The 214,189-nt window shown below is 34.5% G+C and overlaps 12 protein-coding genes across 18 annotated transcripts; 6 read left to right on the forward strand and 6 right to left on the reverse strand.

Annotated features, from left to right (window-relative positions):
• The first annotated feature begins 825 nt into the window (after nt 1–825).
• LOC130644468 (katanin p60 ATPase-containing subunit A1-like) lies at nt 826–7,252 on the forward strand. Its single transcript, XM_057450092.1, has 10 exons — nt 826–1,123; nt 1,405–1,586; nt 2,689–2,884; nt 2,963–3,060; nt 3,505–3,610; nt 3,771–3,929; nt 4,642–4,768; nt 5,715–5,849; nt 6,198–6,324; nt 6,956–7,252. The coding sequence occupies exons 1-10, from the start codon at nt 956–958 to the stop codon at nt 7,152–7,154; spliced, it is 1,497 nt and encodes a 498-aa protein (XP_057306075.1). The 5' UTR covers nt 826–955; the 3' UTR covers nt 7,155–7,252.
• Nucleotides 7,253–9,525: 2,273 nt separating this feature from the next.
• On the forward strand, nt 9,526–19,797 carry LOC130644467 (AT-rich interactive domain-containing protein 1A-like). 2 transcript variants are annotated; one of them, XM_057450090.1, is made up of 11 exons: nt 9,526–10,377; nt 12,558–12,890; nt 12,981–13,089; nt 13,257–13,664; nt 14,912–14,995; nt 15,104–15,273; nt 15,362–15,412; nt 15,530–15,611; nt 15,910–16,004; nt 16,293–17,349; nt 17,506–19,797. In XM_057450090.1, the coding sequence occupies exons 1-11, from the start codon at nt 9,904–9,906 to the stop codon at nt 19,365–19,367; spliced, it is 4,725 nt and encodes a 1,574-aa protein (XP_057306073.1). In that variant the 5' UTR covers nt 9,526–9,903; the 3' UTR covers nt 19,368–19,797. The 2 variants fall into 2 exon arrangements, with proteins under 2 accessions (XP_057306073.1, XP_057306074.1); XM_057450091.1 differs by having other exon boundaries at nt 13,260–13,664.
• Nucleotides 19,798–26,982: 7,185 nt separating this feature from the next.
• Nucleotides 26,983–31,020, reverse strand: LOC130644469 (eukaryotic translation initiation factor 1A, Y-chromosomal-like). Its single transcript, XM_057450093.1, has 5 exons — nt 30,862–31,020; nt 29,084–29,322; nt 27,935–28,016; nt 27,609–27,706; nt 26,983–27,482 (listed from the first exon to the last, which is right to left on the reverse strand). Exons 1-5 carry the CDS (start codon nt 30,875–30,877, stop codon nt 27,468–27,470), a joined length of 450 nt encoding a protein of 149 aa, XP_057306076.1. The 5' UTR covers nt 30,878–31,020; the 3' UTR covers nt 26,983–27,467.
• A 1,455-nt stretch (nt 31,021–32,475) lies between these two features.
• Nucleotides 32,476–66,188, reverse strand: LOC130644470 (leucine-rich repeat serine/threonine-protein kinase 1-like). Of its 2 annotated transcripts, XM_057450094.1 has the most exons (31): nt 66,019–66,188; nt 59,096–59,315; nt 57,325–57,365; nt 56,380–56,554; nt 54,734–54,772; nt 54,317–54,437; nt 53,850–54,214; nt 53,559–53,706; nt 52,714–53,027; nt 48,021–48,669; nt 47,108–47,944; nt 46,217–46,368; nt 45,873–45,997; nt 45,488–45,610; nt 44,461–44,734; nt 44,024–44,144; nt 43,680–43,774; nt 43,229–43,351; nt 42,455–42,764; nt 42,141–42,367; nt 41,526–41,651; nt 40,144–40,766; nt 39,372–39,583; nt 38,818–39,013; nt 37,751–38,005; nt 36,982–37,119; nt 36,574–36,709; nt 36,081–36,283; nt 35,166–35,988; nt 34,544–34,585; nt 32,476–33,922 (listed from the first exon to the last, which is right to left on the reverse strand). In XM_057450094.1, the coding sequence occupies exons 2-31, from the start codon at nt 59,313–59,315 to the stop codon at nt 33,609–33,611; spliced, it is 7,527 nt and encodes a 2,508-aa protein (XP_057306077.1). In that variant the 5' UTR covers nt 66,019–66,188; the 3' UTR covers nt 32,476–33,608. The 2 variants fall into 2 exon arrangements, with proteins under 2 accessions (XP_057306077.1, XP_057306079.1); XM_057450096.1 differs by lacking the exons at nt 56,380–56,554; nt 57,325–57,365; nt 59,096–59,315; nt 66,019–66,188 and adding an exon at nt 55,594–55,681.
• Nucleotides 62,023–122,538, reverse strand: LOC130644476 (uncharacterized). 2 transcript variants are annotated; one of them, XM_057450105.1, is made up of 3 exons: nt 122,337–122,538; nt 90,438–90,762; nt 62,023–64,150 (listed from the first exon to the last, which is right to left on the reverse strand). In XM_057450105.1, exons 1-3 carry the CDS (start codon nt 122,521–122,523, stop codon nt 63,859–63,861), a joined length of 804 nt encoding a protein of 267 aa, XP_057306088.1. In that variant the 5' UTR covers nt 122,524–122,538; the 3' UTR covers nt 62,023–63,858. The 2 variants fall into 2 exon arrangements, with proteins under 2 accessions (XP_057306088.1, XP_057306087.1); XM_057450104.1 differs by having other exon boundaries at nt 62,023–64,162.
• Nucleotides 70,155–74,753, reverse strand: LOC130644473 (coagulation factor IX-like). 4 transcript variants are annotated; one of them, XM_057450100.1, is made up of 6 exons: nt 74,597–74,753; nt 73,401–73,503; nt 72,766–73,116; nt 72,280–72,486; nt 71,458–71,673; nt 70,155–70,902 (listed from the first exon to the last, which is right to left on the reverse strand). In XM_057450100.1, exons 3-6 carry the CDS (start codon nt 73,043–73,045, stop codon nt 70,538–70,540), a joined length of 1,068 nt encoding a protein of 355 aa, XP_057306083.1. In that variant the 5' UTR covers nt 73,046–73,116; nt 73,401–73,503; nt 74,597–74,753; the 3' UTR covers nt 70,155–70,537. The 4 variants fall into 4 exon arrangements, with proteins under 4 accessions (XP_057306083.1, XP_057306084.1, XP_057306082.1 ...); XM_057450101.1 differs by having other exon boundaries at nt 73,398–73,503; XM_057450099.1 differs by having other exon boundaries at nt 73,384–73,503.
• Nucleotides 76,291–84,259, reverse strand: LOC130644471 (uncharacterized). Its single transcript, XM_057450097.1, has 7 exons — nt 81,423–84,259; nt 81,148–81,234; nt 80,410–80,834; nt 79,661–79,772; nt 78,970–79,150; nt 78,049–78,311; nt 76,291–77,620 (listed from the first exon to the last, which is right to left on the reverse strand). The coding sequence occupies exons 1-7, from the start codon at nt 82,954–82,956 to the stop codon at nt 77,493–77,495; spliced, it is 2,730 nt and encodes a 909-aa protein (XP_057306080.1). The 5' UTR covers nt 82,957–84,259; the 3' UTR covers nt 76,291–77,492.
• LOC130644477 (ADP-ribosylation factor-like protein 3) lies at nt 88,679–98,401 on the forward strand. The gene is made up of 8 exons (XM_057450106.1): nt 88,679–88,857; nt 93,877–94,020; nt 94,437–94,497; nt 94,920–94,975; nt 95,194–95,244; nt 96,183–96,281; nt 97,065–97,151; nt 98,013–98,401. The coding sequence occupies exons 1-8, from the start codon at nt 88,855–88,857 to the stop codon at nt 98,049–98,051; spliced, it is 540 nt and encodes a 179-aa protein (XP_057306089.1). The 5' UTR covers nt 88,679–88,854; the 3' UTR covers nt 98,052–98,401.
• On the forward strand, nt 100,133–107,240 carry LOC130644472 (ornithine aminotransferase, mitochondrial-like). Its single transcript, XM_057450098.1, has 8 exons — nt 100,133–100,927; nt 102,073–102,195; nt 102,405–102,454; nt 102,992–103,070; nt 104,793–104,846; nt 104,945–105,004; nt 105,775–105,922; nt 106,855–107,240. The coding sequence occupies exons 1-8, from the start codon at nt 100,280–100,282 to the stop codon at nt 107,016–107,018; spliced, it is 1,326 nt and encodes a 441-aa protein (XP_057306081.1). The 5' UTR covers nt 100,133–100,279; the 3' UTR covers nt 107,019–107,240.
• A 1,809-nt stretch (nt 122,539–124,347) lies between the features above and the next one.
• Nucleotides 124,348–128,205, forward strand: LOC130644474 (G-protein coupled receptor 157-like). The gene is made up of 4 exons (XM_057450103.1): nt 124,348–125,315; nt 126,676–126,791; nt 127,278–127,487; nt 127,835–128,205. The coding sequence occupies exons 1-4, from the start codon at nt 124,796–124,798 to the stop codon at nt 127,997–127,999; spliced, it is 1,011 nt and encodes a 336-aa protein (XP_057306086.1). The 5' UTR covers nt 124,348–124,795; the 3' UTR covers nt 128,000–128,205.
• A 153-nt stretch (nt 128,206–128,358) lies between these two features.
• LOC130645932 (uncharacterized) lies at nt 128,359–134,680 on the forward strand. The gene is made up of 4 exons (XM_057452058.1): nt 128,359–131,768; nt 132,900–133,710; nt 134,427–134,541; nt 134,645–134,680. Exons 1-4 carry the CDS (start codon nt 131,144–131,146, stop codon nt 134,678–134,680), a joined length of 1,587 nt encoding a protein of 528 aa, XP_057308041.1. The 5' UTR covers nt 128,359–131,143.
• Nucleotides 134,681–169,842: 35,162 nt separating this feature from the next.
• Nucleotides 169,843–178,347, reverse strand: LOC130644478 (uncharacterized). The gene is made up of 6 exons (XM_057450107.1): nt 178,160–178,347; nt 172,825–173,220; nt 172,503–172,553; nt 171,327–172,222; nt 170,783–171,061; nt 169,843–170,290 (listed from the first exon to the last, which is right to left on the reverse strand). Exons 1-6 carry the CDS (start codon nt 178,206–178,208, stop codon nt 169,964–169,966), a joined length of 1,998 nt encoding a protein of 665 aa, XP_057306090.1. The 5' UTR covers nt 178,209–178,347; the 3' UTR covers nt 169,843–169,963.
• Between the last annotated feature and the right edge of the window lie 35,842 nt (nt 178,348–214,189).

A 214,189-nucleotide genomic window follows, 5' to 3' on the forward strand; every position in this document is an offset into this window, starting at 1 on the left:
GTTAGCCCATGGAAAATCCACAGGTTCGCTTGTGCTATAAATTTACCCGTGGCAACAAAGTGGATAAAAATTATAGATTTAATATTGGTGCTTCCGTAGCACGATTGTCTAACTCAGGGGGGGGGGTTCGCGCAGAAACAGACAGACGGAATACGGCTAATATTAAAGAGACTAGTCATTAGCCCATGGAAAAATCCACGGGTTCGCCCCTCCTTTAAATTTACCCGTCGCAACAGAGTGGATAAAAATATATTGCATTTGATATTCGTGTTTCCGTAACATCATTTTCTAACTCAGTGGGGATGTCCGCGCAGAGACAGACAGACAGAATACGGCTGTTATAATAGAGGTTTTATTTTGTCCTGAAATGTCCTATTTTTAGAAAAAGTTCACTAGCTACCTTTAAACCACAAAAACAGCTTGATAAGATCAAGGTTAAGTTTAGCTTATTCTTTTAATGCACTGTGTGTTGGCCAAATTCATAAAATCCTTTGTTTAAACAAAGTTGGTTTCACAAAACTTATAAATATGTTATATAATATTTATACAATATTTATAGTGCTTTAAGAGGTTTTTATTCGTGGGTTAAGGAATTTTTAGTAATTGAAAATAGTAACTTTGAAAGAAATGGTGTTAAAAGTACTTTGTTTTTGTAATCTTAAGGCCTTTTTTACTTCTTTTAAACTGAGTTAAAATATCATTTAGCACTTATAGTTAAGGCTGGGTGTGAGTAGGAGGGAGTTATCATTGAATTTGTACTGCTTTTGCCAAAGCTTTGTGTATCCTTCATGGCGTATTTTTTTGACTAACGTACAAGAGTTCTTGTTTCTTTAATTGTTTTGCTTTCTAGATTCTGATAACAATATTTTTTTATGATTTTATGTTTAAAATTAATAATTACTGCTCACTTTAATTCTATATTTAAAATTGTATCTATTTTCAGCCATATTAAAATATGAGTGCAAATTATAACGAAATATGTGAGAACACACGATTGGCTCGAGAGAATGCTTTGCTTGGCCAATATGATTCCGCTTTAGTCTACTATCAAGGTGTTCTTCAACAGATTCAAAAATTAATTGTTCAAATAAAAGAGCCATCACGCAAGCAGAAATGGCAAGTGGTAAGTATTTTGTGCAGTTAAAGAAATCTATTTTGTGTGTATAAATTTTTGCACAATTATGAAATGTGAATGTATTTTGCGCTCATTACTATTTGCTCAAGTACAAATTGTTCCACAAATAAAAAGGAAGGATATATTAAAATTCTGGGTTTTGACAAAATATATAGATGCATTTAAAATGCCTTTCAGCCGTCAGTTTTTGCGCATTTTCAGGAAATTTCCGTACTAAAATTTGCACAAAAACAAAATATTACAGTGCTTTTATTTTTTTTCTTCCCAAGGCAAGACAGGAGATTGCTCAAGAATTTGAATATGTGAAAGATATCAACAAAACACTTGCAGGTTTCAAACGTGATACATTTAATGCTCCACAACCTCAACAACGACTGCGAGACTATGGTAATGCACCTGCTAGAGAAAGCAGAGATCCAGATGTTTGGCTTCCACCTGCTCCAGTTGAGAGGTGCTATTTATTTATATTAACAAATCTCTATACTTTTTAGTGATTGACAATTCCCCCATGTATAAGGAGGGATGCATGATAATTTATTAAATGTTTAATTTGTGAAAATTGTGTTTTAAGGAAAATTTTATTTTTAATTATTTTCTATATTATACAGTTTTTGTTCTGCTATTTATATTCAGAAAATTTCAACCTTCTGTCTCTGCATTTAATTGACATTTGTTAGTATTTCATTTTTGTATTATGCACAGCATGGTATAGCATGCATTAAATATGGAGGTCAACCGATTAGCATAAAAATATTGATCGGTTTGGGTTTCCACAGGTGAAAGCCAATATTTAATACACCTACCAATAATAGAATTTATTTTGTTAAAAATTCTGTCCTAAAAAAATATTTAAAATTTTTTTTCTGAATTGGCATTTCCATCTTATATAATAATTAGTATGTCGTAAAGAAGAGTTCAGTTTAACTTTATGACAGTCTTTATGACAACTTTATAAGTCTCAAAACATTGCTTTTTCTTGTTGGGTATACTATTAACCCTATTTGGGCTGGGGAAAAAGCCCCCCCCCCTCCAAAAACAATGAATGAAACATGGTATTGTATTGATACTTAGTACACATGTTGACTAAGTCATTTAAACATCATTAGGATAAAAAAAATTGAATGACCGAAAAGTCCCCCCTGGCTTCTCAGAGCCCCCAGCCTGGCCTGAATAAGGTTAGGCTGACTTACCAATCATTTTGATTATCACATAAGAACATTTTCTTTATGTATTTTGATTGGCCAGGCAATTTCATTTAAGCAGAGTCTGTAGATGGTATAACCCAGCAATTCCATCTAATAGTTATCCATTGTTTTTTTTTTGGTGGTAGTTGTTTGTTTTTTTGAGTAAAAACTGTCAGCTTTGGCTCCTGATTTCCAAAAGGTTTAAAAAAATCCTTCCATTTTATGGATGCCCACACACTTTTAAAACTTGCAGAAAGCCAATTTTTTAATAAACTTTTTTATATACGCTTGGTGTCTTTTTACTTCCTAAAAATTCTTAACTTAGACACTCTATATAGCTAATATAAAGTTAAAAGCATCTATTTCTAGACCATCGAAACCAGTATCTCGTCCAGTTGTCAGAAACATACGTAGCAATAACGATGATCGATCTAGTAGGCCAAGCCGAGGCAAAGCCCCTGTTCAATCGAAACGCGGAAATGCTGGTGGCAAACAAGCTGATAAAGCACCTGTAAAAGCCAAAGTGGATACTGGTCGCAAAAACAAAGAAGATAAACCTGTCAACGTGTGTTTTTATCTAATATTTTTTGTATAAAAACTTGTTTAAAATGGTTATTTATTTATAGGTAATTTTTCTTTGCAGGATAACGAAGAGCCTCGTTTTGAGGGATCAGGATACGATAAAGATCTTGTGGAAGGACTAGAAAGGGATATTGTTCAAAAGAATCCGAATGTTAGATGGTACACCCTACTACCTTCTTTTACGCCCTTTTGTTGCCTAATTTTTAATGATTTTTAAATAGTGAATATGTATGAAGTATATACAATTAATATTTCCTATAATAGTGCTCAAAGTGTATAAAAGTGTATAAAGTAAAATTTACGTGAAATTGCACTTTTTTTCGTGCATATTTTACCACAATTCAGAAGAAGTTACAAGGGTGTTCCTATTTTCACACTCTGAGTTTATAAAACAACAGCAACTGATTCCATACTTTAAGCGCACATTGCGATGCGCTTTAGCAGTTATTCACTCCTTCTACAGGACTGTATAGAACTTTTAGAGAACGAATTATTGTGCTGTTGTTAGAAACATCGTTAGAAATATCGTTGTTTTAATGTTTATATATAAGTGGTGTTCGTTTGCTTGTCGTTTAATCTAGGCCAAATATTTCTTTTTCCTAGGACTGATATCGCAGAACTTAACGAAGCAAAGAAGTTACTAAACGAAGCAGTGGTGTTGCCGCTGTGGATGCCAGACTTTTTTAAGGGTATTCGGCGACCTTGGAAAGTAAATAGAACTGAATGATCATTTTTATATAGTATTAATTGAACTAGTTCATAAGAATATTAAGGCTAAAAATGGATAAAATTTTCAGCTACATACAGATTTAGGTAGAATTTTTTATAAATAAATAGACATCAGTTTGATGTTCGGCATGTTTCTTCAGGGCGTTTTAATGGTCGGACCACCTGGAACTGGCAAGACGATGCTAGCGAAAGCCGTAGCAACAGAATGTGGCACAACTTTCTTTAACGTCACGTCGTCGACGCTGACGTCGAAATATCGTGGTGAATCGGAGAAGTTGGTCAGGTTGCTGTTTGAAATGGTAAGTTTGTGACAAAGGATTCCCGGGTAATTTTTTTGGGTTGAGGAAAGTCTTGGAATAGCCTGGTAATAGGGCCGTACCGGCGTAAATGGACAAGGTGAGCAGTGTGTTAATGTGAAAAAGATTTGTGCAAGAATATCTTTTTTAGGGAGTTAAAAACTCTGCCTTTTCTCTTAGTCCGCCATATTATTATGTCCTCTAAAAAAATAATTGGGGGCCTGCTTCTGGCCTACGACAATTTGAAAAACGATAGGCAAAAAATTTGGAATTTTAAGACACTGCTATTTTTAACGTCTCTTCAAAACTCCTCAAATTTTCTCCAAGATTAGATTATTTCAACAACTTTTTTCCTTAAATCTTATTTTTGCGAAAGTATTTTTTTATTTTCAAAATGCATAGAAATATAACTGGGTACAGAAATAATTTTTTCTTCACTCTCTTTAATTTTCATCACTCCTCTTAAAGTTTTTAGATATTCTCAATTTCTTTGAAAAAATATGGAAATGTCCTCAAATTTCCTTAATATTTTTATATTTAAAAATTACCGTCAATTATACTTGCATCTCCTTTAACTTTGACTAAAAAAAAAAAAAATTGCATTCCTGTATATAGGTGCAAGGGAGAGTTTTTTGGTCAATTTTTTTTAAATTAAAATGTTTAATGAAGTAACCCGTTGTTTTGATATGTCTCCGAAACTCCGGTTTGTGTTTAGGCTCGCTTCTACGCACCTAGTACTATATTTGTTGACGAAATCGACTCGATATGTAGCAAGCGAGGCAGTGACAGCGAGCACGAGGCAAGTAGGCGAGTCAAATCGGAACTACTGATACAAATGGATGGTATGATCTAGTTTTTTAATTGCTTTTTTTCTTTTTGTTTATAGTTTAATATTTTTATGTGTTTCAGAATACTCACTTTAAAACTATAGATGAGTTGTTTTTTACTATACATAGAAAAATGGCCAAAAAAATTAAAGCAGGAAATAATGAACAAAAGAGACGAAGTTTCTCTAGGTGACAAATATTTTTTCCGATGAATAATTTTAGCTGAAATATGCGGAATCTGTTTTCTGTGCTTATCGCGATAATGTTTTTGTAGCGTTACGTGAGAAATAAGAAATAAGACATCTTGTGATTTTTCAATTCAAAGTAATGTTTTTCTAAACAATCGTCTTGAGACCCGTCGCCAAATTCACGACTCGTATAGTGCGAAAAAATTATGTAGCAGTTGCATGTCGAACAGTTAGCTACAGCCTATTCACTGCCATTGTATCGTGGGAATAGATTGTGAGTGTGTGCCCAAATTTTATTTTCAGTTATATTGGACACACCCAGTCGGACTTAATATTCGTCACCTAAAAGGTTTTTTGGTCATTTTTGTCCTTCGAGGAATTTAAATTTACGATATAGGTAAAAATGTGATAATTGCAATGTCATCGAAAAGAAAAATGGAACTGGTTCCATATTTTTATTATTTTATATCTACAAGAAAAAGCTAAGAAAATCATATGTTAAGAAATAATAGATAATCATATGTAAAATGAGTAATAGGGTGTAACAACACGCATATATGTAAAAAAATATAATAGATAAACTTATACAATTTCTACACTGTTGTCCAAACTCAATTTTATGAAATGATGAAATTGGATTTGTGAGAACATAAAACAACAACTACAAAATAACCCATCAACTCATTAAGGTGTTCTTTGTGTAAAACTAATTACCCTGATGTAATTAATTGATATAAATTGCTTTTAATTTAAAATTAATTCTTCCTTTACAGGCGTTTCAGGCAATACATCGGAGACCGATGCCACTAAAGTAGTTATGGTTCTTGCTGCTACAAATTTCCCGTGGGATATTGACGAAGCCCTCCGTCGTAGATTGGAAAAACGAATTTACATCCCTCTTCCGTCGGGTATTTTTTTGTTTTCTTTGATTACGTAACTTCTTTTATAACGCCCGTCAAAAACAAGTGATATTTCCATTTCTTTGGAACCAAAAAAATATTTACATGTTTTATTTTGCGGTTTGTATCAGTGATAATTCAAATCCGTAATTGCAGAGTTTTGATTTGTGTAGTCTGGTAAATCAGACGTAATTCCACAATGGCTTTTTATTAGCTATTAAACCTAATAAAGTTATTTTTAGAATCGTCTCCTCTAAATATCTATGTCAACTTGCAAAGCACAGCTTAATTAGCTGTGATGACGTATTCAATTAGTTAGTATTCAATTTAACCTTTGTTTGTTGTGTCTGATTTCAGCGAAAGGTCGAGAGGAGTTGTTAAAAATCAATTTACGCGAAGTGAAATGTGCTGAAGGTGTTGATCTGGCTTCATTGGCAGAGAAAATGGATGGGTACAGTGGCTCGGACATTACAAATGTTTGCAGGTGAGTTACAAGTACGCCCATCTGCTTTCCCCAGGCTCATTGTGACTAGAGGGCGGGGGTTAAGGGGCAACGTTACACCTTATTTCAATCACTACAACCGATAAAATTTTATAATGCTTAAATTGCATCGTTTAGATGATCTAATTTTTTACACCCTTTTCAACGGGGTCTGCGTGGACACTATCTCTTCACCTAATAAAAGAAAGTCTTTTCTTCCCTACTGTGACACCTACTTGAACACCGCAGTAACCAGTAACCTAAGTCTTGTGTGATGCAAAATAAAAATTCACTGTAAACACGTATTCATCATAACTAGGTCTCTACTTTAGAACTTCTTTAACGTGAACGTAATTTAAGTTTTTTAATCTCTTTTTTTTCTACTTGCGACAGCTTTCTTTCTTGAGGAAACATTGAGATTGTGATAAATTTGTTTTATAAAAATTGTGTTTTAATAGAGCTAGGAGAAGTCAGAAAGTTTATATTTTGTTTATATCTACGTCAAATCAAATCGAAAATTTTAAATATTGGTTTACACTTTGTTACTGCTTTGAAAGATAATGTTTCTTTTTCAATTAAGAATTCCATGTTCTTTACAATCATAAATGATATTTTTTGAACTATTTTTTTTCAGAGACGCTTCCATGATGGTAATGCGGAGACGTATAAGTGGGCTTTCTGCGGAGGAAATTAAAAATCTACCGAAAGAAGAACTTGATATACCGATCGGTCAGCAAGACTTTGAAGAAGCGTTGAAAAAAGTGTCAAAGTCTGTGTCGAATGACGATATTAAAAGATATGTCGATTGGATGGAAGAATTCGGTTCCGTTTAAAAATGGAAAAGACAGGTTGTTCACCTTGGTATCAATAAAAAAATTGTAAATTTATATTCGTTTGTTTTTGTGAATATCATCTTCATTTAGATCTATAATATATATTTTTTTGATTTTGTGACTTTAAAATTCAAGTTTAAACAATATTAGCCTCGCTTATTTTTCTTTTTACACGTTTTTTATGTCGGTAAGCTTTCGCTCAAGCCATTATATTTCCAAAAAATCATTACATCGAATTTGTCATAAAAAACACGTTCAAAAAAAAGCTGACAATCAACCGAAGATTTTTTTTCCAATTTTCTAATAAAACAACAATATTTGGGGAAACTTGATTGGAAAAATGGAAAGAGAATAAAACAAGAGCTGAATCCATTGTCATAACAAGCTTTTCATATAGGATTGCACCAGCTGTCTGAGTCAAGAAGAATTGTGATCCTTTTTCATATATATATTTTACGATCTTTCAAAGATCTTTTGGAAAGAAAAGTGCTTCCATAGTCAATTTCAATTCTTATTTCTATTTCAATTTCTATTTCAATTTCCGTGAGATTTCACTTCGTTGAGGGGACTCTCACATAGGTTAGATGGAAAAAGTAAATTTTGTTTCGTTCTATTTACAGCCCTACCTGTGCAAAAGATATTTAGCATGTAATGCAAACAAGCCTGAAGAGACTTTGTGATGATTGTGATTCTTGTAAACTGAATTCTTATTAAAAATAGTGTACGCTTCCCGAAGAATCGGGATGAAATTTTGATTTGAGAAGCATTAGATGTGGTTTAGATAAGTTTTATACCTGCCTAACTCGTATGAACAGCTCTAAAACAGAGTCAAATACGATTCCGCATTTCACTGAGAAAAGTAGTATAAATAAGTTTGATTCTGCATCAAGAAACTATTCACAAGATTATCCCATGTCCTTATTTAAATAAAAAAACATCCAATGTATGTCAAGGATAAGCCCATGGTCGCAAAGAACCAAGGGAAGATAAACGCAAGGTAACCTCCCAACCTAAAATGTGCTAGTTCTTAAAAACCAGCTCTTTTTTGCATAAAACATACTCACAATTTAATCGCATTTCATAGTGAGCATACTTTAATATGTTTAAATATTTAAAACAGCCATAAAATTTGTTTGTAGAGAAGTTGCACATTATGTGATGTGCATTTTGACGCATAACCAATGCGCAAACTGTTTTTTCATCGCGAAAAACGTCATAGCGTTTGAAAACATGTTTATCGGGGTAACAATAAATTAAAGGTTTCAACAATCCCTCGCGTTTCGTATTTGGTGAAATGTGTGTGTACAAAATTAATTAAAAAATTCGTGATCTAGTCATTTAATCTTTCCGGGGGTCAGTTCTACTTTTAATATTTAGATAATCTCTTGAAAACAATTAACGATGTAGTGTTTTTCCCGATTTTTCCATTGCACTGTTTACTTTTTTACTCGTGTAGTATCGCCAAAGTAATTTAATCTTCTAAAAAAACTTATTTGATATTATAATCGTTATTTCGGCTACATATTTCTAAGAATACACAATTTATTAATCTTTACAGCCACCTGCCACAATACAAGTGCGACGTCAATATTTTGATATCATTATGACATCATAAAATCATTTTCCCGCCGTTTTTCATTCATTGCGTGTGCAACATGTTACATTGGCATAGCAACGGAAATCGACTCACATGTGCACATTATCTACCTAAAATTATTAAAATTATTCTTTGTTTAATATCTAGTTTTTTATCATCAAGTTTGTGACATTTATTACTAGTTCAATTCTCACTTTTTAGTTCTTTTTAGAAGTGTATATAAAAATTGCTGATCATTCATATATTCTCACAACATGTTTAATTATCCTGAACAGCGTGCGATAAAGGCTTCTTTATTTATCAGGCCAATAAAAACATGTGGCCTCAACTTCACAGGTGAATGAGTTGAGTATAAACCGTGGAAAGCGTCCAGAAACTGTGGTCGAAACTGTTTGTTGCGCTTTAAAATATCGTTTAAAAATAAAATCTGTCAATTAAGCTGTATTTCCAGTGTCTTCTTGAACGTAGGAATGGACGTAATAAACACCAGAACGATGATTGGCACTTTCGTAAACAATGTTCCATTTAGGACGGGGGTATAACAATTTTTAAAAAAAATAAGTAAGGAGGCTAAAAACATTGTAATACTATTTTTAGTGTAAACAAATACTAATTAATAAATATGTTTAATCATGATGCCTTTTAAAATATTAAATAAAATTTATTGATTAGTACGTCACAATTATTTGCTGCCAGCAGGATGTAGAATCAGTTTCCCTTTTGTTGCCCACCCCGCCATTATGAACGCTGAATCGTGAGCCGCCTGGAGGTCTGAGCCGAGCCAATTTAGTTTTGCATTATAGCTTCGGGAAAGAGTTTCCATCTTGAATTTTCTGAGATTGAGAAAATATGGTTTATATATTGTACAAAAAATAGATATTGCCATAAGTTATCTACGTGATTTAGCTAGCTTAAAGTAGAGGAAGAGCTTGTTTTGTTATTTAGCCGATTAAGATGGTCATTACTGTCGATTTATACTCACAAATAGGCTGCCAAACGAGTGCCATACACAGATCAATTTGAACATATTGCGTCAAAAGGAAGGCATATAGTTACTTATAAACCTCGTAAAAAGGTGAAACTTAGAAATATATCAATAAGTATGAATATGTTCATGGAAAAACCATTGATTTGAACATATTTTGATCTATAATGAACCAACAAAACATGATGCAACAGTTCTTTGATCAGCAGCAGGGTAATGTGAATGGATTTCCTGGTACTGGCTTTCAAGGAAATCAACAAATACCTGGCTCCTATGGAAATGGCCCAACTGCTGGTTCAAATCCTTATATGGCAAATTCAAATATAAGACAACAGAATGGATTATCAAGATATGGAATGAATGAGAATGAAACATTCGATATGCAAAGCCCAAGTAACAGTCAGACGCCCCCAAATTTTCAGAACTTTATGGACCCTCGATTAAGTGGATTTGACCCAAGAAATAGGTCTAATTTTGATCCCAATGGAATGATGCCAGGCATGGATGCCTTTAATGGAAATGGCAGCTTTCCTGGCAAAATGAGAATGAATGAAATGGCTGCTATGTTCAATAATCCTGCTGCTCTTGCTGCTTTTCAGAGGCAGAGAATGGCTGGTATGTTCAATGCAGGACGTGAAAACGTAAGTTGTAGATATGCTGTTGTATTCGCAGTTTGGCGTTAAAGTATAATTTTAATGCAAAATAGCTTTAACTAACTAGGATTGGACTATTTACAGTGCAGCAGGAATTTCAAACTAACAAATCTAAGTATCCAAAACATCCTGAAGTATCCAATATCTAAGAAATAATAAAGATTTGAGGATATAAAAGAATACCTTCATTAATCAAATCTTGCATTTGTAAAGGTTTGTCTACACAAACGGCCAGCATTATAATGGCATTCGTGTCCCGGCCTGTTATTGGCGTAAACAGAATATATAATGTCGGAAAATGTCTGAGAAAATTACTAGTAATGATTCAATTACCTGTGTTTGACTTGTTTAGTCTGGTCTCTTAAAGCAAAGCATGCTACTACAAATTATTCCTTGATCATGATATATAAATGCCAACTGAATCAATACTGCTGTGCTATAATACTATATCAATACTGCTAATTTTATGATACTATATCTTACAGGTTTCTATTTATCCATGCTCACATAACTTTTCCTGTCTTTTCATTATTTATAAACTAGATATTAACCTTCATTGCAATGTGAATATTTAACATTTTCAAAAAAGAATAGAATAAACAATATTGCTTGTTTTAGATACGTTTGTTTTTTACAATTAAGAAATTTTAAGGTGCATGGAAAAAAACAATTCAAGCTTGGGCACCTAAAGAACCCATGAAGTACACGAGAAGACATACTAATGTTTTGAATTCTTAAAGTCCTGAGTCAAAATAATGCAAATTAGTCTTTGTCTTACTTCTTATTACCAGGTTACTTTGTCAACCTGTGCAAGTTTTGTGTTGCAAATCCTTGTACATATTACAAAACCATGCTTCGAATATAAACTTTCATTTATATTACTAAGATATAAAAGAATATTTTGTGTTATAATATACTTCTTAGTTTTTTCAGCATTGTGATAATCAAGTCCCAACACTATTCCCTAGACTATTCTCTATTTGGGCAGAAGTATAGGAGCTATCTGTATATATTATCTGTGGATTAAATGGGAGGTTTAGTCCCTCTAAAACTGCCACTAGAAATTGAAAATCTTTTAAAATTAGTGAGGCCAATCACGAATTACTAAACCATTTACAGCACTTTATGCAATTATTTGTATTCTTAATGAAGCACAAGCTTGTAACACTTATAAGCCTCAATTCACTTAAAAAACAGCCTGGATATTTCAGTGTCCATTGATTTTGCAGGTTTTAAAGTTTAAGGATTTTTTAGTTTGACTAAAACTGACCTAACAATGTGGTAGGTTGAAGCACAAAGACAATATTTGTAGGTTATAGTAACAAACCCAATTTTGAAAGTGGCAACATTGTTACTAGAAACACAGCCTTTGAATTTCAGAAATATAGATAGATGTGCATATTTTACATGGCTAGCCTCACAAATATCGAGGGATATACCCTGTCTATTATTTCCAGGAGGGGCCATGGCGTAGATGGAGAGTCCTAGAGTATTTAATGCTCATTTTGAGCTACGCAGACCCAATTAGAGCCTGCGCTCTACTAGACAACTCCCGGCAACATCCAACGGCCCACACAGTGTGCCATCTTCCCAATTTCCCTCACATGGCTTGGGTTAACCCGGGGCTATGGTAACATTCACTCGCCCATGTTGAATCGCCGTCAAGAGGAATCAAACCCCGGTCTCCCGCACAGAGTACGAGAGCTATAACCACTAATCTACGCACCACTATATTTGCATATTTGCTTCAGCAAGTGATTGCTGGAGTACCCTAACTCTACCACTAGGCTACAGACTAATAGTCCTATAAAACATACATATAGAACAAATTTTTTATGTCTTGATCAACTCAACTATTGAGAAATGGTAACAAATTATTAAGATAAAGATTTGATTGTTGCACATTGGTTGCATATAAATACACCAACAGGCTCGCAATATTCTTAAGCATCATAAGTCAAAATGACCCGTATGTTTCTCTTAAATTTTAACGACATACGCATTTTAACTTAGGTGAACATCAAGATTTTGTTTGATTTCAATTCCAGGATTTTTTAGGATTTATTTTACAAAATTTATGTAAACGTATATCCCTAGAGTTGATATGAAATGTTTTTTGTTGTTGATTCTGCTGTATCTCCTAATAAGGTTCTTCTTTTTTTCTAAAGGATTTTATGTCTCCCACCAACCCGTTTGGAGGATTTAACCCACAACAAGCAGCACAGTTAATGCAGCAGCAAAGAATGGCTGCGTTCCAACGTCAGGTGCAAGAGCAGTTAGCTGCACAACAAGCTGCTGATGCCAATCGATCTAGTTTTCCAGGTGCAACTAACTCACCATCAAATGGATCTACCAGTGATAACAGTCTCAATCAACATAATAGTTTACCTAACTTTGGTGGAAGTGGTAGCTTTCCGCAACAACACAACAGACAGTCAAGCATGGCTAGTAGTGATTCAGCTTCGAATTCAGACCTGGCTTCTCATCAGTCAGCTGCAGTTGTATGTAGCAAAATAAATTCCTTATTGATTTTAGCACCGCCTACCTTTGGTGCCTTTAGTTATATTGTTGGTCATTTTTCTTTCTTTTAGGTTTCAGGTGCACCTGTCACAGCTTCAACTAATTCAACTAACCAAGCAAATGAGACAACACAAAAGTTACCAGCAGATAATACCATGCCCCGACCTCCCATTGATCAATGTTAGTTTCATAATTTCTTCTTTACCTTTATGACTTTTCCAAGCTTTTAAATGTAATGAATTCATTTATAAAAAAGGAGAAATGTACTTGTCACTCTCCTTAGCAATATCAACAACCTATAATGCAATAATTTTATGACTCAATTTAACTGTGTTTATTTTTTTTAGCAGGTGGTAGTGATGCCCAGAGGAATGCAGCCATATTAGCAGCTGCTGCTGTTAGGGCTGCTGCTGCTGCATCAACTCGAGGAAGGGGAGGATTTCCCACTCCTAACGCAGGTGGTATTAGCAACTACCCATTTGGTCCACGCTTTACTGGAAGTACTGAACAGATGCCATCACCATTCCAGCAATCACAATTAAATCAACCACCTGACTTCAGTGTCCTCTCACCCAATAAAGATGTGCAAATGAACATTCTTAATGCATCATCTCCAATGAGTCAGGGACGTGCCACACCAAGAAATGGCAATCCACCTCCTTACTCTCCCATGGCTAATAGTACTGACAGCAATCACAGTGCATCTGGCTCTGTCAAGGGATCTATTTCAAACATTTCTGTCAAATCATCTGAAGGTAATCTGAAGGTTTTTTATTTGCAAACTATTGTTTTTAAAATGTAAATGTCTGTCTTATTGAACTGATATGTTATATTGATGAAAGGTAATATATGCAAATTAAAGAAATGTGGAAAAAGTAATATTTATTTATCAGCAAAAAGAACAAATTTGTGCTTTCAATAAAATATGGTTGCTGCTTCTTTTTTTTCACTATGTGGACAAGTTCTTGTACTGATTTGACAAGGAACTTTTCCGATATCTATAGGGTTAGTTGAAAAACTACGAGTTGCATTTGATAGAAAGGATTAAACCTGCTATTTATTTACTAGAGAAAAATAAACGGAAAAATCTATTTCTGCCAAGTTTTTGCCCAATTTAGTTACGTTAAATAACATTTGCCACAGAAATTTTATCATCACAGTGGTGTGAAGTTTTGTTTGAGTGTAAATACTATAAGTCAAGTATAAGTTAATGGTAATATATATCTGAACACTTTAAGATTTCACAAATTCTTAGTATCTTTTCATCCATTCTAAATTTATTTCCAAGAAATGCAAGACTTTACCTAACTTGATAATAAGTCTTTTATCTATTTTGGATATGTTGATTAAAGCCACAATAACTTTATTTATGAAACATCTTCCATATTTGCTACGAGACAACATGGAAGCTTGGCAACAGCTAGTTGTGTTATATCTTTATATTAACAATTATGCTCTATATTTATCTTTTAAAAATGTTCTAAAAATAACTTATTAATGTTTCATTTGCTTCTTAATGAGAGCATAAGCAACTAAAAATACATCAAGTTTTATAGCCTATTTTTATTTCAAGGTTTAGCATCGCCATGGTAATGAATCTAATTAGCTACTTTTTTAAAAAAAGAAATTCCTCTGTTCCCCCAGTGTGCTCAATAAAATGTCAACTAATTAATGAGCTCATTGTTTTCTGTTAATTAGCAGGAAATTAGGCAGCAAACTTTGTTAGTGTACTCCAATCCATATCATGCTGTTCTGATATAAGCTTGTTCTTTCCCACAGGTTCTCCCCTATTAAATTGTCTGTGATTAATAATTAATCAGCTTGTGTTTTCATTATTTAATATTTTTTTTAAAAGCATACATTTTTGATTGTTCAGGAAGACATTTTTACCATGTCAAGATGGTGATATCACCATGAATATATAAGACATAAATATATTTTTTAACAAACACTTACCTTATTATCAAAACTGTATGTTATAAGAATGTTTTTTTTTGTTCAGGATCTCAACAAAATCTTTTATCACAGCAGTCAAATGAAGAAAATGCTAAGGTGAATCCCAGTCTGCAATCAAAGAAAGATCATGGTAATATTTTTATGGATTTTCTGATAGATAGCTACATATATCTTATTGCATTATATTATAAAAATATTAGAATATTTATATTTTACATTTGTTTTGGTTAATTTGTAGAAGCTAACCATTCTGGCTGTTCACTCTTGGTTGCTGGCAGTGCAACAAAACTGTCTGCTCCACCAACACCTTTATCAATGCCAGTTGCATCTCCCTCTCCATCACCATTTCAAGATGATTCTGAATTGTCGAGTTTAAGTCCGTCATGGCCACAGACACCTCTTTCTCCGGTAATTATAAAGTATTCTGTTTATTGCTTTTCTATCCATAATAATTTTACTGCATGTACTATTTAGTTTTTGTTTTGTTTTTATTTAGAATGCCCAGAAAATTTTAAAAGCCCGTGCTTCACCGAAACAATATGAGCAGGTACATTTTACTTCTTAAATTTGCACAATGGTTAATCATGGTTTTATATCTCTACACTATCCTTGATGTAGAAGGAGATAATGTAAGTCTTTTTATATCAATATATATTTTGTTTAGTTATCAAAAGTGTATGATTTAATTGATGATGGGGAGAAGAAACAATTTCTGGAAAGATATTTAGCATTTATGAGTGTCCATGGTATGTAAACATTCCTTTTTATATCCAGCCTTAGTCCTCTAATAAATTTACAGTTTCCCTATGGTATTATGAGAGTTCATAATACCATAGGGAAGAGAGAGTTCATATTCGCTACGAAGTAGGACACGTACTTTTGTAGCATTTGAGATATTATCCTGATAAGAAAATTAAGTGGATTGGGGCATTTGGAAAGAATGAAGATTTAAAAAAGGAGTGGAAATCTAGCGTGTGATACAATTCTGAAATCCTGTGAAGATTATCTTCTGTAAGTTTGTGTTAATTTTTTGCTGTCATTTAGGAACACCAGTAACCAAGTTGCCAGTTATTGGAAAGCGTCCATTGGATTTGTACACACTGTTTCGTGCAGTATGCGAAAGAGGAGGAATTCAACAAGTATGTTACTATGTTTATATGTCTTAGTAATGTTTTCTGGCTACCAAAAATTTTTCAGTGTTTTCTGGAATATAAAAGTTTAGGCTATTAAAACCTGTTAAATTTTATGTTTTGAAAAACTATGAACTATCTATATTTTAAGAAAACCTTTGGTCTTCAAAGATTGGTCTTCATTGTTCCACAAAATTTTGTCAAGATTTTTAAAATATGAAATGGTCTTTAAACGGTTTTTTTTCTCAAATTTGACACCTAGTGCTGTCTTAGTGTTAATCCATGCTTTTCTCTTAGGTAATGGAAAAGCGACTTTTTAGAGAAGTTCTTACTGCTCTCAATTTACCAAGTGGCAACAGTGCACTAGCTTACCTTGTGAAATCACAATACATGAAATATTTGCACGCATACGAAGTAAAGGAAAAGGAATCTTTTGTAGCGAAATGGAATAGCCGTAAAGCATCAGGTATAAAACAGGAACTCAATGTTCCCACAATCGCATTAAATGATTCGTTGAATCCTTCTAACGGCCAAAACAAACTTGCAGTACCAGGTCAAAACCAAGTTAACAATACTTTTCAAATGAACTCCAGCGCGTCTACTCCAAACTGGCCGCCCAATGCTTTTTCTAGTAATTCAATGGCTAATTCTTCTATAGCAAGTTCAGTAGTTGGAGACAGTAATCAGTTTGGCCCAAGAATGACTTTTTCTAACCCGGGAGTAGTTAATCCAGGTGGATTGCCTACATATGGGCAACCAGGAATGCCACCTCCAGGATATGGTGGGAACCAGGAAATGCCTCCCAGCTATCCAAACTTTGCTGGTTATCAAAACCAAATGTTTCCACGAGGTCCAATGCAAAACTACAATATGCGACCTAGTATGTCAAATGATGGAATGTCCCAAGGTTGGGCAAGAGGATTTTCACCGCGGCAGGGTCCACCAGAATTATTTCCTGAAGGTTTACAACGCATGCCGTGGACGCAACAACCAAATCAGCGACACCCTATGTCTGCATTTGGCACTCCGACATACCCCAATGCTAAACCGCGAGGTCAAATGCCACCAATATCACGCGATTCTTTGCAACAAATAAAGTACAACGCCCAACAGGAGCACCTGAGGATGCAGTTACAACAACACCAAGAACAGCAACAACAACAGCGAAAACAACGTTTAAACATGCAACAGGAGGTAGGCAAGTTGCATGGCAAGGGACAGAAAATCAACACCCCTGAAACAAAATCACATTCTGCTAGTTCGCTGAAACGAGAGTTAGCATTCCCAGCTGATTGTGTTGAAGGTGTAAAACCAGCGTTGTCGAAGCGGAAGAAACTCACCTCGAAAGATTTAGGTTAGATTTTATTCTGTCAGTTTTTTTGTTTGTTTTTTGTTGCATTTATTTTGTCAACGTCTTCTACCTAACTACATGTAACTGCCACATTGTTCTTGTTTTTACCAATTATTGAGCTCGTGACAATAAACTAGAAACATACTTTTCAAATTTCAGGCCCAATTGAAGCTTGGCGGATCATGATGTCTTTAAAGTCTGGTTTAGTTGCTGAGTGCACGTGGGCGATTGATACGTTAAATATCCTTCTCGCCGACGACACTACTATCACATACTTTCACCTCAACAAATTACCAGGATTACTCGATACGCTAATGGATCATTACAGACGTTCCCTAGCTAACTTGTTCAACATGTTTAAAGAACTAGAAATCCCGCTATTACCAGCTTCCGATAAAACTAGTTCCGAAAACAGTACTAAATCGATAGACGATGAGATTGCTGATTTATGGGTGGGTGTGTGTAAAAACTCGAAGGGTAGTTACAGTTCAAATATCGCTTCTGCTGTTGTAGTAGCTGGAATGAAGGAGGTTTTAAACACGGGAAAAGAGTTCTGGGACAGTGGTGGCGGTGATAATACCAGCCACATACGGACATCGTTTCCCACGAAAGACGTGAAATTAAAAACGTTCCCTAAAGGCTTGACTTACGTTACGAAGTCTGAGGAGGAAAAACAGCGGAAAATCGACGCGTTAAAATTGCACATGGATGCTGAAGAGACGACAAATATTAAACGTGATTCTGATAAGATCAAGACGGACAGTTCTAAGGGTGACAACGAAACAATATTAAAAGCCGACATAAAGGATAAAAATACAGTGTGCATGAGTGTTTTACAAGATCTTATGAAGAATCACAGTGAAGATAAAAAAGAGGATCATGACGAAGATCCGTTAGTGCGCAAGTTGTTAAAGGATTTAGAGTTCGACATTCCCTGCGACAAGAAGTATTTAGAAGATTCTAAGGAATTCATCGAGTATTTAAATCGACGGCTGAACCGTGAAAACCGCGGAAATGTTCAAAGCGAACAGTGCATCGTGAAACAGAACACTCCGTTTGTTGGATCGTTAGAGAGCGACGTGTCCCTTCTTAACAGATGTGTTGCGTTGTCGAATATTTTTCGTAGTTTGTCGTTTATTCAAGATAATGATGTCGAGCTTGCGGGTCACACGGGTTTGCTGCTTGTCTGTGGTCAGATTCTCTTACGTAAACATCAACATGCTATCACGGATCATTCTCAGTTTAAGCTTGGACTAGATGAACGCGTTGTTGTAAACAATGCAATTTCAGACGACCAAACGGCGTCTTGGTGGGATTCAGTTCACGCTATAAGGGAGAATACGTTAGTTATGCTCGGAAACATTGGCGGTCATTTACATCTTGCACGTATCAAAGAAAACGTGTACCGACCGCTTATTCACGGTTTAATTCATTGGCTTGTGTGTCGCTCCTCTGAGGCTTTGGACCCGATGCCGACTGCGCCAGGTTCTCATGCGTTATCCGCTAAAAGGCTCGCAATGGAAACCCTAGCTAAGTTAACTATAAACGCTGCGAATGTGGAACATGTTATATCGTGTCCTGTGGAGTCACAACTGGGTGATGTGGCAGACATTCTTATTAAACAAATCGCCAGAAAGCATCCCATTCCTACACGTGAATTCGCAATCATATTATTAGATAATTTGGCTCATTCCGAACAATTTGCTAAAACTTTGGCAGAACGCAAAGCCGGTATCAATAACCTAGTGAAATTCGTTTACGAAGCTGAGAAGAACACGTCGAATTACCTCTCGTCGGGAGGGCGTGTCCAACCCGGCCTTAATGCTGAAGATATCTGTGGTACTACAATCAGCTTGCTGCGCCGTTCTGTAAATATTCTTTTATCCATGGCTAAAGTGCCGTGCAACCGACCAGCAATAACTCCTTACACGAACGATATATTAGCTCTTACTACTTCCCAGATGATAGACACAAGCGTACTGGCCTTATTGGCTAAAGTTCTTTTCGAACTGAGCGAATGATAGTATATGTTTGTTTTTTTGTACTTATTCCTCTTATTCATAATAAAATTCTACAACCATGTAAATTTTTTGATAGATTCATCTCTCCGTTTTTATTTTTTCCTTTTTATTGTATTTTGGAGACATTTTCTTTTGATAAAAAAAGTAATCTCACAAGATATTTCTTGAAGATAGCTCTGTTATTTTAATAAATCTCGCCTTATTATCTTTTTTCAATGTTTCATCGTGTGTATGCCGTTTTATCTTCGTTCGCAGGCTTTGTTTAAAGGTTCACTGTGAGTAGGAAATGAGATTTTTGTAAGTTTTATATGTGAATTGTTTCATCGATTTAAAAGCTGGTATTGTACGTAGTAACTGGAACTGTCTATTTTCAAAATTATGACGCAAGAGTATATATAAAAATATAAGCGGCTCTGGTCTTTTTTATCAACGTTGTTAGTTTTTGTTTGTTTGTTTGTTTTAGTCCAGTCGTTTAAGCTTATGACCTGGAAAAAATGATCTAACCTGAAATTTAACCTTCCTTATGATATGTGGAATCGCCACAACAAAAGCCCCATAAAATCTTGTGGAAATAGTCGTTTAAGCTTATGACCTGGAAAAAATGATCTAACCTGAAATTTAACCTTCCTTATGATATGTAGAATCGCCACAAAAAAAGCCCCATAAAATCTTGTGGAAATTGAGGTGTCCGCCATTTTTAAAATGGCGTAATTCTTCACGTCAAATTTTCAAAGTTTTATTTTTAGTCTAAATTTAGGCATGTTTAGGCTCCTTAAAAAGATAATTTTATCCTTGTTAATTTTTTTTCACACAGATGTCACATTAGAAAACAGGGAAAACGACTTTTTTAATTTAGACTTGTGTTGAATTTTGGGAAAACACACAGATCATTTTTTTTCCAGGTTTTGACTAAAATTTTACTGCGTCGACTGGAGTATTTGTTTTCCCCGAAGTAGCGCACATTTGAACGACTACAATTCAAGGCTTGCGAAACCTCGAAAGAGCACGGGCATTTAAAAAGGTGCCAGCAAGGGATGAATTTATTTTTTGTATAAACTTGCCAAACCTTCAGTAAAATCCTCTTAAAAAAGGGTCTATTGCTCCCTGTCATTGTGCAAAAAATGAGAAAAAGTAATAATCCAATCCTGAGAAATGTAAAAACCGTAAATTTGGACCGTTTTGGCTCATTTTGCGCATTAATCCGCCATTTTTTTAGCCGCTAAGATTTTTTCTAAAAAAACTGACTTGTCACCTTCGAGGTTTTTTCTCTATCTTTGTGTAAAAGTCGGAAAAAACTATTGATCCAATTCTGAGAAAAGCTGGTAACGAACAGACGCAGTCTTTTTGCTCCTGCCTTGTTTAACTAATTTAAAACTGCAACTGAGAGGAGGATACGAAAGCGCATATTTCTAGGTTGTGCAATATAACAGTTATAGTTTTGTTTATTTATTTTTACAAAAAAATGTAATATCTGGAACTGCTAATAATAAAATAATACAAGAAACCCTGGGGGCTCTAAGAATTTCCGCTTGCTACAAAAATATTTGATGACAACCTGCTACTTCGTTGTGTTATCGTGTCAAACATTCGAAGAGGTTTGGTGCATGAAGCTCTGAAGATAAAGCACACAAGTGACATTATATCTTGCAACAAACGAAAATAAAACGAAACGTGTCATAATAAACTCACATTTTAAAAGAAATTGCAAACAAAAAATAAATCCTATCATTCATGGTTGAAAGTCTTGCGATTGAAACGTTTATGGTCTTAAACGGCATTTAGTTGACAAAAAATCTAAATTTTGATGTGACCATCATGTTCAGCATACTTTTCTTATTAACTGTGCCAATTTTTGTCGTAAATAAGGTAGTTTTAATTTTTGGACCAATATTGGCCTAAAATGGCATTTAGGTGACAAAAATCAAAATTTTGATTTCACCATTATGTTCAGCATACTTTTTTGTTAACTGTGCCAATATTTTAGAAAACAAATACCAATTTTGGCCTGAAACGTCAATACGAGACTTCCCAGTAGTTAAGGAGCTTGGGTGCGAAGTTTACATCTGTGACGGAGGAACGTGAAATCCCTGGGTCGATTTTTTGTCAAAAAATGCTCCGAAAGAAAAAAAACGACGGTTTTAAAGAATTTCCTACGCCTTCGGGCGCGGAAATTCAAAAAGTTCCTAAAGGCAAAATGTTTCAGATGCAAAAATTTATTAAAAAAGTTCTCTGACCATCGTACATACGAGAAAAAGCGAAAAGAAGCACGAAGAAAACGAGAAGAACCGGAAAAGTTAGTAGAAGAAGAAAAAGCAAGACAGGCCAGGATAAGCTGCAAAAAGTGAGAATTATTAACTTACTAGACCGAACTTCCAGAACGACTTTTTTACTTCTATACTGTCCCAGACGGCCATTATCAATATCGCAACGGTATGTTCCGCGGTCAGTACTTTTCATATAAGCAAAATACAAATCCCCATCTAGACTTTTACTAAAGTGTGAGGAACCAAGTTGTACATCTCTAAAACGTATATACAGCACAAATAAAAGGGCGTAAAAAAATACATTTGATACATTGAATGCAAAAAATACATTGAAATACACTAATAGAAAAATGGTAGGTAAAAAAATATGCACAAAATTTGTCCACTAAATTTTGCGCAATTAGTCAGTTGCTGATTAATTTTCTGAAGAATAAATTGAAAGCTCTTTCCAAAGCAGCATTTAAAATAAAAATGGATAATAAGCTATCATACACACCATGAAGAAAGTTTACAAATTCTCTTTTTCTAAATGTTCACTTAAAATTTAAACTAAAATTATTTAAACGTATCTTTTTATTATTGTATGCTTGCATTGTCCACAGCATTATTTCCTTAACGGCGCTGCGCTTGCTGATAGTTTTGGTGCTGGGGTCGAGCTTGTGCTGGCCAAATTAGTGCCAATGAACTTATTTTTCATAAATAAATTTCAGCAGATTTTTCTTTCATCGAACAGAAATTTATTTTTTATAAATGAATTTGGTTTCTTCTATAAACATAAAAAACTAACAAGATGAGAAGTAATATTCCCAATGAAGTATTCGCAATGATAGGGTATTGTCACCCTCGTCCCCAGGGCTTTTTGCCTCCTGGTGACGAGGGTGGGGTATTGAATACTTAGTACAGGGTAAACTGTGTCACACATCCGGGTGTGGCACTTAGTACAGGAATATGCCGAGACTTATGATGAAACCTATTGTTACTTCTTTGAAGCAAATAGGGTTGTCAGCAATTTTATATTCTGCAGAACAAGTTGCTGTGGATGTTTAAAATGAATTGTGAGTGGTTTTAAGGTGTGGTGTTTTGACTGATTAGTGCAGGAAAATCGTGTTGCAAACACAAGAAATAACTTTCTCACAACTTTGTTATTTACAAGACATAAAATTTAAATTGGATATTTATTACTGTGCCTTAAAACTACTTTCTCAATTTCTCTGGCTGGGTAAAGAACATGTTTTATCTATCTCACTTATTTTAATTATGAGAATTGCTTTAATATTTTCTGCACATCAACCTCGTCCCCAGGACCCCCTTTCACTTTTTTATATTGGAGACGGCGCGAGGTTGTTTTGCACATACATCCTTGTGGAAATTGATATGCTGTCAACAAAATTTTAGGAACTCAGAAATTATGATAATATTGAAAAATTGTTTTAGATTTATTTCATTAAACCGGTCTAACATTATATACTAAGTTTCAAGTCATTATTTTAATTTTTACTGAACTAATAGGATTTTTAATTTCGATAGAAGGAACATTTTTCGTGAAGCTGACACCAAAATGGCTGCAAGGGCAAATCAGTTGTTGTCACTATGTGTCACTATTCTTACTTGTAATTGAACCTTTATTGGGTTTTTTACCTGTAGTGCTGAGAGTAAACTACTTTATTAGTGAAAGTTTATTCAGTACAAACATTATCTGTAAGAAAACAAGAAAAAGAAGTTGCTGCATAGCTTATGACTATAGGCAACCTCGTCCCCAAGGTCTTGTGGCGTCTGAGCCGTTATTACGGAGTGGCCAACAATATCAACTTCATCAACAAGGTAAAATGCCCTGGGAACGAGGTTGGACTATAGGGTAAAAAGGAAAAATTTTCTCTCTCTGTGTAGGTAGCCTACTTTCTCTTAAACAAAAGCTTAGACGCAAACAAATGTCAGAGCATATTCCTCAAATTCAAATCCACCTCAATAGCAAACCCCACATTATTGTTTTTTTTTTGTTTTTTTTTGTTTTATTTTTTTATTTTGCTGTTGAAGAATTTACAGTTTTCTGTAAGAATAAAATATACAAATCTTAAGCTATTATATCGTAAAATCTAAAGATAGGATTGCATATCCTAAAAATATTAGCTAAAGAGGTAAAAAATGGCAGGAGCGAGAAGAAGGCTATAATAGCCTTATCACCAAGCCCCCAACTTATATAAAAGGTTAGCATTGAAGATGATGAGGATTTGTGTTATATGTCGTACGTTGTAACTGTCGTGTGTTCTAAAATAAATATGGATTGTCAGTAGTTAATAGTTTATGTTTTAGTTTATGTTTGAATTCGTTAAGTGATGTAATAGTTTTCATGTCGTTATCAAGAAATGTTTTCCACAATTTAGGTCCTCTGCTAGTTATAGAGAACTTTGTGATTGTATAATTAATCATAGGTTGAAAAAAACTGTTAATTAAAAATCTGGATGGATATTTATGTTGTATTTTCTGAAACAAATTATTAAATACTCTTGGTAACATATTGTTTTCAAGCTTAAACATAAAAATAAGAGTTTGATAAATGTTTAGTTATACATTCAGTACACTGAGCTTTTTTAATAACTCTCTGGAGTGAGTGTACCTGTCAACATTTAAAATAATTCTGATTGCATGTTTTTGTTTATTTTGTAGTTTTGTCAATTTTGTAGCGTTGGTGCTGCACCACGCAATATTTGCATAATTTAGATAGCAGTGAATGAAAGAAGAATATATGTTTTTTAAACAATTCTGATCTAGAACAAATTTTGCTTTAAATAGGATGCCAATATTCTTTGCGACCTTTTCTTCTAAAATATTTATATGTTCTCTCCAAGTAACATTTTCATCAAGAATTGGATTGTGCTCTTTTTATACTTATATTATTAATAGATAAATCAGGAAACTTCAATGGCATACCATCTTTTTTATTTTGCCTGTGAAAAAGTGTGTACTTTGTTTTAGAAATATTTAGGGACAGTCTGTTTGCCTTAAACCATTCTGCCAGCTTAGAGAGTTCATTATTGACTGTGCAGAATAATGTTTTTATATCTTTATGTGCATAAAACAGATTTGTATTATCTGCAAATAAAATTGAATGTAAAATATTCGAAGCTTTGTTTAAATCATTTACATATATAAGGAATAAGAGTGGTCCTAATATGGAACCTTGTGGAACACCACAGATGATTGTTTTGTAATTTGTATTTCCACCGTCAAAGGAAATGCACTGTTTTCTATTGGATAAATAACTTTCAAACCAGCGAATGTTGGAATTGTGGATACCATAGTTTTTGAGTTTTTCTAGTAGAATTTTGTGATCTACGGTGTCAAATGCTTTGCTTAGATCTATAAAAATTCCTAGCGCGTACTTGTTTTCGTCAAACGCTTTTGATATTTCATTAACAAGTGTAACTATTGCATGATCAGTAGAATGACCTGCTTGAAAGCCAAATTGATTGTCGTATAAAATATTATTAGCGGTTAAAAAAGAGTAAAATCTATTGTAATGCGGGATTTGCTATAACCATAAAGCCGGTGGGTCACATGTACCCTCTTAAGTAAAACAAGAATTATATTTGTTCAGATGAGTGAAGCCATTCTCGTTTAAAAAAAAAGATTTCCCTCTATTGACCACGTGAGCAAAGAACAATAGAATTAAACAATCAAAAAGCGCAGTCAGAATTCTGACCGCAGAAAAATCGTTTGAGACCCAGCGTAACTTCTCAAACCTTAACTTTTCTGATTTCCTGGTGGTAAGAAAAATTATGCTGGTTCTCCTGGCTACTGTGTAGGATATTTTTTTCGAAGCTAAAAAAAATTCTAAACGTGAAATTTGAAAAATTATAAATAAATCACAAAATTGCAATAGTTTATCTTGCGAGAATTTCCAAATTTACTTAGTGCAAAAGTACTCCTCGTAAAATTGGATCTGATAAAAGCACAACTTCTTTTATAAAGATCTCCATATATCATTTAAGGTAAAGTGAAAAAAAGGCTATGCACTTACCAACACGTACCAACAAATAATGACTATGAGGGGTAACATGATTCACTTTTCCAGCTATTTTCTCGGCGGGAATATCATACCATTAATTTTAATAACAAATATATTGAAATAACAGATTGGTTAAAATTATTTATTGCTAACTAGTCGTTAGCCCGTGGAAAATCCACGGGTTCGCCCGTCCTTTTTATACCGCATTGCGTGCTTCTCGCTATTGCGCAGCTAAGCTACCATTTTGCGTGACAGACAGACAGACAGACGTATACGGCATTATAATATAGATAGTCTTTAACCCGTGGAAAAATCCACGGGTTCCCCCGTCCTTTAAATTTACCCGTGGCAACAAAGGGGATAAAAATATATCGCATTTGATATTCGTGTTTTCGTAGCACGATTTTCTAACTCAGCGGGGGGTCCGCGCAGAGACAGACAGACGACGGCTATTATTATAGAAACTAGTCGTTGCCCGTGGGAAAATCCACAGGTTCACCCGTCCATTATATTTACCCGTGGCAACAAAGTGGATAAAAATATATCGCATTTGATATTTTTGTTTCCGTAACATCATTTTCTAACTCAGCGGGGGTCCGCGCAGAGACAGACAGACGGAATACGGCTATTATAATAGAGACTAGTCGTTAGCCCGTGGAAAAATCCACGGGTTCGCCCGTCCTTTAAGTTTGCCCGTGGCAACAAAGTGGATAAAAATATATCGCATTTGAAATTCGTGTCTCCGTAGCACGATTTTCTAACTCAGCGGGGGGTCCGCGCAGAGACAGACAAAATACGGCTATTAATAAAGAGACTAGTCGTTAACCCGTGGAAAAATCCACGGGGTCACCCGTCGCGTTCGCTTGTCCTTTAAATTCACCCGTCGTAACAAAGTGGATAAAAATATATCGCATTTGATATTCGTGCGCATTTTAAAAATTTCGTGTTTCCGTTACAAGACGCCGCTTTCGCGGACACACAGACAGACGGAATACGGCTATTATCAAAGAGATTCTTTTAGAGCAATTAAAAATTCTTGTCGCTGTTTTAAAAAATGAAGATAGTTCTAATTTTTAAACCTAAATTTATGACCTTTTTCAACCTCGTTCCCAGCGCATGTTGTCTCTTTTTTATTTCGGTGTAAGAAAAGATACAAGATACCCTGGGGACGACGTTGAACTTTTTCCTGACATTTCATAAAAAGACAAATCTCCTGTCATTTTGCCTATATTTTAAAAGTTCTTAACATTCCGCCCTACCCGACGCCCTACTGTAATAGTCCCGCTAAAATGATGTGGCTACCTATCAAACGACTAATATTTCCGAACAAGTAAAAACAAACTCGTAATGTTATAACTATATTATAAAATAACAAAATCCAGAAGTTAATCTAAAGAAAATATGCATTTTCGTATCGAAAAACATTTTTGTCATAAAATCTGGAAATATGTAGGTGAATATCGAGAATTTCTTCTCGAGAAATACTAGAAGTCTTCTAAGTATTATTTTCAATTTAATTTTAATTATAACTCAGAAATATTTTAATCACTTCTATCCCAATTTTTTGGTGGAAAAAATTCTAGAGACTTATTTGTACAGAATTGGCAATTTGTGCGAATTTTACCTCAAATAACGAAGCGACAGAAACAAAAAAGATATACTTCTTTAAATGCGGATAAAGTTCTGCTTGAAAACTGTAATTTTAGGAAACCTGTCCGTCAGTGGCAACACCACAACTATTACATCGAGACCCGAAAAAAAAACCTCATCGTAACCAATCACGTCGCTTGAAAACATCGCCAACCAATGAAAACATGACGTACTCCACTGTTATATATTCTCAATCTAAAAAAAAAGAAAAGAAAGATGCTTGTGACATAAAAGATGGCTTTGCAGGCAATGCTGCTACGATGAAATCATATGACAAACAAGCAACGACATTAAAACAGCTATTAATAGACAACCGCTTACATCGTCAACTTCCTCGTCATCGTCATCACTATCGTCTTGAAATTCAAATTCGATGTCTCCTGATTGATCTTCGTTTGCAGCCATAGTTTCGATTTTAACTGCAAAAAATAAATTATAAACTTATTTCACCATAAAGCAATATAAAGTTTTCATTTTGGGTTAAATAAAGAGATCAGGGAAAATTTGATGTAAAATAAAAAGAAAAAAACGGTTTGGAACATTAATTTGAATCAAGACAGCTTCAGAAGTTGTCTGGATTCACCCTATGTCTAGTGCCAAATTGCCACATAGAACTATGCATCACAACCACAGCTAGTTTTGCGTACCTGTTTCAGGCAGTTCACCGTATGCTTTTAAATTTCTTGCCTCGTCTGGAGTGTATTTTAGAATGACATCAGCTTTAGCATCCTGAAAGAGAAAACATGTCTCCTCACCAAAAACGAAATCAAAACACACTAAATAAATTCTATGAAAAATCACCTAAAAAAACTGACAAGAAATACAGCAGTTCTTTTTCCTTTAAAGTCTTAATGCTATGGAGCTTAGTAAATATTTGTTTTAAGTCGTCAGTTGTCATGATAATCTTGTTCAAAAATTATTATTTTGATATAAAAAGGAATTTTCTAGTCACAATTTTAGACCTGTAACAGGGTATCGAGGTGCAGACAAATATACTTAGTTTTTCATATTTTCTAGTTAAAAATAAATTGTTAACAAACATGGCCAAAAACGAAATCAAAACACTAAATCATCCTATAGAGGATTTTGGATATCCTATAGAGGATTTTGGATAAATCACCTTGAATCTGACAAAAAATAGCAGTTTTTTAATCTTAAAAGCCAAACCTTGAAAATGTTGCTGTATTTTTATTTTTCCTAAATTTCCTATTAAAAATGACAACAACAAAAATTTTAAAATCAAACGTTCTCTATTTTTCTCAACAATAATACACCAACACTTTGCAGGAACAAAGAGTATGGTATTAATCTCTAACCTCCATATCATCAGTCAAGAGAAAAATTATGTATAGTGGTCAACAACAAGTTTAAAATAAACTGTTAACAAACATCCTAACCAAAACCGATGAAAGATTTGACATTCCCTGCTACCCTGATACTTATTAGGTAGCAAAAAAAAAAAAAAAATGTGGCAAATTAATAAATGCTTTGTTATAAAATTACAACCCTCCTTAAATTGTGCCATAAAATATAAAGAATCCAGCAATTTGCTCTAATAGCTATTAATAACTTCTTCTCCTGCGATCGTTTGTTTCTCGCCAATACAACAACTGCTTAAAATATTCATATTATTGTGGTCTCGTTCATAAAAATAATTATTGAACTGGATCAGCAACAATTGTTTGCACCAGTAATTCAACATTTTAATCGAGAAATAATAGGGTTAATTAAAAGCTCCATTCATAAGGCAAAAACCTAACGAAAAGTCGTTACAACTGAACACAATTCATAGGTACCTGATAGTCTCTCAACCCGAGTAAAATAATATCACCAGTGTTTATCCAAACTTTTTTCCTCAATTTTCCTCTGATATGACATAAACGTTTGGTGCCATCGAAACACAAAGCGTCCAAACGGCCATTACCCAACATCTTAATCACTTGGGCATACTCTTGCCCTTCTTCTTTAAACACTAATTCTCTCTTCTCTGTTTCATTTTCATTCTTTCCTCTTCTTCTGTTCTTTCCTCCCTTTCCTGTAAAACACATGGGTAAAAATAATAACTGCAGAAAGACAAACGGCCAGAAAAACAACTGAACTGTGAATATTACGTAGAATTATTGTTTTATGATATTTTATGTTATGCATATGTTATAATATCTTAAATGTAATTTTTTGTTTTATAAAACTACTAAAAAAGCAATTGTTAAAGGTGGCTGTAAAAAATCATTAAAGATAAAAATATAAATAATCATTTCATCAAAATCAGTGTCAAATTGGCTGTTGGGTGGATATATATGTAAATGCTTCTTACGCTATTCTTTGTATTTGATTATAATTTTTAATTAAAATAAAGAGTAAAAGCCTCAAAATATCAGAGCAAAAAGCAGAGCATAGATAATCAGAGCATAGCAAAAAAATGAATTTTCTTTTTCTTGCCTGTTTTTTAGAATGCTTAATTTACAGTTATATACTAGTCGTTAGCGAGTTCCACGGGTTCGCTCGTCCTTTTTATACTTGTGCAGCTAAGCTACCATTTTGGGTGACCGACGGACAGACGTATACAGGTATTATAATATAGATGTTACACATTTTTATCTATTAGGAATATAGTTTCAGAAGTCTGGTCAAAATACCTTGGCTACTTCCTATCATTAAAAAGGTTGCCATGACCTTTACAAGGACTATTTAAAAACAATTCATTTACAATTTGGTTTTCGTTAAGTATATATGTATATATTGTCAACTAAAGATTTACTTTTTTCTTACCCCAAGATAACCAGTAGCACCAAACAGGGCTGCCCAGACTTAAAAATTTAACATGGAAGAAAGTAACTAGACTTTAGGCACCTTCAACATAAAGTTTGAATTAACTTGTTTTCAAAAGACGAGGCAATTGAAGTTTTTGATGGATTGGCATGCAGAAACTAAATATACCATATCGTTTGTTAGAAAAAATGTCTCAATATGAAAGTAACTGCCTATTTTTGCTGCCCAGGCTGATGACAGTTTAAAAGATAATGAATTAGAAGGATGTCAATAATCCCGCAACACCTGCATATAAAGAGGGCGAATTCGGGCGACTTTTTGAATTAAATTGACGATTGTCCTCAGAAACCACCTAAACTTTCCCGAACTCGCCCGGAGCATTCCCGAAATGCAATTTCTTGTAACATACCATCTGGACAACAGTTGAAAAAAGGTTTTTTTTTCAGGCTTTGTTCTGGTCTATGCATACCCCTAACGGCCACACCTTTTACAGCGTATGCGCCTTATTGGCACCCTCGTCAACAAAGACCACTACCATAAAGATAAAATTTGTCTACAGAAAGTATCTGTGACAGCAGATTAAAATATAAGATGTACCTATTAACTAGAATATAGTATGTACCTATTAACTAGAATGTAGCTAGCTATGGACTAATTAAACGGAAGGCTACTGCCTGTTTTCCCCTTCTGAAAGTACATTTTAATTTAGGTTCATGAATCAATAGCTTCAAACTTTATTCAAATAGAATTGAGAGCTTCAAAAACTTTAAAATACTAGATACAGAAATACTAGATCCATAATTACCTTTATTTTTGGGCATCGTTAGTATATATTAGCTAGCTAGTTATATGATACAACTTAAAAAATGTTTCCTATCGTTTCGTGCCCCACGATTTTCAGAATGAACTGGCTGATACTTCTCGCTCTCTTTCGGCTGACGGTGTACCATCTAGAACTGATTGCTTGATGACGTAATTTTTCAAAATGGTTCCAGTGTGCGTTCCTTGAATGTCCCGATTCCTTGAAAAAGTAATGATTGCAGACTCTTATTACATATGACCAAATAAATAATTTCTTGTTTTTTTTGCCTTTCGCGAAAGATTTTTTACCCGAAAACGAATCGTATTTTAAATTTGCAAAAATTTTGTCCATAAAATTTGTCCCAAAGATCGCCAAACGCGAAAAAATTTCGCTTTTTTGGCACGCGAGAGTTTCTACCCTTAAAAAGTGTAGCAAGTAAGCGATAGTGACTCTGACATCGGGCAGCTTCCTGGGTGCACGAACTGTGGCATCCTACCCTAAATTAAAGTGTATTTTTTAAGTAATTTAATTAGTGCTAGCTCAAAAATTCGTAAATGCATAAAAACCGAGTTTATAAATTCTAAAATTTAGCTAAAAATTGATGTGCTTATTTAAGATGAAAATTATTTCTGAAGAGTTATGACGAGTTTTAAAAAGCTTTAAGAAGTCATGGAGACCCTGTTACAAATCAAGTTTTTTTAATGTTTTTGTACTAGGTAGTAGTTGTCTATTCTGACTTGGCAAGAATAACCAATGTGACTAGCAAGCTTAAAGAAATGGTGGAATATACACAACACTTGTTATTTTGCAACCTTGAACCCAGGGCCGTTTGGGTTTCAGTAGCGATGCACTGTGATTGAAGTTGTTTGTACTTACTCTATTATTCCTGCATCCCTACTATCCGCGCCTCTCTAGTAAGTCCGCTTTTTAGCACGGATTAAAAAAGTAATCCAATAGTCGCGCATGCGCGACTGATGTAGCTTCTATCTGTATCTACGTTCTACAAAAATTCCGACGCAAATATCACAAGCTCGACTGAATAATTTTCGATATCCGATTCCACCTCATCCTGTTTATTAACCATCAGAAGTAAGGCAATATTTCACGATGTGCAGTCGGGTAGAAAATTGTCGTACCGAGTGTAAATAAAATCTGTTATTTAGCAAGAACTTATATGCGATATCTGTTTTAAACCTGTTTCGTAAGAAAGAAGACAACTAGAATTAGTTTGGACAAAACACAACTTTTTTAAAGCGATTTATTTTGTGTTTTTAGAAATGAAAAATGCGTCTGTAGTTTCTACAAAATTTCCGCCTTTTTTATAAATCCTTTCAACCAATCAGGTTTAAGTAATAAAGTTTAAAACAAAAGAAATTAATGCTTGAAAGATTTGAATGATTGAAATCAACATAAAATTTATTGCTTCCAAAGGTAGGATAATAATTTATTCTCACAATAATATTTTTGGAGATATTGATGAAACTAATTCAAGCGATAGATGATAATTTTTCTATTTCCTGGCGTCACAATAACAATAGCTCAAAAAGGTGAGTTTAATTTTTGGGGTTTATTATAATCAATCTTGTTTGGGCGGTTACAAGACATTATAACAACAAATTCATGTAACGAATATTTTTTACATATCTTCTGGTCTTTACAATAAATCTATTTTAATTGTTGATATCTCTATCACATATAACCATAGTCTTGAACGCTTTTTATGTGCGTGACAATGATGTGTCTGAAATATTTTTTTGTGACATAATTTTTTAAAAACGGGCACAGCGTCTCTGTTAAAAAAAAAAACAACAAGAAATGCGACAAGAAAACAAAGTGAAACAAAGCTTTGATTTCAGTCTGAAGGTGAGTAACATCTCGAAAAATTAAAAGGTTGCGGGGGAATTAAGGGGGTGATATACCCTATCTGTTTTAGCAAGGTATGTGTTTAAACCACAACTTAATAAAATTGTCTTTACAAATAATAATTTTTTTTTTTGAAATCACCTAAATAGTAAAACATCCAACAAAAAATATAGACGTTCCAATTTCCCATATTTAACATATTTACGAAAATAAAATTAAAAACTTTAGTACAAAATTAAAAAAATACCACGAAAATTATTATACAAAGTAATAAAATTTAATAAAAAATAATCTGAATTCTGACAATAACAGAAAGAGATTTGTTTTTGATTCTCCCGATTTATTTATACCTTGTGGGAGATATTCAAAATGACGGTTTTCATTTTGAGTTTTTTAAAATTAATTTTTAACTATACTGTTGTGCCTCGATTATTAAATTTTTAAAAGCTTTTTCAGGACCCCTTTACCTAACTTCAAAAAAAAGAACCTTCAGTCCCGCCAGACTTATACTTCCGATGTTTTTTACTATTTAAAGAGGACCAATGAAAAGCTTAGGATGCAATATAATCTTGCGCTTTTCTTTAAATGAGAAATGTCTTGAAAATGTTTCACACTTTTAAGTTCAATAACACGAAAATTGTGTCCTTATTGTAAACAATTAAAATACAAATGTAGTTGAAAAATGTTTAATCAGTGTTTTCGTTCACATCTTATTCCTGCTAAGAACCACTTGTGCTTTTATGAAAACCAGAACTTTGGCAAGTCACTTTAAATTTCAAAAAAAACGGAGTACACCTGCATAGTAAGTATATAACCTAGTTTCTTTACAAAAATATTTTTACAGGTTTAACGCACAATACTAAATTACACATAACATCAATGAAATTTCACCGGGGAGAATTTGACCACGTCAGAATGGTCATTTCCTTACTGACAATGCGTTTCTTGCGATCCACATTACGTATCCAAAAGTCCAAACATTTCCGACCGCAACTCAAAACTAACTTTTTGTCGTTTTCGTCGCGATTTCGATTGGTAATCATTCGAAGCGGTATAATGGTATCGATAAGTTCCTCGTAACAACGTAATGATAATCGCGGGACCATTGTAATAGCGTCGCAGATTAATAAACAGCCGAAAGAAGTACCGATATACATGTTGTGTTCAACCACGACCAAAGACGAGATTTGTGCATCGTATGCTATGGAAAAAAAATATTTTTCAACCTTAAAATGACGCTCAAAATCTCGTGGTGTAAAAAAATTAAAGTGGCCAAACCTCTGTAAAGTGACACAAAATAATTTTTAGGCGGAATAAGAGAGCACAATATATTTGCATCGTGGACACAATTCCTGGCAGAGAGTAGGATTCGAACATTTGCCAGCACAGCAAACCGCAAACGGATCCACTACGCCACAAGCAGTAATATGTTAACGTTGTATACAAGGTTTGCCATTTCGAGATAAATTTGGGCATTTATTTACAATCAAAATAGGTTTAACTTTTTAAATATGGTTTTGATCATGTTGATAGCTTGGCTAGAGATAAGAACCTGATGCCTAAAATTCGATAAAAATTTTTTTCCGAGATGTAAAATGACATTTCAATGACAAGTTACTACCTTGGCTAAAGAAATAACTTTAAAGTGACTTTCAACCGTATAAGGACATGTGTTCTCATCAGTTGGGATTACCATAGAGATACAGGATTAAAAGCTATGTTACATCATTCTATGAGCTGTGTTTTAGGGGCAACGACAGTTGGCGTAGTAAAAGTGCTTTTATATTTTTTTTATCCAAACTAAAAACACTATATGACTCACCCTTTAGAGACTTTGTTTTCTTGGATAATTTAGCTGAGTTTACTAAAAACGAAAACAAAAACGTATGTACATATAGGCTACTACTAATCGGTGATCGTGAAAAATATAAGAAGTGAAAAAGACGAGCAAAACGTGTTGGAAACAAGTTGGTTTATATAATGGCAACACTGGTACAGATAAAAAACAATAGCAGGAAAGAACTGAAAGGACAGGCAATGTATTCCCACACACAAGAAAGTTGTGGTATAAGCACATCTAATACATGATTTTTATATGAGAACATCTTATAAGCAAACGAAGGTTTCTTGAAAAAAACGACGCCACTTATAAGCAACGGCCAGCCTTAAACGAGTATATATAAAAGGAAAAACAACAAGCACTACTACGATGATAAAAACAGTTTCCAAAACTTCCATGTTCTTAAATTATGTGAAATTCATATGAAGACAAAGTTTGGTCTCGATTAGCGCTGGTGAGTAAGTTTGGTCGTCCCAAGTAGATAGTAAACAAGCAAAATTTGAGCCGGTAGAACACATAAAATAACATGTGTGGGTTTTTGTGACAAGTCAATAATTGATACAAGCATGTAGCAAAAGAAAGTCACAAAAAAATACCAACTTACAATCTCTCCAGGGAGAATGATTGCTCGCATCGAAAACATCTTCGATAACTCTTCTATCGATATTCCATCTTAAAACTTGTGTGCCAGGATATACGACGATCCATATATAATGCGACATGCTTTCAACGAACTCTGTTCTTTTATCTTGTGAGAAAGACTCAAAAGTACGCACAGTCTCCATAAAGTTCACGTTAAGATCTTTCAGCGCTGGGTTAGTTAGATCACTACCTTTTATTGGCAGCATCTTCATTTTCTTCAACGAATTTAAATCCAATATTGTGATGCAACCCTTTTCCTGGCCACACCACAGCTCATAAGTTACTTCCGTAGATTGAGAGGGAACATAGGAGTCCTCTTCTTCTTCGTCTGTTTCGCGGGTGGCAACCGCGATCGCACCGCCGGCATCTTTATATGTCATCACTTCTTGACTGTAGCGTCTTGTGGCGTGACTAGCGACAGCAGCAAAGCAGTGTATTTTCGTAGTGCCAGTATACTCTTTACTTGGAAATAACTCACGTATAACTTGGCCCTGAGTGGCTGTTTGAAAGAAGTTGAGCACCTCGTTTTGTGGGACAAGTTTAGTATAAGAGCTTACGCTGTCCTGGTACGAGTACACACATCCATCAGAACGGGTTATCAGAACGCAGTGACATACTGGAGAGTGAAGCATGCTTAGAATGTGTCGATGGCACAACAAACGTCCAAGAGCTAAAGGCTTGTAAGTGAGCGAACAAAATACAAGAATGTTTCCAGACTCTGTACCAAGCCAGATTGTGCTTCCTACAGAACATACCATAAGCACGCGGTCGGTTAGCTTGATGTTCTAAAATAAGAAAGTTAAATAATATATTGACCAGCATACATAGGAAAAGACACATCATTACAGTTTAGTGCACTGGATAGTGGTATACTTACAGTGACGTGTGAGTATCTGCTATCATGGTAAGAAAACACGGTTATCACTCCTTCTTTGCGAGCAGAAATAGAATCGCCGAAACCACTATAACCGCAAAACCACAAATGCGAACCGATCATTACGCGACTGTCAACCACGTTTTGCTTGCATTGACCTTGGTTGGTAGTAGCCACGCATTGCAGGTTAAACTCTTCTCCTAAACCTAGAAAATAAATTTTCGCAGTTCAAAAGATTTCTCGCACCAAAGCGCTTTTTAGCTTTCATTTGAATAAACTGTTTGGGATTTATATTTTCCGGAAGTTTCGACCATAGTCAAGATGTGTGGTTCCTACCGACATCTTCTACAAGCAATACTTCTTGTTTCCTGCCAATTGCTAACCCTGTTGCAATCAGTGCATTGACGTTGATCTACTAGTCTAAAAGCTACAACAAAATCCTTAAAAGTGCCTTAGGGGCCTGGGAAAGAAAGAAGAAACAAAATTGAAAACAGACCTAAGATATCTAATAACTTCGGAAATTCCTGCAGTGACGTCAAACCGTTGATTTCCGCCATGGAAGGTCGATCGTCGGGGTTTTGTGCCCAGCAACGGTACAACAGCGAGATCATCAAAACAGGAAAACGCCTTTCCTGGAAGGTGTTAAATATTATATCTTCACTGGCTAAAACTATAGTTCACACTATTTATGACGCATTTGATTTGATCGAAAAAAATAATTTTAACGAAGATTTTAGTGCCTGACAGCTTGACTAAAGTGCATTCAAATAATAAAATCAAGTAGTAAAAAGAAGATCAAACCTCTTTTATGTTACTCTGTAGTAAAAATTTATTAGTTACAATTTTAGAAATTTCTGCAAAATGTTAAACAAGTAACCTGAAAAACCTACTCCCAGCAACTTACCTTGTATGTTAACCGAGGTCTTTTACCATCCAGCATGTATTGAAGCGCTAAACTCGCTTTGTTGTTCGCCACATCACTATAGGGCTGTTTCAGAGCGATTAACTCAAATATTAGCGAACCAAACGAGAAGCAGTCAACCTTAACGAAAGAAAAAAACGTTTATGTGAACAAATGGTAATTGTTGACTTTGGTGACTTACAAGAAAACTAAGTGCGGTGGAACTGTTCATTGACACCTCAAATTCTAAATTTTAAAATCCGTACGATTCGTGGCACCCTGCCTATTTTCTACTCACGTCTGTCTCCCAATTCCAATATTCTCCACATATTACAAAACCAAGTTGAAAATACATCATTTACATTAAACGGTAAGTTTTTTTAATGCAATATGACTTAAAAATTTGTATTCTCAGTAATTATTAGAGGTCTGGCTTTATCTTTCTGAAATTATACCTCCCAAGCCTATCACAGGAGAGGCTGGTTACAAGTACATAATGTCTTTCGAGGACTGTGCCTTGGTTGCGATTGGAATTTTTTGTTGTTGAGATTTCAGATGCCCTGAGTCCTCGTACTCTTAGGCTGAAACAAACTATTCTCTTTTACTGGTTTAGAACAGTGAAGATTGTTTTCTGTGCTTAACTTGAAGAAAAAGCAAAGCGGGATTTTATTTAACGGAAAGAAGTGGAGAACGATCGTTAAAAACAAGAAAACTAAAATATTTAACAAGCACCAGATTTACATGGAGCAAAGTAGTTTTCTGACTCACATACCTTCACGGTGTAACTTTCTTTGCCAGTGTACCTGATAATTTCAGGCGCCATAAAACCAGGTGTACCTTGGTAACCTTTGATACCGCCTAACGACACGGATCGACTGATCCCATAGTCGGTCAGTTTCAGCCAAACTTTATAATGCTCCGGTTCAGTGACGGCCGGCGGAGGAAAAGACCAAACCAACACGTTCTCGCATTTTAAGTCACGGTATATAATGTGATGACGATGTAGGTATTTTAAAGCTTCGCTGATCTAAAAGACATTTAAAATTTCATTTAAACTGAAAGCTAACGATATCTTTAGGCAGGGCGTAAACCAGAAATGTTAAATAAGGGCCGCTTAATTCTAAATAGAAATTACATCAGGTGGTGCTAGGTGTCATTGAAATCTTATTCCTTCACAACTTGCATAAGTCCCATATTTTGTAGTGAATATTATAAGCTCTTCTAACAAATTGGAAAATTTGGAATAAATTTCAATTGGAAAATAGCCGTTTAATGGCGGCTGAGAATACTGGACTACACGTTGCTAGGTCATCTATACTAGATTTAGACAATATAAAAATAGTGTGTTGAATTTTTACAATTTAACAAACCAAAATCCACAAAAAACACAAGCAAAAATACTGTTGACGCGGAAAGTATTCCGCGTTTTTAAAACGTTCACATTCAGATTACATATGCTTCCCGTTCGTTTTGCAACTAGGAGAGTTTTAGCTGTTTTTTAGAGACACAAAAATCATGAATGTCAAGGGAATTTAACAAGAAAGAAAAATTGAATAAGTCGGATTTCATTTTCACATTAACAGATATAGCAACAAATTTTTATATTCCACAAAAAAAATCCATTATAAAAATTGAATTGAGCAAATGAATGTTCCCTAAAAAAAAAGGAGATTTTTATGGGTTTTTACAAAAAATCAGGAAATTTTAGGATTATTTGGCACTGGTTAGGAGAATTTTATTTTTTACCCTGAAGAAGAGAAAAAAAATACCTTTACAACAGATAGGCAAAAGAGGGAATAGCTTTCAATAGTGATAATCTTCCTTGTTTCGCTTTCTTACCTGTTGCAGGCTCTTCTGGATGACGTAAACATTCAACTTTTTTCCAACATTTCGATACTCTATGTAACACCGATCTAACGCCCCTCCTGGCGCAAGTTCAAGCAACATGGCAAATGGTGACGTTGACACGCCCAGGAAGCTGATAATATTTGAATGATTCACTGGAACCAAGATGGCGAGCTCTTGGCGGACATTCCTAAAAAAACAAGGAAAAAATAATACAACTTATGGTTGATCGCTTAAGAATAACCGCCAAATATTGCATGAACGTTTTAGTACATGTGCAGGTGGAGTAGTAGTAGTACAATCATACACAAAACTGCATTGTGGAAAACGTAAAAAATAGTTAGCTACTGTGCATAGTTTTTATCTTAGACCAAGGGTGCAATCTTAGACCAAATGTGCAATCTTGGGTCCATAAATTAGGTTGTATCTCAGTTTAAAGTACAAACAGAAATTCTATACGTTAGAAACACATTTAAATTTTAAAAGGTTGGTGTCAAGCTGTAAAGTATTCACACACAAGAAAATTGTCAAAGTTGAACACCACATACTTATATGTATCATAAGAAAACATCGTAGCCATTGCTTGTTTATTCTTTGCTTTTTCAGAATTGAAAGGAATCTTCATAGCTGCCGGTATCCAGTCCTCTTCAACTAAAATTTCCGACTTGAACACGTCACCATAAGCACCAGCAGCTAGAAACTTTCCAATCCTTATACGATCAGGTGTAACAAGCAGATTCACATCCAAATCCAGATAGCACTATGAAATGAAAATAATCAAGAACTAGAAGAGAGATTTTATAACTGTATCGCCACAACGTTCACAGTTATCTGGTTACACAAAGCAAAGCAAATTTATTTAAGTTTCCATAGATTGGAAAACGATACCTAATTAGATGAAATATCAGATTTTTCACCTAAGAATCCTAATTTCTGAGAAATCCAGCGAAAACATTTACATTATAGTTAATAAGGCATCTTGAAGTTTCTGTCTGAGAATGCTCACCCAATGGTAGATTCGCTTCACGGTCACTTACACAAAGAAGCTAATAACTACAGAATTGCAACTGCCTATATTTAATTGGTCTAAATAGTACCGACCAAAACTTTAAATTTTAACATCATGTTTTTTTATAATTTAATTTGTAAATCGTATGGCATCATAGTTAGGCACCCTGGCGCCTAAATAAATTTGTGGTTATAAAATAGACGTTTATTTGACAAAAGTGAAATACAAAGTTGGGTGTGTATATTCGAGAAGAGATGCATTATGTCAGTATCCAAATATTAGGATTGTATCAAAAAAGCTTAAGACATTACCAGATCTGGGAAAATATCTTCAAATTGAACTTTAAAATGAAAAGGACACAACAAAGGTTTGTTCTCTCGCAGCAACTTTGAACCTTCCTCTAACTCAAACGCTACAATGCATCCTTTAGCTTGGATGCGTAACTCTTCTAACAGTTGATACTGTTCCTCGTGAAAATACTCCTCTTCGGAAATATTCTCGAAAACATCATCATCAGCCTCATTGTCGTTACTGTCTTTCGCGGCGCCATCGTCAAACGACTGATCAATACTTTCGTTTATGCTACGATGAGCTGTTTCGTCTGGCGTGTACACGTTTCTTTCTCCCTCGGTCTCCAACACGACATGACCACGCAAACCCTCTTCTAAGTCGCCCTTCTGCTTGCTATCATTGTTGTTCGTTTTTGCATTGTCTTTCTCGATCACACTGCGCAAACATTTATCGCAAAACGAGACCCTGCAGATTCCTTTGTGCCCGTGGATATCTGTGTACTGGTCGATTTTTGGGTACCATTCAGAAAAGAGATTATCAATGTGCTCCACAGTAATGTTTAATAGTTGCGTGGCAGCTTGTGAAGAATATTCGCACACACCTACAACTCGAAATCCAACCAAGTTCTCGCCTTCTTCACCGTCTAGAAGGAAAAATAAACGTTTTGACAGAGTAGCTTACCAGAAAATATTCTCCCACTTTACTTTTCAAATCTTACAAAAAATGAGAAATAAGCGAATAAAAAGCTGATAAAAACAAAAGAAAGTTTACTACAAAAGATTTTAAAAGGGGGTGGGTGCAAAGGTGGGTGTGGGTAAGAAGGTGGGTTGATAAACTATGCTATGGTTTCAAAAAAAAGTTTCAAAAAAAATTTGGGGCATCTTACCTTTCAAATTAAAAGTTTCCTACTGACGTAGGCAGTCAGTTTGTCAATGCTTACAGTAAAATACACTATGTTTTCTTTTTTTTATTAAAAACCCACCCAGCTTAATATCTCTTTTGATAGAGTTAAGTGGTGCATTTGAGGAAAGGTAGAGTCACACGAGCTAGACATTTTCGGATTTTGAAAGAAAAAAATGCATATAAACTTTAGTTGTATATGATGTGTGTCATCCAATCACCTTTACATGACTTTGTTATTAAATGCGGGTGTTATAAGAAGGTGTCTAATAGGTGGAAATAGACATAAGGTAAGTGCTTCATAACTCGAATGTCCAAGAACGCTCCAGTCCTTATGTATTTTTGAGAACTTAAAAAAGTCAAAGTTATCAAATTTATTTATTAGATTTAGAATGACTGAAGGAGTTCAGGAGTTTTAGTTATCTAGTGTATCCTACATACGAAAATAGACGCAATAAATAAAAATGAAAAAAAAAAAAAAAACGAATAACGAATGTCTTACCTTTAGCTGGCGGGCGATACTGTATAAACTTTTCGATTGAAAGTGTTAAACTTGGAGCTAGAATCTCAACAGCTGTTTTTTGAGAGTCTTTTGTTTGATTTTTGACGAAAACACCTTTCTTAGGGCCTTTAAAAAAAATAGAAACAAATTAGAAAACGATCGTTTTTCCCATTCATTTCAGTTTTTTCTTCATAATATATTTGGCCCTTGTTTTGTTAAAACGTTTCTGACTGTAAAATACAAATTTTACAAGATTTACACCTGTTAATTCTACATTTTGTAAGTCTAGATTTAGGCTCGTTCGCTCATATTTTCCTCCTGACCAGTTGCGTAGTTTGAGTCAAATCGCAGCCTTAGACCTTATCAAGTGGGTTGCATATATAAAAAAGGTGTTTACCAAAAGTTTAAAGGGATCCCGAGGTACTTTTACAAGTTGGACCCAACTGAAAGATTTGCATGAGAAATGCTAAACGATATATTCACTGTAAAAGTACCTTGGGATCCCTTTAAATAAAAATCATAAAATAAGGTATTTCTAACTTAACAAGGATGTTACACGCATTCATAAAGATCTAAAATTAGCTTTGCTTACCATTCAAATATAATAGGACCTACCTTTATAACCATAAAATGGCTTTCCCTGTTCCAATTGACAAACGCGAAGTAATTTCGCCCCAAAGCATGATAATTCGATTCCTGTTTTCCAACAAGCCCACTCTGGCGGAGCTGCTCTCATAAGAGTTTCTGCATCAACACGTGCTTGCTCACTTTCTGCATGTCCTGATCCCTGAATTGCGTAACAGGATGATACGATCTTACAAATTCTATCGTCTGCTATCAGCCTAGAATAAAAAATTAATAACTTAAATAAAATTAAAAAGTCTAACCTCGATTTACCTGATTTAGTAGCAAGCACAAACCTATCCTACCTAGTTAATAAACGAGCCCAAAATCCACTAGGTATATAAGACATAAGGTACTGTCGGCGATGCACACGATTATGCAAATAAGCATGGATGTTCATCGCCCTTCTCAATTCTGGAGATTCGTGATCGGCCACTACTGGGCATTCTTTCTGCTTGTCTGGTAATAATGAAGGAATCAACAGGAATTTGTCTGATATCTTGATGGCAACTTCAAATTTGCTCATTAATTCAATGTACTTCATCACGAGCGAAGATGGAAATCTTTTTTGCCCTTTGAAGATCTGACTTTGCAAATCTGAAATCTTCAGTACACCTGGATGTTATAAAAAAACATGTTCCTTTAAATAAAGGCAGCAAACCTGTGTGGTTAAAAACGTTACTTTAAATTTCAATTTTTTATTTAATTCTTTTTTCCTTCTCCTGATAAATTTCTAGAAGGAAAAATTTTGAACAGCCCTAGCATATTGGTATATGTATTATATCTGATATTAGTACTTTATGAATGTTCATTAGTTTTAAGGGCTGTTGTGGTTGTTGTCAAAAAGGTTACCTAATCAACCCACTGTTACCTATATAAAACATTCTGTTTAGCCATAATCTACTTTAAGCACATTCTTTGTCATACTCTATGATTTTTGTTAAAAATTTTAAGATAATAACAAGCCATCTTCTTCCTTGATAAATTTATAAAATCAGGAAACTTCCATTGAGTAATTTTTTCCATAGTTAAAGTAACTAGAGGGGACACATAAAGTTCTTGCATGGCAAGTAGCTCACCATTTTTGATACATGGATTCACACTTCTCACTGTAACAACATGTGCCAACAAATCGCACAACCACTGAGGATCGACAAAATACAAGTTACAAAGCGATGGATCGTCATAATGCAGCAAAGTACCTAAAGACATTGTAATCCAAATTAAAGAATCCAGTTGGTTTGAGTCAGATTTCACTTAAGTAAGGGTGGCCATGGAAAAAGACAGGTCATAATACTATTACTATTACTTAAAAATCTATGTTTACACTGAATTTTAACACGTTAATGAATTGAACTCCCTCCACCAATTTTGGATTATCGTTAGGCATACATTTTTTCGATTTGTGAGTCATTTGTTAGTATTTTGACAAACTTTAATGCACTGGTGTTTTTGTACTTAAAATGCGATCCTTAATTATACACTGTCCTTGTTGGTCCTGTTTTTATTACTTTGTTATAAAATGCTTACCAAAATCATGTAAAAACTGTACGGCTTGATCAAGTTCTTCGTCTCCATTTCGCAATTTAGCACCTTGTGCTTGAAGCTGATTAAACACTTGTTTACTAAAAATAAAGAGTATAAAAGTTAAAAGTACATTACCATTTCACAAAAACTATATAATTATTACTCGTTGGCCTGTGGAAATTCCGCAGGGATCGCATGTGGTACATTTTTTTTTTATCGCTTTCCCGTGCTTTCTTGCCTGCCTGTTAACATAAAGTAATTAAATCTATTTAGACGGGAGTTACAAAATTACTAAATCCCTGGATTTTAAGGCAGACAAGCAGACAGAAACAAAAAAAAATTGTTACCGAAATTCGCTGTCCTCCAATACCGGCATGTCGTTTTTTAAATTCTCTGAAATTGCTGTTATGGCTTTCTCCACTGCTATATAAGATGCTGGGATTGGCTTTTGTAGTAGTGACATACTCCCTAATAAATAAATTATTTTCATTCTGAAGTTATCCTGTTTCAAATGCATTATATCACATTAGGGACATCCCATTATGGAAAACATTTGTTAATCTCACATGCACCAAATGGTTAAAACGAACTTTGTAGGTAACATAAAAACATTACGAAAATTAAGGTTTTAAATAATATCTAGTCCAGGTTGAATTTAGAGCGAATCAGTACAGTGATACCACAAAAAGGGATATAAAGAATTCAGCAAACAGCATCCGTTTCGTGTTAGCCTAACAAGCTCAGGTTAAGCAATTTCCAGAAGATAATGTTCTATAATCCATACCATGTTTGCTATCTGCTTTTAAATTCATTACTGTGTCGTAGATTAAATCGCGCAGTTTTGGAATGTTGGTGCCATTTTTACAACTGACTTCAATTACATCAACAACATTTGGTAAACCCTTTTCAATAAGATCTACAATTGCACCTCCATATTTTGTTGACATGAAGCGCTTTTTGATTTCATTTTGCATTTCTTCTACATAACCCCTTCTATTGCGTTCCACATCGTCTAGGAATGTACCAATAATAATTACAGTGGAATTTGGTGCACGAGCCTAAAAAGAGTTAATCAAATAAAAACTATTTTTATTTGGGATACAATTGGGGGATGTGAAAAAACATTATGGCTAGCATATAGCTTTATTATAAGCAAGTTGTACTTGATGCCAGCCGCAATATACTTATTTTTCTTTTTTTCAACGTCATCTGGATTGTTATTATTGCTTTTCTTACATGTAACTTCATTTTCATTAATTCCTTTTTTTAAAATTTCTCTCTTGATGTTTTGAATTAGGTTTTATGTTCTATAAAAAATATTCATTTTCATTTTGATTCAGCGTGAAATTATGCTTACACTGTGCTTAAAATTTAAGAAAAGTCATCCTATACATAATTCTTTTAAATTTAACTTAAATGAAAAAAGATGTATACAAGACAGAACTTATAATCCATTTTTTTTCTTAACTGTTGTCTACTGTATAGCTCATGAAGGTTTAACACTATTACAACTCTCTGATAAAAGCTCTCTAACTTTCACCATTTAAAATATCTAGTTACAAATTTTCGAGATTTTAGGTAATGGGTTTATGTTAACTCTTACTTCAACTGTCTATCATTTTAACATTTCTGCCCCTGATTCAAAAAACATGTCCATAGTGTGCAGAATCACCCCCCCCCAAAAAAAAAAATAAATAAATAAATAAATAAATAAATAAAAAAAAATGCCAAAGGTCAAGTCTCAACAATATTTTTAAAAGTTTTTTTGCAGGAAAAACAAGTCAAAGATTTTCTCTGTACAAAGTACACACCTGAATATTTAGAAGCCATGATTCAAGTTGTTTAATACCTTTAATACCATCTGTTAATTTCCAAAGCACTAAGTATAATGCTCGGCGGGAGAGAAAACACTGATGAGTTGCATAGTACTCTGTCTAGAAAAGAAGTGAATTTTTAAAGTTTACATTTGATCCTCATTTTAAACAAACTGATGCAATAAAAGATAATATAATACAAAATGAAATGTTCACTGTATATGATACTTAACAAACTACTGCAGTGGAAAACAAATATAAATATAGAGACCCATAATAAGAATATTGCACTATGGTGTTTTACACCTTATTCTTCATGGTAAACTGTAGACTACAAAGAAACTGTGGAAAAGGATTGTTAGTTTAAACAAAGCTATCTTACTTGGCCAGCAAAATCCCAAGTACTAAACTTAATTATTGGGCTGCCTCTCTGACGTTTGGAATAAGACCAGTCACACACGTCGACACCAACTGTGCTACGATTTCCTTGTGGCTTATTACCAGACACTAAACAAGAAAATTTTAGATTTCAGTATTGTATTTGTGGACAAGTGTGGCACATTTTTATAAACAGCCTGTTTTATTGTTATTTCTCTTGTTTCTTTGAGTCCGTCTCCCTCTTCCTTTTCAAAAAAGTCTAGTAAAACAGCCTGATGAGCATATTATGTTCATTTTATTTCCTACACCAGCATTTAATAATTAATGAAAATCACTTCAACCATTTACCTTTTTCAGTTTGACGTTCACTAAAATGGCCTCTGAACTCGCTTTGCTGGTATGTCCCAGTTCCATCCTTGCGCAACGCATCAAGAAGCGTAGATTTCCCGATTCCATGAATACCAACAACCATTAATTTGATGTTGGGGTAACTTTGAGCTCTGAAAATTCACAAATGTGATTTCAAAATGGTGGCAGACAATTGACATGTATGTAACAGTTAATCAGTATTATGGATAAAAAAATACATGAAAGGATAATTAAGAATTGTCTGCACAGAAATCAGTTATGAGGCAAGAGTAGGAACTCAAATTCGATAAACGTGATATGCAGAATTCACAATCCAAGCCTGTAAACACCTGTAAATAAAATAAATTTTACTATGAATCCTCCAGACCATGCCAGTAAAATTTATTATATTAAAATTTATTATTATTGAGGACCGCAGATCGAATCCCGCTCACTGCTTGGTAGTATGTTAGTGATGAACAAAGTAGTTCTTCTTCAATATGACTTACACGCATTATACTTGCCCGTCATGATCAGAGGTCTGATCGGGGTGAAACATTCTCTGTTGAAAATGAAATACGGATGTGTTATGATAAATATTCACCTATGTATACACACCATCCGGATAAACTATCTGAGTTCATCACTAACATATTGCCGCATGTAGTGTAGTGGGTTCGTCTGCGGCTCCCAGTTCTGGGGACCGCGGATCGAATCCCGCTCACTGCTTGGCAGTATGTTAGTTCTTTTTCAATATATCAAAATACTGTCTTCCATTACATCATTACCAGTAGATGTCCATCTCATGAAGCCGATCAAAAAAGTAAACTAAAAAAAGAGAAACTATGTACGAAATGGACATAGTTTCCCTTTTATAAAATAAATACTTACTTATCGTGCAATGACTTAAGATAACCAGTTAAACCTCTTATGTCTCTCCTCCCATCAGTAGTTTGTTTTTCCAACACATTCTTAGGAGGATCTTTTAAGTGTAAACTTTCCATTTTCAGTTCATACAATTCTGAACATAAACCTAACTCCGATGGTAATGAATCTAAGTTTGAATTATATCCAATATACAACGAACAAAGTTTAGTCAACTTCCCGATGCCTTGTGGAACCTTTAAAAGTTTATTGCGAGTAACATCAAGGGTTTTTAGTCCAGGAAACAGAACTGTGACACTACCTTCGTGCGTTGCAAGAACTGGTACATTCTCCAAGAGGTTGTTGTTTAAAACTAAACGTGTCAGATCAGGCAGTTGTTTATGTTTACGATGTTGACAATATTTCCGCTTTGATGCTGGATATGACATACGAAGCTGTGTCTGCCTTCTCACCAGAGCATAACACATGCTAAAATCTTCCTCTTTAGATGAACCAAGGTCAAAAACTTTTAATCCGTTTTCACATAAATCTAAGCTAGATAAACGCTCTGGAAGCATAGCAACAGAGTTCACTTCAGTTATCTTGTTCTTTTTTAAACACAATTTTGACAAGTTTGGTGCAAGACAACATAATCCATCGGGTATAACGGTTAATTGATTATCTGATACGTCTAATTTATTTAAACCTGATTTTTTAACAAAGTCCACTTCGTCATAATCAGAATCATCAGAGTCCGCTCCCCAGGTTGGTCGTTTACTGTAAATTTGTGATATAGTTGTGAAGTCTACTTTTTTACCATCAATTTTGTCATGACTGTTAACTTTGGCTGGCATAGTATTTGCTCTACAAGAAAAAACATAACACACTAACCCACTCATATTTAAAAAATAATAAAACAAAGATTAAAACAACTACTTACTTTGCCTTGTGGTTTTCTTTTTTTACTACATGTTTTGTTTTATAATGTTCTTTGTTACCATGTAAAAATGCTGGCAAGGACTGGATGTTATTGTGCTCCAGTAAAAGTGTCTTTAGGCTAGGGGAAACCCACATTTCAAACGGCATGTTTTTAATGTAATTCCAGCTGAGATCTATGGTGCGTAATGATGGCATTGTAAAAATATGTTTTGGTACATCAACTATCATATTATGTTGCAGATCCAATTCTTCCAGACTAGGGCAGTTCCAATTTCCAGATAATGTGAAGCTTTGATCGTTGTCAGAAAGTTCTTTTCCATCCTCAGAACATGTTGGTCCTGGTAAGGATTTAAGTTTATTGTCCGAAACATTCAAAGTTCTAAGGGAGGGCATTTGGAACAGTATGATTGGTAGAGATTCTAAATCATTGTTTGATAAATTAATTGATGTAAATAGTTTCACTCGTAGGGAAGGATCATTCAATAGTTTGGATTTCATTTTCATGTTACAAGAGATGCCTGCATTTAAAAGCCACTCTTCTTTCACAACAGATAACTTTCGTTTATACCATTGTATTATTACTGGCTTTAAGTCATAAGACCTTTCACTGGCTGCACACATAATTTGACCTTCCTCATCAGGAAAAACACCTAAACATAAAAAACACAACACGAAATAACATAACCCTCATAAATCTAAGTAAGCAGGTGTTATATATGAAACGTTAAGCTTAAAAATTTCATTAATTTATTTTGCGGTATTATTCGTTGTAAATACTTTCACACAATAACATGTGATTCCTTTCAATGACAATATATTATATCTAACATATTTTCTTTAAAACGATAAATATATAATGATGGAAGAATAAGTTGGGTAGAATTTCGTTAGTCTTGCTTTTGTTGATGTTTTTATTTCATTGGAGAAAAGTATCTATTTTTCATCATCATCATCATTCTTGGCCTAACGTCCGTTTTCCATGCTAGCATGCGTTGGACTTTAATGACCCTCTTCCAATATTGATGACCCTCTTCCAATCTGATCTAGACTGTGTTAGATCTAAACTCAACTTCCTTTGTATAAGAAGTTTTATGTTCCTTTGTATAAGTCTTTCCTTATAACCTCCTGCCAAGTCTTTCTTGGTCTGCCTCCGGGCTTTGCCCCAGGAACTATCAAGTTTCTACGCTTTCTTACACAATTATCCCCCTCCATTCTTTCCAAGTGTCCCAGCCGATTCAATCTTCTTATCTGGATAACATCTTCAATTCCACGGATACTTAGCCTGCTTCTTAGCTCATCTGAACCCTTTCTGTCTCTCAGACTGGCGTTACACATCCACCTGACCATTCTCATATCATTCCTTTCTAAACGGTCAAGATCTTCCTGCTTCACTGCCCATGTCTCACTACCGTACAACATAACACTTCTTACACAGGCCTCATACAACCTACTTTTTGACTCAATTGAAAAGACTCTGCTAGTCAACAAAGAAAGTAACTCTCTGAACTTTTTCCAAGCAGAACCTATCCTGCAAGTAACACTTCTTCCAACACCTCCTTCACTGCCCAACATATCACCTAAGTAACAGATGTTCTCAACTATCTCTAGCGAGCCACTGTTCTACATCATTGAAGCTGGAAATACGTCATTCTCTATAATCTCACCTTTGCAACACTTGCATACAAACTGAATGTCAACTCTAAACCTTCCACCAATACTACTGCACTTCTTATGTACCCAGTGCTTGCAAGGCTGACAAAAAATTGAGTTACTACCAACCCCTTTCTTGCAAAATCCACAAGGCCACTTTCCAACTACAAGGTCACACTTGGCTGCAATGCTACTAATCATGACTTTAGACTTGGATGTGTTCACCCTTAGCCCTTTCTCTTCTAGTCCTTTCTTCCACTTCTCAAACTTTTCAACTAATTCTTCCATCGATTCTGCTACGAGAACCAAATCATCTGCATACAATAACTCCCATGGAAAACCTGTTCTGAACTCCATCGACAGCGCTTCTAAGATTAGAACAAACAACAAAGGACTAAGTACAGAACCCTGATGTACACCAACATTTACACTAAATTCATCACTAAGTGAATCGTTAATCCTGACACGACTTCTAGCATTGCTGTACATAGACTGTACCATCGTAAATAGCCACTCATCCACACCTAATTTTCTCATAGCCCACCAAATAACTTTACGTGGGACTTTATCAAAAGGTTTCTCTAAATCTACAACGGCAAAATAGAGATTCTTTCTCTTTCCTAAATACTTTTTCTGAAGCTGCCTGAGTAAAAATATTGCATCTGTAGTGCCACGCCCTGGAACAAAACTAAATTGCATCTTATCTATATCAATTCTTTCTCTAAGTAACTTATCAATCACTCTTGCAATAACTTTCATTACTTGATCAACCAACTTCAAACTTCTATAGTTACCTCTTTCTAGTGCATCACCCTTGGCCTTGAAACAATTCACTATTACACTGACCGCCACTCACTCGGAATAGCACCATCCTTTATAATCTGATTAGCAAGACTTGTAATAAGCTCAACTCCAATATATCCAGATGCTTTTACCATCTCTGCAACAATACCTGATACTCCTACAGCCTTGCCAATCTTCAATTTCCTAATAGCCTCCACTACCCATTCTGTCTTGATCTGCATAGCTGGCCCTTCTACAACATCATCATCAGACAAATTATCCTCATGCCAATCAAACTCAGTGTTAAGTAACCTCTGATAATAATTCTTCCAAGCTAACCTTTTCTCCTCCTCTGTGCTAGCCAAAACACCTTCATCATTACATATACACTTCTCACCTACAACATCTTGATTAGTCTTCTTCATTTGCTTTGCTATCTTGAATACCTCATTGCACTGGTCTTCCCTTCTTAACACATCTGCAAATCTGTTTCCCTCTGCTTCTGATTTTGCCTTATACACTGCTGTACAAGCATGACGCTTAGCTTCTCAGTAAATACTACTACCTGACTTCCACTCTTTCAAAAATTTCCTCTTTTCCTTTATACACTGGTCAACCTCATTATTCCACCACCAGGTCTGTCTATGTCTAGCTGGTCCTTTCGTCCACCCACAGGTATCATCAGAAGCTTCTAGAAGGCAATTCTTCAAAGTAGTCCAAGTACTTTCAACATTGTCACTATCACACTGATCATTGTGGGCTAACAGCTGAATTTTTGCACTAAATTGTCTTGCTACAATCTCTTCCTTCAGCTTCCAGACTTTATGACGGGGCCTATACTTTCCCTTGGCTTCTTTAACACTCTTCAAGATAATATCACAAACTAGCAACCTATGCTGGAAAACACACTCTTCCCCCAATATAACTTTCACGTCCTTCACCACTTTCTTGTCTGACTTTCTAACCAGGTAGTAATCTATCTGTGTCTTATGTCTCATATGTCTGACTCATATGTTATCAGCCTACTCTGTCTCTTACTGAATGATGTGTGGCAAACCACCATGCCTGTTGCCATTCCAAACTCAAGCAATCTCTCCCCTTCCTTATTTTTGCTCCCAAATCCATAGCCTCCATGCACACCTCTATAACCTTCAGATGACTTCCCAACATGACCATTAAAGTCACTGCCCACCATGACAAGTTCAGTGTCTCCAAACTTTGATGTGACTGCTATTAACTCATCATAAAACTTATCTTTATCTTCCTCACTGAGTCCACACTGTTGCGCATAAACTGACAGAAAAGTGAAATCCTATTACCTATCAAAAACTTTATCACTATAATACGACTATTAACACGCATAAAATCTATAACTTTTTCTACCCACTTCTCTGTAACGAATATACCAACTCCTCCATATCCATCACTATTACCAATCCAAAAAAGCTTATACCTTGCCCTCCTACCTGCCACAAATCTCACTGAAGCTCCTCTCCACCTGACTTCCTGAACACAACACATATCAACACGTCTACGTTCTAACATTTCAACTACTTCACCTGCTCTACCTCTCAGAGTACCAACATTTACACTAGCCATCCTCAACCAAGTGTTATCTACCTTGTGATGTGATAGCTGGGTAACGATCTGACGATGCTCACACCTGACATCTGTCCTACCGTGCGCGACACCTTCACTCCTTAGAGTTCTAGCCCCGTTTACGCAGTTTATCTGATCAACTGCTCTTAGGGCCATTAATAAAGAGTTTTTGCATTGTTTTATAGCTGGTTGCCCTTCCTAGCACCAACCGTTCACAGACCGGACTGGGTTTTTTTTAAAAGTGACACCATCACTATGTGGCATTTCATGGGACTTCCACAATCGCCCCTTTAAACTAAGGTATGGTTCAACTCCTCTCTTGTCTCTTAAAGAGACCTTTCGAAAAGTATCTATTTTTTAAGCATAAAATAAATTGTAGCTGATCAATTTAACAATTCATTATTGTAGCCTAGCTACAACGTCATTGATCATTGTCATTCATCATGATCTACAGAGCTTTAAGGTCTAAATAGACCTTAAAGCTCTGTAGGTCATGATGAATGACAAACCATTATTTTAGTCCCCAAATTTTTTTATTATTATTTTAATTGAGAATTAAGTTGCTTATATCATGCTGCATTATGTTGATATGTAGCTTTCACCGGCAGAAATAATTGTTTTTTTAAAACACTTAATGAAAGAAACTTATTTAGATAACATACCATTATTTAATAATATCTGCACTATATTATTCTTATTTGCATTCAGTGCTTCTTTACGTGCTTCGTCGCCCTTGTCCACTGCACCATTGCGGAGCAGCATCATGACCATTCCATCTGACGAATGTCGGCAAGCATAAAGCAATGGTGCACAACTCATTTCTCCATCATCAAATAACTGATTGATATCTGCTCCACTTCGTAATAATAATTCTGCTATGTCTTCCTTTCCTACCAACAGTGCATGATGAAAGGGTGTCATTTTGTTAGCTACTCGATCAATGATTAAACAGCCAGGTGGACAGTCAGCCATAACTCTATTTACAATGCAGGTAAAGTAAATAAGATGGACATAAACTTGGTTTTTAGCATGATAATTTAGAGTTACAAACAGAAAATGTGTGTATAGACCAAAATAAAATGGTTGAAGTCACAATTCTTTATGCAAATACCTATTTATGATTATAAAGTAAAAAAAGCTTCCAAGAAGACCATTTAAGGCTTGTGACGAGGCAAACTTTTATTTTCACCAGTCATTCAAAACTACTGATTTTAAAATACTCAAATATTGTAAACATTACTCCTCATTCCTTCGTCACATGTCTTAAACAACCTTAGCAGTACAAATTTACAAGAAAGAACTTATATAACACTATGCTGATTTTGAAAGTTAATATACCAATTTTATGCCAATTGATAGTTGAGATTAAATTAAATAAAACTTAAATTAAAATGTTCTTTTTTGAGTGAATGTCTTAATTAACTTAATTAACAAAAAAACACCATAAACACAATAACGAATCAATATGGGAAATACAATGCTTCATTTAGTGATACAAGGCACATACCTTTCTGTTACGATTGGTGTGCATCTTAATAACAACTTGACGATCTCTACACTGCCATACATAACAGCTAAATGTAATGGGGTATAACCAGTCTTCATGCGCTGATTGATATCCACATAATATCGCTCAACTTCTTCCGCAGCGAATTCTATTTGTAAACAAAAATAAAATTAAGAGGAGCAACAAATTTCAGTTCCATCTCCATGGACATATATAAAAAAAACTTTGTGAATGAGACCGTCAAAATTGTCTTTTATTACTAGGGTAAAAAATTATAAATAGTGCAAATACCTAAATCTGTTGTTGTAGCTCGTCTTGAACGACTTGCTGAGGGGTGTTTTCTTTGACTGAACTCTTGATGCGAAATTTTCCTGTGCACTTCTGCTGTCATATCTGTTTTTCTTAATGTTAATAAAAACTTTACAATCTCCACTCTGCCTTTCATGACAGCAGCATGCAATGGGTATGTCTCATCGATTGTAACTGGCATTATAAGATGCTTGGGAAAAACTTGAGCTAAAAGCATCACAACTTCCAAATGCCCAGCAAATGATGCAGCATATAAAGCAGTTATACCACTGTCTACATTGGGGCGTCCATCTGCTTTGTATTCGATCAATAATTTAACAATTTCGATATGTCCACCAAAGCTAGCCCTATCAGTAAAAAATTAAAATTTACTTATTTATTATTAAGTAATCATTGTTATAACTGTTTATTAAACATTTTATCAGCTTTGGATGCAGCATTAGGCCTACCTATACAATAATGTGTTAGGACCACGGTAATATCTGTTAACAATAGAATAAGGATCAGCAATGCTTTCCAATATTGACTTAGCACGTTCGTACAGCCCATCATCAATAACATCATACAACTCTAGGACATTGCAAAATAATATTACAATAACATATTTCTTATGATTATTCTAAATGTTGGAAAAAACATGTTGATTTTATTCACTTACAAGCATCATAAACCAAGAAAATTAGTAAAAGGACAAACAGTAGTTTTTGAGAGTTAACAAGTGTAAAATAAAGAGTCCATTAGAATGACCTAATGCTTAACACTAGTTGCACAAACACTGTTTGCATGCAACAAACATTATCTACATGCAATTTTAATAGATATTGAAATAATGTTCAATGTTTGTGTATTGAATATTTATTCGATACCTTCACATTTTGCAGTTTCTGCTTCCTTTTGCCGCTGTTCTAAAAATAATTACACTGTAATGTTTCGTTTATATGAAAATAAATCACATATAATAAATATTAGGGTTAAAACGTGTATATAGTATATAGTATAGATATTGTTAGGATATATTCAGAGAAGATGACGATTAAAGTTTTGTGTTATATTTACTTTTAAAGCGTCTAAGAAAAAAATCATTATCCTGCTTCCTCATGTTATTAATCCTGAAACTAATCATCAACTCCCGAAAAGAAATTTGTTTGAAACTTTTTTTATGAGTATTATTAATATCAATTTAGTGACGCTGGTATCTACCATGTTACCATGATGCAATGATAGAGTGTTACCATAAAATTTTGTGACTCCATGACTACCCCTAATATTCCTTTAATGAAAAATTAACTTAGAAAATTATTGCTTTATATTATTTTTAAAAAGATTTACTACTTTGCACTGTCCTTTCAGTGATTCAAATGCTTACAAACAAGTTCTATTTTAGCATCCAAAATATCACATATTCTTTTCTCAGGCTGACATATAAATTGGTAATGCTTAATAAATTGTTAAATTTTAAACAAATAAAGAAAAAGTTTTGAAAATTTCACAACCACATTGTAACTTGTCAAAATATAGCCTTGTGGCTCGTGGTTTTAAATAAAAATTAAATTATTAGGAAAATCAATTCGCTGGAAGAAACAACTAATTGTTAATTTTTACCTTAACTTTTTCTTTACACTTTACAACTTATTAAGGAATATAACTCCAAAGATGCACGGTGATTGCATGTTTTGAATCATTATCACACAATTGCAAAAAAACACAAACAAATCAGAAATTCTACCATGTTCGTTTATTAACTTAGATTTCTTTTTCCGACGAGATATTTTCTTCATTGTAAACAAAAATTATCCACTTTACCAGTGATTCAGTTGTGTAAAAACAACAACAACAAAAACAAATTTTGTTATAATGCATATTTCAGAAACAAAAATATGTATTATGGATTCAGGATGTTAAGACAAGGTAGTTCAACAGAAACTATTGACATTGTATACAAAGAAACATGTTTTAGATATAAAATTCTAATTCAATCCTTGGAATTTAATTGACAATATAACATTAAACTAAAACAATAGCATAACAGCTAGTTATAAATTGTCATTTACAAGATTGGTTAGACTACTTAAACGATTATGACATTGACTAGCTCTTCTAATTACAGATTACAGCATCAGATTTTTAACCATACTTAAAAAAGATTCTTAATAGAGAAACTTTAACAAATTAAAAAGAATTACCATAATGCCTTGATAAGTCTAGATAAGTTTAAAGCATAAAGAAACAGTGAACATAACAACTGACAATTAATTTTTATATATATGAAGTCTTTTCAGCGAATCAATTTTTACAAAAACAATATTATATTGCTGGACCACAACAGCCTAATTTAGTATACCTCCTATTCAATAACTAAGTTACATGCTAGGATTTTTAGCAAGCATTCTTCATAATTAACCAACTCTCTTGATTAAGAGTACCTTTGCCCTGTCCTTACAATGCTGATATTTTGAGATATTTAAATTTTATTAAATATGTTTTCTGAATATGTTTTTATGTTAAATATTACCTTTGACCTTCTTTATGTAATTAGCACATTTGAAGCATTCACTACGACCTTCTTCTGTGGCAATATCGTAAGCTCTTTTGCCTTTACTGTTTTTCAGGTCTAAGTTCACCTCATATTCAAGCAGTGCAGCAAGACAAGCTAAATGACCCTGCTTAGCAGCATGATGAACAGGAGTCTGGAAAAAATAATTACTCATAAATCATTTATGGTATGTGGTGAAAGCACATGTGCACATTATTTTTTATACACATTTATATAGAGTAAAACTAACACTGGTCTGAAATACATTAATATTCTTCTAAGCTTGGCAGGTATTATATCCAAGGTGTATTTATGTTCAAAGGGTTAAGTTGTTTTGAAAGATATATTATGCAGTGATTTGATGCAATTCAAAACACTTGGAAAAAACTTGTTATTGTTGATAGACACTTGAATCCAAAACAAAGACACCAATAGTTTACCTAATATTACGGAACAATAAGACTTGTAATAATAACTAGCAGGGTGACAGCCAAAAATCAAGTCCAAATTCAAGGACATTTGCAGAACATTTTTTCCATCGTTAAACATTTGTGTTATATAATAAAATGTCTACCACAGAACGTATGCAGCATGATTTGGCATAAAGCTTGGTGTTTCAAAAGGAGAACAAAGATAAATTTTTACTCTCCTGGTCAGGTTTTCCAAGATAAGTGGTCAAAAAAAAACACACACTAGAAACTATATTGAGGATGTTTGTGAATCCAACATACCCTATATTTTGCCACATACAAAAATGTCCATGCAGGGACTAAAAAGATTTTTAGAATTAAGAGTCTGATTCATATTAAGTGTAATTTTTTCGTGCATGCCACGATTGTAATTTTAAAGAAGAGAATAACAGGGCAATTTTTTTATCGTCAAACACAAATCTCCAAATCTAATTAACTAATAGGCATTTCTTACTGAGCAGTCATCTTCAATACCAGAATTTGCATTTGGATCAGCTAAAAAATAAATTGAACAACATCAAGACCTTTTATAATTTGGGAAATAGATCAATTAAAAGTCACGTTACGTTCTTTCTTGCCAACAGTTTGTCAGAGAAATGATTTGAATGTATAAAAAAATATTTTTTTCATCCTTTACAGACACAATAATTTAAAGGCATATGTCTTTTATATTGGCTATTATCTCTTCAAATCATAAAAGGTAGCAGCATAAAATGTTCTTATTACCATACTACCTAGGTAACTAGGCATTGAAAAAACCAGGTGATGCACTTAAGTTTCGGTAAACGTGCAGGTATATTTTACAATGTACAATCATTATTCAAAGAAAAAAACCTTTCTGTAACACTGGTGCAAATAAAAACACAGGATACAGCTGTTGACAACAGATATATTTTCACAAGTCTTTGCTTAGGACAGTGGCCAGAAAAAAACTCTGTTTACATGAACCTGTACTTTCTTAAAGCTATGGACGTCAAAACAAGATTATTTTTTTGAATTTGTTCATGGAAAACATATATGCATTGTTCATTCCTCCATCCAATTTTATGGCTTGTTGGTTACAAGTCAAATATGCAAGACATATCTGACGCGTATATATATACGTGCTTATCCTGTGAATGCTTTTTAAAGACATCAAAATTCAGTTGTTTTTTTAATAAAAATGTAGCGTGCTGAATATAGAAATTATATTCAAAATATTTTTTGTAAAAATATAGTGCTACAGAAGCAGCTGACAGGCTAGACAAGAAATATGATGGTGAATTTGACTCCAGTGATTTATTTGACAATGAATCTAGCTCTAATACTGAAGTTAATTCAGAGTCAGAAATGAAGAGTGATAGTAGATATGATAGTTTTCATTCTGGCTAACAAATTTTCATCAACCAGTCGGTAAAACGCTAAACATTTTCAAGAAAACGTGCAACAAAAGGTAGATGTATCTCTGCACCTGTACCTACCTACCTGTAAAAAACAGTTAGAATCACCTATAAAATCATAATGAAGGCTCAAACCTAAAATGTATATACTACATCTTCTGATGCAGTGATGACAGTTTGTTAAAGATTAATGATAAAAGTATAAACAATGCAGAAATTGTAGAAGAAACACACAAAGTTCAAAAGATTGACCTAACCCAATCTACAACTGAGGTATGGTCAAATAAATTACTAGTAGTAACAACATTTCTATTTACAGAAAAAAGTTGGAAAAAATGGTACGGTGTTAATCAAATATTTTTCTTGGAACGTAGATTTTTACATTTTTATAAGGCAGAAGAATGCCATAAGAAAGTTGATTATCTGTTTTGCACCTACATTTTATGAACTAAAATAATCGAAGGCCACTGTATTAAATTGTTAAAATAGTCGGTTGAGAAATACTTCAAATATAACCAAAACGGTAAAATGCATTCCATAAACAACGAAAAATAACGTAAATTCAAACAAATGATTCAAAACAGTAATCTAATTTTTCAATGATTGAATGGGAATTGATGAAAAAGAGCAGAAATGTTGTGTTTCAAGTATAAAATTTAAAAACGAAAAACCCAGTGGGCATGACCACTCCAAACAGACAATCAACTTTCTTTGACCTTGCTATAGGTTGTGGTTACTGCTTGTTTCTTTTGTTAGTATCTTAAGTTTCCCTCCTTTTTAATAGACATTTTAAATCAGCACAACTTTTGACAATTCCTTACAAAAATATTTTAAGATAAGTCTTACCTCCTCTTTGAAGTAATATTTTAACACATTTTACACTTCCATGTGATGCTGCTGTGTGGAGGGGTGTACGTCCTTGATTATCTCGACTATTCACTGAACCACTTCCACCAGCATTAAGTAAATCATTAAGTAAAGATTCTTGATCGTAAATTGCAGCCCCATGTAACAACTCTCCTTCATAATTGAATATTAAACCAATGTCTGCATTTGTGCGTGGCATCTATAAAAAAATTGTTTACGTACAAAATTAAAATAAATATAAAACAACGTTGCACTGGTTAAAATTTGCGAACTTAACACTTTGTACTGTAGTATTCTTACTCAGAATCATAACTAAGCTTCCAAGAACCTACTTGTATTTTGCTTGTGAATACAAAAGCCAACATGTATTAAAAGCGTAACAAAAAATTGTAAACAAATACTTGCTTCTGTAAACAAAAACACCTAGTACAGAAATTTTTAAAGTAAATATGTGTTACTATAGGAATTTTATAGAAGTATTATACCACATGAATTAACAAATGTGTCCAAGGAGAATCATCTGTGTCCATGGCCTTATTGTATGTAAAGTTTTTAACATAAATTCATACGATTTTAAAATTCATGGACTTTACTTTAAACAGTTTGTTTTCCAACTACAAATCCAACCTCCCAGCATTTTAACAAATGCTATGTGTCTCACTGTATAGTGTCTTACCAAAAAGACAAGCTAATAAAACAATTAGTATTAATTAGTATTAACAACAACAAATAAAAATAAATAAATAAACTTTTAACAGCAAAGTACAGCTGGGTAAGTGATAAGAAACAATATTCTCAATCAAATTTTTTTTTTTAATTTTTTTTTAAAAAATAACCAAGTTTTTTCTTTGAATCTGTCTATACATAGAAGCAAGGAGAATTTATTTGTTTTCAGAATTGTTTAAATAACACCAACAATTAAAGGATATCAAGTTGATGAATCAGAATTTTTACAGCTCATTATAATAGAGAAAACTAAGAAAAGCTAAACAGGTGTTTCCAAAAGAAAATGATTAATTCATGAAATTCTTTGATAACAAACAAGAAACATTTATTAAAAGGTCTATAGGTGATCAGGTAAAAATAGAAAGAAATTTTGAGAAATGGAAACAAGCTTTAAAAAGCAAAATAACAAAACAATTATTAAAGTAGCAAAAAACTAACAAACTTTTAATAAACAGACACAAATTGATTTACATTTATATTTTTAGGTTTGATATGCTTTGTTAATTCTTACGCTTAACATCTTATCCCTTATACTAATAATTTATTTGCACTAAGTGACTACCAAATTAATACTTTGCACTGGTAATGCATAGGTGGTGATGCATGTACCATGGATAAAAATCCATGTGGATTTTTCCGTCCAAAACACAATATCTCCCATGTTGAATCACCCTTTTTAGGTCTATATGGACATATTGTGCTGTATTCATAATTGGATAAAAATAAAGGACTTTTGTAGAACATCCAGGAATGTATGAATGTGGCGCTTAAATAAGATTTTCCCTCACAAATCATTATGAAATAGAAAGTTAGTAAGAAATTTATTGCACACAATACCTATAGTTATAAAATACAAAAAGAAGGTCATGGATAAGAAGAATATTGTAAGGCATTATGAAGGAAGACAGTGAAAAATAGCTTAACCCTATTCGGTCCAGGGTTTTTTGAACATATCAATAAATATTTGCTTGCGTCACCACATTTTCTGTGACGTCATCAAAAGCTTGAAATTTGTTTAAAATAACACATCTGCTAAAAATTTTTACATTCTGTTTGAACTTTCTGAAAGCTAAAAAAAATTTATTTAACATATATTGCGGTTTTTACATGGATCGTATGCAAAATTGCCAAATATTGCCAAAATATGGTTTTTTCCAATTTTTGGGTAAAATCCAAAAAAAATCGGGAAATCGGATTATTCACGTGACCAAAACATGCAAAAAGATTTTTCTTGATAACACAAAGTTGTGTAAGTTTTAAGTTCCAGACATGATCCTAACAAGAGTTATTATTTTTTCTCTATTATAAGGGTTTTATAGAGATTTTTAGGGGTAGTTTCAGGTATTAGCCAATATCAAAGCCTCTGAGAGGTAAGGGACCTAAAAATCGGGGTTAAGCTAGTGTAGAACCACCGTCCCTTCAAGAGAAAAAGAGATTTTTAAATACTGATCACAATGACTAAAATATGGCATCAACAGAAAAGAAAGGGGGTCACAAGACAAAAAACAACACTACATGCAACCAAAGATATCAGAACTACAAGACAATATCTACACAAAAAACTAGAGATACTGTAAAAGGCTTTTGCTCTATGATTTATAAATTTATAAATTTCCCTAAACATGTTTGCTTTAGCAACATTAAAATAAAAACATGCTAATTAGAAGTAACTTTAAGGCTTTAAAATGTGTTTACAGTATGCTAATTATTTTTTAAAAACTATTACATTTTAAATTATGTTCTTTTGAAAAATAAAGAGCAACGGTAACACTATTTCTTATATTGTGAAAAGCTTCTTCTCAGAATAAAAAAGCCTAAAAGCAAAACTTCTCAGATAGTTCTTGCTTTAGCCTCACCATTATTCTTAGCATATGGTATTTTTTAAATATCTAGGCTGATATTATCAAAGGCAATGTTCCATTGTTTTCCAAATATAGTATATATTTATATATTTGGTGTTTCCCCATCTGCACTTTCTGAAGCTTTAGGCTTGACCACGCGCCATAGTCTGTATTGCTATCTTTCAAAAGATGTGATGTGTCATGTCTAGTTTTTCATATTATGCATTTATTTTGTTAAACTTCTGACAATGCATAGAAAAATCAACAAGAACAAATTAAGAAATAAAAACACACCAAAAAAAAACACAAGGTAAATATTTATTAATGAATAGGTGTGCTGATAACAAGTCAAAGAATAGTTATTTGATGTCAAAATTATATTTTGGATTCGAAACTAATTTGTAAAAGAGTGAAAGTGACAAATATTTTTGTGTACCTAATTGGTATTTTACAATTTTACAATTAGTTTTGTTGTTTTCCAAATGATTTTAAACATTGTGACTAAATCAATGTAAAATCATAGTACAATTCCTTATTAAAAAAGCAAACAAAGATGAAAACTGTGGTTATTGCTTAGAAAATGATCAAACTATACCCAAACTGCAACTTATTTATATTTTATTCCTGATGGTTTGGCAGAAATAGTGAATTTTGTCAAAAAAAGCCAATAAAATTGATATTAAATCAAAATCAAAATTCATCAAGTAAATTCTATTAACTTTCTGCACAATGCTTCCAACAAAACAACCAATAATATAAACAATTAAATAGATTTGTATTCTGAAGCTGTTCTTTGTTAGGTAAAAATATGTCCTACTTTCATTTTTTTTTAATACTTACTACACTACTTAATATCAAATCGTCGTATTAAAAACAATCAACAGGTTTATAAGCATTATTTAAAGCACTGATCATCTTTTGGAGACTGGACTGAAAATGAAATAAATAAAAGATAAAAGAATCCTTGACAATAACGAAATGTTATTTTAAGTAATGATTTTTATGATCCATCGTTTAGTGTTGTCGTTATTACCCCCTATTTAACTTATATAATCAATGTAATTTAATTTAAATATAAATATTGGTTGTTCCACAAAAAGCTTAATGACTCAACTTACATAAAGTTGAAATACAATGTATGACTGTTATAGACTGTTAACATTGCTGGAACTTATATTACACTTGTATTCCACGTCAAAATAGCAACCATTGCAAGCAGCAGTCTTCTTGAGGAATATTTGAGTAGGTGTGCCATGATTCGCACATGTAAATCAAGTAACGTGTGCGATGTAAAACGCACGTGCAAAGAATGTTACGCCTGCGATACGGGCTTTAAAGTTATTTTTGTTGCGCATTCATTTTGCTGTAGAAAGGTGGGGGACGTTTTAAATCGTGAACCCCAAACATGAAGATCAAGGGTCTACTGCTATAGCGACTCTCTCAACCTTAACTTCCTTTTCTACATGTCCGAAATAGTATGCATGACTATGCTGTCATTTTTATATTTATTGTTTATTTTTCAAGTCATCACAAGCGAATAGGCAAAAATATGCTTTGTTTTAAAATTAAAAAAATCTTTATCCATGTGGCTTAAATAAAACTTCAAAATTCATTCAGAAAGTTCAGCTACACTTTAACAAAATTTTTACAGAAAATAATTTATACCACCCGTGGGTTTCGTTTTTACAGGCATAGAGAAAAAATCCATTAAATTTGGACCTGCTATGGTTTCCAATTATTCTGTCAAATGTCGATGGAGTTCAAAACAGGTTGTTCATGTGAGTTATTGTATGCAGATGATTTGGTTCTCATAGCAGAGTCAATGGAAGAATTAGTTGGAAAGTTTGAGAAGTGGAAGAAAGGACTAGAAGAGAAAGAGCTAAGGGTGAACACAGCAAAGTCTAAAGTCATGATTAGTAGCATTGCAGCCAAGTGTGACCTTGTAGTTGGAAAGTGGTCTTATGGAGTTTGCAGGAAAGGGGTTGATAGTAACTCAATTTTTTGTCAGACTTGCAAGCATTGGGTACATAAGAAATGCAGTAGTATTGGTGGAAGGTTAAGAGCTGACATTCAGTTTGTATGCAAGTGTTGCAAAGGTGAGATTATAGAGAATGAAGTATTTCCAGCTTCAATGATGTACAACAGTGGCTCGTTAGAGATAGTTAAGAACTTCTGTTACTTAGGTGACATGTTGGGCAGTAAAGGGGGTGTTGGAAGAAGTGTTACTTGCAGGATAGGTTCTGCTTGGAAAAAGTTCAGAGAGCTACTTTCTTTGTTGACTAGCAGAGTCTTGTCAATTGATTTAAAAGGTAGGTTGTATGAGCCCTGTTTAAGAAGTGTTATGTTGTACGGTAGTGAGACATGGGCAGTGAAGCAGGAAGATCTTGACCGTTTAGTAAGGAATGATATGAGAATGGTTAGGTGGATATGTAACGCCAGTCTGAGAGACAGAAAGAGTTCAGATGAGCTAAAAAGCAGGCTAGGTATCCGTAGAATTAAAGATGTTATCCAGATAAGAAGATTGAATTGGCTGGGACACTTGGAAAGAATTGAGGGGGATAATTGGGTAAGAAAGTGTAGAGACTTGATAGTTCCTGGGGCAAAGCCCAGAGGCAGACCGAGAAAGACTTGGCAGAAGGTTATAAGGACAGACTTGATACAGAGGAAGTTGAGTTTAGATCTAACACAGTCTAGATCAAATTGAAGAGGGTCATTAATATACCCAGTCCAACCCATGCTAGCATGGAAAACGGATGTTAAGCCGAGAATGATGATAATGATGATTAAGAAATTATCTACAATTAAATCCATGATAAAATGTCTATTCCACCTGTAAGTGCAGTTTTGCAGACTTGCTTTATCTGTGCTCCGTCGGCGTTCACCTCTGCATTAGTTAAGAACCGCATGACAGGATTTCTTGTGTAAAACATGGTTACCAACAACGAAGGGGCAAGGCAAAAGAGATTTATGTCTACGTAGTTCTTTTAACTAAGTCAGGAGTAGGTGAATTGGCTAGGATAGTCAGGAGGCGGTGAATTAGCTAGGATGGTCAGGTTGGCTATGAATAGGCTTGTTCGTGGATTAAAAGGACCAGGACTATTCAATAATTTCTGAGATCTAAAAGTGTCCGACCAAGACAGAAATCTATCTGATGTTTTGTCTGATGAGTCTCCAAAAATTATTTCGAGGGCTGGCATCGCACACTACAAAATGGATTTTATAGGTTGATTTTGGAAACTAAATATTTATTTTTCAGGCGTGCGATTAATGAAACGTCTGAAACGACTTAGGCGTGTGCCAAGGCGTGCACGCCTCTCCTGAAAAAGACTGAAGCAGTGTACAGGGGCAAAGAAATTTTGTTACATTTCTGACTTTTTTTCGTAATCTTTATTCCAGAATTGCTCGTGCAAACAAGATTATCCAAGCTTGTGGTGCTTAATGCAACCGCTTTTTCGCATTGATAGGCCTGCATTGTACGGGCTGAGATCAACCAAGAAAACATTATCTTTATTACAAGCTTGAAGAAAGTTATAATTGATCATGTAATAGTGTGATTTGTGGTGTGGTGTAGGTCCAGGGAAAAGCAACTTGGTGTCCTAAAATATTGATTGTCTTCTTGTGTTTAGTTCTTCTAGTAAAAAAGGATGCAGGAAAACAGAGAAGAAAAGAACACAGAATAACATATCCAGCAACAAGGTTCTTTAAACAACACTGAATTATATACATGTCTTTTTTGCAAGAACATAAGCCTCAGATTTCTTTCAATAGCAAAAATAAGAAAAGCAAGCTTAAATCATTGCTAAACAATCAATATTTTTATTACAGCTGTATAGAACGTGTACCCTGGGGAATAAATGGTTGCCTTAGGCCGGTGGTAAGAGAGTGGTAAGAGTTCCGGCCTCTGACATTGCCGTCTCAGACAGTTTTTTTCCTTTTAGTCTTCACCACAACTTAAGGAATGCAAGAAACTATTTCAAATTATCCAAGTTCTGTAAACGATAGGGTTGTATTACCTTGTCTTGGGATAAAAAATAGGGGTCACTAGTTGCATTATGCAAGTGATCATCCCATAAATCACATTCAGGTCTACAGCTAGATGCGGTCGTCACTTGCACTATTATCCAAAGTTTTTACAGGAGAGCCAAAAAAACCAGGTGAAATGAAAACAAGCTACCATGACAAAATTACATGCTAATTTTTTCTTGACTATGATTAGTTGCAGCAGCTAGCTAGCTAACACCCTCTGAAAACATTCTTCAAAATGATCAACTCAGACGAAACTCAGTTGAACTGAACTCAGATTCGCTCATATGTCAAGGTTTTATTAATACTTACGATGAAATTGTTGTTAATGCGTAGTATTCTATTTTTAAACAATCGTAATATTTAGGGTATAATATTAAAGTCTGCCATAAATCCAAAAACCCAGCATAGGAAAGAGGCATCTGGTCAAGGCGGCTCACTTTCAGTTTCCTGAGCAGCCATATTCTCAGAAAAGTGAAAAATATTTCGTGCGATTTTTTACATGTTCACACACTAGCCCGAATCCCGCGTCATTTCGAATCCTTCGGAACTCAGATTTTTGTAGCAAAAAAGTAAAGTCCCTTATTTCCAGAAGGGATCGGCATTGTAATTGTGGTCACTCTCTCCAGAGATAGGCTACTGATTTTGGTTTAGAAACGAATATGGTCATGTCTGGATGCTCAAATATTGGACTAATCTCAAATGGGGTTATTGGCGGGCTCTGTAGACCTTCCAAGAAGAATGCGGAGCGGAGCTTCATACGTTTTCGCTAAACCAGGCTTCGCACACTTTAAATTTAGCTGAAGTTGAGCGTGAAATCAAGTAGTTTTTCAGGCCCTAATATTTCCGCGATCGAACCACCAATTAAGACCCGTATAATAATTGCTATAAGAATAGTATTATTTTAAGAAAAAGTAAATATCACGTGCATGTAAGATGAATTCGAATTGCACTGCTTACAAAAGCTACTGCAGTTTACAGACACCCACAATGAAGGAAGCTTCAAATGTTCTTTAATTGTTCTCAGTTTTGTGATTTTTGGAGTTTAAAGGAGACTTTTAGTATTAAATAAGCCTTAAATTTTCTTAACATTTTCTAAAGATTTGAGATCTTTAAATTTGTATGTTCATTCTTAGTTCGCTCTTATGGAAAGATCTTTTTTACAAGAATCTGAAAATAACTCTTTTATTTCACAACGTGAATTTGATTTGCTTTAAAATATAATTACTGTATGTTTGCTGTGTTCGTTTTTAAAAAAAAACAAAAACAAATCAAAGATATCAACTTTACCCATTCTTATTTTTTAACCCAATTGCAAGGTACAAATCTATAAAACTGGCAAATAAAATAAATAAACTATTTTTGTAAATACAAAGCCTTGCTTCATTTATTACGAAGCAAGCGTTAGACTACTACAGCAAATACAGCAACCTTGAGCAACAAGTCTTTTCGCCGTGCGCACTGTTTTTAGTATAATTTTATGCTTTCGCATGGTCGTCATGGGCCCGCGTCTTTTAAGTCTATGTACATGAGGGTGCAGGATCTATGAGTACCTTTACTTTACCATTCACCCATTCATAGTAAATTCTCTATCCTTGTGGGAGCATTTTATCGACTGTTTGCACTGCCCATGCACACTACCTCTGTCGTCAGCCTAGTTTTATATTCATCCAGATTACTCCTAGGTGCGCGCGTTCGATATCACGGTCTCCCGCCTTGTTTAATAATCGCTTCTCGCAAATTGTACATTACGGCACTTACCTGAGGCGCAGCGTTTCTCTTAACAAATCAATATCTCATTACAGGTGCAATTGACCTACCAATCATAATTACCCATACAGTCACGTGACTTAGTCTTCCTCAGCAATAAAGAATAACGTTTTTTTTTCTTTCATCTTATTAACCTCATTATCACCGCACGTATTTTTGTTATTGTTCGTTTACCAAATCTGTTAAGTATGGCCAACAAACAAATCAACGCGAGAAAAACTTTCGCCTTGCTTAGAAAAACAAGGGCTGGAAATAGTTGCGACCATAGACTCCCCATTTCTCCTGCTGCGTCATGGCAAATTTGGCGTCGAATTAGCTGCGAAATTCTTGATTTACAGGACAAACACCAACGACAATATATGTGGCGAATTTATAATACTATTGAGTATTAAGAACAAAAAAATATTTTGAAATTCTTTGTAATATATAATAAGTTTATCAAAAAATAAATACTAATGATTGGCACAAAAAGTTAATAAAACTGCGCATGCTCAGATATGTTTGGCCGGCAATTCGCTGTTAAATTTGTCTCGTAAAAAATCCGCCTTAAGAATACTGTGCCTTTATTTTTTTTACAAAATTTTGAGATATGTTTCTAAGAAAATGTATAAACATGTCAGAGAAATAACAAACATTGGTTTTTTTGGGGGAAAGCCCCAACTGTGTTTTCGGGGGAAAATAACTTTGGAAAGAACCACACCTTTTTTTGTAAAACTTTCAAAGACTGTGTCTTTAATATAGTCGGAGCAGTTATAATAATAATCTGCATTTGAAGCAGGCCTAAATTGCAGGAAATATCGTAAAGTCGAGTTTATACGATTCTACTCAAATTTCTTCAACTTAAGTTGAGATATACACATGTAAACATCCTTTTAACTTGTTGTAAGATGCGTTGCCGTGTTCTGTTCTACTGGAGTTTCTGTTAGTGATGACGGCTGCATTAAAATGCATTCTTGTAAAACTCACACATTATAGTTGAATAAAATGGATATTTCATATCATGAACAAGCGAGTTGTTTCTAGGCTACGTTTCGACAGCTAAAGCTGTCATCGAAAAAATTCTATGAAAACAAAACATTTATTAGGAGAACCTTGTAACAGAGTACTTAACACTTTACTAAGTTTAGTAAAAACAATGCATTGATGTTCTTACTTAACAGTCAAACAGATGACTTTTTCTTCTACTACTTCACTTTTGTTAATCTTGCAATTCTAATCATTAGCAAAAATAGGAGAAATTTAGAAACCCTAGGAAATAATTTAATTATTATTTATGACTTTAACCCTGTTGTACTCACTCATGTGTCGCTGTCTTTATATCAGAAAAAGAAAAAGCTCTGAGGTCGAGGTATGCATAGTCTCGTCACAGTATTTTCTATGTAACATGTAGGAGTTGACAAGGGCTTTTTTAAAAATAGTTGAGTTAAAAATAGTTGGTGCGAGTAGGTATTCTTATCTCCCACTCTATTCATAGGATTTTAATATATTTCTTCTCAATTTATTGATTCTTTAATTTCGTACAATGAAGTACTTAAGCTGTATTTTTAATCCATTTTGTCTCCAAATCCTTTGTTTCTTTGATGTGCACCTGCCTCTGAATCATTGCGTACGAAATCCTTAAAATTATCGTGCCATACGTGGACGATCCCCTAAGGTTGTCTTAAACATATAAACCGTGCAGAGAGAAGGTTGATTGTTACAACTTTGTACTAAGTCCACAAAAACGAGCTTTCCCAAACTTGAGCGGTGATTGAGACGAGGCATACATATATGGTTCGTTACCGTTCAGTAGCACAATTTATCCTCTTTCTGAAACATGGGGAGCACTTTTTATGACAACCTAGTTCTCAGGAATTGTAACGATCTACCTGTAGGGCAGTATTTGCCAGGTGAACACTTCTGCAACGTATCGTCGTTATTTTAAAGTGTTCACCCCGGACACTGTGGAATAACTTAAAGTTTTAAAAACTAAATCAAGCGAGTGTGTAGACAGCATCTTTACACACCCTCCCCTCCTACATCAAGCAAAAACAAGAAATTAAATCTCTAAAATGGGCAGAGAGATAGTGGGTGGACGGAAAAACGGATAATGAGCCTGCATCACGTCTGCACTGGCGAGATTTACTGTTGACAATCAGCTGCTTGAGCGCGTGATTATTGTTATAAAGGCGTAATAACCAACGGTACTGAAGACATCACCTAGATGACGACATGTTTGTCGCGTGAACGTTGCAAGAGCTTGTTCCGAAAATTGCTTCACGGAGAAAGGAGTACAGCCGACCTCTTTAAACACACTTCCTACAGTTTTTATGGAGTACAGAAGTACAGAAATTTTGCGTTAGAAATAGTATAGCAACCTTGTTCCCAGCGCCTTTTGTGTCTCCTTTATCGGGACGGCGAAACGAACATGTTCAATCGCTGTGCCAGAGTCAGAAAAGATACAAGATGTCCTGGGGACGAGGTTGATAGTATAGGCCTTTAAGCTGGCTAATAGTCTTGGGTAAGCCTTGTTTTCAGTAAAAGGGTATGTAAACCCCCGACGAGTCAAGTTATACCAGAGACTATAAAAATTGTGAAAAGATCCTTTCTAAATTGTCCTCAATAATTTCATTGATGAATAGTTCTCATGTTTACCACTTACATTAGTAAGTATTCATGTCTCAAACGAAAGCTTTAAATTCGTTACTACAGTGTTTCATTGCATGACCTCAATGAATAACAACCCTAATGAAAATTAAATATACTGCCTAACTAATCATAAAACAGCATGAAAGAGTACATATACTATTATTCAACTTTACGCTTGACTTTTTTCCTTACTTCGTTTCTTTAGTTTGCCTTAAATTTAAGGAGATGTCACAATATATCCACATTTATTTCTGCTGTATACGTAGTAATTTTTGTTTCTACATGAATGCACGTCATTCAAAAAAGATTGCGATGTCTTGGCCAGCTTTCGAAGGGACTGTACTGCTGCATCGTTAAACAAGAAGAAGCAAGCTATACGACAAGTTGCAGTGTGTAATTATCGTGCAGTTAATTTTTCTTGGATCTTAATAGGTTACGATTCCGTTTTTGGCAGATCCATGTTACTTGCTAGCCAATTTTCGTAATGTGAAATTTGAGTTAGTACAGTGTACGTATCCCGGGTACTTGAATTGCAAATCGGATCAACCCAGCTTATGATTCCATTTACATACCATGCAGAGTCATGTTTTTGTAAAAACCCTCCTCCGCTGTCTCCTTCGCAGGCATATTCTTTTCTTCTTCTTCCGTATCCGACACATGTGTTGAAGTGTTTATTTACTTTAACTGTACGGTAGATTTTATCGTTCTGTTTGGAACACGTCCTATGAGAAACTACCGGAACTTTAACTGCCTGTAATGATGGAGATAGGAGCCCAGAAACTTTTTCTTTTCCCCAGCCTATAATCATATAATATACACGTTAGAGAGTTAAAAAATAATGAATACCTTCGTTGTTTACTAATGTATGCAGAACACACTCTTGCAAGTTGATCCCAACCGATTTTTAAGTTGGTCATAATTTATGTAGATATAACAAATTAGTAAGAGGCCGTGTACATTACACCGAAGTGAATTTCACGCCACGTGAAATCCCACATTGCGATTGTTAATATGATGTTTGACTTAGAATTGAAAGTTATTTCAGGGGGTCCGTAAAGGGACAATTCCTTTGTGTGGCTTTCAGGCTTGTGCACTGATGGACAACAAAAGTTCACACCAAGGTGAAGTAACATCGATATCTTGCATTAGTTTGAGATTTTACTTTGCTCAATTTGTGAATAAAAACTCATGTAAATATTTTTTAAAAATACACCCTCGACTGAAGTGACTAAAACTGATTTAAGTTTACTTCGAATGTCATATATGACACTTGATAGATCGGTGCCTTGTTACGATGGAAAGCACAATCTATTTGAACCTTACGTATCAGTATTAAAAAAGCCACCATCTCACCTATCATATACCCATAATTATCAGTAAAATGCGTTGAAACTCCTTTGGAGGGTAAACATGCGGGCCATACAAAATCATCTAATATTGGAAATTTTTTAATCTTTACAATAGCTATATCGTTTTCCAGTGTTTCGCGGTTAAATAAGTCATGCATCACAAAGCTGCACACGGAGAAATGTTGCGTTGACGATTCCGGTTTTGTGCGATGATTTAATCCTAAAAAAAGAGGAATTAAATTATTAGGGTTAAAGTTTTTTTTTTGTTAGAATATTAAACAGCGCGGTGCGAGACTTAATCGGGAAGAAAGGAAGAGGGGCGGAAGAGGGAAATTGCTAAGATAAAACGTCACAACCAACAATAAATTTTTAATTAAAGTTGTTTCTATTCTTAATTGAAACTTAAAAACAACCAACCTTCCCAGGATCTGTAGCATTTTTTGATATGAGAATTTTTATCCTCATATAAAAAAACGCTACAGGCCCTGAGATCGACTTTGAAAAACAACGTGTAATTAATTTGCGACAATTCTAGAAAAAAAAGAAGAATATTTCGCTTGTTGTTTTGATATGAAAGATTACATTTAAGTACTTCCTTTTTAAAATATAAAAATCAGTAATTATTAAAGTGAGAGAATACCTCAGATTTATGTGCTACAATCGACCTTAAAAGTGTTTCTCACTTTTTGTTTCTCACAATATAAATTTTGGTGATGAAGAAAAGAAAATCAATTCTAAATTTACCAGTAATTTTATTGTATCAGAGACACAGTTCTGAAGGTTCTAAGATTTTATGCATAGAAAGATAAAAAGAAAAAAACATTACCTAAAACAACACTCAACCTTTTTTCGCTAATTGGCTTGCCATTCATTTGTAAACAATGAGCCGCAGTGACAATATAATTTTTGTTTATCAATGTTCCTGCGCATGCGTGCTTATTGTCAACCAGTATTCCCGCCATCCACGGCCATGCACCATGTTTTGTAATTTTACCGCCAACCAATCGTCGTGAGCGAACTTTACAGTTGGATTCTAGAAACAAATACTATAATTCGATTCCAACTCCGTCTTTTTTTTTGTTTGCGAAAGGTTGTTTTGTGGGTTATAAATGTTTTATTTTTTCAAGTTATAAAGTTTACAAAACGATATATAGAGAGAGGGTGCCATCTAAAAAGTATGAAGTCAAAAAAAAAGAATGGAGACAAAATTATAGTCAAGACACATCCTTGACTTCTTTTTTAACAGTAAAATACCGAAAACTAAGTTCATATTATTTCAAAGAAGAAAATCATGCAAATTTTGAACACAAACCTTCGCAATGGCGCCTACCACAGTCTGGAAAAGATAATCGACTATTGATGTTTCTTTTATCCTTGGTCACACTACGTATCTCTTCTGTGAGCATTACATATAATGCGTATAGTGTTACAAATAACAACAACAGAACGAACAAAGCCAACAATGGAAGAATTGTTACTCTGATTGTCTTTCTTTTCTGTTTAACTTGCACATTTGTTTCTGCCACAACTTCAGTATCCTCAACGTTTTTATTTTGACGCAAATCTTTCAGTAAAGTTCTTTCGAAAGACATATTTATTTTTTTACCGCGGGTTCATAGCTAAGTTCTTTCCCAATCAGCTGTGTTGCTGGTTCATTGTACTCCTATGGCACGGGTAAAAATCTTATAAGAAAAAAAGGGTTAGGGCATTCAACAAATTATTTAAAAAAATTTTTCTCAACAAGGGAATCACTATTTTTTGAGCACAATGTGTTCTCTAGGGGTGATCTGCTTTTTTGTCGACATGGCTGCAATTGCCACAATTTTATCTTCACTTCGATAAATTAGCTATGCAAAACAACTGGATTGTTGGGAACAAACTTACATTACCAATAAATCTAAGCAGCAAATAGTAACTTATTAAGTCAAACCTGCTTATACTGACTACCTGTATAAGATAACCACTTGTCCTAGACGATCAGTTTTGGGTCGCCCCAATTTGCTTATTGGTGATTTGCTACTCTATAAGGCGATCCACAGAAAGATCCAGTCTAAAGAACATATGATCATGTTTGGGTGTATGAGGTATAAAAGAACTGTTGCGCTTCATAATTTCAAATGTGTCTTACTTTTCTACCGCCAAACGAATGCGTAGCAAAGCATTTACATTTACATTACATTTCGCATAACTTGGAGGTTACAGCGCTTGTATAATTTAAATAGTTTTTTTGCATTTCACAAGTTGTAGTAAAGGGTGAAAGAAAAGAAATCTGCTTATAAAAGCACATCAGACCGTCTTACAGATGTGTTTTATAAAATCACCACTTTTTGTAAGTTCCCAGAAATTTTCTTTTTTTAATGTACGTTATTATCAAACAAGTCTTTTTTCCGTCGGAAATGATGAAAATATATTTACTAATTGGCTGCGTATAAAACAATCACATTCATGATTTCTGTGGAAATTGTGATAAATCTTGTCATGTGCGAAAAAAGGGGAAATGAAAAATATCTGATTTAAATCTAAAATTATTTTCATATTGTTAAAAAATTGGTCGAGGCTCACTTGGTTTGGTGTTCTTAATTTTGGGTAAAACGAAAAAGCTTAATTTTTCTAGGTTCTAGTAACCCTACCCAGTGATTATTAATTTTGAAAAAATATTTTTTAACCGCTCCCTTTTACCCCTTTGAAACATCCAGCTAATTTAAATTTGTCTGTAATCAAATTGAAAAGTATCTGGATGCGACACTGAACATTAATTGTACTACAAACATTTAAGAGATTTTTATCCTCATAAACAGCAAGTTTAAAGAACGAAGTTAAAATGACAGGCGAGATTACTTTGACATATTTAGCTGAATAAAAGAAGTAAAAGCTAAATGTAATGATACAAAATTTTTAACCTTTGTGTATGCATATAAAGTAAAAACCTTATTTCAATGCTAATATTGTTTAAGTTTGTTGTGGGGGCGTATTTACTATAATCAATTTAGTTGTATGAAAAAACCGCTAAGTTAAGAGTTTTGTGTGTCAACAAAAATAAACACAGAGATAACCAGATTACCGAAATAAATAAAATGTAAACAAGTTATTATCTGGTTAAAAGAGGAAAAAGTTTCACCGTGAAGGTCGTGTAAATTTTCTACCTGAACGTGGTAAACTTGTGATGATTTCTTTTCCTATCTCGTGTCTCCAATATGATATAAATGTACCCATGTGTGAGTCAAAATAACATCTCTTGTTTTTTTGTTTTTTTTTGAATGAAATCCTGACCATATTTTTCTTAAACATTTTACAAATATCACCTGTGTTTTATTTTCATACGATGTTAAAAATTTAAAACAATAATCACAAAAGAAGTTATTGTTTATATAACAGCGTCGAAAGAGAGGAGAAGGCGGCTTGAATATGTGCGTTCGTATACACTATTTTTTAAGCGAAATTTATAGGAATTTTGAAACTTTCAGCGACAGATATTTGTATCAAAAAGAGAAGTAAATAAATCCAGTATATTAAGTCGCCCCCATGGCCTACAGTCGTTGTAATTAAGGGTAAATGTCCTGGATGAATAACAAATCAGATTAATATTAAAACATTTTTCTCAAAGAAAAAATCTTTCACATTTACGAAATGACTTACTATATCTTTATTCGTTCTGCAAAGTACTGCGTCCCTGGTGTTACACAGCATACGGAAATTAAAGAAAAATAACACTACTAACTATATTATTCAACTTTTCTCTATAAATAATATATTGCGGAACTAAAATTCAGACCGTTGTGTTTTTTTTGCAGGAAGAGACTTGGGAACTAGGATGTGTTTTTCCTTTTCAAGCATGGCTTCAAAAAACACAGTTATTCACAGTTTGGTTCGGATCCATGACCTTGTGGTTAATTTTATTGACCACGGACATAAATATTTTGGTAAATATAAAAATATTAAAAGGATTGAAACAATGTATGTATCGGGTGTGTATAAATTATCCTACCGCAAAAAAGCACCTGTTCATATAAAATAAATGATTTGACATTTTTCGGTAAATACTACCGAAAATAAAATCGTTCAGAAGATTTTAAAACAAGTTCCGTTTGATTAATAATAACCACTTTAACCGCGACACATTAACCGCAAACCGCATGTTTAGTTGTTCTATACGTTTTTCTTTATATAAGCAACGGATAGCTTTAGCTAAATCTTATGTTGTTTTTTAGTATTTTAGAGGCTCGACTGTTGCTTACTTGCTGCAATCTCGAACTCAGGGCCTGTAGCGTTTTTTGATATGAAGATGAAAATGCGTTTCATCTTCATATCAAAAAACGCTACATGCTCTGGGTTCGAAGTTGCACTTGTTGCTTGTTGTCTGTCTACTTGAGACGATTAAATTTATTATTATTATTATTTATTTAGCTATATTCGTGGACAAAATTTGAAACAGAGGTAGTTTTTTACCGTTCTTTTTTAAACATAGCCGAGAAAGTCGTTAGTTTTGTGCATACCTAGACTATGTGGACTGACTTTAAATTAGTCAATGTCATTCTCTTGCGCTTCCAAACAACGAAGTAACTCAAGTCGAGGATCACAAAGGTCTCTTTGACAAGTTTAAAATGTGTTACTCTCATATAGAAACAGATTACGTAAGCACTTGTGACTGCGAACTGTCTTGTTTCTATATGTTGTCCATAATATTAGTGTCGTGCGCCAATCGACATCAAACTTTTGTTTTAGTGCGTATTTTAGTCGTAAAAAATTAACCGTAAATGTTTGATTTACGATAAATTCTCAAAAAAAAAACCCCACTATCCTCCAACATACAAACCAAAACAAAAAAAACAACGGAATATCCATTGAACGTATAATTTTCTTTTTAATTTTTTAACAAGACATAAAAAAAACATTTAAATGCAGGTATAATAATAAATACAATATTTACATTCATTAAAAATAAAAATACTTTTAAAATTGTACCCTATTCCTTCAGAAATCCCCTCTCGGTCTTTTAGGCCATAAGATTCTACAAATTTATAGCCTTGAAATGCTGCCTGTCTGTATTTATAAATTAACTTAACAATAGCCATATTGTGGGGGTTTAAAATGATTACGCGAGGCTTCGTTCTGAGTCCCCCACAGAGTAAATAATTTGCTGACGGACGCTTCCGAGGATTTTTTTAACGGGCCAACGACTTGAATTTATTATTTACAAATTATCTGTTAAATTTCTAGACTTTTTAAGAGTCAAAATTTAGAGGAAAGGATAATAATAACTGAAAAAGCATTCCATATTTTAGGACATTTTGATAAAATGTAAAAAGTGAAAAGTAACAATCGAGCCTTTTCTGATACGTATAAAGCATATATATTTTTTAAAACGTTACAGAAAATAAATCTACTTTAAGGAATCCATATTTTGGGTTCAAGTTTTAATTTATTTAGATTTAAGGTGTTACCCGGGGTTAACTTTACGCCGTACATTGTATAGGGTGACAACTAATTCGAAATATATAGCAATGCCTTTTACAGTACTCGCAGACATTTTCCTAAAAAGCAAATTGTCGTTCACGCAAAAAAATATTCGCTTTGCTAATCCTTTGACTACCGCAGGACACAGGTGACCAGACCGGGTGTGGGTACAGGTGACCAGACCGGGTGGTGCAGAATGGGCAAAAGATTTTGATACTTTCTTAGAGGATTGAAATAGCTATCCAACGAGCACAAGAGGAACGTTTAACTTCTTTTACTTTTAAAGATATATGCAATTAAATTCGATAAAAAGAGTTAAAAAGGCAGAAAACTGCGGGTAGATGAACCGAAATCTCTATTTTTGTCGTACACATTTCATGGCCAGCATGACGTTTATAGAGGTATAATGTTGTATAAATTATAACAAAACATAAATATGATTGTACCTAGCTGCATCTTTGTTAACGAAATGCCTTACAACCTTAAAGGCTAACTTTTATGGGCGTTTTAACTTCAGGGGCGAGCTTTTATTTGCTTCCCGCAGATACGTCATATATTGTAATTATGCTAAAAATCTTCTCACTTTCAACCAACGCAGAGAAAGCCCTTCTTAGAGAGATTGCCACCTTTAACCCGTAAAGCTAACCATCTTTCTTTATCATGTAGGTGGACATCTTGGATAATTTCATCGTACTGGTTACCAGTGAGAGATCCTGAAAAGAAAAGCAAGAACATTAAGCGTCAGTTGGTTGGTCATAACATTGTTGATGCTACTTTTGATGGTGCTTTGCAGAGCAAATGTTTTGTGAAACTTAGTTTTGCGGAATTGGATCAAGTCTGCAAAATTAGGTTTTAAAAAATGTTTAAAAATTATCAATCTGCAAATTCTTCATTTCTTGTATCCCCAAAATTTTTTCACAGCAAAATTTTGAATTATTCGTACTGTGATTGCCTGTAGGACCAAGCTAATACGTTCTTGCTTGTTTATTTAAGAATACCTTTATTTTGAAAGATTATGTTAGGTAAAAATTATTTTAACTGAATTCCTAAATTTTTAGCATCCGTAAATTTCAAAAAAGGAAAAACAAAACTAAAAACCCCACAAATAACCATTTTGAAAATTGTCGGTTAAAAAACTTACCAATAGAAACCTGCGAGATTGCGGACGTGGACGAGGCAAGGTTATTAGAAGCCGAATTAAGACTAAGTAGCAGCTGCTCGTCTTGTATGTTTCTTTTACTTGGAGGTTGACAGGAAAGAAGCAAGATGGCGGATTTCATGTCTGCTATCACAGGTACGTCGTGAATTTCGCTCAATTCTTCCAACGAGAAATCAAAACAATCTTGTTCAAACCATCGAAGAAAGTGGAGAAAATCAAAGTCAAGTTGAGTAGCTCCAAATCGGCTGAAAAGGAAATAAAAAAAATGTCAATAAACGAAGGAACTAATGAGATTTGAAGTTTACAAAATTGCGGAAATGATGCGGTTAAAATCATTGTCAAAAAGTGCGACTTTCATCAATTTTATTTTTCCGATTTTAGGCCAAAACAAAAAAATGATATCTTTAAAAAATACATTACCGAAAACTAGAGCCTTAAAGGTAAGCATAGGCAATCTCTTTTCATATGTTGATGAAGAGATTTGATACAGGGTGTCTGCTATTGTAATTCAAAAAGTTTTCAATTTTTTTTTACTTTTTTTTTTGGTTCTTTTAAGGCTTTTTGCTAAAATGTTTGCAAGCGCCACAAAGAAACAATGAATATAAATCTGGGTAAGTGTATTTTTGTCTGCCTGTTGGTACGAACTAATAGAATTACTCCCTTAAATAGTGTTGCGGCGCAACTATTTTGTATTTGCAACCATTTGAGATATGCGGTGCGTTATAATACATAAAACTAGTCGTTAACCCTTGAAAAAAATCCAGCCCAGCCCTCCTTTAGATTCCACGGAATTTTCCCGTCTAAACAAAGTCGCAATTCCTATTTGGTCTGCTCGCAGCACGACTTTTATTTTCGCGCACACACAGAGAAATTACGGGAATTATTAAAGAAGATTTCTATCACCTGAATGGTATCTGTTCATTTAATATATGCTCCATCCAAGTTTTAATGAAAACCTGCACGCATCTGCAAATGACATCAATGGATTGATCTCTTGACAAACAGCTTAGGCTTGCCATAAATGGCGCAAACACGCTTTGAATAGCAACGTTGATGTATGGGCTGGCTTGATAAGCTAGTGTACCTAATGAAAAGAACGTTACTTATTAATAAAATTGTACAGTTGAAAAGACATGGATGCTTCTTCTCACTACATAGTGATCACAGAGGATTTAAATCAACATTCCATGACATTTTAGGATATGCTTAATATTTTGAGAATAATTTTGTTTGAGATTTCAGAATGGTTTCAGCCCAAAACGGCTAACCATGCCAAATTTCCATGAATTCCAGGAGTTAAGAGTTTTTTAGTAATTTTCCAAAAATTTTTCTGGATACCTGGATTTGAAAATTTTTGATTGTGATGTTTATTTTCCAGGATACCTTATGTTTGTCAACATTCCAAGTTATACGCAAACTTAAAAATGACGCCCCCCCAGTTAGTGTTAAAGGAGGACGGGGAACTCACACTATAATAAACAAGTGCCTAACATTTCCGCCAAGGCCACAATGTGTTTCATTAAACATCTGGCAAGCAGAAAAACTAATAAATTAAATTCCAGCCAGCGAAATAAGCTATTTGCCAAATACTTACTGGATCCTCTTCTTCTCCAGATCTTTTTAGAAGGCATATGTTGTTGCCAAACACTTTGTGACCTACAACCTATCGATTTTGCCATCATTTTTAAACTATTCTCTTCAAACGTCTAGAGAAAGAATTTAAATCAAATAGATCTAGTGCTTGAGCAACTACCAGTAACACAGCCCAGTTTGAACCACCAAAAAATTGCGTTTGGATGGTTTAATTTAGTTTATGCTGGTTGAACCAGTTTCGAAAAATAAGCAAGTGCTTCTTGTTTTCAGTATGAAAAGAAGAACTTTCACTATTAGTAGGTGCACTTTTTGTAAGAAGGAATTCCCCAACTTTTTTTTTGCCATATGAAGATAAATGCAAGAAGGGCATTTTCTTTTAACTTGCAGACAAAATTAACAGCATACTTAATCAATTTCTTGTCTTTTTGGCACATCTTGGATTTAAATGTTTAAAGAGAAGTAAATGTTTAAAGAGAAGTAATAGATGATTATGCTTTACTCAAGAGAACACAGGGCGTTAATGCCAGTTAGTTGTAGGAGCTAGCACACAAACATACAATTGTTGAAATTTTGTTTGTGAGAAAGTTTACTAATGAGTTGTATTTTGTTATGAGTTTATAAGGTCCTCATTAAGGTTCTCATTAAGGTCCTCACTACAACACTACCAAGTATTGTGTTAAAATTTTAAAAAGACTTCAACACTGCATCTTGGACATTTAAAAAATGTAAATAAAAAAAATGCACATATACCTTCCAGCGGTTCAATATTTCTGGAAATTCATTTTCTTCCTCACTTTCCAATAATTCTTCAACAGCGTTTATAGTCAATTCACCATAGTAAACAATCTTATTTATATCAACCGCCGATACTACAAAAAACTGCTCCCATGAGGCTGACGACAGAAACTGCTTACGCTTTGTGAAAAGACAAAAGTTCAGAAATGCACAAGATGTCCTTAGGGGCTGAAGTAGTAAATTTTGCAGGTCAACAACATTATTGCCAGTTTCTTTCCAGGAGCACTGCCCCTCCTTTTTTAAGTCTGCAATTTGATCTTTTAGTAAAACGAATTGAAATTTAAGAACGTGTTGAACAGTTTGGCTGCTTGCACTTCCTGAATCTCCATCAGTATAACGAAATCGATCCTTCAAAAATACAGACATCGTTTTTGATAATCCTAAAAAGTAATTATTACACGCCCAACTGCATTAAACATATACAGGATTTTTTTTCTACTTATTTTATTAACTCATACTTTTCCTTTTTAAAAAAACACTAAAAATTAAGGGATATATGTTTAACAAAAAGCCCCCCAAATATTCTCATTTAACTCCGAAGAAAGTCACAGAGTATATTCAGAATAAAAATATATCACTTCTTGAGGTACCATTGCTTGGTGGAGGTGAATTGTATACACATATTTGTATACATTGTACCCCAAGAAATTTACATGTACCAATAACCCCAATAAATTATAGTGGTATATTTACCTGCATCCCATTGCTGAAGATTATAAATGGTAGACATGTTGAAAGAAAGTACGGACAGAACTTCCAGAAAAAGATGTGATACATTGGCTATAAGAAAATAAAATTAGTGGTACTTCTTACAAAAACTGTAAATGTTTTATATCACAACATTTTGGTATATAATTGTAATAACTTAAACAGATGGAAGCACTAAGATATTTTTTATCGATCGAGATGTAAGTCTGTTGACAGTTGAGCACAAGGCAAAACAAAATAGAACGAAATATACAACTAACCACTGTCTAACTTTGCTGTGACATGCCGCACTAAATCTTTTTCAGCCTTTCTGAGCTTGAAATTATTTTGCCCATTTAAGTAACTCTTCTCACAGTTCATACATGCACTAACATAAGCTGTCGTAATTTTCTCTTTTACAGTTTTCCACAATGTTGTAGCATATTGGTCATATATATATTCTTGTTGCACAGGACCAATACTCGTTTCCCAACAAAACAATCTCTTATTACCAAGTTTTCTAAAACCTGATATACCATCATGAAAGGGAGTTGGTTTAAACAGCAGATGTGTGTTTTTCCTTAAAATGTTGTTATTAAGTTCCATAATCTCACTTAATAATTGGGAAAAACCATGTTGGACGTCTGAAAGAATTTTTAAATAATACTTCTTCAACAGTTTGGTACAATTTTCTGGGTTATATCTTAAACTTTCGGTTTCCGGTAAAACACCGTTATATCTAATTTCTTTAACTTGTTCATTGGTTGTAAAAGTTTCAGCATGCTTGTTGATAGTCACAATTTTAAACACAGAATTCGATGAAGCATTACTTAGTTTTTCTGCTAATGAAAAACTTTGCGTTTTTGCTAATTCCTGAATGTAGTTGTTAAGACTAAGCTTGCTGATATCAATCACTGCATGCAAGCAAGTTCCTGGATTTAAGAAAACAAAATTATATCTCTTTCTCAAATTTTTACGGTTATTGGTGACTGAACACTGCATGTTTACACCTGGGAGTTTTGACACCTTAAATTTATATGCCGCAATGTTTAATAAGAGCAAATAACATTTATATACAATTGTGGCAAACGTCAAATCAATGTCAGTGCATAACAAAAGGGAACTTTGAAGCTTTATCACATGCTCTGCCAATGAAGTAACATATTGGATCAATGATGTGCAATGGTAAATCATTACATTTGTCCCTTGTTTTGTTTTTAACTGTGCAAACAATTTTTGGTAACAGATAGGACTGAACACATCCGCGGGTATCCCTTCCAGCAGTTTCAACGAATCTTTTATATCGTTCACTAAGGTATCTAAAGACGATTTAGTGGTTGTTGATAGTACTTGAAAATGAGAATTAGATACTTCTGTGTTTCTTTTTTTAACATCTATACTGTCCAGCATTTTTGTAGTATCTTCCCAGGATTTACTCAAACATTTTATTTTTTTCTCCATTTCAAAAAGCTTATGACATAATTCCAAAACAGATTTTGTTGCAGTCAACAAGCTATACTGCATCTTGTGATTTAATAGTTTAGGCGTGGTCTGAGAAATTTTATCAAGCATTGGGAAATGTTTTAATATCTTGCTGTTGTCAGGAAATTGCAAAATAGTATGTTTATGTGATGTTACAACATTGTTGATGTATATGCCACATGATGGTAGGTAGACAGTGCTTAAACTAGGTGATATATTATTATTTGTTAACTCGCTAGACATTACTTTTGATTGGTGCATTGGTGATACTTCATTTTCAGCTTTAGCTTGTGACTGCTGTGCTTTCCCATTATTCTCATCATCTTTGCTCATTTTATAACTTAGTTTCTAAAAACAACGAATGACTGATAATACCACAGTAGGTGGATTCGCAATAAAACAACAATAAATGTATTTAAAAAAGGTGGGAAAATGTTGCAACTGAAGAAAAAACTACAGAAGGTTCTCCATGGTATCAGTTCTAAGCAAAATAATTAGTTTCCAGCATTTTACAGCTTGTTACTTTACCTAATGAAAAAACATAGAACACACAAAGAGACCAAAAATTGGAAGAGATTAAAACAAGAAATGTATTTGAATATATACTACATTTAATGTATATCACCTTTTTAAAAAAATGTTTCACATTCTATTGTTTTATTCTACTTGTTAAAAAAACAACATCAATGTGTGAAAATCACCCTTAAAACCATTTTCTTTCCTCAACAAAAATAGAAATAAAAAACACCTCATTAAGATTTCAATAAAAGTAATAACCGCCTTAAAAAAATTACTGCATAAATTATTTAGTGCATACAAATTACTGTTTTTTATGGTAATATCTGATCTGCTATAATTTATAGAAAGAACAGTCAAAGCTGTATTAGCTTTTATAAATTTAAAAATTCAAAATAACCCGGGTAAAAACTCTCATCTTAATAATAGTTGATCTGCCTCTTAATGCAAATGCGACAAAAGTTTTTTCCCTTATTACATTCACACCCTGTACAATAAGGGCAAAAAAAATTTGCTCACTACTAAGCATATTCTTTGATGATATTGATATTTAGTATTCAATGAAGTTTTTTCTCAGAAAATCTATGTCAGAAAGTATCTATATAATAATACGCCAGTTCCGTGTGTCTGTAACAGGCAAAGTGGATATGTTCATTTTCCTTTAATTTTACTGAAATTTTCTTTGAAGTAACTAAAAAATGCATGTCTAATATGTTAAATTTTCTGACGTTACGGTGCGACGTCAATAGCACTACTTTAACGTCAATATCCTATATTAAATTAATTAAGCTGTTATAGTGCACTTAAGACTTTGAGGCCAAATAACTTGGAAACGAGGTGGTGACGTCAATGATTTTTCACCGCGTAGGTAACTAGGGACCACCTGGGACCAATTTGGGTAAGTTTCCCAAACCTGGGTCCCCGAATCTGTTTCGGAATGGATGGGTTGATGACGTCATCACAAAACCTACAAACCCCAATATCTCTGCAACCGTTTGTAAAAAGTTCATGTTCCTATACATTTTCTTGATCAGCATTTCAAGATCTATACGACTAATGCAACGGGTGTACGAATTTGTAAAAAAAATTTTTGAACTTTTGGTACGGACTTTGCTGACGTCAGCAAAATTTTTAAACCCTTATATCTCCTTAGGCGTTTGTCAAAAACACACAATACTATACATTATTTTGATCAGCGCTTCAACCTCTACACATTACAGACAACAAATGACTAAATTTCACCAATTTTCTTTTTGTATATGCACTGCTGACGTCAACAAAAAATCTAAAGCAACCTATTTTTCCATTGTTCTTCTGCCTTAGTGGATTTTTCCACAGGCTTTATCGACTACTATTGTAATAATTACTTATAGATAAAATGTGATTATATCTAACAATAAAGGTCCCAGCATGCCTATGTCAGCAGTTTTATTGAGAAATGGGGATTTCTCACTAAAACAATGGACATAGTCACATAATTTGAGGCAAGTGGTAGAAGTTACAAATTGGCAGTATCTTCCAAACAATCACAAGACAAAACAGGGAGAGTAAAACTAATTATAGAGCTTTATTTTAATAGCAATTACTTGGAAAACAGGGATTATCAATGTAATACAACTTTGTATGTGTAATATATACGCAAAGTTTAAGAAATAAAATTCCTGTTTTAAATATTACAAATATTTTCTTAGGTAGCTAACCGGCTATTTACACACTTTTAGCATTATTTAGGTCACTGCAGAAATTAACCTGATGATACAGACGGTTATGTTGAACATAAATATATTTTTTTATTATGAGGGATATATAGGTTACAGTGTTTTCATTTTCCTTCAAATTAAAAGATAAATTATTGTTAAACAAAATTCTTCTGGCATTGGAGGTAATGCATGAACATTAAAGAAATTTTAAAAAGCTATGCGTAGTCACACAAAGTTTTACAAAAAATGAATGTAAAAAACTAAATTATAAGTAGTTTTGTAAGGTTCTGATAAAGTATTGGATCTATTATCTTCAGGGTGTCCAGTCTGTCAGGAATATCAGAAATTGCCAAGAGTTTGTGAAAATGTTTCCAAAATATTGTCAAGAATTAAAATAGAATTAGCATTAATTTAACCCCATTTGTTCTATCAGTAATGCCTGAAAAAAATAGCTCAGAAGATAAAGATTTACTGACTAAGAGGTTCGTTTTCTGCTCTATTTTTTTACTAAATTATTGATAAAATACTGGTGACAACACCGCTCCTGCGTCCATAATCTATAACAAATAAGACATTAGTTCCTAGGGTGTGGGTCTTGTTTTTTGTATTTATCAAGTGAAAAATATGGAAATAGAAAAATAGCAGACCTTTGGCAAGCATGAAAAAGAACATTTTGACAGCCACATAGTACTTAGTGACCTTGAATTACACAACTTTTAACTTGTGCCACAACAGACATTATGTGAGCGGTTTTTAAATTAACGTCCAAACGATGGTATGCATGACAAAACATGTAAGAAAGCACCCCTAAGAGCTGGCTTTACTCCCATTGAAATAGGCAAGAAAAAAACCGTATGGTACATACACTGTAAAAAATGCAAGCGTTTTCGTGCAACTGCTGCGGAAAAAGTCCACATCCATTCTAAAAATAAGCAGTTTGAAAGAGTAAGTCCTAAACCCGTAAAAATACCATCTTTGGCTCACAGCTGTGGACCCATGGCTTAGAGGTTATAACTCTTGCACTTTGTCCTGAAGACCGGAGTTCGATTCCTCTTAGCAGTGATTCAATATGTGCAAGTGAATGTTACCATTGCCCAGGTTAACCTAAGCCATGTGAAGAAAATTGGGAAGATGGCACACTGTGTGGGCCGTTGGATGTTGCACGAAGTTATCCCCATCTAAGCCATGGCTCCTCCTGGAAATAATAGACAGGGTATATCCCTCAATATTTGTGAGGGTAGCCATTAAAAATATGGTGGTCACAGCCTGGAAAGTGGGTATTATAATAGTAGATAAAAACACAAAAAAGTTTCCTCTCTATAGGCCGCTTTGAATAGGTGTCACAGGTGCTTAATCCAGCATTTACAGTAATAGTAAAATTAACTAACACAACACTTATGTCAATTTTTACAATAATGCAGTTCTCACAGTTACGAAATGTGCAAAACTCCTGTGGTCTAAAGGTAAGATTCTTAACAATAACCTCATCAAAACTACGTTTACAGTGTTGCACAGTTTCACATTACGGTAACATTCTTGTATATTCAATTGAAAGATGGAACGATCAAAGGAAAGATCAAACCGTTTATAAATGATGTAAATTTCACAATCAAACAAACTTTATATCTTCTTAGGTATATGGGAAATCCATTTCCAGCACTACAGATAAAAATTTTTAAACTGTCAGACATATAATACAGTATTCTCTCCATGTCCATGCACCGGCTGTTTTCTGGTCAAAGTCTCATAAAAAATTTCCAATTAGTGGACACTCAATTAGCGGACACTCAATTAGCGGACACTCCGATTAGCAGATAAATTTTTTTGCACGAAATGGCAACGACAGGCTTTTTTTTCTCTCCAATTAGCGGACAGTTCAAGAAATTAGGGAACAGCATACAAAAATAATGAAAAATTGAATCATTTTAAAATATTTATTTTAAACACTTCGAAACTTTTACATGAAATGTCGGCTTTTACAGCTTCAATTTTTTTCGCAAACCAGTCAATCAACTTTTGTTGTCATAAAACTTATATAAAACTGGTATTTTCAGACGATATCCACCCTCTTTCCACAAACCTCAGCCGTATTGAAGTGTTCGGGACTCTCGAAACATATTCCGAATATGAAGAGTATATTGATTTTGATGTTGAAACGTGTAGTTTACTCTCTGCAATCAACAATGATGAAGTAGATTGGAGAGTGAGTTCAGTAGAAAACGGTTTTGAAAATGATGACGTTAAAGAGAAGATCACCACGCATGAAGCGCTGACCATGATTGATAGATTTATAAACTTGAAAGATTTCAATATAAAAGAAAGAACTTCTTTATGCTCACTTAAAGACAGACTTGATATTACTCAAGTTTCTTTTAAAAATATTTTCGTTAATTTAGTTGATATTATGATGTTGATTTTTTTGTTATTTTTTAAAAAAGTTATATTACGTTCAATTTAGTTGTTTTCTTCCTTTTTTGTGCCTATAAGTCCAGCGTGGTACCCACTAATTTTTTAAGTTACACATTTCGTATACAAAATCGTATTTTCCTTGAATTTCGAGCTTACATTGCAAAACTTTACAAAAAGTGGACACCTCTAATTAGCGGACACTTTGTTCAAGCACCAACGGTGTCCGTTAATTAGAGAGAATAATGTATATGGAATATCAGTCACCGGCATGAGAGATACGGAAATTATAACTGCCGAAAATTATGACCTAGTATTTGATGTCACATGCTAAAGGAATTTACTTACAATCTGGACACAAGATGGTACGAAGCTTCTTCTGGGGCTAATATTTTGCAAATTTAGGCGCCTTCGAAAATTCTTTTTGGGCCCCGTTAGCGGGATATCGCAGCTAAGATTCGGCCTCCTCCTCCTCTCTTTTAGCGGATTTCCGTCTGTGAAATACACACATTCGGATAAATCTTGGAAGGCTCAGGGGCGTGTTTCGTAGATAAAAGTTATCGGAATTGTTGACAAGAGGAATTATGCTCACTAACGACGAAGAATTTTCAGGCCACGAACAAATTTTTGAAATTTCTCAATCCTTAGCGGATTTTTTTCCCAAACTTTAGACCCTCTCCCCCCCTTAACAGCGATATCCCGCTAATGGAGCCAAAAATTTTTTTCGAAGGTCCCTTAACGATGAATATCTTGCAAACAAATCGAAACAAGTATAAAATAATATTATACTTGTAATAAGTACAACACTCTGAGTTGGATTAACAACCTACTGGCTAAGAAACTTAAAGGGCCCATTTTTTCTAACATGAGTAAAGTGGGCACTAAAGGTAACCAAACATTCTTCTGTTTATTTCATAATCATCAGCATCATCAGGTTTTTCAAAATAAACAAAAGTGAATATAATATATAATATATAAATCCTTACACAATAAGTATTACCGTTGAGTAGACATTCGAGCTAAAATTTTACAATAAACACAAAAAACGAGTAAACCTTGCCTTCCCAACCATCTCAGGTGCCAGCCACACACATTGTTTGTACTCAACAACCAGAGTTTTGCTTTATTATGGGGAGCATTTTATTATTATGCCAAGTAATGCGCGCACGAAATATATGTGAAAACAAACGGGGTGCGGTTATCACCATTATCCAGCTTAACAACCAAAATTCTTTCATTGTTTCTTGTAAATACATGTTTTTTAAAAAAAAACACCTTTAAAAAAGGTAGGGTATCCAAAAGGTATCCAAAATTTATTGTTATTTAAAGATATGAAATCAAATGCGTCTTGTACTAAAAATAGCAAAAAAATATAAAACAACAATATTTGACGGATATACATTTGTACTGTATTGGCACCTTAAGTCTTACGGGGCCACCCAGGGATTAAGACAATTTTCACAACATATCCAGCGCTCAGACATTGTTTACCTTCACGCTTGTTGGTTGGTTACGAGTGAAAATAACTATTTCTGAGTATTTTAAATTGGTGTCTTGCATGTATCAAACCATTAAATAAACCTTGAAGTATTTATCAATATTCTTAATCATGGTATGTGTTGCTATATTTTTGTATTCTGTTCCTGTTCTTTTCGTAAACAAAAGGGAATTACTAGCTAGCTAGCTAGGCTTCTTATTTTTTCACATATGATGTTAGGGTTAGTACTGAACTATCTAGCTATGGTTAATACTCTTTTTTTTTAAATGAGGAAAGGCACAGTTGTTTTGTACCGCTGATTGCCTAGTAATACCTATGTGAAATTATAAACTTCTACAGTCCAGTCCAGATAACTGGACTGTTACCATAGAAGTTTATGATTTCACATAGATGTAAACGCATGTGTACGCTCAAGTTTCACACCATTTTCTCTGAGGCGGTAGTTGTTTGTCTTTGTTTTTATTAAACATCTTGCGAGTCTTGTAAGTCATTAACCTGCACGTAAAAAACAAAAGATTCTTGAAGAAAAAATACCTTATTAACTGTGTTTAACTATTGTTAGACAGTGTGAACACATAACCAGTCCCGTTAGCATAATTGCAAATGTTATCAACTCTATCAATGTGACACGAAGAGCCATTGCTAATAGTTTTATTAAATAAAAGTTTTGCATGGAAACTAAATAAACAGCGAGAAGGCATTGTTGGCTGTGCGGGTAAAATAAAGCTTTTAAGCGATAGAAATAATTATATTTTAACAAAGATTGAAACTTTAATTAAAGAAAGGCTTTTTTAGTTTGCGTTTTAAAAGTTTAAGAACGAAAAGCTGCAATATAATTGTTTTTTAGATCGCGTTTTAGAAGTTTAAGAATAAAAAACAGCGATAAAATGTTTTTTTAGATCGCATTTTAAAAGTTTAAAAACGAAAAACCGCTATAGAAAAGCTTTTTTCAATCGTGTTTTAAGATTTTAAAAACAAAAAAGGGTGATATAAACGTTTTTTTAGATCTCATTTTAAAAATTTAAAAAAGAAAAGTGGCGATAGAAAAGCTTTTTTCAAATGTATTTTAAAAATTTAAGAACAAGTGTTTCCATCTTTTATTTGCGTCAAAATTTTTTTTTGTTCAGACACTTTCTTTTGTATTAAATTTAAAAACACAAATTTTTCTTACAATTTTGTTCTCTCAACAACGTCAAAAGTTATATTTTTAGATTTATTTTTTCTATACTGAAATTTATTTGTTTTCGAATTCTTATCGTGAAGGGAAGAGTCCCGAACGTAGGGTTTTTCCGTTTACGTTGTTAAGCGTTGCTTTTTATAAGGAGAACTTTTAAAAGTTTTTTTTTTTCTCGGCTTAACGTCCGTTTTTCATGCTAGCATGGGTTGGACGGGGTATATTAATGACCCTCTTCCAATCTGATCTAGACTGTGTTAGATCTAAACTCAACTTCCTCTGTATCAAGTCTGTCCTTATAACCTCCTGCCAAGTCTTTCTCGGTCTGCCTCTGGGCTTTGCCCCAGGAACTATCAAGTCTCTACACTTTCTTACCTAATTATCCTCCTCCATTTTTTCCAAGTGCCCCAGCCAATTCAATCTTCTTATCTGGATAACATCTTTAATTCTACGGAGACTTAGCCTGCTTCTTAGCTCATCTGAACTCTTTCTGTCTCTCAGACTGGCATTACACATCCACCTAACCATTCTCATATCATTTCTTTCTAAACGGTCAAGATCTTCCTGCTTCACTGCCCATGTCTCACTACCGTACAACATAACACTTCTTATACAGGCCTCATACAACCTACCTTTTACCTCAATTGATAGGACTCTGCTAGTCAACAAAGGAAGTAACTCTCTGAACTTTTTCCAAGCAGAACCTATCCTGCAAGTAACACTTCTTCCAACACCCCCTTCACTGCCCAACATATCAACTAAGTAACAGAAGTTCTCAACTATCTCTAAGGAGCCACTGTTGTACATCATTGAAGCTGGAAATACTTCATTCTCAATAATCTCACCTTTGCAACGCTTGCATACAAACTGAATGTCAGCTCTTAACCTTCCACCAATACTACTGCATTCCCAATGCTTTAAAGTCTGACAAAAAATTGAGTTACTACCAACCCCTTTCCTGCAAACTCCACAAGGCCACTTTCCAACTAAAAGGTCACACTTGGCTGCAATGCTACTAATCATGACTTTAGACTTTGCTGTGTTTACCTGTAGCCCTTTCTCTTCTAGTCCTTTCTTCCACTTCTCAAACTTTTCAACTAATTCTTCCATCGACTCTGCTATAAGAACCAAATCATTTGCATACAATATCTCACATGGACAACCTGTTCTGAACTCCATCGACAGCGCTTCTAAGACTAGAACAAAGAACAAAGCATGTTGAATGCATGTTGAAAATTATGTTTCGATGATAAAGAAATATTAGTGTAAGTTTTAAAAAGTAGCAGAATTAGTTTTTTGTTAAATATTTAGACCATTAGATTTGTTGTTTTTTAAAAGAGCTTGTGTTTTTAAAATATATTTAAAATCACGTTACTTTAATTAGTTTCATTGTTAAAAAAAAAAAAGTCAATGGTCTTCATGTTTAATTTTTTCTCACGCAGAGTATTGTTTATAAACCATGTTTCTTGCTATGCTTTTGTTTTTAACACAAAGCAATTATTTTGCGTGATTTAAAAGGAACTTGCTATCCTATTGTATTTTTGAATGAAAGCAATTATTTTTGCAAGTTGAGCGTACGCGTATGCTTACATCTGGACTGTACTGTAATCCATTTTGAGGCGATAGCAACACCAATACACGTCCAATTAGTAACATCTACGTTTAATCATCTGGACTGTACTGTAATCCATTTTGAGGCGATAGCAACACCAATAAACGTCCAATTAGTAACATCTACGTTTAATTACGGACACAACGTTTTTGTGCACCAGCTATATTCTATTTATAAGCAATATTTTTAACTCACAACAAGTTTTTGTTTCATTTATGTGTCCGTTATAAGTAAAGATTTACCCAACGGAATATTTTTTTTTTAATACAAATCATTTGCGTTAATCTTTTTTATTCAACCTACAAGTGTAACATAAGTGTCACTTAAAGGGATCTGAAGGTATTTCTACAAGTTAAACTTACCTGAAAGATTTTCATAAGAAATTCCCAAAAGACATACAGTACCCCTTGAATGTTACTTTACATATACGCGAGTTTTACGACCTCCTGTAACAATCTTATGTCTACATAAAGAACCTTCACATATCTTTTGTTTACACACAAACTTAATTGCTTTCTATTGTTATCGTCGTCCGCGAGTCAGAACAATAAGATTTGTTGAATCCTTTTGTTGTCACATATATGCATGTTATTGTTTAAAAGTGTTAAAGATCACAAAGGCTATTGAAATATATTATGTTAGAAAAATGATCGAACATAACACGTTAAAAGCATTTCTATCACCATTTTTCGTTCTTAAACTTCGATCTAAAAAAGCATTTCTATCAAAGCTCTTCGTTCTTAAACTTTTAAAACTCGATCTAAGGAAGCATATCTATCGCCGCTTTTCATTCCTAAACATTCAAAATGAGATCTAAAAAAGCATTTCTATCACCGTTTTTCATTCTTAAACCTTTTTAAGTAAAGTGAGTAAAAACAATAGATACTTGAATCTTTGTTAAATTTTATTTTCTTTCGTTGGTCTTTTGACGACTATAGCAATTAAATACAACAATGGGACACACGCAGTTTACACGAGCTAATTAAATTTCGCGAACAAGACATGAAAAAAAATTCAACATATTTTTCAAATCGATCCCAATAAAAATTTTTTAATTTTTGTATAAAATATTTTATAGGGATAGCCGTCTAAGCAATAAAACAAAAAAATAATATATTAGCATCAGGTTTGTGCATGATTTCTTTTATTTCAAATTAAAAGGATTTATTAGCTAGTATAAAAATTTTAATGAAGATTGCCAAGATACTGGTTGAGTGAAAAGACAATAAGTATTTAAAAACTTAAAAAGCTAAAGCTAAAGTTTTTAAAAAAGTAAATATATCATTGGGAATTTCTCATGCAAATCTTTTAGGTGAGCCCAACTTGTGAAAGTACCTCAGGATCCCTTTAACAATTCCACGTCGCTTGTACACAAATGCCATGGAACCATAATAAGCATTTATCACAGCCAATCCAAATTATTCCGTTGCAAGCAACTGGTGGGTTTGGCCTTTTACATATAGCACAATAAGACCCATGCTCAAATTCTACTTCGCTGCTGCTCTCAGCCCTTAAAAATTGACATTGTAAAAATACAAAATGTGGCAGTTGCATTTGTAAAAAAAACTTACAATTTGTTTCTATTTTTATTATTTACACAACCCACAATTTAAAATTCCTATTGTTGGTTTCACAAATTTCAAAACTCCTTTTTAAAACCCTAAATGCTTTATTCTACATCTTCAATCACATCTTAATGTGAGCATAAGAAGCAAATATCATCTTCTTTAATAAAAAGGGATCATTTTCAATAATGATTCAACATTTTAAAACCATCATAATGAGATCATAAAAGCAATAGCATTGCTGTAGATCATTTTAAACCATCAAGTTAAAATCGTAGAAAGTGAAGACATTGCTGAAACATCCTGGGCCGATACGAGATGAAAATAAAGATTTTTGTTTGAAGAAAGGTTTAAAACTTTTGTCAAAATATTTTTGGATTGCAAGGAAAATATGATGAACTGAGGGATTTGCTTATTAATAAAAAATTTGGTATCTTTTACAAGCTTACTACCTTTAGGGTATATTTCTGTAAACAAAAACAAAAAAGTTTATAAATTTAGCAAATAATATTTTTTGATCGCTTAAAGTGTAGGTGGTTGGATCCCTTATTTCAGTGTGGAGGGTTTCATCAGAGGTCTGACTAGATAAAAAGGTAATGAAAACCATCCATTTATCTGCATAGCATCAAGCTTTCTGGTAAAGCCAAGTTTTTTCCAAGATATGAATTTGTCAAATATACAATGGAATCTGTAAGGGTGTACAAAGTTTAGTTTTTTATTAACGAAAAAACAAGTAAAACAAATGCCAGATGAATGATCACATCCATGCTTTTATGTTTCAGGGCTTGCTTGATCTTATTAGGAAGATGAAACAGAAAAACAAAAAAGAACTTCGTATACTGCTGTTGGGACTAGATAATGCTGGCAAGACAACCATATTAAAATCTCTTGCATCTGAAGATGTTAGTCATATAACACCAACACAGGTAAACAGGTTACTTTTAGAACAGTTTAAGAACATAATGATTTCAAATTCATAGTGTAGTGTTAATAGAAAGTTTGCAAAGCAATTTATTATTCATTGTCAAGGCTGGTTTCTCCCGAGAAAAATTATTTTTGGTTCCCTTTTCTTTTACACCCCTTCTCCCCTCTCTTTTCTTTTACACCCTTCTCCCCCCTTTAAGACTACTTTTTACTTAAAAAAATCTCTGTTAGAAAAGAAGAATACTGTCTGCAAATTGATTGATTGTGCTGCTTATTTTATTAACTTTTTCTTCTTTCCCTGTATTTAGATAATTTGGATCTTTACATTAGAGTTAATTTATAATTTCTATCCTCTAATTTCGCAAAAGTCTTTCTATGTAGAATCGAATGACATGTCTAAGTTCACATTTTTTTGCAGGGCTTCAACATCAAATCTGTGCAATCACAGGGGATTTTGTTAAATGTTTGGGATATTGGAGGTAAAGACTTTATATATAAATGTTTTGTCTATATATGTATGCAATGTTTATAGTTTGTTTGTCATTAGCATAAATATAGTTTCAGTTTTACAATATTTGGTTATTCTTGGATAAGTGAGAGTTTTTTTGTAATCTGTAGTGACTTCAGATGTTTAAAAAACGTATAAACTTGCAGAAGAAATTGTTTTGTGCAGCAAAACTTGTCAAATTTAAAAATAACATTTTTTCTTCAAATGTTGTTATTTACAACGGTGGGAATAAACTTTCACCAATACAGAATTTTTAAAAACGATTTTGTGGTGAAGATCAAGGAGTGAAAGCTATTTTTACAATAGGTAAAATGGTGTTTACATTGATCACTTGTCACTTTTTAGTTCTTTATAGTAGCTAGTATTGTTTTCTACTTCATTGTTTTTGTTTAGGTCAAAAAACTATCCGACCATATTGGAGAAATTACTTCGAAAATACGGATGTTTTAGTAAGTCTACAATGATTTATATTATAAAACCACCTAGTCTTTAGTGTAACAGCTACTAAATGATTCAAAACAATATTGTTGCCTTACTCAGGCCAATTCCATTTGTTAAGTTGTACATCAAGACATAAGGATTGATGTCATAGTTTGTTAGGCTAGTGTTCTTCAGTTCCTATAATAATTATGTTATATCATATCGAACCACCTTTTCTTTCTTGCAGATATATGTTATTGATAGCGCTGACAGAACAAGATTTGAAGAGTCTGGCATTGTAAGTGTATTTGTGTATTTCCCTCCCCACCTATTATGCTGGTTGGTATATCTGTCTTACAACATACTTTATATGTTCTTTGTCCAGGACAGAGTTTTCAAGAATTAATAAGCTTAATAATCGCGAGTAATAATATTAGTTTTCTGATAAAAACAACTACTGCTATGTTAACAGAACTGTCTTCTTATTATAAGTGTAATAAAATTAAAGAATAATGCTTTGGAAGTTTGCGAAAGGTAAAGGCTGTAATAGTGGCTGTAAGGTGCTGTATAGTCTTATTTAGCATCCAACACGTTTTTTTTATAACCACGCCATTTTTGAACAATAAATTTTAATTGAATCGAAAAAAGCGAGTTGTTATAATCTTTGTATTGTTGATAATGTTTTACTATCGTACAATCTTGCTAATTGCTCAGTACCTGCAGTTTAGTTAAATAATTGCCTATATGAGTCACAATTGCTTGAGCAACTCTTAACAATAGTTTTCTTTCTTACCAAGTCATTTTTGGCACTTTAAATTCAAGTTAAAGAAAGTAAAATTATATCTTTAAATGTTTTTGCATTTTTTTACCTGGCTAAGGTATTGATTTTTTGTTCATATTGGAGACAAGCGAGGGAAGTTTAATCTCACGAACCCTTAACACGTAAACTAAACGTATGAACTAGCAACTCTCTTAGTCTTAACAAAAATTTGCTAAGACAAACAAGATATACCATGGTAATGAAAAATTAAGGGCATTACAATGAATTTCTTTTGCTATTGTTGCATTGACTTAATTTGGACCTGCTCCAGTACCATATGTAATCTGTGTTGACACACATTTTAGCCCTTTTTTGTGTGTTGACAAAAAAATGTGTAAATATTACGAATTGAAAAACTAACTAATGCCTCGATTACATTTATTTGTTGTTGATCAAGTTGTATTATATTTTTTTAGCAACTAGCAGAATTATTAGAAGAAGAGAAATTAGCTCGAACTCCATTGCTGCTCTTCGCAAACAAACAAGATTTAATGAATGCAGCTCGTTCAACTGAGGTAATTATTTACGTGAAAGTAAAGGGAAATTATTTTACTTCTTCAACATAGGGAAAATGGACTTTTGTTTAAAATTAACAACTTTTGTTTTAAAAAAAATGTAGAAACTTAACATAAAAATTAAGGAAAATCTTTTTTTTTAAGCCATTGCTGTGCTCGGCTAATTGCTGATTGCTATACACTATTTCTCTCTGGACTGATTATATTGCACCCTAGTTTTAACAGTTAAGTCTAAAAGTTGTTAATTTTAAACTTTTTCCGTCCATTTCCGTTATTTTGAGAAAAAAAGAAATTCTTTTGATTACCTAGACACGGTTTCTTAAGAAGCACTGTTCAACTTTGGTTTATATAGCCAGCTTTTTTTTAGCTTAAAATAAAGCGGAAACTTTTGTGTCGTAGCTATTACCAAAATTTATTGTTAAAAATGGCTATTTTAAAAATAAGGAATTTTACACTATTGGTCTTAGGGCCAAATTTTAAATTGGATATCTTAAGGACAAAAGAAGTTTTCAAAAGACTTGTTAAACGTCAATTTTCAACATTATTATCACCTCAAAAAATCGCATTTTTTGATTTTAACAAAATGTGGTCACTTGTTGCAAAGTTGTCTTGGGACAAATTTAACTCTTCAATCTTGTTTTCAGCCTTGTCTTTCTCACTTTGATTCTGTTCTGTGTTTTTAGTTTTGATTCTGTTCAGTGTTTCTAGTTTTGATTCTGTTCTGTGTTTCTAGTTTTGATTCTGTTCTGTGTTTCTAGTTTTGATTCTGTTCTGTGTTTCTAGTTGATGGATGGGTTAAATTTAAATGCAATCAAAGACAGACCATGGCAAATTCAGCAATGTTCAGCACTTAGTGGGGAAGGGTTAGCAGTAAGTATACTCTTGTTGTCTTGCTAACTTTTTTCTCGGTATATATAGTGCTCAGAGTGTGTGTTTGGAAGAATTCAAATCTTAACCCTATTTAGACCGGACCTCCCTCTGAAAGGAAATATTGTCACTTAAAAACGTGGCACAAATGTTTGTTTGTGCATCAAAGAAAAAACGTTTGAATGGCATCATTCATCAGATATTTCTGAACGCGAAAAATTCTGAAACAAACTTTGAAATGGGAGAAACGGTTGCAAGCGTTTTATAAAGGACAAATTACTTTAAAAGCTTAAAAAAGCTAAAATATAGTTTGGAAATGTTGATGAAGATTTTTTGAAGAAGGGTATTGTCAGATATTTTTTTCTGACTGAACTACCAGTTAACCGCTGAGTAACCATCACAAAAACCTCTACCAATTTTTTTAAAATAATAAAAATGATAACAAAATTGCCAAATTTCAACCTGTAAAACGGTGCGCTTAGAAGTTATTTTATAAAAATTGGTAACCCCTGCCCTCAACTCAATAGCCAACGCTGTTTTCATGAAAACGAAAGTACTATACAAAATAATATCGAAAATTCGACTAGAAAATTAATGTCTAAAATGTTTTTGCTAGTATCGAAGTACTTTTACAGATACCAGGATAGGTTCGTGCTTAGTGTGACCAAACATGATTGTGTATCACCTGTTTTTAAGACAATGTGTTTCTGAAAAGTTGGACATGTCCAACTTTTGAAATCTGGACAAATTGACAAATTGAATCAAAAAAAGGTGAAACATGGATTGGTTAACAGAATGAATCGTGTATCGTTCGCTTTAGCAGTATCTGATGCATACAAACTGTAATCTCAAATTTCCTTTTAGAATGGTATGGAATGGATCAGAAAAAACATAAAAAGCTAGTAATTGTAGTTGTCTGGTAGTTTTTTTTTGTTTTTTTTTAACTGTAATTTATTTGCAAGAAATGCAGGAAGATGTAAACCACTTTTGTCTCGTCTACCGGCAGATTTCATGTTTGCGTTAAAGAAAGCGCACGTGCTTATTTTGCCATCAAAGAAATTTCTGATAATGTATTGTAGATAAATTTTTTTGATTTAATTAGTTAATTTGTTGATTTATCCAGAATTTTTGTGTAACAAATCTCCTGAATGATATAAAGAGACGCCTTATTACGTGAAGTGTCATCACAGGCCGATTGATGTTAATTTGATGCTGGAATTATGCTTAAAATGATAATATATTTATCTTTTAAATTTTAAACGTATTTGTTTTGCGTCCTAGTTAAGCCTGGCCAGCACATCAGTTTTGAAACCAGCTCAAAAGTTTCTTTGTCCATAGTTCATAGCCTTCTAGCAGTTTTTAGTGAACTGTTATGTTGTGGTGTTTTGTTTTTAAACTTCTGGAATAGAGAAAAATGTGTTCTGCTTGAAACACCCAATGCATATGAGTTGACAGGCACATCCACTTCAGTCATCGGTTATTTGTTGTCATCTTAATTTGACAGCCGGTTTTAAGGAGAAAGACGATTGAAAAGAGGTTTTTCCTATAAGACGAATATGTGTTAGAGAAAGTTAAAGAAATTTTTTGCCCGACAAATTTAGAATGCTAAAGATAAATTATAATTTTAAGTGGTTGTTACCGTCTACATAAAAATATAAAATATAAACAAGACAATGCAAAAGATTTCTTTACGGACGAATATTTTGTGCGACGAAAATTTAGACCGCCATTTATTAAGATGTATGTTCATTTTATAAGCAACTAAGGAAGAGATAGGTTAAAATCTGTTAAACTGCTATGCAGCCAGCCTAAAAAGTTTGAGAATTTAGCAATCGGGGCTTAAACCTGGATAGTTTTATATTTATTTAAAACATTTTTTAAATAAATATAAAATAATTACTAGTGTCAAACTAGAATCTTGGAAAAAATCAAATATTAAACTGAAGCTAAAATTTGATCCTAGAAAATGAGAATAAAATAAAAACACGAAGTTGCTTATCAAAAAACGTGTGTTTTAACACGTGCAAAAAACTGTTTGCATAACAGATTGTTCTTAAAGATGGCTGACTCATTGCGGGTGATGTTTTGATGTGAAAGTTTTCTAAAAAAGTTTTTTATAGAAGTTTCTTTCAAAAAAAGCTCTCCAGTTTTTTTCTATTAGTGTGTGTTTTTATGTGCCATTGTTTTATCTTATTGTGGTAGACCTTTACTATATTGGTCTCTTTGGTTTGAATTTTTCAACTTTTGTTTTCAGTAGGAAATTTTGTTAACATAGATGAAGATTATTGAAGGTTTTTTTTGGCAGGCATACGTGAATCATGCTTGCAAAAGTGCTTAATTTTCGTTAAAATTTTTGTTTTCGACCTGAAGTAATAAGTTCTTTTATTTTTAATGAAATTTCTTTCATCATGTAAATACGATGTTCATTAATAATTTCTCATATGCAAGCATTGTCATAAATTTTTTGTAATTATGAAGCAACACGGAGGGTCCTCTGACACTCCTGCTATTTTTATAGTTGGAATATCTAGATTTATGATAAATTTATAAGGCATCTGGAGGAGAGTTTATAAACACTCCTTCCTTTTTTTTCACATTACGGTATTTACATATGTGGTTAAGTACAGTTTCAGTTAAGAAAACATGCTAATATAGGGAGAGAAAAGTGCGGTAGGGCTGGCGTGAACTAAAAGAGTTTTACACTTTATAACGAGTTTGTGCCTTTTAGAATTTCGCCTGGTGTGCACCAGCCTTTGTGTATTTTAAATCGTACGTTAATCTATTGTAGTGAATGTTTGACAATAAGTTGGTTTCTATTCGCCAAGACGATTTAGCGCTTTTTGCGATTGCATTTTACGTAATCGATAGAAACCAATCTTAAATTGTGTCTTCTTTTGTTTTACTTCCTTATTAATTGTATTGTTTTACATCGAGCCAAATTAATTGACTTTGCACAATGTTTAATTACACATTGATAACGTGTTGGAAAAAAGTTTGTGCAGTGGAGAGTTAGCAGGAGCGTTTTTTTATTTTTACTTTATTTACTGTAATCTTTTTTTAGTAGTTTAAAAACAAAAGATTTGTACATACACACTTAATAACTTATAAAAAAATAAAAACGAAATTTCAACATGCTTTCCAAACAGCAGTTGTTACTCAAGAAACATGGACTAAATATTATCCGATCTTTAAGTGTATCATCGTCGCTGAAACAAGTAAAGGCCCCGAAGAAGCACGTCTCACCAAAGTCTGCAGCCGTCTTCTATCGCGAAGATAAGTACAACGCCCAGAATTACGCCCCAATACCTGTGGCGTTATGTGATGGTAAAGATGTTTTCGTGTGGGATGTGGACGGAAGGAAGTATTTTGATTTCTTGAGCGCTTATTCAGCGTTGAATCAAGGACATTGCCATCCGAAGATAGTAGGTGCTTTAAAACAGCAGGCTGATATATTGACTTTGACATCGCGTGCTTTTTATAGTGACGCATTGGGGGAGTATGCGGAGTACGCCACCAAACTTTTTGGATATGACAGGATAATGCCAATGAACAGTGGCGCAGAGGGCGGAGAAACTGCAATCAAGTTGGCAAGAAAATGGGCGTACAAAGTGAAAGGCGTTCCGGAGAATCAAGCAAGGATCGTATTCGTTGAGAATAACTTTTGGGGAAGGACTGTCTCAGCTTGTTCAACTTCTTCTGATCCGGATTGCAAAGATGATTACGGTCCGTACTTGCCTGGACTCGATGTCATACCGTATAATAATTTACAGGCTCTAGAGGTAAGTTGTAACTCAGTATAGGGTAACTGCAACATTAGAAAGTCAGAATCTGTATGGTCGTGAATCCAGCTTGTTACGTGCGCAAAAAGACCACCGCGCAGGAGTTACTCTGACTATACAATCCTAAAAGATGCAGTGTTGTTAAATTTGTTTTCTATAATTAGATTATTAGGGTGTGAAGAGGGAGGTAATGTCATGATGTAATTGGTTGGCTCATCGAATTTTGAAAATATGCCTTTGTAATTATTCTGCTTGAGTCCCGTGTAGTTACATCGTTATAGCTTCCTCTATTTTTGATTTTTATGTGAGATTGTGTAGGTATTTACATGATAATGCAAAATTGTCCATTGCGACTTTTTTGTGTGTTTGGTTAGCTGCACGTTATAAAAATACTTAAATTCTTCCAATACTCAAGGATACCTAAAAAAATCAATATTTGAAAATATTTAAAATATATATAATAAATTGTAAAGTTAAAGACGTAATTAAATGTTAGCTTTAAAGCCCTTAAATTTCAAAACAAATGCTCAATTATAAACTGAACTGGACATATTACTTACAACTGGACATATTACGTCACACCTTCGGGGTGTGGTCATTTTTGTTATGAATTGTTACAAGGATGCTGAAAGGCGAGAATGTCTGTTGCTCTTTGAGCTTGCCATTTTATCTACTTCTAAATAAACACGATATGACATTTGTGTACTTATATTTTCGATTCACAATTTCAATATTTCCTCCTCCATTTATGAAAACGTATCCAAAATGCCATTCCATCAGACGGCTTAATGGTAATTTCAAGACATGTAAACAAGCAAATAACGAAAACAATGGTTGGCAAGTTTTAGTGCTAACATTTTACGTTACCAATTGGATTGGCGATATCATAATCTATTAAGATGCGCTCTAAGGTGTTTGAGGTCGTTAAATTCACTATTTTTCGACTTGGGTAATCTCTATGTCCACTCTCCACGTTATTGAACTGTTTTAAATTAAAATTTCTGAAACGACTGCTGTAGTACCATAAAATATTTCTACAATATATTCTTCACAAATAAGAGTACTCAAGAGACAGACTTCTTCACGTTTATTACGGCGTCTAATTGCATTTAAAATCACTTAATTCTCATTTTAATTTCTTATAGGAAGCTTTTCAAAATCCCAATGTTTGTGCATTTATGGTCGAACCTATCCAAGGAGAAGCTGGCGTGATTGTACCTGACGATGGTTACTTGAGAGGCATTCGAAAACTCTGCGACAAGTATAATGTGAGTGTTTACGTGTTTTGCTAGGTGGAATAGGTAGTGTGTTGGCGTGAACGCATGCAATGAACTTCTAAGAAAATATATGTAAAGGGAAGAGCAGTTCCTTTCGATAATTGTGCTGAAGCCAGGTTTCCATTGTCTACATGTAGTTTAGTGTACAGAAACGCAGGTGTTATGATATATTTCTGCATTGTTTTTATTCGGCATTTTAGGTGTTGTGGATTGCTGACGAAGTTCAAACTGGTCTTTGTCGAACTGGAAAGTAAGTTGCTTTAAGAGTTCGAATATTTTTCTGCTCTTGTGGATGGTCTTAACAGTTTTTTTTCCATCCCCTTCCACCTACATTTTTGGTTACCCTTGTTTACTGAAATTGTTTGGACGTACCATAAAAATAGTATAATTCATTGTGGAGTGCTTTTCAGTTGTTTCTTAGTTTGTATTTAAGTATAATTTTTGCATCGCAGTGATAAGTCTATTATTAAAGCAATAGAATTTTTTTTTATTTCTATCGCTTTTAACATAGAACCAGAATTTTGAAAAAGCAGAATTTGGGAATTGACTTACTCGCATCATAAAACAGGTTCTAGAATTATAACGATAGGACAAAGCGATGAGTTATATTCCTTTCAGCGAACACAATGACTTAGGAAAGGGAAAATTAAAGCGCTGATAAAGAAGAGCGTATGCGTGCGTAAAGTAGATGCTTAGGCCCATCTATTACTCACTATAAAGTTCCGCCTGTAACGAACGGAAGCTACTTTGTAAAACCTTCATTTCATATATGTTTGTGTTGTTTTAGGATGCTTTGCGTAGATCATGAGCATGTTCGTCCAGATATGGTTGTCCTCGGAAAAGCTTTATCAGGTGGAATGATGCCTGTAAGTCGCCATTTTTGTTTCGTCTCAAGAAGAAACCAATATTCTAAGAAGATCTTATACATATGTAATCTGCAGGAAAGAAATTTGAACAGAAAGAAAATTTGTGGGAAAATCTGCCATAAGTATTTTTTAACGCCTGCCAAATTGCAATCACTTAATTTTCACGTGTTTCAATATGTGAGAATTTTAATTGGAAAATGCTTCTGATGTTACCATTAATTACTTTGAAATACTAATAGTGTTGTCTCATTTATTAAGGAAGAAAAAAAGCTTGAAATTTTCTTTACAAAATAAAGTTTCGTCAATTTATTCGATTCGTTTAACTTCTCAATATTTTTGGTTGTCTAAAACTTAATTAAGTTATTAACTATAATAATACGCCAGTTCCGTGTGTCTGTCTGTCACTTTTGCAAAGTGGATTACATTCTTCAAAATTTTCTTTAACAAATTCTATAAAACATCGCCTATAAAATTGTTCTGTAATTTACCAAACTTTACCGATAAAATAGTATTGACGTCAAAGGAAAGTTAATTAAGATTAGTGAAGCCATTACAATGCACTTAAAACTTTGAGGCCAAATAACTTGGAAACGAGGTGGTGATGTCAATGTTTTTTCACCGCGTGGGTAACTAGGGACAACCTGGGACCAATTTGGGTAAGTTTTCCAAACCTGGGTCCCCGAATCCGTTTGAGAATGGACAGTTTGATGACGTCATCAAAAAACCTTTAAACCTTGATATCTCTGCAACCGTTTGTCAAAGATACATGATCATATACATTTTCTTGATCAGCATTTCAAGATCTATACGCTGAAGGCAGCAGGTATACAAATTTTTTTTAAAAAAAATTTCGGTTTGGACAGGGCCATTGCTGGCGTCAGCAAAATTTTTAAACACTTATATCTCATTAACCGCTTATCAAAACCACATGATCATATACATTTTCTTGATTAGTAGTTTAAGCTCTACACAGTAAAGGCAACGTGAAAACAAATTTCCAAGAAAAAATGTTTCTTGACAGATCCTTGCTGACGTCATCAAAATTTAAATAACGGTTCTTTTTTACTGTTATCCTGTCGAAGTGGATTTTTCCACGGGCTTCATCGACTAGTTAAGTTAATAAAGTCACTAAATTTTCACGTGTCTTAACATTTGAGGGTTTTATTGGAAACGGTTCTGATTTTAATATTGATAACCTGTTCATCCTTATTACTGTAAAATACTGATGTTGTTGCCTGATTTACCGAGAGAGAAAAAAAGATTGAAAGTTCTCTTCACAAAATAAAGTTTGTCGATTTATTCGATTCGATTAAATTCTCAATATTTTTGGTTGTCTAAAACTAAACTAAATCCTGCTAATTTTGCCACGATTTTTTTAAAGGGAAACTAAGGTCAAAATTTCTTTTTTTATAAAAACGTTTATTATACTATTTAAAAAAGATACCTTAAATTTTTTTTCAAAAAAAATGTATTTTTATGAGGATTTTAGAGTAAAAAGGTTATTGTTTACATCTCCGTTAGAGTACATAAAAAAACTCTACGATGGAGAGCAATGACGTATGATCCGCGAGTGAGTAAGTGAAACCATACTATAAGGTTCGCCTGATTTGATGTATGAAGACATAAAAGACCTTAGTTTCCCTTTAACAAATTTTTCTCCACCAAAATTCCTCCTGTGTTCATATCACACAGGGACGTTGAAAATCTTTCTTTTTTATTCAGATTTCCGCTGTTTTGGCCGACGACGAAGTTATGCTGACAATACGTCCTGGACAGGTAAAAGAGATAAATTTGTGTCTCGAGCAAAGCTGTTTGTTTTCTCTGTTTTTACTCGTATTATCTACGTATTAAGTATTTTTATGTCACTCTTTTAGCACGGTTCAACTTTTGGTGGTAATCCGCTGGCGTGTAGGGTAGCCATCGCTTCACTTGAGGTAAGATCGTCTTTTTTAAACTTAAATTAAAACAAATTAAATTAAATTAGAACATTACGCGAGGAGAAATATTTAGAAACTAAATGGCTAATTTTGCAAAAAAAAAGTTTTTTTTACAATTATAATTTAACGGTTTTTTTAATTTCTTTTTTTAAAAAAAAGAGAATCCATTTTCTTTTATTTGCGAAAATAAATGCACACGAAAAAAATCGCCGAAAACATTTTTCGTATGAAATAAACTTCCCTTTGGTATATTATAACATAAAACAACAAAATACTTTGTATTAGATATATCTTTAATCTTCAAAATTTCATTCGCCTTATTTCAAAGCTCAAGAGCCTGGGTACTTGTAAGTAGAAAGGGTGATCTGATAAGGTGGTGTGTGTTTAATCGAGTCATGCGAAATTATCAGCATATGTTTGTTGCAGTGTGACCTAAGCTTTTCATTGAACACTAATAAGAAAATACTTTGAAAGGTATTAGTTCTTCAAAAGCCTGCCTTTTTTGATCGCTGCCTTTGGAATGAGCTACGTGAAATCGTTGTAATGTGGAGAAATAATAAACACATTCGGTATTATGGCAATGGTTGCTCTTAACCTAAGCACTGTGATATTTGCCAAAAAGAAACGGATTGTGCTACTGCTTTTTAGGGGGATTTCTTGTGTGTATTAATCAATTAATGCAGTTAATGTCTAACTTTGGAACAAGCCAGCCAAACTCAGTTAAAATTTACCATTAAAAAGAGTTGCGTTGTTTTCTATTTGTGTAGGTTTTAGTGGAAGAAAATCTCGCTGAGAACGCTATGAATTTGGGAAATCTTCTACGTAGCGAGTTGGATGAAAAGCTCGATAAAAAAGTTGCTACCATTGTACGTGGAAAAGGCTTGCTAAACGCTGTGGTGATTCCAGAAACGCAAGGTTGGTATACATTAGCTTTTATGTCTCTGTCACGTTTATGTGAAGCAATTGTGTTTTTGTAAAAAAATGCTGATTATCATTAAGAAATCAGACAGATAAGATATCTAAACATCAACCGTTTGTCCTTCCATGGTTTTAAAGGGTATAGATTTTAAAAGCAAAACTTAAAAGTCACCAGTATGAAGTAGCTAACATTTAAGTGGCCGTTTTAAATACTGTTGCGACCGATACATGTCGATCACATTAACCTTAAGTTTTCACACTTGCTTTTTGTAAATTCGCGCGATAATATGAAAAATGCACTAATATTAGAATAAGATGCACGTAAATTAATTCGCGCAATGATTTTTTTTTGATTTCGTTTTCGCTTAGCTTTACGTTTATCTTTTCAAATACCTGATTTTTTCATTTGTGTAATTGAGAAGGTAGAGGGTAGAGGTTCGCTTTTCGTAAACGAATTGCGCGTAATTACGCTAACGTTTTGTTGCGTGACGAAACGAAAGCCTCAGTCATATTGTAGAAGAACTACTTTGTTCATCATTAACATACTGCCTGGCAGTAAGCGAGATTCGAGAGAATCCAGAGAATAAAACACGGATGTGCTGTAATAAATATTCACCTATGTATACACACCATCCGGGTAAACTATCTGAGTTCATCGCTAACATTTTGCAGCACGTAGTGTAGTGGGTTCGTCTGCGGCTCCCGGATCGAATCCCGCTCACTGCCAGGCAGTACGTTAGTGATGAACAAAGTAGTTCTTCTACAATATGACTTACACGCATTATACTCGCCCGTCATGATCATGATCGGGGTGAAGCATTCTCTGTTGAGAATGAAACACGGATGTGCTGTGATAAATATTCACCTATGAAAGCCTCAGTATTCGATAAAAAATCTTTTTTTAATCGTAATTATTTTTTTCGTTTCAGATTACGATGCCTACACAGTTTGTTTACGCTTACGCGATAATGGTTTGTTGGCGAAACCCACTCATGGCGATGTCATTCGCTTCTCTCCACCGTTGACCATGACACAACATCATATGAAAGAATGTCTCGAAATTATAGTCAAAACGATCAATTCATTCGCATAGAAGTTTTGCATAGATTACTGGGAGAGCTATTTGCTATATATTCAGACCTTCCTGGTGAAAAGATTTCTCGAATGTCAGTAGACAGGTTTCGATGTGCGTGCATTAATACATTCTGTACGAAATCTTATTTTTTACTGTTTTTTTTCGTTATGCTCTTTGAGAAAATGTTTATATGGTATAATGTTTGTGCGTCCTCAGTCAATAAAATATGTAAGTTTTGAATATGGAATGTTTTTAAACAGCGAGGGGGCAGTGTTGATACCTTTTTTTGTTGCGATACTTAATTACGCTAAATTGGAAGCGGTAAGTCAAGTTGTGTAAATCTGTAGCATCACCTGGTTTTATTTAATTTCCCAGCGTTTCACAACAACAACAACAACAACAAAACGTAAAAAGACTACAATTTCACGATGAAAAATAACTTTTTTTATTTTAGTAAATACGTCGTGTCTAGTAATTTATAAAACATTTTCGCAAATTAAACTTTCCTGAAATTTTCGCAAATATTATTAAAATTCCCGAGAATTATCAAGTTAAGTTAGATACGTCTCAATTTTAAAACCGCAGCCTACAATTCCGAACATTATATTCGTGGGTAAATCGCGTCGGAAATGCGCTAGCCGTGCTTTTCACAAATCGTGCACAGTATTGAAAAATCTAACACGTCCATAAATGGCAAAATTTTAGCTTGCTGACGTTCGCAACATTTAGTACCGTGTAAGCTCTTAGATCTAACCAAGTAACCTAAAAACGTTGGGAGCGTTGACAAGTTCGGAGTGTGTGACAACATGGAAACAAAGCTCTTGAATACTTGTTTGGGCAAGTTCTTCAAATTTTGGCTCTTATTTCAACCACTGTTATATATATCCCAAAAGTTAACGAAAGTACATTACATAAACGAGGAACATGTACACCCAACGTCTCCATCTCTATTCCTATTTTTGGTCTGGTTTGGAGTAAATATTCGAATTTCTAATACTTAATAGTAAAAAAAAATCACCAAAAAAGTTTGGTAAAAATATTAGTCAACCTGTACAGCTGCGTTTTCTAAAAATGAAGGCAATTAAATACCTCTATATGGAGATTTTGAAGTTGTTGCCCCAACACGGGCCTTGTATTCAAATATTTGGTATGTTTGTGCCTAAAATATAATTTAGAAGAAATGGCTGGGTACTTTTCTGTGACTTTAAGTTATATTTGTGTGTCGATGATTTACGATGTCGTATCAGTCCTTATTGCGGAGCTAAGCGAAGCGAACTAAGCGCAGAGAAGCCCATTTTCTGATGTCAACAGTGCGGGCGTAATTAAAATTTCTGCCATTTTCCTTACCATTGATGAAATTTTGAGTTGGACCAACCCGATAGGCGTTTGGGGCACAAGACACTTTTTTTCTTTTTTTTTTGACTCTGATATAATATATTTCAAAAAGAATCATATCATTACAATAAAGAAACCACATATAGAAACATTAAGCGTGGACAGATAACACTAAACATTTAAAAGTTGACACTACAGTTCTAGAAATAATCAGGATTAAGTTATCGAAAAGCACCTGCTTCTTTGTGCACTAGTTCGATATCGGGCATCTCGATAAATCACCTCTTTTTGTGCGTGTGTGATCCACAGATGGACAGAATCATCGATCTTAGTAGACTGTAATTAACTGTTGTTCGTATATAACTAACAGTTGCACTAAATTTCTTGTTCTTCTTTAGCGATACATGCTCTGCTAGCGTAAAATCTGCGACTCTCTCGTCCTATTCCTCCAGTAGCGCTAAAAACAGGTGGTGTAAACGAACCATTTTCAGTTTGTATCATTACATGCTCTGTTCTTTGACTTTTCGTTCGTGTCATACGCTTTTTCCATAGAAATCTTGCTATAGCATCGAGCTTGTGGGTTTAATACCCTTACATCGAAATACGCTCTCTGTCCATAGCACCAGAAATCTCTGGCTGAAATGTCTACACGCGCTTCATCTTGTTGATTGTTGGATGCAATCCTCTCATGTTTCAACGTCTTTGTACACTTCAGACAATAGCTGAGCTGTAATATCCTTTAATTCGTTGTGTCGCCTTGCAACGAATCCTCCAGTATGACAACTCAGTGCATGCTGCACAGAAAATGGTGAACCGCATGCACATCGTTCCGGTAATCTGGTAAGTGGTAGGCTGTATTGCAAGCAAATAGCATCCCAGAACAATCCTTTATCTAATGTAAAACAATATTTTTCTAACTGGAGGACTGTCAAACAGTTTTATGCACTGCTTTCTGTTAAACAATGAAGTGTACGCAATTGTGATTCGTTGCTCGTAACTGTTCTTCATTTCGTTTTTTTTTTATCGACTTGAATCTGATTCTTGACTTTTCGCGTTTCATCTTCTTTGTTGCGATTGACTTTTCGTTGTTTAAAAAACATTGTTGGAAGCCGCTTTTGTAACTTGTCTGCAGTTGTTGTATTCTATTTTGCAGAGTGAAACAGGATTGATAACACCAATACCACAATACTTCGGAGGTAGAGACAACAATAATCGTTCGGGATCGTTGCAAATGTGTCCTTCCATTAATACTGGAAGGAAAATTGTCCTAATGCGATCTTCTACCGCCTAAAGTAAGGATTTAACTTCAGGAACAGTTCTCATGATGTAGGTGATCTTCCACGCACATAACGCTGATTGTGGGTCCACTCTTGCAATGCGCGAAAGAACTTTAATCTCTGCAACCCATTCTTCAACTTTTTGCTTGACAAAATTGTTTTTGAATGTCTGCGTACCAATGGTTGCCCCGAGATGTTTACTACCTTCTTTGGTGATTTTTATTCTCATATGTTTGAAGATAATTCCGCAGATTCTAAGTGCTTGTGCTTTACAACATAATAATCAATCGATGGACCATGTAGAACCAGCAAATCTCACCATTGACTTAATTCTTTAAGCTTCCCAGCCCCAGTTAGAGCGTCAGCGTATGTCACCTGCTTTGTCGTGTTTGAAGAATCTGAAGAATGTGATGTGTAGAAAAATGAGCTGTTTATTGTTGATATCGATGGTGTGATTCCAAGAGCGTATACAGCCATGGCAATTGGGTTGCCCTGCGTTATCCATTCTTCAGATAAGATGTCTGCTCCACCAAGAACAAAAAATCTAGCAGGTGTGCTGTAGCAGCTTGATACGTACGTAGCTATTGCTGGACAAATGATTTTAATGTTATGAATCATCACATATCTATTGAGTGAGTTAAAAGCATTTTTGGCATCAATCTGTAAGACTCCTTCACAATCGTGACTGTTGAAGATGTTATTCATAGCATGAATATTTATAAACTGCACACAACTGCAAATTACCAGCAGCTTCTCAAACATCCTTCTTCAGGACAGCCATAACACATTTTCCCATCCTTCTTCTTAAGACTTTCCAATAGGTCTCCAATAGGTCTCAGTCCTGGAGATTTATCTCATGGTATTAACCTACAGGACATTAGAGCTTCTATCGCCGCACATTGATTAACTTTCTCCATTTCGATCATACATAATTGCTTTACTATTTGTGCAACTTCTGCTCAACGGCACAAGACACTCAAGCGTAGCCGCGGTCACTTCTTCTAAGCACAGTTGAATAACAAAGGCATATGGTCTGGGTACGAGCAAACTAAAATAAAAAATGACTGCCAATGACTCGTAATGAACGGAAGGGCATTTTAAAGAAAACGAAGAAAGGGTATGTACAGATATCTCTAATTTTTTACATGTAATGAACCCCTTCTTAGCCTCACCTACACCTAAAGCTAGCTAGCATATAACTGCCGACTTAGCTAGAATAATAATACATCTTAGATAACATATAGCTATAGCTGCTTTAAGTGTTTCTAGCTAGCATAAAACAGTACCATATGGCTAGCATAAAACTAGCATAAAATTAACTACTTAACTGGGATAAAACTACCAATTTAGGTAGCATAAAATTAGCTATTTAGCCAGCATAAAATCAGCAACATAGCTAGGCTAACAATAAAAAATATGTTATGTTTGCGTCCTAAAGACCCCGCAAAACTGAGTCGGTCGGTCGGGCGTATTCTTTCCCGGGATTTTCAGATGGGGGCAAAATTCGTTTCCATGGCCAAGACAGTAAAGCGCCGCTCGGCGACATCGTATGCAGAACCTTTTTTCGCCGCCCTTGAAGCTGTCAGTAGCCACAGGAGTGCCCTGAAGAAATTATTTTTTACCAAAATTAATTTTCACGAGTTTTTGTCAATTTTGCATAAATTAGTTCTGGCGAAAAAAAATTTCTTTTTGAAAAATATCGCGCGAAATCTTTTCTCGGTCTTTTTCCGACTTACCGACTCGGGTTTTTATTACCAAAAGTGAGTCGGTCGGAGGAAGCGAACACAACATATTTTTGATGACGGCCTAAACATTCAGTGAGAGTGGAGAGCCATTTGTGGACGCTTGTAGCTAATTTTAGGCACATCTGAAAATCATCTTTTTAACCCTGACGCTGAGTATACACCAGTGTGGCTCAAGTTACAAAAACTTATTTCAATATATTTATATTATATATTAAATATATCGAACTTTTTTAACATGAATATTTGTTATTACGGAGGCGTTTTAAATACTGACGAGCAGTTATCATGCAATCGTAAACATGCATTGAAAATTTGCAAATATTTTCCATATTCATTATTTCTTATTTAATTTCCCTGTATATATACGTATATTAATTTCTGTTTCTGTAGCTTGACCTGATCTTTACACCAATGCGGGATATTATGCTTAACTGCAGCTCTAGCTAACCCCAAGCTAGCCTAATTAATTGCTATTCTTTTAAAGTTTTTGTTCAATTTGGAATAAGAGCTTTTTATCCTACTGTCATGAAAACTTCTTTACAAAATAAACATATCCTGCTGTTTGATTTTTAGCTGGACTGGGTAACAACGGGCTGTTTTCGCTGTTTTTATTTAAACAAGACGTATGATATACGCAAACAACCTCGCCAAAAAAGTGTATAAAAAGCTGAAGTTAGACACGACATATTTTGCTATTCGGATAGGCAATAATATTGATAGAAAATTTCTCGAAATTTCCATTTTCGTTAGGTCAGTCTGTAAACACGTCCTCGCGCGCGAGATAGTAAAAAGAAAAAAAAAGAAAAAATAGTTACCAAGATGAGATTCGAACACACGACTACTCCCGTGTCGGTGCTCAGAGAGGCAAAAATTTCCATTCTTGTAGGACACATTTGCGTTTTAATACAAGCTCACGAGCTTGTAATAAAGTTGCAATAATTTTTGTGGAAAATGTATTACACCTATCGGATGTCACACATAATTTTTGATCTTTTACGGGAACTTTTCCTATAAAATGTTGCAGGATTATATTTGCTTTAAGAGGGTTAAAAGAGGTTATAATCTGTGTTTTTTCTACAAAATAAAATTCTGAGTGATTGTTTTAGCTGTGTAGGGTTACAACAAGCTGTTTACTGTCTGCTTTTTAAAATAGTATTAAACCTATATGAATGTGCGACATTGTTTACCTGTACTAAGCGATCACGCTGGATTAAAATTCATTTTTACAGTTTTGCTGGGAACGCTTTAAGAAAATTAGCTATGATGGGCACAACATACAAACTATATTCTTGCAGGAAGTTATTTTTTGAAAAATATATTACACCTTAACACCTTAATGCTGTGTGTGCTTCACACGATTTACAATATACTGCATACTTGTACTAAAGCGCTGTGTGGCACAGTTTACATTTTCTATTAATCGCTTCACCAGACGTTTAATGCCAGGTAACACAGTTACTTGTGACTAAACCAGACATTTTAACGCCAGGTCCCCTCGTCTAGTTATAGTATATATATGTGTGCGGTAAATCCATAAGCATAATATAAGGCGTGACACAAAAAATGTTAGTGTCCTTTTGAGGGTTCAGAAAAAGTTCGGTCAGTCGGTCGGCCATAAAAAAAAGATACATTTTTTTCAAAAAAGGTTACATTATTTTGCTTAAACATCTCGCATAGTCGAAGTCAGGTGCCGTCATGTTTGTTACACTTAAACTACCTAATCGGCCCTTTTTACGCCAGCAATATTCCGCCACTCGAGAGACTTGGTGTAACGCCCACCACCTTGCAAAAATTAACATTACTTACGGCGCATAAAAAGGCCGTTAAAAGAGGCGAACAAGAAACTATTTAGTGGCAGCCAGAAAATAAATTTTAAGCGAGAGAAAAATATATATAGATTTCTAAATCCTAAAATCTTCTAAGATAACTACTATAATACCAAATAAAAAACTATATTTCACGACTAATTTTTTCTTCTGAGGTGCAATCATCCAGCGTTCTTGGCACACGTCAAGTGGGCCCACATTTTACATATGTCGTAGTCAACCCGGTTGATCATGCGACTTCTACTTGCGTCATCGTCATCCTTACATACGACAAGAAACCATTTCGTCATCAGCCGCATTTCTGCTAATTTTGGCTTTCTCTTTAAATGCTAACATTGATTGTATTTTTCGTTTTGTATCTACCGGTTCCACCACCATGTCAATTTTCACAGAAGATGGAGTAGATGGTATAGATGGTGCTGGAGTAGCTGCAGCGGTGTGGTTTGTAGGAGCTTTTGGTCCTTTTCCTGGCCTTTTTGACTTTTCTGGGCAAATCTCTTCTTTTCCTTTACCTTTGCAGGTACTGCATACAGGATATACTACCTTGTATGACATTAGTAGCTTCTTTTGTGAATCTGCCATGACTTCTTCGCAGCCAAAATGCGCGCAAACCAGCTTCGGATGGATTTTAGCTAGGTAGTAACAATGCTCCGCAACGCTTTGAAATTTTATTTTTGATGAGGTGTACAGGGTTTTGGATGGTAAGCTTGACCCACACGAGTAAATGAAATCATATAGCAGCTTCTGACCATTGGTACTGAGGCTTGAGGTAAGGGAATATACGCAACGTGGTTTGCCGCAAAGCGCACATGTCAACACCGCAACCACCCTGCTTGTTAAATATTTCACACCTGGAGCAGTTTTTTCTCTAGATGATGATGTATGCGCGAGAGAAGAACAATACTGCTCTGTTGTTTCCACCTGTCCATATAAATTACGAAATTTAACATAATGATTGCCACTTTTTTCTGGAACAGGTGCAGGTATGTGTGGGGGTAAATTCTCTACCGGTTTAATGCAGCAGAGACGTTCATCGCACTTTCGAAATTGAAGTAGATATAGAACATCCTTCATATGACGCTCAAAGTACTTTTCAAGCTTTGGATAGTTTTATAACTTCGCCATAGCGCAGGAAATACCCTCTTCCTTTCTAATGGTAGGTTGGATTTGTTAACGATTCCACTGGTTTGCCTTTTAATTCTAATGAATTGAAGGAGTTTCCCACAATCATTCGAGAAGAATCCGTTGCTGTAAGGTATGCTTCTTTCAGACCTTCAGATTTCTTTGAAGCATCTCGTAAGCTTTGCATCGAATTGCATGACTTTATAACTTCCTCTTAAGGTTCAGTTTCATCACGTTGAAGTGACAGCCCTTGAAGACCAATATTTAAGACATGCAGCGCTCAGCAGGATTCATATAGCTTTGACATGGAGTACATCTGCCAACGTTCAAAATATCGAAATCTACCTGGCTCACCAACGGGTAATTTGGCTTTATCATCAAGGAATATCAGGCTTGAATGCTGTTTATTCACCACACACCATGATCGCAAGTTACTGAAACACACAAAATAATTTATTTTTGGTGAGATATTATCATGTCATGAACAAGCGAGTTTATTTTTGGTTGTGTTTCCACAGCTGCAGCTGTCATCGGCCGACAAGTTTATCAATGTTGGACCTGAGGTTTCTTATAGACTGGTTTCTAATTAAAAAAACGTGTAACGATAGATTACAATGAAAGCCTATACTAATATCTTACAGAAAGTATGAATTGACGTAGTGTGAGTCCCCATGATGCTTTCGTATCTGACGCCTCTGTATTTCGCACACCACGTCGAAACGCCCCGTATAGGCTAATGCACTTTTTCTTGATTCTGAGGGAGGCATAAATTGGTACCTGACTGTCACTTCACTGGGTATTTTTGCGTCACCCTTTCCAGCTTCTTCTAATCTTGTTCTCACCTACATTATTGAAAAAATGTAAACGTTGTTCAGACCAATTCGTGTAAAAACGCAGATACACAGTCCGAAGTATTCAAAAGACGTCAAATATAAATAATAATATTACCTTCCTGATCATTTCAGGAACAGACACAGCAAACGGCATGTGGGTGGCTAATTCATGCCTCCTATCTTCAGCCGCTTTTCCAAACTCTTCCAACATACTATCAAGTTCATTGTAGAATATTCTAAACGATTCGTCATTAGACAACAACATTATACAACAACTACAACGTCATTATATAAGAGGCCTTTAGCTGTTGAAGTTTCAATTTTCGGAAGCGTTTTCTTTTTTTCAGACATAATTTTTTGAAATGCGTTTACTCTGGGAATTTCAAATTCTACAACTGTTTCTTTTTCGTTTTCTGTCTTACCCAATACAAACCAGATAACATAACTACTAATAACTATTTGGAGAGGCATATATGACGGTGTCTCCTGGGCATGATTCGTTCCTTTGTTTCGGGGATAGTGTATGCGCAAAGAAGAGTATATTCTGTCAGTTCCGTTCCAACTTGCTCGACAGTTGACAACCACAAGTCTTGAATTGTCCCTGAAGCACGTGACTCTACCCATATCCTTTTCAAATTTTGACACTAGAAAAATAATAGAAAAAAAATTATAAATCATAAAGAATGCTTTGTGATTGGCGATAGGAAAAAGTTACTTACTTGCGATATGTGTTTTCCTGTAGCGAGAGTTACGGAAAACCATTCGCTGGCCAAAAACTGCCCATCAAAATTTTCTTCCATGTTTCAGTTAAAACTAGAGGCCCTTAGGCCTTGAGGTCAGCGCGACTGAGAACTTTAAATCTGTGAGTGAGAATTGTTTATCCACGAAAGTAAGAAAGAAAGTTTTCTTTCGCTTTAAGATAGTAAAATTAACCCACTTTCCTCTGAATAACGAGTTCAAATATCGTCTCACTTCTTATGCTTGGTTTCCACTGCGAGATAGCGTGAGATAATTGGCATACTACTGGGCACGGAGAAAGGAAGTACTATTTCTCGAAAGTTCAAATAAATAGGAATCTGACTTTTCAATTTGAATATTCCCGTTTTCGGTTGCAATTGAATTGGGCAGTTCGTCTAAGGGCCTTTTTATATGAGACCGGGAAACTCGGTCCACCGAGATATCCCGCATGACCGAGATCTCGGTATTTGCGAAAGAACGCTGAATAATGAAGCCGTGTTTATATGGTGCATATTCGTGTCGCCCCGGTTACGACGGGAAACTCGGTCAACCGAGATCTCGGGCAAATGAGCCGGGATTCCGGTTAAACGGGATGGATATTTGTCCATGTAAACAGAAAAACCCGGTGGCTAAGTACGGAAAAAGTTTATGTAAGCTTTAGAAGAGCAAATAATTATCACTATTAATGCAAATCAATGGATATATTTGTTTTTGTATCATAGTGACAACAGACAACAAAGTCATGAAACATGCTGAAAACACCAGGTTTCACTGAAATTATAATTGAGAATGATCAAAATTAATTTTTTATCCTATTTCAAGTGTGTGGGAGATAAATAATAGCCCCATAATATATCTAAATAAATAATATTTAAATTGGTCTGAAATGATGGTAATTTTAAAAAAATTAAGAAATAACTAATAGAAAAAAACTATCATCTTGTATCAAGAGGAGGACGTGTTTTCAAGTGGTTAAGAGAAACTGGTTAAATTGTGATTTTCAACGGAGAACATCGAGAGAAGAAGGCTTTATTCCTTATTAATGGTACACAGAAGTTATTTTCCGCAAATACCAGCAGACGTTTATGAAACTCAGCTAAATAACGCATACAACGAGATCATTAAATGGCGTAAAAATCTTTTCATGCTCCCGTCTGGAAAAGCTGGGAAGGTTTTCATACGCGAATTGTCCTATTGGCTAGACCAATTTAACAGAGACACGAAGTTAAAACCCGTTTCCATTAAAACGTTCATGGTCTTGCCTAGTCTGCTTCTTCAAAAACCCTCCAGACAAAGTAAAGCGAAAGAACACGCTGCAAAATTAGACGAACGTTTACAACTCTGGAGAGGAGGAAATATTACACTACTGTTAAAAGAGGGACGAACCATTTAGAAAAGACTTAGAAGTAGTAAAATGAGAACCGAAGCAGACGTTTCCCGAATTTTTGCAAAGCTTATGATGGAGGGAAAGGTCAGCGCAGCCATAAAATTTCTATCTGAAAATAATGACTCTGGCGTGTTACCTGCTGATGACGAGACAATAAGAGAACTTCGAGCAAAACATCCGTCTCCAGCTACTATACTACCAAATAGTTTATTACAAGGACCATCAGCTGCAAGATTCATACTTCGACAACATCAACGAAGACCTCATAAGAATAGCTGCAAAGCAAACACGAGGTGCAGCAGGACCTTCAAAGGTGGATGCCGACCAATTTAAAAATATGCTGGTTAACAACAAGTTCAAACAGGAAGGAAAAGAGCTTCGAGAACAAATCGCAACTCTGACTCGAAAATTAGCTACCACAATTGTAGACCCTAATACAATCGATTCTCTTGTCGCATGTAATTTAATCCCGTTGAACAAAAACCCTGCTGTCAGACCCATTGGAGTTGGTGAGACGTTGCGCCGTATAATGGGCAAAGCCATCGGCTGGACTCTCAAAAAAGACATACAAATAGCCGCAGGTCCACTTCAAGTCGCCACAGGTGTCGAAAGTGGCGCCGAAGCTGCTATTCATGCGATGAGAACTATTTTCGAGACTGAACAATGCGAGGCTGTCATACTGGTAGATGCGAGTAATGCGTTCAACACACTAAACCGTAATGTTGCACTTCATAATGTACAATATACTTGTCCACACTTTGCCACGATACTAATCAATACCTACAGAAAGGCATCAAGACTTATTGTACGAAATGAAACTGAGTTATTATCACAAGAAGGCACAACTCAGGGAGACAATCTTGCTATGTCCTTTTACGCGATCAGTACCGTTATTATACAGGATCGATTGAGATCTATCGCTTCCGTAAAGCAGGTCTGGTTGGCGGACGATGCTACAGGTGCTGGCACTGTGAACGGTTTACTCCGATGGTGGAACTTAGTGATATCTGAAGGACGCAAATACGGATACCATGTTAATGAATCGAAATCGTGGTTAATAGCGAAGGACGATAGGGTACTCGAACTTGCCAAAAAAGAATTTAGTGGCTCCTCTATTAAATACACAATAGATGGAAAACGTCACTTAGGAGCTGTAATTGGTAGTGCAGATTATAAAAAGCAGTATGCAACGGAAAAAGTGGATCAGTGGTGCAATGAAATGAGAAAATTAGCTGAGATCGCAATTAGCGAACCACAAGCCGCATTTGCTGCTTATACTCATGGCGAAATGCATAAATTCAATTATTTTATGAGAACTATTCCAAATATGGAGGATTTCCTCACACCACTTGATAAAGTCATCGAGGACGAATTCCTGCCTGCTTTATTTGGAGAGACCATATCTGAAACTGATCGTAAACTGTTCAAATTACCAATTCGAGATGGCGGAATGGGCATACCTGTGTTGACTCAAAAAGCGAAAATTGATTGTAGTTCATCATTGGCCATATCTGCACCCCTTGTTGAAGTGATTGTATCTCAAGGTAACGACATCCCTTCAAAAGAAACTGTAAGACAAGTTCGCCATGACAGAACGGAATTAGTCACAGCTTACAGAGACAAGAACGTGAGAATGTAATCAGTGAACTTGATAATAAATTGTCAAGAGTTCTTTCTCAGAATTGCGAAAAAGGCGCATCAAGTTGGCTTACTGTCCTCCCCCTGAAAGACCAAGGATTTGATTTATCAAAGGACGAATTCCGTGATGCATTGGCTTTAAGATATAATCGCAAAGTCAAGAACTTACCATCAAAGTGTGCATGTGGACAACCATTCGATACGAATCATGCCGTGAACTGCAAAAAGGGAGGATTTGTTTCTATTCGTCACGACAACGTAAGAGATTTTGAGGCAAACCTTCTTAAAATGGCATGCAATGACGTTGAAATTGAACCGAAACTACAACCGGTTGAAAATGATGAAGCCCGACTAGATATACGAGCTCGCGGTTTTTGGCGTCCGGGACAATCCGCTTATTTCGACGTTCGAATTACCAATGTCAACTCCAACTCACAAGCGAACATTCCAGTAGCAGCAATATATAGGAATCACGAGAGCGAAAAGAAGAGGAAATATAACGACCGCGTCATCAGCCTTGAACATGGCTCATTCACTCCACTTGTTTTTTCCATTAATGGAGGTATGAGTCAAGAAGGTACCATATTTCACAAACATCTCGCTGAAAAGATTGCTAACAAGACGGGACAAAAGTATGATCGAATAATGTCATGGATAAGATGTAAATTAAGTTTTGTAATAATGCGTTCTGCTTTGTTGTGTCTGAGGGGTAGTCGTTTTGTGAAGGTTAACGTGGAGCCAGCTGATGACTTCAGCTTCGCATGTGACGAAGCCAGGCTTTGACATTCTGTTTTAGTTATTATATTGTTTTTTTATATTGTTTGTTGTTTCAATATTTATTTTTGTTGTTTGTTTGTTCTAATCGCTGGCACACATTAGGCATCAAGTCCCCAACAGTCCTCTCTTTTTCGTTCTCGCAGCTATCTCCTTCTCGAATCTTTTTAGTCTACATCATCTTCACGGAAAATTTTTTTTAACTCGTTTTTATATAATATATAAATAATTTTATTACTTTTATTTATTACTGTACATGCTTTTAAAAATTTCAATGAGACTAATCTCCTTAAAAAATAGTGATAACAAAGTTGTTTCAAGCATAAACAGTATCGCTGTTTTCTTTTTTCTGTTGATGGAAGCGATATTTGTTTACATACTCACCCCGCCACTTTTAATTTCCCGCTAATTTTTCTTCATTTAAACCCGGGATGGAAAATGACAAATTTACATATAAAGCCGATTTGATATTATCCCGCTATACCGGAAAACTCGATAGGTGAGTTACCCGGTTCTCATATAAAAAGGCCCTAAAGCAAGATATTGACTGGTGTAACCTAGGTTGACGTAAAGATCATTCCCTAGCGTGAAAATACGATCAAGATCCCATTCAACCCTTTAAAGCTTAACTTTTGTGCAGGTCATTAAAATCAAAAATTAACAGCTCGTTTTGTATCCCCTCTATCCCTCGGAAGACAGATCGCAGGGCTTCTTTCTGATATGTAGCTACAGCATTGGAGTGCATATATTAGAAAGTGAGAGAGAAGCTCTGAGGATAAAGTTAGCTATAGTTCTGAATTCTAACAATTTGACCTTAGAAAAAACGATATTCACAACCTAGCGCTATTCTCCCAGCAGAGAAGCCCATCCCTGCAACCCCTCTCCACAATCCAGGATCTGGGTCTGGCCCATCGAAGAAACATTTTAGTCACGTGGGGCGAGATAAGGTAAACAAAAAATGGACGTCAAAACCGAAACCGCAGTAAAAACAGTAAACTGTTTTTGTAAAGAAAAAAGTAGTGAAGGTTAAAGTAACCTGTGTAAACGTAAAATCTGAATTCACGACTTTTAAGAAACAAAAACACTCCACATTTTATTTAGAGCTAGGCCCGATCTTCTGGGTTTTTTAGGCTAGCAAGGATGTTTAAAAAGCCCTTTTTGCTTAAAAATGGGTAATTATGGCAAAGAATAAAATGTATATCGTTGAAGAATTTGTCAAACAATTTGCTATAGATCATATCATAAAAAAGAGTTAAGAAAATACATCAGTTTTTTGATACTTTTTGTGGGATATTTTTACAAGAAAATATTTTACAAACAAAATCAATGGCAGCTCTTAACAAAGTAGTGGTGCCTGGTCGCATCATCCTGCCATTTTTGTATCTCTAATACGGATGAGTCTTGTGGTTGTTATCCACATTGAACCATGCTAAGAAGTATTGACTTGACTAGTTTTCGGATGCTTCTGAGCCATTATATACAGTTGCGTTTTTACCTTCACATACATGTAACAAACCTTTGCCTGGGTTTGCATATCCGTTGGCACCACAGTTATGTTAATCATCTTCACCTATGGTTCTTTGTGTGCAAATCTAAGATTGTACACAAGGGTCTCATTAATCAGCCACAGCTACAACATGTTGTGAATAAATCTTTACAAATGTGTTGTTGCCTAGATTTTGCCATGCAACCTTCTCTTTTATAATTAGGAGGAGTGCTTCCTTAATTGATTAGAAAAACGGTTCCACAACAACTACCTTTATTTGCAGCAAGATTCACTGTTTTTGATAAATTCTTGTGATCTCATAGGGCGAAGGATCTCTTTAAGAGACAAGAGAGGAGTTGAACGTCCTCCACCATACTTTAATTTAAAGGGGCGATCACATGAAGTCCCATGAAATACCTCATAGTGATGGTGTCACTTTAAAAAACTCCCAGTCCAGTCTGTGAATGGTTGGTGCTAGCAAGGGCATCCAGATGTAATCATCATCTTCATCATCATTCTCGGCTTAACGTCCGTTTTCCATGCTAGCATGGGTTGGACGGGGTATATTAATGACCTCTTCCAATCTGATCTAGACTGTGTTAGATCTAAACTCAACTTCCTCTGTATCAAGTCTGTCCTTATAACCTCCTGCCAAGTCTTTCTCGGTCTGCCTCTGGGCTTTGCCCCAGGAACTATCAAGTCTCTACACTTTCTTACCCAATTATCCTCCTCCATTCTTTCCAAGTGCCCCAGCCAATTCAATCTTCTTATCTGGATAACATCTTTTATTCTACGGAGACTTAGCCTGCTTCTTAGCTTATGTGGACTCTTTCTGTCTCTCAGACTGGCGTTGCACATCCACCTAACCATTCTCATATCATTCCTTTCTAAAAGGTCAAGATCTTCCTGCTTCACTGCCCATGTCTCACTACCGTACAACATAACACTTCTTACACAGGCCTCATACAACCTACCTTTTGACTCAATTGGCAAGACTCTGCTAGTCAACAAAAAAAGTAACTCTCTGAACTTTTTTCCAAGCAGAACCTATCCTGCAAGTAACACTTCTTCCAACACCTTCACTGCCCAACATATCACCTAAGTAACAGAAGTTCTCAACTATCTTTAACGAGCCATTGTTGTACGTCATTGAAGCTCTCTCTCTATAATCTAACCTTTGCAACGCTTGCATACAAACTGAATGTCAGCTCTTAACCTTCCACCAATACTACTGCACTTCTTATGTACCCAATGCTTGCAAGTCTGACAAAAAATTGAGTTACTACCAACCCCTTTCCTGCAGTCTCCACAAGGCCACTTTCCAACTACAAGGTCACACTTGGCTGCAATGCTACTAATCATGACTTTAGACTTTGCTGTGTTCACCCTTAGCCCTTTCTCTTCTAGTCCTTTCTCTTTCACTTCTCAAACTTTTCAACTAATTCTTCCACCAACTCTGCTATGAGAACCAAATCATCTGCATACAATAACTCCCATAGAAAACCTGTTTTGAACTCCATTGACAGCGCTTCTAAGACTAGAAAAAACAACAAAGGACCCTGATGTACACCAACATTTACACTAAATTCTTCACTAAGTGAATCGTTAATCCTGACACGACTTTTAGCATTGCTGTACATAGACTGTACCATCATAACTAGCCACTTACCACACCTAATTTTCTCATAGCCTAGCAAATAACTTTATGTGGCACTCTATCAAAAGCTTTCTCTAAATCTACAAAGGCAAAATAGAGTTTCTCTTTCCTAAATAATTTCCTGAAGCTGTCTGAGTAAAAATATTGCATCTGTGGTGCCTGCCCTGGAACAAAACCAAATTGTATCTTATCTATATCAATTCTTTCTCTAAGTAACTTATCAATCACTCTTTTAATAACCCTACAAGCACCCATAAAAGATGGAATACTTGGTGTGGGCAGTAAAACACTAAGTCCAAACCGTGTCAGTATTTGTACAAGACACAAAATTGACTCATGATATAAGTTGTGTAATCAATGGAAGACTGGGTACTAAAGCCTTGATTTTAATTTCACTGCAGTTGATTTACATGGTCATTTCTTCTTAAAACATCGAATGTATGGCTACTAATAGCTTTCTCTAAATCTACAAAGGCAAAATAGAGTTTCTCTTTCCTAAATAATTTCCTGAAGCTGTCTGAGTAAAAATATTGCATCTGTGGTGCCTGCCCTGGAACAAAACCAAATTGTATCTTATCTATATCAATTCTTTCTCTAAGTAACTTATCAATCACTCTTTTAATAACCCTACAAGCACCCATAAAAGATGGAATACTTGGTGTGGGCAGTAAAACACAAGTCCAAACCGTGTCAGTATTTGTACAAGACACAAAATTGACTCATGATATAAGTTGTGTAATCAATGGACGACTGGGTACTAAAGCCTTGATTTTAATTTCACTGCAGTTGATTTACATGGTCATTTCTTCTTAAAACATCGAATGTATGGCTACTAATAGAGTCAGTTGTACTTACAGGCCTGGTCAGAAGACGCGTGCGATCACACCCGCACACGCCCACACACGCGCAAAAAAGTTTACGCGAGCGATTTATCGCTCACGTAAGAGACTATTTATCAGAATTTTCTAGAGATCCTACGATATATTTTTTTCACATTTTAAGAGAATCTACTAAATAAGCACCACCAAAAACACAAAGCTTATGAAGAACGATCGTGTTATTATGAAGAACATGAGGTAAAGAGAACATTAAGGTCGGCTCCTTTCCTTCATGCTGACACTCTTATGCTCGGCTGGTGCATTACACTGAGACTCGAACGAAAAACGGAAGACCATTTGGAACCATGCCACAAGTCAGTCCGACCTTTATCGTCACAGAGAATACTGTGAGAAGAGTGCGCACCCATGCAAGTTAAATATAATCAGAGCATGGGAGAGGTTAGGTGCCCTGTACCTTAATACAGCTTTCGGACGAATGTTCTTGTGATGCATACCAAAGAAAAAACATGTTGAATAAAGTTTTAAAAATATAGCCAAAAATCTGCCAACACATCGTCGCGCTCAACTTTGCACTTGTGGTTAATACGTTTTACAAAATTCATTTTTATTGGGTTTCGTTTTAAGGCTGGCATTCCTGCATCTGCAGAAATAAATTTTTATTTTACAGATCAAGCATGTGCATGTCGTAACTTTTTGTTTCATTGACCACTCACGCAAACTAATTTGCACGAGCTTTTGTGATCGCACGTGGATCGCTCACCAGATTAATTTACGTGAGCGATTTAGCAGTAAATTTCCCGACCAGGCCTGTACTTAGATATATGTAGAAAAATATAATTTTAATGATGTCAGCAAAAAGCCTGTCATTATGCAAAAAGAATTTAAATTTTAAAGTTCAGTGCATGATTAACTGATAATAATTAAGTTACTGATGTCAACTAATGTAGTAACAGCATGAAGGAGCTAATTTGTCAACTAGGTAATTGAACTTAAAAAAATTCTATTTGCAAAAGAGATATACACAGACACAGCAAATTAATATAAGAGATATGCAAAAATATTTTCTTGTTTTTTGATTCGTATATTCTCATGATATTATTTTTCTTATGATCTTGTTTTAGAAGAACATAAAGGCAAAATGTTTGACAAAGACTTTTTGGCAACAACGCCTAAAACAAGATTGTGGGCTATGGGAAGACAAAATACAATTTTGTTGGTCATATCATCAGGCTTGTCAATTATTGGCAGCTTAATAACTTTTATCACATATGCTGCATTTCGAGACATACACACAACCTCTCGTCATATAATTGTTTGCATAAGCATAGCTGATTTTCTAACAGTCACTGCAAATTTGGTTGGCTTGTTTTTTATTCCGCCAAACACAGGAGTCGATGTGCCATGCCAAGTTCAAAGTTTTATTGGCTCAACTTTTGTATTGTCATCATTTTTATGGACGGTTATGTTGGGTGTTTATTTGTATATCACTTTGGTTAAGGAAAATCAAGAGTTAGCTGAAAAACTTGCCCGACCTTGGTTTCATATATTATGCTGGTTGTTACCCCTCCTTATCAATGTGGTGGCCATCAATCTTCAGGTGTTAGGAAACAGTAAAGATGACACATCATCCGGCTGGTGCTGGATTGATCTTGAAACAGGTACATAATTCTTTCTCTATTTTTTACTTGTGGCTCTTTAATTTTTTAGCCCTTTTTTCAAAAATTATATTGCACATTCTTAAAAACAATTTATTTTATTCCCCTAGTTTTTCGGAATTCGAACAACTGCAGAAGTTTGGCCCACAAAATCAAAAGTTCTTGCAACAACTCCAGTTTTGAAAAACAGCTGCAGATAAGATAGCTAATTTTTTATTTTTTTTATTTTAACGCATTTTGTTGTGAGAGAGTAGTAACAAACAGAAACAAACTTTTTTCAGAGTTAACACTGCCCCAATTTAGATAGCCAATGTTTTTAATTAACCCCTTTTTTGAATTTGCAATAATTTGTTTAAAAATAATGTTCAATAATTTTCTGAACTTATCATAAACAAGAAGCCCTGGGGGATCTAAGAATTTCCGCGCGCTACCAAAATATTTGATGAAAACCTGCTAATTCGTTGTGTTATTGTGCCAAACATTCGAAGGGGTTTGGTGCATGAACCTCTGAAGATAAATCAAAATTTTGATGTGACCATCATTTTCAGCATACTTTTTTTATTAACTGTGTCAATTTTTGTCGAAAATAAAGCAGTTTTAATTTTTGGATAAATTTTGGCCTAAGATGACATTTAGGTGACAAAAAATCAAACTTTTGTACTATCATCATTTTTAGCATACTTTATTTGTTAACTGTGCCAGATTTAGACGAAAATAAAGTGGTTTTAATTTTTGGACTAATTTTGGCCTAAAATGGCATTTAGGTGACAAAAATCAAAATTTTGTTGTCACCATTATGTTCAGCATACTTTTTTTGTTAATTGTGCCAAAATTTGTCAAAAATAAAGTAGTTTTAATTTTTGGACCAATTTTGGCCTAAAATGACATTTAGGTAACAAGAAATCAAAATTTTGATGTCACCATCATGTTCAGCATACTTTATTTGTTTACTGTGCCAAATTTTGGTAAAAATAAAGTAGTTTCACTTTTTGGACCAATTTTGGCCTTTAATGACATTTAGGTGACAAAAATCAAAATTATTATGTCACCATTATGTTCAGCATACTTTTTTGTTAACTGTGCCAAATTTTGTCGAAAACAAATACCAATTTTGGCCTGAAACGTCAATACGAGACTTCCCAGTAGTTAAGGAGCTTGGGTATGAAGCTTACATCTATGGACGGAGGAATGTAAAATCCCAGGGTCAATTTTTTTTCAAAAAATGCTCCGAAAGAAAAAAACGACGGTTTTAAAGAATTTCCTACGCCTTCGGGCGCGGAAATTCAAAAACAGTTTTTAAATTTGCAAAAGTTTGTTCAAGTTTGTTCTTTTTTACCTTATTTCATTTATCTAATTAATTCAGGCAAACGAGATAAACAAATCATGTGGATGATAATAGATGGTAAAGGTATTGAGATATTATCCTATGTGTTATCACTAATATTGTACACAAAGATAAAGTCACACATACGAAAAAAGGTATGAAAATGAACTCAATAGGGATGTTGTGTGTTTTTTAAAATCTACTTTGCAAAGTTTCTGAACCAGTTATTCTCTATAATTTATTAAGAGCTGTTATAATGGCAACGCGTCTTATTAATTTCATCGTGAAAAAGCTTGTATAAATAAAATGCGTAGTTTACAAGTAACAGCATCCTACAACAGGGAAAAACAATGTATATACAAAAAAAAACTTTTCACTGATAGACGTTGCAAAAAGCTACCTAATTGATTATCTAATATGATAATATGACTGCAATAATTTTTTGCTTATGTCAGCGCTTATCCCCTTTATCCCACATCATCCAAATCTTTAAATTTACCTAAAATACCAACTATATGTTTAAAATCCATTAAATTTAGTTCTAGAACGAGCAATTAACTATCCCCACCCCACCTCCCATCCTCATTCCAGTCCCTCCTCCTTGTGTGTTGTAAGTGTAAGTTAGTTATGTTTATATTCAGATAAAGAAATACGAGCGTGTGGAGAGCAGTTCATCACAATTTAGTCGTCATCGTACTGTAAGTGCAGCAAAGAATACCGACCGAAAGCTCATATTCATTCCTATTTGCTTGATACTCTTACGAATTTGGGGCACGATACGTTTCTTTATGTACGTTCATGGGAAGGATCACTACAGTTTAACATTGGATCACATCCTTTTGTATATGCAGGTAAGAAGTTATTTAGTTCAAAATTCCAGTGTAAGTTTTCATATGTATGTGAGCTACCATCTTGTTTGGTAAAACACTGCTGCCCTAATAAATTTTTGTGTTATTTAACGCGCCAAATATTTTTATGACGTCAGTCACAGTCCCATTTGCGCGCAATTTTTATGGTGTTCAAATCCCGTTGTTTCCTTTTGTTGTTGTTTTGTTTGTTTTTTTGCATGTACCGAAAAGAAACTTTCCGGCGAAGTTTTGGTTGGAATAAATGATATATGATGTTTATTTTTTAAATATTTGAAAAAGACGTTTGTTAATATAAATTGTTAATGTTAAGGAGTCTGTTTTGTTTATAGGCGATTGGTGATAACTTGCAAGGTGCTGTCAATTGTGTTTTGTTTTGTTTTTTAACTCCAAAAGTGTTTAGTCACATCAGGGATAGTTTCAAATATTGCTGCATGAGAGAGAAAACAGCTCTTCTAAATACTGAAATAGAAGCAAGCACAATCTCTGAGGATTGATCAAAGCTGTTTCAGTGTGGATTGAATTTTTAATACAATAATATGAAATAATAATAATAATAATAATAATGGAATCTTGTTTTATTTTTTTATTTTTTATGCCTGCTCTACATTTAAATATATCATTTTATTCACATCTTATTAAAAACTATGTTAAAATTTTGTACATTTTAAATTGTTATGTTATTTTTATCAGTTCCATGTTATGTCTCGTGTGTTTTCTTTCAGTGCTTGTGATTTTTCCTGCTGTATTGGGTTTTTCCTGCTGTTTTGGGGTTTTTTCCTGCTGTATTTGGTTTTTCCTGGCGTGTTATGAACTGGACAGTAAAAAATGAAAAATGTTTGCTCGGGAAAGAACTTTTATATTAAAGAAAAATTTCGCGGTAATTTGAAGGAGAGACAAATGGGATATATTTCCTTTTTATTGTGATAGCCCCGGATCAATACACACAAAATAATTAAACAACAAATTTGTGGATCAAAATAGCAAAAATGTTGAACAACATTTGACGGGAAAATTTTTAATATTTTACAACTGACCTTACTGAACAAACGTTTGAGTAAATAAAACAAAGAAATTATAGATTCGTAAATAAGAATGAATTTGGCGCCATCTCATCATAACAAACTTCATCGTTCGAAGCTCAAAGTATGTTGTGGAAAAAAGACTCACAGCATGAAAACAATATTGTTGCTGGTCATAACAGATATTCACTTAGGTTCAGAGAAGTTTAAACGGAAGTTAAAAAATGCTGTTTTTATTGTAGTACATAAAATATTCTTGGTTTTCTTAAGTGAAAGGTCTTATTTTTAAGGTTTACTGGTAAGTACATCCAAAACCTACTTATTTTTCATCTGTACAATCATGAAGATTTTGTAAAAATGTTGTTAAGAAGATATACAGATACTTAGTTATGAAATATAGTTATTTATTACCTTAGTAGATTTTAGGATTTAGAAATCTATAATATTTTTTCTCTCGCTTAAAATTTATTTTCGGGCTGCCACAAAATAGTCCTTTGTTCGCCTCTCTTTTAACATTAACTTCCTCGAAAGTTTATTCCGTAAAACAAGCTAAATTTGGTCAAGCGCAAAGGTTTATCCTTACGAAATATTAAACTTTTTAAAAACCGCGAAGGTCTAATAATCTCACTCAACCCATTTATTGTTAAAACCTTAAAGTCTTCTTTTCGCATTTCAAATTGGAATGAAAAAGAAGTTCCATTAAACTCAACAAGTATTTCCGAAAGTTTGCTCAAAAAATTTGGCTAGTAAAAAGTGACAAAGCTTTCTGATTTTCTTTTTCAAATATTTCTTTTTGCCCACATTTTTCCCCAATAAGGTGTAATATGACAAACTATTTCTTCTATTAATTGTCTGGCCTGGGAAGGGAGCGGTTTCTAAAGGGGCGGTTTTTAAAGGGGGCTTTTAAATCAAGGGGGAAATCACTACAAATCGTGAAGGTGTAAAAGCATATATCAAACTTTGCGACTTTTACTTAAAACAGCTATAAACAGTATACATGAAAAACTTTTCGTATTTCCTATAACCGCCCGGGAACTTGCTTTCAAATTTAATGAATATCTTACTTTAATAACCCGGGCGCTTATTAAAGGAGGTACGGATCCTTATTTAGTAATTCTACAGTGCCAAGAAAAATACCGGAAAGCGTTTTTTGTGTTTTATGTGATTTAAACGTTGGTGTTGTTTTAAAGTTCTGCACTTGCATTAATTTTTGGAACACGCTTGACTGTTATAGTTATGACTGTGACTGAGTGTACTTTGTGAGAAAAGCCGAGAAGTTTTTTTAACAACAAATTAGCTTGAAACCAACTTTCACATTTTGACGTTTCTGTCCTATTTGTGAGCTTTCTCCATTAAATAAAAAGAACAGGTGGACTGTTTTAACTATGCCAATGTAACAACAAGTTGTAGCTTGTGTTTTAATGCAATCTGATTTGACGATAAAGTTATTTTTTAGAAGTAAATGCCTACAAGCAGGTGATCCAATTTCTTGAATCTAATTTATTGAATTCAGAAAATTTGATCGGGTATCACCTGTTCTTGATGGGTGCTTCACTCCATATGTGGCAAACATGCCATAATGTTTTAAATAAACTATTTTAATTGTTCACATCATCAATGTTCGAGTATGCGGCGGCATTCAACTTGTAACTATAACCTATCATTATTAGACTTTTATTGGTATATTATTGGAACAGTTGCATGTTACCGTCAAATTATAATTTTATTTTTTTGGAAGAGATTTTCTTGTAGTTGGTTTTATTCCACCTATCTGACTATTCACAGTTACTAGTTAACCTGAAGTAATTATTTAACAATATTTTTTATATCAATGTTTTTAGTTGTGGTGATTTATATATTTTGTGGTCAGCCCCACTAAATTCGACATATGTAGCTACCAATTGTTTTCAAGCGGACCACAAAGGGGTTTCTTTAATGCTTAAACTGTATTGATATTGTTCCCTTAACTATTTTGACCATTTTCTATATACATGGAACTCCGATCTGGAAAACCATCTAGTCTATTATAGAGCCATAGGTCTTTTTGCTGTTTTCATCCACCAATACACGTTTCCCGAATTACATGTTTCCCGAATTACATGTTTTCAAAATTTGATAATTTTGATGTTTTGACTTTAGGATCATATTCAATATTATTGAATTAGTGTGTGTATATAAATTTTAAACCGAATCTGACAAGTGAAAATTCTGTTTTGGTGGTATTAATGTTACGGTCAAAATCTTCTTAATGTTCTATTTGTACTAATAAGCTTCGGTTTCAAGTAGAGTTCAATTAGGAAGGTTATTTGTTGTATAAATCCGAAGATTTCATAATCTATAAAATTTCAGGTGAGAATTTCAAAAAAATCACATTTATTTTGTTTGAAAAAGTTTAGAAATAGCAGAGGTACATCAAAGAAAACTAATTCGGGAAAGGTGTATTAAATTTTACAAGACTATGCCAACATTTTAAATTTATTCTACAATCTGTGAGTTCGGACACATTGTGAATGGAATATGGGTATGTAATGTGTAGAAATTGAAGATTGCACCATACCCTTTATAAAACTTCCTGTTGTTATTTTTGATCTTGTTGTACAGTTTTTAGATTGGCTAATAATGAAGAATAATAATAAGCTTATAATGGAACGTGCTGCAAATTATATGTTGCGATCACAATTATTTGCAGCGCAAACATGTAATGTCGATCTAGATAAACACGCATTACAGATAGTGGATGATATCCCTGTCAGTCACACCTTATTTCCTACTATAACAAAGGCTGTGAAGACAGGTAGCAGAGCGGAACGTGCTTGGATTGATACTGTGGCCGATATAGATTACATATACGAAATCGGTCCATTAAAAGTATACAGCGTTACAGATGCTTCACAAAGGAAAATGTTTAGGTATAAAAACACAGATCATTCAGGGTTTTACCAGATCTTAGATGAATACGAAGGTGCTTTGTATCCACAGATGCTGCAAGTAAAACTAGCTCCAATACTTGGAATTTACACAAAGAAAGCAGGAGAAACACTGAGGAAAATTGCCAAGGAAAAGGTAACAAATGCTGCGTACCCAAATTTACACAACGATGACAGAAAATTTAAATTTGAACTGAAAATAAAGGAAGATGCCGTCATTGGGATGGTTTTGCATCAGTGGCCGAAAGAAATTTTCAAAGAATTTTTCAATGACAGACAACATTTATGGTTTAAAGATAGGCTTGAAGATGTTAAAGGTAAAAAAAAATTACTTAGTGCGCAATGATATACCAGAAGTTCGCACGTTTTTTGTGATAGCTAACACTTTATTGCGCGAAAAAAACACTTTATTGCTCGAAAAAAGAGAAATTGAATATTTTAAATTGATTTGTTAAGAACTTACAGTGGTCCATTGATCATTTGTTATAGAAAGCGAGTTAATAATTTTCCTTTAACAAATATAAAATAAATTTGTCATAATAAACTTTTCCCACCACAATATCCGCTAACATGATTTGTTAAGTTGTTTCTTGACGTGTTTTCCCGAACTATCTTGTTTTCTAACGTGTCTTCTCAAACTAACTTGTTTCTTGACGTGACTTCCCGAACTAACTTGTTTTCTAACGTGTCTTCCCGAACTAACTTCTTTTCTAACATGTCTTCCCGAACTAACTTGTTTCTTGACGTGCCTTCCCGAACTAACTTGTTTCTTGACGTGACTTCCCGAATTAGCTTAATTTCTAACGTGTCTTCCCGAACTAAATCGTTTCTTGACGTGTCTTCCCGAACTAACTTCTTTTCTAACATGTTTTCCCGAACTAACTTGTTTCTTGACGTGTCTTCCCGAACTAACTTGTTTTCTAACGTGTCTTCTCAAACTAATTTGTTTCTTGACGTGTCTTCCCGAACTAACGTGTCTTCTCGAACTAACGTGTCTTCTCGAACTAATTTTGTTTTTTCAACGTGTCTTTCTAAACTAACTAGATTTTCCAACGCCGTCTTCATGAACTAACTTGTGTCGCTAACATGTATTCCAGTACAAACTTGTTTTCTAAAGTTCGGGAAAAGCGGGTAGTGAGACAAGTTAGTTCGAGGAAACACGTTAAAAGCAGCACGTGAGGAGACGATTTGATTTATAAAGACAGTAAACAGGTTTATTTTGGGAAGACACCTTAGTAAACAATTTAATTTATTGTTTTGGCCATAAAATCTATTTATTTAATAATATCAGCAATGGACCATGGTAGATACTACTTCAAATCAAACTGATTTGATTTAAAAAACTTGAGTGATTTGAAGCCACAGTCTATTATACGTCATTTTTAACATCATTGTGGGCAATAATATTTTGTATCTTTACATACATTTTTGTTTTTTTCTGTTTTTAGGAAGCAGACTGTACTTGGTACCAAAAGCGCATCCAAACAGTGAATGTCCCAGTGTTGAATGGAGAATTTCATTTTCGTTACCGGAAAAAATTCTTATGCTTCACTTAAGTGATGTACACCGCAAAGTGTATTTACTTTTTAAATCGTTGCATAAACATATTTTCGACAAGAAGGTGAAAAGTTATGTTTTGAAAACAACATTTTTATGGCGATTGGATGAGTACACTGCAGAAGATTTATATACAGGCGAAGAAAAATTGTTTCATTTTGTGAAGGGTTTATTTGAAAAACTTTTGCAATTTTTTGAGAATAAGTTTGTTCCAAATTATTTCCTTCCACAGGCAAATATTCTTTCTGAGAATGTAGTGTCAGATATTGACCAAGTGATAGGTAACTTGAAAGGCCTTATCAATAGATTAGAGAAGAAAATTTTAGAGCATTTTGCGTTTTTTCGCTATTTCTGGTTTAAGAAGAATTTTCGAAAGTGGTCTAAGAAAGGAAACCTCCCTTACACTGTGGAGGAAGCTGCAGGTGAAGCTTCAGTAGCCAAATTTGACCTTTTACAACCACAACTTAGTATGTTAAATGATCTCGAATTTGGTGCTACGATTATGCTAGAGCTGTACTATACAGTTCTGTGTTGGTGCATCTACGAAAATTCCTATCACAATGGGTCGTTAATATTGCGAGATAGATTGCGTGCTTTGCAAGATTTCCTTCCCCAAGACATGAAATTAAGTGATGGTGTTATAAAGGAAGAAATGATTGAAGAGTTTGCTAAGTTTACTCACACCTTGAGAGATAGGAAAAGGCGGATCCTAGGACAATCATGTCAAATAAGCGGGCATCCACGTCAAATCAACGTTTAGCGATTAATATGTTGTACCACTTTACGTTAAATTATAGATCATCCACGTCAAATCAACGATAGAAGGGTCCATAAAATCCGTTAGCACTTTACCACTTTACGTTAAATTATAGATCATCCACGTTAAATCAACGATATCTGTCCAAATCCCCCACCCCCCGTCGTGTCCCAATGGGTCCCTCCCCACCCTCATCTGTCGTGCCCTATAAATTATAGTGATATGTGTCTATAATGTCCTCTTTACCAGAAACAAGTAAAGATGATTGCAATGTTGCAAGGTTTAGCGCCACATAATGTCATAACTGAAGAATCGATTTTGATGATTATTCTGAGATTGTTTGAGACCATTTGATCTGATAAAGGCATCACCCTTCCAACCATAATCCTTCAATTCAACACAAAGTCTTGTGGGCAACCATGTCTTATATTTATTTCCTATTCTATCTTGAACCTCCGCATACATAGATTTTTCAGAAAGAGCACCAGGTCCCGATATTTCCATCTCTTTCACATATTTAACAAGGTAAATATCGTTTTTAGGTAGCTCTCTCCACTTTATGATTGGAGTAACTTGTTCTATGTTTTGTTCAAATTCTTCAACTGTTGGAAAAGCCATTGTGTTTATATTCACGATTATATCTCTTTATACCACTTTCAAGATTCTATCGGAAAGCATACCATATACCAAATGCCGTGGTCAAAGATAATATCAGAGCGATCTTCTCATCTTCATGTGTACTACCACCGGTACTACTGGTGATACCAGCGCTACCGGTAATGTGTTTATCTGTAGTATCCACGTGGTGTACGGTAATGTGTTTATCAGGATGTACAGGATGGATATCAGGATGATCGGGTGTTACCGGCTTTTTTTTAGTTATCTTTTTATGTGATTCGGTTGTTTTTTCGGTAACATTGACCTTTCGATTAATACCGATGGTAAGATCCTCACCAGATATCAAAATCTTGTTGTTGTAACCCACCACACCCGTCTTAATTCTGAGATTCATGTCACTAGGTATCATATAAATACCTTGTCCAACCGAATAATCAACCTTACTTGAAGCGTAGTTTAACGTATCCTGATAACGTTTAATGTCCTCCTGAATATCAACCCTACGGTTAACAATGTCTTCAAGGTTATTCATAAAAACTCTTTGGGCGGTCAGAGCACTTGAATCATTACCAAGGATGGAGGAGCGTGCTGAGGCCTGAGAACTAAGAACAAGATAGGCATAGGCCCTAACACTGCTTGAGATCTTCACAAGGCCCGTTTTTGTAAATCCATCGGATTTTTCCACAATCCACCGCGTCATGGAGTCGTTAGTGAAATAACTCAACCCGGGAGTTGGATAGTCTTTACGTCTTTTTTGATATGAACTGAAAAAGTACTGACCTCTGTATTTCATGGGGTTGGAATCAACATCATACTCGCCACAGATTTTTAGAAATTCCTCATTTGAATAGGGATTATCATATTGATTAAAACTATTCTCAAAGGGTAGAGGTGTCTGCAGGCGCTTAATGATTCGTCTAATGTGATAATACACATGAAAACGATATATTGACCTGACCATAGATCTACCATCATTAAGGTGTTCGGAACTTACCCCACAGGCACTTGAAGCGCACCAAGTGGCGAAATTTAGCTGGGTTTGCCATAGTCTAAAAGGTTGCTCATTCCAAATTCTCATACGTTGCGCGTTTTGACTAAGTTCATAATTGGTAAAAATATTAGGAAAGGAAGCGGGGAAAGAACCACTTTCAGACACAATAATAGCCTGTTTGTACAGATCCCTAGCGCTCAATATTTGAAGATCCAGACCTCCATTTGGTTTATATGTCGCATTTGGGTTATATCTGAAAATGTCATCCATTCTTTGATTTAAATATATTCACAATCTCTAATATAATAATGTATATCACAATAAAGGACGTAAATAGCGAGAAGAAAATCTATTTGTATCAACCGATAGACAACTCGCATGGTACAAAGGAGGTTGCGATCGTGGAGACGTTTTCAGACAATGTCACATATGTGGTTGCAGATCCAATAGATATACTCTTGGTGGATGGAGTTACCAAGGTTAGGTTACTACAGGGTCAGCACTACACGGGGAGGGAGTTGAATTCAATCGTGAGAGGTGTTGTAAAATCAACACAACTAGCTATAAAATCTAAGTTGGGTAAAATATTCAATCTAGGGGGTATAACAGAACTACATTTTAATCTTAATGAATTGGATAATTCATTAAATCTTAAAGATGGTGAATATAGCAACAACCTGATGACATATCATATATCCGAGTATGGTGATTTCACATTTAATGAACCGAAAAACCCACAATATAAGAAACTAAAGAAAGGTTTACTTCAATCACTTACCATGAGAGTCACGGGTCAGGATGGTAAGGTGCTATGGGGTGGTATGAAGACAACAGTTACCCTACACATAAGAGATACGGTGGACGGATGATACATATAGCTAGCATTAACCGAATTAAAGTAAAATAAAATAAAAGTAATATGGAATAGCATGGAATACGGGAAAAAGTTAAACCCAGAACGTTCACTTAGAATCGCACATGGCGTAAAAGGAACGCATCAAAAAGTAATTGTCACTCACAACCCAAGTGAGATTGATCAGAACCAGTTACTCCTGATTAGGTTCCCTAATTTAGGTAACGATGATGTCATTGTTCCGGGTACTTCGAAACTAAGTTTCGACATTGATCTCGAATCAAAAGCCGACACGAAGAGAACATTGGTCTCTAACATCGGGAGGGCAATTGTTAAAAAGCTAGCTATCAAGTTCGAGGGTACCGAGATTCTGAGCATTGATGACTTTGATCTTTTCGGATGCTACAGAGATTTATGGCTGACAAAGCATGAGAAGGGAAACTCAATCAGACAGGGTATCATATCCGATGATGGGTGCACGGAAAATTGCATGAAACTGAGAGTTGGAGCCGCGGATAAAGATACATCGGAGGTCGCGGACAAAGCCATTTATGATGCATACAAAAACAAGTTCACCATACCACTAGATTTTGAAATGTTGGATAGCACGATTCCATATTATCAGGCTGGATTAGGTAATAGGCTGTGTTATGAGATAACATTCAACAATTACGACAGGGTAGTACTATCAACACCTACCAAACCTTCGGGTTCCGCCACGGCACCGGCGCCGGATGCTAAATACAAAATCTCCAACATATCTCTGGAATATGAGATTGTGACACAACCGACACTTGCCAGATTCATATCAAATGAATACGAAAACATGGCCGTGCTCTATGACAGATTCTTGAGACATAGACAAATTAGGGTGGATAAGTCAGACACAACGTGGAATTGGTCATTCAATACACCATGCAAGTCCCTGAAGGGTATATTGGTTCTGTTTAAGGAAGAGAAAGCTTACAAACGAGATACAGGTAGGTTCTACAATCCTAAGATCAAAAAGGTATCCGCCATAGTTGAGGGTAAGCCTAACCAACTTTTCGTTCAGGGGATGCAACCGTTTGAGCATTATGGTGAAATATGCAAGTATTTCGCTGAGGGTAAGCAAAGGGATGGTAATGCAGGTGAAATACAAAAACATTTGCAACTACATGATGTGAAGGTCGCGGACTACCTAACCACGAAATATGCTCTATGGCTGGATTTCAGAACCATAGATGAAAACTCACTGCATGGGACCGGTCGACGGATTGAAAATGCGAGCGAGGGCATCACACTGCAAGTTGAAAAGACGGCCGAGGCAGCGGGATCCTTAAACGCCTACATATATCTAATCATGGATGCTCAATTAAATATTCAAAACGGTGAAATTATGGATGTACTATATTAAGATGGACTACATGAAAGATCCTCACACGGCACTATTCGTCGGTCCAACGGGCTGCGGAAAATCCAAACGCGTTGTAACGCTGCTAGAGAGTGAATACTTTGATCACTTTGATTTCATTGTGATTATATGTCCAACATTAAGATGGAACAAGACATATATGTGTCGAAAATGGTTCTGGAGGGATAAATATGTGATTCTAATTGAACCCATGGGTATGTTGTATGAATGGATCCAAAAGATGACGGATTTCTGTGCCGGATACAAAACATTATTCCTGATCGATGACATCATAGCAGATGAGAAACTGGACAAAAAGAGGCAACCATTGCTGGAGCTGGCCATCAGTGGTCGTCATCGAAACCACACCATGTGGCTACTCACACAATCATACACCGCGATACCGAAGAACTTACAAAGGCAGGCAAAAATGTTATATGTGTGGTATCCGAAGGACAGACATGATCTCGCAACTATCCACGAGGAGAATGATGTCATTGAATCATCGGAGATCCAGAAGGTTAAGGAAAGGCTAAAAGATGGTAAATATACACATTTAGTCATGAGGATGGAGCATCCAAGAACCTACGTGATTTGCTAGATTGGAAGTTTTTTTGTTACAAGACCCTTGTAACAAATCTATAGGGAAACTACAGTACTATCCTATAATGATAGAATATATAAATTTCATATTACTGGTGATAGCTGTAGTGCTATTGCTGGTATTGGTTAGTTTCTGTCTTTTTTGTATTAAAAAATACCTATCGCTATTGAAAATGGCTGAAAACGCAATTGATAACCTAATTTTTATCGAGGACCAGGATGATGGGAAGAGACAGAAATTGCTTGAGTGCGTGCTGACTGGAAATAGCAAGCTATATCTGGGGAAGATGTATACGGAGGCGGAGATCCAGAAGCTCAAGAATGATGAGGTGGATAAACTGTTCACCATATACGAGGCTAAACTGTCCGGTCAAATGGTAAAGTCTCTAGGGGAGTCAATAATCCACATGTACTCCCTGGGTGCCTGTACGGTCCTAGGTATAAAAAATCAAAAAGCGCTGAGTGATGACCTGGAGAATGACCCATTCCTAAACTCGGCACTCCAAAGGTTCACATGTGATCTATATTATAAGTTCGGATCACTACTATCACCAATCAGCGTAGGTTTAATAACCGGTAGACATTATATCGCGGGAAAAAATTTAAACAATATCGATACGGATACTAAAGATGTCGGATACTCCAGTTCAGGTGACAACGAAGAACCCTAAAAAGGTTGAGGCTGGTAAGAGGCTGGCTGAATGCAACCGTAAAAATAGGGAAGAATATAAAAGATTGCTCATGGCTCAGACGGAGGCACAGTCGGCACCTCAGACACAAACTCAGCCGGCACCTCAGACACAGTTGGAGGATCCTAAGGATATTGTCATTGAGGATTCTGTGACAGATGGTCCTAAACACGGTGGAGTGAACTACACAATAATTGGTGGTGATGGTGTGATAGTTATGGTACTAATTGGTGCTTATTTCGTTTATAAAAGTAAGGACAAAAATATTAAGGTGAGGGGTACCCCACCAAGTAACCCAGGTAATAAAAAAACTATGAGAATAAGTAAACTTGAAATGGAATAAAGGGATAATATCGCGATATTATAATCTTGAAGTATATATAAGACATGGATAAGAAAAGTATAGTCAACGATATTTATAAGGCATCGGTCGTATGCGTTTTCGCTGTAGGCTATTCAATGCTCGGGAAAAAGGTATTAAAAATGACACCACCCTCAATTCAGAAGTTTGACCTGGAAGATACCGGAAAGCTTGTAGCCATAGTCGCTGCAAGTGAAATGACAAGAGAATATCTAGTTAAGCAAAAAATTATACCTGAAACTATAAATATATAATGTTGAGAATACTGGAATGGTTGGTCTGGGTTTTATGTCAACGTAAGAAAGTTGAGAGGATTTTACCCAAGGTGGAATACATGGAGGTGGATACGGATGTCATAGACTCGGAAGCTATCGTATTAAAATAACAACACTAAATTATACTGTAGTATATGAAACATGGCTTCAATTGCAATGATGTTGGGAGGTGCCTTCGCGAACGCTTTGGCTTTCACCGGATCAAGCTATCTCTTTTCAAGTTTATCCAAGGACAGGATAGATAAGGAACGGAAGCGGCATGATCTAGCCATAGAACAACTGCAGAAGGCTCAGGTTATATGGCAACGTAAAAGACAAGAGAGGGTGGACTTTATCAATAAGCAGCTCAGACTTGAGAAGAAGGCCGAGGGTAAATTCACAGAGCTTGATGATGCCATGCGTGAATATAAAAAAGTGTTTGGAGGATCAACTCTCACGGATATTCCACGCGAACCTGTATTGAGCGACTTTTATACACCCGCCAATGGCCAGCATGAACGGGAATTGGCATTTATCGCACTAAGCATGATTGGTGTTGGGGGTGCCGTGTGGTATTTCGAAAAATAGTACGATACCACAGGTATTATGTTACATGACACATGTAACATATATTCCAGATTCCACTAACGCTTTGTAACCATGTAGGTGTATATCAGACCTCCGATTCCAACTATCAAAGCCCAAAGGTTTTGACTCAACCAACCAACGGCTTCCTTTGCTCTATTTAGGATCCATGATACGATGGATCCAATTATACCCGGTAGTGATGCGGCTGCGGCACCGGCTAATCTACCCAGGAGAGATCCTAGTGCGCTCAGCTTGTTCTTTATCCATTCCCTCGCACCACCTTCGGTTTTTTCATGATTTTTTGTATTACCGGTGGATGACCCCCCACCCCCTGGTGTCAAAGCTTCTACTAGAAGGCCGATAACCATACCAAATGCCGTTAGTACACTGACGATGGTGATACCCTGCTCACGGAATAGAGTTCGTATCTTTTCACACAATGTTGTATCTTTGCTAAGTACCTTGGCGATTGTCTCCTTGATGCTTTTTATTTGACTGTTAAGTTTACCCTTGAGGATATTGATACCATCCTGGTTAGCCTCCAACATATCGTTTAGCTTTTCCAACTCCTTGGCCACCTTCTCTCTCTGTTCATCTGTGTACGACGGATGTTCCAACTCCTTCAACTTTATTTCTTCCTTCTTGATGTTGTGTTCGATATCTACCTTTTTAGCGGTCGCGAGTTGGAGACTCCCCCGAATTTTTTGTACGGAACTATCCAATCCACGAATATCACCCGCGGGATATTCACCTCTCAGTGTACCATCATCGACCAGCGATACCAGGTCCTCCACACTGTTCACCACATCTCCAGATATTGTTTCTAATTCTATATCGGTCGCCGTTTCTATTTTATCAGGTGACGGTAGTCTCTCTTCTATTTTGTTTAGTCCGGCGGCCTGTCGGGGGGTTATACTACCTTTCGGTATATCGAACCCCAAACTGCGCAGCCTTTTCTTGCCAAGTAAATCTGCAATGGTACCGGTAGACCTTAGAGATCCACCATGTGTCAGCGGTCTGTTATCACCCTTGTAGTATAGTTCACCACCACGAATCTCAAACAGATCGGTATGTATCACACTCGGGTCCTCGTTTGGATATTTAGTTAGTAGCACCTCATAGAGTGATTTAACCCGTTCACTAGTAACTCTAGCTCGTTGAGAGGAGCCTCCACCGAATGATGTCTCCTTTTCATCGGGTGTGTGTATCTGTACCCGTGTGCGTTCCTTCGGTACCAGGGGCGTGGTTTCATCGGCACCCTCGTCGGTTTGACCATGTTCACCAAACGGATCAATATCAATGTCCGCCATTATTTTATTTAGAGGATAGTTTTTTCTTAAGATAATAGAAATGGCCGAGCATTCTAGTCCCGGAGAAATGTTTAAAACAGATATATCCAATTCCCAACTTGAGGAGCTGCTGAAATTACGAGATAAGTTCTATGATAGGATAGACAAATACGGCGGATCTCTGATCATATTGGCGCTTATGGAGGGTATATCCGAAACCGTGGCCGTTACCAGCTCAATAGCGACCGCAGCGACCATTATTAGAAAAGGCCGCGCAGTTTGGGGTTCGGGTATGTGTCTATTAAGCTCTGCTTCATGTGCGGTTACCACCGAATATGTTAAGATATATCGGGAGAAACTTAACAAAGTCAGAGCCTCATGTCACGTTGTACAAAATGCCATCGATGTGTTCGATAAAACGCTACCAAACAGCCTGTACATCTGTAGAGCCGATTTTGAAAGTTTGTGTGATACATATCACAGAACTCTCGAGGAACTGGATAAACTAGATATAGGTTATTTAGAGTAAAGTTTTTTTCTTTGTAGTAACCAATGGCAGAGATTTATCCGAAGCTACCCACGGCTCCTGAGTATTCGAGCGAGCAAGACAAGTTTAACACAAATACAGTTAATTCCCAACTTGAGGAGTTGATAAAATTAAAAAACAAATTCAACACAAAGTATGAGAAATACAACAAGGCATTACACCGATTAGTGCTTTTAAATGCCGGCGCGGGCACCCTAACCATTGCCTCCGGTATTGGTTCAATAGTAACGGGCGCTACCCTTATTGGAATCCCCGTTTCTGTCGGATTGGGTGGTGTGGCCCTATCTGGCTCTATTTCCACCGGCATTATCACAGCCATGATTAAAAGATATCAGAGCAAACTTGACAAAGTCATGAAATTATATGATGTTGCAACATCGGCCATTGCAGTGTTTGAAAACTACTTCTCACGGGCGCTGAATAATGATGACATTAGTCACATTGAATTTCAAACCCTGTGCGGTATATACTACGAAGCTCTGGACAAAATTACGAAAACCGACAGAAAGATGGAGAGCGAAACGCGCAACCAGTTTGAAAAAAGTCTAATGGCCGAGGTTTAAAGCCTCAGAAAGACAGTAAATCAGGAACAAAGTTAGTGATGTGTGCATGTACGCCGCTCGCATATTTCGTGTGCTATTTGAAAAATTAATATTTGAAAGTAAGGCGGTTTGTGACATTATGTGGCGCGATCGTCCCGAGCCATAGCGGCCCTATCTGCCGACCGCCCTGTGCGATCCCCGGCATCATCTTTACCAGATACAGGTAAAGATACTTTTTATGTATCGTCCCCCTTTTTCACCAACCTTGCACATAATCAGGAGGTAATTCTGTATCTTCAGGTATTAACATCAATTCCTCTTTTACAAAAGCCCGTCTGGGTCCGTCTTGAACATAGTACATTACACGGTTACCAGGTTGCGCTATTACCTCACGCAATCTATATGTGTTTTTCGACCATATTCTATCGGTTGCCCATCTCCGCCCATCATCATGCTCTTCACCAGGTTGTAGTAGATATCTATACAGGCCATCTTTAGGTAATTCTACTTCAGGTGGATAATTCTCTCGTTTAGCAAGAGGCACCTCTTTCATTATAATAGCATCTTTTGGTTTCATACCAATCATCTGCGTCTTTGTATCGTTTAGCCTATCAATCAGTTTATACAGATGCCCATGTAGATGATACCTTTTCCGAATCATTCAGTTCTTGAGCATCTTGTATTTTGAATAAATTTTCGGCAAGTATCTTGTTCAACGCCTCAACAAAAGCTGTGTGCGTATGCTTATATTTTGTAGTCGCCCTTTTAATTTCAACCTTATGCTTCTCCAACAATTTTGATACATCTGCCTTGAATTCTGAACCGTTATCACATTGGAAAGTTTTCGAATAAGTTAATGGTCCTGCCTTGTAGATGTCTTCAATCATAGCGGCAACCTCTTTGGCTTTCTTAGTCCTCAAAGGTCGGGCTACTTTGTATCTGGAAGCAGCATCGATTCCCGACAAAATGTACTTATATTTATTACCATACAGTATGTCACCGGGCATGTATAATAAATCGAATTGATGTAAATCATTAGGGGTGGTAACTTCATAATGTGGTCTTTCAACATGTTTTGGAGCGGGTAAATGTACTTGCCAAAATGCTTGTTTTGATAGCCACTTCTTAATCTGCTTTGGCTTGAAACCGAATCATCTTAAATTCTGAACAGCCTTTTGTCCTTTCCATAAATTTTGAGGTTGATAGTAAGTCTCTTGAAGTTTAGAGTTTGACATGTTTTATTTATGCACACCTTTATTTATCTCCTGATGTGGTACGATAAAAGTGCTTAAAGTTTTTTATATTTATATTTATATTATATTAATATGTCAGACATGAATACCACACCGGATTACAAATTGATGAAACTGAGAGAGTTGAGAGAGGTTGCTAAATCCCGTGGAATTAAGTATATTGTGGGGATGAAAAAGGCTAAACTGGTTGAGGTGATTGAGAAGAATGATCTCGACCCATCCTACACCATCGATCTGGATACCAAGAAGGAATGGCATGGATACTGTTCAAGGTGGAGGTCGAAAAACAGGGAGGCATATCTAAAATCTCAAAAACGTTATAACGACAAGAGATCCAAGTGATTGGGTATTTTTTTGTTACTCAGACGGGTAACAAATGTGATTCACGGCCCTCGAGGTGCTGGTGGGTGGGTACCCATGGTCTATCGATGTATGTGTGTTTTAGCGTGTTTTACTACAATTTTAGCATGGTGGTTGCCCCACAAACTAGGACACTCACGACCCTTCAACACGGTTTACGATTTTTAAAACCGTCTTAAAGATTCAAAATCGTATATCGTACACAAGCATGACATCGAGAAATACAGTTGATAACAAACCATCCACCTGCGAAATGGACTGGATATTATTCCGAAGATTTTTCTACGACGAAGATATCGAATACAAATATCCCAGAGTACCCATAAGGTATGTTGAATTCAAAACCTACATCAGAAGTAATAGAACGATTGACGATGTAAGATATATAGCCCAAAAACTCGAAATAAGTGATGAACTGAGAAATAACTTGAGTGATGAGGATGATGATGATGATGATGAGGATCGATATGACATTATAAACCATTTGACATGGTATGTTGTGTCAACATCCGTTGATGATCCTAATGAACCCCAGGTCGAAGTATCTATTGGATATGTACCTATTGTTGCAAATAGACATGTGAATAGGCATAGATTGGGAGGGTTTTATAGCCAAAAATGGTTTGAGGATGAGGGTTATGATATCCATGCAGAGGGTTATGGTGAGGCATACGATGAGGATGGGAACATCATATACATTACCTATGATGAGGATGTGAAATACAGATTAATACATGTTAATGATTCTGATGATGATGATGAGGATGATAATCCTTATAACAAATGTTGTTGTGAGTTTTGCGTCGGCCAAAAATATTGATTGAACAACCCGGATTGTTTTTTTGTTACCCGATCGGGTAACAAATGTGGACCCTCGAGGTGCTGGTGGGTGGGTACCCATGGTCTATCGATGTATGTGTGTTTTAGCGTGATGGTTGTATTACAAACGATGACACTCATTACACTCCAACACGGTTTATAAAAAATTGGCTTTAAGATTACAAAATCGTATATCATAGCCAAGCATGACATCAACATTTATTACTTCGATTTGTAACTTCCACCGAGACACGTGTGTCTTAGTAGAAAATCAGGACTTAATATGGCACATTAGCAATGAACTAACGGTTCTCGAACTGATAGCTATCGCTATGTATCTCGGAATACTTGACGAACAGGATCTCGATCGAGATCTCGGGCGTAATGAGCTTTTCAAATTGGTGACCGATAGTATTATGTTACTAGCATGCACACCACCATCCGAATCGAAAACTGTAGAACAACTAAAGAAACTCGTCAGGGAGCATTATCAGTACGGTTACCCATAATGTGATCACATGGATCTTTGTTACTCGATCGAGTAACAAATTAATCTTTTTTTGGTTTCACGATTATATAAAACCATATTAAAGGTCTACATATAGTATATCACAACCCGATATGACTTCGAGAAATACAGTTGTTGAATTAAGAGCTCTCGCTAGAGAACGAGGTCTACATGGATACTCAAGGCTCAGAAAGGTCGATCTGATCGAATTATTGACACCCACTACCGTGTCAGCACCGGTACCCGTGTCGAGACCCACCAGACCGGTACCAGCGCCGAGACCCTCGAGATCCGGTACTAGCCAACAAGACATGGATTTGTTTGAGCAGCAAGAAATGGCTAAAACTAGACCTCAGATAAAAAGTAAGTTGAATGAATGGAGGGAATGGTTGATAAATCATGTACCTAAGGCCATTAAGTATAAAACAACAAAAGCTTTCAAAACCATGAAGGATAAGATCATGGCTTTGTATAAAGGCACTGGAGAGGAAGAGGTGGAAGAGGTGGAAGAGGAAAATCCTTATACACCAATTGAAGAGGCGTTTGACCGTTCATACAAACGTTTCAAAATAAACTCAGATGGTAAGAAGAAGAATGTCAAGGTTTTTCTAAAACAGATTCAACCTATCATTAAGAGGCTAATGAGGGACGTGCTAGGTCAAAAGAAGTCGCTGAAGACTCAGGCGACCTTGTGGGTGAAATGGGTAAAGGAGGACACCAGCGAGGCTGGTGTCACGTGCGTACATGTCGACAAAGCGTTCAATAGTTATATGGAGATACTACATGCCAATGGTGACATTTCTGATGTTTTTGATCGTATGTGTAATAAGATAATTGAGCAGATTGAAAACCCTGCTCTACCCACCAGCGGATTCACAATCGAAAGGATCCTACATATGCATGTGGACTTTCACAAACTAAAATTAACCAGAGGTAGTTCTTACTTGCCGCTACCCAAGAATTTCAGTGGTAAGTTCTCCGTGATTAACCCTCATAACGAGGATGAAGAATGCTTCAAATGGGCCGTTTTAGCTGCCTTATATCATGATAAGATAGATAATCATCCTGAACGAATCTCAATCCTTAAGAAGTATGAAGACAAGTGCAATTGGGATGGTATAACTTTCCCTATGGCACTAAACAGGATAGATTTGTTTGAGAGAAGGAACCCTGATATCGCTGTGCATGTTTTGACAAAAGATGACATAGAAGGTATCTACATGTGTCGAAAGTCGAAGCATCTGGATCGTAAGGAGACGGTTGTTTTGTTTTTACTGTGTGAGGGGGATAAGAGGCATTATATCGCTGTTAAGAACCTGAGTGGTGTCCTGAGCAAGGTCAACTCAAAGCATAAAAATAAAGAGTATTATTGCTTGAATTGTCTCTCTGGTTTTCCAAGCGAACAGAAAAGGGATGAGCACTTTGAGTATTGTAAGAATAACGATGCTGTTAATATTCAACTCCCTAGGGAGGGTAGTACCCTAACCTTCACCCACGGTCAATACCAGTTCAAAGCCCCATTCATCATGTATGCCGATTTCGAAGCTTTTACAAAACCTGAAGAGATAGAGTGTGGATCGTCCACCGAGAAAGTTGGTAAACATATCCCCACCGGATTCTGTTGTTATAGTAAATATGCTCATGGTGAAGTTTTGGACCCTCTGAAGCTTTACCGTGGTGATGACTGTGTTCCACGATTTGTGGATCATGTGGTTTCCGAGGCGAAAAGGTTATATAACATGTTTCCACAACTTGGTATGCAAGATCTAACCGATGAAGAACTTGATGGATATGAAAATTCCACCAACTGCCACATCTGTATGAGAGAATTTGGTGATAATGACATCAAGGTTAGGGATCACTGTCATTTTACAGGCAAGTTTCGTGGATCGGCACACATGGAATGTAGTCTCCGTTACAAGGTGCCTAATTATATTCCGGTTGTCTTCCATAATCTGAGCGGATATGATGCGCATCTATTTATCAAAGAGCTTGCGAAGAAGTATGGAGAAGGTGGTATGAGTGTAATCGCTGAAAATAAAGTATCTCTTTCTCGACTGATGTTAAGGTTGGTGAATACACCGACAAAAATGGTGAGACGAAAGACAAAAAGATAAAGCTGAGATTCATCGATTCATTTAGATTTATGTCAAGAGGATTAGGTTCCTTGGCCGACAATCTATCCGATGATCAGTGTAAAAACCTTAGAAAATTCTTCAATGATGAGCAATTCAACATAATGAGAAGGAAGGGTGTATACCCATATGAGTATGTTGATTCATTCGATAGGTTTAATGAAACCAGGCTTTCTTTGAAAGATGACTTTTATAGCAAGTTGAACATGAATGGTATCAGCGATGCCGATTATGCGCATGCCCATAAGGTGTGGAAGGACATGAAAGTTGAAAATATGGGCGTTTATCATGATATCTATCTCAAAACGGATGTTCTGCTTCTGAGTGATGTGTTTGAGACATTCAGAGAGACATGTTTGAGAAACTATAAACTAGATCCCGCTCATTTTTACACGGCCCCCGGATTAGCTTGGCAGGCATGCCTGAAAAAGACAGATGTTGAGCTGGATTTGTTGTCAGATATGGATATGTTACTGTTTGTGGAGATGGGTATTAGGGGTGGTCTCTGTCAGGCCGTTCACAGACACGCGAAGGCAAATAATCCATATATGGGTGATATGTATAATACTTCAGAAGATACAACCTATCTACAGTATCTTGATGCTAACAATCTGTATGGATGGGCAATGATACAGAAGATGCCCACCGGAGGGTTTGAGTGGGATGATTCTGGTAAATTTACACCCAAACTCATTTCAAAGTTAGCTGCGGAAAACGGTGAAAAGGGGTACATGCTTGAGGTTGATGTTAGATATCCACATGATCTTCATGACGCACATAACGATCTTCCTTTCATGCCTGAGAGGAATGTTATCAATGGTGTTGAGAAGCTGACACCGTGTCTTTCGGACAAGAGGAACTATGTAATTCATATCCGTGCGCTTGCTCAAGCTTTGAATCACGGTCTTGTTCTGGATAAGGTTCATAGGGTACTGAGGTTTGATCAGAGCGCATGGTTGAAACCTTACATCGACTTCAATACACAGCTGCGCACGGAGTCGAAGAATGACTTTGAAAAGGATTTCTTCAAGCTGATGAACAATTCCGTCTTTGGGAAGACAATGGAGAATCAGCGAAGACAGAAGGATATACGTTTGGCCACAAACCAAAAGAATTATGAGAAAATGGTGATGAAGCCAAACTTCAGGGGTGCAATATCCGTTTCTCGGAAACACTGATGGGGATAGAGATGTCCAAGATCAAGATCAAAATGAACAAACCGATCTATCTCGGCCCCACAATCCTCCATCTATCCAAGATGGTTATGTATGAGTTCCACCATGATTACATGAGACCGAAATATGGTGATGATGTGAAGCTTTGCTACATGGAGACGGATTCATTCGTTTACCACATAAAAACAGACGACTTCTACAAAGATATCGCGAACGATGTGTCTGCGAGATTTGACACATCTGGGTATGATAAGGAAGATGGTAGACCTCTACCATTAGGTTTGAATAAAAAGATCATTGGGCTGATGAAGGACGAGTTAGGTGGTAAGGTGATGACTGAGTTCATCGCCCTAAGAGCTAAGACATACGCATACAAACAGCTATGTGGTAAGGAGGGTAAGAGGTGTAAGGGGGTGAAGAAATGCGTGGTAAGGGAGACCATAGGTTTCGATGACTATAAGAGATGCCTGTTTGAGGGTGAGAACATTTACAGAACCCAAATGACATTTCGATCTATTAAGCATGATGTTCACACAATAAAAACAAATAAACTGGCGCTCAATGCTGATGATGATAAACGCATAATTTTGGAAGATGGTATTACCACACTGGCAAGAGGACATTATAGACACACATATCACTATAATTTATAGGGCACGGCAGATGAGGGTGGGGAGGGACCCATTGGGACACGACGGGGGGTGGGGGATTTGGACAGATATCGTTGATTTAACGTGGATGATCTATAATTTAACGTAAAGTGGTAAAGTGCTAACGGATTTTATGGACCCTTCTATCGTTGATTTGACGTGGATGATCTATAATTTAACGTAAAGTGGTACAACATATTAATCGCTAAGGGATGTTATGGACCTTTTTTACGTTGATTTGACGTGGATGCCCGCTTATTTGACATGATTGTCCTAGGATCCGCCTTTTCCTATCTCTCCTTGTATGAAATAAGTGAATTTGTATGTGTTGAAAGGGAACTATTTGGATTCGCTGGCAAAAATTTTGGAAAAAAAGAAAGGTGGGAAGATGTCCTTTTATGTAGTGCGCCCGAAGAAAAGTACGAGAATTTTGTTATTAGACAAAGAAAGGAAATTATTGAGTGGCTGTTAAAAGAGCATGATGTAAAAAAAAATTTCCACACCCCCTTTTCTTGTTTGATGTCGTATTTCCAACACATACTTGGAAATCCACGTTTCGCCTATAATCATTTCCCGTGCGTTGCTTCACTCATAAAGCTATTCAATGAAAACTTTGGCGGATTAAATATTGCTTTTCCACCGACACCATTGGTTATGGTTTTACTCTATCAACAAAATCGATTGCGCAAAACAGGACGGCTTCATTTGTTTGAAGAAAATGGCGAAATCTATATCTTGCCTGACATATATGGCAATTTGAACGTTTTCAAACCAGGCCAAAATTTAAATAACGAATAAGAAACTCATATATTTTATATTGAATGAGTAGAATATTTTTTCAGTGCTATGATAGAAAGGTTTCATGTTAGCTGTGTCGCATGTGACTGCAGTGTCAACTAGCACTAAATATTGCATTTGATGCGACATGAGTCTATTTGTTTTTTGTTTATCGTATTGAGATTCTCTTGCACTATGATTGGCTAATCTATCTAATGAGTTCAATTTGTACTTATTTTTCAATTAATTACACGACCGCGACAACCTTATTCGCTGTTGAACAAAGAACTTCAAATACATGGCGAAATTAAACAATAATCTGCCGAGTATGTCAAATAAAATGATTTATGTTCAGTTTATATGAAAGACAAGTTATCACACTTTTCCTCGAAAAATATCGTCATATTTTTTTCGTTTTTTCGTTTTTCAGTATTTCACCCGCTTAATTCCTCGTGAAATAATCGATAACATGAAAAAATATATCCGATATTTTTCTCGGCACTGTGCGATAACTACTATATATTTATATCGTAATTGTGATGTATACGTTTTTTTATTAGCGACCAAGTTACGAACCAGATTGATATAGGATCTTTTTTTCTTTGATTTAATAATATCGCCATTTTTTCATAATAAAGTTATTTTTAAACATGAAAAAAAGACTCGGCTGTTTTTCACAAGATTTTTTACTAACTAATACGCGTAACCCACGACAACGACAATTTCCACCTATAGAAAAATCAAAATGGCAGACACGGGTAAGTACACCACGAAACAGAAAAGCTCTTTGTGACGTAAAAGATTCGAAACATGTATAAATAACTGATTAGCCACGTAACAAAATATTTCGTAACTTTGAAGCTTGAAATTTGTTTCCTAAACTTCGTTTATCACAAATCATTCCTTATGCAATATTATATTACATTGATAATATCATATGCATCCTTGATTTCCTTGTGATTGCGGATTAAATAAAGCCCTGTAATTCGTTTTGTTCCCTCTGCCTAGTTGTTTGTTTTCAACATGCTGCCATTTTTAAATTTCTAACTCTGGCCTTAGATCACGTGTCTATTGTTTTATTGAGAGTCCCCCGCTGCTTACATGATCATGCTGAGACATACATCACTATATATGATCATACCAAATTATCGTTTACCTCTATTTCTTTTTTATAAAAATACGATTTCAATGCGTAATTTCTTATATTGCTTTTTCCGTGACAAAAAGGTTTATCTAAATCAAGTAATGTGCTGATTAAGAAGAAAATAAGTATTTTGCTCAAAACTTGCAACTTTGACAGATAATTCCTCTCAAAATTGTGAAATGAGCAGTCCATCCTGTTTACATTATTGCCTTGAGTATGAGTTCGTAAAATCTAAAGCTGTGTTATTTGTAGTAACAAGATTTTTTATTAATCTTATCAATAAAATAAAGCAATAATGGTTTGATATACTTCCGCGGGCAGAATCGCGTTTTTTATGCGAAACTCTATTTTTGAGGCGAATTTCGCATAAAAATTTTTCGTGAAAATAAAAAATCATCGCGAATGGCAGCAATTCTCTTTTCATTTTTTCTGCTATTATTAATAATCAAAAGTCTCCATCCCATTACTATTTCAAGGATCGGGATTTCCGATAAATACTTGTAGCACCAAAGAAGAATGAAAACACCAAATGTTATTGTAGTCGTAGTTGTATGATTAAAGAAAAAATAAATCACTAACGTCGAGATTACCCCGTTTTTTTCCAAGTTTTTTGTTGTGAAGAAACGTTGGCATTTTGCTGATTTATAATTGCCAAAGGCATAAAATTTCCTAAAAATTAACAAAAACACGAAAGTTTCTTTCCTTAAGAGGAAAGTCCACTTCAATCTTTTAGCATGTTGGTTCACGGCGCACGCATCACAGTGCTCAATATTGCGCAATATTCAAGAGCGCTTACATGCGCTGGTCTTTTTGAAAGCCCATTTTGACCTTTCTAAAGCCAAAAGTCCACTTCAATTGCAAAGCACGACGTACTTAGCGCTGCGCGGTCGTCCGTCCGTTTTTTAAGAGCGCTGTAAGCCCTACAGTGCATAATGACGCAATTTCATGATTTGGACCAATAAATTTGCTTGATTTGCCGCCATTTTTAATTTGTGCGCGCATTTCTGTTTCCAGTGCGCATTGTACCGCTTGGACGGATGACCGCACAGCGCTAAGTGCGTCGTGCTTTCCGATTGCAGTGGACTTTCGGCTTTAAATATTATTTAATGAGACAATAACCAGAAATATTTTATCAGAGCTAAAAAGCGCGATATGTCATTATGAGCCAGCTAGAAAGGTTTGGGACAGCACACATTAAGAACGAAAATTTTCGGTGGAGAAACTTTCGGACACAATTTTTCTTTTCATCGAAAAAAATTTTGGACAAGATTGATAAAGTCAAAAATTGCTAAGCCAAAGTGCTTTTGGATTTTTCCAAAATATGCGCTTGATGGCAAACCATGAATGCTTTTCAGGTTTCAAGAGGAGCCATGACAATTTCCAATTTCTACTGCCAATTTTATCTGATAATCGCATTGCTAGACCACTCGATGCTCCAAAGGCGCAATTTAACTTTCGAGTGCTTATACCCATTTTTCCATTGTACATCTCAACCAGAAGTTTCCACGTACTTGAGGTGTACAAACGTTCGCGAAGACAAAAGTTCGCGAAACTTTTGTATTTCGCTTGTATAAACTTTCGCGAATGGCTAGCTTTTAAAAAATTTCGCGTGTATAAACTTTCGCGAATGGCTACATTTGAAAAATTTCGCGAGGATAAACTATCGCGAATGGGAAATTTCCAGGATTTATCATTTTTCAAATCAATAAAGAATTTTATCAGTTTGAAACACAACATGGATTTACATCGTATTCATTTCTTCGTTTATTATATCGCGTTTCTTTCAGTATAAGTATCCTCCTCATTGGGATCGTACCATTCTTCTTCACTGCTACTTTCTTCGTCACTGATATCGTTTCTTGATTCTGCCAAGGTGACGTCCTCCGTTGTCTAACTGGCTTTGGCTGTCAGGATTAAGGTATTTCGTACACTGCTACCCCCGTTGTCACCCATCATTGGAATGATTTCTTCAAATGGATTGATTGAAGGCAACTTCTCTAGACCAATGTTTACAGCATCTGTAATCGCAGAAGCTCCCCGGCCACTTTTGATAATGTGAAGGCCTTTGCTAGAAGTCATTTCATTGTAAAACTCAATGATCCAACCAGCATGAAGGGGCTTCAAAATAGATAAAAGAAGCTTGACTTTTATACCATTTAATTCGGCTTCGTCTGGTAATCGTTATTCTATCTGATTTGAATAACATTCATTAAATTTGCTCTTGAGAAACCGTTTGCAATATCCGTTCACAGTAAGGTCGGTTGGTAGTACTTCGTCATGTTTCTTGGTACATTGACAATAAAGATGTTATTCTTTTGGTATCTGGCGACAACATCTTCGGTCATCTCGCCCGTAAAAACATCCATTATCATCAAGACCTTCTGATTAGCTGGTAGATTTAATTTCGACCTTTCATTGCTCACATAAGGGACGATTATTTCGTCAAGGAACTTCAAAGATTCCTCCGTGTTAGAATAATGCTTAGGATTGACGCTCAACGAAAATTCTTTGGGGAAGGCAACTCGTGGAAGGCTCTGATCTGTTTTTCTTTCATATATCAATTGTATTGGTAGAAATTTGTCACAAAGGGTGATGGAAAATGTCCCAGTAATCATCCGTTTATCACTACTACTCTCAATAGTAACAGACGTACTACCACATTTTGCCATTGTTTCATTGCTCACAGGTACGTACTTCAGAGGTGTCTGGTCAAGGTTAAGCACGAAAGACTCGGGAATCTTGTATTCCTCTAAATAACTAACAATTTCATGAAAGAAAAGATATTCAATTTCTTTCCTAGTCCCATCAGGAATCTCAACTTTTGAAGAGTTTTTCCGACGTTTAACAAAGCCCATGCTATCGTTTAGAGTCGGAAATTGTAGAAATCAAGACAGTGGCAAAAAATGGAAGCACCGTGGGACATCTTCCTAAAGAAATACCAAGAATTACCAAGTTTTTTGTCGAGCGCGGCGCATCTATGGAAGCTGTATTAACATCAAGACACCATCGTCGTTCACCTCTTGTTCAAGATGGGATAGAAATACCTTGTCTTATTTCAATTAAAATGGCTGCAACATTGAAAAACACACAGCTTCTTGAGAAATATCTGGAACTTGTGAATCAAAAATCATGATTATATTTGACTTTTCTTTACTTCATTTCACAAACAGAGAGTTCCACCGTTACCGTATTTTGGCATCTTTTTTGCAAAAAAAACTTTCGCGAATGGCTAAATTTGAAACATTTCGCGAGGATAAACTTTCGCATATGGCTACATTTGAAACAGTTCGTGAGAATAAACTTTTGCGAATGAGGTCGAAATTCGCGAAAGTTTCTCTTCGCGAAAGTTTGTACACCTAAAGTACTAATGTAAATTCTTAGCCCACCTTCGACAAGTTTGTCTCATATTGATAATTGTTTCGCATTTATGGCCTGGAAATGAATAAAAAGACTGCTTCATAGCCATAACCAAAATCATCTCAATAATCTCATCTAGCGCAATAACCCAAAACCTTGAAGCATTTTTGCTTGTTGACAGTGTCATCTCTTTCTCTGCTTTCTCCGAGTCATAATAAGTTTTGAGTTGACTAATATTGTACTTTGTCTTTAGGATGGTTTTTAGATGCATTTCTTAAGGTTACAGATCCTTTTTCTGAGATGTTCATAACTGTATAGAGACCAACCGTGTGAGTTTTCCACCCTTTTTATCGTTTCGTTTGTTATTTCTCAAAAGAACTAAGTCGTCCACCAAAATTTCTGTCTTTGATGTATGTCTATTATCGTAGTCACATCTTTGCTTCTTTTTGTCACTTTTAATGTTTTGGGAAGCGTCGTATGTCTGCTGCTGACCTTAGAACAGCATCAAAACGTTCAGTGTTAAATGGTTCGTCCAGTCCATTTTCAAGGTTGTGTTTTACATGAATTGGCAAAACTGCCTCGCGGTTGTAAAGCAACATGAACGGTGAATACTTCGTCGTGTAGTATCGACTAACACGATGAGCGAAAAGAACACTAAGACTTATACCAAAGCGTTTTTGATTGTTCGATTGTTTGACGCTTCACTAAGCCATTAGCTTAAGGTTGATAAGCTGACGTGATTCTTTGCTTCCACCCGTCAACCTATGAAGCTCTGTAGTTAGTAACGTCATTTGCAAATTCCTTGCCCTTATCATTGATTTGCAATTGGCAGCAACCATGGCGACACATCACTTCGTATAAGAATGGAGCAACAGTTGCAGCTTTTCGATCCTTGGTGGCCTTAATCTCCGACTACGTAAGTTGCAAATATCAATCCCTACTTGCTTCATTGCTTCATATGGCACTGCTTTGGGTTTGAGCTCTGCTTTAGGAGATTTTAAATTACCTTGTCTTTGGCATTGTTCGCATGTTCGGATAAAATCTGTAACATCGGCTGTGATGTTGTACCAAAAAAATCTTACAGATATTTTCTTATACGTTGAATTATTGCCTCTGCGAGACGATAATGCCTTTGCATGTTCTGAATCTCCGATACCTCGGTGGACATCACGTACAAATTCAAGTTCAAGTTATTTTTAAAAAGATGAGAATCTTTGATTGAAATGCATGCATGCGTGTCGTGTACAATTCACAAAGACTGTCAACAAAATATTCGAATGTCAACACGACGCGTTCGAAACTTCTAAAAATGGCAGAATGAGCTGCGAGAGTAAAATAATGTTTACAATGGAAGGACTTCTTTTTCAAATGCAGAAGTTATATTTTACTGGGAATTTAGGACTTTACTTTTTTTATTTCAGTCTTTTTGTTTCGAGTCTTAATTTCCCTCTTTGATCAAAATTTCCTGGGAAATTACGACCCTTGAAGTTAAAACATACCGGGAAATTAGGACTATAGAGTCCTAATTTCCTGGGGTCTTAATTTACCGTTTCACCAGGGTTTCATTCCTCTTAGCGGTTGTTCAATATGGGCGAGTGAACGTTACCATAGCTTCGGGTTACCCAAGCCATGTGAGGGAAATTGGGGAAATGGCACACTGTAAGTCGGCCGTTGGAAGTTGCAGAGAGTTGTCTGGTAGATCGCGGGCTCTAATTTGGTCTACGTGAGAACTAAAGGAGAACTCCCTATCTAAGCCATGGGCTCGATATTTTTGAGGCTAGCCATGTAAAATATACACATTTATTTTTCTACCTAAAGAGATTTATGGTTTTTAAATTATTTGTTTATACTAGACTGGCTAGCAACTATAGCTAAGATATAGGTGATTCTTTATCTCATCCGTTTGGTCATTCTCAACAGAGAATGTTTCCCTCTGATCGCATATAGTCGGTGCATAAATCAAATGCTTTACACCATTAAAAGTGAACTATTCCTATTTTGTACAAAATGCTGCTATTATTAAAGAAACTAGTCGTTAGCCCGTTAAAAAAACCACAGAAATATTGCTCTTACAAATCATGGAGATATATATATATAAATCAAGATTTCTATTGTCACTGATTTGCATGCAAATACCACTGCCTTTTTGCGAGTACGTTTTCCAAAAACCTTATCGGTTGTTTACATTTAATGTGTCTAAAAAGATCTCAAAGCACGAGGAAAGCTATCCTGTGCATAGCTACCCGTTTTTAAAAGGTCCACCAAGATATACAAAACTATTGTTTTTACGTTCAATATTTTTTGACAGCTGACATTTCACTTTCCCCATATAACTTATCATCTTTTTCGTCATCTTTAAGAAATTGGTTCTCTTTAGTGAGATATATTTTTAGATGTGGTTTCATTAAAACTCTTGAGTGGAAATATACTGTCGCTAGTTAATACAAACGTCACCTTGTGATAACAGGCTTGTGATTCCGTACCTAAAGTTTCTCTGCCGCCAAGGAATTCCGGTCTTTAAGTTTACTCTGATCACCATTAAATCTTGAACCGTTTGTTCCAACTTCTGCATATAAAAATCCGATATCAAGGCCTACAAGGACGAGCAAAATAATACAATCAGTCTTTTTTTGGTTCCAGTAATTCGACCGGAGTTTTTATGTTGTTGAATCACGACAGTTTTCTCATCGAGTGTGACTATTCTGCTAAGAAAGCTTCAACATGTCTTAAATTTCCTTTATATTTTAAGTTATTTTAACTATATTCTTGGAGTAAAAAGATATTTAGGCGTAGCTTTCTCATAATAGCATTTGAGATAGTGATGACAGCTTGAAATATCTAATGATCTAAAAGTTTCAACGGTTGCTAAATAGCGTAAAACTAAACAAACCAGTTTTTCTAGAGGGATAGTCTTTGTCGTTGTTTTTTGGTTTTTGTCTCCGGATAGCAGGTCTACCAAATATAAAAACTGTGTATAGTTTATGCGAATAAAATCCCTGCATTTTCCTAGGTTGTCTTTAATTATTTTTTGACTACGGCTGAACCCACCATTTCCTATCCACTGATTTTTTGTTTCTTTTTTCCTAGTCAATAAAAAACAGTGCCAGGATATCCTTACCCGTAATCACCGCCATGATTGTTCTCATTCACTTGTTTTTTTAAAACCATGTACATAAAACCTTGTAGCATACAAACCCTGACTCCACAAGACACGTTACAAGACGTATGCAATATGTTGTATGTGACAGGGGCGGATCCAACATTTTTAACATGTTAGTCACATTTTTTGCGAAGCAAAAAAAGCGCAGCAGTTTGCTGCTCCCAAAACAGCTGGGGGTCTTACCCCATGGGCGCTGTAAGCCCCCCCCCCCCATCATGGCGGGTCTGGAAACATGGCGGGTCCGGAAACTTTCGCTATTTTAAGCCTCTACGCATTATAAACGGCCTAAATAATGTCAAAATTATTAGTTTTGTTAGAGACGTCTTTTGTTCTAAAGTTTTGAATGGACAAGAAAATAACAAATCATCCTTTAAAGGGTTTCAAAAAAGTGTATGAAAATGAAAAACAGCAGTTTAAATTCAAATACTTTAAGACTGTTTCGCCTAATATCAGGGCTCGTCAGCATTCCATGCATTCAGCATTCCATGTTAGTATTCCAGACATGGACAGTCTGCTATATGCTAAAGTAAGTTTAACTAGGGGAAGCTGAATTGTTTTAACCAGAATTACAAAAATGGTTGGCTTTAAAATTATCATCACATCCTTCATCAACACCTTGCAGACAAAACAGAATATAAGCTTGAGCATAAGTATTTTTAGCATTTAATGATGTAAATACAGGTTCAACTTTGCACTTTGCACCACAGTTAAGAAAATAGGAAATTTGGTTTTTGATGTATCTGTACAGTCTGGAGGCACAACATAATTTTTCTTACCACTGGGAAATTAAAGTATTTGGCGAAAGGTGGCAAAAATTTTCTGTGTTCAGAGTACTAACCATGCTATCGCAACTAGTCTACCAAAACAAACTAAACCAAGCCTGATAGTACAAGTAAAAACAGCTTCATTCCCCACAAATTCTATTGTGTTACACCAGTTTAATTTAACCCTAACTTCTGTATTATATCACATGTTGGATGTAGCACTACAGAATAAAACATATATGCACCCTTTTGGTTGGTCACTGCCTATTCTGCAAAATGCGTGTGCTCAAATATTATTCAATTGATAACATAATAAATAAAGGACAAACAAAAATTTTATCACTTAAACCGTAGTTGTAATCATGATTAAGCTTTTGTACCAACATAATTTAAGTTGAACATTCCGGTACTTTACAATTTCTTTGGACTGGTTAAAAAATTTGGGCTTAAACTAGTTTTATCAATTCCTTGTATCTGTGTTAAAACAGATATGCTGTAAAAAATGCCTTATCGGCGTCCCCGAAAAAATTCCTAAATTAAAAAACTTAAGAACTACAATGATAGGTCAATGTATTTCATTGATCTGGTCTAAAACTATACCATATTAAGTTTTAAGCCATTGTTTTAATTTTTGCACAAGTATCAGACTTTTAACATTAGCGAAAAGTATGTTTTTTTATACTAACCACTCAGTAGATCAAGTTGTTAGCGTTTTCTAATAATACAAAAAGCCTTAAGGCTTGAAGATTTCTTCCTTAGGAAGAGAAAATGTTCCCAGAGCAAAATGTTTAGTGATCGACCCAAGGCTGAGATTTTCAATTTACCAACAGGATAAATGATTAAATGTGACTTAAAAACTGCTGATAGGGTTTTCACGAAGCGCTGTTTCCAACAATTTAAAACATACTAGTCGTTAGCCCGTGGAAAAATCCACGGGTTCGCCCGTCCTTTTTTTACCGCATTGCGTGCGTCTCGCTACCTGCGCAGCTAAGCTACCATTTTGCGTGACAGACAGACGGACGGACGGACGGACAGACGTATACGGGTATTATAATATAGATTACACCTTGATTTTTTACAACACCAAACAAACCAATTGTTTTTGTACGTCCAACACGGGAAAATTTATCCGGATCGTTGTTTGCAATTAAAGTAAGGTTTTTCTAAGTTTTTTTATGCTGTATTTGATATTTGAGTTTCGGATAACCACAGTGCTGTTCTTTTTATAAAAAAAAATATTTAAGCCTTATTTTGTTCTATATATGGAACTTCCAACAACTGTGAACAACATTGCGATCGCTCCAATGCGAATATCATTTCGCGCTTGCTGTGTGCGAAGAAACGATTACAAAACTTTGATTCGGGTTGTTCTTAGTTTTAAAAACAATGACTTGAGCTTGGGGCTGTTCTTTGTTTTTTACAAAATCTGAGGTTGTTGTTATAAAATTGTTCTTGTTTGAAAAATCTCCTGGAGTTTAAGTAAACTGGCCTGAAAAACTATTAAATATGGGCAAAAAATAACGCAATGTATATACTGAAATTTTATACATGTAAATAAATAACAAGAACATACAGATTTACACACTAAATAACTAAAATCTCGGAATCGGCCTGAAAAGTTCTAAAAATTATGCAAGGTAAATACTATTAAATAACCAAAATAAAACTAGAAGAACAAACTAAATAGATGCAAATTATATAAATGTACATTCGTTTTAGTGTTGGTTAATTTTTTACAAGTTCATGTTTGAAGCTTACTCTGTAACTTTTTAGAAGTGCTGATAATGTCTGTGTTAGATTATGGCTGACTTAAAAAAAATACTCATACTAAAAATAAGACATAAAAACAGAAATAATGTTAGCACATTATATATGCCATATTATTCTTTGCCCTCTATATTTAAGATGACAGGCATTATTGCATAAATGCATGGAAAAATAACATTTTTCACCATTTCATGAAGTTTTGATAAAAAAAAATCAGTTGATACTGTAAAACATCAAATATTTGTGAAGTCTGTCTTTCCAAGAAGAGTACTCGCATGTACAGGTTGCGAAGACAAACTTTGACAGTTTCATAAATATTCTAAAAGTTCTTAAGCCTGCCTAAAAGCATAAAATTTTATTTTTAACAGTGACCAAGCATAGCATGTTTACTCTATATCAATATTCCTACCAAATGTTTTTATTAGCTTTTTAATCTACAAAATAAAGGTGGGTTTTCCGGGAATCAGATATTGGAAATATAAAGCGTAAAAACTACTTTTACAACATTTAATTGGAATTTTAATATGCGTTCAAAATTGTTGTATGAGCCTATATTTACCAAGGGTACAATTACTTGCAAAATAAATTATATGCGAAACTTATTTTGCGGATGGATGATACCAAAATGCTATACTTTGCGAGATATATTTGTGCAGATTACAAAATTTTCCTGAAATAGGGAAAAAATTTATTGTTGCGACACATTTGTGCCTCGTGTCCTCATATCATGCAACAAATATTGTGTAAAACCATTTGAGGCATAGTGTAATTGACCAATGAAAATACAAGAAATTGTAAACATTGCTTTTCTTGAGTCGAACATCAAGTGGAGAGAGAAAATGGGAGAAAAAGCAAAAATATCGGATGAAGAGACAATTTTAATCGACCCTTATAAAACAAATCCTGCGTTATGGGATAGTAAGAATGCACAATTGTAGTATACTACAAAAATAATAATATCTGGTTAGTTACTTCAACAGCGCATACAGCTCTAATAACTTCAAAAAAACTTTCCACTCCCTCCACATCCATACTTCGGATGATAGGAAGATTTAAATCAAAGTTTTTCATAAGACCATTCTGCAGCTAATCAGAAGTGGTGTGGAAACATTTTTATGCGCATGCTATCGGACATAACGCACGCATGAAAATGTCCCTCATGTCCCCTTACCTGAAGACACATAAAGCTTTTAAAAGATGTAGAAACATTTTTTTCTAACAGAATGTTTTTTTCAAACAGTATTAAAATGTTGTAATACCTTTGGTAATTTTAACGCTGAAAATTTTAGTCTTAAAAAATTATTCCAACCTTTTTATGGGTACTTGGGGCTAGCCCTCCCCCGTGAATGATATATATATATGTAACAACCAATCTTTAGCTAATTATTATTATCCTGCACGAAAGCATACGACCGGAATTTACTTGTTGATAGAAAAAATGAAGCTCTTTGAAAGCGCACAGAGTAAAAGAACCTTAATAAGAGGTGTGAGTGTAAATGCACTGTAGCGAGTTTTTCTCCTCATGACTGAGCAATGAATAAACGGTTTTATGAGGATGAGTGGTCTTTCTCCGTATGCAAGATTAATAGTACAAAAGTATAACGTTAGCGCACAAAACGCTGTGAAAAAGTTGGCCGATCCATTGTTTGTGGTGTGGATATCAAAAAAGAAGATATGTGATTAGATCTTGGGATTTCTTTGTCACCTCGACAAATGCAAGAAGTTAAAAATATCTACCTTCTGAAATTTAAATTGACAAACTGAATTCAAAAAGTTGAAACAAAAGAGGGTAAACACACAATTATTAAATCCGCGGATTTGATAAACAAATGGTCCTTTTTCTCAATTATATATAAATTAATTTAAAGAAGAGTGTTTAGCTCCCCAGCTAGATCAATAAAGCTACAACGACCACTTCTATTCATGGCCGTACACGGAATGCTCTAGCCATACGAAGAGAACAGAAAGTCTTTTTAGATTGGTCATTAAATTGGCAAGGAATAAAATGAAGCATCTTCATTCGCTTGTGGAAAAATAGAGATGTTTTGAGACTTTAGTCTGTCTGTCTGTCTGTCTGTCTGTCTGTCTGTCTGTCTGTCTGTCTGTCTGTCTGTCTGTCTGTCTGTCTGTCTGTCTGTCTGTCTGTCTGTCTGTCTGTCTGTCTGTCTGTCTGTCTGTCTGTCTGTCTGTCTGTCTGTCTGTCTGTCTGTCTGTCTGTCTGTCTGTCTGTCTGTCTGTCTGTCTGTCTGTCTGTCTGTCTGTCTGTCTGTCTGTCTGTCTGTCTGTCTGTCTGTCTGTCTGTCTGTCTGTCTGTCTGTCTGTCTGTCTGTCTGTCTGTCTGTCTGTCTGTTTGTCTGTCTGTCTGTCTGTCTGTCTGTCTGTCTGTCTGTCTGTCTGTCTGTCTGTCTGTCTGTCTGTCTGTCTGTCTGTCTGTCTGTCTGTCTGTCTGTCTGTCTGTCTGTCTGTCTGTCTGTATCAGAAATCTTATTTAAACGAGCGGTTGTTTCCTTCTTCTTCTTCTTCTCCTTCTCCTTCATTTTAACCGATTGCCGTAACGTCACGAAGTTAAGGTCCGACCTGACCCCGCGACCTGGCGCTACGCCGGCTGTGTGCGTATCTTAATATTCGTGAAATTGGAAAAAAGTAAAGACTGCGTTACGAATTTAATCGCAAATATTTTTACAGACTGATGAGCTATGCTAGATACTTCTTCAAATTTTCGTTTCCAGTTATGTTTTTAACGAGCTCTAGGGGTTAAGGTACGATTCGTTTTTTTTTTCGAGGGACGGAGTTCAAAGACGTCATATTTGTTATACTTGCTTTCTTCACCAAGCTGTGAATCAAAATTTTCTTGAAGAAAGAGGAATATTTGGTTCGGTCAGTATAATTATTCAACTGCCTAAATTTCAGTTCTATCAACGTTTAAGATATTCTCTTCATCGTGTCTATGTTTTCACATACTAAGATGAAAATACCATCACGTTTTCTAGCCAGGTGTTAATCTGAAATAAAACAATTTCAAGATTTTAGTTAGCTAACGTAGATTTCAAGCATCCTGCTGATGGCAGCTAGCTGTAGATAGCCTTATTTATTCTTATTATTTTAAAGTTTGGTTTATTATTATTTATTTTTATCTTGAGGTTTGTGGCTCTGGCTAGCTCTTTAGCTACTTCTGCCTGAAGATTAAAAGTAGCCAAATGCAGTTTGGCTAGCTACAACAAAATTCTTAATCAATATTTCTTATGCTAAATGCAGTTAGTAGGTAGCGACACCTTTTGTTAGTGTCATGAAAACTTATTCCACAAAATAGAATTGCTGAGTGATTTTTTTAGCTGGACAGGGTAACGACAGGCTGTTCTTCCCGTGTTCTTATTTAAACTGAAGTTGCAATAAAGTTTTTTTGAAAAGGGTATTGCACCTAAACGCACTGACGACACAGTTTACCTATACTAACCGCTCAGTCCAATGTTAATGATGGTTGTTTCCTGAGTTTCTGTTTATCCGAAGTTACAATAAAGTTTTTTTTTCAAAAAAGGGTATTATGCATATATGGATATGTGTCATTGTTTGCCAGTACTAAATCCCTCAGCCCAGAGTAAGTTTGAACTTTTAGTGGGACCATTCTCTGAAAAATAAAAAAAAGTTGGCCAACTGTTTTTGCTATAACATGGGAGCAATGTGTTGTAAACTGTGTTTTTATTTCAGCTAAAGTTGTGAAAAGTTATTTTTTTAAAAATATATTACACTGGAAGGATCATAATGTTGTGCGCCTATTTTTTCAAAATATATTCCACCGCAAACACCATAATGTTTTGCGCCTCACTCAATTTATGACATACTATACTAAAGCGCTTCACCTAAATGTGTGGCACGGTTTACACTTCTTATTAATCGCTTATCTGACTTCCACAAGATGACTGTGACTTTTATGAAAACTAAATTTAAAAAGGGTAAACCGAACATACAACAATATAGGGACTACAAAAAATTTGACCATGAAACTTTCCGGGGGGACCTTTTTAAATCGTTAAATGAAACCGATTTCTTAGGTATTGATCTTGAAGCATCTTTGAACAAAGTCATGAACACTCTTAATATACATGCTCCAAAGAAAACGAAATATTTGAGAACCAACCAAGCACCTTTTATGAATAAAGAGTTAAATAAGGCAATAATGACTAGATCTAGACTAAGAAATAAATACTTAAAAAACAAAAGCGATGAAAATAAAACTGCTTTTAAAAAGCAAAGAAATAAATGTGTCAAACTAGTACAAAAAAGTAAAGAAACCTACTATAACAATTTAGAGATTAAAAGTGTTACAGATAATAAAAAATTCTGGAACATAGTTAAACCTTGCTTTACTGAGAAAGTCAAAAACAAAGAGCTGATAACATTAGTTGAAAATGGAAAAACTATCACTGATGACCTTGAAATAGCATCGATTTTCAATGATTATTTTTGCAACCTTGTTCCCAATCTTAGAATCAAGCTAAATGAAAATCCACAAAATGATAATATTTTTAATGATAAATCTATTGAGACCTCGTTATCAAAATTTGCTAATCATCCAAGTGTTGTCAAAATCAAACAGTTTTATGGCGAGTCTGGTAAAAAGCTTTCTTTTAGACGAGTCAGCCTATCTGATGTTACAAAAAAAATTAAAAATTTGGATAAAAATAAAACTACACAGCAGTCTGACATTCCAACGAAAATAATACAGGAAAATTCTGACATTTTTGGAAATGTTTTGTGCAATAGCATAAATTATAACATCGACCAATCCAATTTTCCAAAAAGCCTTAAGAACGCAGACGTCATTCCAGTTTTTAAAAAGGAGGACCGTACGGACAAGTGTAACTACCGCCCGGTCAGTATACTGCCTAATATCTCTAAGATATTCGAAAAATGCTTATACGAACAAATTGAAGCTTTTTTTCAACCTATTTTTAACAAGCAGCAGTGTGGTTTTCGGAGAGGTTTTAGTACGCAGCAATGCCTTATAGCAATGATCGAAAAATGTAAAAAAAGCCTAGATAATAAAGGATCTTACGCAGCGTTATTGACAGACTTGTCTAAAGCTTTTGACTGTATAAATCACGATTTACTTATTGCTAAATTGCACGCTTATGGGTTTGACAAGGATGCTTTGAGATTAATACATAGCTATTTAACTGGCTGGAAACAAAGAGTTAAAATAAACAACTCATTTAGTACGTTACTGGACATCTTATTTGGTGTGCCACAAGGGTCTATTTTAGGCCCACTACTCTTCAACGTTTTCCTGATAGATTTATTTCTGATAACGATTGAAACTGATATAGCTAGCTACGCAGATGATAACACCCCATATACGTATGGGTCTGATAAAAATCAAGTTGTAGAAGACCTTGAAAAAACAGCAAAAAGAATGTTTATATGGTTTGCTGAAAACGGTATGAAAGCCAATGAAGCAAAGAGCCATCTTCTTTCTAGCTTACCACTTGATACAAAAGCTGTCGTTGGAGACACGTACATTGAAAACAGTGACCAACAGAAACTGTTAGGGATAAAAATTGATCGGAAATTAAAATTTGATTTGCATGTAACGGACTTATGTCAAAAAACCAGCCAAAAACTACATGCGTTAGCGCGTGTTGCACCTTACATGGATACTCAAAAAAGAAGAGTTATTATGAAGGCTTTTGTTACCTCTCAATTCAGTTACTGTCCTTTGATATGGATGTTCCACAATAGAACATTGAATAACAGAATTAATAATCTGCATGTAAGAGCACTTCGAATAATCTATTGTGACCATACATCAACATTTAAGGAACTGTTACATAGAGATAAATCAAAAACGATACACGAAAAAAATCTTGAAACACTAGCTATAGAAATATATAAAGCTAAAAACAAACTCTCACCTGATATAATAAGTGATATTTTTCTGTTCCGTAGTAGCACTTATAATTTGAGAAATGAAAGAGAACTTTGCTATGGCACAGCAAAAACGTCTACTTATGGCACTAAAACTATCTCAAATTTTGCGCCAAAATTGTGGCAGATGATACCATCAAATATAAAAACATCTGAAACGTTACAAGAGTTTAAGTCAAAAATTAAGAAATGGAATCCAGAAAGTTGCCCTTGTAGGTTGTGCAAACCGTATATTAATGGATTAGGTTTTATTTGACAGGCAGACTTTTATTTAGTATTTATAGCATTTTGCGATTTGTTTTTGTTGTGTTTTTTTTTTTTTCCCCGAATTTTCTGGCATACCACTTCCTTGCAATATATAGGATCTCAAAAATAAAAGCTATAGTCTAACCATCCTTTATCTCAGGATGATGGTATGCAAAGCAAAGAAGTCAAATTAACTAAATTAATTGCCTTCTTCATTGACTTTAATTAGCGACTTTTCCCGAGAAGCTAGAATTTTTTTTATTTTTTTTTTACACGTCAATGTAAAAGAAATTGTTAATAATAATAATAATCTTTCAGGCGTTCAATACCAGGTAACATAGTTACTTGTGGTTTAACCCGGCGTTTCGACTCCGGGTTCCCCAGCTGCTCATCATCATCATCATCATCATTCTCGGCTTAACGTCCATTTTCCATGCTAGCATGGGTTAGACGGGTTATATTAATGAAATGTTTGATTGAAGTGAGGCAGTCTAAGGTTTATCATTTTTTGCTTCTTTTTTGTTCTAGTGGCCCCCAGTGGATACAATTCACTAACTATAGGTTTTTGAGATTTTCTGGGCTAGCCACTTTAAATATTTATTACTATTATTATTATTTACCCTCTTCCAGTCTGATCTAGACTGTGTTAGATCTAAGCTCAACTTCCTCTGTATCAAGTCTGTCCTTATAACCTCCTGCCAAGTCTTTCTCGGTCTGCCTCTGGGCTTTGCCCCGGGAACTATCAAGTCTCTACACTTTTTTACCCAATTATCCTCCTCCATTCTTTCCAAGTGTCCCAGCCAATTTAATCTTCTAATCTGGATAACATCTTTAATTCTACGGATACTTAGCCTGCTTCTTAGCTCATCTGAACCCTTTCTGTCTCTCAGACTGGCGTTACACATCCACCTAACCATTCTCATATCATTCCTTTCTAAACAGTCAAGATCTTCCTGCTTCACTGCCCATGTCTCACTACCGTACAACATAACACTTCTTACACAGGCCTCATACAACCTACCCAAGACGCACTTTTCTCTCTCTGAACTTTTTCAACGCAGAACCTATCGTACATGTAGCACTTCTTCCAACACCCCTTCACTGCCCAACATATCACCTAAGTAACAGAAGTTCTCAACTATCTCTAACGAGCTGCTGTTGTACATAATTGAAGCTGGAAATACTTCATTTTCTATAATCTCACCTTTGCAACGCTTTCATACAAACTGAATGTCAGCTCTTAACCTTCCACTAATACTACTGCACTTCTTATGTACCCAATGCTTGCAAGTCTGACAAAAAATTGAGTTATTACCAACCCCTTTCCTGCAAACTCCACAAGGCCACTTTCCAACTACAAGGTCACACTTGGCTGCAATGCTACTAATCATGACTTTAGACCTTGCTGTGTTCACCCTAGTATAAATATTAATACCACGAAATCGCATTTTGGATTTAGTCTTTATTGTTATTTCTAAACCGGTGAACATAGTCTTAACCTTTTTATTTCTTTCGTCTACTTCTATTTCTTTTTTTGTTTTTAAACTTGTAGGATCCAACTTTATGGTCGAATCTTAGATATCTTAAACTTTATCAAGATTTTAGTCATGTCACAGGTATAATAAAACATTTCCAAAATATCGCTACACCACAAGCAATGATATTTAATAAATGGACATGCTAAAACGTCTTCGTTTCTTATGATTGTTTAGTGTAATGCTGTATTGTTAAAGTATTATTTTTCACAAATCACGATAATACCACGGGATAATACCTATTTATTTCAAAAAACGGAACAACATAGTAAAAGTTCTGTACAAAACATGCTACTGGCGACCTTAGGTATGGGGAACAAAGTTACACGCGAACAAGAATCTGAAATCTTTTAGCCTGCAAGGGCTTTTCATTTATAGTTTCATTTATTTATTTTTATAGTAGTTGGAAAGTTTAAACAGTCTTTGTTGCAAAGTAATTTTCACATTGCATATATTATTAATTATTATATTGAAACGTCAAACACATATATTTTGTGTGAACTTCCGTATTCTTTCCTTCAAGGTGTGAACACGTCGATTACGACCCAAAAAGGATAGAAACTCTACCGTATTCTGTATTTTAAATGCCCTGTGTCAATATTTATTTTTATCTTAACATACTGACACATCACCCAAATTAGAAAAGGCTGGTACTTTCCTTCACTATTGCAGCAAACATCTGTGTAAGGTTGAGTGTTGGGCACCCGTAACACTTGTGCAAACCTACGGTCAGGTTCAAAAGTGCTGGCGCACAGGTGGTTGCTTGCATTACTTACATGTTACATATATTCGTTAAAATAATTATAACTTTGCAAGTTTTAGGAATAGTATTCTCGTGTTAGAAGTTTTATTTATTTTAGTATTGCCTTGATTCAATTTGAACTGTTATTTGTTGGTTAATTTGTTTTCATCTTTTATTCTTGTATTTGTCTGCTGTTGCTGTTATATATTTCGTTGCTTTATACTGTGTTCATGTTGTTGTGCCACCCCACGGTTTGTAAGTAAGAATCCTTTTAAAAGGAGAGATTTTGTAAAAAATTTGAACCTTTGCACAATTACTACTGTTCGTCATTAAAAAAAAGTTTTATCATTGCAACTAGCTGTTTTGTCAGCTCATAACCGAAACATTATCTTTTCTGAATTTAGTAATTATTTGTTAAAATAACAAACATTATTATTATTTTAACAGGAAGGGATAAACGCTTAACCTAATTCGCTCTATATGTTGTAAATAACGTTTATTGTTGTTGCTGGTATTAGTTGAAGCACTCAAAATGATGACGTTACTTCATAATCATTCTAAGTGACAGGCTCCTATCAATTCTAGCTGACTAGGTTGAACACAATCGGTTGTAACACGCGATATTTTACATCAGTAGTATTGAATGGCGTGAAAATCTACAACTGGATGCCCTTAAATATTTCACTTGGGAATAGTAGCCGACATAAATGAACACTTTGACGTATTTGATAGCTACTAAGTGCTTTATTTTTTGGTGCTTTCTTGTTTCAATGAACCAACTAAACGACTAAACGACTGAGAAACATAAACGAAATTTTTATTGAGTTGACATGCTACAAAAGTCCCGACATCGAACTATTGTGCAAAAATCTTGTTATGTGACTATTGCAAAACCAATACTTTCTGGACATGCGTATTGTTGAGGTACAGGTCTCTTTTTTGGACAGTAAGACAATTTATTTAGTCAACAACAGTGCGTCTCAAGATTCATAATAAAGCACTGACAAGTTGCTATTTTCATAATTGCATATCAAATAGTTTAATTCTGTTTTCCTTTCGCGTTTACCAGTAACAATAAACTTCAATTGAGAAAAATAAAGCTATAATTAAATAAAAATTTCATGTCTAAGTTTGTGTGTTAAGTGGCAAAAAACTTTCATGATTGTTCATATGCTTTCTTAATGTTTTTCGGCAGGTATGGTCGAATCAACTTCCAATTTTCCGACTTTAATTTCAACTTCTTCACATGATAGTGAATCTTCGAGTTCTTGGATACTGCAGTGATATCTAAGTCAAGAAACTCCTCTTCTTTGTACCAACCTTTGGAGTAAAATCTTCCTCGGATTTGCAATAAAGATTTTAGTCCGCCCTGGCAACAACGTTCACATTCAAATAGTTTTTGTGTTGTTTTGCTTTTCAAATCGGATTGTTTTTGAAGAATTTTTACCAACCTTTCAAAAATCTTCCAATTCTTTTCTTCTTTCTGAATAAATAATTAAAAAAACGCTTACATTTTGATGTAGTAAGCAGGATATTCTACTTCCTAATACACTATATAAATAGTTTTTTAACAACGACTACTTTATAAGCATCTGTACTAACACTGACAAAGTTCTGCGCAACCTTAACATAAGAAATATTAGATACCACAGATTATTTTTTTAAGCTGCGGTTTTGAAATTACAATTTTAGTAATCGTGAAAATTTTTTAACGTGCTACCTAAAAACATTTAAACAACTTTTTTACAGGAATAAAGTCACAACAACCGAAGTAGTACCCTGCCAATATCTAAAAATACGTGTATGTTTAGAAGTACGAAAAGAGTTTAAGTAAACAACATAGAAAAATAAACAATGAAATGCCTTCGTTGATAAATGTAAAATTATATCTACTTTTCTATCGTCACTACTTTTGCTGGATAAACCAATACTAATGAATAATGATGTCCAAAAAAAAACAGAACAAGATTCTAACCTTCTTTTTGTTGCAATCTAAATCATTTGGAATGTCAAATTTTATTTCAAAGGTTGTCAGCTTCAAAATATGGGTAAATTCCATTGTGAATTGACTGCTTCGATCCACCAAAGCTACGTTACTGATTCCGTAGTAAGACTCGATGATTTTTCCACGCATTTGTAACCATAAGCCGAGTTTCAATCTGTTATTTGGCAAAGCGCCTCCCAACTTGTAATGTTTTCTCAAATATTTGCAGTATGGTATATCCACACTACCAGTGGACAAAATATACTCAATCTGAAAAGAACAATAAATACAAAAAAGTAGAGCACTTATGAATTGTTGTAAAGACATAAATAAAATGTATTTTTGTTGCAAAACTCTAGTCGCAGCAAGCATTTGAGAACTTTACACACTTAGTCTGCTATGAATTTTTGTGTATGGACATAACTTGAATTTCTTGTGTCTTTTGTTTTAAACAAACAAATTTTCCTTGAGATAAATATTCCTCCTTAATTCTATAAGAGTAATATATAAAATAATATAATTGGTGCTTTCTTGCCTTGTAGATGTGAACATCTTCATTAAAATTGAATATCTTTAAAACAGGTATCCATAAAAGGTTTGGTATAAACGAATTGATTACCAATAAAAATTGATGGAATTTCGTGTTTCCAATCTCCATTCTCATCACTGTAAAACGACGATCATCTCCAATCATAGTTTCAAAATTTGTTCCCGTGGAAAAAGAAGTAGATGTTAGCGCTCCTGTAGATTTTATGATTCCTTTAAATGCCGTAACTTTTTGATTACCATGCCAGAGTATATCCCAAGTTGGGTTAAAGATTTTTGTCTCCAACTCAAAATTTCCTTTATTATCCTTTTGCTGATATTTTAACACTTTCTCTATTTCCTCCGGCAAACTTTTCATTTTTGTCGCACTCTTCACAATAAGAAAAGGTAACGCTTCTCGTGACTTAGCATGTAAAATGATCTGCCGTTCATTTTGCGGCCAAATTCTATATTGAAATTTTATTGCACATAAAAAATGAATTCCAGAACCTTGCATGTATGCTCTTGTGGAAGTCTGAATTAAAAGTAATGTCATATTTTTGAGGGTTAGGAATTTATCCGCAGGGTAACGTTGTATTATTCCTAAAGGCTTTGCAAAATATTTTGTAATATTCTCGATAGTTTTAAATTCGCATACCCAACCAGTACGTCGTGGTAAAAACTGACCAATATTTTTTAGTGGTAAAATATTATTCAATGTCAATTTTGGGACCTTGTTGTTGATGTGTGAATAATTTGTGGAGCAGTAAATATGGGAAGGTTTCATAAATGTTTTTATTCCTTGTCGATACTGATATGGAATGTCTTGAATTAAAAGTTCTGTTCTTGAAGAATTATTTTTTTCGCCTTCCTTTATACTCTTGGTAACTTCAAAAGCATAGGAATCTAAAAAATAACAGGATGTTAATCATTTGTCTATGGAAGTTAATATTTTAGCACCAATACCAGACGAATTAACACTAAATCAAGAAAAACATATTTATGTAGCTACCAAAAAAAATGAGAACAGTTAACCGCAAAAATATGGAGGAGAAAATAATCTTATGGTACTTAAATACAATTGAGGCTAATCGTGGTCTAACTGCAATAACCTAACCAGTGTTGGACAGCAAAGATGTTTGTGCGGTGGTAGCTTTTCATCCTAAAAACCTGAAAATTGCCTCACCTTTTTCTTTATTCTCGTTTTTGCAAAATTTCTTTATTGCTGGTACGAATGCTAGTCAAAAAAAATTACGATAAACGCTACAATATACAGCTAGGTAGAAAGTCTCAAGAATTATTTGACTGAATCAGAACAAAGTAGGTAAGGATGTAGTGGGTTAAAAGATTAAATTTAATGAATAATTTCCCATCTATCTATGCGCAGATGTAAAAACAAAAGATTCTGTAGAGTTGTAAGGTAATTAAGGTAATTAGAGACAATTTGGACCAAAAATAATAATAGAAATAAAGAATTCAAATCTATATATATTATAGAATCTACGTACTTGGTTTTAAAGGTCTTTTGCACGCATGACTCATAACTAACGAATCACAATTAAGATTTTTTACGATATCGTTATATTCTGGAACAATTTGTCCAATCCAGTTGCAAGGTTTTGACTTAGCTTTTAAACAATCCACGCCGCAAAGTTGTATTAGATGCAGCTCTCCATTCCTATCCGCGCATGATTTGTGAAAATAATAACAAAGTAGATCTTCAAAATAGTCAAGACACGGACCAAATGGATATTTTTTTAATTTAGGAAGTGTTTTAGATATAATTTTTTCTTTTAATTTGAAGGATATATTGCTTTCCATGAAAACTTTTGTCCCCATCAAACCAGTACAGCGTCCCGTATAAGCGATGCATTTGTTGGCATCAATTCTGTCTTCTGAAAATACTAAAAAGCAAGGGAAACGAAAAGACATACTAAGCAGAGTTACTTAAGAAAACCTTAAATAGCAGTTTAGTAATATTATCATACTAGTGGTTAGCCCGTATTAATGTCACAGGTTCGCCGGTCCTTAGATTTCCGCTCGTCGTACATATTTCCTGGATCGTTATTTCGTGCATTTTGTCCGCCTGTTAACATGAAGGAATGAAATTATTTAAACGGAGGGACAGACAGACAAAATACACGGCTATTATTATAAAGGCTTTTGTTTGTTGTTGAAAAAACAATAACAACATAGTACTCGTTATCTTTTATTGATACTTGCATTGAATCAGAATTAAATTTAATGGGATTAGAATATTAAAACACGATCCCACTTTGCGCGAAGCTAAGCCAGTGAGTCTATTAACCTAGGAGATTAAGAAGAAATCTAAAGAGAACAAAAAAATTGGAATGCAGCCATCTATCTCTTGATATATATTTTTAAACACGGTGAATTATGTCTAAGGTGATGTAGCTATGACCTACTATATTATGTGGTTGGACAAATTCATCGATATGGACACTTGGCAATTGGCATACTATAAATAGTTTTATACTAGCGTTTTGAAATAATATTATGGTCTAGTAAATCATTTAAAAGTGATTATGACGCATTGGAAGAAAAACATTCCGTAAATAACTTAACTACTTCTTTATTTCTCTTTTGTTGCGTTTCGTTTCTCTAACGAAATAGGGTGATCCAGGTAAAACATAATAAGTCGAATATATCGTTATTTTCTTGAATTGCTCAAATAACACAATATTCCCAGGTTCACGAAATTACCAAAATACTATAAATAAGCCCAAACCACAAAGATATCAATATCACTGATAACACGTGTTGATAAGACTTCACTGCACATCTGTTCGCCTACGCCCAATCTACACACCAGTTGTGTGACTTTGCGCATGCGTACAGAAACGAGCCAATGGCGAACGCACACAGGGGAAAGCCACACAGAGAAAAACCCCAAGAGCTGTGACGGGAAAGCCACTGGAAAGACTACAAACACAACATTTACATATTTCTAACTTGTGCTGTATATATAAAAAAGTTCCTCATTATCCCACGAGATGTTGATCAGTGCAAAAGTAACAGCGAGTTTGTAATCGCGTTTACACAGATTACAACATTTTCTCGCTCAGCATGATTTTAGGTGTGCCTTATTGAAACCGCAAAATGTTTAACATAATCACGTTCAGGAAGTATTCTTTGTCACTGCAATTCTAGTTTCCATTGATAATAAGTGATGGGTTTAAAAATTATTTTTAGTTTCTCTTTATGTTTGTTATTTATAAATACTTTAAATAAAACGAAATATTAATTAAGCAATGAGCACTAAGTCAGCATGCCCACATCTTACCTTCTTAAATTATTACGGATTTAATTATGTTTGCTCAGGTGAGTGAATCCATTCGAAATCAAAATGTACAGTAAGTGTTCTGACCGCAAAAAACCTGTCAGCGACCAAGCGCAATTTTTAACACCATAATTATTTTGATTTTCTGGTGGAAAAAAATATGCTGGGTCTCTCGGCTAGATGACATTTGAAATTTAAGGGGATTCCGCCCCCCTGCTCCCCTCAATAACTTGTCCAGATTGAATCAAGTTTGGCACACTTATAGTAAGTCCCAAAAGGAACAAAATAGGATAAATAAATTTTTGCTTATGTCAGCACGTTTACTATGACGTCACCGAAAGCTCTAAATTTTTCCACATAAAACTATCTACTTGATGAAAAAAGTAACTTTCAAGTTCTAAGAGTTATTGTATTTTCTCGATTATAATTATTTCATCAGAGGTTTTTACAGGTGGTTTCAAGTAATAGCCAATATCAAAGTCTTTGCGAGGTTTGGTACCTAAAGATTTGGCGTGCAGGTGTCTCATAGATATAATTTAAAAAATCAGTAAGTGTTATAGCCATGCAACATAGCATAAAGGAGCTTTTAAAAAAGCGGGAGGGCGGAATCTAAATATGGCGGCAAATTTGTAATGTCTGGCAATGTAAACAAAAATGACTACTCTAAATAGACAATTAATTTTATTGTTATCCTACGAGAGAGATTTACTTAACCTCCAATATTTATACATGTGATGTATTTCTCGCATTTTAATTGGCTGAAAAAAACTATTTTTCGGGAAAATTCTAAAAAAGGTTGAAAGTTTTCAGCTTTTGGAATTTCATCCAACTCATAAAACTTTTCCGGATATTGCTTTAATTAATTTAAATGTTGGATTTTTTTGTCCAGGAAACTATTTCAACAAGGAAGGATCAGCCTTTAAGCATAATGTAAAAAAATATTGTTGGTTTGCACAAGTATTGCACCACGCACGTGTTAGAAATACTTAGCATGATTTACTCTCGCAAAAGGTCAGAATAACAACAAAATTTTCGCATTTGGAAAATGCAAATTTTGATGTACTGGTTTGCTTTAATATTTTTTAAATCTTCCTTAGTATATTATGGTTTGCTAGGGGGGGGGGGGGGGGGGGGGTAGAAGCTGTACCTCTTTACAATGTGAGTGAAACTGAAAAATAGCAAAAATGTCTTTCCGTAAATTAAAAGACATTTATTTGCACTGAGAAAGAGGGTGCTTTCCAACTGAATTTATATTACATGATGATAGAGGGGACCTTTTTCATTCAAGTCATGTGTTCTACAAAATGTATTTATTTTCTCATTAACAACCAAATTAAATGCAAGAAAGTGCTATTCTAGTACATTACGTCTTCATTGTCTTCTTTTTACCTTGTTTAAGTTTAAGTGGTATTTCAACTGAGAGAGATTATTTAGACGTAATGTTTGCTTGTTAGGATTGATTTAAGAGAATGAGGCTACATGAGAGGTGTTATTCAACCATGTACGATATTCTTACAAGAGCACAATACCTCCTTGAAAAGTGTTATTTATTGAGATATCCATGTTTCTAATAAAAGAATTTATTCATGCTAAATACGCAAAAAGGACCACCATCTTAATTAATCATGTAAATCACAATAGCACGTGACCAAGCCAATTAAATGAGCGTGTTAAAAAATAACACACCAATAGTTTCATTGTTAATAAAACATACCACCTACCCATCCAACCACCCACCATCTCAGCTTCATTCCACTGGCGCTGTGTGCTTGCTATCTTATCATACAGAGAAATTATATCACTTTAGTTAACGCCTTAACTAGATCGCCAATACTACCTTTTATATTGTTGTAAATTGCATTATATATCAAAGAAATAAAGCTATTTTTGTTTAAATATCATGAATTTGAACATAACACAGGTACATAAAAGAGTACACATTTAATGCTCGTAAAATTCTGAACATGAAGAATTTTGTGAAAAAGTCGGTTCGCAAAATAAAGTATGCTGTATGAAAACACGAAATAAGCAGAACAAACCGTAATCAGAATCCTTTTTAAAAAATACGTAATAAGCGAGACGCACGCCATGCTGTATAAAAAGGTCTTGAAAACCCGTTATGTTTTCCACGAGCCACCGACTAATACTGTATATTAACGTATTAAACTGAGATTAGTTTGTCTAATTCACGCCAGTTAGTATTGTCTGATTTCTGTAAAACCCCATAGGGAATATAAATACAAATGATGCCCTAATATAAGTAAAATCAAAGAAGTCGAAAGAATTCAATGCAACCAGGATTGTCACCTCATTTGTTTTTAAGACCGTGGTATACACAGAAACTCTAATATATTATTCATAAAAAAATTACCACGAAGTGAAAACGCAGATTCGTTCGATAATGAAACAAGAAAAATTATTTGCAAGCAAATGGCTAATTTAGTAAACCACAATCTTGATTAAGTTACTTTCTTAAAAAAAACTACAAAAAAGTACATTCCTAAAATCGCAGAACTTTAGAGAATTACTAGCAATCAACCCTATTCGGTCCGGGGGCGGATTCCTGACGGCTTTTTCTTAATAACTCCTTATTGATATATTATATGGCTATAAAACTTACTGAGTTTCAATATTTATCTATTAGACACCTGCATGCGAAATTTTTAGGTCCCATACCTTTTAGAGGCTTTGATATTGGCCATTACTCGAAACTACCCCTAAATATCTCTATGAAATTCTTATAATGGAGAAATTTAATAACTCTTGTTAGGATTATCCTTAGAACTTGAAACTTGCAACACAGCTTTGTTTAATTAACAAGAATCATTTTCCATAATTTGGACACGTGGGTAACCCGATTTCCCGATTTTGTCGGATTTTACCTGAATATTGGAAAAAAAACAAAATTTCGGGCAATTTTTTATGCGATCCACGTAAAAACCGGAAAATATGTTAAATAACTTTTATTTAGCTTTCAGAAACTTCAAACAGAATGCAAAAATTCGCTCTGGAACACAAGTAATTAAATTTTAAGCAGATAGTGGGATTTTTAACAAATTTCAAGCTCCTACAGACCCTAACTTTTTAGAAAATTTCAGATATTTTATCTTTGTAGAGCCACAAAATAAAGACTTTTTTTAAACCTTCATTTTCATGGTGAAATTATGTCTTTTAAGAATCTTTTATGTTTGATCGTAGCCGTGTATTAAGGCGTTTTGTCCATTGCGAAAGATCTCTGCCCTAGGCATGCCAGAGACTATACCAGTGCGAATTGACACTTTCTGTTGGAGTTCAGCGTAACAATAGGATTGATTTCTTAGCAACTTATCTTGTCGAACTGGTGGTCTGACTTTGCACACGATAAAACCGCCACCATGCACAACCTTTAACGTGTTTATAAAGCCACCCAATGCGTTTTCAAACAATTAAAAATAGTAGTTGCGATTTATAAGAATCATTTGATTGTTACTACGATGTAATTAACAAAGAGGAATATACCACAGTATCATACATAGTAAATGAAACGAAAAAAACAAACTAACCTTCATTGAAATACGACTGCAGGATCATAAATATAGCGAAGTAGATCATTCTGCAATGTTTCTTCTGTTGCTTCTCAAAAATACGAGATTTATTATTTCACAAAGGAAAAATCAATGTAAGGAAAGATTGGCTTATTAAGCATAAAAAAATATATAAAATAGATTACTAAAAATAAACTGTCAAAAATGTATGACGTCGAACTGAAACAGCATACTTGTGGATTTGTCATATTCTGATCAAGTTACTTTGGAACACACAAACACAATTACAGAGGAAACAATAAAATTATATGGGCTTGGTTTGGAATGTTTTGATGTTTTAGTATGTTGGCAAACAAAAACATATTTCTTTCTTAATATACCATACATATTATTTATAAAACTGTCATAAAACGGATATAGCTACAATGTTGCATAACTCAACAACAAAATTTTTTTCTGTTCCTTTCCTTTACTTCTACAATTGAATCATTCTAAAATTTTAAAATGACGATTGGAACTTTCTGTTTTAGAAACTTATACAGATGGGTTTTTTGGCATCTACGTACAACATGCAAATTAAAACTACATGGGCGAAGTCCAAGACCAACCTTCTTTCTTAATTATTCTCGCTTTGTGACGCAAAAGTGGTATCCGAGGAACAATCACCCAAGGGCAAGCTTCTTTTGTAATAGCCGTATTTATCTTTTTGTGACGCAAAAATGATATACAAATATCCGGGTAACATTCGCCCCTGCGACCTTATCACAAGCCGTAATTTTTGAATACTAGTTGTCCAGGCGGTCGTACATACTTCCACCATCATATTCTTACCCGTCACACATATCCTGTATCTTAGTTTTAGCTAGGCGTGGTTACGACAGCCTTAAGACAATGTATTTACTTAAACCAAAGTTCTTGTTTCAATATAAAATTTTCCCAAGAAGTGCAAAACAAAATATATCTGCCGATTGTTTTGTCCGAATGGGATTATCAAAGTCTGTAACCTGTGTTTTTATTAGAGCCGCTGTTGCGTGAGTTTAGTTTTTTAAAAACAACGCAACGGCCGCACGTTGTGATTTACCTATGATCTTGCCTATTTTCTTCAAAATGGCGCCCTATGCGCAACTTTATTTATTTCTTTTCGTTTACTTAATGTTAACAAGATTATGTAACAATCAGGTTTAAAAATGATGCAACAAAGAATGAACCTGCAAAGATAAAGAAAACAATAAATCATAGAAATATCTTTAACTTACTCACAAGTAGAAAACATTATTGAACAAAAAACTTCAAATAGTAGCTGAGAGCTAGCCTTCACTTTTGGTTAATCACAAGACGAACAGTTATATAGCAGTTAATCATGATTCAGAAACCCTCGACCTATTTCGTGGCTCTCAAAAATGCAGTACCTTGAGTAGACATAAATTCTGCAATGCGATTGGTTTATATCGACATAGATAATGTATTTACACGCCATGATGCATGCAACGATTTGTTATAAAAATGGCGTATTTTGTTAGAAAAACATTGAAAAACGAGAGGATTTCTGACTATGAAATTTTCAAAATATTAACCAAAACATGGTGTTTCGAGCAGTATATTTTTAATATTTTTACAAATGATATTTTATAGCACATTTCTTATTGTTGACATTATAAATAAAAAAAAATTTAAAGCTTTGTGAAAAACATAATTGGAATAAATAAAGATGTTTATCTATACATCGTGGTTCCAATAGCTCGCTAAATACTTTAATCCTTGCCAATTTAATGACCAACCTGAACAGACTTTGTGTTCTCTCCGCATGGCCAGAACATTCCATGTACGGCCATGAATAAAAGTGTTCGTTGAAGCTTCATTGATGTAGCTGGGGAGCTTCTTAAATTCGTGTATTTTATTAGGTAAGAATTAATTTATATATAATTGAGAAAAGTGTGCTGCCTAGCTAGTTATCGAGCTAGCTAGCTAGGTAACTACATGAAATAGTGTTTTGATTAGACTGCTTTTTTTTTAAAAGAGTCGGCAGCCAAAAACCTGCTTTGTGTAATATTTTCATGGCTGTGGACACCCAACTCCTGTTCTTATGGGAAAAAGGGGCTACTTCTATCCGATAAAAGGATATGTATATTCTCACAGGATTTTATTTTTAATTTTTGCAGAAAAGTTGTCGAAACTAACAAAAGTTTATTGTTATTTATGCCGAACAATCAGAGTGAACTGATGATTAGCCTGTAACAGAATATATAGTTAGGCGATGCAGGATTATTAGACGCTACGGTTAGTATAATTAGCTTCTTTGTGTTCTTTACAGTTAGCTAACTGCATCTTTTCCATGTTTTTTCTTGAAATTGGAATAGTGTTGTTATTTAGTAACACGACATACTGCTAAATGCAGTAAAATTAACTTTTTTGCACAATGGTTTCTTGTTTCTTTTTTTGGTTTTAATTGAAGCACAACTTTATGTGGGTCTATATAAATATAGATGGCTATAGGAAAATTGATAACAAAGAGAAGTGTGGAAATTTAGGTAAAAAAAAAAATTCTATTGTATAAGTAGTTGTATGAGCGGCTAATTATACTGTATGTACTGTATATACAGTGGACTTGCTATTACTTGAATCTCTATAACTCGAATCTCTCCTTTACCCAAATGTTTTTTCAGTCTCTTGGGGTATTTCCTCTCTATAACTCCAGTGTCGTAACATGTATCGAGAACTTACAAGTCGTTTTTGCATTGTATTGGCTCTGTAAACGTAAATAAGTCTTAACTGATGCGATTGTTTCATATCTACATGTGTGAGGGATCTTAAATGATTCAAATGTCACTCTAACAAAACGTAAACATGATTCTTTGGTATTAAAGTTTTACAATCATGGCGTCTGTTGCTGGGACAAAACGTAAAGCAGAAAAGGGAGAAAAATCATGCTTAATTGGCCATTTATACAAAATTTATACAAAAACTTGGAAAAACTTCCAACACTTTATTACCAGAACCTCTCTATAACTTGAACGGTTTCTAATTCCCCGTGGCTGTTCGAGTCATAGAGAGTCCACTGTTAATTCTGCATGGATAAATAGATATTTTATATGGCTAGCCTCACATATATTAAGGGATATACCCTTTCTATTATTTCCAGGAGGTGCCATGGCTTAGATGGGGAGTCCTATGAGTATTTAATGCTCATTTTGAGCTACGCAGACTCAATTAGGGGCTGCGCTTTACCAGACAACTCCATGTAACATCCAACAGCCCACACCTCCTCAATTTTCCTCACATGGCTTAGGTTAACACAAGCCATGTGAGAGGCTAGAAGGTGCCAAATATGGTTTAAAACCCATAACATGTTTAAATGTTATGAGCCGGGCATTCGTGTTTTCAAGAAACCATAAATTGACTCAAAGGAACTTACAAAACAGTTAAATGTAGTATACGAAGGACTTGTTGATCGAAATTGTTTTGGCAATACTAAAGTCACAAAGCACATTGGATTTGCATGTTTATCTTGAAAATTCTTGCAGATTCTATAGGTGCGAATTCCAGTTCATTTAAAGGTATTAAAGCAAGTCCATGTGTGCCAAAACTCAGTGTAGAAGAATGCTACATGCATGCCTAGCTATTATTGGAAGGTAAGTCAGAATGCCCTTGTATGGTTCGGAAACGGTTGTAGATTCTAAAGTCTTGCTCTTGTATGTTTTTTGGTATTTGTAGCATTTTTATTATTATATTTGTGTAAAATGCACTTGTGCTGTAGTTTGTTGTTGTGCAAGACTCATCATGCATCGAACTTTTTTGCGTACTTATTTAAAATTGCACACGCCTTGCAGTTTTATCAAGGGCGTGCTACTTAAATAAACGAGTACTTCTTATTCCTGACCATATCTTGCATCATCAGCATTAGTGTCTTAAAACTTCGCAGAAGCTCTTAAAATGCAATTCTGAAACCTGTTTTTTGAAAAAATAACAAACTTGATCTGTACTTATGGCTTGTGTAATATATAATAAATCATATTGGTATTTGCCAGTTAATGCACTGTCTTAACCGCTCGTAGTTGATTGGTTACCAGGATCATAATACGTTGACGTATGATCATTAATATTGGTTGTAAATCCTGTAAATTGTCCTGCGCATGCGAGAAGACATTGTCTAGACATGAGTCAAAATGTTTTGACCTTATCTATTCCTCTCCATTCTGAGCGAAAGTTGAATTGATGCTTTTCGAAGAAGTATAGATCTTAAAGAAGAAAGAAAGAAAGAAACGGTTCAGTTCTTAGAAGTTTTTCTTTCGATCGAATCCGCTACAAAGCAATAGTGAAGTTCAAATCAATAAATTACTGATCCGCGTCGAGGCAGAAAAAAATGTAAGTGAAAATTTAGCTTAATACATAAATTGCATAGTTTTAGGGATATAAAAGTGCATTGGTAGTCCTCTAATATGTACTGTATTATATTTCCAAAGAAAATCATTATTTTTATGCTCATACTCGATAAACTAAACAAACCCCTATAAAAGGGTTTGGAAACAAGAAGCTGTGGTTGTCTCACTTATCCTGATCAGGTACTCAGTTTTTTTCATTTAAAATTGTACATACCTGAGACAACGCTTCGTACTGTTAGTTCATGTTTATCTATGTCAAGTAAAAACTGTCATTCCTTAAGAAATACTTTTTAAAGGAAGCACATCATTACATCGAGCGCTTACGGTAACCTTTTTTTATTTACTTTTAGAAATAAAATATCTAACTTAGAAAAAAAATTTGTAGATAGTCCATATGTCCAATATATTCAGTATCCAGAGTGCTTTGGTGACATGGAAAATAATCTCTTGGATTTCTAGATTTTCTGATGATGCAAACTTCTCCCAAACTTTCCGTGTTCAAGACAGGAAGTTCATTAACTTATAAAATCTAAATACTTCTTTTATTACGTACCTAATCAAGCATTTATTTGCAGCCAAAACAAATGTTGTTTGTTGTTGTTGTTTGTTGTTGTTTGTTGTTGTTTGTTGTTGTTTGTTGTTGTTTGTTGTTGTTTGTTGTTGTTTGTTGTTGTTTGTTGTTGTTTGTTGTTGTTTGTTGTTGTTGTTTGTTGTTTGTTGTTTGTTGTTGTTGTTTGTTGTTGTTTGTTGTTGTTTGTTGCTGTTTGTTGTTGTTTGTTGTTTGTTGTTGTTGTTTGTTGTTTGTTGTTTGTTGTTGTTGTTTGTTGTTGTTTGTTGTTGTTTGTTGCTGTTGTTTGTTGTTGTTTGTTGTTGTTTGTTGTTGTTGTTTGTTGTTGTTTGTTGTTGTTTGTTGTTGTTTGTTGTTGTTTGTTGTTGTTTGTTGTTGTTTGTTGTTGTTTGTTGTTGTTTGTTGTTGTTTGTTGTTGTTTGTTGTTGTTGTTTGTTGTTGTTTGTTGTTGTTTGTTGTTGTTTGTTGTTGTTTTTTGTTGTTTGTTGTTGTTGTTTGTTGTTGTTTGTTGTTGTTTGTTGTTGTTTGTTGTTGTTTGTTGTTGTTTTTTGTTGTTTGTTGTTCATTGTTGCTTTAATTAGTAATTTTTTTTCTTTAAAATTTACCCTTAACAGAAATATTAAAGCTTACCCTTGAATACTGAAAATTGATGAAGACGAAAAATTTAATCCTATTTCCATTTATTGCTTACAAACAAACACATCATATTTTTATTTTGTTGCATCACGAGAATTTGATTAGTTAAGAGACGAAAGAGATCGAACGTTTATTTGATTATCTGGCTTGACTATCTATTTCGTATCGGAAATTAGATTGGCTTTTCATAATAAGTGGTACAGATTAACCCACGTTGCCGATTGCAAGAACGGAAATTGCCAATTAATTAATAATCAACTCCTTTTTTAATACTTTCTTTAACAACATCAGAACCGTTAACTTACTGATTCTAAAATTTACTGCAGACCATTTTTTTTTCATTTTGGAATAAAAAGACCGAAAAGAAATTTCAGTAAAATTTCAAGTAAGTGGTTCGGTGTTTCCAACAACATAATCACTACGTCTGATTAAAAAGGCCTAGTAATTTTTGGACTTTTTTTATTTTTAGCGCCTCCTAAAGTTAATGGATTATGGCTAAAATGTTATAATGTTTCTCAAGTATCCAAAGAATATTTAATTTGAATATTTTTAAGCAAACATTGCCAAAGATATTTGCTTAACTATGTATCTGTGAACACTGATTTTAGCACAAAATTTCAGTGAATGTCAAAGTGAAAATATCAGATTGTTAATTTTCATGCGACATCCATGACTTAAAACTTACAACGTAATAAAAGAGAAGTTATGGGAGTAGGCCCTCCCCGGCAATACACTCGACTCCTAGCTATATTGCATACAGGATAAGAAATAATTGCATCTGTTGACAAAGTTTAAAACGTGAAATACAAAAATTAAATAAAAATGTCATTTTAATGGGCTAAAACAAAGAAAGCTTAAACAGAGAAAGAAAAAGAAACTTAAAAAGGCACGGTAGGAATGAACGGCTAAAAGGGACGCAGATTCTATCCATTCATTACCCACATTTATTCCCAAACATTTGAGCTATTCTTGTGTTCTAACCTAAAAATCAAAAATATGTATGTTTTAAGCGTAATATGCCATGATATATAATGGATAGTCGTTAATCCGTGTAAAATTCACGGGCTAGCCCGTCGTACACATTCCAGTCCTAAGATTATCATCATCACTCTTTGTGCGTATTCTAAGCATCGCTATTTCGAGCATCCTTAACATATAGTAGCAATTCAGCTGCCATTTTGAACAAAATACGGCTACCATTAGTGCTTGGAGAATTCATGGGTATTCGCCCATCGTGGATATTTCCCACATCGTTTTTTCTTGGAATTTTGCCTGGCGGTTAGTATGAAACAATGAAGTTTACTTAGGCGGGGTTATTACTGTAATTACAGGTTCGATTATAATGCTGTTCTTAATTTAATATCCCTTTAAAAATTGTTCTCAAAAATGCGGTAAGATCTGAAGGATGTAAGTTACCATTTTGAACAGACAAACAATATATGGATGTTATTCCAAAGACTAACTAGTTGGCTTTAGGATGCTCCCTTAAAATCTACGTTTGTAGCTAAAATTTTAAAATTGTTTTCTTTTAAGATTTATATATGGTTAGAAAAAGAGACAATATAATAATTTTAGCATGCAAAAGCATATAAACTGCAACGTTAGATCGTCCAGCAAATAATGCTGTCATCGCTAGAACTTTGTGTAGTATTTATCAAATGAACGAATCCCAAGTACGGATGTTTATATAAATATTAGCAAACTGTAATCTTACAATTTCTGATTTTTGTGTTTTGTTTTTAATTTTTTTTAAATTATTAACCATAACAATACATTTTAAGTATTAAATAAAATACAATATTTATCAAAATATAACAAAATAAAATAATATATATAATATATTAAAGGACTTTGCGGCAAGATCGAAGAATCTCTCATGCGTACAAAAAGACAGAACATGGCTTATTATGTCTAGTCGGTAGGTAGCCCGTAGAAAAATTCAAATGTTCACCTTTTTTAAATCTCGTATTTCGTGTTTCCGTTGCATACGATTATTATTAAATAGACGAGTTTAAAAATGGTGATGTCAAATGCAGAAATTCCTTTAACAAAAATGTAGTCGTCCTGAGGCGGGCATTAGAAATTAAATACAGGTTTTATTTAATTACTAATGACACAGAAAACTGGAATGCAACGCATCATAAACAAAATAAAATTTTGCAGATGGAATATATCAATTAAAGAATTTTAGTTTCAAAGATTTTAAATATTTAGTTAGGTAGGTTAACCAACTACAAATGGAGCTACCTTGACTTGACTTTCCTGCAGAAGTCTTACTTGTTTTTTTCTTGAGGAGAATTGCTGTTGTTATGGATAATGCGTATAGTTTAATAAAGAAAGTTGTGGAAATTCTCCGAAAAAAAAAGGTGATAAATTTTGTGCTTTGCCATATATAATCGCATATTCTCATTACCTTGGAGGGAAACACAAGGAGAATATGTACGTATTAAAGAAGAATATATACGAGAATATATACGTAATAAATATTTTATTGTTTTTAATTTTGCTTTAAAGTGGACGACTATTTTTTGCAAAAAATTGATCAAGTGCTAAAATCTGCGGTCATGTAAAGTCGGATTTACATTTAGAAATACAAGGTATCGTATCGTATTATTTAGGTTTTCAATGATTGGTTCAAAACTATTTTTAATTATTCTTTTTTTAGTGTAATTTTTGATACACGTACTACGAAAAAAAACATTAAAACTTACTTTTTCACGTATCGATACATATCGACCAGATAATCAAGTTTGTCCAGTCAGATCAACTGATTGTACGATACGCTTATTATTTTTTAAATGAAAATCCGGTTGTAAAATTGTATGAAAAATGTACCGAATGTCAGTCGACCTCAAATGCTGTGAAGTACATTTCCACAAACAGCCACTCTACCGAAACAACATAAAGAGTCTATGGATACGGATAACAACCAGTAAAAAAATTATTTTTCTTTTTTTATCTTATATTATATTACTCACCTGCCAAACAGGAGTTTTGTAATTGAAAACGATATCATAATCATATCTATATTCATAGCAATAACCCCGTCCTAAGTAAATTTTACTACTTTCTTTCCAATGAAATTTTCTATGGGTTAACGAATACTTTTTTATATTTCATAACTTTTTTCTAGCTGACTGCGATAAAACTTTTATTTCATATGCTACTCCAGCTTCCATTTTTTTCGTTAATTATCTTGTTGAAAAGCCCTGCGCAAAATAAAAAATAAGGGCCACAATTGTTTTATGGTCGTCTCATCCTTTTTTGATTCAATTTTCGCCTATTCATAACAAACTAACTCGATGTCACGATCAATTAAATACGATGTTTTAAACTGAGACTCGATAAAGTGATTCGACAACTCGCTGAACCAAGTCGACGACTCGGAAAACTATTTCAACATTTTGTTGACAAACACCTTGTCGAATTGTTAAATCGAATTATGGTGCTGATTAATACATGTCATACAAATCTCTCTAGTGATGAAAGACAATAAAAATAAGAGCGATATTGAGAACATTCTGCCAAGGTGAGAATAATTAAAATCTGTATGCGTGCTGACTAGTTAGCTGGGTATGCCAATGCTTCTTGAGAAATATCAGCTAGTTGAAACACAGATAAGTCAGGTAAAAAATTATTAAAACGGATACTCAAATAATTTTCTTCCTAGATATATCCTATGGTTAAAATATAAAGCACAGGAAAACATGCTCCGTTATTGATGCCGCAAAATCTAATTCAGCCTTCATTTATTTGAAGAAAAAATACACAGCCAGCGTCAAGCCAAGATTTAGACATTAATTAATGATAAAACAATAGAGGTACCGCCTTTTAAAAAGTTGGTATTTTCTAACTTAATTCAATAAATCCTGCATATTTTGTCTCTTTAAGGAATTATGGGCGTTCCGGTCAAAAAGAGATGAAGAAAACACAGAAAAATACGTAAATCCAACTGTCTCAGATTATCAACAAAAAAAGTCTTGTTGATGGGGTTGTTTGGTTATTTTTAAATGTTTATAATAGCGGCAACAATAAATATTCTATTAAAAACACAATGGTTCGTTAATTCCTTGTGCCTGTGTCTGTTAATTAGAGAGACTACTGTATATCCTCCGCAACGGAAGGCTCATACGTAGTTAGCAGTATTTAAATTCGCATCACGTTTTTTACACTGTAATAACCTACAGGATTATACTGCACTTTTTGTAGCTTACTGCCAATATATTTTGACCGGGATTGTCTCTGAAATTTTCGACTTAGAATTTTTTTGCCAATTTTTTGCAGTAATTTTTTTGACTCAATTTTTAAATCAATTCTAAAGGTGAATACTATATATATGTTTTGAACTATGTACCAGCATTGTTTCTTTGGTGCTATGCTAAAATTGGAAACAATAGAAATGCTAAAACAATGGGGCAGTTCTCGATAATCGCGAGATATTATAATATTCCGTGAAAAGTTTTAGTTAATAAATACGTTATTGTTACTAATTTTTGTGGGTATTAATTTTAACGCACTTGTGCCAAAAAAATTTATTTGCGCGCAAAATTTAGCATATACAGAAGCAACGCGCAAAATGTTTTGCGTGAAAAGTACTACGTGCAAATATATATATATATATATATATATATATATATATATTTATATATATATATATATATATATATATATATATATATATATATATATATATATATATATATATATATATATATATATATATATATATATATATATATATATATATATATATATATATATATATATATATATATATATATATATATATATATATATATATATATATATATATATATATATATATATATATATATATATATATATATATGGAGTCAAAAAAAACCAAGTATTTTCAACAACGTTTCGATCATTTCTTCGTCAGGTGTACAAAAGGAGTCTCGTTCCAGAATGTATATAAAAAAAGGTTACAGTTCATCACTTTACAATAATTACAAAGTTTAAAACAATAAAATTATGTATATCTTTCTATTGAATTGATTGATCTCCACAAACTATTCAACAAAAACACAATTAAAGTCAGCTACTCCTGCATGACTAATGTCGGCACGATAATCTCCGGGCATAATAAGCAAACTTTGTTCCCACCGGATAAAACTTTCGGATGCAACTGCAGAAAAAAAGGAGAATGTCCTATGCAAAATCGAAATTAATTTACCAGGCAGAGGTCGGTAATAACAAAGATGAAGAGAAAAGGATATACGTAGGCGCCGCTGAAACTACGTTTAAGGAAAGATATCGAAATCACAAACGAGATATAAAATCATCGGGGTATAGAAAAAGTACCGCATTGTCAAGCTACGTTTGGAACTTGAAAGATCAAAACAAAGAGCCAATTATCAGTTGGAAAATTATCAAAACCACGAACGCTAAAGCCAGATTGAATTATTGCAAATTATGTCTAACAGAGAAAATTGTGATTTTAAACTCCCTTGACGACCCGAAATTACTTAACTCAAAGAACGAATTTATCAGTAAATGTTGTCATGACAACAAATACTTGTTAAAGAACGTTAAGAGAATGGGTGTGGGTTAAATATAAGAGTTCAAGATTTTAAGATATGTTTATGATTTTGTATTAATGCTTGTTTTGTTTTATCTTATAGATTTAACAAAATATTTGGTAACTTGTACCTGATGATTGTTTAACATGAAACTTAAAGTCGTACTTAGCTACTTAGTGCTTAGCTCTGTAAGGGAAGATCAAACTGAAAAAAGACCTTGGTTATGTTTGTTTTGCATGTAAGGTTGGCACTTGTGCAAAAGCACAAAGGTGCCAGAACAAAATATTAAGTTTTTAAAGATATTTAGCTGTAATTTCCATGCGCCACAGTGCGTCACTAATGCGTCACTCGGTTTTTTGCATGTGTTTAACTGTTAAATGTATGCGTCACATGCGTCACAACATTTGTTTAAGAAATATGTACTATTCTTTTAAAACTTTGGATGTGACGCATGTGACGCATGTGACGCATTAAATTCCTTCACAGCGTAGTACTATATAACTTGTGACGCATATGTGACGCACTTGTGACGCATGGAATATAAGAACTTTTAAATACGAACGAAGTTTTCTTATATATATTATACATTTTAGGCATCCATGCCTTTGAGAACCGGGGTGCAAAAACAGTGCGGGAAAGGTTCTAAGTCTTTCATCGATTCCTTTAGGATTTGTTCAATAAATTTAAATTCTCGTCCTCTTGAACTCATCATATCTGTTTCGCGTTGATCTCTGGTTATATTTTTCAACATGTTTAATTGAACCTGTAAAGCTTGTAGCCAAAATTAGCATGGAATTGTCCCTGCCTATAACCATGTCAATGGCAAACTGGTTTTTAGGCCTTGGCAGGTATTTTATACCTTATTTTATACGTTATTTTAGGCTAAGATGAGAGCTTATTTCTTGTGTTGAATATCATTTGATTTCACTTTCGTTTTCTTCGAATTTTGGCGCCTAATTTTTCTTATCATTTCACTGCATTTTTTACAGAATAGTAGTTTCATAGAAGCTAGGCTCTAGTCCACGTGTGTGTGTGTGTAACAAATTCGAGTTACAGAGGCCGTTTTGACTTTCTCTGGGAAAAAAAAGGCCATGTCACAACTCTTTTCAATTTTTCTGCCACAACTCTTTTCAATTTTTTTTCTTGAAATTCAGACAATCCCGGTCAAAAATAATGGCAGTAAACCCTTTTTACACGTGTAGCAAGAGCAAGATAGTACAAAGCCCCCTTTCCCCCAGTATCAATGTTCAAAAGCTGTGCTAACACGCTTCCAAACATTGATAATGGGGGAGAGGAGGTAGGATTATACTGCACTTTTTGTAGCTTACTGCCAATATATTTTGACCGGGATTGTAGCATAAAAGGCTCCGTTTGGAAAAATTTTTTAATAACATTTTAAAGCGATGCTCAAAGTAACGGTTTGAAACGTTATTTTTAGGATAAAAACGTAATAATAATTAACGTTAAAAAACACATCTTTATAGTAACAAAGACAAAGGAGCGGCTGTTGGTTTTCGACTTTAGTGACTTACACAAAAGTTGAGCTGATGGAAGTGAAAAACAGAATTGGTTTTTTTCCGCCATGTATGTAATTTATAGACTCGAACATATAGATATACCTAGAATTTTTATCTTCTCCAGTCTTGGTCATGTTTTCATCCAAAAATATTTTTTTGTAATACACGTTTCGAAAAAAGATATTAAACCAGCGAGCAAAGTGCGCTGGTCTGTTTATTGCGCAATATGTGAGCATTTTAACCAGTTCGTAGCCCCTTTAATACAAAAACCGAAATACGATAGATAAGGTATATAAGCAACCTTGGGAAGAAGGAGATATAATATTTAACCCAGGACTTATTCTCCTTTTTCAAAATATGTGATTAGACATGGTAAAATTTATAAAAACCTGTGTTGCAAATGTTATAATTAAGAAAACATTCACTAAAGAGTTCTTACTTGAAATGTTCTTTAGAACATTTCAAGTAAGATATTTTGACATTTTGATATTTTTCGATATTTTGCGTCTGTTATTATTCCAAACATTTGACAATGGTTTGATGTTATCAGAAAGAAATACGCGGTTAATGAACTTCAGGTGTATTGCTCCGACTTTTAAATTGATCCGTGGCATAAAATATTTCCTATGAAGAAAGTTTTATATACTGCGAAACGTCCGTGCAAATACGTACAGAAAAGTATTACCATCTCATTTGTATTACCATCTCATTATAAGTTTTAGAAAAGCAACCGTCCAGTATCTATAGTCTTCCCTTAGGCCATGTAAAGCCACTAGTCAAGGTTTTTTTTTAGAAAACGTACACGAATTGTTTTCTTTTCGCCTATACAAAACTAAAGTACGCATCGTTGAGCATTTTTTTTTTTAAATCGAGTAAGATAATTGTTATGATGACGTATCTTACTTATTTATCACCATGGTAACCTAAAGTAAAAACAGATTACACGCCCCTTTGTCATCATTGTCATAAAAATTAGTCGTCGTAGAGATAATATATCAATTATTACATTCACCTTACTGATCTTACATTACAGTAAAATTGTCAAAACTCAAAAATGATATCGCAATTGGAACTTTTAAAATGGAAGAAAAAGCGAACATCTACGTACTGTGTTTTTTTGTTGTTGTACTTTTTGATTGGACTAGAGTTTGGGAGTATTAATGCAACGTTATGGATATATGTTTCGACTGTTCTCAAAACTGGAAATGATAAGTTTTATTATGGTTTAATAAATGCTGGATTTTTTATTCCATCGTTGTTTTTTCCACCTGTTGTATCAAGATTTGTTGATAAAACAAGGCGCGTGAAATTATGTTTGATTATTATTATTAATTTGTCGATAGCTGGCAGTTGTTTATACACCATACACTTCTCTCCGATATTTCCATTTGTGGGAAGATTTTTGAGTGGATTTGGGATAGCTATGTCTCCACTAATTGTTTCTGAAGTAGCTAGATCTTACAAGAAAACCGAATTAATGCAACGACTGCCAGCACTAAATGGGAGTAGAATGTTTGGCTATGCATTTGGACCTTGCATTTCCATACTTTTTATGAAGACAAATTTTATGATTGGCGCTATTCGTATTACATATGCAAATATCATTGGACCAATCCTGTTTGTGATTTCGTTTGTTTTACTTTTTGCAGTAGTGTTTTTTACACATGATTTATCACGAGAATACGACTTGAAAGCAGACACAATGGATAAGTTAGAAGAAGAAAACTATAAAATCTCCAACAACACCTCCACTTTGAACACGTTAAGAAAGATATTTAAAACCACAGACACTTGCCTTGTTATCGTGATGTGTCTTTTTTTTGGTATTATGGATCAAACAATGTTTCGGACTGTGCCTATTCTGATCATTAACAATTTACATTTTAAGTATGTCTTCCTAAATGGTTCATTAGTTGGCTTTGCTGTGTTCAATTCAATTTTAATTTTTGTCCTTGTGTTTTGGAAAATGTCCAATAAAGACGTCTATCTGACTGGTATTGCCAGTTTCATCTCGATAATTTTAACAACGTTTTTACTGTTTCTGCTATATCACCGAGTTGGAAATGTTTTTGCATGGTACATAACGATATTTCTTACCATGTGCATGTTGGTCCTATTTATGCTGTCCGATCAAACCTTCACCGTTGTAATTTGTGCTAAACTGGCCAATTCTTGCAATCAAGGCTTTTTGGAGGGCATCAGGATCTTTTTCATTCAAACTGGTCGAATTATCGGTGGATTGTTGGTTGGAATATATTATGGCAATATGAATGTTTGTTATCCTGTAGTCAACGTTTTCGCGTTTTTGTTTTTGACTATTGTGATTTCAAGAAAAAATACTTTGTCGAATCCTGTGCCAGTTATATGAAAATATTAAGACATAATGCACTGTAATCCATTTTAAAATAGCATAGACCTTGATGCAATATTAAAACTTTTATTAAAAATTCTCTTTTATTTCGGGTATGGTAATATCTGATAATGTTATTACGTTATAATTTTTATAATAATTTTCCAACTTAATGGTTTATAAGTCATTATTCTTAGCTTGTCAAAGAAATGAACGGTTGGCATGGTCAATAAGCGATGTCAAAGTTAGTTAGATTTGATTCAATTATTTAAATCTTACTATTGAAGCCACACATAAAGGATTTAAACAAGTTTCTGCAGTGATGGTAAGCTCTAACCTTGATCCCAGGTCTTTTCTCTTTTTAATATAAGTGACAGCGAGAAAGAAATAGCCCTGGCACCGGCTGGTGATCTTACAAAGACCGTCCCAGAAATTGCGGCGAGTGACATATAAATAGTTTGAGGTCGCTAGTGTGCGCAATGCGAAAACAAGATGGCGGTGCTCAATGAAGCGCTTGTTTGTTGCCAGCGAATGAACTTGCTAAACTTTTTAAAAACGTGTGCTTTGGTAAAATTTTTTAAAGATCTTTTTGGAGAAGATAGGTAAATAAGTTGAAAATTTCAATACAGAAGGCACCTTTCTTTCTTTAATTTCAATATCTGACAGGTGGTGCTAATGAAACTAACTAACTAAACTATTGACAGAGGATACTTGTGGAAACAGTTACAACATGGGTCAGTCTAAAGACTCTTAGACTAATGTTTAACCTTGTAATATGGGCTGTTTTAAATTTTAAAAAATTGAAGACAGGCTTGGCCCAACTGTTGACAAATGCAGTGGCTATAGGCTCAGAGAGCAAAAATATATGAAGAAGAATAAATCATGAATTCTCTAAATATAATCTGTTACAAATTTATATAACTAAAGTAATGAGCGATACAAATACGATGTTATAAATTCTGCTTTTCTTAAAAAACAAACCAAACACAGACTTAAATTGACAAATAAATTTAATAAATGGGGATTAATAGCACAGTCAGTAGAACGTTCGACTCATGCCCAAGTGTTTGTGGGTTTCATTCCAACATAAGGCTGTCGTCCAGTTGGGCAACAATTTTAAAAAAGTTTTCTATAGCTCAAATGGGAACTTTAAAGACTCCAGAACTGTCTTTGTGGACTACTTCTGAAAGTAATTGAAAGGGTGTATTGCTCAAAACTGGTGAGACTGATCACGTATAAATTAACACATAATAAATTTAAATCATAGTCATAGATCTTTCTTTCTTAAATACATAAAATATTTCAATTGTTGCTGCCCCAGCCAAAGCGATTGCCTCTCTAATTGCGTATTAGGTCAAATTGCAATGATTCTATCAAAGGTTATCTTGAAAAGTAAGCATTAATAGTTTGATAAATTACATAAATTATACTAAGCCGAAAGTTATGTCTTGATATCTGATTCATAATTATTTAGCTAGTTATTTTGAACACAAAAATCCAAAAAAAACATCTCTAATAATGCGACAAGGAAGTCTCTAATTACCTTTAAAAATGCATTCACTGACCTGGTCCTGCACGAAGAGATGCAAAGTAGTGTTGTTTTTGCTACCCACAACAAACTTGAAATGCATAACTCGATTTATTCGTAGCTAGCTTTACGCAACAATATGCCAAAAAAGTTGCAGCAGTTCAGTTTTTAGACTTTATTGTAGTCAGTTTACGTTATGTACAAGCTTGTGAAACACCTTTTAACGGCATGTCGCAAGTTGGACCTGGTCCGTCAATTGACAGGGCAGCATGTCAAAAGATGGCCCATTGTGTCAAAAGATGGGCCACCGTGTCTAAAGATGGTCCGTCCCGTCTTTAGACGGGCCGTGTTTTAAGTTGGGTCAGAATATACTCACAACTGCTCCTGGGACACAAAGTATATCAACCAGACCAAGGGTAGGGTAACTTATTATCGCGTGATTATTTCCTTGTATGTAACAAAGAGTGCCGGGTGGTTTTACTGCATGATTTTTTAAGCAACTAACAATTGCGTTGTAGGTACAATCTGTCATTATGCTAGAACTGTTTTATTAGCTTCTTCTCCCAAACCACTCCTGCAAGTCATCATGTGCAGATTTCACATTACCACTTATATATATGTTTTTTCCAAAATATAAGACTGTATTGTAGAAGAACTACTTTGTTCATCACTAACATACTGCCTGGCAGTGAGTGGGATTCAATCCGCGGTGCCCAGAACTGGGAGCCGCAGACGAACCCACTACGCTACGTAGTATAAGACTGTACTTTGCTTTATTGTTGTTACCATCTGTTTTCAGATCTCGATAAATTTCACATCAATTTCTGAGGTCACCTACGATACCAGGAAAGCAGTACTTTGTCTTCTTAATGATTGCTTCAAAGGGTCAGATTAAATTTTATCAAAATTCTTGAAGCTCTGTGTTGACACACAAGCCCGATCTGTCACATCATCAATTTATCTATCAAAAAATTTTCCTAATTAATGAAAAATCTCAAAAATCACGCCAATCTCAAAAACAATACAGCTAAAAGATCGAAGCGATTACGGATCCACCACTACCCTTCTCATCCTTTCAAAAGGTTATGGAAAGCTCACGTGGTTTGTTATTTTGAAGTAAAACAACTAAACTGGTTATCGTAAAGGTTGTATGATATACTACGTGTCTCAAAACAATGCATTGAGGTGAGGTAACTCTTGCTGTATTATCTGACTTTTAAAGAGCAACATAATCCACTTTGAAATACTAATAGTCAAGCTTAGATACTATTAGCTAACTACTTATCGCACTGTAGTCCGATGTGCAATTCAATAAATCTGTTTCAAACAAACGACCTGTAGCAAACGGCGTTCTAAAAGAAAGAATCTTAGGACCATTATTATTTACCATTCAAGTTTACTATGAGTATAAAAAATTCAGTATCCAGATGATTGAAGCTTATCTCAGAATGCGAAATCCAATAGTATCGTATTTGAAGCTCGATAACATGGTTTTAAATTCGGCAAATGAAAAAGCGGTTGATTGGGTATTTAAATGGCAAATACTTATACGATTTCTGTTAGCGTTTAGGAGAGCCAAGTAAAAAACAAAACATACTAGAATAGTTTTAAGCTCAAATTGTGTCTGAATTTTGCGAAAAATAAAGACAATTCAAGATGTACGTTCACTTGCAACTCTCTCTCCCTCTCATAGCCAATGGTAATGATTTCTATTCTCATCAACAATAACTGCAAAACAATATTCATATTCGTGCGTGAATACAATTACAGAGCTATTAACAACAAAAACTCAATTCTTGCAAATAAACATAATTTAAAAAAAAACTGTAAAAAGAAAAATAAAGTTCAATAAATAAGAACAAAATCAGGCGCAAGTCTGAAGCTGTTTTCTTACTATTTTCAGAACAAAATAAGAACAAATTTAACTGAAAAAGGTTAAGTCAGATTCTACCCGTTCTTAAAAAATAAAATGGATGTAAGAAATTGGATATTTTCCTTTGTACTTTAAGTAAAAAACAATTGAGAAGGCCATATCTCATTGCCTTACTTTATGGGTGTAACAGAAAATCGCAAGAATATTTAGTAGAGATGTATTTCGTCTAACATTATGATATCAGTTGATAGATCTTCATCAATAATGTCAACATGAGCATAATAGTCATCGCTCAAATCCACCATCTCCACATCATCGTCAAACCATGCAAGTTCTTCCCTATTGTAATACACAATTTGTTCAACTTCCATCATCTCAATGTCATCGTCACAGACAAAAAGTTTGCTATCGTCATTATTCAAATATGGAAGCACGACTTCGCTCTCACTAATCTCAGTGTCAACAACAATTACTTCTTCAGTTACCTTTGCTGGTTTAGGAATAACAAATTTGTCGACGTCTTCTAAAACTGCTTCTCTTTTAATTCTTTCCAAAGGGGAACAAACTCTTTGAACGGGAACTGTGGCAAAGGAAGTCGATTTTTTGGGTACTACGATCAAAGACTGTACCCCTGCCACTTTTAATGGTGATATTTTCTTTGGTTTCTCGTCTTCAGTGTTGTTTGACTGTTCATCTTCTGATTCTGATTCACTATCGTACTCAAAGGAGGAGTCCCCGCAACTGCTTTCATCATCACTCTCACTTGAAACTTCTTCATTTTGAGCGATTTTTTTGGGTTGTATACCAGCAAGAGCATCATCACTGGCTTCTTGTTGTCGCTTTTTTGTTAACTTTTCTTTATTTTCAGCTCTTTCTTTCATACGTTTTAACATCATTTGTTCAATGACTTCAGGATTGACAGCTATACCGCCATTCTGTTTAGCACGCTTTAAGCACATTTCAGCAATTTTCTTCTTATATTTTAAAGGAAGACTGGATGATTCTTGTAATTTTCGTGGTCCAAGAGGGTTTCCCTGATAGTAAAAAAAATAGAATTGTCATTTGCTTATTAGATGTTTCTAGGACTCTTTTGAGCGCATAGTCCAAAAAGTTTTAAACACGATAGTATACTACTTTTCAAAAGTTACAAGGATTATTGGAAGGACGTAGGTAATTCTCTGTATTTGTGAAAATACGGTACATAAACTCACCTTGTCGTTTTTCAATTCTTTGGCTTTCATATTTACTTATAAATACAAATCTCACAAGTCGCAACAAAAACGCTACCAACTGTGAAGGAATCTTTGTAGAAAGATAAATTTCGTCGACTTTATTGACGTTTTATTGCATTTTCATAATATGACGTCAAATGGAACTTCGTAAAAAGTGCACATGCGCAAATAAGCCAATTTTTTAAAACATCTTTTTTTTGGTCACAGAACAGGAAAATAATCAAACGCAAGGAATCTATATTAATATAAAACGCTCTGAAAAATAGACGCAAAAGAGTTGCTTTGAGGAGCCTCTTATATTTTGCTCTCTATTTTTTTACGACAGTTTTTATTTAGGTGTGTCGAGCGGTATGTACCTAACAAATGTTAGATGTATTGCAAAAAAAAGTGGAGTTGGATATGATTCCTTTCCATCAATAAAAGTGTAGGACACGTTTTGTACTTGATGTTAGGATAATAGCCTTACCGTAATAGCAAGTTACAAGTTGGCAAGTTAAAAGGTAAGAGTGGCGTTCGCAAATATTTTTTCTTCCATGTCCACAAACCATAATTGTATGAACATCAATGATAGATATAATGACTAGAGCAATTCCAAATCGTTATAAAAGGATCTGGTCCTCAGATTTTAGCCTGTCGTACATATTTATCATATCAGTATTTCCAGAATTTTTGTCAATCTTTTTAGCATAAAGTTTTTAAATTACTCTGCGGGGGTTCGAAAAAAGCTACGGCGCAATCATTTTTAACAGAATACGGTTATCATGTCATATTTTCTCTGTAGCTATTTGTGTTTCTATCTCTTTCAACTGTTAAAAAACATTGGTATACACTAAAAGAACTTCCAATGAAATAAGAAAACTGGGCACGTGTTTCAAGCAGACAGTGTTCGTTTTTAGCAAATTTGTGTATGTGTTGTTTTGTATCTTAATTGGTAGATACATTAATTCTTAGGATCGCCTGATCTGTAATATGCATGTTTACCTTGAAAGAAACGCGATTATAATTGTTCTAAGCTACCACCGACAAATTGAGAATAGTTAAGAAGGCGAAAATTACGCTTGCTCGTAAACGATTTTCCTAAGGTCAGAATAATGCCTGCGCTTTTTGATTGTTTACTTCCATTGTTCTTTGCACACGTGATCATTGTTGTGGAAATCCTTCTTCATTAATGTTTTGAGTGCGAATAGTCTCACTTACCTGATCTGATATAATAAAACCCGCCTCCATTTAGGACTGTAACATGTGGAAATGCTGCAGGCTTGGTGCTTGTTAGTTGATTTTAATTAAGGGTTGGCTCTAAGAATTTGTTTTATGTTTATTGGTCATGATTTTATCTGACACATTTTTTCATTTAAGCCTTTTCTTAGGAGAAATATTTTAATATCCTCGAAGAAAGCTTAGTCTAGGCTAGGAAAATTTCTTTCTTTGAGAAAAACAAAATCGTGGGAAAAAGTAGGCTACCTTGCGGCAGGCTAGCTTGTTTGCAAAGGATACAAAAGTTAGCTTGCCCGTAACACCTTTTAAGGTGGATTTTTGCTCAAAAGTAAAAAGGGTCGGAGCGGAACAAGAAAAATACTTAAATTTGATTGGCTGCTAATTATACTTTTGTTTTTAAAAAAATTTCCGTTTTTGTACGCAATAAAAGTTTAAATTCGTTTTTAGTGGAAATCATCCTTTATTTACTCTTAAGTAAATTCACATTTTAACTTTTAACATTGTATTTTGTGTCGAAACACATGTTAGCTATTTATTGGCATAAATTTAGGTTGAATATTTCACTCCTCCACTGTTCTTTAAGGGCACACTCTCAATTTTATTAGACTGGGCAAAGCATTTGCCCCCTCTCCCCAAAGGATACATTTAATAATATTTTTCCTACTATACCTGAACCTACTTTCATTCTATTCTTTTAAAGTTTGTAGTTTTAAGCTAGCTAACTCAAAACGTTTGACTTATGTATGACTTATGTGTTATGGGCTTATGTAGTAATTTCTTGAAATTAGTGTACAAAATTAGTTTTTTTAGTGTAAAACAGCATGAAGTGAAGTACGCTGTAACAAACATATTACAAAGAGTTACACGACTCGACGAAACGAAGAACCACACAATGAAGAATGATACGCCGCGACCAAAAACCAAAAACTACGACGCGACAAAAGGTCACGCCGTACAACAAATCACATCACGAAGAAAAGCACTACGACACAACAAAACCATACCACGAAGAATAATATGACGCGATAAAAAGTATTACGACTCGACGAAGAGCATAGACGAATATTGTCCCACTAATAACTCCCTAGAAAATCAACAAACTTTTCGTAGCTACGTTTTAAACATTTTTCGGATTTTAAAAAACAGTTTTTTGACACCTAGGAAAAAGTTTTTTTTGTTTTTTGGACAAATCAGTACTGCTTTTAAAGAATTATTTCTTTAAAAACAAATTTATATAAAACTTTAAAATGACGATATTTAGCTCTGAGCATGAAAAAAAGAATGTGTTTGAAGACAACACAACTACCAATAACCATTTGTGTTACTTAGAAAGTTACTCGTGTAAAACGTCTTTACTATTGAAGTAGCCTATAAAGAGCAATGGAAGGTTGGTGCTAACGACTAAACAGAAGGGGTAAAAGGCATTTTAAAACAAAGTTAAAAGCTTGTTTCCCATATATTGTCATAAGTACGTTTCTTTCTTTGTCTACGCTTTTTGCACGACTAAATTGACTTGATCAGTTAGGGTTATGCCAAAATTGATGTTTGGCTTTCTATGAAATTCACAAAATTTTAGATGATCGAGAATAAAAAAATGATCAAAGGAATTTTTCAAACACGCAACACGAGAAAACTGCGTCATAGTTGCCACGATTGACTTCTTTCATCGGTCAAATACTTTTTCTGCCAACTACACAGCGGTGCAAATATAAAACACTTTGTTTGATATGCTAAACGCGCGGGATGAGTTAAAGATCGCCATTTTAAAGTTCTTAGACGTGCACATTGCAGGCTGGATATCTGAGAAAGTAATAAAAGATTATTTTAGGGAAAATTTAAGAAACATTGGAAAGTTAAACTGGAAGATGAAACAATTTCTTATGTCTCTTATTAAAAAACGAGATATAAAATATAGAAAGACAGCATTAGTGCAAGCGATGTTTGCCGAAAATAAATCTTAGCCATGCAACACGTAACTATGCTCTTATAACACAATTTGACCTATATTGTCCATCAAGGAAAATATGATGATTCATAAAATAACCGTGACTTAGTTTTCCTTTATCATGCATAAGATTAGAGCCTTTAAATTTTCTTAGTCCCTACCTTTTTAGATGCTTTATTTATGGCAGTGGTAGCACAAAAGTTACATGAGTTTCTAAATACCAATAATAACATCACGTTTTTTTCCGTTTGCGAGCAGAACATGAATTTCAAAAATCTATTGATAAACAACGACTGGTAGTTTGGTGGTAGAGTGTGGGTTCAAACTCCAGCCGAGTCATGCCAGAGACTAAAAAAGTGTGAATCTATCCTTTCTGCTTAGCGCTCAGCAGGAAAATAGGATAAATTTCTTAGGCAGTTGTCTAGATGAGCGATTGCTGTGCTTGCAGCTCAAATAGGAGCTTTAAATGCACTGGCTGTTCTTGGAAAATAATTTTAATAATAATAAAGTTTTGCTTTGATTGTTAAAGAAAAACAATGAACTTTCAGTATTTCTAATGTAGCATAATTTATGCACTAAACCTGTCAGAGTTTTAAACTTTCTAGCAAAAGAAATATTATCTGGAAGACTACCTTACTTCAAATTTTAAAATATGCTTCTCCTTTTCTCTATCCACCTCCTAGCTCCTGTCTTGGTTTTGCGAACGACAAGGCATTGTTTCTAACACCTTTCTCGTAAATGCAATGAGTTAAGGTAACTTGCGTCCTTCTTTTGTCAGTACAATATGATTGCGTTAAGTGTAAAAATTTGATTTCAAAATTAGTTTATCGACATTGAAATTCCTAATTGTAAATTTGAACTGCAGCAGACGGCATTTTTAATAATGGTAATAAAAAAGGAGGCCTGGCGAAAATATTTTGAAAGTGGAGGGGCTATATTATTCAGTATTAAAGGAGGCCCGACCATGGTTGGGGCCGACGAGCTAAGAAAATTTTTAAACTTTTGGCCCCTAGATTGGCTGAAACATACTTCAAATTCTAAACTATTGCGCTCGAAAGCCTACACAAAATGCAGGAGATTTTATATAGAAACGCCATGTTTCATGTAAGATATATTTTCAAAATAAAAAATAGTAACATCAAAGCAAAATAAAGATAATGCAGAGAAAGCCTATAGTATATGATAACTACCATTCCTCCTTTGTAGATTTTCCGAATACTTGCTTGCTGTTGTCGTCCGATTGAAGAAATGCGTTGGCAATTTTGATGAGATTTAGTTTGTCAGTTCTATCTTTTTGGAAATTGAGAATCGTGATGGAGTTGAAAAGAGCTGGAAGCATTGTTGATGTCATACAGAGCATATGCATGTATTGATCAATTAATAACTGATTAAAACACATGATAACCTTATAAAAAAAATCACTTTTTGGCAAAAAATGGGGGGGCCTTAGCCGCCCGGAGGTCTGAACAGCGCATGATAAATAAATTAAAAACAGCTCATGTTTGTCCATACTGCAGGCTGTTCAAAGAATATTTCAGCCGAGCAAATTTAAGTTTGAATTCCAGTTTAAACTTAAACAAAAAATTGTTTTCTAGAAATCATTCGGATATTAACATCGTTTTAAGCTTCATAGAGAAAAAAAGAATGGAGTCTTTAAAGTTAGCAATTCTTTGCTTTTTGATTGTCATTGTTGTAAGATGCAGTGTTGCTTAACATTTTGTAATGCAGTAAAGAGATTATAGCTATTCTTTTCAGCAAACCATTTTTAAAATATTAAACAAAAACTCATTGGGTCATGAACAAGAACAAATAAAATACAGATAAAATATTTTAGAAACGAATCCTGCATTATGAGAACATGCAACAAACAGTGCGCAAGTTCTCATGGTCAATGCGAATGTTGTCGTGGCTGGTCTGGACCTAACGCACAATATGATCACTCTCTTGGTCGATATGTTGCAGACTTTTGTGATAAAGAATGCCCCTTTCTTGGAGAAGGTGTTCCGTAAGTTCATCTTGTTTCAACTTTATTAAAACATGTACAAGCCGAATAATATTCCAGGTCCTACCGTTTTATAGAAATCCAAAATGCACTACTAAATTGGCAACAGTTCCTGCATGCAATCCCAAATGTCATAGAAGTGAGGGGAAATGTGTGAGTAATGGACAGTGCGAGTGTTGTTCTGGGTGGACCGGACCACATGCAAACTATTTTGCCAAAACACATATTGAACAAATATCTGTTTCAAAACAACGTCTTTTCACTTTGCAACGATTGAAATTCTTGCCTACAACTGGCTTGTTCAAGATGTGATAATTATCATTAAAATTCGGAACAGAGAAATTAGAGCAAACATTTCAAGAGTTTATCACCTGTGTTTCTATTCTTTTATTTTATCGGGTAAAATCCAAAGAAATCGGGAAATCGGATTTGTCACGGGTTATAATCTTGTAGCTACTTTTATTGCGCTTTATGAGATAAAGTTACAATGTAAGTTTCAACGTCCGATCTCAAACCTAACAAAAGCTATTGATTTAACTGATCAGGGATTTTAAAGGATTTAGGGAGTAGTTTTGAGTAACAGTCAATATCTAGTGGTTTTGAAGGTATGATGCCTAAACATTTGTTAGTCTGGTTGGGCGATTCGCCGTTGAATGCAGGGTTTAGCGAAGGAGGGGAACGCTTGGTAAAGATATTTTTATATGATATACTTTATTTAAATGCTTTCCCGTAACAACAATTCAAATAAAAACACACCCTATTGCAAAAATTGAAAAAATGTCTCAACATTTTTCATTTTGTAGACATAAGTTTTTGAGTGTTTCAAAATTAAAGCGTAACTTGGAGATTGTTGCAAATAAAGTGAAACGCTTACCACAGTACAGCAGTTTAGTGTAATATCTTTTTCAACACAATAATCCTGAAATTTAATTTTGCGAATTAAGTTCCCATATATTCGACACTCTTGAAAAACGTTGAAAAGGTCTAATTCGAAGAGACTAGACTTTAAATAAAAAGACAAATCTTATCATAACAAGAGTAAAAGATAATTTCTTAAAAGCAAAGACTTTAGATTACAGGTTTTTGTACACCACATGAACACGGCTACTTTTTTATAGATCATAAAATTTGTGTTGGAATCAGTAGTATAATGGTAGATAAAACATTTTTCCACAGATTTTTTAATCAAAAAAAATGCTTTACATTAAATAATTTGCAGGCTATATTATTTCTTAACTATACATACAATTTACAAAATATTGATGCGACCAGCGCACACTAAAATAACGATATGTAATCAAAGGTATTTAAAGACCAGCATATTTCTTTACATTACATTTGTATAACATTTACAAATAAATTATCGGTGAATAGCATCTATTAAACTTAAATGAAAAACATTTGCATTAAAAAAGATAGAACGAGATTAGAACGTCGAAAGTACTGACCAAAAATTACTGAATGTGGACAGAGTGACAACAGAAATAATGTCAAGAAATGTTATCCCTGCATATCTAAATCCCTATTTTAAAATCGTAACTATAAATTTGCAACCACCAATCAACACCCCAAAAACATCTTAAACAACTCAAGTTTGCTTGATTTTTAAACAGTTATTTTGTAACCTGCGTCTCTTCGTCTGCTCACATAATCAGGGACAACACACAATTCGTTTATTCTAAAAAAGGATTTAAAAAAATAAGAAAAATGAAGTCTAGAATCATGTCCATTCACAACATGTATTGAAATTACATAAAAAAAAAAACACAAAAATTGGTGAAAATCACTTACGCTCCATTTATTTTGTAAGGGCAATAAACATCACAGAAATCTGCCACAACTATTCCTTTGTGTACACCGTATGTCAAAAACTTTGCATGAGGTCCAGTCCATCCAGAACAACACATACATCTACCATCAGCCATGCATTCTCCGTCGCTTGCTACACATTTTGGATTACATGCTGGTACGTTGTCATTTGGATCGGAGTGACAACCAGGATTTCTATGGTGAAATCAGAAAGGCGCGAAAAATAAGATTTTGTCTAACTATCTTTTCGAGAGTTAAAGGTAATTTTCAATAGTTAAATCTCACTCACGGTATTCCTTCACCAAGGAATGGACACTTCGCATCACAATAATCAGCTAAGTACGTTCCCAAAGTGTAATCATAAACTCCATTAGGTCCAGACCAGCCACGACAACATTGACATCTTCCATTTGGAAGACACTTTCCGTGTGTTAGTTCGCACTTTGGATCACATATAACTGGGTCTACATGATGCACACATGTCTGATTCCTTAGTAAAAATTATTTATTGTCAGTCAACACTGTGGTGTTTAATCATTTTAATAATAGAATTGGTACAAATTTACCTGACATGATGAGTGTAGTGACAAGGCTCCAAACAGTTGTCAGCCCTTATTCTGTTTTTACCCCAAGCAGGATCGGAGGTGTCTGGAACCCATTCAGCATTTGGTCCAGTCCAACCGTACATACACAAACATTTAGGTTTATTTCCTGGATTTGTTATGCACCAACCACCAGGATAACATGAAGAACAGTGTGTACAATCCAGCCCTGCTCCATAACACATCTGCAAGTTAGGATTTAAAGGTGGCGTGGATTGTGTGAAATTAACAACTGTTAGAAAAAGTAAAATAATTAGTTTTGAAAACTCCATCTTTCTTTCTTACAGATCAATAATCTTAAATGAGATTGTTTCATTGAATGGCATTCTTTCCTAAAACCTTGTATTTATACAAATTGGCAAATTTTTGTGATATTTTCTGATCGTCAAAATTACGTAATTATTACATAACAATAGTCTTTGCTTGCTATTTGCAAGGGTAATGTTAAAAGATGGAACGTGTCTTTTATCATGTTGAAAGTGCATGTGAATATATGTGGAAAACATTTTTATTGCATAACCATCTTATGTTTTTGCCAGCGACCGCAATTTTTAATTTATGTTTACTGAAGTGAACTTTCTTCTAGTAATACTTACCATACTAAAGCTATGTGCTATTTCCAGAGCATGTCATTTTCGTCATTTTAAACTTTAAGTCATTCTTGTTAAAGGTTCTGTGTGCATTAAATTATTGGCGGAAGTTTCCTTCAGTCAAACATAGAATTAAATTGGAATGTTTTCCTGTTCTAACTCTTACAACAAAGTCTCCATGAAGCGAAACGGTTAAAAAGAACGATCCGTTAGACAATACTGTTTTCAGGGACGAATTAAACTTCCCCTTTAAATTAAAACTCTCTAAAACGGAAGGGGTAAAAATTTAGAACTAGTTTGTGTGGGCTTACTCTTTTATTTTTATTTTAAACAATACTTTATAAATTTTACAGCAAATAGTCTTAAAATGTATCACAGATTATACAAAGCCTTTTAAGTAGAAAAAAATTACTGTGTTTTTATACACTAAGGTAAGATAAGTAAGGCGAAATGTAAATTGTTTTAAATTCTGAAGTGTAAAGCCCGACGCAGGTCAATAACCTAATACTAATTTGGTTTCCGATGCTTTGACATGATTGAGTGTTAGAAGGGCTTTCTGTGAAGCGGTAATAACGTCCATAAAACGGGCATATCTTTTGAAACACTTTGTGTTCGCTTTATAGAGATTCATAATTTAATCTTAAAAAGTTAAATTTCTTATCAAAAAATCCTTAAAATGACCATCCGCACATAATATGTTGTTTTGATGAGATAAACTTAATTGCGTCTACATTTTTTAATAATCACTAATTCCAACTTTAATTACTTTTCTTTAATGAAATTTAAGGTCATTGAGCACGTTCTGAATTAAACCTATTAGAACATATTGCCCTGCGCTTCCTCCACTTCCTTGTGAGATGTACAAATTATTCCACAACATTATTCTACTTGTTTTTCGTAGTTTAGTTTACCTATATGTAACCTAAATGTAAATTTTAACAAAAAAGTGCTCTGATGTCAATACCTTTATCTTTCGGTTTACAAAAATATTTAAAGAGCAGTGCATTAATAAATACGAAAAGACCTGCATTAAAACACGCAAACTATTAACTTTGTTTTCAAACAAATTGACGTATTGAAACAAAATAATGGAAAGAGAAACTACATCAGGATTACATAACAAACCACGTTTTCCCATTCTTCTTATGTCACAATAATTTGTCAAATTCTATAAATTAAAACTTTTTACATTTATGCATTCATAGAGAAAAGATACCATTCGAGATTATCGATCAGACTGAAAGAAAGATGGAGTTTTCAAAACAAATGATTGTGCTTTTTCTAACAGTTGTTAATTTCACACAATCCACGCCACCTTTAAATCCTAACTTGCAGATGTGTTATGGAGCAGGGCTAGATTGCACGCACTGTTCTTCATGTTACCCTGGTGGTTGGTGCGTAACAAATCCTGGAAGTAAACCTAAATGTCTGTGTATGTACGGTTGGACTGGACCAAATGCTGAATGGGTACCAGACACCTCGGATCCTGCTTGGGGTAAGAACAGAATAAGGGCTGACAACTGTTTGGAACCTTGTCACTACACTCATCATGTCAGGTAAATTTAGTCGAATTCTATTAATAAAATGATTAAACACCACACTGTTGACTGACAATAAATAATTTTTATTAAGGAATCAGACATGTGTGCATCATGTAGACCCAGTTATATGTGATCCAAAGTGCGAACTAACACACGGAAAGTGTCTTCCAAATGGAAGATGTCAATGTTGTCGTGGCTGGTCTGGACCTAATGGAGTTTATGATTACACTTTGGGAACGTACTTAGCTGATTATTGTGATGCGAAGTGTCCATTCCTTGGTGAAGGAATACCGTGAGTGAGATTTAACTATTGAAAATTACCTTTAACTCTCGAAAAGATAGTTAAATAAAAGATAGATAAAATCTTATTTTTTGCGCCTTTCTGATTTCACCATAGAAATCCTGGTTGTCACTCCGATCCAAATGACAACGTACCAGCATGTAATCCAAAATGTGTAGCAAGTGACGGAGAATGCATGGTTGATGGTAGATGCATGTGTTGTGCTGGATGGACTGGACCGCATGCAAAGTTTTTGACACACGGTGTACACAAAGGAATAGTTGTGGCAGATTTCTGTGATGTTTATTGCCCTTACAAAATAAATGGAGCGTAAGTGATTTTCACCAATTTTTGTGTTGTTTTCTTTATGTAATTTCAATACATGTTGTGATTGGACATGATTCTAGACTTCATTTTCTATATTTTTCCAATTTTTTTTTAGAATAAACGAATTGTGTGTTGTCCCTGATTATGTGAGCAGACGAAGAGACGCAGGTTACAAAATAACTGTTTAAAAATCAAGCAAACTTGAGTTGTTTGAGATGTTTTTCGGGTGTTGATTGGTGGTTGCAAATTTTTAGTTACGATTTTAAAATAGGGATTAAAATATGCAGGAATAACATTTCTTGACATTATTTCCGTTGATATTCTTTCTATATTCAGCAAATCGTCTTTGTCAGTACTTTAGACGTTTTAATTTCGTTTTATTTTTTGTGATGCGAATATTTTGCATTTAAGTTCATTAGATGCTATTTACCAATTTTTAATTGTATATGTTATACTGGAAAGTTGTATGCTGTTCTTTAAATACATTTAATAATGTATCGTTATTTTAGTGTGCGCTGGTCGCATCAATATTTTGTAAATTGTTTGTATAGTTAAGAAATAATATAGCCTGCAAATTATTTAATGTAAAGCATTTTTTTTGATTAAAAAAATCTATGGAAAAATGTTTTATTTACTGATTCCAACACAAATTTTATGATCTATAAAAAATGGCTGCTTTGATGGGGTGTACTAAGACCCTGTAATCTGAGGTCTTCCTTGATTTTAAGAAATTATCTTTTACTCTTCTTATAATCAGATTTGTCTACTTATCACAGTCTGGCCCCCTAAAAATAGATTTTTCAACGGTTTTTAGGTGTGTCGAATATAAGCGAAATCTATTATTTGCTAACATTATGGATTATGTTCGCGGCAGGTAATCGGTCAGGTAAACAATAGATATTGTTTGTTAAATGGAAGAAGAATTACAGTAGTGTTGTGAGAAGCTGTTAATGACTTTAAGTCAAGTTAAGAGCAGTCTTTACCTGCTTCAAGAAAACTTTAGCAGGTTTTACATTTTGATAAAAGTCGTTCTTGGTCAGGCATACCAGGAAACCAACTTTAATATCAGGGTAGATGAAGGGGAGAATTTTAATTGCAGTAATTCCGCCCTTGTGATACAAATTGATGCCAAGTATTGCGGTCGCCTTTTTTTCACTGGCACGTCAAAATTTAAACGGTCTGGTGGGCAAAAAAGTCGATTTAATTCCTTTGAAGATGTTATTGGCAACAAGGAACGACATGAAGACTGGAAGTGTTAAAAATTATACTGCAGATTTCACACAATAAGTTCTTATCTTATCTTATTTTAACTAATTTTGTTTTTTTTGCAGCTGATGATAGTGAAATGTGTATGATATTTTTTATAAGCAACACACAATTCGGTTAAGTTTGTCTTTTTTTTAGCTCAATTGCTTTTTGCTCGTTTCCATTGGGAAATATTTTATTCAAGTGTTGGTTTCTCATTCGGGCTAATTAATGCGAGAGTTGAAATGAAACGTTAATCGCGTTTGTCGCACATGTCTACAAAACTATTATTGTTTTTATAACTTCTGTTTTTTTTTCGTCTCGTTTTTATTTTCTCATTCAAGGTCATTGGTTGCTTACTAGTTCCTTTGTTATTTGATGAGTTTTAGTCCAACGTTGCCTTTGAAAAAGCAGGTATTAATGTTCAATGTATGTTGTTAATTCAATTCCTAAGTGTATTAGAGGTTGGGTATGATACTCGTTCCACCTGCTGGTTTTTGCTCATAACTTTTCTGTCTATAAATAATATCTTGGAAGAACCCGTTATCTTCATGTCGGCCTAAAGTGTGTCTTTTTAATTTGATGCATATATAGTATATTTGATATATTAATTGAATATATTGTAAAAGTATAAAGAGGTTGTATTTTGTCTTTATAAAACACTTTACAATAAATAGAAGCGTATTTCTCATCTAAAAGAGTGTACTAGGGGCACAGAGTTTGAAAAATATACAGATCAAAATATTAATATCTTGCGATCACTTACAGGGTGGGTGGTTTTAATATTATGTCATGTCTAATAATAAATTTCTCAACAATATTGAAGTTGCTGTTCTAACATGACCTTTAGTGCAGAACTGAAAATAACGAGACAATCTTATGCCTTTTGCTTTTAGTTTTATTGCCTTCTATATTTTAAGATGTAACACAATCTAGTGTTGAATTTCTTATACACAATTTCAAAGCGCTCATTTGACGTTTAAATCGATGCACCTACTTTTTCCTTATTAACACGGTAGAGGTGAAGGTGAATGAATTACTCTATCAGTATTTCTGGGTCAATTGACAAGTAACAGAAGCACTATAAACTCATATAATCTGGAAGTGTCGCACTAAAGTACGTTTTAAATTTAAATCAACCAGCAGGGTTTTGTATTCAGGGTCCAAATAGAATACCTAAAGGTGCAAACATAGGGGACTATTTTGTTGACAGTCACCTCTACTTATCAGGGATGTTCTAATTTTTTAACCATTTATTACCGCTTATAGCACGGAGGATGACAGGCGTCTATAACGGGTAATTAGGTCATATTGCGCTCTTCTTTAGAACACGCAGTCTTTCTCATACTTCAGGTTAAAACTTATTTATTTTAAAGAGACGGTGGAATTACAGCTTTTTTTGAAATTTACGATGTTGTGGTACAGTTGCATGCAAAAGAAATTTAACACATACCCTACGGACTACTTATCTATTTTCAGTTTCAGATTCCTGACTATCCCCTTTACTTATTACTTGAAGGCAGTTTTCCCATATAGTAAGTTGTCTTGTCTTTTCTGTTTCTGTCGTAAAATCAACACAAAATAACACAGGAATTTTCTAAGTACGGCTGCAAGAGGTGATTAGTCCGCCTCTCAGATCAGTCAGATTCACAAAACATAAAAATAAGTAAATATTATAATATATGTGAAAAAAAGAATGAGTTTTATATTTAAAATAAATTGCAATATTTTATCATCTTTATAACAGTGTGAATACATAGTTTTCTGGTCTCTTAACTTTAATTTTAATACAACTACAGTTGTTTTAACTTGTTATTGCTCTGTTTTACTGATTTCCATACTTCTTAATGAATATTCCTCGCTTAGAGTTCTATTCTGCAAATCAACTTTGTTTGTTTCATGACATCGAAAAATGTGTGTTAGCTTTTGTTTTACATTCTTGTTTAAGGCAATAAAAATGATTGCATTGATAAACGCATTGCAATACGTTAGAGTATAACTCAAAACCAAATAATATTCCAATCCTAATCTTTGTTTCTTTTTTTCGTACATAATCCAATGCATTGTCGACAGTGTATTGTAAGGGAAGAAACAGATAAATACGGCTGGTAGGATTCTTGAAGCAACTTTTGTCATAACTTTATCAATCCTCTTTAGACCAGTCAATCTGTTCATGTTTTGATTGTGTTTCTTCGCTGCAATTATACCCATCAGATAGATTGGAAACAGGGCAAACCCAAGAAAAATATCATAAGCAGCTCCGATTTTAAATGCGATCAGAAAAAAGTCGCAAGCGATTCCAAATACGTTTAAACAGGCTTGCGATAAAGATAACATACTAAGAATTATTATGATAAATTTTCTCTTCTGATTCATCAAGTTATTCATATTAATGTTTAAAAATCGCAATCGAACCAGGCGATCACAAGCTATCACAATAAGCAAGTAACAAGAAAAATGGGTAAGAAAAACAGTACAAAAATACGAAGCGTTCTCGATTCCACATTGTATTGTCTTTGATTCAAAAGTATGAATGAGTATAAGTGCAAAAAATGGTTGTGAGATTAAAGCTGAACAACAATCGCATATACTGAGATAGAAGATAAACTTCACTGATGTGTTCTTTAGTTGTTTGGAAGCATAAATTCCATAAATGACAGCAACATTTGTGAATAAATTGATAACGCTGATTGTGATGTTGATGCAAGCAAAAACAATACGATCTGTTCTTGTTAAATTGTAAAGAACTGTGTATGGCGTGATGCAAGAATATTTTTTTACCATTCTTATGAATGAAATACACAGTCGTAATAAATATTTAGAGATCTTTCTAAAATTTCAAACTATCTCTTTCTGTCATATCTGCTCATAACATGAAAGTCATTTTCTCTTATAAGTTTTGTATAGAAAATTAGTCATCAGTTCTAAGAAATATGAAACTGTTACATTTTAGAAAATTAATTAACTTCCATCACTATAAGTTTGTAGTTAAGTTTAAAAATCATAGGATAAGTGAGGTTTTATGCTTCAATATCTCGTGTTTAGTATTACATACTTCACTTTCTGTTTATATTTTACGTCTAAAACGGACACACAGAAAGGATAACTGAACATATGCTCTATTAAGAGGTATATAATAACCGTTACAATAGGAAAAGAATATTACAAAATAACCTGTGAAATAAGTTGAAAAATACTTGAAAAAGAAAACAGTTTAGAGGACCTAATTAACCTTTTTCCACTTACAAGTAAAATCCTGTTATATTTTTTTATCTTGTTTGTTCTTAAAAAATTAAAATCTCGCTATGACTTTTATATATGCGTTAATTCTCCCTGTTTTTTAGCTGCATACGCTGTATCAAGGAGGTTTAAACCTCCTTGGTTGTAAATATTCTACCGTGTCTTACAGAATAATAATTTTTAGAATTGACGCTATTAATCTAATATTGGTGAAAAAGATTTTCCTTTATTATGATAAAAACTATCTGTGTGTGTGTCTGTAACAGGCGAAGGGGATTATATTTCCTACATTTGTTATACAACGAGACTTATAAAATACTCCTTAAAAACTATAAACTTTTGTTGTTTCGCAGATTATAATTTATAGTGACCAGAATTTGAAAGCAAAATTGTTACGTTAAAACCTGCTTTTAATTAATGAAAAAAGTTAAACATTGCTTAACGTTGAAAGAAAGTACAAAAAATATTGTTCTCGTGTATCCTATTTTTAGAACTTTTCTGCAAATATATGTTGGAAATTGCACGTTTATTTACAAACAAAGAAAATGAAGAAAATGAAAGATTATCAGTTTTAAGATATGAGAAAAAAAGTACATTTTAAGAAGTTTCTGTAAGTGGATTTTTTGTTTGCTGTCTGTGTTTCCCGCTTTTTGGTTGAAATTAACATCAACACTCAATTTCATAATAAAGGATTATTTTTTATATTTATTGATGTGTGCTTATTTGTTTGTTTAGTTTAAAAAAAAAAAAGAAACAGAAAAAGCTATTTTTTTTTTCAAAAGCGCCGTAACAATACTTTTCGTAAAATCTTAAAACCCAGTGGACGGTTAGCATGCTCTCTTAAGATGTTCTTAAATGTTGGCCTAAATTTTTTAAAACTAGGTTCTAATGAAAACAAAAACGTGAAACTTTTATACTTTAGCGCCAACAAGGCAACTTGTCCCCAGGGCTCTTCTACGCCTATAATTTTGTGTTGGGACGGCTCCGTAATAACTCTGATCCAGGTAAATGAAAATCACCTTTATTTGGCGTTGGTTGGTGGTTGGTGGTTTGAGAAGTTTTGTATTGTTGGTTTTCAAGCATTTTTACACTCATTGCCCTAAAATAAACATTATAAAAATAACTTAAGAAGTTAATCTCCTGTCATACGGTTTATGGTTAACAACAGCTTAGCTTCGAGTTTCTTAGCATTGCGTGTTGTCAGGAGTTATGTCGTTTTATGTATTTTGATTGAGTTCTGAGATTTCTAAGCATGAATTATAGAAGCCAACAAACATATATATAGCATACCAAAGAAAGATATTTTTTATATATGCGTAGAAAGAAACACAAATACGGCTCCTGACTGCTCAAGTCTTCCATTTGAGCTACAGAAACCTTCGCAATTTGCCCAACTAGACGATTATCTATGTGGAAAGCGAACCCACAACCAATTAGGCATGAGTCGAACGCTCCATTAAGTGGGTTGCTGATCCCCAAGACCCAGATATCACAATATAATTACATAAATAAGTCATTCCTCTAAAAGAAAATTTTATGGATTAAAGAGTCTAATATAGACTTATAAATTTCTCCTACTCTTACAGATTTATCTTATGCAGATTTTACAGAATGAAAGTGCTATCC

Source organism: Hydractinia symbiolongicarpus, chromosome 5 (genome assembly GCF_029227915.1).
Source record: "Hydractinia symbiolongicarpus strain clone_291-10 chromosome 5, HSymV2.1, whole genome shotgun sequence".
NCBI classification, from domain to species: Eukaryota; Metazoa; Cnidaria; class Hydrozoa; order Anthoathecata; family Hydractiniidae; genus Hydractinia; species Hydractinia symbiolongicarpus.

Coding starts and splice junctions, on each gene's coding strand:
- LOC130644470 (XM_057450094.1), bottom strand. CDS start 59,315: ATGCCACGCACAAATGCAGACATTGGTTTAATATTCAATTATGAAGGA. Junction 53,028..53,558: donor ACACCAATCGTAACAGAAAG/GTATGTGCCTTG, acceptor CATTGTAAATAG/AGTTATGGCTGACTGTCCAC. Junction 36,284..36,573: donor GAAGTTATTAGATATCTTAG/GTCTGTTTTCAA, acceptor TTTATTTTCTAG/GTTTAGGAGAAGAGTTTAAC.
- LOC130644474 (XM_057450103.1), top strand. CDS start 124,796: ATGTTTGACAAAGACTTTTTGGCAACAACGCCTAAAACAAGATTGTGG. Junction 126,792..127,277: donor AGTCACACATACGAAAAAAG/GTATGAAAATGA, acceptor GTTTATATTCAG/ATAAAGAAATACGAGCGTGT. Junction 127,488..127,834: donor ACATCCTTTTGTATATGCAG/GTAAGAAGTTAT, acceptor TTTTGTTTATAG/GCGATTGGTGATAACTTGCA.
- LOC130644477 (XM_057450106.1), top strand. Junction 94,021..94,436: donor GTCATATAACACCAACACAG/GTAAACAGGTTA, acceptor ATTTTTTTGCAG/GGCTTCAACATCAAATCTGT. Junction 96,282..97,064: donor ATGCAGCTCGTTCAACTGAG/GTAATTATTTAC, acceptor CTGTGTTTCTAG/TTGATGGATGGGTTAAATTT.
- LOC130644468 (XM_057450092.1), top strand. CDS start 956: ATGAGTGCAAATTATAACGAAATATGTGAGAACACACGATTGGCTCGA. Junction 1,124..1,404: donor GCAAGCAGAAATGGCAAGTG/GTAAGTATTTTG, acceptor TTTCTTCCCAAG/GCAAGACAGGAGATTGCTCA. Junction 3,611..3,770: donor GTATTCGGCGACCTTGGAAA/GTAAATAGAACT, acceptor ATGTTTCTTCAG/GGCGTTTTAATGGTCGGACC.
- LOC130645932 (XM_057452058.1), top strand. CDS start 131,144: ATGAAGAATAATAATAAGCTTATAATGGAACGTGCTGCAAATTATATG. Junction 133,711..134,426: donor ACCTTGAGAGATAGGAAAAG/GCGGATCCTAGG, acceptor ACCACTTTCAAG/ATTCTATCGGAAAGCATACC. Junction 134,542..134,644: donor TGGTGATACCAGCGCTACCG/GTAATGTGTTTA, acceptor GCTTTTTTTTAG/TTATCTTTTTATGTGATTCG.
- LOC130644467 (XM_057450090.1), top strand. CDS start 9,904: ATGAACCAACAAAACATGATGCAACAGTTCTTTGATCAGCAGCAGGGT. Junction 13,665..14,911: donor TTCTGTCAAATCATCTGAAG/GTAATCTGAAGG, acceptor TTTTTTGTTCAG/GATCTCAACAAAATCTTTTA. Junction 15,274..15,361: donor CACAGACACCTCTTTCTCCG/GTAATTATAAAG, acceptor GTTTTTATTTAG/AATGCCCAGAAAATTTTAAA.
- LOC130644471 (XM_057450097.1), bottom strand. CDS start 82,956: ATGAGCAAAGATGATGAGAATAATGGGAAAGCACAGCAGTCACAAGCT. Junction 79,773..80,409: donor AAATATTGAACCGCTGGAAG/GTATATGTGCAT, acceptor TTCTTTCTCTAG/ACGTTTGAAGAGAATAGTTT. Junction 78,312..78,969: donor AATGAACAGATACCATTCAG/GTGATAGAAATC, acceptor TTTCCTTTTCAG/CCGATTTGGAGCTACTCAAC.
- LOC130644472 (XM_057450098.1), top strand. CDS start 100,280: ATGCTTTCCAAACAGCAGTTGTTACTCAAGAAACATGGACTAAATATT. Junction 102,196..102,404: donor AACTCTGCGACAAGTATAAT/GTGAGTGTTTAC, acceptor TCGGCATTTTAG/GTGTTGTGGATTGCTGACGA. Junction 102,455..102,991: donor GGTCTTTGTCGAACTGGAAA/GTAAGTTGCTTT, acceptor GTGTTGTTTTAG/GATGCTTTGCGTAGATCATG.
- LOC130644476 (XM_057450104.1), bottom strand. CDS start 122,523: ATGATTAGTAGCATTGCAGCCAAGTGTGACCTTGTAGTTGGAAAGTGG. Junction 90,763..122,336: donor TGTATGCAAGCGTTGCAAAG/GTTAGATTATAG, acceptor AGCGTTGCAAAG/GTGAGATTATTGAGAATGAA. Junction 64,163..90,437: donor AATGATATGAGAATGGTTAG/GTGGATGTGTAA, acceptor ACGGATACCTAG/CCTGCTTTTTAGCTCATCTG.
- LOC130644473 (XM_057450100.1), bottom strand. CDS start 73,045: ATGTCTTTCGAAAGAACTTTACTGAAAGATTTGCGTCAAAATAAAAAC. Junction 72,487..72,765: donor TGGTAGGCGCCATTGCGAAG/GTTTGTGTTCAA, acceptor ATTTGTTTCTAG/AATCCAACTGTAAAGTTCGC. Junction 71,674..72,279: donor AAGGTTGAGTGTTGTTTTAG/GTAATGTTTTTT, acceptor CTCTTTTTTTAG/GATTAAATCATCGCACAAAA.
- LOC130644469 (XM_057450093.1), bottom strand. Junction 28,017..29,083: donor TCGGGTTGAGAGACTATCAG/GTACCTATGAAT, acceptor TTTCTCTTTCAG/GATGCTAAAGCTGATGTCAT. Junction 27,707..27,934: donor CGGTGAACTGCCTGAAACAG/GTACGCAAAACT, acceptor TATTTTTTGCAG/TTAAAATCGAAACTATGGCT.
- LOC130644478 (XM_057450107.1), bottom strand. CDS start 178,208: ATGATCTACTTCGCTATATTTATGATCCTGCAGTCGTATTTCAATGAA. Junction 171,062..171,326: donor AAGATGTTCACATCTACAAG/GCAAGAAAGCAC, acceptor TGTTCTTTTCAG/ATTGAGTATATTTTGTCCAC. Junction 170,291..170,782: donor TAGATTGCAACAAAAAGAAG/GTTAGAATCTTG, acceptor TTATTTATTCAG/AAAGAAGAAAAGAATTGGAA.